The following is a 288,358-nucleotide window of genomic DNA, read 5'->3' on the forward strand; positions in this document are numbered from 1 at the left end:
GAGTAAAGAATAAGATTATGATACCTTACAGTTAAGAGAAAGAAGTTAAAATATAAGAGAAATTTTCAAAATATTCAGTATTTCAGCACTGTGATTACATGAAATGGATATTTGCATTGAGAATTACCCATTTCCTACAAAGATAGGAAGTTATTTTTTCTGTCAACCTTTTGTGTTTGAATTCTGTTTTTGTTTTGATTTTGGAATGTCAAGCTATTCTAACTTTCTGTCTGTCTTAAAAACTTAGTATAACTGAATCTGAAAAAATATTGCAAGTATTTTTTTAACAAGTTTTTGTTCTTCTTGGCTTATGGAAATATAAATCCATTTACCTGTTCTATAGTTGGAACTGGAGAACCAGAAGTGCATCACACTGTTGCCCTCCTTAGCTCTAATGTTACCTTTTTAAAATAAATATTTAAAATTTTCTATATTTGAATTCTTTGGGCACTACAGCGCAAATGATAACTACTGGAAGTAGTATGATGAATTGCGCAGATTTAAGAGACTGGAACTGTTTACATATGCACAACTACATTTGAACCACATAGTGATGGAGTAATTTTAGGAAGCCAGCTTTTCCTTTATTTGTGGATTCATGATCAGTGGTATTTTAAGCACTAAAACTGTATGGATGGAAAATGTCAATGGCAATAATCACTTGTGCCTATAAATCATAAATGTGTGTGGACTTGTATTTTCTTTTAACAGAACTGATATAACCCAATTTTCCTGAGATCCAAAAGAAAATATTTTGGCTTTAAAATTCCTGATTTAAATTATTGATACCCTTGAAAATTCAATAACGTAATAATAATAGTAATTTATACTGAAATCAAAAAAGCTCATCATTGCAATGGAGGAAAAAAATTAGAATTGGTACATCAAGATGTCAGAATTACATCACTACAGCTCATCTTTATCATTCCTATTAGTTGCGGAAACAGAATTAGCTCCTCAGACATAATTAGCACTCATCTGAGGAGCTAGGCACATATTAGTAGTGAAGATCAAGTTAAAATAACCATGGGAGATCAGTAGGTAATTTGAGATTAAATAGCCATTGCAGACAGTTGGAGCATTGAAGCTGCATGCTAAGTAGCAAAGGAAAAAAAAAGTACAAAAGATAATTCAAAATAATAGCATTAATTTATGCATCTGTTTTTTAATAATTTTTATGAACTTTATTGCCTTTTTTTTTTTGTACACAGTGTATAAGTGTATAATGTTCATGTTTGTTTTGTTTTTTCTTCTTTTTCTTTTCCTTTTTCCTTTTCCTTTTCCATTTCCTTTTTCTTTTCTTTTTTTGTTCCCTTTTTTTTTCCCCCTTCTTTCTCTTTCTTAAAGCAGCTGAATTTGATGGAGTTCGAGGCCCAAGGGCTTCTTTGAGCAACCTGAGTGGAGCTAGATATTAATTAGGGTCCTTTCCAACTGTCATGGTTCTATGTTTTTTGTTTTTTTGGGTTTCAGTATTCCACATCAAAACATGTAGTGTACGGGGCATTAAAGTGTTAATGCCCCAATTCCAGGTACCTATCCCTGTACATTACAGAAGTCACGGGATCTGGCCCTTCCGGGTGGGGGGGGCGCTCTTTTGCTGCCTTGCAGTGGGTGCTGGAGGGTGCTTTCCTAGCCCTTCCAAGCTTTTCAGGTTTGACTCAATCCCGGGAACTCTCTCTCTCATTTTGTCTGATTTATTAATCTCAATTTCAATTAAATTGTATTATATTGTGTTATCTTGTATTCCGATATTATAGTAAAATAAGTTTGCCTCCGTACATTGTTGCTGCTGTTCTTTTCCTCCCTTCCTTCCTTCCCATTTTTGTGGGACTGGGGTGGGGAAGGGGAGGGCAGAGGCCTGTTGCCCCTCTGTCACGGACATAGATTGATCTGGTCAACTCCGTGACACCACCTCAAATAATTAAATGATTCCATGAACCTATGAGTCTTCTAATCTAAGGACAAATTACTTATTAATATATTTATTATTACACAAATTAGAAATAAAGTGAAAAAATCTATACAATTCAGAATTCAAACGCTAAGAATAATAATATTAAATATTTTGGGATTTGATATTTTGTCTAAGTAGCCATCCTACAGTGCAAATCTTTTTTGTTCATTTCTATTCTGCTTTATTTTTTCTGTATTGCTCTCGTTGCCAGAGGTACAGGTTAATGTATTTCAGAACTACTGTAGACCTACTGATTATTAGCATGAGAAGTTTTAAGTATTAGACTAAATAGTAACTTCCAATTCACCAGGAAACCTGTACTGTTGTAATTATCTGAAGAATTAAAAGGCATTTTGGAACCGTCTCCCCTGTCAAAAGGCAATAAAATTACATAACAACAACAAAAATCTTAAAGCCGTTATATGCTGATTTAGACAACTTTATTTGTTTATTTATTTATTTTCCTAATTGTGTTTCTTCTGTTCTGGAACCTGAATTATTCAGCATTTGCCTCTTGTTGTGACATCATTGGTATTTATACTAAGCTTTTGAAAAGAATCAATCACAAAACATTCTGGATTAGCAATGAGTTATATAAACATAATCTGTCAAATGCTGTTTTTACCAGTCACCAACTGTACTGTGTGTATAGGGCAAGGCTTTAGCAGCAAGGTGTGGGGCTACAGGGGTGGCCTCTTGGAGCAGCACAGCAACTACCCCATGTTAGATCAGAGCCAGTACCAGCTACTCCGAAAGGGACCTGTCGTTGGCCAGAGCTGGAAGAGCAGATTAAAGAAAGGGAATAATCTGCTGCACAACAACTGCTGGGAAAGAGAAGTTGGGAAGTGTGAAAGAAACAGCCCTGCAAATAATAAGATCAATGCAGAATGAGAGCAGTAATTTAGTAATTGCTGATAAATTATATCAGTCTCCCTATGTTGGCAGAAAGGGCCACAAAAAAATGTGTTCGTACATGAGAGAAATGCACACAAGTCAATATGTTCATTTGTGTCTTTTCTTCCTTCCAAAAGATGGGGGAGGACAACAAAGCGAAAACAAATTTATTTTTCCGATGTTTGAAATAGATCTTTCTCCTTGAAGAATGGAGATGACATGAGCAGATAGGACATTAAACGTGTAAGAGGACAAATTACATCACCCAAATAGCAATCAAGTTTCCTCAGATGCATTCTGCCACCTTGAATATATATATTTTTCCTTGTCTAATAATACAATGCTGAAATGATTTGTTTAGTTTCTCTAAATGACTGTAAATATCCTGTGATATCCGAAAATGGCAGCATGTACAAATCACTTAACATTGGCATGAGATCAACTTAGAAGACACTAAGTGTGTGAGAGCTCTTCATGCAGCACCTGTCATCTCTTTGGAGATGTATTGCCTAAGTGTTGACCAGACCCAAACTTGGTTTCCTAATGAAGTTTGACAAGACCATAGAAATAAGTACTGCAGATGTACTTGTGTATCTCTTCATACAGCAAAAATTTAATTGATGTAAAACTGTGCAAGGTTGAAAGGAAAACTGAATAGGTTTTTATGGTTTCTATTTTGTTTGTTTGTTTGTTTCCTAATGAGTTTCTGATATTGTCTATATATTTGCAAGAGAAAAGTATAAAGAAGTAGATATGACATGTTATAAAAGGTACTTTGAGTTGTTTCAAAGGCAAAGTTTTTATGGACCTTATTTTAATTATATGATTGCAATTTAATTATATTATAATTATAGCTGCAATTACTGTTTTGTATGTTTCATTAAAGCTGCATACATTAATTGCACCAAACTTCTGTTGATGAGCTTAACTAATATAAGCAGATGTTTACAGCAGAGGAGCCTGGTTAGCCTTCTATTGTAACATTCCTCTTGCAAGGTGACTATCTCCAGAAAGCAGGTAGCAACTGGCTTTAATAGCAGTAATTTTCACTTCGTCATTAATTCCGTTTGTAATTTTACACCATGTACATGTATATTCATGCACATACACACACAAAGATATATATAATTCGTGTACTTTAAACTTAATTCCCAATCTGTGTAATTGCCAGAGGAATGAAATTAGGTCAATAGTTTATATCTATATTTTCAAATGGGAACTATAATTGCAACTTTAACTTGAATTAGGAACGGTAAACAAAAGTCTTTTTAGTACAAAGTAATCCAATGAGTAAAATTTCAGTGAGGCCTAACTTTGCTTCAGTGTTTATACTTGCAATAAAGTAAATTAATAGAAACTCTATTTCCTAAGTTGTGCCTATAATTCAGTGCAGTATTTTGCTAATCATTTCTGTACCATTTAAATTCATCTATAAAAAGAAAATTAGATATAATTTTAATTAAAATTACATATAATTTTCACAAGGCTAGACTGCTCTAAAGCTCCTGCTAGAGGATAGGTACATCTTAACATATCAGTGTTATCAGCAGCAAAAATGTCACTGCTGCGCATTGACAGTCACACTCTCATATCCATGGAAGAGCTGTTATAAAATAATTGAATTTTGACTGTTTTTTAACAAAAACTGAAAAAAAAAGAACAGCTAAAACTGTTAACTCTTATAATTTTCTTCCCTGTCTCTGTTCCTGTGCTAGTTTCTCGATACTGCACATTTTTCACAAACGTTTTGTTTAGACTTCAGAAACTGCTCTTGATCTAATCTCTGCCATCCCTACGCACTATGATACACATTTACTTATCATACAGATTCTGACTAGGATAATTTAAATAAGAAAAGACGAACATGTTTTTTTGTGTTGTTTTTTTTTTTTTTTTCTTTTTGTAATTGCTGTTTGTTGTTGTTTGTTTTGGGTGGTTTTTTTTGTTTGTTTGTTTCCATTACAGGATTTTAGAGTGTCTGTCATGATTTTTTTTCTGTATTTATGTAAAAGCTAATGGAGGATGTCTGACAGTACTTTTTGGTTTCTCACTCACAAATTGTCTTTCAGGGTGTTCAGGTATCCCTGATTGTAGTGTTCATGCATTTCAGAATCATAACATACAGTGAGGGGAGAAGCATCTTAATATTACTCTGTAATCATGTACTCAGTTGCTCCCAAGAAAACCTCACTGCCGATGTCCACAGACATTTCTCTTGTTCCTCTGAGATAGATCGCACTCAATTTCTCCCTCTTCTCAGAGGTCTCTCTGGCTACCCACTACTCCTTTCCTAGAACCATCTCTGACCCTCTTTGCAGATGAAAATTAGATTGAGATATTACTGGTTTAAACACCCCCAGAAATGGTGCAGACATACAAAGATTTCTGTGACAGAAGACTTCTGAAGAATCATAGAAAACTGAAAAATTTCACATGTAGCAGTTGGTTGTGTGAGGGGAGACAAGGCACAGAAAAGAGACTGTCTACATTTGCGCAGAGGGAGAAGTCATAAAAATTCTAAAAAGAAATTAAAATAGAGATTTTAAATTTAAGTAATACAGGCTGAAGCTGGTGCAATGTAATGTACTGCACAATGATATAAGCCCAGTATACTGAACAGCCTGAATGTAGGTGGAGAAGTGACAAATACTCTAATGTGAATGCATCATACTGAAAACTCCCATATGTTTGTTTGAATGTGTTTGTACATACATACATACATATATATATATATATATTAAACAAGAGACATCAAATCAACACAAGAGATTTTGTAGCTAGCAAAAATGGTGGAAAAAGATAATGTAAAATGGACAACTAATCTTCAGTAGCAATGTGTGGACTATCTGAGCTAATATGTTCTTTTAAATTTCTCTTTCATTTTGTGATAAATTTTTTGTGTTTTAGATAGGTATCAGACAACCCAGAAGATTTTTCTCAGATTCAGTATGGTGTGTTGTCTAATAAATAAATAAATGGATATTTTTCAGCTTTAGTTAATTTTTTTTTAATCCTAAGGTATGTATAATCTTACAAATACTTACTTTACATTACAAAAATATATTCTGTATATTTCAGTAGACTCTATCAAAAATCTGAAAGATGAATGCATATTTCAGATTTCATTGCATTTAGAGATGTGAAAGACAACAAGAAGGGGTTCTACAGATAGATAGGCAGGAAGAGACAGGCCAAGGAGAGTATTCCACCCATGATGGAAGGTAATGGGGAGCTGGCTTCCTCAGACAATGAAGAAGCTCAGATACTCAGTGATTGCTTTGTCTCAGTCTTCACAGGTTGTTAGGCTTCCCGTGTCTGCCAGGACCATGAGCCTCAAGGTGAGGGTGTGGGGAGTGGGTTCTGTCCTACTGTAATGGTGGAACAAGTCCAAGTCCTCCTCACGAAATTGAATGTGTTTATGTTCATGGGGCCAGATCTGTCCTAGGGTTCTGAAAGAAATGGCTGATGTGGTTGCCGAGCTGCTCTCCATCATATTTGAAAAATTGTGGTTGTCTGGTGACTGGGAAAAGAGAAATGTTACTCCCGTTTTTAAGAAAGGAAGAAAGGAAAACACAGGGAACTACAGGCTGGTGAGCCTCCCCTCTGTGCTTGGGAAGATCATGGAACAGATCCTCCTAGAATTATGTTACGGCACATACAAGATTAAGAGGTGATTTGAGACAGCCGGCATGGCTTCATCAAAGGTTGATCGTGCCTGACCAATCTGGTGGCCTTCTATGATGGAGTGACAGCTTTGGTGGACAGGGGAAGGGCGATGTCATCTACCTGGACTTCTGCAGGGCCTTTGACATGGTCCCTCACCACATGTTCCTCTCTAAATTGGAGAGGTGTGGATTTGAAGGATGGACTGTTTGATGGATTATGAATTGGCTGGCTGGTTGCAGCCAAAGGGTTGTGATCAATGGCTGTGTGTCAGGGTGGAGACCAGTCACAAGTGATGTCCCTCAGGCGTCGGTCTTGGGACCAGTGCTCTTCAACGTCTTCATCAATGATGTAGATTATGGCATTGAGAGCACGCTCAGTAAGTTTGAGGATGACACCAAGCTTAGTGGTGAGGTTGATACACTGTAAGGAAGGGAAGCCATCCAGAGGGACCAGGTGTAAGAGATTATTCTTTTACATCCTTGTCTCAAAGCTTGATGGGGACACAGATGAACAAGTCCAGAAAAGTCCCGAGCAAAGGTTGTGAAATCCTTTCTCTGGAGAACTTTGATGGACAAGTCCTGGGCAAGGGTTATGAAATCCTTTGCCTGGGGGACAAGATGGACAAAGCCAGGGGCAAGGAGAGAGAGAGATGAGCTGCAGCTAAATGGCTGTGAAGTGCTCTTTTGTGTGGACTTATCTCAGGATGATGGCCATCTCAGGGGGTACTCAGTGACTCTTGCTCAAGGCCCATCCTTGTCACATAGACAGGAGAACAAGGAGGATAAAAGAAGAACAGAGGTTTCTGGCAACAGATTCCTCATGAGGAACAGAGGTTTTCTGGCAATAGATTCCTCATGAAGAACAGAAGGATTCCTGACTATCAGATTCCTCACGAAGTGATACCTGCATGCTGACGGACTCTCCTAGGCCTGCTACTTGAGCACTGCTGCTTCCTCAAGGATTGGCTCTGCGACTTCTTCCTGCTACGTGCTTGCTGCCCAAGGTCCAGCCATGCTGCTGCTCCCCCTCCCTGCTGCTTCTGCCTCGGACCTTCAAACTCCGTGCAACAGGAGTGCTGCTGGATCCTGCTGGTGACTATCTCCGCTTTACGCAATTCTTGCTTCTTTCCCATCTTTTCTATCACCTTCCTTCCCTTCGCCGTCTCCCTGATTAGGTTTTGTAATAAATTGGTTGGACCAACATATGAACCGTTGTTTCTTAATCTCATACCGGGTACACAGATATTGAAAGAACCTCATCTCCCTCCTGTAAATTGGCGTGAGACACAGGGAAAGGCTGGAGAAGTGGGCCCATGAAAACGTAATGAGGTTCAATAATGCCAAGTGCAGGGTGCTGCACTTGGGTCGGGGCAATCCCAGGTATTTATGCAAAGAGGGGGCAGATCTCCTTGAGAGCAGCCTAGTGGAGAAAGACTTGGGGGACCTGGTGAATGAGAAGCTGGCCATGAGCCAGCAGTGTGTGCTTGCAGTCCAGAAGGCCAACTGTGTTCTGGACTGCATTAAAAAAGGGATGGCCAGCAGGGAGAGGGAGGTGATTGTCCCCCTCTACTCAGCTCCTGTGAGGCCCCATCTGGAGTACTGCATCCAGGCCTGAGGCCCCCAGTACAGGAAGGACATGGAGCTTTTGGAGCAGGTCCAGAGGAGGGCCAATAAGATGATCAGCGGGTTGGAGCACCTGTCCTATGAGGAAAGGTTGAGGGAATTGGGATTGTTTAGATTGGAGGTCTCCAGGGAGACCTGACTGGCCTTCCAGTAGTTGAAGGGATCATAAAAACAGGAGGGGGAACGGCTGTTTACAAGGGTGGATATGATAGGACTTGGGAGAATGGTTTTAAACTGAGACAGGGGCGGTTTAGATTAGATATTAGGAGGAACTTTTTCACACAGAGGTTGGTGATGCACTGGAACAGGTTGCCCAAGGAGGTTGTGGATGCCTCATCCCTGGTGGCATTCAAGGCCAGGCTGGATGTGGCTCTGGACATCCTGGTCTGGTGGTTGGTGACCCTGCACATAGCAGGGGGGTTGAAACTCGATGATCATCGTGGTCCTTTTCAACCCAGTCCATTCTATCATTCTATGATTCTGTATTCTGTCTTTTAGTTCTTTTTTTTCTGGCCTTAGTGGACTCATAAAAAAGAAGACTCTGTCCTGTATTTTAAGGAGGTGATTATCTTAGAAAAAAAATACAAAATCAAATTTCCCTAGCATAGTGTTGATCTTTTAACATGTGTCAGTGTAACAGTAGGAATTAAAAGCTATGAAAATAATTACTTCAGTTCATGTTAAAAAGATACATTGTCTTCAGGTTGAGGGTGGTGATCCTATCCCTCTGCTCCACAGAATTTCACAGAATCACCGAGGTTGAACAAGACAGGCTGAGAGAAGCCTAGAGAAGGCTCAGGGGAGACCTGGCAGCTGCCTTTCAATATCCTGTTAGAAAGAACAAGGGGAAATAATTTCAAACTAAAATGGGGGAGATTTAGATTTAATATAAAAATTTTATTTTGTTTTATTTTATTTTATTTTATTTTATTTTATTTTATTTTATTTTATTTTATTTTATTTTATTTTATTTTATTTTTATGATATGTGCAGTGAAGCACTGGAACAGGTTGCCCATAGTGACTGTTGATGCCCTGTAGCTGGAGACACTGAAGGTGAGGCTGGATGGGGCTCTGAGCATCCTGATCTAAACTGATTTATCTGTAGACATCCCTGTTCATTGCGGAGGAGTTGGTTTAGATGACCATAAAGGGTTCCTTTATGCTCAAATGATTCTATTTCTTTGATCTGTAATTATCTTGTATTTACAAAGATAGGTAACTGATGTTAATTCTGAATCATCAGTTTGTGATGATTTGTGATGTTCAATCTAAACAGAATATATTTAATTAAAACTTACAAAATGTTGTGGTTTAATTCTTAGCTATCCGGTTCAGGTTCCTTTTAAACTTAATGGAAAAAGAAAAAAACTTTAAGCAATTGAATTATGCTTTTTCAATATACACATTAAAATAGATCAAATTAACCTAACTGAAAGTGTTACCTAAGTTAAAGAGTTTCCGTGCATTGGAAATATTTGTGTTTTTGATAGATGTAGCAAAGTTTTAAAAAGTGTTATTTTCATAATGTTTGAAATTGCAGCCTGACAACAGTAACTGGGATAACAACTGATAAAATACTTTTCACTCCTTTCTGAATGAAACTATGTATGGAGCAGTATATTTTAAGTAAGTTTATGCTGCATTGCCTTCCACGCTACTAACCCTAATCAGGTCAGGACCAAATAACTGCACATATGCACCAATATGATGAACAGCAAAATGGCGTTTATTACATGTGAATCCTAGCTTCTATATCCTATGTGCTTTGTCTATGCCCCTAAAGCATGTGCCATACATCCGTCACAGAGCAGGGAAGGTCTTGCTGTGTCACATCCCGATAGGGTGCCTCAGAGTCGCCTACTACAGTTTATTATCTTAAGTAAATGTATAGCACATATATTTTTGGTTTCCTCTTCTGCCTGCTGTTGCAATGACCATACATGTTTCAGTATTTTACCTTAAATCTGGTTTGAGTGTTTCAGACGTTAAGTGAAAATGTAATTAAATACATCCTTTTGATTCCCTTCCAAATATTTGTAGAATTTACTCAGAAGACAGTGAATATATCTTAACATTAGCTCTCTAATATGTTTTGCATTGAGTGAAAGTCAGAAGAGAAATCTTTATCACGTTGAGGAAGCAGATTTTTTTGTAAAAAAATATATAATTTTTTTTGCTAAAATACCTGTGTTATTATATGTATTTCTCTATTCTCTAGGAAATCACACTAAAAATGTTTCCTCTCTTAACTTAAAGATAACTTCCTTTTTTTTTTTTTTTTTCTTTTTTTCTTTTTTTCTTTTTTTCTATTTTGCACCACAGAATCTTATGAAAGTTCACGAATGCCCTGATGGTTGAAAATCTGGACATGAGCCAGCAGTGTGCACTTGTAGCCTGGATAGGCGGACAGTATCCTGGGCTGCATCAAAAGACGGATGGTCTTCAGGGCAAGGGAGGGTATTGTCCTCCTCTACTTTGCTCTTGTGAGTCCTTGACTGCATCAAGGTCTTAGGCCCCCAGCTATCAGATTAGTTGGAACACTGGGCACCCTGCTCTAGTGTCTGACCTACTGGATGGCAACCCTGCCCACAGTAGTAGGGTTGGAATTAGATGATTTTTAAAGTCTCTTTCTACCTAAGCTATTCTGTGATTCTACAATAATACAACAAAGCTTTACAGTGCTGTTGATTGCAGAATGACAATTCCCTAATGCTTTTAAGAATGAGAAATAATACAAAAATAATTTTTCTTGCCTTTATTATATACATTGACTGTAATATGGATAGACTTACTCTGCAGTATCTTTAATCAAGATACTTGTAAATATAGCTGTGAAAACTCTGACGTGTGAATTCAGTAAGTTAGAAGCCAGAGTAAGTTAGAGATTCCTCTAGCTGCTGATCCGTATTTAAATGGAGGCTGTTCCTCAGAAATACTGTTTCCATGCTTACCTTTCTCATTCACTTAAAGATGTCTCCATGAGTGTTTCCTTATACTGCAATGATGTCTTCATATGTCTGAGGGAAGATCAATTTGAAAATATAAGTAAATCACTTAAGTAGAAATCGTGAATCTGAGAGCACAATTATCTGCAAGATTTTATGCCTTTGTTATATTGCCAAAAATAGAAGAGGAAGCCAATTACAAGGACAGTCCACTTTTCCTGTATTCTGCCTATACTGACAAAAGGATATACTTTCTATTTTTTTTTTTTTAACTTTGTTTCAAATGGAGTTGGTGAAATCACACTTTTCTGTCTTTTTTCATCTGATCATCTCTATTCAACAGAAAAGGTTGATTATTTTAGCTATATGTAGCAAAATTTTAGCATAGAGTGGGAAAGCACAGGGAACAAGTTTATTGAAAACATACAGAATGATGACATATTGATATCCTCATTGAAATAAAAAAAATGCAGTCTGAGTTAAACAACATTGTTAAATGCTCGATAATCTTACAGGGGAGTGACTTAGGAAATTAAAATTAAAATATTTATATAGCATCAAAAAAGTATACATATATATGTTGTTTTTCTTCCCTGCTGGCTTCCCATATGGAAAATGTTTGTCCTTGGCTTTGGAGAGACAATTTATATTTGCATACAGTCATCCTGAATGAATACTTTACTGTAGCTCACTGTCCAGTGTAAAGTCCCTCTCTTTTGAGGCTAACAGATATGCTATCATCTGTGCTGCTTATTTCGAGTTCCATTTCACTGCTCTCTCCACAGTAGCTATTTCAAATTGTTATTGTGATTCATATTACATTATGAGCATCATATCCGATTAAATCTCTGTGGCAAAATTCCTTCTTTACAAATAGATTTGAATTAGGCCATATGGTTATCTGACAATGAACACATTCTCTAGGTCAAGTATATGTTGCATTCAGGGGTGGATATTTCTAAACTGGATAAGGAGACCTTCAAATATTATTTCATTTTAAATGAAGTCACTGTAAATGTGATGTGGTTTTTGTTGTTATTGGTTTTGTTTGTTTTTGTGGTTTTATTTTATGTTTTGTTGTTGTTGTTGTTGTTTTTTCTCTTTCTTTGTCCATGTTCCAACCAAGAAAGACATGGCATAAATTGAACTGGAGCAAAAATCCAGGTATGAACTCCATATACTATTTAGTTTTTATCCACCACTAAATGTCAATGGTTTACAGCCTGGTTTGGCCCGGTTCCATGAGTTGCTGGGTGGGGGGATCCATGGACACACACACCAGGAATGGGGAAAAGGGATAAAGGGGAAAAGGAAAAAGAGATGGGCCTAAAAACAAAACAGTGGCAATGATCTGAGGAGAAACAAACTAATTTACTAAACAGGATATCAGAATGCAAGATAACACACTATAATGCAATATAATACAGTATAGTTGGAATTGAAGATAATAAATCAAATAAAATGAGAGAGAGTGTCCAAAAACCAAAGGCCTTACTCTAATGCTGGTGTTAAATACCTAGTCAGGCTGAGCAGAAGAGAAAAGAAAAAAGATCAAGTGATCTGAACAGTTTTTAACTTTCCCTCTGAGCAGAAAACAGTAATACAAATGAATTTCTGTTGTATGTAGTATGTAGTTCTTCTTATCTTCTGAGAACCAGGTACCTGGAACTATCCATGACCCATGGAACTGGAACATTAACTCTTTAACTCCCAGTGCACTACATGACGTTATGATGTGGAATACTGATAACAAAAAATCATAAAACCATGACAGCAAAAAATTAAAGAAATCGTTTATTTTTCTGAGTCTCTATTTTCTAGCTATCTTTGGAGACAGAGGGTAAAAGTTACTTTAAAAAGGAGCAAATTAATGTTCTCTTCAGAAGAAATAATTAGATAACAAATGGATATAGAACTCATTAGGTGTTAGACCTTTACTTACGAAGCAATACTGCGTTAAAAAATTAAATGCTAATTTATATGCAAAAATATTTAACAAATGTTCTTGCTATTTTTGGAAGGAACATAGACTACTGTAGAACTGCTGGATCTTAAGTCAGTTTCTCAGTATAATCAAGACTAAGTGCAAAATAGGCAGGCTGTTCTAAATATTTTCTTCACATATTTTTGCTTATCTGCTTATCCCCAGGTTATCCTTGGTTCCTCATAAAAAATTGATACCAACAAAAATGATAAAAGGTTGCAGTGTGTTTTTCTGCATGAGCGTAGAAGAGATACAGCCTTGTCCCTCAATAACAGGGAATTAAAAATCCAGGTTGTAGAAACTTGGTGAAGGCTGACAGAACATTGAAAGTTAAAATGCTTTCTACTGCCTTTCAATTTGCTTTAGGGAAAGCTCCCAACTCTCAGATTGTTAGATTATATAAATGTTGTAGAGAAATAATTAATTTTGATAAGTTTTTATTATGAGAAACAAGTTTAAAGAAGAATAAGTAAAGGAATATTGGCAGTTTAATCAAGAAAATAAATTAATATCATCGACTAGGCAATGCAACTACTAAGAACAGAAAGTGTGGAGAAGAAGAAACTTTGGTAAAATATTGACTTTCCAATTATTTATATTACAGGAAGTAAGTATACAGAATGTAGAAAAAGAGGTCAAATTATTAAGGACAAATGAGTGTGGGGGAAAAAAAAAAAAGTAAGACATAACTGGCAAGAGTTGCAAAGAGAAAATCACATTCAGTAAACATTTTAATATCAAGAGTAAGATATAGGCAAAAGCTGATCTGTTACTCAGGGTGTTGGAAGAGCTGATGATATCAAGAATGCCGAAGTGTTTAATGTTCCTTTTAGCTTGAGATTTTATTAAAAAGCTTGCCTGCGATAAGACAGCTGACATATAATCAACAAGAAAGGGGTAAAGATTCAGTCAGAAGTAACAGACAGTAGAATAAAGAATCATAGAATTATAGAATCACAGAATCATAGAATGGTTTGAGTTGGAAAGGACCTTGAAGATCATCTGGATCCAACCCTCCATGCCATGGGCAGTCTTGCCAGTGACTAAATCAGGTACTAGATCAGGTTGCTCATTCAGCTTGGCCTTAACATCTCCAGTGATGGGGCATTCACAACTCTACTGGGGGACCTATTCCAATACCTTCAGAGTGAAAAATTTCCTGTTAATATCTAAGCAAGTTCTCCCTTAATTATGTTCATGTGGTCTCACTTCTTAAGGTTGTCCAGGACCCTTTGAATGTCACCCTTTCCTTCTGTTTGGTCAACTGCATCATTCAGTTTAAAGTAATCTGCAAACTTGCTTCAGGTTTGTTCCCACTGTCTATATCATTGATGAAAATGTTAAAGAATATTGGTCCCACGACATACCCTTGGGGAACATCACTCATTACAGCCTCCATGGGCATAGAGCCATTGACCGCAACTTGGCTGCAACCATCCAAACAATTGTTTATCCACTGAATAATCCACCCTTCAAAACCATATCTCTCCAGTTTAGGACAAGGAGTTCTAAGTATGGGAAGTATGGGACAAGAATGCCCATAAAACTGGAGAATAGCCAATGTCACTCTGCTCTTCAAAAAGGGCAAGAAGGAAGACCCAAGCAATTATAGGCCAGTCAGCCTCACCTCTGTCCCTGGAAAGGTGATGGAACAGCTGGTGCTGGATGTCATCTCCAGACAACTGGAAGAAAAGGAGGTTATCAAGAGTAGTCAGCATGGGTTCACCAGGGGGAGGTCGTGCTTGACCAACATGGTAGCCTTCTATGATGTTGTCTCTGGCTGGGTGGATGGGGGGAGAGCAGTGGATGTAGTCTACCTTGATTTCAGCAAGGCTTTTGATACTGTCCCCCACTACATCCTTATAACAAAGCTGAGGAAGTGTGGGATAGGTGAGTGGACAGTGAGGTGGGTTGAAAACTGGCTGACTGGCAGAGCGCAGAGGGTCATTGTTGGTGGTGCAGAGTCTGGTTGGAGGCCTGTAACCAGCAGTGTTCCTCAGGGGCCTGTGCTGGGTCCGTTCTTGTTCAACATCTTCATCAATGACCTTGATGAGGGGATAGTGGCCACCCTCAGCAAGTTTGCTGATGATATGAAGTTGGGAGGATTGGCTGACACGCCTGAAGGCCTTGCTGCTATTCAGCGAGACCTGGAGAGGCTGGAGAGCTGGGCAGAAAAAAAAACGGATGAGGTTTAACAAAAGCAAGTGTAGAGTCTTGCATCTGGGGAGGAATAATTCCATGCACTGGTACAGGTTGGGGGATGACCTGCTGGAGAGGAGCTCTGCGGAAAGGGACCTGGGTGTCCTGGTGGATGAGCCAGCAGTGTGCCCTTGTGGCCAAGAGGGCCAATGGCATCCTGGGGTGCATTAAAAAGAGCGTGGCCAGCAGGTCGAGGGAGGTGATCCTCGCCCTCTACTCTGCCCTGGTAAGGCCTCATCTGGAGTATTGCGTCCAGTTCTGGGCTCCCCAGTATAAAAAAGACAGGGATCTCTTGGAAAGAGTCCAGCGGAGGGCCACAAAGATGGTGAAGGGCCTGGAGCATCTCTCCTATGAGGAAAGGCTGAGTGAACTGGGTCTGTTCAGCCTTGAGAAAAGAAGACTGAGAGGGGACCTGATCCAGGTCTATAAATATCTAAGGTGTGGGGGGCAGAATGGCGAGGCCGGACTCTTTTCAGTGGTGAATGGTGACAGGAGAAGGGGAAATGGCCAGAAACTGCAGCATAGGAAGTTCCGCACAAATGTGCGCAAGAACTTCTTTACAGTGAGGTGACGGAGCAGTGGAACAGGCTGCCCAGGGAGGTGGTGGAGTCTCCTTCTCTGGAGCTGTTCAAGACCCACCTGGATGCCTACCTGTGCGACCTGGTGTAGGGAACCTGCTTTGGCAGGGGGGTTGGACTCGATGATCTCTGGAGGTCCCTTCTAACCCCTACAATTCTGTAATTCTGTGATAATGGGATCCATTATGAACTTGATGCTTTACATTGGATGATCCAACTGAATTTTAACTCAGTTACTGAAGACTTACAAAATCTGTGGAAGATGAGCAAATTTTGGAGGGCTGGAAAAAAAAGAAATCACAGTTCTTGTCTTCAAAATGGTGGAAGAGAAGGAATGCAGAATTATAAGCAAGACAGCTTAACTTCAATTATTTTTATAAAAAGTTGAAACAAATAATGTATGTACATATAGGCATCTGAAGATAATGAAAATTAGAATAATTGTCACATATTTATTGGGAACAAAGCTTATCAGAGTAATCTAAATAATCTAAATAATCAAAAATAAGATTATAAACCTTACAGATGAAGGAAAATAAATATATATGCTGTAATTAGCTATTACAAGTTTACAAAATCTATTGAAACCACATTACATGACACATTTGAGTAAAATATAAGATGATTACTAATGAAAAATGACAGTTATTATTGAAAGCTGATCGGAATTGCCCAGAAAGTCTTTAGCAATGATTATCAAATTGGAAAGTAGATTTAGACAGATTCTGCAGAGGTCTTTCCTATGTCTTGTACTATTCAATATTTTCATTAATATTTTATGCGTTGAAATACAGAAAAGACTTATTTTGACAAATGATCAATTGGAAAATTGGTGAGAAAACAGAAAAACTGATAAAAGGCAATAAAGAGTGTTCTGAAGTATTCTACCTCTCTACTCTGTGCTGATGAGACCTCACCTGGAGTACTGTATGCAGATGGGATATCCTTGGTACAGGGGAGAGATGGACATTCTGGAGTGCGTCCAGAGAAGGGCCAGAAAAATGATCCAAAAAACTTCCTGTACAAGGGTAGACTGAGAGAGGTGGGGCTGTTTGCCCTGGCTTCAAGGTGATCTGGTAGCAGCCTTTTAGTATCTAAAGGGGGCTGAAAGAATGAAGGGACAGGCTCTTTATCAAAGTCTGTTGTGACAGGACAAGATTTCAAACTAAAATAGAGGAGATTTAGATTGGATATAACAAAAATGTTTTTTACTGTAAGGATGGTGAAGCACTGGAACAAGTTGCCTAGAGGTGTGGTGGATGCCCCATTCCCGGAGACATTAAGGTCAGGCTGGACAGGGCTCTGAGCAAACTGATCAAACTGCACAATGAACTAGTGCCCTGGTTCATTGGAAGGGATTTGGACTAGCTGACCTTTAAAAGTCCCTTCCAGGTCAAACAATTCTATAATTCTATTGTTTTCTGAAATTCTAGACTTTGGCAAAAATTAGCTTAGAAAAAACAGGCATGAAGATGCTCTAAACAAAAGTATCTGGATGATGTTAGTGGCTCTCAAATTGACCTTGAATGAAATGTATTAATGTTCTTCAAAAGTCTGGGAGTATAAGATCAGAAGCTATGCTTAAGTTATATAAATTAACCTCTCTGTGCTCCCTCCTGGATCTAATAATGCTGCATACAGTGGATTGATTCAGTTTTGTGTGTGGACTTCAGATGAAAATAAATCACATGGAGAGAGAGCCTGAAGTCCATGGTAGCATAGTGATATTGGGCTTTACAAGTAAAAGAGGCCCTTAAGTGTGTTGTTTTGTACTATCACATAGAGAACAATTGCAACCATAATTATGAAACACACTTCATTTGCTTTCATTCCAGAATTACATTTCTCACCACAAAATAAAAGTATTCTTCTAAATCTGCCATTTGTACACAAAATGCTGAATTTTTCATTAAATTAAACAAAACCATGATTACTTCTCAAAAGTTGTGTTCAGAACAAGTAATTACTTTGTGTATGTGTGTGTGAGATTATTTTCTTGGTGGGCTGTTGTCTAGAAGACTGGCATTTGGCTGGAGGCAGTTGTGACCTGCAAATCTTTCATATCAAGCAACAGTGAAAGGATGAACACAACTCATCTAAAGTTTCAAGATCTATATCTATTTGTTCTGCAGACAATCAGTTCGTGTCATATGTTGTCCTTATTTTTCTGTCTTACCTCTAACTTAAACTTCATGTCAAACTTTAGTTTGCCATATCAAAGAAATCTTTCTCTAGACATTAAAAAGATTTTTTTTTCTTATTACTTTGTACCTTCAGATCTAATCTTGACTGTATAACAAAAGCTGATTATTGTTGGCACTCTTATAGCAGTGTCCTTATTATGAGCATGTTCTGTTTGCTCAAGTCTCTCATTTCTTGGAGGCACAGTTGTTCTCCAAGTAATGTTGTAATGGTTTGCTTCATGCTGATTAGCAGCAGGGTTGTTGAAAAGAGATTAGGGAGCTCTATCATTAGGAAAAAAAAGATACTATTACTAGTCTTGAATAAGAATACTTATTCTAAAAAAGTAAGATTATGTTTCATGCATTAATATTCATAGCTGGTGGTATAACTAATTCTATTTGTCCCATACGTTATCGTCTGGCTCTTCATGGGCAGAAAGCTTAAGTTCAAAGAGAGGCCTATCCTTCATCACATACTATAAATAATAGCTGCTTACCTGATAGAACTTATGTATTTTCAGAAGCAAAATAAGACAAATAAAACATAGGTTTTATTCTTGTGGTCATACTCAATAAAAATACATATTCAAAGTCTTTGAACTATTTTATGCTATGGGGAAAAAAAAGAAAAAAATATATTCGGAAATATCAGTAATAAAATATGCTAGGAACTGCACGAATATTAAGCAAAATATGATAAAATTGTTCTGGTACGAGAAACCAGTAGAAGATCCCTTGAGAGCTTGGAGAAGAGAAGGCTGAGGGGGAATCTCATCAATGTCTATAAATATGAAGGAAAGATGCAGAGAGGCTGGGGCCAGACTCTATTTAGTGGTATCCAGCTCTAGGACAGGAGGCACTGGTCACAAACTGGAGGACAGAAAGTTACATCTGAACACCAGCAAGTATTTAAATGCTGTGACAGAGCACTAGCACAGGTTATTCAGAGAGTTCCCTCTTTGGATATCTTCAAAAGCCAACTAGTCATGGTCTTAAGGCAACATGGTCTAGGTGTCCTCGCTTGAGCAGAGGAATTGGGCAGGATGACTTCCAAAGATCCCTTCCTGCTTTAACCATTTCTCTCATTCTCTAATTCTATGATCTGACAAGATTTACTTCTCTTTATAAATAGAAAACTGTAAAGCACCCAGGAAAATGTTTCAAGTCTGTTGACTTTAAAAGATTTGTTTGTTGTTGTGTTTGTTTTTTACAGAATCAACGTATCTTGGAAAAAAAGAAAGAAAAATAAAATAATGACATAAATGTAGAAACCATTTTTTAAGAAGACAAAAATTAAATGATTACATTAAACAGAGAACAGAAAATGGCTGTGCAAAGGAGTCAAACCAGAAGTTATGTAGTCAGATGAGGCTTCGGAAATATTTCTACAACTCTAATTCCTTGTGGAATAACTGAAAAATTTTCTACTGCATCACCATGTCACAAGGTATTGAGGGAGAAGTTCCACTTTTACAAGCTCTGAAAGAATGAGTGTTAGCAGGATTTTAAAGTGAGGTTTATGTGCCTAAGCACACCTAGAACTTCATGATCAGTGATGATAGATAGCCAAATCAGCATTTTTAGCTATTTAGGGAAAATAAAAACAGGAAAAACATAAACTCAAGATGAACAAACTTTCTATGATGTGAGTAGAATGTGTCAAATGGCCACTCACCAATCTCCAGAGATCTGAAGGAACTCAGATCTTAACCACTGTTGGTGTTCTTTCTTTTTTTTCTTGAGCTCATACAAAGTTTTTCTGTTGCCTCAACTGGCCTCCTGGCACACCTTGATTTTATTTCAGATGGGGATGCACTTTCTGCAGTTTTGAGGAGATTTTTCTTGATGAAAATTCCATCCCGTTATTATCTTCGCTATTCAGGTTAATCTTCTGTGGGATTTTGTGTAAGGGTCCCGTGAAAAATTTGAATTTAATTCTTATATTTCTTTCAGAAGTCCAAGTTCACTATTCTGCCACACAGAAACTATATAATTTATAGTTATGAAATTCTAATACAACATAGTGACCTTGAATTGTTTCTTTGGCTATTATATTTATTGACAACTTAAATCTTAGGTGGTAGATGGCACTTCTACTCAGTAATATTCATTTAAATACCAATCATAATTATTCTATAAGAAAAAAAAAAGTACAAGTGTACAAGTGCATCTACATTCATTGGATAGTATTAAATATTGCATTACAACTATAAAATTTTATTAACATATTACATTTTGAAAAATATGTTCACATTTAGATAGCTATGCAATAAAATATCAGAAAGCAGATTAAGAAAGTTAAGAAGGCATCGAGAGGTCATTTAGACCTTTTCCTTGCCCTAAGCAATATCAACTTTCTATGATTTTGCACAGGCATTTTTCCACTTTTCTTAAAGACTTCTGTGACAGATTCCCCCAGCAACCTGTCTGTAATTCACTACCTTAGCTTTGCATGTCTACTCTGAATTTCTGGCATTGCTTTTGAAGCTCATTATTTCTTGTCTGATACACTATGATTATGGAGGACAGTTTATTTCCTCCTCTATGCATACGGATGTCCAATCTATTTTACATTTACTCCAATGTCACCTAAATACACGTCTCCCATTTGCTTAAGAAAATGTCATATGAAAGAGCACGTACAAAAAATTGAACTTTGTGACACACAACTCTTTTTCTATTCATCATTGTGTAGAAAGATTAGATTATCTGGGTTGGTTTGACCCTATACGTTCTTCACAAACTTCATTTAGTGTGCTGTGCATTTTATTCTTGTCTTACTTGCAAATAGGATACTTGATTACTTGTTGCAGAAATTTTTAGAGAATTGATGTTTAAGTGACTTCTGCATAGGTCTCTGCTATAGTGCTATTATCCGTAATTGACCAGAATGATTATTGCAACAAGCTTGGTTATACCGAATTAACAAAAGTTTTAGAGTTAATTTATGATTAACTGTAAAAATAATGTCGACTTGTATATTTATCCTCCGTGAAACTATTTACTGATCATAGATTTGATAATATTACTAAATCATCCATCAGAAGTGAGAAGATATTTTCTGGTGATAATTTTTGGTAAGAAATGAGAAAGTACTACTCTGTTGATAAGTTTACATGAAAAACAAATTCTGATTGTGCTTCTGAGTCAGAGAAAATGAGGTGTGAATAGAAAATATCCTCAGTTATATTAACTAAAATCAAAACTAAAACCAAACTAAACTCCAAAATCCGAATGTATAGAACTTTATAGGAAGTTTTAAATTAAGCCGTGTTAGCAGATTTGGGCATTAATCAAACCTATGGAAAATCAGTGTGGTACATCATAATTTTATTCAGCATTAGTATTTTGTGAACTCAGTTTTATTGTTCTGTGTATGTCACAGTAATTCTGAAAAACTGATTAATCGCTAAAAATTACTCTGAAATGTCTGTGCTCAGATGGAGTGTTCTTTACAATTCTTGGTAGAAAACTGTTGACTTTTCACATGCAATCATCAGTCTCAACTGTTGGATTAGTAACTCGCATTCAGTTTCAGGCGCTTATCTGAGGAGTCATGGTTGGGATTATAGTTTTCTAGCACCTGGTTCAAAAAACTTCATCTCTTCAAGGTAAATGCTATTATCTGATGCAATAAATGGCTATAGATAGAATAGGTTAACCTAGATCTTTAAAATATGCTCACAAGTAGTTTTTAAAGAGAATGGCTAGATTTTATGTGATATTTAATTCAAGTGCAAATGTGGAAAGAAATCTTGAACTATTTGAAAAAAGCAAAGTTAGTACTATCAATTTAGGGATAGCACAGTGGGAAACTAGAGTGGCTGCAACAGGTTTCGATTGTGGACACAAAGTATTAGACAGCTGAAAACAAGGGAAATTTTGGGGAGAAAAGTAGATATAAAAATAATAGCAGAAAATTTGATGGAGGAATAATTTCATTATCTGGTAATTATAAAAAAATTTGTCATGCTATAATGAATATTTGTCTCATTCCAATTTATGGGAGGGAGAGGATGTTCTTTGATATCTGTATACCCAGCGTGAGATTAAGAAACAATGGTTCAAATTTTGGTCTGACCAGTTTATTACAAATCTTAATCAGGGAGATGGGGAAGGGGAGGACGGACGCTATTATGAATTAGGGTGATGGGGAAGGGAAGAAAGGGGTAGAAAAGATAGGAAAGCAGCAAGGAGTCTTTATAGGAAGCAAGAGGGAGATAGTCACCACCATGGATCCAGCATGGTTTGTAGCTCAGTCTTCAATAATGGTGGGTCATCAGGTGTTGTTCCGTTGACAGCAATGGTGACTACAGTGATGATGGCAACTACTTTCCAATGGTAGTACAAACTTATTTGTAAGCCCAAAGTGGTTGAGTCAGCTCTTTTTGGAGTGTCAGCTTCTGGCTTTTGCATCTCAACAAGAACTCCTTTTGTTCCCATCTTCCAGGCCTTGCCAGCATATAAGAGGGTGCAGGGAGGTGACCACTTCTATCTTGCCTTCAGAGGATACAGTGGTATCATCCTCAAATATCTCATAGCAAGCTGGAGTTATTTCGTCACAGACTAGATCTTCCACCAGTAAACAGTCCTGAGCACTCTCTTCCAAAGGCAAACAGCTCCAAAGAAATGCCTTCAGATGTAAAATTGTCCTCACAGTGATGTTGATTGCCACACAGCAACACGCATCACTCATCTCCTAGACGAGTTCAGTCTTATCACAAGAAATACCTCAGGAAGCAAGCTTTGAGCCAGAAAACAAAGAAGGATTCATACAATGTTTCTTCTTTCACTGCAATAGTTCAAAGCCTAATGTGGGATCAATTTTTAGCATCTTCCATAATCTTAAAAAATTGTTGAATTTGAGAAGGTGATCATTATCTCTAAAGAATACATTTGTTTACTTATCCTGGTAGACTAATTTTAGTTCTCCAATGAATATCTTAGTGATAGACTAAGAAAGGTAACATTTTTGGCATATACAAACTCCAGGTTCATTCTGCATGAAAAAAAGGTTTGCATTAGTTTTAAATTATCCAGTTGCTTATTTTATGTCTTCATATTCATCAGATATCTGCTTCTGTGTGTAAAAGAACTCAAACATTTGTGTGCTGTCTCAACTGAAACCAGAACTGGATATGATTCTGTTCAAATTGATTCTGTTCAAATTTTTAAAATAGTTATGATTTATGAACAGAAAAGTAAATAGTAATGGAATGAATGCTACCTTGACTTGCTTGTTCATCTTTTTTGTTTGTTGGTTTGTTTGTTTTGTTTTGTTTTTGTTTTCTTGTTTTTTGTTTTCTTTATTGTCAGCTGGGATATAATTGTTTTCTTCAGAGTGTCTAGTATGATGTTTTTGGTTCTAGGAGAAAAACAATATTGATAACACACCAATGATTATAGTTGCCACTAAGCAGTGTTGTACAGTGCCCAGGACATTCTCAGTGAAGGGCCCAAGGAGCTGGGATGGAACGGAATTAGGGCAGGTGGACAAAGGGATACTCCATAGAAAATGATATCATGCAGAAGGACAGTTTTGAAGTTGGTGGTAGTTCATCTCTCTCTCTCTCTTCTGCTGCTCCAGGTGCCAGCTGGACATCAGTCAGGTGGTGGTGAACAGCTGTATAGTGCTCAGCCACCTGCCGGCTGAAATCACAACAGTCATTTTGATGCCCAACATGGGACCTGTCAGTGAGACTGGAGTGACCACAGGACTGGTTGTGAAGGATGTGAAATCCACAGGGCCCATAAGAAATGTTAGAATAACTGCAGGATCTATAAAAAAAATCAGAGCAACTGCAGGACCTATCACGGGTGTTGGAACAACTGTAGGGTCTCTTGCGGGAGTTGGAACAGCCACAGGGCCAGTCACAGAAGTTGGAGTAACCACGGGGTCTGCCACAGAAGTTGGGTTGACTACACAGCTCATCTCAGTAGATGGAGCAACCACAGGGCCCATTGAAGGAAATGGAGCAAACAGAGGACATATCACAGAATTTCGAGCAACCACAGAGTTCACTACAGGAGCTGGAGCAAGCACAGGGTTTATTGCAGGAGTTGGAGTAATCTCAGGACCAGTCACAGAAGCTGGAGTAGCCACCGGGCTCATTGCATTTTCATCAGATCCAGAAGTATTCTCTTCCTCTTGAGGATGCTGAATAGTGTTGAACAAAGCTCAGTAGGAATAATCCAAGCCCCAGCACGCTGCAGTGATTTGTACCTCTTTAGGACTGCCAGGGAGACAGCAGACCTTTTCCAAATATTCTACTAGTTTTCCAGGATTCTGCAGTTTTTCAGAGGTGATATTCCATATCACTGAGTGTGCCCATTGCTGTAGGCACCTGACCATGCCATCTCACACTTCCTGCCTCTCACAAATATTCTGCATCAGGGCATATCTCTGGGTGATATTCTAAACGATATTTTAGTCATAAACATAACCTGAAACACATTCATGACACATAGAAATTGGAGCATGCTAGTTTGAACATCCCATAGGTATTCAAAATTCTCAAGAGCCACTATAACTATTTCTTGAACTCTATGGAAAGAAAGAAAAATGAAAGGGACAATGAGGAACTGCTGGAAAGTGTCCTCCTTTATTTCCTCCATAGCCAGGCTCCCTGAGGAGATGAAGCAGAGTATAATTAATAATAGTATCAACAATATGGCTTCCAAAACCCAGATATGACTACAATGTTTAATACACCCAAAACAGCAGTATCTCAGCTGTCAGTTTTATCATAATATAAGCCTAAGTCACACAGCACACCAAAATAAAAATCTTTATCCAACCCCCATAGATGACAAATGACGCAGCAGGGAAAATAAGCAGCAAGCAAGATGCTATATATTCCATGAGAAAAATCTCAAAAAAAATAACGCTGTGATCAAACTAGCACAACATCCCGTGTTAATATGGTCTGGTTAGATCTGCTGTTTTCTCAATATGTTAAGCCCCACATTAGGCACCAAAATGGGGAAGAGAATAATAATAATAATTAAAACAAACAAACAAACAAAAACAAAAACAAAAACAAAAACAGAAAAACAGAATTCGTAGGTTGAGATAAAAGTATTAAGATAGAGAAAAGGGAAAGAATAATGGTTGTATCTTGATAGAATACTATGACTCAATGATACTGCTAATTCATTTGGAAATTTCCAGAAGTATGTTCTAAGCTGACTGAAGAAAAAGAAAGGAAAAATAACGCTTTGCCGTATAAGAAGATGAAAAGAAGATGAAAGCTGATCTGTCTTCTCAGTTTTCATCTGGCTTTATTATGCTGATTATTGATATTTCATGTTATCATAGACACAACATATGAAGCAAAGATCAAACCAAAACAAAAGTCAGTGGTAACACTATATAGATGAGGGATGTAGTTCTTACAGAAAATCTTTCTGAGCTTTTATCTACAATGTGAAGTGTCATGCTAAAAGTCTGATTTTCTACTTTTACTGTGGGCTATAATTTTTCTGTGGTTGTACAACAGGAGTATCTACTGACAACAAAAAAAAGTATAGGATGGATACCAAAATAAAATAAAATTTAAAAAAAGCAAAAAAAAAAAAAAAACAAAAAAAAAACCTGCAAAATATTTTTAATATTTTTTTTTGTTCTGATTTTTTAACTTTGTCATTTTTACCTCACTACTTCAGAAAAATGTTTTTAGAATGTTCTAATAAATATTTATAAGTTTGACACTGTATCTTTGAAAAAAAAAAATGATAATCTGAATAAAATTACATTTTGTTTTATAATTCTAAAAAAAGAGAATATGAATCTGTATTTCAAAAAGAAAGGTCTAAACTTTTTAAAATCACATTCATGATACACAAATTTGAAAACATTATTGATTTTGAAATGTTGCTGTAAAGTTTGGTAGAGTTTCCGAATAGTTGGTCTTTGACTCATTGCTATTATTAAACTAATTCACTCAGGAAAAGACCCACAACTGGAATTAGATTTAATTCTTAACAATAAATAGGAAATTAATCTATTCATCATTATATATATATATATATTTAATTGATTCTTTCTTGTCTAACTGGAATTTAAACCACATCTTACTCTAAAATACTCTATTTACTCTGTAAGGACTTGATTGCTACAAGAAACTTAATAAAGTGATAATAAAGGATTTTTTTTTTTAATTAAGTAGTTCTAATTTATAATAAATCAGCTAATAAGATGTACTGGAGTGTAATGGTGAAGAAAAATCTACAGTAAAACTGTCCAAGAGTATGATTATTCTTTATTTACAGACTTAACAAAATATGAATAGACACAATTATTGTAGCACTGATCTTATTTTCTTCTGAGATAACTCTTTACCATACATAGTCTGGTATGATTCTGAGATGTGGCTCTCAGCTATTCTTCTGCTGCAATTTTTTATGTCTAGGTTTTTTGCTTTATTTTTGACAATATTTAAGATATGCTTTATCTATAGGAGGCTTTGCTCTATACATATAGCAGTTAATTTTCTCTCTCTGTAGTAATAGAAAAACAAAAAATAGAACTCTATGTTTTCAGTTCTTTTCTCAAACAAACTCAATAAGAAGTCAATGACTTCTATGTATATTGTTAGAACAAAGACTTCAGGCATTTTTATTTTTTACTAATCATATAAAAATGTATGAATTCTTTTATTTCAATAAAGAGAATAGACAAAATATTCTATTTACATATCAAAGTTGGGTGGTTTTCGAAAGAAGTTATACAGAATATAGCTTATCATACAGATGTAGAAAACAAACAAAAGAAAAACAAACAAACATTAACTCTCAATGCCTGAAAGATCTATTTTTATAGTTGAGGCTTCAGAAAATGCATAACATAAATCACTATGCTAGGCCTTCATGTAAATTCTGGGGCATTTTATATTTTATACTTCTTTACGTATTCCAGTTGAGTCAGAAGAAATTATTGATCATCTTTAACTGATGACATGCCCATAAAGTCATCAACAAATATTGGTGTCTAATTCTTAAGTACATGCAGATGTCTGAGATAATGGATTATGGTGCAGTGGTCTTGATAGATAAGATTTTGAATATATTTATTTAGATGTTAGATGCATTCTGAGAGATTAATAATCTAATTTTTTCCTATCTTTCTTTGGTTCATGCTTAAATGCTTAGACAGCATTAATAAAGTATTGTTTCCAACATACCTGGGGAACTTTGAGATGTAAATGTTACACCAAGCCTGGTAAATGATTTTTCTTGAAGCTGTATATGTTGATACCTTAGAAAATTCATATAGATTGGCTCCTGGAAATCTGATATATATTACCTGCACAGTAATTTTCACTGGAAGCACATAAAGAAATTTTGAAATTTTTATTAATAGTAAGCCAAAACACAAAACAGCATGCAAATATCTTTCTCTAAATAATATTTTTTTATAACATGATTATAAATTTTTCCACCTATAATTCACTCTCAAAATCACCTGGCTTCTAATAAAATTTGAAACTGACTATAACGTTTTTACCCTTGCTAATTACTAGGGTTTGACAGGAAGGTTAAAAAAACTGTCTTTATAGGGGAAATAAATAAATAAATAAATAAATAAATAAATAAATAAATAAATAAATAAATAAATAAATAGAAATCTGTATTTGTTAGTAATGTCCATTAGATACAGCATTGCTATACATAGCCTGACGTGGTTTTAACTAGGTTCAGTGTTTCGGAGCTCTTATTTTCACTCTTGTAAAAATTCTGGATAAATTATCAAAAGTTATTATTGAATCTCCTGACAAGCAGACAATTAGAAAACAAAGCTAATAAAATCAGTATCTTTATCAGTGACTTCCTTTGGTCATGAAAACAATTCAGTCTGTCTGACTTAACAGGGAGTTTGCATTCTTGATAACATCTTCGACAGTCCCTTTAGACTCATGTTCATTCTGCAGAAAGAATATTGAATGTTGCATAGGTTAATCACAGAGCCACTGTGCCTAGTCCATACTGGTGATGATCTGAATGACAGTTGGTGACATATTATGCATCCATGAGGACAGAAGAATGTTCACACAGGGGATGCTGTTAACCTTCCCTATGATTGTCTCCATAAGAAGCAAATACAGTGGGATTACATTGATTAGACTAATGGCAATGTTGATGATGTGTATTAATCTCCTTCAAGAGCTCATTCAGCTTCTTGATTAAAATTATTCAGCTATCTAAAAGAACAGGATTCTTTTTTTTTTCTTTTTTTTTTTTCTTTTTTTTTTCCTTTTCCTTTTTATCTTTCCTTCTCACTTTTCTCCTTTCTTTTTCTTTTCTCCTTTCTCCTTTCTCCTTTCTCCTTTCTCCTTTCTCCTTTCTCCTTTCTCCTATCTCTTTCCCCTTCCCTTTTCCCTTCCCTTCCCTTCCCTTCCCTTCCCTTCCCTTCCCTTCCCTTCCCTTCCCTTCCCTTCCCTTCCCTTCCCTTCCCTTCCCTTCCCTTCCCTTCCCTTCCCTTCCCTTCCCTTCCCTTCCCTTCCCTTCCCTTCCCTTCCCTTCCCTTCCCTTCCCTTCCCTTCCCTTCCCTTCCCTTCCCTTCCCTTCCCTTCCCTTCCCTTCCCTTCCCTTCCCTTCTGTATTTTGCACATTGCTTTATTACCCTACATACCACCACTGATGAGTATAAGAAACTATAGCAAGAGTAATTAGGTTTTCTGTATTACAATGGGATCTACAATATGGTTTTCATAATAGGACAGCATAAAATGAAGCAGTTTAACAGAAAATAAGCAAAAAGTCCCATATTAAATATTTTTTTATTCGTCATGCACAATGGTAAGAATTCTGAATTTTGGATTCTATAGATAAGGAATAAAAATGTAGTTCTTGTCTTTCATAAGCTTGATATTTAAACATAAGAGGCTGGAGAGGTATTGACTTTTAAAGCATCTATCAGATTCAAGAGTCAACTTCAATCAGGACTGAACTCATTGGTCACTTTCACAGAGGTTCTCTGTTTACATATCCAATAGCACGGGACTAGTTTTCTTTTTCAATTATTAACTATACTCAGTAAAAAAATTAAAAGTACAAGAGCAGTCATGTATCACAGCTTAAACTTACTAAGTTGAGTTGTCCTTGAACTGAAGAAGAGCAGAGGAGACACAGGGTCATTCTCTTTTCACAGAGAAAGGGAAATGACTTTTAGGTCATTCCTACTTTCTTGGCCACTGGCTGTTATCCTGGAGGTGTTCTGCTTGAGAGATTTCATCAACAATGCTTTATGATTACTACTGGGCAATTCAGAGAACCACATAACCACATTAACACTGGCCTCAGAGGAATTTTTTTATGCATCCCAGCCAGAGGCTAAAGAACTATAAGAGAAGTTATGGAGGAAAGTTAATTAGAAATGGGAAAGGAGAATGGAACTGAGTGTAAAGATTAAAAAAGTAAATAAAAAATATAATCTATTATTCTCAGAGTTAAAACAGTACATGTCCTTGCGTGTATTTCTAGCTCCTTTCCTCTGATGCCCTGTGACATTCTCACATTCTGAGTTACATTATATATTCAATCAGAAAGTAAGCTTGGAGAAATATTATGCTTTTTTTTTTTTTTTTTTTTTTTTTTTTTTTTAATTCTTTATGAGAAATGAAATTCTATACCAAAAGTTTTTCATGAAGGGCATCACTGTAAGCCAAAAATTGGAGGCATATATAATATGCATTATTTAAAATTGCAACGATGACATAAAACATAGAATTCCAAACATTTGTGACTAAAATCTGTTACATCGAGATACAAGGTGGAAAAAATCAAGGATGTTATCTGAAAGTTTATATCTTCATGGAAGTTTTTTACATATTCTCATGCCATGACTATTAGACTGATAAAAACTGTGGTATATTCTGGTATATTCCTTTATCAAAGCTTTTTCAACATAGCTCGTCTTGATATGGATACATTTGGATACTTTGGATGCAATTATCTTAGACATCTGAAGTTCAGAAACCACAGCTGAAGTAGTCATCCAAGTCATCCTTTATACTCAGAGAGAAAAATAGACATTCTTAGGCCACATTTCATTTGATTTATTCTTAAATTTTATATTAAGATGGGAGCAAGTGATTCTCTCTACTGATTAGTTAATATGGGTCAAACTGCTTACAAGAAGACACAGCACATCAGTGCTGAAGATGTCTATATTTGGTCAAGTGTATCCTCCATGAACACATTTTCCACATTTTCTCTTTATATTTTATTTATTTAAGTATTTCCACTATACACTACTCAAATTGGCAGTAATTTCTAAAACTGTCCACTTCGAAATCTGTCATTTATAAAATGTCACAGGTGTTAAGATATTGTCTTAACTCACTGAACATCTTTGTAGGCTGAAAAAAATAAAAGCTATGTAGATCCTCTCTGCCTTTAAAATTTCAATTTTTAGAAATTCAGTTGATTTTAGGTTAAGATAATTTCATTTTCTTTTTTTATGAATAATGTTTCTTTTTCTTTTTTATGTTGATAGTATGTTCAAATAACTACAAGAATGCTTTCTACTGGGGACTCTAAATGGCATTTCCAGCAGGAATAATGGTCTTATTTATTTTACTTCATGAGAGCGTGGTTTGTACATTTTTTAATTTTTTTAAACCAAGCAGTTTAGCTTCCGTGGAGATCCTGTGGAGTTTTATTCACTATAAAAAAGAATAAAATAATGTTTTCAAAATTCTAAAACTACTTTTATTCATGGGCTGTCTGCTGTGATAAAAAAAAAAAGAAAAACACGGTATATGCTTAATGAAATGACTGACAGGCAATATGATGTATGTTGCTATTAGAAGTGCTGGTTCTATAGCATTCACTTCAGTTCAGTCTGAGCTCCGTATCTGTGAAGAATGATAATTAAAGAAGAATAAATACTGGATATTTCAAATGCCAGTTCACTGAGAACAGGCATGTTGCTGTACATTTTTTTTTAATTTTATTTTTAATTATTCCTTCCCCTCCCTAACAGCATATTTAAAGCTTCTACTGTTTCCCAAAAGCTGGAGTATTCTGTACTTAGACATTCATTGTCTAAAGTTAAAATTTAGTAACACATACTTTTCTTTCTCAGCTCACAGTAGAAGAGCACTTAACTGAGATATTTGTCATTTATATTTTAACATCTGTAGTGACTGAACCTTGACGGACAGCTGAACTACATCACACAGCTCACTCACTCCCCCTCCTCAAAAGAAGAGGGTGAGAAAATGTTATAAAAAAGAGCTCAGCAGTTGAAAAAAGACAGAGATTACTATATTGTAATTAGTGTCATGGGCAAAACAGACTCAATGTGGAGAAACAAATACAATTTATTGACAATTACTATAAGACTAGAGCAATGAGAAACTAAAAGCATTGACACTATTAAGCATCAAATATATGCAATTTAGTTCTGTTTGTTTATTTATTTATTGCTTTGGTATGTTAGTTCTGCAAATGAGTCTCAAATACATAATTTTGATGGGAAAATTAAATCTGAACGAATGGAGCTGATTTCAAAACAGATGAAGACCAGATGGCTCTTGGTTCTCATATGTTAGACAAAGCAGGAGGTTTACAAGGGATCTTCTGTATTTACTGGCATTTCACACTTGGAGAATAAGACTGAGAATTTTATATGTATTTATACAGTGACATTATTTTCCTCTGGTTGGACTTCCTATGAACTAACCTTAGTAAGAAAACCTTAGTGGAATACGAAACCTATATTCTTCTAAACAAAAATGCCAGATTACATAAAGTTGTGAGGATTGATCTGCTTGAGGATAAGAAATTTCTGCAGAGAACTTCATAGGCTATATCGGTTGGCCATAGCCAGTTGTGATATTCAATAAAGCTAAATGCTGAGTGCTGAACTTGGGTCGTGAGAATTGTACACCGTGATATGGGTTTGTGTAAGAGTGGCTGGAAAGTTGCCCAGCAGAGGAGGACCTGAGGGTGCTGGGGGACAGACAACTGGACATGAACCTGCGGTGCGTCCAGGTGGCCAAGAAGGCAAATGGCATCCTGACTTGTATTAGAAATAGTGTAGTCAACAGAACCAGGGAAGTAATTATGTCACTGTACTCAGCTCTAATGAGACCATACCCTGAGTACTGTGTTTAATTTTGAGCCTCCTCCTACCTGGGGATAATGAAGAATATTGAGTTGATTGAGCAGAGAAAATCAAGAAAGCTGATGAAGGAAATAGAAAATAGTACTTGATGAACTTCAAAGTCTTTTCCAACCTATTTTTTTTCTATGATTCTATGGCTGCTTCTCAATAATGTTAAGACAATTTCTTTGAAGTTTATTTTTTCATCCACCAGCATAAAAGTGTAATATCACAGAATCACAGAATGGTCAGGGTTGGAAGGGACCTCAAGGATCATGAATCTCCAACCCTCCTGCCACATGCAGGGCCACCAACTTCCCCATTTAATACTAGACGAGGCTTCCCAGGGCTCCATCCAATCTGGCCTTGAACACCTCCAGGGACGGGGCATCCACAACCTCTCTGGGCAGCCTGTTCCAGCACCTCACCACTCTCTCTGTATAGAACATTGCCCTGACATCCAACCTAAATTCTTCCCTCCCTCAACTTAAAATCATTTCCCCTTGTCCTGCAGTTATCTAACCTTTCAAAGAGTTGATTACCCTCCTCTTTGTAGGCTCCCTTTAGGTATTGAATGATTGCAATGAGATCACTCCGCAGCCTTCTTTTCTCCAGACTGAACAAGCACAGCTCTCTCAACCTGACTTTGTAGGGGGAGGTACTCCAGACCTCTGATCATCTTTGTGGCTCTGTTCTGGACCCTCTCCAACAGCTTTCTGTCTTTCTTGTACTGGGGGCTCCAAACCTGGATGCAGTACTCCACATGGGGCCTCACAAGAGCAGAGTAGAGAGGGACAATCACCTCCCTGACCCTGCTGGCCACCCCTCTTCTGATGGAACCCAGGATACCATTTGCTTTCTGAGATGCAAGGGCACACTGCTGGCTCACGTTAAGCTTTTCATCCATCAGAACCCCCAGGTCCTTCTCCACAGGGCTGCTCTCAAGGGCCCCTCCTTTCAGTTTGTATGGATGCCTGGGATTCCTCCGGCCCAAGTGCAAAACCTTGCACTTTGCTGTGTTGAACCTCATCGGGTTCACCCAGCCCCACCTTTCAAGACTCTTGAGGTCCCTCAGAATGGCATCCCTTCCTTCCACTATGTCAACCGCACCACTCAGCTTGGTGTCATCAGCAAACTTGCTGAGGGTGCACTCGATTCCATCATCAATGTCATTGATAAAGATGTTAAAGAGCACCAGTCCCAGGGCAGACCCCTGGGGGATTCCGTTCATCACCAGCTTCCACCTGGACATAGAACCATTGATGACTACTCTCTGTCTGCAGCCTTTTAACCAATTATCCATCAAGCGGTCTACCCATCAAATCCACATCCCTCCAATTTGGAGATAAGGATGTGGTGGGGGACCATGTCAGGGGCCTTGCTCAAGTCCAGGTAAATGACATCGGTCGCCTTTCCCTTGTCTACCAATGCCGTCACTCCATCACAGAAGGCCACCAGATTGGTTAAGCATGACCTTCCCCTGGTGAAGCCGTACTGGCTGTCTTGGATCACACGCTCATTCCTCATGCGATCAAGCATGTTGTCCAGGAGGATCTCTTCCATGATCTTCCCAGACACAGAGGTGAGACTCACTGGCCTGTAGTTCCCTGGGTCTTCCTTGCTCTCTTTCTTGTAAATGGAAGTGACATGATCCTTCATCCAGTCATCCAGGACCTCACCTGACAGCCACAGCTTTTTAAATATGATGGAATGTACAGTAAATCTCGTCTATGTAGACTCCTAAAAAGTACGCTGAGATTAAGTAGGTAGAATTTTGAAACTACACTGTAACCCTTTTGTGATGGTCTTGCACCTGAGCCATGGCAACCCCCACTATCAATACAAGTTAGGGGCCAAAAGAACAGAGCATAGCCCCACTGAAAAGGACTTTGGCGTACTGGTGGATAGTAAGCTGGACATGAGTTAGAAGTGTACTCTCCCAGCTCAGAAAGACAATCCTGGGCTGCATCAACAAACAAACAAACAAACAAAAAACAACATGGCCAGCAGGTGTAGGGAAATAATCCTGCCCCTCTGCTCCGCACTGGAGTATTTTAACCAGATGTGGACTCCTGTGTACAAGAGTGCATCCAAAGGAGGGCTACAAAAATGATCCAAGGAATGGAACAACTCTCTGATAAGGACAAGCTGAGAGAGCTGGGGCCATTAACCCTGGAGAAGAGAAGGCTCTGGGAAGCTCTGAGGGCAGCCTTTCTGTATCTAAAGGGGGGCTAGAGGAAGGAAGGGGACAGACTCTTAAGCAGAATCTGCTGTGATAGGACAAGGGAAAATGTTTTCAAGTAAAAGAGGGGAGATTTATACTGAATTTAAGATAAAAGTTCTTTTACATTAAGGGTGGTGAAGCACTGGAGTAGGATGCCCAGCGGGGTGGTGGAATTTTCTAGTGATTCAATTTTGAAATCTATTTCAGTAGTCACTTTGATCAAACAGCTACTCCATTTGTTGTCCATAGCCTTTTTCAGAATATATATGATGCATCTCCAACAGCATGGTAAACACTCAGGTGCGTTTGTAAAGCACAGAGTAAATTATGTCACCACTTAGCTCATACTAATCAAATATTATTTAAAGGATAATAAATTAGAACAAAATTACATGTCAAGTATTCAGAGGTTATGAACAACAGAATTGCAGTACAAAGTCATTGGCTGAAGGAGAAAATCACTATTGCAATCAAGTTGCAATTATTGAGTTCTAGACTTCTTTATATGAAAAGTGGATTTGTAACAGTTTAATGAAACACTGATAATAATTGCAAGCTAGTATTTTTGTCTTCGTCAGATTTGACTCTGTTAGGATGTTGTTGAGAGGGCAAAGGAACAAAATTAATAAGTGACTAAAAGCCACCTTGTGTAACTGTATCAGAAAACATCTGTCATGATGTCTAAGTCCGTATCATTTAGTCAGAGTAAAATCATGTGCAAAGTATAGTAAAAGCAGCTTCATTATTTTCTTTATCTGTTGTATTTTAAGAATTATTAATATTACTTAAACATAGGCAACAGACATGAAAATTTACAGTCAGAATCACAATATATCAATAACACTTTTGCTCTGAATCCTCCTTTGGTAGAATTTCTTTCTCATTTTCTCCATATCTCTCTCTCTCTGTTTCCACTTGTATTTCTTTCTTTTTCTTTATTTCTTTTCCTTCTTTTCTTTCCTCTCTGAATAATATAGGGCACCAAGGAGACTTTCGAGGACCTTGTAAATATTCTCTTTTTATGCAGATGTACAAAGTATGTTTGCATTAATAGCATTAACTAAAGTAGATTGAGGTACTGCACAAGGCACGTATGTAGCCTTCATGCAAAAAGAGCTTAGTACCTCTGATCACCATGACATTATCAGGGAAACATTGGCTGTCTCTCTAAGTAGAAAGTAACTTCTTGATGAATTATGAGTCTATTTAGTTATGTGGCAAGTTGGATCAAAACAACAACAAAAAAATACTGATGGTTACTTTTTATCCTCAGTCCCTGAAGCTGAAGGTAGGGAAAAAATCATTACTCCAAGATATTCTAATTTGTAACTTTCTCTCAAGTGTGAACTAATATCCATGAAGAAAAATCTGTAAATGAGTTCATGAGAAGTCAAGAGACCTATTATGTGAGAAACCACAAAATGATTTTGAAGTCATAAAAGCCCTTAAATGTACTGCAAAATTATTATAAATACTGTCTGGTTGATCTTGCTATCTTTTGGCAGGCAAGATTCTCCTTGATGCCAAAGGGAGTTTTGCCGCTATCAGAATTTCAAAGATGAGATCATTTATAAAAACCCTAGTAGTCTAAAACATTACATTTTATTACCTCCATGAGTAATACATTCCTATTAGAGTTAATAATTGTGAATAAATTTGTTCCTGACTCATGGCTCTGAGAAAACTAATACAGATATAAGATCTTATCTAAACCTTACTTAAGTTTATAAATAAGCAACTGGGTGCAGTCTTTGTGCCTTGCTGATTCACTGTCTGCCACATGCCCTTCTAACTGTCTGTAAGTATGAGGGGATGTTTGATTCTGCAGTAACTACAACTGTATATTTATATGAGTTAGGAATGTGTAAATTATTAATGAACCTTAGATAATTTGTTTTGTTAATACACGATTTTTTATTAACACGTTCTAGGATAAATCAGCTTCAATGTGGTTTCTAGCTATTCCTATGTAAGGAAAAGAAGATTTTCACAAGGATTTTTGCTTCTTGTTAAAACTTGCCATGTTCCTAGCAATGTCTTAAAACCCATGAGGCACAGGAAAATAACCATGCTTGCAAATGTATCTTAATATGTCATTCTCTGTCCCCCGCTGCTAAGTGAAAATGATTTATTTCCATGCTTACTGTGAATTTCTGTGCATAAAATGACTGTATCTCTTTTATTTAGTTTCTAACTGCAACTATATTTATTGAGTTAAAAAAGAAAAGATACAGTAGAAACTAAACATTAAGGACTAAACCCGAAGCAGGACTTTAATTGCACAAGAGCTCATAGACTACATGATTCTGGTTGTTATTTAGTCAGCTTATATGTATTAAAAATGATTGTATTCTGCAGTGCTAGGACTGATAATGTTTGTTAAGCATGATGAATTAGCAGACATCAGACTGGGTAAATAGCTTGTCAATGTACTGTATAGTGGCAAACATTGGAAGTAGTTACAGTAATCAATCCCAGTGCACAGCAATCTCCCCTTGCCTCATTTCCTAGTCACTTCAAATACTGTCACACAGAATACTTCTCTACAACAACCTGATTTCCTAGTTCAGTGTAGCTATTGTGAAATGAGACACTTACCCTAAAAATAATCACCGAAGGTTGTCAGAAGGCAGTTTAAACAGCCACCAATTCTCTATATGCTGCAATAAATTGGCAATACTGTCATTCCTACACACCCTTTACAAAATGCAGAAATGCCTGTTTTCAGAGTATGCTCAGGTCAGTCATATAGCTCACTGTAGTTGACTGTACAAGTCAATTCTTGTAAATTCCAAAGACAATCAAACACACAGGAAGCTGTTCTGGTGTTTCTAAAGGTCTTTCCAGCTGGCCAGCTCAAAACAAATGTTCTACTGTGTTTCTGAGAGATTCCTGATGTAGCACTTTTTTCCCTTTGATTTATATGTGGGGAGGAAAAATACAAAACAAAACAAACAAACAAAAAAAACCCTCACAAATCTACTAAAGCCATATCTCCTTGTTGTGGAATGTCAAGACTATCTATCACAACAAGTCTGAATGTTTTAGCACCAAGGTGAAATGCTACTTTTTGATGCTTACATATTATTGGTAATAGTATAATTATACTAAGTGAAATCACTTTCTACTTTTGTTTTCAAATTGAAAACGTGTGCTATTTTTCCCCATTCAGTCCTTGGACTAACATCCACATGATCTGTAATGTATTACATTTTATCATTTCTATGTTGCAGATGAAAGTGCGAAATTACACAAATTACTTTACATTTGTGAATGCATAAGCACATACACAAGATATTCCTATGCTGTCTGTGGAAAACTTGCATTGTTCTTGTCTGTGACTTTGTATGTATGCTTAAAGTCAATTAGTAATGAAAGGAATCTCAAAGAGTCCTTCTCATTGGTTGCTTCTTCTCTCTCACATCCTTAATTCTTCAACACAGGAGATACTGAAAAGAAAGCATTGCCCAAAACCTTTTCACATAAATCTCACAGTGGAAATGAAAATGATGATGTTGGTTTATTGGAAGTAAGAATTTTTCAAAGAGAACTGTTCGCTATAAATTAGAAGGCATCAGCCATAGTGCAGTCCAACAAAGTTGTTCTTCTTGAAAAGCGAATGGTGTTGTGAGGAAGGAGCCATTCAGAACCACCAGAGGGCTATTCTGATGCCTGCATTCTTTGTAATTTTCCATTAAGATGCCATAACAGTAAGTCATTCTAGTATAATCAAAACAAAGCATGCAGTATTTTTCAGAAATTGTAGCTTATTTGTAAAGTCCAGAATAAAGAGTTTTCTCAGCTCTATTAGGGCAAACACCAAAATATTTTCCACTGTTGCGTTAGATTTTTTTTTTAATTTTAGATCTGTTGTAGTTCTGTTTACATCTTTTCTGAAAAAAGATCTCTCACATGGATATTAAATTGTGAAATCTAAACATTCTCCGACTTAGAGCCGCGCTGTTGGAACTGTTTCATCTACAGTCCTGAGCTCTGAGTCCATAACTCTGCAATGAATTCTGTTATCAATATGCTATTTTTATGTATTTAACTTTATTCTAGCAAACAATATTTGCTGCAGCATTTGTAAATATTTCTGAAGTTCTGGAAGTAATCATTTCATTGTATTTTACTTTCTTGTAGTGATTACTCAAAATAACGATAAGGCTGAAACACAAAGCTAAAATAGCATACTGTCTCGCTCCAATTTATAGGAGGGTGATGAGGTTCTTTTAGTATCTGTATACCCGGTGTGAGATTAAGAAACTACAGTTCATATGTTAGTCCAACCAGTTTATTATAAACCCTAATCAGGGTGACGGGGAAAGGAAGCAGGGCAATAGAAAAGATAGGAAAGAAGCAAGAACTGTGTAAAGAGGAGATAGTCACCACCAGGATCTAGCAGCGGTCCCATTGTACAACCTTTCAAAGGTCTGAGGCAGAAGTAACGGGGGGGAGAGCAGCAGTGTGGCCAGCCTTGGGCAGCAAGCAGGTAGCAGGAGGCAGTCGCAGAGCCAATCTGGGAGGAAGCAATAGGACTCAGGTAGCAGGCCCAGGAGAGTCTGTCAGCATGCAGGAATTCCGTAGTGAGGAATCTGATGGCAGACGCCTATCCTTATGGTTTTTGATTCCTCTTTTATCCTACTTTTTCTCCTGCCTATGTGACATCCCTGGGCACTTGAGCAAGAGTCATGTAAGTACCCCCTGAGGTGGCCATCATCCTGAGATAAGTCTACACGAAAGACCGCTCAGAGCTATTAAGCTGCAGCTTATCTCTCTCTCATTGTCCCTGGCCTTGTCCATCTGTGCCCTTCAGACAAAGGATCTCACAACCCTTGCCCAGAACTTGTCCACCAAAGTTCTCCAGAGAAAGGGCTTCTCAACCCCTGCCCAGGACTTGACTGTACTTGTTCATCTGTGCCCCCAACAAGCTTTGACATAATGATGTAAAATAACAATCTCTTACACATACTGAGATGGTGAGCTGTAGAATACAATATATAAGGGGTCCATAACATCTCTTAGTTTTGTTAACTCAAAGGGAATTCACAAATAGCATCACTTAGAGGGATTTATAGCTTAGAGGAATTTATAGCCTGGAGGAATTTATTGCTTAGAGGCATTTGTTTAGTTTAACCTCTTGCTACCTCAAGACCAATTTATTGCTTAGTTTAACCTTTTACTTTTCCCAAGCATGTTCCCAAAAGGGAGCCTTCTCAAGTCAGTAGAAAGGGGCCCCTAAGAAAGCAATGGATGGGGAAGATAAGCAGGATGGGAAACTGCTGAGGCATGCAAGGAGGGAAAGGAGCTCAGAACTGGAACAAAGGTTGAAAGGACATGGCGAGGAGGAAGACGTCTGACTTCATCCCAAAACCACCACCGAATGAGGAGGAAAACATCAAGCCTTCATCCAATGGAAACTAATACGCATGTCCTGGGGAGGAGGACAGTATGTAAATGAATTCCCGGAAAAGCAATTAATATGCCAATGGGTCCTCCTAACACTGTTGAATATGTATGGCTTGGCTTATAAATGTAATGGGATCCCACTCTTTGGTGTGCAAGCTAGGAGGAGCAATCACCCTTGCACCCAGCGTGTGGCGTAGAGCTGAAATAAAGACTTATCTGCTTTTTTAACCTTACATGGGTTTACATGAGTTTGATTCCACAAATCAATACTTCAGCAAAAATTAAGTTTCTACCAAGAGTGAAGAGGATTTTAGTCATATAAAACACACAAGACAGTTCTGAAGTTAAAAGTAATTTTACTTTGTTATTTGAATTCAAATTCAATTTTCCTAAATTACATGTAGATAAGCATATCTATAAATTCCATCTTTGAATGTATATCTGAACGTATGCAATGAGTTCTGCATGTATTTGTATAGGGTTATGCATATTACTACATTTATTCATTCATTTGTATGTCTGTTTTTGTACACCCATACATAAAAAATGCATTAAAAAAAAAAAGGCCATCAATTGTGTGCTTTAAAAAGCACACAATTTTATCAAAAGATATTTTCTGTCACCTGATGTATAACTTGAGGTAGCTTTGCAGTGCGCTCCCCCTGTGTCCTGATTTCAGCCCAGACAGTGCCAATTGCACATTGATATTTGGTTGTTCCCAGTTGCTCACAGTTCTGTGTCATCTACAGATTTCTTTAGAGTACCATCTATTCCATCACCCAAATCATCAATGCAGATGCTGAACAGGATTGTTTCTATATTGTTGCCTAGAAAACATAGCTAGTTACTAGACCCCAACTAAATTTTGCACCATGGCTCATCACACTTTGGTCCTGGAAATTCAGCCTGGTTTTAATCCACCTCACTGTGAGCTTGTATCCAGACTGCAATTTATCAGCTTGCTTATAAGGATCTTGTAGGAGTGCTAAGAGTCTTACTGGAATGTAGATAATGAAGTGTGTTTGTGATAAATACATATTTCTGTACATAAGTATAATGTGGATCCATCCAGCAGCTGGTCTCACATATCCAGTGGATAAAACAGTCTGCCCTATAGCTTACCCTGACCTCAGTCTTTCTATTTTCAAGCACGTGAATATGTGAGCCCCTGAGGCCACAGTCACTGTTCAGTTGCTACAGATTCAGTTGTTACAGATTGCCACCCATGAATACATGCACACATGCTAGTGTTCAGGAAGGTTGTTCAGCGCTCTTTCTTTGATGTTCTCAGGATTTGAGTGAACAAAGCCTTGAGCAACCAGATTTGTTTTCATAACTGACCCTTGGCTAGAGCAGGAGGTTGGACTTGAGAACGCCTGAGGTCCTGCCTAAACTCAGTTATCCTCTGATAACTGAGCATTTCATGAATTGCAGAAACTGACTTTAAACACTCTGCTCTCTGATAGGATCCTCAGTCTTTAATTTATCACTTAGTTTCCATAGAAGTACTGTGGAAGATTTGAGCACCTGGAATGAGAGTTACAAAGTTCAGCAAAGAGGGAGAAGTGGGTAATAGGAAAAGCCACTGAAAAACATTCTAGTACATCTTTCTACCTTCAATTTAGACTACTAATTGAAAGACATGCAAAACTGTCATTTGAGAATCATCTTCTGCAGCCAGTTTTTATCTCATGCCAGCAAAATAGCATCTATTTTGTTGTTATTCTTGTTGTTGATTGGATTTTTTTGTTTGTTTGTTTGCTTGTTTTGGTATATCTAGAGTCATAGAATCATAGAATAATATAATCATAGAATAGCTCAGGTTGGAAAAGACCTTAAAGATCATCAAGTCCAACCACAACCTAAACATACTACCCTAACTCTAACAACCCTCCACTAAATAATATCCCTGAGCACCACATCCAAACAGTTTTTAAACACATCCATGACTCAAACATCTCACTGGGAACATATCCCAGTGCTTAATGACCCTTTATGTAAAAAAGTGTTTCCTGATATCCAAACTAAACTTACTGTGGAGAAACTTGAGGCCATTTCACCTGTTACCACTGAGAAGAGACCAACCCTACACTTGCTGTAAGCACCTTTCAGATATTGGAAGAGAGCAATAAGGTCTCCCCTCAACCTCTTTTTCCCCATACTGAACAGCCCCACTTCCTTTAGACTCTTCTCATAGGACATATTCTCCAAGCCCTTCACAAGCCTTGTTTCCCTTCTTTGGACCTGCTCCAGCACCTCAGTGTCCTTTCTGTACTGAGGTGGCCCAAAATGAACATAGTACTCGAGGTGAGGCTCCACCAGTGCCAAGTACAGGGCACTGTATGTATCACCTCAGTACATACAGTTTATAGATGCTTTGAAATTGTTGTGCTTGTTAATGAATAGACATGGACTTTGTAAATCTAGTTGTTAACCCTCAAAGTTCATTGTAGCATGTACATACTAAATTACAGCAAACCACTTACAACAGTTTAGAAGCAATCATGACTAACCAGAGAGGACTCAGTTGACTAGAGTTTAAGTGAATGTGACTCCAGTCTACAAGACAGAAGGATCCAGGAAGTGACAGGCCTATCAGTCTGTCCTTGGTTCCAGGGAAAGTTATGGATCATATTGTATGACATCTTATGACACAGATGAGATAATCAAATGATCAGATGCAGCCAGCATGGTTTCATAAAAGACAGGTCTTGCCTAACTAACGTAATCTCTCTTCTTCTCCTTACTTACTAGATGAGAGAAAGTCTATCGAAGTTATCTACCTGGGTTTAAGTAAAATGTTTGGCACTTTTCCTTACAGTATTCTCCTAGAGAAACTGGCAGTTCATGACTTGGACAGTTGTGTAGTTTGCCAAGTGAAAAACTAGCTGGATGGCTGAACTCAAAGATTCAAACTGAATGATGCTCAATTCAGTAGGTAGCTGGCATGCAGTGGTGCCCCTGAGGGCTCAGTCTTGGGACCAGTATTGCATAACATTTTTATTGGTGCTCTGGATGAGACGATCAGGTGCACCCTCATAAGTGTGCAGATTATGCCAAGATAGGTGAGACTCTTGATCTGCTTGAAGGTAGGAAGTCTGCACAATGGTTTGGACAGGCTAGATTTATGGGCTGAGTCTGACTGCATGGCATTCAGCAAGGGTAGGTGAAGCTGCATGTGGGTCATAACAGGTCCATGGAGTGCTGTAGCAATGGGTATACTGGCTAGAAAATGACCAGTTTATAGATAGCTAAACATGAATTAGCAGTGTGTCCAGATAGCCAAAGTCAGTGGCCTGAAATAATGTTGCCCACTGGTTTAAGTGATTGTACCTTTGAATGTTGTACTGGTGAGACCACATTTTGAGTTCTGTGCTCAGTTTTGGATCCTACAAAGAGAATATAATGCTGTTTGAGTGAAGGAGCTGGAACACAAGATACAAGGAGCAGCTGAAGGAGCTGACATTGTTTAGTCTGGAGCAGATGAGGCTCAGGGGAAAATTCATCACTTTCTACAACTACCTGATAGCAGTGAGGAAGGTATTCATCTCTTTTCTCAGGTGACAAGTGATAGGATGTGATGAAATGGTCACAAGTTGTATTGGGAGAAATTTAGATTGGATATTGGGAAGAATTTCTGCAAGGTGATGGTGGTCTAGCACGGTTTAGTAATGCCATATTGTTTAGTGATGGGACTTGGTAAATAAGGTTGATGGTTGGACTTCATGATCTTGAAGGTCTTTTCCAACCTAAATGATTCTACAGTGCTACAATTTTTAATGTCATTAGGAAGCACATGTTTTAGGAATGGATAAGAATCAATCAAGAGATTTTTCAGCACAAAAATCTGTACACTCTGGAATTTTTACTTGATTATATGTAAAGATAAAAATGGAAAAAAAAAACAAAACAAAACATTGAGTTTTAATTTAAAATTAGTTCTTTTCAAAATTCAGTGGATAAACCTACATCTCTTATACTTTCCTGATCATGATTACACATGTATAGAGAAACAGTGTCGATGGAAATCTCTCCCTTTCCCTTGTCCTCTATCTGGCCTGTATCTTGTTTCTCTTGATTGTGTGTGTGTAGGGTTTTTGTTGTTGTTTGTTTTATTTGTTTGTTTTGTTTTGTTTTTCCTTGAGTAGATGAAGGAGACTGGAGGTTACTTCCTTTATTTATTTATTTATTTATTTATTTATTTATTTATTTATTTATTTATTTATTCTGTGTCTAATTTATGTACATTGGAGGAACTACTGAAAGGAAAACTAAAGGGAAGCAATAATTCTTGCATTACTTGTGTAAGCTATATGTATGCACAACAGTAATTCTTCACTGTTAGGTGTCCAGATACTGTCAGATATTTCACATGATCTTTATGCCACTGGTCAGGAGTTCCAGAACTTCACTTGAGTGTAATGTCTTGGAAGGTCAGAATCATGCTGTGAAATACATTTATTTCAGCCAGTTAGTGCCAATCCTGTAGAGAGTCATAATGCTAGAGAGGAATTCTTGATTTGGTCTCTGAATTTCATGAGGAGATAATGGACCACTAGGATAATGTGCTCATCATGACCTATGATGCTAAGCAGCTGAGCTAACACAGCCTGTAATACCCGGAAGTTTTTCAGGTTGTGCTATTCCTGATTCAGGGCAGCAACTTGAAGCTGTATCTGGGTGTGTCAGTGTAAGTGTCCTCCTGCAATCACTTCACTATTTTATTTTCTTTAGAGAACTTTTCCAGCTTGCGTTGATAACAGAGTATTCAAAGGTTTGTTTTATGCCAAATACAAAGGGAAATATAAAGTTCCTGATTTAGATTAGTAAGAAAATCAATTTAAAAAAAATGTCAATATGTGCTAAATGTGTATCCTGGTCTTCAAGATAAATTGCCAGTCATTGACAGGATCCAACAAGGATATAAGGATCACATAACCTGTCTTTTTGTCATCTGTACAAAGAGAACAATTTAAACCACTCTTCGTAAAGTGAATTAAAACTGAATTAAAAGTCAGATGTGTCAAAGGCAAGCAATCCAAGTAACCTATGCCCAGAAATCAACAAAAGCGAACACCAAGCAGAAAGGCTTTCATGGGTATTTCTCTGTGCTTAGTTGTCCAACACAGGTTTTGCAGCATTCTGGAAGGCTGGCAAAAATCTACTAGCAGTAAGTTAGTATTTGCCTGACCAATCATAATTTAGTCTATTAGAAACCCCTTACAGTTACTGAAGAAAAAAAAAAGTATTTTAATGTGTAGTTAAAAGATTTTTAAAACATGAAAAATGAAGCTTGTTATTCTGCATTGTTGGTACACATAACTGGACAAAAATATTCATATTGAAAACATGTACATTTGGGTTGCTTACAAGAATGACATAGGGGAAGGTGTATTAAACAGATATGTGTGCATTGGGCTTCAGTAAGTCTTTACATCTTTCTGCTAATCAAAAAGCTAATGCAAATTTTGTCTTTTCTCTCTTGCTTATAAAGCAAATGAGATAAATTTAAGACTAGTACTGATTGGGGTAGTCTGAGATATGAATTTGAACATCCTGACTGTCATAGGAAAAAAAAAAATACTACTCAGTTTGAATAGGTTATAAAATAGTTTATAAAAAATCAGGAGAAAAGCAGTTTATAATTTTACTGATGTCACATAATTAACCAGCCATCAGTGATATATACATTTGAGATCGATATTAGTAATTGCAGCAGACAAACCACAATGATAGATGCTTTCAAATTTTATTTCTTTCCCCATACATACATATATAGAGCTTCCTTGCAGCTGTGTGTGTGGCATCTTTTCCTTGCAATAGTCTTGATCACTACTGTAAGAGATTGAGCTCTTCAGTTCTGTGTGATCTCCACTGTGTCCCCTATATCTAGCAGTGGGGCTCCCTGGGTGATACTTCACTGCTAGGTTCAGGCTGCTCCTGGTTGAGCCATTGGAACAGCTGTGCTGCCTGGTCTGGACTGGGTGGACACAAAAGCACCGTGACAAGTACAAGCCCAGTGTGATTGCTGCTGCTTCCTCTCTGAGGTCATTTTTTTTCCTCTTTGCAATAAATTTGCATTGTGTTTTTGTTTGTTATTTTCAGTGCTTCTTTTCAAATTACTTCAGTGTTTGCCTTTAAAAGTCTGAAAATCCCCGAGTAGTTTTTAATCCAGCTGATCATTTCCTCACTACTTAACTCTGACAGCTGAGGGTCATTTCAGAACAAAGTAGTGCTTGAGCTTAGAGACAAATTAGCAAGTGCATCTATGCTAAACAAAAGAGCAGGTGTCTTAGACTATTCAGGAACCCTGGACATTTGATCCTCTAAAGTCAATAATTCACATAAGTACATTGAATGTTTTTCACCACTGAGAAATATGTCAGAAAATGGAAATCTGCTGTAACCTCACTTTAAAATAGAGCCATAGCATGGATGGGACAGTTGCCTAGATTGGAGGATCTAGAATTGCTGTAAAAAGCATTGGTTTAGAAGAGAATTTCAGAATGAATTATGCAGGTAAATAACAACAAACATTTTTTTTTTCTGGAGGATGATGTAAAGATTTAGATTTGCAGTACACAAAATGTCTGAACAAGAATAGCAGATGTGACCTAGGATGTGTGCAGGACTTGTATGTGTCTGGAGAAGGAGCTGAAGGGCATGTAGGATACATAAGGCACCTTACCATAGGTGTCTAAACCAAGGCATTCTTTGAAGAAAGGTTGCTGCAGTTCCTCAATAATTATTACAAAATAGTATATGTAGAAAATCCTTTAAGTAAAATATAGTTGAATTCCAGTAACTTAAAAATGAACAGTTTTACTATGATATTTTTCACGTGCTTTTTGTAATTTTTGCTATTCTGTTTCTTCAGGAAATTATGAAAATAGCTTAGAAATAGTATTTAGAAGTATCTAAACTTCAGGCAGGTACTAGCAATTACACAGAGAACTCATGGGGTTCTTCTAGCATTCCTAATTATTGTCATTAGAGCTCTTTTAGCTTGATTTCATATCCCACTAGTGACCTTTACAGGTTCTAAAAATCCTATTTAAGAATTTCATTTTGGTCATGCTCATTATGCTTTTTGTTCAGCATATCAACTATAGCATCTTAACCTCTGCCTACCCAAAACTTACATTGCCACTGAAAATTTGAATAGACATAAAAAGAAAGTCCTGTAACTACAAATCACATTACATTTAAAAAGAAGGTTTTTGGGTTTTTTTTTTTTTCTTCTCTACTTTTTGTAATCTGAAGTGTAAAGCTATTTCTATTTCTAAACATAAAGCCTTTATATATATATATATATACACACCTATATATATTTATATATACATATACTGTATATATATACACCTTCTACTTTGTACTGTTAAATATTTAACAGCTATACCTCAGTGGAACTGCTGGGAGTAAACTTTGAATAATCTGTCATACTTGCTGGTTACCAGTAATGTCTTCTCTGTGACTAAAGACTGAGCAAACCATTCTTACACTTTCAAAGACTTATATCCTTCAAAACTGAGTTACTGTTCTCTGTACATGGTCTCTGCTTCAAGCTAATTTATGAATTAATGTTGCAAGAGGGCCTCAAGCTCCCTTGTGGGTGCGATGAAAGAGGTGCGGACTCCTTTGCTGGTGCAGAACAAAGAACTTTTATTGTAGGTGCTCAGAGCGTTTTATACCTGCGCAACACAACAGGTCTAGTTGCATGTAAGGGCTACGTGCCTTATGGGTGTTTACATCCAGATCAAGTTATTGTTGAGCTTTACCACTCATTAGCAATACAACAACCTTCTTTATTCCACATCTCCCCCTTTTCTATTAATAGAAAAAGAAACGTGATTCAGAAACAATTCTAAAAGAAGCTAAACTAAAATTAACACATGGGATCTTTAGAATACAAACAACAGTCCATGTTAACCAATTCCCAATGATTCCAGTTCTTATGATTTCTTGGTGAGGCAGCTTGACAAACAAAGCATGACTCGAAGGCGAATGTCCAAACTTCTGCTGGAAGTGCAGTGATCACATTACAGCTGGTGCTGAGACAGCTGATTACACCCATTGTGCTGGTACCCATCTTGGACCTGTTCCTGTTAAGATACAAGCATAGTCTTGGCCCCACGTTATCAATGAACAGAGCCCTTCACATTGATTAGAATTCAGATTTTTTACCATAACCTGTGCTCTTTCCTTGACAGGAGTTAAAGCATTTTGACCAAAGTGCCTGTAAATTTGGGGGCTCTCTGTTGTCCACTGATTTAGAAAATTAAGAACATAACATGCTTTATTCATTCTTTCCTGAGGGGTCATACCCACACTCCCCCTTGTTTGTTTTTGAAGCATGATCTTTAAAGTGCTCATTCAGTAATAGCTTGGCCTGTGGGAGAGTGGGGTATACCTGCCACATACCCTGGCCCATTATCAGTTTTTATCATTTTATGGACCCCAAGGGCTGCAAAGGCCAATAAAAAGTGTTTACAGACATCTTTTGCTTTTTCTCCTGTATGTACTGATGCGAAAATGCAAGTTGAGAAAGTATCAATAGAAACATGAAAATAACATAGCTTCCCAAATTATGGTATATGTGTAGCATCTGTTTTTCCAAATTTCTCAGGAATTTAATCCTCAGGAATCAATACTTATGGAAGGGGTTGGTGCAATAATTTGACAATTTCGGCAAGATTGTATAATCTGTCGGGCTTGGTCTGAGGTTAACTGTAATGCTTTTGCATTCTGATGGTAAAAATCATGAGATAAGTGTACTTGACCAAACTGATCAGGGACAATAACTGCTCCTGCCAGTTTGTCTGCCTGTGCATTACCCTCAGAAATAGGGCCTGGCAAGGGGGAGTGAGAGTGTACATGCTGAATAAAATAAAGTTCTGAGCTATGGTCCAAGAATAACTTTAAACATACAAGGAGTCCAAACAATTGTGCATTAGTTGTTTCTTCTAGATAAGAATGTTCGAGTTGTATCACAATGCCTGCAACATAAGCAGAGTCTGTTATTATGTTGGTGAGTTCAGCCCATCATTCAAACACACAAACCACTACTGTTATTTAAACAACTTCTGGAAAGCCTGTGGTGATATGGACATCACTGTCCCATGTTCCAGCACTGTTCCTCCATACCATAACTGCATGGCCAGGCCTTCCAGATCCATCTGTAAAAACAGTGAGAGCACCTGAAAGAGGGGTTAATAACAGTTTAGAAACTGGCAACAAATAGAGGGAGTTAAGGGACTGTGGGAGCCAATGGGCAGGCAGGTGAATACTAATTGCCAATTGGGAAGACGGTAAGGGCACACTGTAATGGCAGCGATCATCGGAGCAGGAAATCCAACTGCTTGAGATCTATAGGCAAGTAGATGGTACTGGGCTCGCTGCTGTCTAAGGCCATCAACCATTCCCGTCCTTTCTATACCACCATTGCCATCATATCTTCAATGTCATGGATATCTTGGATGTCAGGGGGAAATTCTTTACAGAGAGAGTGGTGAGGTACTGGAACAGGCTGCACAGAGAGGTTGTGTATGTCCCATCCCTGGAGGTGTTCAAGGCCAGATTGGATGAGGCCCTGTGCAGCCTGGTCTAGTATTAAATGGGGAGGTTGGTGGCTCTGCATGCCGCAGGGGGGCTGGAGATTCATGATCCTTGAGGTCCCTTCCAACCCTGGCCATTCTGTGATTCTGTGATCTATTACTATGGTTACTGTTTTTGCAAACTTATGGGGCAGAAATATCCATTCCAATATGATTAGGGGTCGGGATCCTCTGCGACCCATTGTGCCAGCAACCGATACGGCTGGAAAGGAGAACTAATAACAAAAAGGTTAATAGGCTGATTTAGCTTTCTGCAATGTACTGCTTGTCGAGTCATCTTTGTAACAGCTATATTCAGAACTGTTATAGCTTCAGCAGTCAATTGCCGTGGTGATAACAACTCCGGGTCCTCTTCCAATAATTTAAAGAGGGGATGAAGGTCTAACCTAAGCCTTGCCTGTCTCAGTTTAAAACCATTCCCCCTTGTCCTATCACTGTTCCCCCTCCTGTTTATATGCTCCCTTCAAGTACTGGAAGGCTGGAATGAGGTGTCCCTGGAGCCTTCTCTTCTCCAAGTGAACTCTCTAATGTTCTCGGTTATAAGAAAACGGATATAAAATAAACAGCTCCTGGAATGTGAAGAAAATCTTATCTGTTGGTTGAGGAAGATTGGAAGTAAATAAAAAGATCTGAAACTAAACCTACATCTGGACTATTTTTTCTCTACAGGAGAAGTTCTGTTCTCTAATCTTATTTTCAGTTCAACTTAAATGACTTCCTGCCCTGTCATTGTCTCTACATAGTTCCCATGTTCCATAGGGATATTCTGTGATTCTTCACTGCATGTCTCCTTGCTTTTCTTGTGGGATTTCTGGTATATTATTAATCGTGCATACCTTTCCATGTCCATATAGCAGATGTCTAAGCTGAGCTATTCATTTTTGTCTTCTATTATGGACGATGATGAAAAATAGTTATTCTCAGACATTATTCCCCTGGCCTATTTCAGATGTCTACTGTACGATTAAATGAATCATGTTCAGAAAACATTTAATTCTCTCCACAAACTGCAGAAAGTTCAGGCTAGATAGCTTGGAAGTAGGCAGCTGAGTTTCAGTCCACATACCCTCAAATAGCTGCAGAGTCTCACCTGGAATGTCCTAGTAAAACTCTCTCCTCCAACTACCCTTCCAGAGGAGTTTAGTCCTGTGCTGATTCTGTGTCATGATCGCCAGTTTGATGTGGGCATTTTACATAACCAGATGAATCTCTAATGTAATTAGATGATTTCATTAACGTAGCATATTACTTCCTTAGATATCTATCTGTTAGGCTCATGAACTCCTGTTATAGTAAGTAGGAAAATGAAATTTGATTTTCCTAAACATTTGGATAGAGTTTTTTGGCATATAAGACATCCTTGTAATATTGGGATTTATGACATAAGGACTAAAAGTAATCCACTGTCTCCTGGGTAGAAAGTTTGAAGGCAGCTGGGATATTTTTAGTTTAGAGAATTTTCACATTGCATGGGGAATCTTTTTCCATTCTTTAGTGCCATTAGCATTTTATTTCAACCTTCTTCAGATTTCTTTTTATTTCCCATTATGTGAGTAAATATAGTCAACAAATAGATAACCAAAACTTCAGAGAAACCAAGTATTGTAACTAAACAAAAATCCAGGCAATAACTGTACCAGAAGTAAAGGAATCAGAAAGTGAAGTGGAATTAAGAATGTGTAGGCTAAAAGATGGATTAAAGTCATGCAAATGCAGGTAAACTGACTGAGAACCAAAACAGGGGAAAGGAAACACTTCTCTGGAAAGAATAAAGCATACAATATTTTGAAACAAGTAGAAGAATTAAATTTAAAAAAAAAATAGGTAAAGCACTTGTTTTGATTATAATGGTTTTTTATGTTTCCTCTTGACTCTTATTGATGCGGTTATTACATATTTATTCATTCACTAATTAGTCTTGAAGAAGTTGACGAAATAACACTGAAAAGAGATGGTATTTCAAAGTCATACAAACTAACTGTCATTCATTCTCTTACAAATTTTCAGTCCTTTCAGGACTTTATGAAAAAGTCTTACAGAATATGTAGCATCACAAAGCTTATAGTTCATCAAGTTAGTCATGATTTGTATTGTTAGATTGATGCCACACAGGGCAATGTTCAGGACGAAGACGAAATCAAGCTTCAGATTGTGACTGGGCTTAACGCTTTTGCAATGGGGGCAGAATTGCTTTTCTTACACTATGTCTTCCTTCACTACAATCTCCGAATACCAAGAGAAAAAAGCTCATCTAGTCTTGCTAACTAATTAGATTCTATCAGTGCAATTGGTCTCTGCTCTCCATAAATAGTATCTCAGACAACATTCTTTCAATATGCAGTGCTATTTTGGTGATTTGCTATGTATGGTCCCATGTTATACTAGTCTTGAGAGTACTGAGATCAGATCAGTTTACGTGTTTTGTAATTTTCTAAAGTGAAAGGTCAATGTCTTGCCACAACAGAATCATTAAATATAAGTTTGAATAGAAAATAATACCTACTCCTGGGATAATAACATTTATTTCCTTTTCGGCTTCTGGGACGTGAACTTTTTTTCTTTTTTTTTTTTTTTTTTTTTGTGTGTGTGGAATTTATATGGTTATAACTGAGTTCATGCCAAGCTGCATATAACCCCAAAATAGAATTTGCAACCAAGCTATGATTAATACATCTGCAAATTACACAAGAGACTGTAAACCTGAAGGGGAAAGACACTTCTCAAGAAAAACAACTTAATTACATATCAAAATTAATTAAGACACACCTGTCAACATTTTGCCTTTTTTTTTTTTTCTTTTTTTTTTCTTTTTTTAGTAAGAATTTGGTGCAATGAGCTTATTCTACCGTGGCAGCTGTCTATAATGTCTGTAATGGTGTTGTGCTTCACAAATGAAAACCATGGAAAAGGTAGCTCAGGGACTGATAAAATCATCTTACACATAAGGTTTAGTTATAGCTGATCATCCGATGGGTCTATTCACTTATACTCTGGAAATAAACCCTTGCTATTTTAGTAGTTGCAATTTGTTTGTTTGGTTGGTTTTGTCTGCTTGTTTTTGGAAATTTGCCAGTGCGAAAAGATTCCATTTTTTTTGAGAAAGTTCTACTTGACCCATTCCTTTTGCAATTGTTGATGAATAGAAATTGTCCTTTATTGTTGCTTCTTTTAAGCAATTTCCTCTCAATCAAAAAAAAAAAAAACAAAACAACAACACTGTACAGAGACTTGGCATAAATAAGTCTGAGTGGAAGCCTTTCCAAAGAACAATTAGGTGTTCAGCTAAGAGATGATGTTGCCATGCCTCTGTGTAGAGGAAACATACCTGAAGGTATTGGTTGATGCTTGGCTGAAAGTGAGAAAGCAGGTGGGCTCAGGTGGCCAAGAAGATCAACGGTATCCTGGCTTGTATTAGAAATAGCATTGCCAGCAGGCGCAGGGAAGTGATCATCCTTCTGTACTCAGCCCTGTTGAGGCTGCACCTCAGTACTATGTTCAGTTTTGGTCCCCTCACTACAAGAAAGACATTGAGGCCCTGGAGCATTTTCAGAGAAGGGCTACAAAACTGGTGAGGGGTCTGGAGAACAAGCCTTATGAGAAGAGATTGAGGGAGCTGGGATTGTTCAGTCTGGGAAAGATAAGGCTCAGGGCTTATGGCTCTCTACAACTACATGAAGGCAGGTTGTGGTGAGGTGGGAGTTGGTCTTTTCTCCCATGTAACTAGTTATAGGACTAGCGGGAATGGCCTCAAGTTGTGACAGGGAAGATTCAGGTTGGATGTTAGGAAAACTTCTCTGGGAGAGTGATCAAGTGCTGGAACAGGCTGTCCAAGGAAGTGGTGGAGTCACTGTCCCTGAAGGTGTTTGAGAAACATTTAGATGCTGTACTGAGGGACATGGTTTAGTGGGAAATATTGGTGACAGGTCGATGGTTGGACTGGATGATTTTAGAGGTCTTTTCCAACGTTGGTAATTCAATGATTCAATGATTCTATGCCACAACATATATCCTTACTGCATACAAGCAAATGGGAAAAGTCACTCTTCACATTTTGAAGACAGTGATTTCAAACTCCCTTGTTTATTCCATTCAGAGAAGAGTCAAGGAGAGTTACTGGCTGGTGGAGACACACATGATGAATTCAGTGCTCCTTGATCCAGCTTCTTGACATTCTGCTGCTCTTGATTGAGGTCCCTGAAAGAACAATCAAGTATTTCCACTAAGCAACAGAAACACTATGGTGTACTCGTATGTTCCTTCAAAGATACTGAGTCTGCAGTGTGATTGCAACTGAAATGCTAAAGCTCAGTTAAATTCTATAAAGAAAAAGAAAGTGCAATACCCTAAGAAAATCTTCCCCAGCCTTCAGAATAAGCCCCATTGGATTCTACTGCCATATCTGCTAGTCCATACATATTATTTTCATTTTACAAGCAATGACAATAGACAAGCTATTCATTTCACCCACTAGTCAGATTATTGACAGAATTTTGGAGGTCTAAGTAAACACATTCAGTTTACTGATCTAAGGAATAAGTTTTCGGTTATGCAACTCCTTTCAAAACTGTACTGAGCAACAAATGAAGGTAAGATTATATAGATGACAAATGAATAAAGTAAACTAAAAATATTTTTTTTCTCATTTTCATCATTGTATAATTTTTCGTATCAGTGTAAACAGATACTATCAGTTCTTTTCTATATAGGAATGTTGCTTCTAATGCAAATGCCTCCCATGTATTTACGTGATAACTACAACTGATACAAAGAGCACAATAACACTGTTTGATAGGACAAATTCTCTGCTACAAAACACTGTTCTTCAGTATAGTCACCACCATTAGTCATCCATTTTTGTCAGCTATGAGCAAGAGCCTGCATGCTATGCTTGTAAAAATCTGTGTGACCATCAAGAACACCTTGATGAAAGATGTTTATCTTTCACATCACTGTTGGCATTGCTGAAATGCAACACCCACTGTCTCACTGTACTCACATTCAGCAACTGTCAATGAATATAAATGGGTGTTTTTTTTTCCATGTGGGGGAACTCAATGACACACCTTTGCTTCATATGCACTTCCATGCCAGAAATCATTTTGTCAGGCTGCCTCTCTGCTGCCATCTATCACATGGCAACAAAATGTAATGAAATATTTGTTGGAAGGTTCACCCCCACCTGCCATACCATCAACATCCTCCTCTGACATAGTGGATCAACACGGTAAAATAGGAGGTATTACTTTCAGATCAGCCCTATATATGAAATAGAAAAAAGCTAATTGTAATCCTAAAACCATCTCTGACACCACTACTTACCCTTGTGCATTATAATGTACGGACCCAAATTTGTGGTTCTTAATTGAACAGAAATGCCATTGAAAACAGTAGGATTTAATTTGATTAAAGATTGCAAAATACATCCCCATGTGTGCACTTCTTTGTTCATGGTTTGTCAGAGAGTAAGTCATGCAAAAGCTCTTTTTAATTACATTTTCAGATGGTGACATAACTGGTTGGAACAATCAATATCTTTCTTGATTCCTGAAGGTTAGACTTTCCAAATGAGACCACCATCATTCTGAATTCTAAAATTCTAAGAATACTTATCACTTGCTTTCAAATCAATAGAAAATAAGACACAAAATTTCTATTTTATGGCTATTTCAAGTTGTCAGAATAATCCAAATATTTGAAATACATCATAACTGCTACCTCATTTTAGCATCATTTTAACAAACAGTATGCTCCTTATGAAAATTACATAATGCCAGTACAGAAAATCTCATCTAGTATCATAAGAACTATGCATACATGATAAAGAAGCATTCTTAGAATTTTCATGAATTGATGTTTTGTAGTGCTTCTGTTCACTAGGGAAAGAGAATCTGAAAAAAGTGGCTAAAAAGAAACATACTTAGAAAACCAGTAAAAATATATTAATAAACAATTTCTCCTCCTAAGAAAAACAATCTCAATACTCTGTATTTTGCTTTTTTTTGCTTTTTTTTTTTTTTTTTGTGGTCAGCAGGACTAATAATATACATTAATGGTTCTGACTGACAGGAATCTAAGAACGAAAAAGCAAAAGACATCAATGCTATTTGTTCTTCTGTCCCCAAGCCATTATGCAAATTGAAAATGATCCACTAAAGCAATCCTGTCCAGGCCAGTGCATAAGATCTTTTCTTGTAACCAATTTAGTACACACAGCCTGAAGTATAGCTTATTGTAAGCTAATTGTTTGAAAACACTGTGATTTTTAAAATAGAAGAGCAAATTGGAGTCACAGGGTGGGGGAATCTATATTCATTCTCTCATACCTCTTAGAAGACTAAATCCTACTGAGATGAAAATGAGAATGGCTACCTCAAATCCCTGAAGAGGCTGTGTTTTTGCCTTTAGTCTGTGTAGCTTATAGATTTAATTCAGCATACAGAGATTGATGTTAAAGCTTTCATATATTTTTTAGATAATTTTTTGGATAAATTTAAAGCTTTTCAAAGTTTAACCAGGGGAAATTGTTTAAAAACCTAATAAACAGTAGTTGCAATTATTTTTGAGTAGCAATCAGTTATCTGCTGTGTAAACTATTTACTGTACTTTATGACTTGCGGGTTGTGTTAATGATAACACGGTCCAGAAGAATGTCCTTTGCAATGCACATTTGTAGACACAGCGTAATAAAATATGTTTCCAAAACTGAATTTTAGTTCCTCTCTCATGTGACTACTTAAGGGAAACCTCACATGAGTATGGTAATACAGAAAATTGTGCTTCTGAAATGCTATATTCATTGTCAATGCCACTTATTTCTCAACATACAGCAAGATTTATGAAGGGTAGTAGTTTGAAAGAATAAATATACAATTGAAGAATAAATATCCCCTACCTCCTACACTCCTGTATCCATAATGACTATTTCTAAGTCATAGGAAAGATTATGCAAGTTGAAATCTAGGGCTTGCTGTGTAACAAGTAACTGACCTCGTAAGACAACAACTTTCCCCTTAAAATGGAAAGGCCATTACTGTTTTTCTAGAACTGTTGCTGCAAGGCAAATGTCTCAACAAAGATTTTTTTCTCATAATAAGGTTGTAAATATTGTCTACAAATTGTTAAATATAATTAATAGATGCAGAATCAGACATACATTGCACTTTTTGTTGGTTATAATGATAAACTGATCTTCTACATACTGTCACATAAAACTGTATGCTACATTTTAATTAACATTTGGAAGGATGAGGTCTAAAAGTGCTGCCTTTGAGTTACTCTAACTTATTTGATACCACAGCCAAAATTTTGGGCTTGTATGGGAAAATGAATATCAGGTGCATAAATTAAACTAAGTCCTATCTAGAATGCAACTGGAATCAACTTCAGTTACAGCAATGAGTAGGCTTAAAGAAGCAGCACAGATATAGTATGTATAGTTATGCAATGGATACCTATGACCTACCATAATGTTTGCAGGAAACTTGCATATCAAAGACGTGATCAGAAAATGTTTGTACTGTATTGTGTCATGGTGAATGAACAGTTAATTTGTAGTAAATATACAATGAAGATATAAAGATGCTCAAATATGATTACATAGGACACAAATGAGTGCCATTTTCAAAAAGAAAGTTTATTCTAACAGAAAAAAAAAAAAAAAAAAAAAAAAAAAAGAGAAGCAGATATAGAACATACAGAACAGACAAGGTCTGACCAGTAAATTGAGTGCTCTGCAATTGCTCGGGCAAAGAACAGAACTTAAAAACTAGCAGATAAGAACTTATAATAACACTGGGTTAATTTAGGGCATATTAGCTAGGGATCAGTATGAAAGTTTTTGAAATTTCAAGGGGAGTTCCCATGGAATGCTGGCAATAATGTATTGCCAATAGCCCACTCTCCAGTACTACCACATAATAAAGAATCACCTGCAAGAAGTGCAGACTGGATCTGCAGGCTTCTCTGAATTGCCCCGAGCCAATGATAAACTTATATACAGTTTCTGGCACATTTTCCTTGTTTTACAGAAACAGCGGGTACTCTACATAATCAAGATGAAAAGAAGGTTTCCTGGCTAAGAGAAGGTATACTGATCTAAAGCAGCATTAAACAGTCATTAAAGGCCACATTCACTTCACTTAAATTTAAACTCCTAAAAGTTAGGACATAACCTAAAGTATAAATACCTGCTGTGGCTGGCAGAGAGGAGCAACCTGTACAAAGTAACTCACTCCAGGTACCTTAACATATCTTACAGTGAATTGCTGGAATAAGGGTGAATTGCTGGGGTAAGCTCTCTGTATCACTCTGATTATAGATTTAATACACATGAATGCCACCCCTCTGGATCAACTTAGCACAGGTTTGAATCACAAGATCTAGACTGAGGAAGAGGTTCAACTTTCAGCTGTCCTCAGGAACAAGTAAAAGTGGCACCACACTTGTCATCTTTCTATACAGATACTCATCTGCTCATCTGAAGATTATGCCCTGGGTGTTTAAATTCAGTATGTTGTTCTTTGCACATTATGAAACCTGTCCAACTGTCACATTAGGACTTGTCAGATCAACATTTGAGCAAGGTTCTTTGTTTTGTACTTTCTATTAACTTCTTAATTCTGAAAGAGAAGAAGTGGTTGATTTCACTATGAGAAAATATTTATTTTCTGGACTTTCTTTTAAAAATTTACTTATTGTGGGAAATTACAGTGAGGAATTGACTTTCATATTTTATGAAACATCAGACAGACATACATTCCCCAACAAGACAGAAAAATAGAGGTGAAATATGTAACCATGTTACCTAATGAATTTGTTACTGTCATTCCCAAAATGTAGTGCAAGACTATTTGAATTTATTCTTACATATATAAGATGTATATGCCAGAGTTCAATGAAATTATTGGGATACTATTAGCGATATAATATATGTACATATGTATATCTATACATATATATGATATAATAAAAGACAATAAAACCAGAGTTTATGTACCTCAACTGTAAATTATTCTGCAATGTGTAAGTAAACTTGTGTTTCATAGAATCATAGAATCATGGAATATCTCAGAGTACAAAGGATCCATAACAATCATCAAATCTAACACACAGCCCAACACACAGCACCACACAGGACCACCCAAAATTCAGATTGTGTGACTGAGAGCACTGTTGTCACGGGTTTATGAATTTTGTTATCGGTATTCCACAGTGGAATTGTTTACATTTGTTCAGATGCTTCTTGAACTCCTCAAGCTTGGTGCCATGACCATTTATTTGGGGAGTCTGTTCTAGTGTTCAACCATCCTCTTGTTGAAGAACCTTTTCCTGACATCCTAAACCTCCCCTCTTGCAACTTCTTGCCATTTTCTTGGGTCCTATTGCTGGTCACCAGAAAAAAGCTCTGGTATAGTGCTGTAGGCTGATGTAAAGTCTCTCTTCAGCTGACCCTTCTCCAGGCTGAATAAACCAAGGGACATATATATCTTGCTCTCCAGACCCTTCACCATCTTTGTGACTCTCCTTTGGATACTCTCTAATAATTTTATGTCCTTTTTGTACTGTGGCATCCAAAACTGCACAGAGCTCAAGGTGAGGCAACATCAGTGCAGTGTAGAGCAGGACAATTAGTTCTTTTGCCTGTCTAGCAATGCAGTGCTTGATGCATGCCAGGGTGTGGCTGGCCCTTTGGTCTAACAAGATACACTGTCGACTCATTCAACTTACTGTCAACCAAGACACCCAGATCCCTTTAACTGGGGCTGCTCTCCAGCATCTCATCCCTCAGTCTGTATGCATAATCAGGATTCTTAAGTGCAGAATCTGGCATTTGTTCTTAAACTTTGTATGACTGATGATTGCTCAGTTCTCTAATTTGTCCAGATTTCTCTGCAAGGCCTCTTCATCCTCAATGGAGGCAATAGCAATATCTCCTCCCAATTTAATACCATCAGCAAACTTGCTCAAAGCATCTTCTGATCCTTTATTTGAATCATTTATGAAAACATTAAAGAGAACTGGCCCTAAAATCAAGCAATAGGGAACTCCACTACTGACTGCAAGCCTGTTGTCACCCCACTTACCAGAACTGATGATCCCTGCTACTTTCCAACACACTATCCTGGGGGACCTTAATAACTAGTTCCTTGAGTAGCTTGAAGTTTACTCTCCCCATATCCAAGGTTGAAGTTCTGGTGGCAGTTTTACTCCTATAACCAATGATTTTAAATTTGACTGGCCAAGGTGGTATCACTTCACCCACAAGACTTTTTCTCTATTCACAAGTAACAGATTTAGGAAGGCACCAGTCCTTGTAAGTTTTTTAATATCAGTACTGGGAAATACAAACGATGAAGGTGTTTTAGGTGTCTTCTGGACCAGTTTGTATCAGCTGTATGATGTTCCCAGATAGCATCTCTCAAACTGAAGTCAGTAACTGACAAGGTTGTATAGTCCAGCCCCTCCATTTTATAGAGACCTCTCCATTACACTCACTGCCTCTCCAGTCCTGCTTGTCTCTTCTGAAGACTCTGTAAACATTCATCACAGCATGTTGGCCACAGGATTCATTCATGTATGCTGATGATGTAATAATTCTGGAAATGAGCCAAGGTTTCCAGCTTTCTTGTTCCTCATGCTGTGTGCACTGATGTAGAAGCATTTCATATGGTTTTCATGCCATCTCATAGCTTTTTCACTGGCAGATCTGTTTTTCTTCCTTTCTCCCTTCAGGACTAGTTCAAAGCCCTATCCATCTGCCCTGATAACTCCTGTACAAAAGTCCTTTTCTCCCTCTGAGAAAAGCACACCCCATCAGGTGCTAGCAGACCTGGACAATCACTTTGATTACCTTACTTTGTTTCCCTGTCCTATATTCCACTAACTGGTGTCACACAAAGTTTTTAGATATGTGGAAACAGCGTGAAGCAGTTGTTACAAAACAGTTATTTCATGCAAGCTACAATACTTGATGATTTTATTTTATTTTAAAGGCTTACCTACATGACAAAGATACTGAGAAACTAATATTATGACTACAGATAGTTGATAACAAGAAATAACTGCTACATTTCTGCTATGCATCCTATCTCCAAAGAAGCATTTCTGCATCTCTAACATTTTCACTTAATGTAAAATTCTAAAATACTTCTACTAATAAAGTAGAACAGAAAATTCCCCAAACTCTCTTAGCTCTGTAACTGCTGAGCATCTGAGAATCTTCCAGTGGATTTGGTAGCTATTGGACTGCATGCATGTTTGGAAAATGTTTTCCAACAGTTATTAAATTAAACCAGTCAGTTAAAGTCAGTTGAACTGACACTGTTTCACTGACCAACATATCTCACTGAGCAAAACTAAGAATTGAGACAGCTTCTCAGAATATTTGCTTTTAGTATGACCTACAGAGAAAAATTTAACAGACCTGTGAAACATTATAAAGAACTGAGACATGAGTTACTCTTTAGTAAAATGATCATTCTGAATAATGTTCTTCTCTCAGACATTCACAAAAATGAAGCTGATGATGACTCTACTTAAAGATTTTAACTTCTTCAGTAGCCCATATATCCTGCTGACCAGGATATACAGATGTAGGCACACCAGCAGAGAATTTGACATTGCTTCTCTTTCATCTGCTTTCCTCCATACTGTTCGGTAATAACTGCTTCAGTAGAATGCTGTTTTGAGGCATTTTTCCATGAGGCATTAAATTTTTCAAGGGAAAGACTCAAGAGACATTTTATTCCTTTTTTTTTTTTTTTTTTTTTTTTAATGCCTTATGACTCATGAGTAATAATTTCACTGAAATAAATAGGAAAGCTGTAGCCCATATGCAGCATGTTTTCTTCCATGTTTTCTTCTTTTCTTCTTTTTTTTAACATAATAAAATAAGAAAAAAGACGGGAAAAAAAAAAAAAAAAAAGAAAAAAGAAAGAATGCAAAACCCCCAAAAAATTAAGGATGAAAGATCATAGCAACTTGAATTTATTTAGCTTTCCAAACAGAGTGTATTCTTACTTTTAAGATTTACTTAATGCTGATATTAATCACGCTGGTGTTACATACATTGACCAGTATTCTGTCATCTCTGGAGCTCAGCCCTCTCATGAATCAAAGTGGACAAAAACAGTGGAACTGTTCTAAGTTCTTTAAAAGTGTGTAATTGCACCATTCAAATAAAGAAATCCCCCAAGTTTGTGATTTCCACCTCTGTTTAAGTTCAGACAGCATACGCCATTCATGCCAAATAGATGAAGTGAGCCTTTCAAGTCTGGTTTTCTTCCAGGTGTTTCTTGACAGTTCACATTGAGAAAAAAATGTAAACAGCTATTTCATATTCATGAAATAGAACCGGAGCACAAAATGGCAGAGGAATGTTAGGGCATGCAGTCCGATCTCCTAGCAGGTGACCTGTTAGTATAAGTATTAATAAGCCGTAGAAGACTTGTCAGGATACTTCCTTCTCACTTCTCTTGTTAGAAGGAGACTCCACTACCTTACTCCACTGTACAAACCTACATATTGTACCAGTGTCTTTCCAGATTTAATTTTTTCAAACCTATTTTATACTCGTTTGGTTTTGTGGCTGTAGTATCTTTATGGTAGCTGTTTGCTGTAGCTGCCTGATATGATACTTGCATTTTTGCAGGCTATTATGTCACCACTCAGCTTTCATACTGCTGGACACATTCTCTTGTGTATGATGGAGTACCTGTTCTGCTATATTTTAATATTTATTCTCCTTTTAGTTTGGGCTTCTTGAATATGGATGAACGGGACAGCGTCCAGAATTTCCAATAAGGTTTGGCTCTTAACAACAGTGTTCACGTTTCTTATTCTTTCCTGAAAGTACCTTGTGTTATTCTAGTTATTTTTCACAGTGGCATTGCATTGGAGAACATCATCATCTTGCAGCTAACTAATACACACCGTGTCCCCATGGTTCCAAGTAACAGAGGTTTCTGTTTTTATAGTAATGCCTATTAGTTGTCATTACCTGATCTTACATGTTATCTCATTTTGTCTTAATATATACTTCTCTTACAACTTTAAGATCAGGCTAAAGAGAAATCTTACAGTATCACTGATGAATTTCTTTGTTCTTTTCCAAATTTGTATTTCATGGCTAGCGACCTTTTAACTTTATTCATTTATTTATTTATTTATTTTCAAAATACAACTTTGTGAGTTGACTGTAACTGAAAAGTCTATCTGCAATCTAAAATGTACTGTAATGTCTGGATAAACAAGTAGTTTTGATGGCATGACAGAAACCATTTTTATAAGTGCCTGAATGTATTTGGATTTGTATTATTAAGGTGAATGTTGTCCAGGAGTAAGTTTGGCTGAGAAGGCATGAATATTAAATATCATTAAATATCATTAAACAAACAAAGGAACCCACATAGTTTAATAAAGAAAACATTGCAAAATTATTTACATAGAGATATCAATGTGTTCATCTGAATATCATCTGAATATCCTGAATATCAGGCTATTTAAAAAGGTAATGTTAGTTCTTCCTAGCATGTGGGCCACACTGAAGTCTGAAAAGAATACTGAGATGTCAAAGATGTAAAGCTCCTATGTAGCCCTCTATTATATACTGTATAGGATACAAGCAGGATTTGAAATCTTTTGCATTGCCAGTCGAAACAGGAGGGTTTTGCTTTTTTTGTTAGCATTTTTTTTGTTAGCATGGGGGTTGGGCTCGATGATCTCTGGAGGTCCCTTCCAACCCCTACAATTCTGTGATTCTGTGATTCCAGTAAGCAGAATACAGAGGCTCATTTACATTATTTATTCAATACAACTGTAATTTAGAACTACCCACAAAATTTGATGCCTGCTGAAAAATTGAATAAGTTAATAAATAAATAAATCCATGAGCTGAAGGAAAGAGAGGGGATCTGGAAGGAATTTCTTTCGTTGTGCAGTAAATGTGAAACACAAGCATGGGAAATTGTCTTCCATGTTTCTGATTTTTTTTGTAACTAGTTTGCTTTTTCAAAACCGATTAAGTTTGAAATGAGACAATAATTTGACTTTACATTAGAAGGGTATGCATGTTTCAGCCTATTTAGCTTGAAACATATTTGAGTTGAAATAGAGGAGGAAGGATGAAGTACTGTAGCAAGTATGATGTCTACAGCTTCTAATGTCTTATATTAGTGTGCACATAATATATAGAACTGATAATAAGGGAGATATCTTCTTGGTAGCAGAATATATTTAGAAGACTGTTACATCGTTTGGAATTTCAGACACATACTGGTAGAGGAGAAAATGACCAATGTTTTTGAATATTACATTTATATTTAATGTATAAAGAAAATGAAATACAGCAAAATCTACTGGTGAATAAGGTCACATAAAAGACATGCTACATTTAGCATTTCTATTCCTTTGTATAGTGAAAAAGAACTATCCGAATATATAACTAGAAATAAGATAATCTCTGTGACATACTGATTGTAAAAATGTAGGAGCTCATTGAAAAGTGTAATATGCAGGGATACTCAGAAGGTATAGTACTTAACATTTATTCTAAAAAATGTAATTAACTGTTGCAGTCAGAAAGCTTATCAAACAATAAATTGAAAATCAAAGATAAACAAAAAGGCGTTGACAAAGATGAAACCATTCAATAATCCAAGGAAATTAATGTGTCTTTTTGTTCATGAGTTTATACAGGCATACCTGCTTATGCTCACATATACATTTATATAACCCATTTAACATTAGCAAATATTTGTTTATTCTCAGCTTTGATTTTCCTCATGGAAGCTGTGTGAGTTGCCCTGCTATTAAGTTTCTTGACTTTTAAGGCTAGTAGGGCCTATTAAAATCTTTGACTGTGGGTAAGAAAACATGGAATCACACATAATTAATCATTTTTTTCTACACAACAAGGACTCAATTAAGAAAGCATTAAAATAGGTGAGAATGCAGCCCTAGAACACCTAATGTGCGTTCATGCACAGTTACTGTGTGGCTGTCTCTTAAGTGCCCGCACTTGACTATTTTTGCAGCCATTCATTGTTAAATATCAATGACATGAAGCATTCAGAGCCAAGGAGCCAATATATATGGGAAAATGAACCAAAAAAATGCTCCAGTTACTGCATCCATCCTCAAAGCTGTTCTTTGTATCCACAATAATCTTAAATTGCTCTGTTAAGAGAGAAAGGCAAATGACTGTAACAAGTGTAAAAATAAGAATAGCTGGAGAAAAGAGCTCTTTGGCAACTTGCTTATGAGTCCAATTAATAATACTAATAATCAGGAATAAGGTATTTCAGATTTTTGTATTAGAAATAATGTTGCCAGCAGGAGCGGGGAGGTGATAATTACCCTGTATTCAGCTCTGGTGAAGCAATACCTGGAAAACCGTGTTAAGTTTTTCACCCCTCACTACAAGAAAGACATTGAAGCTCTGGAGCCTGTCCAGAGAAAGGCAACAAAGGTGATGAGGGAACTGGAACACAGGTCTTATCGGGGGAGGCTGAGGGAACTGGGATTGTTTAGTCTGGAGAAGAGGAGGCTCTGAGGAAACCTTACTGCTCTCTACAATTACCCGAAGGGAGGTTGTGATGAAGGTGGATATGGGCCTCTTCTCCCGGGTAACGGAGATAGGATCAGAGAAAACAGCCTCTGATTGTGCCAGGGGTAGTTCAGGTTGGGTATTAGGAAAAACATGTCCTCAAAAAGACTGGCCAGGCTCTGGAATGAGGGGTACTAAAGAACATGGATCAGTGGGCAATATTGCTGGTAGGTGGACAGTTGAACTAGAAGATCTTAGAGGTCTTTTTCAGCCTTAATGATTCTATAATTCTATAATTCTATAAATCTAAGCTATTGTCAACTGACCAAATATTTGTACTGTAAGTACAGAAAATCAGCAAAACAAACATGCTACAGGAGAAAGACAAATGTTATTCACAGTAATACTGAGAGAGAAATTCACTCCCGGATAGTGGATCCTTTTATGAGAATGTATTTCTCCGTAGGTTGTAGAGTGAATGATACAGTAGCATTTAGGACAAAACAAGTTTCAGAAACAAATGATGAACTGAATAGCTTGTGTGGAGGAAGGAAAAGATTTTGAAGGTTTCACAGACTTAGAGCTTGTTTTGCTTACTTTTTCAGACAGATATATAGCTCTCTGCTAATGCTTTTCTCTCTTGAGTGAATATACAAGTAGTACAAGGAGCTATACTACTGGTTTAGATTGCATACTTTTTATTTTATTTGGGCAAATTAATCATTCTATTAGTTTTCTGTAAGTTTTCTTCCATACAGAGAATAATTCTTACACATATTTTATGGAATAAACTCCAGCATAAATGCAAAGAACTAGCCTAAGCACTAAGAAATATTAAAAATTCTATTCTGAATATCTATAATGATAGCACACAAATTTTCAAATACTTTAAAGTCAGAGAAATCCTACTGCATGCCTGAAGAAACTGAGTAATTTGTGAAGACTTAAGTTTGTCTTTTTATATTTATGAGATGTTTCTAATTTCTCACATGTACCTGGGAAAACAAAAAGTCTTAAGCGCAGCACTAGAATCAGAAGTTTCTGGTCTATTGTTCTACCATCTCTACAATTATGCCCATGCTTCTGTGATTTGTGAGCACCCAGAGAAAGGAAGAGGGGGAGTCACATACCTGCAAGTGACTTTTGAGATTGCAAGGAAAATAAACAAAGATTCAGGCACATCCTTCATCATTATCATCAAGCACATCAATATTATTGGCTCATAACATGCCAGAACTTGTTGCAGTTGACACGCTCAAGGGAGGGGATGACATTCAGAGAGACCTACAGGCTCAAGCAGTGTGCCAAGGAGAAATTCACGAGGTTCAACAAAGCGAAGTGCAAAGTCTTGCACCTGGATCATGCAGTGCAAACTGGGGGATGAAAGGATACAGCACAGCTCTGCTGAAAAAGACTTAAGGAACTGGTGGATAGTAAGCTGAAAATGAGCCAGCAGTGTGCCCTCCTAGGCCAGAAAGCCAACCGTAACCTGGTCTGCATCAAAAGAAACTTGGCCAGCTGGTCAAAGGAGGTGCCTGGAGAGGAATAACTGCATGCATCAGTATAGGTTAGAGGATAATCTGCTGGAGTGGAGAAGTACCTAGGGATCCTGGTGGACAACAAGCTAGCCAGGGTGCTTTAAAAAGAATGTGACCAGCAGGTCAAGGGAGGTGAACTTCTCCCTCTGCTCTGCACTGATAAGGCCACATTTGGAATACTGTGTCCAGTTCTGAGCTCTCCAGTTCAAAAAAGACAGGAACTTCCTTGAAGGCATACAGGGGAGGGCTGCAGAGGTGATAAAGGGCCTGAAACATCTCTCTTATGAGGAAAGACTGAATAATCTGGGTCTGTTCAGCCTGGGGAAAAGAACGCTGAGAGTGGATCTGATAAATGTTTATGAATATCTAAAGGGAGAAGGGAGATGAAAGAGGCCAGGCTCTTCTCGTTAGCATGTAACAACAGAACAAGGAACAATGGCCTAAAACTTGAACATAGGAAGTTCAATACAAACATGTAGAATAACTTATTTATGATAAGGGTGATGGAGCACTGAAACAGGTTGCCCAGAGAGATTGTGGAGTCTCCTTCTATGGAGATATTCAAGACCTGTCTGGATGCCTACCTGTGTGACCTGTTGCAGATTACGTATTTCAGCAGAAGAGTTGGACTTAATGATCTCTTGAGGTCTCTTCCAACCCCTGCAATTCTGTGATTCTGTGTTTTTGCCCCTCTGTTCTGCGCTGGTGAGACGTCACTTGGAGCACTGTGTCTAGATGTGGAATCCTTGGGACAAGAGAGACATGGACATGTTGAAGAATGTCTAGAGGAGGAACACAAAAATGATCGAAGGGTTGAAACACCTATCCTATGAGGACAGGCTGAGAGAGCTTGGGCAGTTTGGCTTAGGGAAGAGAAGGCTTCTGGAAGACCTCATAGCAGCTTTTCAGTATCTAAAGGGGTGTACTAAAAGTGAAGGGAACAGACTCTTTAGCAAGGTCTGTTGTGAAAAGACAAGAGAAAATAGTTTTGAGCTAAAAGAGAGGAGATTTAGGCTGGGTATAAGGAAAAAGTTATTTTAAAGTAAGGGTGTGAGGCACTGGAACGGGTTGCCCAGAGAAATGGCGGATGCCCCATCCTTGGAGACATTCTAGATCAGATAGGATGAGGCTCTGAGCAAACTGATCTATCTGTACATGTCCCTGTTCATTGCAGAGGAGTTGGACTAGGTGACCTTTAAGTTTCCCTTTGAACTCAAACAATTCCGTGATTCAATAATTCTATGCCATTTAACAGCATGAGGATGAATCAGAACCATGCAATTCACTGCAGTGTTGAGGGTCAGCAGCAGAGAAAATGAAATGGACACGTATAATACACTATCACCATGAAGCAAGGGTCCCAGGCTTGAAACTTTCATTTGAAAGTGGTCCTTAAGGTCATTAATCAGAAAAGTAATTTCCAGGCCTTCACTGCAGTCCATATATTCTCATGTTATCATATTTTATACCATGTTATACAGGAGCTGGTTGAAAAATAATGCCTTCTATTTTATTATGTTGTCCCACAAAATTAGAGAAGAATGTTGGTGGTATGGCAGTAGAAGTGGAGCTTTTTCAATAATATTTAATTAAATTTAGTTTCCATACAACAGAAGGCAGCAGATGGGCAATCTGACAAAATGGCATCTGACATGGAACTGTGTGTGAAACAAAAGTGTGTAATTGCATTTGTCCATGTGAAAAAGGTCACACCAGTGACATTCACTGATACTTACTGAACATTTATGGAGGAGGCCAGTGGATGTAAGCCCACATGAAACAGTGGGTGGTGTGCTTCAGCAATAGCAACATTGACATGAAAGACAAGCCACGTTCCAGATCACCATGCACAGCTGTCATACTACAAAATGAAGAACATACCAAACAGATCATCGATGCAAAGTGACAGATTATGAGCAATGAAGCAACAATTGAATATTGCAGTGTTTGCACCAGGTGACTCCTGCAAATGCTCTTGTAAGAACAGAAAGAATATGGTATTTGAAGCCAGTTGAACTAATACTGGGCTAAGGGTGACAGTTTCCTGGATTGCATCACTACAAGTGATGAGAGGTGTTGTCACCTTTATAAACTGGAGTAAAAATGGCAGTCTGACTGGTGACTTGTGAATTCCCCATCAAAGAAAAAGTTCAATACACAAGCCCTCAGTGAGTAAGGTGATGTACAATGTCTTTCGGAATAGTAAAGGGGCAGATTTTCTGGATTTCCTGGAACCTAGACAAACCTTCAACTCACAGCATCACAATGCTGACCAAGATGAAGGCTCAAATTTCCAGAGCGAAGCCAGAAAAGAAGACAACTTTTCTCTTGCAACATGATAAAATTAGGCCTCATACCAGTTTGAAGATTGTAGAATATATTGCCAATCTTGTCTGGACTGTCCTACCACCCACCTTGTAGTTCAGATTTAGCACCTTCAAACTTCCATCTGTTACGGTTGTGAAACATGGACTGTGTGGGCAACATTTTAGGGTGACAGATAATGGCCTTAAGTTGCACCAGGGAAAGTTGAAATTGGATATTAGGAAAAATTTCTGTTCAGAAAGAGTGGTAATGACTTGGAACAGAAAGCTGGTGGAGTCACTGTCCCTGGAAGTGTTCAAGAAATGTGCAGATGTAGCAGTGAGGGATGTGGTGCAGCGTGCATGATGGCAATTGACTCAGGTGGGACTAGGTTATCTCAGTGGTCTTTTTCAACCTTAGTGAATCTATGATTTTCCTAGCAGTAATCCCATTACAGCAGCTGTAAAACTATAAGTCATCTCCACTGGTGCACATTTTTGTAAGTTCAGCATTCAGGCTCTTGTTCGTGGATAGTAAAAAAAAACATAGCTAGTGGTGGTGACTGTGCTGAAAAATTGTGTTTTGTATCTGACAATTTGCTCAATCAAATAGTGCTAGTGTGTTTTTGGTAAATGTTGTAGCTTCCATGGAAATAGACAGGAGATACTAATTTTGGAGCCACCTACATAGATATTCTTGTCTTCTTCCTAAAGCTGTCAAAGTGACTGCCACTGGTGGAGGACCATACTGCACATACTTGGTTTCTGTGGCCATAATTGGAAAGTTAACATTCCAAACAGTCAAGTCCTACAAAATCCTTCACATAATAAACATAGATACCTAGTTACTATTTTAATCTCCTCTTTAATGTCAGCTTGAGAAGAAAAGCTCAACTTGCCACCCTACTTAGCATTATCTGCTTATGTAGTATTTCTTGAACCTTCTCATCCCGCTGATGTAGCGGTGAGGAGTGGAGACATGGGAAGACAATGAATTCACTCGGCCTTACTTTCTGTCTGGAAGAAATCTACTTCTTGAAAAGCAGTTATTAAAATTTACAGCTGCTATGCTTGTCTCGCTTTTTTTTTTTTTTTTTTTTTTTTTCCTTTTCATTTCTTTTCTCACTTTTTTTTTTCTTTTTTTTTTCTTTTTTTTTTTTCCTGTCAACAAAGTCTGTTTTCTGCTGTGTTTTCTTATCTATTTAATCAGTGCAGAGCAATAGTCTCAGGCTAAATTTCACCTTGTTTAATATTTGAGAGAATTATTTCCTCTTGCATTTGCTATGGATGTTAACCCCATTTCTCTTTACAGCCCTTCTGGGGAGCATAGCAGTTTTGTTTTGCTCTTACCCAGCAGATGTTTTATACTCTCTTCTGCCTTTCAGTAATGTCACCATTGCCATCAACTTCTAAATGTGTAAGTCCACCAGGGACACAGTTCAGCCTGTCAGCAGCTCATATTAGTCCTGGGTCAAATCCTGCTGTTTTTATTCCTTTAAATCCTGATTTCACAAGCAGGACTGCCAGGATTTCCTGAAGTACTCGGTGGATGAGTCTGCTTATCTGATAGCATCTGATGCTTTCCCAAATAGGAGAAGGAAATGAGACAGCATTCTGAAAGCAGAGCAGTTACATACTTTGGATATACGTTTTCATTTCTTTGCTTACTTGTTTGTTGCAGTTTTGATGTAGCTTTTTTACTCATTTTACCCTTGTGTGCAGACTGCCACAATAACATTGCTTTTTGATGACTGATCTAGATGAGCTAGAGATTTTCTGTGATTAAAGTGTTGTTTCTTGAGCACTTTTTTATGTTTAAGATGTAAAGCGGAGATACAGATTTGTGATCAAATTTAAATTAAAGTGTTTCTAATAGGGATTAAATTTAGATTTCATTAGGCAATTTTTGTATACGTCCTAAACATCAAATAGTTGCTACAAACATATTAATTGAGTTTTAATTGTAAGATAGATGTTTATATGATATGACTGCTAAGCTTTCTGGAAACAGTTTCTGGTAATGACCTAACATCCCGAAACATATCTATGAATGTTTTAACTGAATACCCAAGTTATAAGATGAGGTAAAATATAATAATAAAAACAACCAGCAGTCAGATACAAATTAAGCAGTCAGGCATTTCATGTAACTTTTAAAGTTATAATTAATTTTTCACTTGAGACCATCTTCTGATATATAATTAAATCAGCATATATTAACCACAGCAGCAATAGTACATGCATCATTCAGACCTCAGTAATTATTAGTATCAGACAGTTAAATGATATGCACTTATAAGATTTTTGGATTAAAAGACTATACAGTTAAATACAGATAGTCTTATGATAAGCTATTGTTTTGTCATTAGCACTCACTAAATCATAGAATCATAGAATCACAGAATTATAGAATAGTTTGGGCTGGAAAGTACCTTTAAGATCATCTAGTTTCAGCCCCCTGCTATAGGCAGGGACACCTCCCTCTATACCAGGTTGTTCATAGCCCCATCCAGCCTGGCCTTAACCGCCTCCACAGAGGGGGCATCCACAGCCTCTCTGGGCAACCTGGTCCAGCATCTCATCACTCTCACAGTAAAGAATTTCTTCCCAATATCCAGTCTAAATCTACCCTCTTCTGGTTTAAAGCCATTTCCCCTCATCCTGTGACTACCTGGCCTTACAAAAAGTCCCTCTCCAACTTTCCTGTAACCCCCCTTCATGTACTGGAGGGTCACTAGAAGGTTCTCTTGTGGCCTTCTTCTCTTCAGGCTGAAGAACACCAGCTGTCTAAGCCCATCCTTGTAGAGGAGGTGCTCCAGCCCTCTGATGATCTCTGTGGCCCTTCTCTGAACCCATTCCAACAGCTCAATGTCCTTCTTGTGTTGGAGGCCCTTGAAGTGGACGCAGTACTCCAGGTGGGGTCTCAGGAGAGCAGAGTAGAGGGGCAGAATCACCTCTCTCTTGGACATGCCTTCCTTCAATGGCTGCCTAGTGTCATATATTGTATACTTGTTTCATGAAATTTTCATAACCCAGTCAATCTCTTTTTTTTTTCATGATCGGCATGCATAACTGTTGCCAACTTTTTTCACCTGGATCTCTGTTTCAGTTCATGACTGTGGAAGTTGAAGCAAACATTTTTAAAGACTTTGTTGACCACAGGTGTGCTGTTCTCTAATTTTCAGGTGGAGGCTGCAATGTAAGGTAGTGGGATCCATAGCCTTGGATAACTCACAAATAGCATAAGAAAATATGTGACATCCCAATGAAGTGTACAATGTGTATGAGGTAGCATCAGTTCATAGTGTAAGTGTCTTAATCTCCTCACTGTTCACTAGAGTATAGGGAAATTTGCTGCTAAAATGGCAAGTGTCAAGTGAGACTATTTAATTGGATTACATTCAAATGCACTTTCAACCTGAACTTGCTTTTGTTTTTAAAGGTCCTTTTGTTGTTAGTGAATAATAATGGATCACTATCTCACAGAACTCATGATACTTGATTAATGTTTGTGAAGTACTTTTTGACTCTTATTTGAAAGACACCAAAAGTAGAAAGTTTTGCTATTATCCTTTCTCTGAATTTTCCCAAGTTCCAGGTGGCTCATAATGTTTTAGAAAAATGCTGTCACAGTAACACCACTGATTCTTTTAAAGTAATGCATTTCATGTTTCTTCCAGTAATTATCAATTTATGTTTTCAGATTTGCCTTGGTTCTGGTCTCTTTCCTTCAGCTGAATATTGCAGGGGACAGAATGATACACCTGATACGATGATTTTTTTTTTCTTCTTTTTTTCTGAAGATTGCGGATTTTAATCTTAGTAGCCTGTTGATTAACTGTTTTTACAGTACAGTCCCTACATCAAAGAAGAACAAGTAACAAAACTAAATGTAAGGCAAAAGTATGAACCTTGTCAACTGTCTCTCAGGGTTTTAGTATGTGCCAAATTATTTTATTGAGAAATTCCCATAGATACATGTACATCTTAGTTTTTTCAAGTCTTTGTGCAACACCTTTTCTGTAGCACGTGGGCAGCTGAGTTGTTTTGTATTTCTGATGTAAAATGCTTTAGATATGTAGAAGTCAGTGCAAGGACATATGAACTGAGGAGAGAAGTTGCATAAAATGTTTCTCTGCATGCATGTACACCTGAATACGCCAGAGTTCTGCACACAATATTTAATACAATCTGAATGTTATCTTTCTCTACATTTATTTCTTAGTGGCTGCTAGCATTACTTACGGCTGCTAGCATTTATTCTTCAAATAGCACAAAAACCTTGTTTTAGGAAAGGTTTCTTATATAATTTGTATTGGAATTATATAATGCTAGCTGCTCAGTGTTTCAGGATGAAAATAGAACAGGACACTGGAAGATATATTTAAATAAAAATACAATCCAAGTCTTGATGTTCTTGTCACAGGACTGGGTAGGGTACAGCAGAAGGAGAGAAACACTCAGAAGTAGTCATTCCACTGTCTACTAACATGAATACAAAACAAATCAGAAACCACACTAATCTTTGTATTTCTGCCAGCTCCATCTCTCCTCACCTTTCAGGAAAATAAAATCAAATAATAATAAATAAAAAAACCAAACCAAACTGTTGTACAATTACGTATTCTCTCCTCTTGTGTTATGTTTCTTTGAGCTTTAGAGTAGCAGACAGCAGTACAACAGCAGAGTTTCAAAAAACAAAATGTCTTTATCAGTTTAAGCAAACTTTACAATAAGAACAGCATGCTATGCCACAAATCCTTAAATTCAAACAGCAAAAGAATATACACAGAGGGAAAATAATAGGAGCTAGGAATAGCAGAAGCTTCATTGTGTTGCTTAAATTATCAAAATATGTAATGTGTATGCATGTGGAAGGGAAGGGGTGATGGGGGAGGCACACAGGGAAAAAATATCGCACCTCAAATTATTCCAGAAATGAGGTGTTTTGTTTTGTTTTGTTTCTCCAACTCTTTCTTTTAACTCTATTGCCTTCCATTTAAGTAATGAACATATCAGCAGACATGCATTCCTTTTTAGCTTAACTGTTGCCCTTTTAAAATATATTTTGCAGTTTGCACTGCAGAATCTAAGCTTTCATTTAAAACCACTTTTTTTGTTTGGTTGGTTGGCTATTTTTTTTGCACAGATGATATTGAAGATAACCATGAAAAACATCAACCAAGTATAAAACAGGACACCAGACAGTGATGATTTTCATATATTGATATATTGCTTACAGTATGAAATAATAGTTCAAACAAACAAATAAATAAAATTACTCTGGTGGGTAATCTGGACCATTTTTCTCAGTGCCTAGTTAACTTCTACTGTACCTTAACTGAGGGGTCTAACAGTCTCTCCAAGCTTCTAAGTCCAAATGGACATGCAAATTACATTTTAAACCCACTGTAAAGTATCCCTAAGTCTCTTCACCTTTCCCTTTCCTATGCTCCGTTCTCTACAAGCAACAACCCAGGTGTATAAGTCAGATGATATGAGCTGTGTGCTCCAAGGTCTGCGATCTTGATGATCCCATGATAAGACTGCAAGCAGTGAAAATGCAGGACTCTTGATCTCTACTCTGATGCCCCTTATTGTCCACAGCAAGGAAGTATTAACTTTGAATTTTAATTTGAACAGTTTTCTGTGTTAATAACAACTTTGTCCTACAAAGAGCAATATCTTCACATGGTTTTAAATGGACACATCTTCCTACATGTTTTTACATTTGATATACACTAACACAGACACAATGTAAAACACAATTATACTGAAATCCTCTCTTTATTTACTTTGTTGTTGTTGTTTGGTTTGTGTACAGTATTTTCTAGCTAGAGAAATTCCAGAAACAATAATACTCTCTGGGGGAATCCCTCTCACATGGACCTGTTCTGCTTAAACCTTATAATGCCCAAGAAATGAATTACAAGAATAAGCCAGGCAAAACAAAACAAAACAAAATAAAATAAAACAAAAAAAAAACCTGTTGCAGGAAAAATTTAAGGAGAAAAGAACAGTGCTGATCTCTCTACATATTTTGGAGAGTTTGTTTCAGCTCTATTTTTTTCCTGAAGATTATACGGAGAATATTTTGTCCCTGAAGTAACTTGCTGTGTGGCTCATTCCCTGCAACCCAGAGTATTTGGATCTGACCCCAAATCTCTAAGTTCTCTATCCTTTATTATTTTCATCCCATTATCTGTCCCCTAACATGATCCCCATTGAAAAATCTGAAATAAATCAGAAAATAAATAAATAAATAAAACAAATGAAACAAAACAAAGCCCCCAAACCTAAAAATACTGTGGAGTGGATCTTTCTTCTTCTATGCTTTCTTCTTTCTCTTAATTTTGACTGCATTGTCTGGATTGCAAATTCAACAGAGCTTTTATTCTGCTTGCACGAGCCTAAAGCAATAGGTTTTATTTGACTCCTACAAACTTTGCTTCTTAGCATGATAAAATAGAAACAGCTAAAACTCCTTTACTGATTATGTCTGCCAAAAGAATATTCATGTGATTTCATAATTCCAACAGATGAACATTTTGCCCAGTCATTTTTATTAGTAGTAATTAAAAAAAAACAAAAAACAAAAAACAAAAAACAAAAAAAAACAAAAAAAAAAAACAAAAAAAAAACCTGAAGTATTAGCTCCACACTTACAGAAACATAGGAGAATGCTTAAACGGTGAGGCTTCATTCCTCCCACTAAAATGTGGATATAACCCAGAAGCCAAAAGTTCCATTTTCTGAACAGGTTTACAATACACTAGTAACGTACTGTCACTGGAAAAATCTAATATCAGATACCAGACACCCTAATGCTATAAAATAAATTTATTTTTACATCAGTATGATAGCACATCAAGGACAGCATTTATTTTCTTGCTAATGTATTAATTCCCATGTATATATGTATTTATAAAAATACATGAAAAACAAACAAACATATATGGGAGAAGTGTTGAACTTAAAACATACAGACCTGCATTTATATAAACATATCTGTATATGCAGCATGTATACAGTGCATTGTTCTATATCCGTCTTTATAGACATACTGCTAAAATCTGCAATAAAATTGAATTTCAGTTGTTGAGGAAAAAAACTTTTCTTTAAAAAGGTACTAAGCTTTTGAGGCTCTCATATCAGATGGAAGCTGTTGTGCTCACGTTGCAAAAACGTTGGTGAAACGTCAGTTAGCTAAGAAAAATAATAGCAACACAACATGCTGTCACAAAAATGGGAAGAACAGTAGAGGGCCTGATGGCGGCTGCAACTCCTCACAAGGAGTGGAGGGGCAGCACTGAGCTCTGCTCTCTGTGACAGCAACAGTGCCGAGGGAACATCATGGAGCTACGTCAGGGGAGGGGCAGCTGGGGGTTAGAGAAAGGATCTGCACCAGAGAGCAATGGGCGTGGAACAGCCTGCCTAGGGCAGTGGGCACGGCACTAAATTACCGGAGTTCAAGAAGCATTTGGACAGTGCTCTCAGACATAGGGCTTGAGTTTTGAGTGTTCCTCTGGGGAGGGAAGAGTTGGACTTGATCCTTGTGGGTTCCTTCCAGTTTGGGACATTTGACAATTCTATGATTATTTTGACTACCAGCTTCTTAGGAATGAGTTGTGGCAAACTCCTCATCTTCTTAATATTAGAATAAATAAATAAATAAATAAATCTGATAATGATTCCTAAAACAAGCTAAACGTTAAAGAATATTGGTATTTGTGTCCACCTTTTATTATTTTCCTATGTCAGTTTTATTCCCACAAGCAGCAATGACCAGATTGGTGTAGCTGTTTGGTGTAACTTTCTCTAAAACAAATGCTTGCTCTGAAAAAAAAAAAAAAAAGAAAAAAAAATCCTGCAGAAGCAGTGCTTTTTTTTTTTTTTTAACACTGTAAGCCAAATCTGACCTGACAATGCCCTTGTAAAGCTTCTTTGAACTACAGATTATAGCTAGAGTCTGCAGATTTGTTATTTTTGTTGGGTTGCTGTGCATTTTTTTTTTTCTGTCTGTATGTTGGTTTTTACGAAGAAGGTATTATGATTTTCACTTTTCATCTTTGTTTTAGAAGTGCTTTGATGACAAAGTCTGTATGAACTCTCTTCAGATGCTTCTGCATGTTTGTCAGACCACCGCATTGCAAAGATCGCACAGCAATGCAAAGCATATCCATTTTTGGCACAAATGTTTTTTTTTTTTTTTTTTTTTTTTTTTTTTTTTTTTTTTCCCAAGGAACATCAGGACACCTTCTGTCCTGTAATTAGACTGAACCTGGTTTTGGATCAGTTTACCCAAGCTGGTGCCATCTCCTGACTGACAATCCTGCAATGATGTATAGTTGCAGTGCATCAGCAAAGTGAGATGCTGTGATGATGCATTACCAGAAAGACAGGGGAACAGATTCAGTTTAATCCTGACACCAAAGACAGAGTACTAGGCTTGTTCAGGCATCATGACATCCAATGGAAATTTTAGCACTGCTGTCAGCAGGGTGCAGGGCAGGGTGAAGAAGTCTATGGTATAATCACACAGAATGCGAAGGCATTCACATTTTTTAATTTTTTTTTTCTCCTCCTTTTCTTCATGAGCCATACAAACAGGCTGGGCAGTTTAAATTTCTCTAGAAGACCCTTATTATCATGAGATTAGGAACAGAAATCACAAACCTTTGTTAAGGATGAATCACTTAAGGAAAATATAATTTCCATTCTCTCCAAACAAGTTATAATATTTGCAAATAAAAAGATCACAAATCTTATTCTAGTTCTTATATTTTTTCCTCAGAAAAGAGTCTCTGGATTTCAGAAACACGGTGTATTTCATTTTTCCTTTCTATGATTTGTAATACAATTGCATGTATATAATATTAATTGTCAGTGACCAAATCAACACAGTATCTCCTAGAATTAAATTCAGCATTCAGCAAAACAAATCTATTTCAGGAGCAGCTTTTAAACATATGACTGCCTTTAAGCACGCACTTAAGTCAATAAACTTTAATGAGGCAGTGTTTAATGGTTTTCTTTAATCAGGGCAAAGGTAATCTGTGTTGACAGCTTACAGCTTTAAGCTCGACATTATTTTAAGATTTAAATATCCATTTTAAATACACCAGTATTTATATATGCTTTCAGAGCCAAGATATCACATAATACATTAATTTAAATTTTTAAATTATGCAACCCAAAAAATCAAATGCTTAAAAATAATTTTTGCATTAATAAACTTTGTGTCTATGCTGCAGGTTGACATAAAATCATACTTTTGAGGGGATAAAATCTAGGTTCACAGATTTTCAACCCATTCAGTTACATATTTTGCTACTTTTCCCTCCTCATGCACTGACTACATTTTTACTTGTTTATTTATTTTGAAAGAGTTAAGATTGCTCAGGTCCAAGATGACATTTCAGTTTTTTTCTTTAAGTTGGCTCATGATGAAATCAGGATTTATATTTATGCAGAATGGGGAGAAAAAAAAAAAAAAAAAAAAAAAAAAGTTATGCTCTCATTGTATATTCAAATGAGCTGTTCGCAATCTTTTGGGTTTTTTTCTTTTTTTCTTTTATTTTTTTCAGTGTAAATAAGTAAGAACAATGAGTGCATTATAAAGATCATGCAAGAGTAATGAACGGTCTGATACTAGACCCTAGAATTTTAAGGATTGATTCTTGAATCATTTTATCTGCATTTTTAAATTCATTATTAAAACTACTCTTTCCCATAAATGAAATGAAATACAGTTAATTTTTGTGAGATCTCTCTAAGCTACAAGGGGATATAAAACATTTTCTGCAAAAACATTAATCTTTGACATGGCTTTGTGAAAAGTGTATTAATTATAAAATTCAATCTATTGTTTGTCTGTTTTTAACATTGAGCAGCTGACATCATCTACCTGGACTTGTACAGTATTTGACACTGTCCCACACAACATCCTGCTTGCCACATTGAAGAAAAATGGATTTGATGGATAAGGAGTTGGCTAGATGGTAGCATCCAGAGAGTTGAAATCAATAGTTCAATATACACATGGAGACTGGTGGCAAGTGGTATTCCTCAGGGATTGGTGCTGGGACCAGGGCTATTTAACATGGGCAGTGGGATCAAGAGCACTCCCAGCAAGTTTGCAGATGACACCAAGCTGAGTGGTGCAGCTGACAGGCTAGTAGGAAAAGATGCAGAGGGATGTGGACAGGCTTGAAAATGGGCCTGTGCCAACCTCATGAAGTTCAACAAGGTCAAGTGTAAGGTCCTGCACCTGGATTGAGGCACAAAGGCTGGGAGGAGAAGGATTTGAAAGTTCTGGTTGATGAAAGATTCAACAAGAGCTAGCAGTGTACACTTGCAGCCCAGAAGGCCAACTGTATCCTGGCTTGGATCCAGAGAAGCGTTGCCAGCAGGGAGGTGACTCTTTGTACTCTGCTCTCACGAGACCCACCTGGAGTACTGTGTCCAGTTCTAGTGCCCACAATACAAGAAGGGATCAAACTGCTGGAATGGGTCCAGAGGAGAGCCACAAAGATATTCAGAGGTCTGGAGTACCTCCCCTATGAGAGCAGGCTGAGAGGGGCTCTTCAGCCTTAAGAGAAGGCTAGAAGAGGACCTTACAACAACCCTCCAGTACATGAACGGGGCTTACAGGAAAGTTGGGGAGGGATTTTTTTTATAAGGACTCCTAGTGAGAGGATGTGGGAAAATGGCTTCACACTGGAAGAGGGTAGATTTAGACTGGATATTGGGAAGAAATTCTTTACTGTGAGAGTTGTGAGACGCTAAACCAGGTTGCCCAGAGAGACTGTAGATGCCCCCTCTGTGGAGGTGGTCAAGACCAGGCTGGATGAGGGCTTTGAGCAACCTGATCAAGAGGGAGGTGTCCCTGCCTATAGCGGGGGGTTGGAACTAGATGATCTTAAAGGTACTTTCCAACCCAAACTATTCTATGATTCTATGTTTTCCTTTTACTCCATTCTAGCTCTCTCAGATTCCCACTATTTAAACACTCCTTCTCCAAATGCACTTTCTCAAACAGATCTAGCGTAACACTGAGTCTTTGAACTTTATTCCCATCATCTTCCTGACAAACATTGCCTAAATATTTCAGTGAGGCTTGGGGCTCCCAGAAGGGGCTGCCCTGGGCATCATGTTCAGATGCAGTGGTCTACAACCACAGTAACTTCCCTTTCCATTTCTTCTTTTAATGTCTACTGCAGTGTTGTAGGATTGTACACAAAACCTATGTTCCTGATACCCCAGACATCTACCTTCCCTCATTTCATACACTTTATTTGGGGTATTTTATATGGGGCATGATATCCAAGGAGGTGCAGCGTTTTGCTGTCTTCTTTATTCTATAACTACAGATTTCTTAAAAGCAGTGGTGTTCTTTATTCAAACTTGCAAAGAAGTCAAAATAAAATCTAAAATGAAATCAAATATCTGACTTGCAATTTTAGTAAGCTGTCTGGCCCACTCCTTATACACAGCTAAGTTTAAGCATCTTAACAAACTTCAAAAGTAATCTTTTGTGCTTAAAGAAAACATCGCAGAGGAAAAAAAAAAACAAAAAACAAAACCATTCATAATGGAGCACATTTATTTTGCTTTTTCCTGCAAGAGCTACCTGTGTGGTTTACAGGCAAATTACAGGTATATGTAGGCTACAAGCCAACAAGGCCTTTCAACACACTGTATGTCTTTAAAAGCTACTGCTCACCTAGGGAAAACTCATTACTGGTAAACAATCCCATTTTAAAATCTCTAAGGAGCTAAACTATCCAGAAACAACATTGAAGTAATAGCTACCTATTTATCTGCTATTCTGGAAACATGCTTTCTTTTTTTTTCCTATTTCACTTTCTAGCTGAGCTTCATAGTTAGGTTAATTGGGAGTTGGATGTTCTGCAAATTAAAATCTGACATCTGAAGTTGTTTTGAACTCTGAGATTCCCATGGACCAGGCAAGTTTGTTTACACAGGCTCTCACTTTTTATTCCTCAAACGTCCTTTAGAAAAGGTTAACAGTTACCAGTACAAATTAAAGCACATTTATTACTTTCATTTTTCTTTGTTCTAGAGAAGAATATTTTGTATATGAGGGTCCTGATAATTTTCACTCTTGAAATTCTGATGACTTGAATTCTCAGTTTACTGAAATTAGATCTTTTTATCAGTAACTTTTTCTTTTTCCCCTGATGTTATGGTGTAAAGAATTGATAGATAAGCATTTTTTCCCCCTCACTCTCTTCTTTTCATAACAACATCCATGATAAAGCTGATTTAGAAGGCAAATGGAACATTATTTCTCTTTTAATGATCATATACTTTAATAATTTAGTCAGTAATGATGCAATGAAGTATATTTATTCCTTTGTGAATTCTTTGGAAAGTTTAGTAGGGCTAGGAACTAACGCTAAATAAAATTAGAGCTTAACACATGCAAAAATAATAATAAATGGAAGAAAAAGAAAGAATGAAGAGAAGGAAAGAAAGAAAATGGAAAAGGGGAGGGAGAAGAAAAGGGAGAGTGAGAAGGAAAAGTAAAGGGAAAAGAAAGGAAAAAGGAAAAGGAATGTAAGCATACGCAAAGTGTATTAAAAAAAATGAACAACAACAACAAAATCAAGTTCCCTTGCAAGGCAAGAAATCTCCAAACAAGCCACGGAGAAGAGAAATTGCAGGCTATACACATAGCTTCCTTTGTTGACATGTTAAATTTGAAAACAGTATAAGAGGTTATTTCTCACTGTATAATATAAGATCATTTATTACCGTCATGTTCATGCTATATGAATACTATGCATGAAAAGTGTAAAATCCTTGCGCGTGGTACCTGTTCTCTGCTACCTGAGAAGAAAAATATAAAAATGAGTACTCATAATAAACCTTTTTTTATTTTGTTTTGAACAATAAAGCGTGTTACATTCATGTTTTTTGTTACCAAGTCAATTGCTTTGTAAAAGGCTAGTGATCACTAGTTTTCTTTATATGAGCACACAATATAACTGTATTATGAAACTAGCCTTTTTCTTGAAAGTGCTTGTGTGCTTTGAAAAAGTGTTGATCCACATGCTGCAGACAACCATGACATAATTGTAAATTGCAGCACAACTGATACCTAGCCCCAACAAAGTGTATTGATCCAGTTCAGTCTAAATACTATTTATAAAATAAGGCTTATAAAAAATATAAATGTACGTTTACCTTCAGTATTCCTTCTCCTTCGTAGGGACATCACTATCCCCTTGCATCTCTAAGTACCTGTAGAAGAAACATGAACTTATTATATTTTTGATAGTCTGATAAATAAACTAAAATAAATAAGCAGATGTATGTGCTGGCATTTACATTCAAATAACACACAGAGAAGCCTAAAAGTACTAGGAGAAGGGATTAATTTTATTTAATAAAGTTAAAGGATTAAAGAAAGATACTGGAAATTATCAAAGAATCATAGAATTCTTAGAGTTGAAAGGGACCTCTCGGGGCCATTTAATCCAGCTCCCCTGCAATGAACAGGGACATCCACAGCTAGATCAGGTTGCCCAGAGTCTGATCCAGCTTCACCTGGAAAGTTTCCTGGAACAGGGAAACAACCATGTCACTGGGCAACTTGTTCCAGTGCCTCACTACCCTCACTGTATAAGATTACTTCCTTGTATCTTACTTAAATCCACCCTCTTTGATCTTGAAACCATTTCCCCTTTATCAATGGTTTATGGGCTGGTTTGGCCTGGTTCCGTGACTAGCGGGGCAGAGGGATTTCACTAAATCCACACCTCAGGAAAAGGGAAGCAGGGGACCCCAAAATAATTGAAACCAGCAGCAATGACCTGAGGAGAAAAACTAATTTACTAAATATGGTATTGAAATGCAAGATAACGCACTATAATACAATTAGAATTGAAGCAAATAAATCAAATATAATGAGAGAGATAGTATCCGAAAGGTGGATAGGCCTCACCATAATGCTGAGGTGAGATGCGCAGTCTGGTTGAGCAGGAGAGAGACAAAAAAAACCCTATGAAGAAGAGCGCATCGGGCGACCTTGCCAGGAGTTATATCTCCTCTCTGACCTCAAAGCCCCCTGTGTAGTTGTTCTCTTCCAAACAGGTACCTGGAACTGGAACATTAACAATTAAACTCCCAGTGCACTACATGATGTTATGATGTGGAATACCAATAACCAATAATCACAAAACCATGACACCCCTTGTTCTATCACCACAAACCCTGCTAAAGAGTCTGTTCCCTTCTTTTCTGTAGCTTTCCTTTAGATACTGAAAGGCTGCTATCAGGTCACCTCATAGCCTTCTGTTCTCATCTTGAAGAGCCCTGGCCTTGTAGGAGAGGTGTTCCATCCTGTGGATCATTTTTGTGGCCCTCCTCTGGATGTGCTCCAACAGGTCCATATCACTCCTGTACTGAGGACTCGCATTTAAATGCAGTACTCCAGATGAGACCTCACCAGCACAGAGTAGACGGGCAGGATCCTATCCCTCATCTTGCTGGCCACACTTCTTTTGAAGCAGCCCAGGATATGGTTGGCTTTCTGGGCTGCAAGGGCACATTCCTGGCTCATGTCCAACTTCGCATTCACCGTTACCCCCAGGTCTATTTTGATGGGGCTGCACTCAATCCTTTCATCCCCCAGCTTGTTTTGGTAGTGAGGGTTGCCTTAACTCAGGTGCAAGATCTTGCATCTGGATTTGTTGAACCTCATGAAGTTCACCTGGGTGCACTGCTGAAGCCTGGCCAGGTCCCTGTCGATAGCATCTGTCATGGTTTTATGATTTTTGGTTATCAGTATTCCACACCATAACATCATGTAATGCACTGGGGGTTTGACAGCTGATGCTCAAGTTCCGAGTGCTTGTCCAAAGGAGAACAACAACATTTTCCCAGGAGGCTTTGCGGTCAGCAAGGAGATACAACTCCTGACAAGGTCACCTGATGTTCTCTTCTTCGCCTGCTCTGCTCCGTCTGTTTTTCTTCATCTGCTCAACTGGACTGCGCTTCTAACCTCAGCTTTGCAGTGAGGTCTACCCACCTTTCAGACACTCTCTCTCTCTCATTATATTTTGCCGATATTATATTTAGTAAATTAGTTTGTTCCACCTCAGATTGTTGCTGCTGTTTTCAATTATTTTGGGGTCCCGTTTCCCTTTTCCAGAGGCGTGGATCCGCAGATCCCTCCACCCCACTGGTCATGGAACTGGGCCGAACCAGCCCGTAAACCATTGACAGGCATCCCATCTCTCTGGTGTGTCAACTGCACCCCACATCTTGGTGTCATCAGCAAACTCGCTGAGGGTACACTAAATCCCACTGTCAATGTTACTGATGAAGATATTAAAGAGGATCGGCCCCAGCACTGAACTCTGGGAGACATGTAGGGTTTCATATAGTTCAAGTTGTTTTGCTCTGGTATTTAAGATAGGCTAGATGGTAATCAAGGATTAGACCTTGTTTGAATTTCAAAATATATTTCCCAGGTAGCTGAGTGATGATGGAACAAGCTTCCTTCAGAACTGAGAGACAACAGGAAAGCTTATCATTCAGTCTTATATGTGGAGTTCCTCTTGCAAGTAAGTTAAAGCTAATCAAGCCTCAAGCATTTGTGGCAGGAAGGAGTGAATTAAGCACACAGAAACAGTAAGATTGTCTTGTCTTTGGAAACAGGAATGATTTGATATGTGCTTTATATTTTAACTGAAATAAAATTCATGGGTTCTGCATGCAACAAAGAAAGTTCACTCTAATGAATAAAGAGAATCTATATGTCTATCATTGTTAAGTATTGCATAAAGGATTTTTAACTATTGTTTATTTCTGTTCTTTCTACTTAAAATGAAATTATTTCAGTAACAAAAACTAAGTTTATTTGCCAAGGCATAAGCAATTTTCATTCACCACCACTGTACTGTCTGCTTTCACAGTGGATTGGATGACCACACAATTCTGATAAAATATGAGTTTCTAGAAGTGATATTGAGCTGCTCTGACTTGTCATAGCAATTTCATTTCTAAAATAGATAAGTACATTTTAGACTCCTAATAGTGCTGCATTGGGAACATTTTAGAAACTATAATAGAGTAATAAGGCTCGGTATTCAGAGTTGTTGTATTAGAATGATCACATCATTTATGAAAACACATACCTACATGTCCTTGACCATTTATGACAACAGTAATGAGAGCAAAGGCAGCCAACTTCAATTCAAACATGAATAAATATGAACATTTATGACATCAATTGTCTTTCCTTGGACATTTTCACTATATACTAAAGAAAACATACTACTATTTCAGACCAGATTCAGCATAAAATACAATCTGACTCTTTACTGTCATCTCAGAAGAGCTAAAGATGCCATAAAATAATAAAATACCTTTATTTTTTTCCTGCTTTTCAGCAATTGAAAGCACAGTGTTGAAGCTGGCTGGTGTGACAGTATTTCTGACTACACAATTGATGAATATTATATATATATATATATATATATATATATATATATATGAGACAAATATTACATATCTGCCTACCGTTACAACTTTTTTTTCCCCTTAAACACAGACTGGGTTGTTGACAAGTAGTAAGTCGGAATTACTTACGCATAATCACCTGAAGTCATATTTTATATCTAGATGATAGAGAGGGAGAAGAACCAGTAGGGCCCCGTTAAGCACACCTATAGTCTGTTTCATTCTCTAGAAGCATCTGTCTTTCTCCATTAACTCTACAAGACCAGTCAGGCAAATAGCGTATTTACATAGGAACCTATAGCTAGATGACCGGAATTGGTGTCCAAAGATGTGGTGGAGGCCCTGTCCCTGGAGACATTCAAGGTCAGGTTGAACAGGGCTCTGATCTGTGTTTAAGTATCTGTACAATCAGTAAATATACAAATGGTATAGTACAGCAAAGAGCTTGACTACACAGTTGTTACACCAAAGCAGAAAACATAGGGGCACTTACCCATATCCTGGGCTCACTTAGGAAACTCCAGTGGAGTGGACCTCCAGAAAAGATCCTCTCCTTCTGGTAGTGAACTCTTAAATGGGTCTAAGAGACGTGGAGCCAGGCTCCACTCCTTCTGGAAGCACAGGTAAATTGCCTTCACCTGTGCTCCCACGGCTGACTCATTGCTAGCCTCAAGTGATCAATCAGAGGTTCTGGCTATGATTCAGTTCCTATACAGTATCCCTGTTCGTGGCAGGAGAGTTGGACTAGGTGACGTTTAATGGTCTCTTCTAACACAAATGATTTTATGATTCTATGAATTGTCCTTCTACTTACTACAAACCAACAGTTAAGGAATTGTTTGTATACTTATTTGATCTGTTTGTGTTTTTGTTTTTTTTTTTTTTCCTCTGGGTCATATAAAGAGCTTGCCTAATTTCACATGGCATATTGCATTGATCCGTGTTAATTAGAGGTCAGCCCTCAGGCCTGTTTAAATATTCATTGAAAAGAATATTTAGGGAGAAAAATGTCTGATAAAGTAACCTTCTAATCCTTCTCAAGTTCTCTGTTGCAGCAATGTCTTTGACATTATGTGAACAATGTGATGTCTATGACAGCATTAAATACTAAATCTGTTGATGATGAAATTTCTTGCTGTAGACCAACTTCCCCCACATTGTCATTGCATACAAAATTCACAGCATGTGTATTCAGGGACATCACATCTTTAGAGTGTTCCGAAGTTATGCTCTTATTTGGAGGTATGGCCCCTTGGAAATCAACTTCTCAGCCCCATATTAGAGGCACTTGCTTTCCTCTTTGCTGACATATGTGGCATCCTATTGGCACATTTCTTCATGAGATTCAACTCTAAGTGAGGGTGTGTTACAGCCTTAGCTCTGTTTTTCATCCAATTGCATATGTATGTCCTCCTGAAACAGTAGCCTCAAGAGACTATTTCCAGTTGTCTTACCTAAAACCATGTTCATTGGTATTTTCCTGCCTTCGCATGAGAAGCAGTCTTTATAATCTCAGTTTCTTCAAAACATAATTTTCCAGTGGAGAAGTTAGACTGAGTATGAAAAGTTAGCCTTAGATATGAAAAAGAGATAGTAAATTTCTATCTCAGCACTCCCCTACGTCATTTTTATCCACTCCCATACTCAGCTATCTGCCACTCTTCCCTACTATGTACATAAATCCAAGCAATTCTTAATTATACAAGAGTTGCTCCAAAAGTGGTCTCTTGTTTTATCATGTTTACCCATGACATTAGAGGCTGTGTGACAGACAGCATCAAAAGGATAGTCTGACAAAACAGCGTCTGACATGAAAGTTTATGTGAAACAAAGGAGTGGAATTGAATTCCTTCCATGGGGAAAAGTCACTCCCATTGACATTCATCAACATTTCTGAATGTTTTTGTTGGAGACCAAACAGTGGATGTGGGTGCAGGGAGGCAGTGGGTACTGCATTTCAGCTGTGGTGACAAAAGTTGTTCAACTCCACTGGTGCAGATTTTTACAGGTGTTGCATGCAGGCTCTTGTTCATTGTTGGCAGAAATGCATAGCTAGTGATGGTTGAAATACAGTATTTTTAGGTGAGAAACTGCCTATCAAATGATGTTACTGTGCTCTCCGTAGCTCCACAGAAAGAAATAAGAGGCACTGCTTTCAGAGCAATCTACTTAGTTTTGACAGTGGAAATACAAATAGGTGTGTGTTACAATCTCTTAGTTATATTAAGTCCTGTTACATGGTTTGCACTAGTAGATGTGCAGTAGAGACTGTGTATATAACACACTCTCATCCCTCTTTATTCTTCAGCATTGGAAGTTAAGATTTTTGGATTCTCAAGATAGTTTATGCCTTTTTCCCAAGATGAAACTGAACTAATTTCCATAATTTTGAATGAATATTTTCCCTTGTAGGCTCTTGATAAATTTTTTGAAGTGTCACCCAACTTTGAAACTTATTTTTTTTCAGTCTTCTGGCAAGAAGTACTTTGCAATCAGCTTAGCATATAATATGTTTGCTGGTAAAGTAATTGATGTATATCAACTTTATGCATAAAACATGACAAAAGCCCATCAGCTATACTTTGCAGACAGGAAATTATTGTTAAAAGCTGATTGGCAAAAATGTCCTAGTTATTCAACTTATTTGCATTACTGTCTTTTTAATGACAAATAAGCTCTTAAAAAAAAAAAAAAAATCACATTTTGTTTGACAATAAAATCTCTCCAGAGAAGATCTGGATGCTACATCTTCAGACTCTGTTTTTTCATAGACTTAAAACTTTTACTCACTTTAAACATTTCATGTAATTCATTAAAACATATAACCTAAACTTTGTAAAACCCTACCTGCACAACAGTGAATCAAAATATCAGTTCAACAGACCTGATTTTAAAAGTTTATTTTCATCTATTAATCTCAAAAAATTAAGCATGTTGAGTGTAGATGATTACATGCATGTGCATGTGAGTGTATTTAATCCCACTGAGACTTACAATTGTTGAATAGTACCATACAGTTTATCCTATTGGAATTAGTGAGCAGACACATGAAGTGTCATCATAATCAATATGAATCAGGGTAGTATAATCAAAGTCTTAAAGAATTAAAATCAGTATGGCAACATCTATAACAACTAAAAACACTGCATCACAGAGCTGTGCTTACTTATCTAGCTGTAAACTGCATCACTTTGTACGTGCTTGAACTAATAGCACAAGGAATAATGGACATGTTTCAGGAACGTATCACATTTAAGGTAGGCAAGTAACACTTTAAATGTCTTTTACTTAGGATTCTGAGGAGCTCATTGTTCTTATGTCCATCCAGAAGGATTTTTAGAAATGCACACACATTCTCCAAGTGATATACTGGAGGTGAAGTAGGTAAGAAAGGGGTAGAACTGGTTGAAATGTGTTTCAAATCATGCTTCCTTTGAGAAATGATCTGCAGACAGAATAATTTCTCCCTGGGGAGCCAAAATGATGTTTGACAAATTTATGAAGAAAATAGAACAATAGCAAATCAATACAAATTGTGTTTATCAAACACAAATTTAAATTTAGATTCATCAATATTCAAAATAATAGGATCAAAATGCAATGACAAATTTGAAATGATTGCCTCTACATAACATGAATAAGTCTAAGTATGTGGTAGATTTATATTGATCATTACCTGATGCAAAACATTACAAGAAGTAGGAAAGAAATCTCAGAAAAAAAAACTTTTCCAGTGCTGTAATGAGTAACATAGCAACATTATAAATTCAATAGATTGAAAAAATTAATCATATACACTAGTGATAGAATTAGTTTGTTGATCTATGGTATTCTGATTATGTGTATCCCAAAATCCTGAGAGAACTGGCTCAGTTACTAAGCCACTCTATATAATATTTGAAAAGTCTTGGCAGTCAGGAAAATCCCCAGTGACAAGGGACTTAAGGAGAGTAGAAAGGAACATTCAAGGAAACACAGATCAGTGAGCCTCACACTCGCTGTGAGTCATGGAAATGTCATGGAATGCATCCTTCTGGAAGCCATGTTAAGGTATGTGCAAGACAAGGAGTTGATCCAAGACAGACAGAATGTATTAACTAGAAGCAAGTCATGCCTGACAAATCTGATGGGTTTCTACAACAGAATGCATCAGTCCACAAAAGAGGACAGAGTTATGTCATCTACCAGGACTTCTGTAAGGTCTTTGATATGGTCCCACATGACATCCCATTCTGCAAATCAGAGATGGATCTGAAGGGCAGACTATGTGGTAGATAAGGAATTAGTTGAATGGTCACAGCCAGAGGGTTGTGGTCAACAGCTCTGTGTCCACACGAAAGCCGGTCATAAGCAGTGTCCCCAAGAGGCCATGCTGGTGCTCTTCATATCAGAGAAAGATCAAGTGCATTCTCAGCAGTCTTTACAGATGACAGTAAGCTGAATAGTGCAGTTGATATAACAGATAGAAGGGATACCATCCAAAAGGACATGGACAAGCCGGAGAATTAGGTGCATGAGAGCCTAATGAGGTTCAGCAAGGCCTCACCAGGATATGTATACAGACAGGCAGAGGAACTAATTGAGAATAGCCCTGCAGAGAACACGTTGGGAGTCTTGGTGGACAAAAAGCTGTACAATGTGCTCCTGCAGCCCAGAAGGCCAACTGTATCCTGGTCTGCATCAAAAAAGGGGCAGGTGACTGGGAGTGGTAGGGGTTTGTCCCTCTCTAGTCTGCCCCTGTGAGGGTGTACTGCATCCAGATTTGCAGCCTCCAGCACAAGAAAGATGCAGAACTTTTGGAGAGGGTCCAAAGGACGGCCATGGGGATCACTAGAGGGCTGGGGTATCTCTTCAGAGAAGACAGGCTGAGTAAGCTGGGCCTGTGTTCAGCCTGGAGAAGTCTCTGGGTGGTCTCATTATGGCCTTCCAGTTCTTAAAGGGAGCTTATAAACAGAAAATAAATCATAATGTTACAAGGGTAGATAGAAATAGGACAAGGGGAAATTGTTTTAAACTAAAAAATAGGAGATATGCATTAGACAATTGAAGGAATTTTTTACTCAGAGTGGTGATGTTCTGGAACAAGGTGCTGAAAGAAGTTGTAGATGCCCCATCCCTGGAGGCCTGGTGTGGCCCTGGGCAGCCTGATCTAGTAGTTGGCAACCCTGCCCATGGCTGAGGGATTGGAACTACGTTATCTTTAGGGTCCCTTCCAACCTAAGCCATTCCATGATTTTATGATTTTATTATTTGCCATTCCTTAAACTTTGTTCTACTCTTCATTACAGTGATCAGAAAACAAGGGAAAATGCCATAATTGTAAGATCTTTGAAATATCCTGTAGATTTTCAGACAGAGAAGTTTGTTTTTTGTCTTCTGTATTAATTGATATTAACCCCTAGGGAGGAGGGTGTTAAGATCTGTCAATCCAACATGCTGCTAGATAACTAATTAATACTAATGGTGGAGCTGTGAACTCATCAGAATTAGTTATTAAAATTAAAACATCACAAGCCATGATCACCCTGAAAAGAAGAATAAAGCATGTCTATAACCAATAGGAAAGCCAGTGCTGATCCTTCCTTTCTAATTCCTGAGAAAGAAGGCAGTGTTGGATTTCATATACAAACAAGAAAGGACTAGCTCATCTGTACTGTAATCTTTAGCAGAATCTCCTCTTTCAGCAGCCTGGGGTCCAATGAATGTTGTCAAATAATATATTTAATTATATTGCAGTTATTATCAGATCACTTATAGCTCTGAGAAATCAGAAAATAGGTTTCTGCTCTCTAGAGATGCATCAACAAAAGGAGCAATTGATGCTCTAGTCAGAACAGACAAAGAGAGTCCTTTTTTTGGTGTTGCTTTTAAAGAAAGGATTTGGATTTTGTCGTATCACAACAAAAGCAACACATAAGGGAGGAGCTGTTACTAAAAGCAATTGTTTAACTGCAGTTCTCCATAAGAGAAAATCAAAATAACTAGTTGGACATCTTAGCAAGTCCAATCTATAGAGCCTGACAGGCATAGTGTGTGTGACATAATTCTTTTCAAGACTTATTATTTTGTCTAATGATCTTGAACTCAAAATTAAAATCCCGCTTACATTAATGGAAGTCTTCTTATTTTATTCTTCACTAATACTGGTCTATTACTACCAATATATATGGTGGAAACCCTAGAACTTTCACAAAAGCAAATAGACAGCTTGGAAGAGGGATTTGTCTGAGGGGAAGACCCAGGAGCCAGAACATGTTTATTACAGAAAACTTCTGCCCTATGAATATTTTCAGGTAATTAATTCAGGTCATGGAGCATGGTGTCACCTGAAAGCTCAGTATATACACACTGCTATACTCTGAGAATTGCCATTTATTTGATAAATGTCTATAAGACCCACGGAAATCAAATGACATTCATAAATCTAAACAGGAGGTGATAAAAACACAAAGCTCAGCTTTTAATAAGCAGGGATTTCCATCTGGTCATACTTCTGGTGACACTACAGATATGTGCAGCAAAGACATTTATGGATGAGCATTGTTACTCTTCCTCAATTTTCTTCCTAACATATAAATCTATTGATTCAGAATGAAGAAAACTATCACAAACTTGCACCAAATAATTTATCGAAAAGGAAAGACTTTGACAGCACTTAAAATGCACAAGCAAATTTATTAGGAATAAAAATGCACAAATAGACCCAGACATTATATTCTGCAAGAATTGTGGCTTTGCTTAGGCTGCTGCAGATAGTTTCTTCCATGGATCTGTTTCACTGAAATGTAAAACACATGTTCAAAGTACATGGCCACAGGGGCATGTAGAGTGCTCAGGTGCTGATTTGTAGAACTTTCAGTTGCAAGTTAAGACAGTAGTCAGATTGTGATGTGGCAGCAAGTATGTTAAAACTGATGACAGGAAAGAGCTTGTCAGGAAAAGATACTTGAGGGCAAGATTTCCTCTTCATTGTGTCTTCCTCAAAACACAAGATGGCACAAATTTCTAAAGCTTAAATATGGAAAATATAAAACATGTAAAATACTATTTTAAAAAAGTATTTTTTAAAAACAGAGTGTAAACAAACAAGCAAACAAGAACATAAAAAATACCTTTTCACTCTATTTTTATACTTTGTTTAATATTTATCTTTGTGACTTTCCTTAGATATGCAGATTGTATAAAAGTCGTAAAGTCGAATGTCAGAAAACATGATGACTGCCATAATAGAAATAAAAACCTTTTTCTAATTAGTCATTCTAATTCTTTTCCTAAAAAAAACACATTCTTTTAAATAATAATTTTAAAAGTCATATTTATAATACCAAAACTATTCAGAGAAATGAAAATAAAAACGGGAAACTTGAATATTAATATTTTCTAAACTTCTGTAAACTCTTTCAAATGACACAACTGGTATGTTAGATTACTTTTACTTATAGACATCAAAGAACATAGAATCTCAAAAAATCTATGAAAAATGACATTACATGCATTAGCTATTCTGTATAGTAACAGTAGAGGATCCAGATACAAAATGGTATCATTGCCCTGTGAAAGATCTAAGCAATTACAAAATAGGTTCAAAGCATAGTTGCTGAAGTTCTCCATCAGAAGTACTTAATTAATTGTCTCAATCAGCCCCTGATAAGAGCCTTTTTCCTTTAGCACAGACTAACCCTGACTTTGAGAATAGAGACAGGCTTACTTACAGTTTTCACTAGACCATCTCAAAGCTGTGACCAGAACTAAACTTTCTAGACATAAGTATTTCAGTATTTAAATTTGACTGACAGTCCCCTGAAGTTAGTTAGCAAGTAACCATGCTCCCTAGTGCTGGCCAAATATAGGTCATAGCCGTGCTCAGAAAAAGAATAGCTGTATAAAAAGATTTTTATTTTCCTTATATGTTCTATAAAACATTATTTAGAAAACACTATGATTAAAATGATACAATTGTGATGAAATTTTATAGCTATAATTCATTATTCCAAATAATATAACACCCAAATCAGCTTTGTATAGCTACAGTGATGCACATCCAAACTCAACAGTTGCATATAATGCCATATGTGTTTCAATAACACTGTGCCCTTCAAATGACCAAGTAAAATATTTATGCAATCTCTATGCTACATCTTTTTTTTTTTTTTTTTTTAATCATTTAGATTTGTATCATAAGTGGAGGATAAAACAACAGGAACAATGTCTGTTAATTAACAATATAATCATATTCATATTTTGCATTCTTGGACAAAGTACGTAGTTCACACAGCAGTGAGTTTTATTCAGGACTCTTGGGAGATTTCCATCCTATTCTTTTAGTTCTGGTTTTTGGCCTTGATTCATGCAAGTTCTATTCAAAGCATACTGAACTCAAGGGAACTATGTCCACTGAGTTTGGACAAGTATCTAAATATAGCTGATACATGTACCGTTTATATGGATCACAGTGGAAGGACAGGAGAAAGTTACGAGGTATAATTTCAAGTATTAGTACAAGTACTGTAAATGTTTACTGGCTGTTTGGACAAAACGTGTAAATCTCACATTATTTAAATAAATCTATGAAACAAATCTTTCTTATTTCAGATCAATTTGGGAAGGACACAACCTGAAGCAATTTTTGAAGGGCTACATCATACTTGGAACTCAGAACTGGACCAGGGGAATAGTGTTAAGGAGACATAGAGATACAAAATGACTGTGACCTTTATTCCCCATCCTCCTGCATCTTTCAAGATGGAGAAGAAGGTAGATGATATGAGAATGAAGGAAAGAAGTTGAGCCTGGTAAGAAGGAAGATGGGGGAAAGGTGTTTTTAGTTTTGTTTTTATTTATAACCATCCTACAATGTTGTTAATAGAAATGAATTAAATTTATCTTTCCCATGATGATTCTTTTTTTACCCATGAGGATAATCGGTGAGTGAAAGCCCACGTTCTTATCCTGTGATTTCATGAGCTTTTTCATGAGCTGTTCGTACTTTCTTTCCTTGTTCTGTTAAGATGGGTAAAGGATGCTTAGTGGACACTTGAGAAACAGTCACAGTTAACCCAGTACTTCCACTGAGAGATGTAAGTAGTAAATTACTTGGTATTTATAGTTGAGAAACCTATCCTGGTGTCCCTATGATACACTAAATTTATTTTTCCTCTTCCCGTTTTCTAAACAGTCCATCTCTAAGAGATTTTATTCAACAATTCAGTTACCTAGGGCATTTGTTTATTTCCCAGAAAGATTTTTGCCTTATTTGATCCCAAGATGATTGGAGAAAACTAGTAAATGAAAATATTCCTCTTATTCTTAAGTGATTATGATGATAATACACAGCAGTGTGTCTACCATTACTACAAGACTATTCTAGAGTATATAAAAGCCCTTCATAAAGTCTAACAGTAAATATGTCTGCTATATATATAAGTTATAATATTTTTATATAATGACAAGTACAGGTAGATTGTTGGGAGACTGTCCTTTTTTAACATAATTCAGATATCCCTGAGTTTACCTAGGTACAGACATTCAGAATGCATGTATGAAATACCTAGTTAATTTCTAAGGATCTTTAAGTGAACTTTAAGCCTCTGAATGTTTTATGGAACAAACAAAGAATGTTTATCAGTGAAACATGTCTGTACTTAAGTCCTACTACAGAGAACAGTGATGACTGATATCCAGCCTGGTGTTCAGACACTTAAGATCTCCTGTTGAAGATGTGTCTTGCTTATATAAAAAGCATGGAAGACGTTTCCTGATGAGAATTCCTATAAGATATATGTAAAGTTATTAAAAGTACTGGGAAAGCAGTTCAGAATTTCTGCCTCTATATGAGAGATTGATCTGTCTGGAATTTCCCAACAGTTCTGTAACATCTAAGTTTGTCAACCAGGTTTCCTCTTTATCCAGTGAGAAGACAACTTTCAGTCACTTCACGCAAGAAGGTAGTTAAGAGTCCCTCTCTACTTCATAGGAAAAAAAAATGTATTCTTAGAACAAAATATGTGTCTGAAATAAGTCGGGTGACTCCAGGAATTCTGATCACTTTTTTTTTGTTGTTTTTTTTCTGGCAATGGAGGCATTTCATAATACTGAGATGGAATATCAAACTCTCCTGTGCTAAGCTAGAGGAAATGAATCCCTTTCTTTTACAAAGTTTGCCCAGAATCATAATCCTCATTGGTATCTCTGAGATTGAAGCTTCCATTTTCTTAAAAAGTTTTGTATATACAATGCATATTCAGATAGAACAATACATGGTAAACAAACTCAGAATCAAATATCTACATTATGAGAAGGGATACAGCTTTATTAAAGCACTACTTCACTGAAGCTAATTGCTTATTTTGGGATTATTAGTCTGTGGAGTGTCATGGAGCATCATTTGTGGTTTAAGCCAAATGTGAGAAAACAATAAGCGATCTTAACTGCCCTAGGTCCAATGATCAGCTTTTTTCCCTTGTACTCTACTCATCCATATCTCATCTAAGCACTCAAAATTGTGAGTTAGAACCCTCAAAAACAGGACATAAGCTAAATAGAAGTGAGAATCAGTACATACGCAAAGATCCAAGGCCTTTTACTACTTTGGGGGGGATTAGTTGGTTGAGATTATTTTTAGACCTTTGAGGTGTTAGGATAATACTTTGTAACACTGAAGACTGAGTCTTCCTTAAGCAAAGTAATATTTGTTTCTAAAAGGTAATGTGTTAAAAAAAAGAAAATATATCTATACGTATAAATGTTTGTCATACTTATTTGCCCACGGCAGTTACCCGGGTGTTCAAAGAAAGATTGGATGTTGTGTTGAAGGACATGGTTTAGTGGGAGCTATTGGTAATAGGTGAATGGTTGGACTGGATGATCTTTTAGGTCTTTTCCAACCTTGGTGATTCTGTGATTCTGTGATTCTAAATCTGCAGTTCCCTTTTGGGAATAGATCAACAAACAGAAAACCATCATTTGATGGGAGATTTTTTTCCATTTCTTGATAGGAGATTGAATAATGTAGTTACTCCAGTTTTTCACATTTCTGTCATTTTTAATAATTCCATAGAACTGCTTCTAGAACCATTAGAAAATGACCCACCCTGTTCATATTTAATCTGATTTTTCACTTATCCCTCCTTTACTCTAGGAAACCAAATTTCACTATCATTTCAGTTGACTCACTGAAGGGCTAAGATAAACCTGCATTTTCCTCACCTGTGGTTACTATGCACACACAAAAAAAGTGTTTTCATTTGCAATTATCAGAGTGACATATCTCACTCATCTAGTCAGATTAGACAGGTGAGAAGAACACTTAACATTTTCTTCTCAACAAGAAAATTCTGGGAGGATTTTCTGTCAAAGCTTTGTCACTTCTTTTAGAATATTGATTTATTTGTGTGTGTTGTAGCCTCATACTAAAATGAAAAATAATACTGTATATATAAACGAATTATATTTGTGTTTAGATTTTATATTTTTATTAAAATACAGTGAAACATGGCAAGTGTGAATGCACATCATAGCTGTAAAACTTTCTATCTCAATCTCTGAGCTAGCTCCAATGGAGCTGTCACAGTCTATTATGCTTCAAAGCAGCCGTTAGGGTCTATTATGTCAATTATCATGCACATTCATGACAGGTTGTTCTTTTCTGGCTTTTTTTTTTTTTATATTAACATTAAAAATAAAAACATGAAGGGGCTAGATTGCTCAGGGTATTGAAATGAAGCAGAGAGCTTTCACTTGGAGGTTGCCCACTGAAATCTAACTCGGGTCAGTGGTAACTGAAAATTGCTGTTCAGTGATGTGAATAAAAAGGGCTTAATGTCTAAAACATGAAAAACAAACAAACAAACAAAACAAAACAAAACAAAGCTAAAGAATTGAAGTTAATGGAAGTACTGAAAATCACTTCGTTGCTTACAGAATTAAGTCCTTATTTCAGGTTCCAAAAGTACATATTACAGCTGGAAGTACACTGGTAATGCTGATACTAAAGTGCTGTCTTTCCCGGACAAATAAAAACATAGTCACAGGTTGTCTTTTCAGAAATCCTTGTGAAGTTTCACAAAGACTCTACTGTTTTAGTTGCAACACAGATTCACATCATGGTTTTCTTAAGTATAGACAAAATGAGAGAAAATACAAAGCTCTGAAAGTAAAGCTTCCAAATTCATTATGTTGGCCCATCAGAGACAGATATTTGTAGTATGGCAGTGGAGGTTGAATTTCAGTGATAGTATTCTGTTAAATTTTATTGCTGTGCCATAGATGGCATTGGAGGGTGTCTGGCTCCAATTATTAGGAGGGAGAGGATGTTCTTTTAATATATGTATACCCGATGACAACATTAAGACACAGTAGGTCAAATGTTGGTCCAACCAGTTCATTACAAATTCAACTCAATCAGGGAGGTGGAGAAGGGAAGGCTGGCAATTATTACAAATTAGGGTGATGGGAAAGGGAAAGTGGGCAATAGGAAAGATAGGAAAGGAGCAAGAATTACATATACCAGGGATACTCAACACCAAACGTCCAGCAGCGACCTTAGGCAGCAAGCAGGTACAGCAAGAAACAGGCAGGTCTCAGGTAGCAGCCCTAGGAGAGTCCATCAGCAGGCAGGTATCACATCATGAGGCAAATGATGTCAGACACACATCACTTGGTAGTAGGTCAATTTTTTATCCTCTTCTTCAGCCAAGGTGGCCTTCCTGGGCACTGAGGTAACAGTCATTTGCAGCATCCCTGAGCATGCAGGTATGGTTATTTCCCTTGAGATGCGCTCACACAAGAGACTGCTTATTGGCCGCTAGTTGTCCCTGGCCTGCAAATCTCCAGACAAAGGATTTCTCCAACGTTGACCAGGTCTTGCCTGGACTTATCCATCTGTGTTCAATAGTAAGCTTTGAGACAAAGGTGCAAAAAAAGAATAATCTTTTACAGAGGTGCAGTTTGAGAAAATGATGGCAGATACAGAATGGTCCATGAAGCAAAGATGTGTTGTTGAATTCCTTGAAAACTTTATGTGGAAAAAATTGCAATTGTTTGTTTCCATTGACTCTTTCAGAATGTTTCTGAAATCTAAACAGTAGATGTTAGCACAGTAAAACAGTGGGTGATGCATTTCTTCAGTGGTGACAGGTAGGCCAACTTCGCTGGTGCAGATTTTTATAAATGAGGAGTGCAGGATCTTGTTCACCATAAGTGAAAATGCTCTGGTAATGTTGATGGATTTCATAGCTAAGAATTTGTTCTATCAAAAACAATTTGTAATTGTTGTAGTTTTCATAAAATAAATAGAAGGCATTACTTTCAGAGCAACATAAGTAATTTTGTTCAAGCTCATAGGAAAGCTGTAGCCCATATACAGCATGTTTTCTTCCATGTTTTCTTCTCTTTTTTTTTGAACATAATAAAATAAGAAAAAAGACGGGAAAAAAAAAAAAAAAAAAAAAGAAAAGAAAAAAAAAGAAAAGAAAAAAGAAAGAAAGAACGCAAAACCCCCCAAAAATAAGGAAGAAAGATCATAGCAACTTGAATTTATTTAGCTTTCCAAACAGAGTGTAATTCTCACTTCTAAGATTTACTTAATGCTGATATTAATCACGCTGGTGTTACATACATTGACCAGTATTCTGTCATCTCTGGAGCTCAGCCCTCTCATGAATCAAAATGGACAAAAACAGTGGAACTGTTCTGAGTTCTTTAAAAGTGTATAATTGCACCACTCAAATAAAGAAATCCCCCAAGTTTGTGATTTCCACCTCGTGTTTAAGCTCAGACAGCGTACGCCATTCATGCCAAATAGATGAAGTGAGCCTTTCAAGTCTGGTTTTCTTCCAGGTGTTTCTTGACAGTTCACATTGAGAAAAAAATGTAAACAGCTATTTCATATTCATGAAATAGAACCGGAGCACAAAATGGCAGAGGAATGTTAGGGCATGCAGTCCGATCTCCTAGCAGGTGACCTGTTAGTATAAGTATTAATAAGCCGTAGAAGACTTGTCAGGATACTTCCTTCTCACTTCTCTTGTTAGAAGGAGACTCCACTACCTTACTCCACTGTACAAACCTACATATTGTACCAGTGTCTTTCCAGATTTAATTTTTTCAAACCTATTTTATACTCGTTTGGTTTTGTGGCTGTAGTATCTTTATGGTAGCTGTTTGCTGTAGCTGCCTGATATGATACTTGCATTTTTGCAGGCTATTATGTCACCACTCAGCTTTCATACTGCTGGACACATTCTCTTGTGTATGATGGAGTACCTGTTCTGCTATATTTTAATATTTATTCTCCTTTTAGTTTGGGCTTCTTGAATATGGATGAACGGGACAGCGTCCAGAATTTCCAATAAGGTTTGGCTCTTAACAACAGTGTTCACGTTTCTTATTCTTTCCTGAAAGTACCTTGTGTTATTCTAGTTATTTTTCACAGTGGCATTGCATTGGAGAACATCATCATCTTGCAGCTAACTAATACACACCGTGTCCCCATGGTTCCAAGTAACAGAGGTTTCTGTTTTTGTAGTAATGCCTATTAGTTGTCATTACCTGATCTTACATGTTATCTCATTTTGTCTTAATATATACTTCTCTTACAACTTTAAGATCAGGCTAAAGAGAAATCTTACAGTATCACTGATGAATTTCTTTGTTCTTTTCCAAATTTGTATTTCATGGCTAGCGACCTTTTAACTTTATTCATTTATTTATTTATTTATTTTCAAAATACAACTTTGTGAGTTGACTGTAACTGAAAAGTCTATCTACAATCTAAAATGTACTGTAATGTCTGGATGAACAAGTAGTTTTGATGACTTAACATGAGCCAGCAGTGTGCTCTGGCAGCTCGAAAGGCTCGAAAGGCAAATGGGATCCTGGGCTCCATCAGGAGAGGGGTGGTCAGCAGGGACAGGGAGGTGATTGTCCCTCTCTACTCGGCTCTTGTGAGGCCCCATCTGGAGTACTGTGTCCAGGTGTGGAGCCCTCAGTACAAGAAAGACATGGAGATTTTGGAAAGGGTCCAGAGGAAGGTGACTAAGATGATCAGGGGGCTGGAGCACCTCCCCTATGAGGACAGGCTGAGGGAGTTGGGCTTGTTCAGCCTGGAGAAGAGAAGGCTGCGGGGCGACCTCATTGCAGCCTATCAATACCTGAAGGGAACAGCCTGAAGGCTGTGTTGCCATTCAGCAAGACCTGGATAGGCTGGAGAGCTGGGCAGAAAAAAACCGGATGAGGTTTAACAAAAGCAAGTGTAGAGTCTTGCATCTGGGGAAGAATAATTGCATGCACCGGTACAGGTTGGGGGATGACCTGCTGGAGGGGAGCTCTGCGGAAAGGGACCTGGGTGTCCTGGTGGACGACAGGTTGGCCATGAGCCAGCAGTGTGCCCTTGTAGCCAAAAAGGCCAATGGCTTACTGGGGTGCCTTAAAAAGAGCGTGTCCAGCAGGTCGAGGGAGGTGATCCTCCCCCTCTACTCTGCCCTGGTGAGGCCTCATCTGGAGTACTGCGTCCAGTTCTGGGCTCCCCAGTACAAAAAATACAAGGATCTCTTGGAAAGAGTCCAGCAGAGGGCCGCGAAGATGGTGAAGGGCCTGGAGCATCTCTCCTATGAGGAAAGGCTGAGTGAACTGAGTCTGTTCAGCCTTGGGAAGAGAAGACTGAGAGGGGACCTGATCCAGGTCTATAAATATCTAAAGTGTGGGGGGCAGAATGGCGAGGCCAGACTGTTTTCAGTGGTGAGTGGAGACAGGACAAGGGGAAATGGCTGGAAACTGCAGCATAGGAAGTTCCGCACAAACATGCGCAAGAACTTCTTTACAGTGAGGGTGACGGAGCACTGGCACAGGCTGCCCAGGGAGGTGGTTGAGTCTCCTTCTCTGGAGATGTTCAAGACCTGCCTGGATGCCTACCTGTGCGACCTGCTGTAGGGAACCTGCTTTGGCAGGGGGGTTGGACTCAATGATCTCTGGAGGTCCCTTCCAACCCCTACAATTCTGTGATTCTGTGATTCTGTGATTCTGTGAACCTACACCCAGGAGGGGAGTAAACTCTTCAAAAGGGCTGACAATAGCAAGACTAGGGGAAATGGATCCAAGTTGAAGGAGGGAAGATTTAGGTTGGATGTTAGGGGGAAGTTCTTTACAAGGAAAGTGGTTAGGCCCTGGAACGGGCTGCCCAGGGAGGTTGTGGATGCCCCGTCCTTGGACGTGTTCAAGGCCAGGTTGGACGGGGTCCTGGGCAACCTGATCTAAATGTGTATGTTTGGTGGCCCTGCTAGGCAGGGGGGTTGGAACTACATGATCCTTGAGGTCCCTTCCAACCCGGGTGATTCTGTGATTCTGTGATCTGTGATGGCAAGATTGGAATCTCAGAAACCATTCCGTTAAGGGCCTGAAAATAGATTGCATTTAAGTGCGTATTATTAAGGCACATTTTATACTTGTATGACTGGGAAGGTTTGAATGTGTGGAATGTGCTCAAGTACTGGAAGGCTACTTATGAGTTGTCAAAGCCTTCTGTTTAGAATCTGAACAACCCTACTCTCTCAGCTTTTCTTTGTAGCAGAGGTGTTTCAGTACTCTGGTCATCATGGCATTTCTCCTCTCAACTCACTCTAACAGGCATCCATCTTAGGCTGGGAAGAAAAGACCAGTACACTGTTACCAGACTTTCATTAGATGTGATAAAAAACGATTCAAACAAGTGTCAGCAAAAGCTTATATTTTACATGGTTGGAATAAAAAATAATGCCTCCTATTAATTTCCATGGAAACTACAACAGATTCATAGAGTAAAATAAAATTATTAAATTCTCTTCTACAAGCTGTTTTTCAACATAATCACTGCCATTAGCCATGCATTTTCACCAAAGATAAACAAGTGCTTGCATGCCACACTTCTCCTTTTAAATTAACTTTGAAGTCCCTTCCAAACCAAGTCATTTTGTTTTTTATGATTCTATGGGTATATATATATTCTATGGGAAAAACCTAAGTGGCCTGTACTAGGTGGCATTATCATCCCAGAAAACCTCACTGACACTACACTACTATGTCAGGGCAGCTGAATCCTGCCCCAAATGTCAACATCTGTATTGGGAATGTCTACAGTTAAATTAAGTGAATACAAGCACTAATGATTAAGGACAGGTAAAATAACCCCATGTTTTGAGTCACTGATCATGCATCTCCTATGTCAGTCTCCAAGATCTTAGAAGGGCAATGAGTATAACACTGCTATCTAGCAGGGAAAAATACTTTGGATGAAATCTTATCTTATTAACATCAATAAAACTTCCTTATATTTCAGTTGGTTGCTCTTTTTCTAGCTGTCAGACCAGGTACGAGACAAGAAACAAAACACTTTCATACATAGCTCTTCCTCTGTATTAAGTTTGGAGAAATCAACTTCATAATTTTCAGTAACGTAAGACCAACAATGCAGTTCAATTGTTGCTTGTACAGCATTTCATTAGGATGAGAAATATTACAAAAAACAATTGTGAGAAGTTGATGAGATGAACGCTCCAGGAATGCTCTCAATTTAGTCATGTAATAGGAACATGGAAATTTAAATACCTTGTGAGAGGAAGCATTTGTCCACCTCATTGTTTTTGAGATAATCAGGCTTGCAAAAGTAGGGTGGATGATGAAATTATTACTCAGGGTTTTTTTTGTTTTTTTTTGTTTTTTGTTTTTTTTTTTTTAAATGCAGGTTATCACAAAGATAGCAGCTATATCCATTTCTCATCTTAAGAGAAAATGGTTCTTGTCATTCTCCCACACATTATAGAAAACAAAGAATAGCATTGCTCTTTGTTTTCCTTTTAATGTTGAAAATTTGCTTTCTTGTGCTTGCACATAGTGTAATGCAACAATTATGTGACAGATTTAAAAAAAAAAAAAAAGACAATGCTTGCAGTGTATCCAAATGTGAAGAGATCTGCAGTCATTTCAAATGGGAAACCTGCTATTAGCACACACAATGGATTCCCTAGCTGAAAAGAAGACATAAATTGGAGTGAATCAAGCATTCACTGCCAGCAGATCTGCTGCTTGTGTTCACTGATGAGATGTAAATGTGCTTAGCAAGAGTACAGCATCAGAAAGAGGACCATGAAATTATAATATAGTGACTGTAATGAGAATGGGTTAATTTGTAGCATTTCTTATTCTAATTACTGTATTTGACACATGGGAACAAAACCATTTTCAGCCATTTTATTTTCTTGTTATTCTCTCTTATTGCAAGAGCAAGAAACCAGAGCAATTGGAATGCTTTTCTATTCTGTGAACTACAGTAGAATGCTGCACTATTTTGACCCTTTCAATATTCTGCATAGGTAATTTGAGACAAGACAGTTCAGTTACTGTTTCAGCAAAGAGCATTTAATGAATCCAGAGAAAGTATAATTTGCATGGAAATAGCCTGAATCAATATATATATATATATATATATATATATATATATATATATATATATATATATTTAGTTGGTGCACAAGATTTTACTCAGAGAGAAGAAAAATAAAAAAAACAAAAACAAAAACAAGAAGCAAAAGAATGCCAGAAAATAGAAACTTCACAACATTTCTCTACCTCTAGCAGAATCATCTTTTAAGTGAAATTCAATTTGTACAAATTTAACCTATTCTCAGAATGATGGGTTTCTACTTTCATCTTGCAGCATGTAAATTATCAATGCAGAACTATTTTGTTTGTAAGAGAGATGTCCAGCTGGTGAAAAATATCCTCTTCCATGCAATTCAGAAATTAATCCATTATTTTGACAGAAAATAAGTATTCAGAGGTTAAGATACTTGCCACTCAAACTAAATGGATATATTTTGAGGCCTACAGTTTCTACATTTTCTAACAATCGCTACACAATTGTATCTCTAAAGAACATAGAAACATGAAAATTTATGTTTGTGGTAAACACACAAAATTTCTGATACTGTGCATAAGGTCAAATTATTTTTTTGAATGAAATATTCTGATAATGTTCATAGGAGTACTGGCAATTTTGCTAAAAAAAATCCTTCTGCATCTTACCTCTATGGACTTGGTATCTGTTATTTGAGTGTTACTGCATTTATGTGGAGACACGCACTTTTCAGACAAGTGTAATTTAGCTCTGGTTTTGTGAATTGCTCCTGGTACTCTGTATCCTCTCTCTCCTTTAGAAAACATAAATGTATTTCAGATTACAGTCCTTAAAATTCACAAACCTGAAAGGATCAGATGAGGGACGATAACTTAGAAAAGGAAACAATAAAATACAAAGGAATGGGATTTTCCTACAAAATATTTTTCAAAAAAGGTAAGGTAGCTACACCCATTTATATTAATATGAGACAGAAAATCAGAATAGATTTTTAAAGGAGATTGATATATGAACTTTGTGTTCCAGAATGGCAGTATAAATACATTTTAGGCTTCTCCAGCCAGAATCCAGAGCCCAGGGGGCAGACATCTGTATCTTTTTGCAAGAGAAGGATTCCAAAATACCATAAGCCTGAACTTGGAATTTAAAGGTTCTGGATCTCATTTACAAATGTTTATCTCCCATTAGTTTTACTCAAGTAATAACAAAATGCTCATTTTCTTGAATTAAAATACTAACGTAATTTGGAAATTAAATCCATAATTAAAGGTAGAAGAAGAGAGGGAAAACAACATTGAAATTATGTTATAAACTTTCCAAGAAAAGGACTCTCAGGTAGCCTAACTTGAGGACATCACAGAAAAATGCATTTGTGTTGACAGAACAGTTATGCCCACACTAGTAACGAAGCAACTCTTTTCCTTTTCAGTTCTCATGAAATGAAATAAAAAAGCTATGAATTAAGGCTGCAGAAAAAGGATTACATGCTGAGAAAAATCATTATGTAACAAATTCTACATTATATGCACATATGCGTATGTATATACACACAACTTTAAATCAGTTAAATTGATTTACTACTGGTATTTCTTACACATCACAGTAAAAGAATAAGATATTTGAGCCTTACTATGTTTCTCTTAATGTATGCATCTCTTTGAGATGATTGCTTGCTTCTACCTGTCACTTGCTAAGCGAATAGGGCTCCTGTAGATCCTGTGTCATGGGTGTTAACCTAGATGTCTTTAATATGTCAGAGTACCTCAAATCACAATAGACACCTGTTTTTGGCAACTAACTTGCATGACAGCTTCTGGGGTCAGGATTTGCTGAATATCTCTGCAGCTGTAACAACACAGTCAGTATGGCAGGCTTCAGGCATTGAACTATAGGACAGATGAGGCATCATACCCAGACTATAGCTGCTGATCTCCAGAATGCTGCAGATCTTCTATGTGTTTTGACTTAAACCTGCCAGTTCCATTTAGGTGTATAGGCATCTAAGATGGCACTATATACTTATGTTTATGTATCTGAATCCTGCCCTGAGTCTCTATTAATTGTAATAGGAGCATAGACATCTAGTTCAAATGTAGATAATGAGCAGGAAACTTCACTCATTGCCCTTGCTACTGCTTTATTAATAGTAAAAATTTGAAGGCAGTAAGGTGATGAGGCCAAGATTATTATTATTTTTTTTTCACATTTACTTATTTAGTCTTTCTTTTAACCCATTTTCATTTAGTTGTATTTAAATTAATGTTGAAGTGAACTTAATGCTATTTCTGGTGGGAGTAATTCAAATCAGGATCTATTTTCATTTATTCTTTCCTGTTCCATTCCACCATTTCTGTTTCTTAACACAATTTATTCACAAACCAGAATGAAATATGTGAGAAATACAGTGAAAAAAAATATTATTTTTAATTTATTTTTAAACTTTCTGTTTAATTGAATTATATGTTTTAGCAATAAATTAATATTTCACAATCCACATAAAATAACATACGTTTATCAAAACATCTTTCAAGTCAGAAGGAATTGTGGCTTTAATGCAGTACGTGAAGATGAAAGTAAAAAATAAAGCTACTTATATATTAATAATTGTAACAGTTTCTAATAAAAGTGAACATTCAAAAATAAAGATCAGGTTTTGAGAATTTTGTTTTGTCAGATTCATTTTAAAATAAAACAAAACAAAAACAAAAACAAAAAACAAAAAAATTTTAGTGGAGGTTGTTACAGTTACCAATTCCTTGTAACTGTACCCAAGGCCTTCTTTGCTTCCATGAATCACAATGATCAATGCAAAACGATAAAGATTATATACAATCTTCAAACCATCTGGTCAGTTCAGCTTTACGTTGTGTCTTCTTTATCTCTGATATTTTATAGTGGCTTACTGTCTAATTCATGATCCTTTCTTCTGAAGCCTTGATATATCTTCTTTCTCTTTAGCAGTCACATGTTGTTGCCACTTGTACATCCTCCCTTTGGTCCCAGGCAAAGAATTCAGCCTTCTATGTAACTGTCTTTGAAACAAATCAAGAAAACACACACACACACAAAGAAACAAAACAAAACAAAACAAAACAAAACAAAATCCAAAAAACAGAAAAGAAAGAAATCTGGACTGGTTAGCAGAGAGACTAGAAGGTCTGCAAAATGGCAACTGGACATTCCAGAGGAGCCCAAGACAGCTACTGGGGAGACCTGTTTACATATGTATGTATGCATAAGTTTTTTAACACTGACAGACCCTCATACGGAAAATGTTAGAGAAGAGGACAAGATTAGGCTGAGTTTACATATGTATTCTATATGTATTGATCTGTGTGGCTTGCTGTTTATGTACATATGTGGGTTCAGTGTCTGCCTTTGGGGAATACAGGCTTGCTCTCACTATTAACCAGTCCTGGGAGCAGGGAAGTGTAGTAGTCATAATTTGTGCCATACAATTAGGCAAAATGTCACCAGCACTTGCTACCTTTGAAAGTCTGACTTCACAGATTTCCATTTTTATTTTAATATATATCATTTGAATGGGTATTTTATATCAATCCATTAATAAAGCATTTCTGACTTTTCTTTTGTATGATTTCTTGGTCCTTACATGTTGGTAGTAAAAAATACCCACAATTTGAATAGAGGAATGGAGAGCCACAAAGCAGGAATCAGTTGGTCAATAAGAGAAAATTAAAGGTTTGGTACTTGGTTCACTGGCATTCTTGGTTTTGCAGAAAGTTTCTATATCTTAGTTTAAATGTACATATATATATATATATATACATATTGTGACAGTCGTACCTGATGTAAAGCAAACTTAGTGTTTATCATCCAATGGAAGATTTTTGTCTCTGTGTGTCTAAAAGACTCATACAAATGTTTGTTACCAAAATGTACTCCTGGAGCATTATTCTTCAAGAAGTTATTTTTATACGTTCAATACATAAAATCTGCAAACCTTAGATAAAATTGTCAGAATAATGTGCTTTTTTTGGATTTTTTGTTTTGTTTTTTATCTCATTAGTAAATGAACTGTAGTGATATGAAAGTAATATTTCTCAAGAAGACACCAAAAGAGCTGAGGATGATTCATTGTACCTAATACATGGACCACACACTCCACCCAAGCAAGGAAAATATAATAATAAAAACAACTTTACTGAATCATTTCTTTAGTGCTTTAGTATGCAGTTTCCTTGAGCTGAATACTAGAAAAAGATAGATGTTTTTGACTTGAGAAAGAATTTAATTCATGTTCTTGGTTGGGCTGTAATGTCTCTGATTAGCAGGCAAAAAAAGAGAAGATTTAGATGTGATAGACACAATTTATAGCATTCATCTGCTGCTGCTACTTTCCCAAATCTTATTTACAAACTGCTTCAGCTGTAAGAGTTCTTAAGAGTATTAGCTATTCAGGGAATAATTGTAAAAAGAGCCATGGGACTTAACAGCAGTACTTTCATGTCTTTCTATCAACAAGGGAAAAGAGAGAGACTCATCAAACTGACAAATATGCATCTGATATAAATCAAATGTTGGAAAAAAGAATAAATGTATGTTGTCTGTTTGTAAGAGAGATAAAAAATAGAATACAGCAAATTTAATCTGTACATATGGTCAATATGGGTAGAAATGTTTCTTTATGTAGACTTCTCTACATGTAAGTGGTGACTTACATGCAGTAATTACAATGTCAGGTAGTAATAGCATCCTTCCTTTAACAGAAGCAGTATGGTCAGAATTAATTCAGCTCAATTGCTACAATTATGTATGAAAAATGCATGTTCTTTCACTCAAGTGTAGCATTGGTGGAGTCTTATACATTCATTGAAAAAGCTTTTCAAGGATAAAACTCACTGTTAATGTTCAATTCAGTTGTATAAGCAGAGTGTAGTTAGCTCCTTTGAACTTCAGGCTCAAATCAGGCAGTTAAAAAAAAGAAATAATCAAAGCTAATTTTGAAAGGTAAAGCTGTAGCATCATGTGGAGGTGAATGGATACCACTTTAGCAGCACTTGGGTTTAGAAATAGAAGTTCCTTTCACATGACATCCCCATGTTCACAACAGCAGTATATCTGGCAAGTTTTGTTGTACTGTGTTCTGGCTCTGTGTATCTACATGACCTTTTCATTGGTAGGTAGACCTGCTGTGCAGTCAGAAAATGAAGCCCTCTGCCTGTCCCAGGCTGGCAACACTTAGTGGATCACATTAAGCTCTGATCAGTGTCCTAAGCAACTAGAACAGCTTTGGTTGGAAAAATTCCATTTTCATTTCATTAGAAAACTGAGGAAGCTAGGAGCAGAAAATATGAAATAAAAATAAAAATAATAAGCATAAGGGGAATTTTAGATTCTGTTCACTTTACTGAAAACCTGAAGAAAGCCAAATGCTTCACTCAGCTTTAATAATGAGGCTTAGACTGGATCCGCTAGCAGTCTTTGTGCCACCTATTGCAAATGCTCTATTTATGTTCTATGTAAAAAGTTCAATGAAGCATAGAAACATATAATTTGTGTAGAGAATGGAAGTTATGTAATTTTTGCTGGCATAAACAATGCAATAACTGCTCAGAAATAGCCTTTTGCATTCATGAATGGGGTCCATTATCTGCACTGTCTCTCTACTCATTCTGAGTTGGGACATGATAATAAAAGAAAGACATCTTCGTTGCTTCAGAGCTTTAGTTTTCAAATAGCAAGCGGATAATAACATAAGACAGCTCATTCTTGTCTTCTGATTAAGGAGCAACCACGTTTACAGACACTTACTAAGTTGCCAGCCAATTAAAAATTTGAATATGTTTATGTGTATTTGATTGGACTAGCTTTGCAAAAAGGACTTTTTTTTTTTTTTTTTATTTATCAAGCAGATTAGACTCTGTAAGTCAGTAGATAAGCAGTACTGAATTTTTATTTTATTTTTATTATACCTGTTATTACTATTGTTGCCATCATTGTTGGTAGTGGGAATATTTAGGATAAATGTAGAGTGGTGTGTTTGCAATGTAGCTTTCAGGCATAATGTGTTAGCTGTCTGTAAATAAGAACTATTAGTTATGCCTTTAATCATTTTCTTTTTTTTTTTTTTTTCTTTTTTCCCTTTTAATGCATTTTCTGGGGAGGATTTGTTCAGAGGGGTACTGACAAGGTTGCTAAGGGCATAGCATATAACATGATACATTTGGATTTTCAGAAAGCCTTTTGTAACATTCCACATGACAAGTTCCTGCTTAAACTCCAAGATGAAGCAAGGATTCAGGGCAGGACATGGGCAGAGATACAGAACAGGTTGAAAAATAGCAAAACAGTGGCTATAGATAGTTCCTGTAAAAGAAGCTATGTCAAACCAGAGGAAGTGTTATTTAAGGTCTACAAGAGCTAGTGTTTAAAAGTCTACTGTGCATTTATGTGCTTTAACTTATAAACATGATCTACACAAACCTTAAACAATTGGAATCTAGCTGCATTTTCTGAGGGCAAAAAAGAGAAAGGGTGAATGAAGGCCATACAGACAACTGAACTTAAAAGGGGTTTAGATTAGATTTTTAAATAGGCTATCACAGAGGGAATTAAATGTAATGTTGTAAAGTAACATACACAGTTCTCCAAGGTATTGACCATTACAGACATTACAAGCAACTTACTCCTTATTCCCTGAAAGAAAGAAGTAAAATAGTAGGGGCTGATATGGGCAACAGTTTTTTTGTTGTTGATGATGGCTGATAGGAGGTCATCATTTTAACAATGCATGACTAAGTTCATAACACTGATGTAACTGTCCTTCTTCCATTTCTGTTTGGCCATGGCAGCTTGGGTAAAATCAGCTATCTTACTGATTACTAACAGGATTACTAACAGGATCACTAGTAAATAGTTCTTTCTTCCCTTCCCTTCCCTTCCCTTCCCTTCCCTTCCCTTCCCTTCCCTTCCCTTCCCTTCCCTTCCCTTCCCTTCCCTTCCCTTCCCTTCCCTTCCCTTCCCTTCCCTTCCCTTCCCTTCCCTTCCCTTCCCTTCCCTTCCCTTCCCTTCCCTTCCCTTCTTTTCACTGCAAAAGAGCATGCATCCTTTGATTTAGGGATCTGCAATAGATGTTTCAAGTTAAATACTACAGACACACAGCACAAATGTCTGTCAGAAGAAGTTTCAATATTTTGACATGATCTATATTTTCTGCAGGACTTCTAATGATTGCCAATGATTTGGTATTCTTTTTCATGCTTTACTTCCTGAAGGGAATATCGTTGCTGGCTTAGAAAGCCTGACATAAACTGTGTCAGAAAAAGGAGTATTCTCCTAATCTGGATCAGGGTCACACATGCATTTTGAGATTCTGATGGACTTTATGAATAGATAGGAATTAGCTGGCAGTTGAGCGTTTGCGTTGTTTTTTTAAAAAAATAAATATATATATATATGTTTTCTTTTGTCATAGTTACATTTTAAATAAAGTTACCTGTGCTTTGCAACAGTTGTTTGCTCCCTGGGAAATGGTTGTCTTCTGAACCACAGACACCAAACTGAACTTAGAGTTGCAAAGCGTAAGGACTGCAATCCTACAGGACTACAGACTAAAAGCCTAATTTGGAGCAAAAGTAGTAATATGCCTCAGTCTTCTCCAGAAAGGTAACAGAGGTGGTGTGGCATCTAAACAGGGTAACACTGATGAAGAAAAAAAACTGTCAGCATGCTATTAGCCCAATATGACAATGTAATTCTCATTTACGTCTCATTCCCAGAGAAGAGAAGTGGCCCACAGATCGGGCTGATGGTAAGCCTGACCCTAGGCCTTTTAACCTCTGTAGACCTCAACTGTCTCTGTTCCTCCTATTCATTATCACAGAGAAACATCAATAGCTCTGAAGCTAAAGGATTGGAAGGATTTTATGAATGATATGGATTTAGGCATTGTTTTTGTTTGTTTGTTTTCTTGTTTGTTTGTTTAGTATTTCCTTTTTTTTTTTTTTGTGGGGGTGGGTGGGGCTTGTTTATTTTCTTTACCCATAATAAAGAAAATGCTCAAGGAATAGAAACGAGTGACAATTTTAAAGTTTGAGGTCATCTTTTCATAATTACCTTATTAATTTACTGCTGATTCAACCCAAAGAGGAATTAACTAAATAACAAGAAATGGCACATCTTGAAACAGAAGAAATTATTTCATGATACCTGTGGTGCATATAAATAAAATAAAGTGATAATAAAGTAATTATTTTGTCTCAGTTATAGAAATCTGTATGGTGAAAATATTTGGTGTTAAGCTTCCAGCTTCCATACTGTATGCATTTCATGCAATTTTCTTCAGACTGACTCTACTTTGATTCCATGAACTGAAGACTGCATATATTTTGTTTAATTTTATCATTCATATTTTATGAGATTTCTCAAATATATGAAACAAACTTCATTCTCCGAACAACATCAAAGTATTGCTTCAGAAATTTGGAGCAATAAAAAATGGTATGTGTCTTTAAGTTCAAAATTGGTCCATCTCATTATGACCCTTAAAGTGATTTTATTTTTCTAATTCTTTCTTTTTTAGATAAAAGATTTTAAAAAAATAAAGTTAAACCTGTCAAAATCAGTATATTTCAAGATCCAGATTTTTATTTGTAGTTGGTATTTGTACTTAGTTGTGGCAACAAAGCACAGACTCATATGTTAACGATCCAAATCATTTATAACAAGTTCTCGCTTACATACATTCACTAGTTTCCCTTTTTAGCTTTCCCATCCACCCTTGCAACTTTCCCATCTATATTTACATGTCAACAAGGCATTCCTCAAACACTCCTTAACCATGCATACAGGTGGTTATCCAATCAGAGTCATGAGCCATTTCTTTTGCTTTTCTCTTCTAGAGATGTCCTTGGTTCTCAGCCTTGCTTTCTCATGCTGTTTATCTTGCTTCACAGCTGCTGCTCTGAATAATCTTTCTTGTATTCCCACACTTAGTATTACAGCATGGTGCTGGTTTAGCTCCTTTCCCCAGTCTACTATATAATTTACATATAGAGGAGGCATCAGGCTAAGATGCAGTTGATTGAACATACCATCTACAAAAGTGTTTCAGCTGCCTGGGTACCAACTGTTGCTTCTGTATGTTGCTGGTCTCCAATATTTGGTGGGTACTTTATCATTTTTGGCCATACTGATATGTTGCATACTCTAGGGCTCCCATATTGGCACTGGACTGCAAACATAACCTTTCATTTAGGCAGCTAAAGACTATCTCAAAATTCAAAAGATATGTTGTCTAAATGGCAGACTTTAAAATGTATGCACAAAACATTCAACTTTACACAAACTTCTTGTCAGAATGATATTGGCTGAGAAACTGAACAGCATAATTCAGAAACACAGGTGGGGTAGTTAGAGAGAAAATCTGAGATAAACTTCTTGTCATGTACTAAATGCTGACACACAGTTATCTTTCCTTGCAGGAAATTAGCCAGACAAATTTCATTGTTATCTTTTACTGAGATCCATTTGAACAAACAAATAACTAAATACATTTATTAGTATTCTCTACATGCAAAGCTTTTTCATGTAGCTACAGGTTTAATTGTGGATTTCTCAAAAGGCAGTCAAGGTACAGAATGGAGGAAATGGAATTAGAATTGATTCCTCATACTTAACTTTAATATACTTTCAGGTTTCAAAAGGCATCAAAGTTAGAGAGAGTGGGTCGACTCTTGACATTTTTAGAAAGTAAGTTTTATAGCTTCAAGTGCAGCAATTAAATTCATTTCCCCCCCACCCCCCTGAGAACTTTGAAACATATCCTTATTTTCTTCACTATGGAAGAAAAACGCAGAACAAGCAAAACGTCAGCACAGGGAATATCCATTAAGATCAGTAATCTTAGAGACCTTTCTTCCCAGCACAGGAAGATTTATACAACTTATCCACAATTGGTAATAGACTACAGCAATGATAATGAAGAGCAAACTAAAAACGTATAATCACCATCATCCAATCTCTTCTACCTCCATCCCTTGAATGAATTATAGAAAGGCACAATGGAGGCTGTGGTCAGTCCATAATGCTTCATGACTGCCACTCTTTTAAGGTCACTCTCTCCCCCTGTCATGGAGTTAACAAGATCAATCTATGCCCATGACAGGAGGGCAGTAGGCCCCTGGCCCCTCTTCCAGCCCCAGAATATGGGAAGGGAAAGGGAAAAGGGATAGGGAGATGGGAGCTGGGCTCAAGGAAGGAAAATAAACAGTGGCAACAATCTAAGGAGGAAAACTTTCTTTACTAACTATAATATCGGAATGCAAGATAACGCAATATAATACAATCTAATTGAAATTGAGACTAATAAATCAAATAAAATAGGAGAGAGAGAGAGTTCCTGGGACCGAGTCAAATCTGAAAAGCTTGGAACGGCTAGGAAAGCACCCACCAGCACCTACTGCAAGGCAGTAAGAGACTGCCCAACCCAGAAGGGCCAGATCTCATGACTTCTGTAATGTATAGGAATAGGTACCTGGAATTTGAGTATTAACACTTTAACTCCCAGTGCACTACATGATGTTGTGATGTGGAATACTGAAAACCAAAATAACCCACAAAACCATGACACCCCTGCTCCAGCATGTGGTCCTTCCCAGGGGATGTCATCCCTCCAGAACTGAACTTGTGTGGGCTTCCCACAGGCTGCAGATCTCCAAGCACTGCTCAATACCACAGAGCCCATCCTTCAAGAGCTGTTCCACACAGGCCCTCCTGAGTGACAACTCCCTCAGCCCTCCTGCCCCACCATGAGATCCTCTCCAAGGGCTACAGCTACAGCGTGGGGCTGCTCCTGCACGGTTATCTGTGGGCTGTGCCTCCTTCAGCCCTCATCCACTGCTGCTCTGTGAGCTTCTACATGACTGCATATGGAGATCTCCTCTGCGCAGTGCCCATGTGCTGCAGGGGAACAAGCCTGTCCTCCATGGGCTCTCCCCAGGCTTCAAGGAGGTTCTGTTCCATGCCTGGAACATCTCCTGCATTCCTTCTGCACTGACTTTAGGGAAGCAGGGCTGTTTCTCTCACATTTACTCACTCCTCTCACAACTGCTGTTGCACAGCAGTTCTGTTTTGTTTGGTTTTCTTAATACTTTTATTCTTAAATCTGCTCTCCCAGAGGCACACTCAGTGTTTCTCATGGCTCAGGCAGCAGCAACTGGAGCAACTGGGGCTGGCTGTGATCTGACATGGAGCAGTGCCGGGATTTGCTAACAGAGACCACCTTAGTGTCTCCCCTGTTACCAAAACATTGCTACACTGGCGCAATACAAACATTTTCATCTTTTACAAATGTATTAACAGCTGACTCTTAATCTTCGTGCAGTTAGTCTTCAGAAATACCCATGTATTGCAGTAAGGATCAAAAGAAGCATAAAGAATTCTATAAAGAATTGTAGTTCATAGGCAAATGTCATACATTTCTGTAACATTAAAACCAGGAGATATGCCCAAGATAAAAACATGAAAAAACTGTGGATTTGGGTGTCTATCATATAAAGATTTATATCTATAGTTACGTTGAAGCACTTTAATAACCTTGAAATTTATGGCATGTCTCTAATTTAGGTAATGTTGGCTAGTTTATTAACAGCAATACATTAGCAATATATTATGAAAATTGACTTAGTAGGCACAATAATTGGTAAAACTGTAAAAATGGAGAATAAAAAAGCCCCAGAGGCATAACTGAGACTTGAGAAATAATAGTTTAATTTTAGTGGGATACAGCCCAGAACTTTTAACACAATAAACAAATCACATATAAAGGATAAAAATATACATATTTATTCATATTAGATATAACATACTTTTAAAATCTTTTACATTTCTTCAGCTGGAATGAAGTAGACTGGATACAAGGTAGCTATCAGCTTAAATATATGCACACATACTTTTTTTTTTCTTTTGCAAATATATTTCTTTTAGTGACACATTTATTGTCAACTTTATACTGCCAGCATTTTTTACTGTCATTTTTGGATGCTTTCATTATTCATTGGGTGTCTTACAAATATTGATTAGCCATTATCAAGACATAATGCAAGCCTACATCTCTGTTTTTATAATGCTGTGGCTACAATAGTCTTGCAAGTGTAACTTTCATATATATCTGAAATATTTCAATAGCTTTTTCTAGTCAAATATTTATATGATGATTTATAACAAATAGTCATCTAAAATCTTGTGATATTAACTGATGGTAAAAAAAAAATGTTATTTTTAACTATATATAAATTCTAAGCACTTTTTTATGTTATCAAACATGCACATGTATTTTTATTTTTATTTTATTTTCTGAGTTTATCTACACTTTAACAAAATGTGAGTTCAAGCTTAGCTAAGATTTATATACTTTTAAAGCTAGAAAAAAAAAAAAATAAATTCAATAGCCTTCTGATATGGCTTAGGAAAGAAACTTTTGAGGAAAAAAAAGAAAACATAATTTTTTTAATCGTTATTCTGGTTTCACCTGGTATAGAGTTGATTGTTTTCATAATCTCTGATATGATGTGTTTTGGCTTTAAGACAAAAAATTGTGTGATAACTCACCAGTGTTTTAGTTGTTGCTGTGCAACACTGTAAAAAAAAACAAGGACACTTCAGTTTTTTAATTTCTTTTACTGTCCTGCCAGCGAGGGGATTGGGGGGCACAAGGAATGGACAGAACCAGGACAGCTGACTTGAATTGGCCAAAGGGATATTCCATGCCATGTGACATTATGCAAAAAAAGACCACAAAACTGGGGGCAGAAGCTGCAGCTTGGGGTCTGGCTGGGCATCAGTCAGAGGGTAGTGAGCAATTGCATTGTGCATCACTTGTTTTGTAAAATAAATATATATTATTATCTTTACTGTTATTTCTTACTTCCTTTTCTGTCTTAGTAAATAGCTTTCTATCTTAGCCTACGAGTTCAACTTCTTTATTCTTTTCCCAATTCTCTCCCCCATCCCAATCAGAAGTGCACAAAAAGTCTGTACAGTGTTTTGTTGCCTGCCAGGTTAAACCACAACATGCACATAGTTGACTTTAAGAACTTCGGAAAGCTGCATTATAAATATCCATGTACCTTGGTGAACTATATTTATAGCTTCCTCTAGATCTTTTAGCCCATCTCTAAGTTCTTTTCATAAAGCTCTGGGTTTTTTTTGTTTTTCTTTTTCCTTTTTATATTATTAAAAATATTTATGTTAGAATTTAACTTACAATTTATTTGTATTCCTATTCCTCTTTAAAGAAGCCAGGAAAAACAAGCAGAACACACTATGTACGTACTATTTGCTGTCCTCTATATATTGGCTTGTGTTTTCAAATAAAAAGCATATTAAAAGATGCACAGAGAAGCAAAGGTTGTAATGAAATGTAAAAGAGACAGATCTCAAAACTACATAACAGGGCAGTAGGGGGCCACCCTGAGTGTATGCACATAGACAAGGAAGTACCTTATGGATACTTATAGGAAGTGGATTTTCTTGAGGATTCCTTTAAGGATTCCCTTAAGAGACAGCATTAATTATAGCTTCTAAACCACTGACTTGCTTTCAAGTATATGCATGTTTTTTGTTTTTCAGGGATCTGGAGGAAGAGTATGTCTTAAATACTCTTTCAGCAGTTAACAGAATTTCTTATTTTGACCTATTTTTTTCTTGCTTAGAAAATTAAGTGGTTTCCAGCAAGAAGAAATGGTATTTTGCTTAACACTTTTCTGACACTTAATTTTATGTACTCTATTGGAAGGAAAGTGTTTGAAAGGCATCTTTACAAATAGTTCCAAGTTCAGCTTCAGGACAATTTTCTTAATTTGAGTAACGATCATTTTATCTAACTGCATATCTATAGATTGTTTAAAAACTGAGCACCGCAAGTTCTGTACATAATTCACAAGAAATCTCCCTGGAAATGACAGAGAAACATACAATATATTTAAAAATGATCAGATTAGATAAACCAAACCAACCAAGTTGTCCAGATTTCTGTACTTCATCTGGAAAACAACTATGTTCCGGATACAATGTAGAAGGCCTTAAAACTGAGATGAACATGCATGTGAAATTAACAGCATGCTTGCATAAAAAAGGTTGATGTGAATATAAAGATGGAAAGTTATATGTTAGTTGAGAAGTATATTAATTGCACGGTCCTATTATAATGGTAGTTCATATGCTTTTCTTCATTACCTTCAGTAAGACCAAGCCAGTGCCCCAAGGATGGCTGAGATTGGATTATAAATGTATTAGACATTGAAAGAATACATATATACCTTTCTAACTGAAGAGAAACACCAAGACAGGCTGTGTGTGTTCAGGAGAAAAAAAATATTTTTTTTTCAAAAGTTGGTCTAAACTCTTGGCAGCTTTGGAACAGCAGTAGCTCATGAACTTGTGACCAGAAGGGTTAACCTATATTGTTGATCTGCCTGTGTGACAGCCTGTTCACAGTCTTATGACTATTTCAAGTGGCATTACTGTTCTTTAAAAGCTTTGGTAATATTATTCTTAACTTTGTATTTCATATCTCCTTTCTTGTTCCTATGCTGGTGGTTATCTTTATTTAATGCATCCTTGTTTAAGGTTGGTTTCATTCTACATTAATTTGTTAGCTTATTTCATCAGTATTTCAGATCTTAGAAAGAACAGCTTGCTAATGAAATATTTTCTGTTAGGAGATAAGAGGTACTCTCAAGAGCTAGTATAAGCTTCTGATACCCTGACCCATATAAGGTATGAACAGCTGGGATTGGTAGCAGGCGCAGGGGCTGTAGGATGGTCTCCTGTGAGAAGAGGCTGTCCTGTGCTGGACAGACAGTTCCAGTAACCTCCACAAGGAATAAACTACAGAACATAGCTGAGACCATTAGTGACTCTTGTGGAACTTGGGGAAAGCATAGTGAAGGAATGGAAAAATGCTGAGAAAAAAGAAGGAACAAAAAGGATAGAGGAGTGGGAAGTGCTCTGTGGGAGAGTCAGTAATACCCCTCAAAGCCTTAGAGCTCATGGAAAGCCTGCACCAGAGCAGATGAGACAAATAAGAAGGAAAAAGTAGAAGAAGCAAAGTGAAAAGAATGAGGACAAGCAGCAGCACAGAGAAAGTGCCTACATCCTGATCGTTGCCTGCTGCACTGTCTGTCACCTCACCGTAAGTCATACCCTGTTAGATAACAACAGGAGAGGAGAAAAAGAAGGGGAATGATGAGGTGCTAGGAGTTGAGCCTGGGAAAGGGGAAGAACTGTTTTTTCCCATGTCTGTTTAACCATTTATTTTTGTTCAGCATTCACCAAGTCAAGTATGTTTTACACATTACATTTCCAAATCATAATCCACATGCCAAGTGATACTTATTCATGTTTTTATTTCAAGCATAAAAAGTAAATAAAGAGATACAAATATATATGAGAGGACCCACACATTGGACTACCAGGAAAAAAGATGAAACCAATAAACAGGGGCTGAGAATGACCATGAAGGAACAGCAGATACAAAGCATCATGGGCTGACTACAGCCTCCATTCCCTATTCCCCTGCACGGCTCAGAGGGTGGAGATAGAAGAAGGTGGTTGTTGTGAAGATGGTTTTAATTAGCGTTTAATTTTCACTGCTCAGTTTTTTTAGTAATAGGCAATAAATTACATTAATCTCTGTTTTTCTGACTCTGTTTTGCCTGTGATGGTAATTGGTGAGTGATCTCCATATTCTGATAACATTCATGAGGTTTTTTTTGTCATATTTTCTCCTGCTCTCTTAAGGAGAGAGAGTGAAAGAGAGGCATAATGGTAGTTAGCTGCACATTTGTGTAAGAGTGAGCAAAGATCTGAAACCAGATATTCAGGAATTGTTGCTAAGAAGAAAATAGTACTTAAAGCTTTGATCATTAGTTAAATTCATTATTTGGAAAAATGTGCAAGATACACATGAATATCATATAAGCATTTAATGTAACAGTGCTGAAGTTGGATAACAATAATGACTGCTGGGAATTAACAGAACATTGTGATAATATATTTCAGAACTAACAAAACAAAGCATGACTCCCCTGTTCTTTTGAAAGTTCTGGTAGTGCTTACCTGCCCATCAATTGTCTAACCACCCCAATAATAGGGGAAAACTTACAGGGCTATTTAAAGGCACACTGTAAAAGATAGCTTACATTTCTAAAAATTTCCACAAAAAAGGAAGAGAACAAAATTTCACTTATAAAATAAGAATAAAAATAAATGCTTGACAGGAAGCAAGGAAAATTTTGTACAAAATCTGAGTAAAACAAGATCTCAGCTATAATTTGGAAAAATAGATGTGCATTGTTTTTACCTCAAGTGTTTCCATAGTTTCTACCAAAAAAAAAAGTTGTTTTTATATTTGAAAACTTGCCAATTCATATCAAGGAACAAAGGCAAAAAATGCTGCCTTGCTGTGAAATAGGAAAGTTTTACAGTAAATCAAATTCACATGTATCTGTTAAGCAAAACTGGTAGATTTCCATAGCTAAGTGAAAAAAAAAAAAAAGCTCCATTGATTTTGTGGTATGAAAATAAGCTATCTGTTTTTCCACACTTCAGCAAAGAAACAAACTAAAATTACATTTCAACCGTTACAACACTATAGTTTACATTTTTCATACATGTTACCTGGGTGAAACTGTAAGAAGTTAGTTGTTGAAAGAAGACTTGTATATATGAAAAGCTCTCACAGAAGCTGGAATGACAAGTAAATAATTTACTCTTTGTATATTTACTTGTAGGGGTTCTATTTTTACAATACTTTCAGCTTTATTTAGTTTATCAACCAAAATTGACTTTAAAACAATCTCTATAATTAATGTAACCACAGATTTTACTAATATTAGTACTTCTCCAATGAATAACCTTCACACCAGCAATCTCATCATGCACCACTGAAGTCAGTAGGAAATCTGCTGTTGACTTTTGTAGAAACAAAATGTAAAATGTCACCAAAGCTGCCTTCCTGTTGCTGAAGCATTTTTTTTTCCCCAAGTCTCTTTGATCTAAATGTAAATAAAAATTTAAGCAACAAAACATAGTAGCAAGAACTGTAGTGTTTCAGAAAAAAAAAAACCCACCTTTATATTAACCTTAAAGAGTGCCATACTGCACATCAGTAGCACATATGGCAAACTGCTGGGCTGCATGTAGGTGTTATGAGAAATCATCCACTCTACCTACCAAAAACTTTCTAAGAACTCTCATCCTATTGAATAATCATACTTTGTTTTATTATCTGTTCTGTTAATTCTCAGGCGACTGTGGTTACTTCCTTCTAATATTTCCTCTCCTATGAGGAAAGGTTGAGTGAGCTGGGGCTGTTCAGCCTGAAGAAGAAAAGGCTTAGGGTGAATTTCATCAGTGTTTATAAATACCTGAAGGGAGGGTGCAAAGAAGATGGTGCCATGCTATTTTCAGTGGTGCCCAGTGTCAGGACAAGAGGCGATGCGCACAAACTGGAACACAAGTGGTGTTCAGGAATAACTCTTACTGTGTGGGTGATGGAGTACTGGCACAGGTTATGCAGAGGTATTGTGAAGTCTCCTTCTTGGTGATCTTCAAAAGACACCTGGACAAGGCCCTGGCACCCTGAGCAGGAGAGATAGAACAGATGACCTTCAGCGGTCCCTTCCAGCCTCAAAAACTCTTGGAATTCTGCAAATACTAAAATATCAATTAGAATCTCAAAGTTTCTCCTAAGTTATCTATCCTTGCAGTCACATAAAGCTCCTTCCTGTGCGCAGTTGTACAGTATCATTCCAGAAGGATTTTACAGTCAGATTCTTCTCTGAATTTGAATTGGCTGGAGTCTATAGAAATTAAATCGCTTATATGATAATTCAGTGGTTGTACCATTCAAAAGCAGCACTACTTTAATATGTACTTTTTTTCTTGTGGTGTTTGTCACATCTTAAGACACAAGCAATCCTGAAATGATACTTGAAAGTGCCCTCCACGTGTAGCAGTCCACTGGCAAAAAAAAAAGAAAAAAAGAAAAAAAAGAAAAAAAAAAGCCCTGATGTTTAGTACTCTTAGTGGATTTAGCTCAAGAAATTTGTGGTTTTGCTGTTGAAGTTGTGATGTCACCACCAATACCTGAAACATGACACTGTCATTATGTACATTTATCCATTACTTCTTCAATCCTCTGAATAATATTATTTGATTTACAGAAAAAGAATGACAACTATGAAGTCATTCACACACACACCAAAAAAAAAAAAAAAAAAAAAAAAGCTTCTCATCTTTTTCTTCACAGCTCTTCAACTAGATCCTTCCTTTAACATTGCAGTTGATGTCCATGAAACAAACTAACTGACACAGCAAAATTAAGGGCAAGATTAAGCACCTAGTTTCAAATAATAAGCATAGTTATTACACAAATAGTTTTTTTTTTGTTTGTTTGTTTTGTTTTGTTTTTTTTTTTTCCAGTTCTTTTAGGTCTGCAGAGAGGTTGGGTAGTTCAGTATCAATCTAACTAATAATAATAATATTCCCTATCATATGCTTGGATAATATTAAAGGCCCAGCACAAACTGACAAAAGCAAAGAAATTCGAAGTCATGATGGATGCTGCCTTTCACTAACCCTATTGTGCACAGTTACAGGTATTGCAGAACAAATCATTCTGTGACCTAAAAGCTTCCCTGCTATGGCAAAGTATAATGGAACAAGTCAAGCCTGGACTATTATTCTTCACACTGATTTTTCCCTTGCTTTTGTCAGTTTCTGTCATAATTTGGCTTTTAGCCTGTTAATTTCTTCAATTTATGAAATGCTCCCCATGGCAGTAGCTGTCTGCTAAAAGGGGATACGCAGTTTGATACTTCTTAAAATATACATTGTGTAATTACATATTGAAGTACCACTAGAGTAGCATTTTTAAAAAAATATTTCAATGACTACTGTACGCACACCATTCCTTACTACTGCTTACTTGAATAGATAATCACTTTCTGTAGAAATCAGAAATGAGATTTTCCGTATGTTTGAAGTTACCCAGTTAGTAATCGTATGGTATTGCTTGTCATAATCAATAATGTTTACCAGAATATAAATTAATCCTCTGAAATATCTTCTGAAATGTCAAGTTACATTGAAGCGATTGCCTGTTGACACTGATTGGCAGACAGAAGTGAGCCTTTCTGGCAGACTTGAAATGTAATAGTTACTGAAGAATGAGAGCAGTGAAAAGCTGCAGTTCTTTAAAATGTAATAAATAGAAAAAAAATATGTCTAAAACTGCTATCTTGTTTAGCTAGCAACAGGCTCTGGATGGAAACAAAATGGAAAAAGTATATGCCTTATTTAGAAGCACCAAAAAAAAAAAAAAAAGACAAAACACAAACAATTTCTTTTTTCTTGTAATCTATATACTTTTTGTTTTATCCGTCTGCTATATCAACAGTTGAACTTGGTGCAGACTACATTTGCGGTATATATGAATATTAAGAAGGCAAGGTAAGAAAATGTATTAGACATTGTCAGTTAGTAATGGTGGGAGACAATCAGCTAACAGATTTGCAGAGACAGGAGGATCCTCACAGGAGGATCAGGGAGTGTAAGTAGAGCTCGGATGACACATGGTTGCTGTTAGCCTCAGCAGGAGTGACAGCAGAGAGGGAGGAGGACTGACTGTTTGCACAGCAGGTAGAGCTTGGGGCAACATGGCCGTTGTTTTTCTACATGAGATGTTGATAGCCAGACTAAAAGCGAAAAAAAGAGCGCTGCACAGAAGAATTTTGTAGTGTAATTTAATCCAAGTAGTCCATGTATCACCACAAAAATGTAAAATAAATATCATATGGAGAACAATAAAAGCCATTTATTTGTGATGATTTAAAAGGAAAGATCTTTTGCCAGCTCTCAGAATTAACAACCTTTTTTTCTCTGTGAAGGGCCCTCGCACAACACCTTTTTTATCCATGGCTAAGTGGCTTAAAACTGTTACCAGAGCCACATAATTTGTATGAGGTAGTTGAAATTATTTGTTTATTGGGCCTCTTGATAGTCTGCCCCAGATAATTCTTCGTTTTCTTTTCTTGCTCTGAGTAAAACAAAAGTACTCTCAGCCCAGGGTAATAGCTTTGCTATTATAATGTTTTGTTGATGTCCTTCCTTTGCAACAAAAAGGCCATCAGTTAACCTAACTCCTTCATTATTGTGCAGCTCTTTCACATTTGTTAAAAAAAAAAAAAGTAAAAATAAAATAGTAAAATAAAATAAAGTAAAATAATAAAGTCAAATAAAACTAAACAACATTGTCGGAATGTTCGAACATTTTGTTTGATCATAGCTTAGCTCCAATAACACTTGACAGCTTTTAGCAACCATTTTTTACTGTCAGGGGACAGTACAACCCTTCAGAGCAAGACTTTAAACACACAGCTTCTCTCATTTAGATGTTCCCGTTTAAGGGATTGCCATTCCCATTGTTATAATTTCTTTCCTACGTGAATGAGGACATGCAAATTAATTCTCTGAAAGACTGGTATAAATTTCAGCCAACCGCCTAGTGCTCAAATCTTGTTTTTAAGACTCTTAAGTTAGAACATTCAAACTCTATAGCTGATGGAAAGGAATAGCAGCCTCTGAAAATAATTCAAGATTAGGGAAAAACTGCTCCACTTAAATAGTTTAAAGTAAATTAGGATCAAAGCAGTTTAATGATTTATTAATGACATGTAATTAACCAGCAATCAGTGAGCTATACATTCTGGATCAATATCAGTAATACAACAGTTAAACCATAATGCTAGAGATGCTTACCAAATGTTAATAAGCACCTACAAATTTCTAAACATACGTTAATAATTGATCCTGAGAAAATTTTAATTTCCCTGATACAGCTCCCATTACTCTATCTATGGGTCGTCACCAGCACCACTCCCTGGGAATGCAGACTCCCCATTTGATCATCCAGTATGAGAGAGGTGAGCTCTCTGGCTCTGTATGAGGAAGCCCCCACAACATATCTTGTACCCAGCAAAGGGGGGCCATGGGTGCTACCCCATGTTGTCACACTAATTTAAATTGCAGGCTGTTCCATGCATACCACAGTGAGGCTGTATTGCTCGGCATGAGATGGGGTCAAATTCTTAACATGATCATTTTCAGAGCAAACACCCTTCAGATAGTTGTGGGGTTTTTTAATCTTTATATGGACTGTGTGGACTCATATTCTTATACGTTATTTAGTCTATCTGCAAAGAAAAGTGTGCATGCACTCTCACAAAATGTCTGTTGACGGTTCCCATCTCTCTTGCCTCTAGCTTTTGAGGAAGTGCACAGCAACTGGACTTCTGTTTTAGGCATCTCAGTTAAATCTGCTACTATGAATGTTGACCAGTGTGCCTAATCATAGCCTGGGGCTGTCATACTCAGTAAGTTCAGCTGGAAAGGTGCCTACCTATTTCAGGACCACAACTGATTCATGAAGAGTAAGCTGACATCTTGATTCTAGGCAGCCTGATTTACACAGCTGATGGTCTTCTCTAAGGTTATCATTATGTGGTATTTTTCTTGTAGCTAAAGAAAAATAAATTTTATCCTGGCTGTGTCCCTTATTTAAAGATTTCAATTCTTGACTTGATTGGCAAAATCTGGTGACAATTTGGAGTCTTGTCTACAAGAAAACACAATATGGCTGAACTGATTTCACTGTCTGTCTAAACATTGCAAAGACAGCGAGAGTCATGAAGTCATGAGCAACTTTTTTTTCTTATAATCATTCATATGAATATTATGCAGGAACTTGTTTTTCAGGAATATTTCAGAAAGTTTACTCTGTAACTGCAGCACTCTATAAAAACTTTCTTATATAAGCAGTAACTGTAGTGCTGAATAACATATCCCTTGGAGATAGTTTCACAGTTTTCCATTCCATTCTCTATTTTTCAACTTCTTTTTTTTTTTAACTTGGCAAGTGAACATCGTATCAATATGCAGGACATATCTAAATGTTCCTTTACTGAGAACATTAGAGGTCATTAATAAATTTTAGAGCAGGCTTAAGCCCACTGTATGCAAACACTTGATTCAGCATCTACATTCTCTACTCTCAAAAAAGGGAAAAAAATAGCAAATACCTTAAGATTTTGGTTTTAACTTATTTCTTCCTTGCATGCAGATTGAAGTCTGTGACTTTACAGCATCTTGATTAATATGAAGGGTAAAAAATACTAGTTTTGAATGTTGTTAAGAAACATTCCTGTGTATTCACTAGTACAGAATTCCTTTTTCTTTTGTTTCCAAGAGGCTATTATTTTTAGAGCTGATATTCAGCAGAATGCTTGTTTTTAACTATATTTTTAGTTGAAATTTAGCCAATCTTGTAATGTAAAGTCTTTCTTTTATATATGAAAGTAAAAGTAGGTTTTGACATCACAGAATCAAACACAATCACAGAATGGCCAGGGTTGGAAGGGACCTCAAGGATCATGAATCTCCAATCCCCCTGACGCATGCAGGGCCACCAACCTCCCCATTTAATACTAGACCAGGCTGCCCAGGGCCCCATCCAACCTGGCCTTGAACACCTCCAGGGACAGGGCATCCACAACCTCTCTGGGCAGCCTGGTCCAGTACCTCACCACTCTCTGGGTAAAGAACTTCCCCCTGATGTCCGACCTAAATCTCCCCTCCCTCAACTTAAAACCATTTCCCTTCGTCCTACACGTATCAACCCTTTCAAAGAGTTGATTCCCCTCCCCTCTGTAGGCTCCCTTTAGGTATTGAAAGGCTGTAATGAGGTCACCCCACAGCCTTCTTTTGTCCAGGCTGAACAAGCCTAGCTCCCTCAGCCTGTCCTCATAGGGGAGGTGCTCCAGTCCCCTGATCATCCTAGTGGCCCTCCTCTGGACCCTCTCCAACAGCTCCGTGACTTTTTTGTACTGCAGGCTCCACACTTGGACGCAGTATTCCAGATAGGGCCTCACAAGAGCAGAGTAGAGGGGGACAATCACCTCCCTGTCCCTGCCGGTCACCCCTCTTTTGATGGACCCTAGGATACCATTTGCCCTCCGAGCCGCAAGAGCACACTGTTGGCTCATATTAAGTTTTTCATCTATCAGGACCCCCGGTCCTTCTCCGCAGGGCTGCTTTCAAGGACCATTCCATCCAACCTGTACGGATGCCTGGGATTCCTCCCGCCCAAGTGCAAAACTTTTCACTTTGCCGTGTTGAACCTCATCAGGTTCACCCAGGCCCACCTTCCTAGCCTCTCGAGATCCCTCTGAATGGCATCCCTTCCTTCAACCATGTCGACCGTACCGCTCAGCTTGGTGTCATCAGTGAACTTGCTGAGGGTGCACTCAATTCCTACATCGATGTCATTGATAAAGATGTTGAAGAGCACCGGTCCCAAGACAGACCCCAGGGGGACACCGCTCGCTACCGGCCTCCATCTGGACATAGATCCATTGATGACTACCCTCTGTCTGCAGTCTTTCAACCAGTTTCTTATCCATCGAGTAGTCCACCCATCAAATCCACATCCCTCCAATTTGGAGATGAGGATGTGGTGAGGCTGCCCAGGGAGGTCGTGGAGTCTCCTTCTCTGGAGATATTCAAGACCTGCCTGGATGCCTACCTGTGCTACCTGGTGTAGGGAACCTGCTTTGGCAGGGGGGTTGGACTCGATGATCTCTGGAGGTCCTTTCCAAGCCCTACAATTCTGTGATTCTGTGATTCTGTGACCATGCCAAAGGCCTTGCTCAAGTCCAGGTAAATGACATCGGTCACCTTTCCCTTATCCACCGATGCCGTCACTCCATCATAGAAGGTTACCAGCTTGGTCAAGCATGACCTTCCTCTGATGAAGCCGTGCTGACTGTCACGGATAACACACCTATCCCTCATGTGGTCAAGCATGTCATCCAGGATGATCTGTTCAATGATCTTCCCAGGCAGAGATGAGACTCACCAGCCTGTAGTTCCCGGGGTCCTCCTTGCTCCCTTTCTTGTAAATGGGAGTGACGTGACCCTTCCTCCAGTCATCTGGGACCTCACCTGACAGCCACGACTTTTCAAAAATGATGGAGAGTGGCTCGGCAACCACCTCAGCCAGCTCCTTCAGAATCCTGGGATGCATGCCATCCGGCCCCATAGACTTATGCACATTCAGTCTCATGAGGCAGTCTTGGACCTGCTCTGTCCTCACAGCGGGGGGGGATTTGTCGCCCCGGTCCCCACCTAGAGGTTTAGGGATGCAGGGCTCGGGAACGTGAGAAGTTCTGGAATCTTGTCCACCAGTGAAGACTGAGGCAAAAAACTCATTCAGTACCTCAGCCTTCTCTTTGTTTGTTGAAGCGAGTTCTCCTTATGCGTATTTGTTAAACCAGAATCACAAAGACAAACTTTTAAAATATATTCTGTTAAACTGTTTTTATGATTAGGTTGGTTGAATATAATGAGTACTTAGGAGTTGTTGTCATTGTCATTGCTGGAAACGACTGGTCTTCAAAATTTTGAAAAAACAATTTTGAACTTATTGTTATGCAAAATACACAATTTGTAGCTTAAAATCAAGATGTAGAGAAGTAGTAGTACATTACCATTAAATCTGTTTATAGTACTTCTGAGACAATATTGGTTTGTTTTGAATTCAGATGTCTCTCCAGAAAGAATAAATAAATAAATAAATAAATATTTTTAAAAAAATCAAACTACATTAAATATTAAAAAATTCACTTCCACAAATTTTTATTTTCTTGACATGAGTTGTTTCAGTAACAGTAGTCAATGTCCTTCTATCTATACCAAGTCTTTAATAATCCTCCTTTGTTTTTTTGCTCATGCAATTTGTAATGCGAACGGATTTCTCTATAAAATCAGTCTCTGTAAATGCACTGCTACTTCAAGTTCTCAAAGACATTTTGTCCTTTCTCATATTGTCATTTACAGACAAGTTCAGCCATGTGAATATATCCTTTTTTATTGCCAGTGATTCTTAAAGAAAAACAAGCATGATGTTACCCACTGTAAAAAAGTATCTTCTGTTGTAGCTTATTGTCTAATTCTCACTAAGCAATTTTTTTTTTAACATTGTTAGAGGAAATAAAGAGAAAAGAAGGGCCACAATCTAAAGACAGTCAAATAAAAATTTCTATATTTGAAATAATGAGCTGGTAATATTTCCCAAATAACATAAAAAAACATTTTTATTTCAGAAGAATAAAACTGGGGAAATAAAAGAGTGAGATAACATCTGATAAAACAAAAATAAAAATATATTTTTAAAAATCATTGGTGTTATATATAGTATTTTTGTCATAACTGCTTCAGAATATCTCATTTGTGAGCAGGCAGAAAAGACCCTATTGATCAATGATTTCATTACTAATTAAGTGGATTAGGACAGAGCATAGAAGTCACAAACAAAACTTCCAAGAGTAAGGTCTACTCATTCTTCGTCATGGTACAATATTATTTCAGAATATTTTGTTCAGTCTTGTCCTCTTGTATATTTGACACAACTTTAAAACTAAGCAATTACTTCAAAGTTCTCAGAAAATGTACACATTTTTATTATTTCCTATTGTTCTTTGTGGAACGTTCATGGTGACAGCAGATGTAAATGCAGTGAGGTGGTGGATGGTACATTTCAGCATTTCAGTTAAAGAATCAAACTTGTCTTATTCTGACTTCTTCTGAGATGAAATACTGCATTACTGATCAATACCATATCAAACAATTACCCAACATGATGTGATCCAGAGCCAGGAAAGCTCATATTCTGAAATCAACATGAGTAATTAAGTATTCTGGAGTGTCTAACTGGCTAGATTTACTATGGATGTTAGAGCTATGGCACATACATAGCAAATATTTGCCCCCCAAAAGCTGATTTGTGTACATCCTGTCCTTACATAGGATGTAAGTACATAAACATTAAGCTCAGCTAAGGCAAGGATACTACGTTAGAATTAGGAAAGCTTCTTCTCCTTGAACAGCAATATATTTCCAGATAATGACTTCAGCTAAATTTCAAAATCTCATATAGAATGCCTTATGGGTGCTCAATGTTCTTAAGCATTAGCTAAAAAGTGCCAAGCATACTAAAGAGAACAATCTTGTAGAGAATATCTAAGATTTTTAACATGAACACTGTAGAAATTAATTAATCTGATTTCTGTCATATAATACAGACCAAACATTTTCAGTGCCCGAGTTACTAACTTCTCTTTGAGCTTTTTTACATTTAATTTTGAAACTAAAAGAAATAGAAAAGTCAATGCTTGCTTAGGGAAGTTATTCTCTGATGTATGACATTTATAACTAGTTTAATGTACCTAACTTTGTCTTTAAGCCACCACATCACATTATGTCTAATGCCACAAAGTTTCTAATTTAGGCATTTGTAGTTTTGACGCAGTTATGTCCTTGAAGAAATTGAATTCATGGGATATTGCAGCTTCTCCTCATAAAGTTTTTTCCTCAGCCTTCCTAATTCCCATATTTTCAAACCCTTCAAAAACTGTCAATCTGTTATTAGAGTCAAGGTATCCAACCAGTCATAATAATCAATGAATAGTTTTATTAATACTGCATAGAAACTCAGAAATAGTCCTTTTCTTCTTACATGGTCAGTGATGATGTTTGAGTTCTGAACTACATCTGAGCAATCAAATTCAGTTGGGTATCTATGGGAGTAGTATCAACTCAGGGTCTCTCACCTGTGTAGTCAAAATGGTGGTTTCAACACCCATCAGGATGTTTCTTCTAAAAGAGTGGAAAGTAAAAAGGGAGAGATCAAAGTGGAAATAAGTAGAAGACATATCTTAAGAGGATCAGATTAGTGTAACCATGGAGAAAAAGGTTATAAGGGTCAGATGCTGCTGTGGTATAAAGCTCAGCTCTTAAACTTGACAATAGTGCCCTTTTTTACATAGGTTACTCCAAAATTAATGCCTCCTATTTATTTCCATGGAAACTACAATAGATACAGGGAGCTCAATAACACTAATTGATATAGCAAAATTCTCAGCTATAAAACACTGTTTTTCAACTGTCACCACCATCAGCTCTTCAATTTTGCCAGCAATGAACAAGAGTCTGCATGCCACACACATAAAAGTATGTACCAGCAGAAATGTTCCACTGTTGCTATTGCCACTGCTGAAACACATCACCCCCCACTTCACTGTGCTCACATTCACTATTTGGTCCCTATAACAAGCATTGATGAATGTCAATGGGTGCAATTTTTTTTTCCACATGGATAAATTCAGTGACACGCCTTTGCTTCATGCACACTTCCATGTCAGATGACATTCCATTGAACTGCCCCCTCTGCTGCCATCTGTCACATGTAAGAGAATACTGACAAAAAGTTATTACCATATTACTATAATCTATTTCTGGTGTTTTTGGCCAAAATGATAAAATAGGAGTCATTACATTCAGAGCAGGTCTCATGTGAATTTTTCCAACAGTCTTTTTCTCGAAAGCATCAGGGGAAGGAAACATTTAGACTGCACAGGTAAAGAAAAAAACAGATCAATACTGTTTTGTGAAGTCTGAAATCAATGCAACCTAGGTAAGCATCTAATTGTTCTATAACTCCAGATCCTGTTGTGTGATCTTCTGGTTTCATTTTAACAGTCTTTCTCTCCTTCAAGTTGAAAATTGAGTTGTTAAAATATACTTATTTCTACTAAGGAGTATATCTTACCTTAATGTTTTTACTTGAATTACCTCTTTCTGTATATATTTACTGCCATTTTGTCAGTTCCAGAATTTTCAGTAGTTTTATTCACTCTTTTATATTTTCTTGTTAATTACCAGTATAAACAGTGAATAATATTCAGATGAGAAAATTCTTGCATGAAATCTTCATTCACACAAGAACATTGCACGAACATTCATTCATGGTGACTAGTAATTCTATCTGCAGTTACTTATTGCAGCATAGTACTACAACCAATTATACATATATTAAATATGGATACCTTCTGTTCCTATGAATCTATTTTTAAAACCAGAAAATTGTGTAACATAAAGCCAATTGCCCTACAGAAGTTTAAATATTTTACTCAGCAAACTGACCTTTATAAACCAAGCTTGTAATCTTATAAAGACACTAAAAGGTTTGTATAACAAGGCTTATTTTCCATAAAATCTCATTAGCTACCATTAATTGTTAATGTTATTGACTCTTACTGATTGGAGCCAAGTCAGACTTTTGATAACTGGCTCTGACTGGTCTCAGCATAGATGTCCCTTAATTTTCTCCTTTAATAACCTTTCAATACACTAGTATAGTATCTTGGCTATTTCAAATTCTCTGTGACTTTTTCACTGTTGCATTTTGGAAAAAAAAAAAAAAAAAAAAGGTTTCTTTTCATAGCTTACAGACATTCGTGGATTTTTCTTTTGGGTTTTCTGTTTTTGAATCTTAACAAATGTTTAGTTTCATTATATTTTTAATCATCTGTAAGATAAAACTATCAGTATGAAATAACGATACTTATTCCATTATTATTACTATTATTATTATTATTATTATTAATTAGTCTCCACTGAATCAGAAAACAAATAGTTATTAAATACTTTTTTGGGCATCATGATAAATAAATATGGCACATCTGTTGGTAGTATCAATGACAACGCTACCGGTAAAAGTCACTAGATATGATTCTTATATATGTACATCAGAACAGATGCATGTATATTTCTATTTACCTGCATATTTTAGACTATTTCTTCATTTATATTTATTTAGCTACTCTTAATAACTGTCTGCGTACTAATTTGCACATTGCTTCTTTTTAAAATTATTTTATACATCACATTTCTTTATAAATATAGCCATACAAGGATGCAATAAACACTCTTTTTAACTCAAATATTTTTAGTAAAACAAATCTTTTCTAAAGAACAAATATCTGTCTGAGACATGTGATAAAGCATGTTAAACATTTTTCAATCATACATACATATGTGTGGACATATACAGTATAACTGTGCATATATGATGTAAAGTTGTTTTCTCTAATTTTACTTAATCCATTATTTCTTTTCCACTTTTTGGAAACTGTGTAAAAAATGCATAATTGATCAACAGTGCATCTTAATGTATATTCTTTTTGTCTATGTACATGAATAAGATATTCATTTAACCAGTCTTTCTGAAAGTTCAAATCTGAAAAAAAAAATAATCTGTTTCAGTAACTTAAAAGAAATGAATGACACAAAAATAAATTAATGTGTGTATATATATATATATATATATACACAACAGTTGGAGACTGCTCATGTAAAGAAAAACATGCACAAATATTGAAGAGGAGAGAGATGTACAACAAAGCTGATGAATTGCATTTGAGACAGGCTAGGGATTGTCTTACCAATTTTTTTGCTGTTCCAGCATATGTTGCTTTTTGTGTGTATTAGCAATCTCACTAAATAGAGAAGATAGAAGGAAGTAAAAGAAGCATCAGTGTCATAATAATTTTGTGTTCCTCGGTTCAATCTGATTTGCAGGTGAATTCTTTCAGTCTACCTGAATTGCCTAAATCACTGGACATAGTCTTAGAAATAAAATGAGAGGTATGATTTTGCTGAGTTGAAAATGAAGCAGATGTGCAAATGTGCACTCTGGTTCCTTGTCTTATTCTTTGCTAGTTTTTCCTGACTCGGTGCAACAGGGTCTTTCCTATGGGTGAGAGGGAAGATGGGAAGAGTGAAATAAGTTATCTAGTTTTGCATTGTACGTACTGTTCCTTGTTCAAAGGCTACATTCACAGAAAGCAAAACTTTATCACATATTGTAACATGGCACACATGTGGCGGCTTTACATTAAAAATTCTTACTGAGTTTTCCTTTAATTTGTCATTAAGATTTAAATTTGTAATTCCATGATTAGTATCTACTGGCCCTGTAATAGCTACAGTTCATGCACACTCCTTAGAATAGTAAAGCAAAACTGAGGTGATTCAGTACACTTAAAATATATACGTTTAATTTTGAAAAGAACTCTAGAATACTAAAAAGAGTAAATAAGTGTGTTTCCACAACCATTCAATTATCTTGATTTAGGCAAAACTGAGGCCTGTTTGTAGTATAGAAATAGCCTTTTACAACAGTGCATCAGCAACAGTTCACTCCAAATATCGTAGATAATTAATCTAATTTTACCCCTGCTTCATTTTGTGTTCTATTACTTTTCTTATTCAAACTTTCAAGTCACAAATCTAATTTAAAGCCTCTTAACTGGTCTAATGTGTTAATGTGTTCCATCTGTGTGCAGTGTCTAGCAGTGAGTGATAGGGACAGAATGCTAATTTGCCTCCTAGTGTGCACAATGCTCAATAAATAAATAATATATTACCTGTGCTCACTACTTATTTGACTACAGGAAGTGTCAAAAGCAACAAAAATGATGAATGCAAGTTTGGAGGCTTGTAACTGAGACTGAACTGAGTAGAGGTGAGTAGGGAGGAAAGAGGAAGGCAGAGAGCAAGATTAACAGCACGGTATAACAAAATGGCAATTATTCTGTTAACGTGGCTAACTATTTATAGCTGCACACATGTAACACTTACTGCTGATCAATGTTTAAATATTAAATACTCCCATGTAACAGTTTTGCTACCTGTGTGTTCTTTTATTTCTCTACAAAGGAATGTAGGGTTTTTTACATTGTTTTAGTTTCTCTTTAATTATTCACTTTCAGATTTATCCTTATCTTCTTTTTTTTTTTCTTTTTCTTTTTTTTTTTTTCCCAAAGTACTGATTTTCTTCTGTTATTTGGCTTTGCTTCCTTAGTGTGTGATGGAAATAAGGAGAGGGCTTCTTTATTTTAGAAGCTTTAGCTTTCGTACAAAAGAAAACCCTAGTTAAATAATGATAATTATTTAATTATAAAAAATGGGTTCCACTCTGATCTTCCACACAGTTATCTAAGTCTGAGGAAGCTCCACTGTGGTCAGCGAAGCCACACTGGTGCAAAACTGGCATTGAGGAGATTAAATTCAGAGTGCTGGTATTAAAGAGAAGTGAACAGGTAAGTGTGTATGAATAACAGAAAAAAGGGTATGCTGGCTATGTACAGTAAAAGTCTTAGAAGTAAAATAAAAGCCTAAGAAGTTAAGGATGTGAAAACAAAGGATGTGAAAAGCAAAACAGAACAAACAAACAAAACCTGGCAGTGTCGAGGATTATTAAAATATTATTTTATAGAAAACGTCATTACAATTTTGTTTATATTTAACACAATTTACCAGACCATAAAGAACTCCTTAGAATAAATGGCTGGTTTCCAGGCACAGCTACTGTGCTGCTGATTACAATACATTCTGACATTTATGACAGTTTTATAATTCTTGTATGCTGTACCTAGCTGTGCTCTGAAGTGTCTCTACTTTGCTGAAGGCTTTCTCCTGGGAAATGGCACTAAAGTTTTGTGGACTGAAAGGATAATAAAACAGTTTGACAGAAAAACACTATTACTATACAATGCAAGCCTGTTGCTATTTTAAAACAAACAAACAAAAAAAAAAAAAACCCCAAAAAACAACAGAAACAACAAAAACAACAAAAAACAACAAAAAAAGGATTAATTCTATAGATACAAATACGTATTATTGTCACAAAAAAAATGGCATTGATTTCAGTTGATATTCTCATGAGTAAGTTTTCTTAATGCTCATGCCTAGAACCTTGAGTACTATTGCAACAACTCTACTGACTGTTTACAAAGGACAAAATATTGAAAGAAGCATAGAAAAAATGTCAGACCATGTTATAAACAAAAGTACCAGTAAGAACACACAAGAAGGTTTGAAAGAAATGTTAGTAGACAGACTTTGACCTTCTTTATGTAGCTCAGTGCTCAAAAGAGCATTTAATCATATCTTCAAATGTTTCACTAATTTTTTGTAATAAAAACATAATTGGCACAATTCAGAGGATGGTTACATTTTTCCCTTTAGAGAAAGACCAAGTTGAAGCATTTCTGTAATAACATGAATATGTTTCAATAAAGACATTAGAAACAAATTCAATTAAAAATGTTAAGAATGTGTCCATAGTAATAATTTAAAGGTTTGTTGTTGTCATCACTTTACTTTTTCTTTAAAAGGAATTCCTTTTGAAATAATATTTGAACTGACAGTTTTAGAACAGCTCTAGGAAAAAATATTTTGTGTATGTGGGGGTTGATTTTTTTTGGCATACATGCATTTAGGGAGTGAGAACTGCAAGCAAACAGCTAAAGTCCTGGCTTAACTGTAAATGAGATAGTGGGATAGTAGGAAGGGTAGGGGTAAATTGAGAACAATTTGAATGGGCTTAAATGTGGTTCAGAATATGCAGTATTGAAGGCAGAATGTGTATGCTTGCCAGTATTTAGGGTATAGACCCAAATCTTCATTCATTACCTGTAACATAACAGCATCATCTTCCTCACCTTTCAGCATGAGAGAGGAAATCCTGAACACCAATGATAAATCTACTCCCTCTTCTGTTCTCCTATCTGTTTTTACTGCAGAGGTTATTAAAGAGGTACTCTTGGCAACCCTTTGCCCTTGCATTACCACGCTAATCAAACTACAGATTGTACTGAGAAGGGTTTATTTCTAAGAGTGCTGCTCCATTTCAGATTGCTAGCTGAGAGAGATAATGCAATCATCTGTAGTGCTGCAGAAAAACAGGTTTAAATTGTAATCACATGAGCACACCTAAATTAAATAAGGTCAGTTTTGTCTGCACACAGTTGGAAGAAAGACCTCTGTCGACTTATAAAGTATTTAAAGAGATATTAGTAGTGAGTAATACAGTAGGCAATATTTTTTCCATGTATTAGTTCTGCCTAGATAACATGCCAAAGAGAATCCTAATTCTAGAGATGCCATCTTTCAGATGAAACACAAAAACAAGATCCTGAACATAACTAGTGATTAAAACTTGTATGGCATTTCTCATATTGTTCTGTTAGCTAAATTTAAAGTAGATAATTGCATTCTGCTTGCCTTAATTAACCCTGAAGAAATGCATGTTCTTCCTTCTCATCTTAACAGCTCTCTAATGCAGCTTTTCTCCATACTCAGTATTCATGCACTGCTGTTTAAACAAAAAGAAATAGCTTCTATATTCAGTTAAAAAGGACATATATAATCAATAAGGAATTATGATAACTAGACAGATATTTTAACCTTCATCAAGGACTGTCACATACTTCAAAATATTTGATTAAACTCTTACATGAAATATTGTAGTGATTAATTTTAAAAGATAAATCAAGAATTCTTTAACATTTGCAAACCTTACTGTGGAATCTGGAAAAAGCTCCAAATGGTCAATTATTTGCTAGGAATCACATTTTAAGCTGCTAATAAGTAAATGGTATCAGCTCTATATTACAGAGGAAAATAATTGTAAATATCAGTAAAGATTTCTGATTAAGTATGTTTACTAGTATTCAAAACAAGATACTATTTGCAAATGCAGTAGGAAATAAATATCAGAGAAACCAAGCTGATCTAAAGGGAGGTGGGAAGCAAATGGATGAGGCCAGGCTCTTCTCACTGGTGTGTAGCAATAGGACAAGGAGTAATGGTCTAAAAATTGAACCTAGATAGTTCAGTGCAAATATGTGGAATAACTTCTTTATGGTAAGGATGATGGAGCACTGTAACAGGTTGCCCAGAGTGGTTGTGGAGTCTCCTTCTTTGGAGATATTAAAGACCTGTCTGCACACCTACCTGTGTGAACTACCGTAATGCATCTGTTTTGGCAGGGCAGCTGGGTTCAATTATCTCTTGAGGTCCCTTCCAATCCCTTCAATTCAGTAATTCCAAATAGGTAATTTGTTGTTTCCAAAGAGCCACAATGAGACTTCTTATGCCTCCTCTAAACCCTATTCTGTTAGTTGTTGATCTGGTGAAGATCACAACATTTACACTGAAATATTTAGCATAAAAAAAATTCTTGATTGATTCATAGCGTAAAACAATAAATCAACAAAAGAAAGAAGTAGGAAATTATGTCACACTTTTATCTTACAAGGACTTTTGTTCATTTTTCAATAAACATATAAATTCTTTTACACGCAATAGGAATTCTATGTGTTTACCTAGGAAGTATCTAGAAGTGTCATACTCATTTGTATCTGCTACCCACAGAGCTGAGAAAGAAAAACATATTTTTATTCTAGTACACACAGACTATATCCATATTTGAAACTACTAACAAAAAATTGAAGAAGCTAATTATAGAAATTAGACACATTTAGGAACTTATAGGAAGTTACGGACTTAGAACTAGACATTATCATCACAGTGTTGGGCATTCAATCAGTTTTCTTCTCCTTTATGGTTCTACAAACACATAAGGAAGTCTCAACTAAAATGCAAGCAGAACAGGCCCAAATCACCTCTTTGGATCTGAAATGAAAACAGCGGCTATGAATGTGAGCAATTCTTCGCATTTCTGTTTGGACTATTGCGAGAGAGATCATCCACTTTAGGAAGAAAGAGGAGAAAATCAAAAATAAATGAACAAAGAAGTAGAAAACATGAATTGAAATAAAGGTGCCAAAGAATCTGTGAGATACTGAGTTCTGAGCAACGGAAAATACATCAGTTAATTCTCAGATGCACTTTGTGAAGAAATTCCATGTGAATATATGTGCTTGTCTGGCTTCTTTTTGAAGTGCTACCTAGAGTTTCTGTTTTACTAGCTGATAAAGCACCTGTAAAATTTAATGGTTGAATTGAATCTTTTTTTTTTTTTTTTTTTTTTTTGTCTCCATTGCAGAATTTACCTCTCTCAGCAGAGAGCTTAAACTCCCACGTAGCATAATGGATATGAGTGAGCACCTTGCTTCAGTCAGTTTTACAGTGAAATGTCATCTGCTGTATTTGATGTTCAACTCTGCACCCATTCTGCCACATTAACAATGTATAATCATCAGACTCTATTAATGAAAACACTCTCAGAGTTCACCCTAACATTTTGCATTTCATTAAATTCATGGAATTCTTGTCACACTCATTTCTATTTCCTGCTAGTGATACAGCACTTCCATCATATTTAGAATTTTTTGAGAAAATGAATATATAAGAGGTTCCAGTTAAGGAGTTTCAAAAATTCTGTATGCTTGGATATGTATTTTACTTCTGTAGGAAATCCTTGTGGGCACAGAGCTCCCAGGGGCTTGAAGACAGAAGTAGGTGGAAATTTTGTTGAAGCCTTTTCAAGAAAATATTGTTATTCTAGGAAGAAGGAGAAGCATTTACATTAAAGATTAGGTGGGTTGAACCACTTGGAGACTGAATTACATACATGTTGAATGTGAAAAACACTTAGATAAAACACTAAATAGCCACAAACGCACATCAGTGGAGCATTAGTAACACTATCACAAAATGTTACTTACGATATAAGTCCAAAATTGATGTAGATTTAATCTCAGCAGTGCATGTAGGAGCAGAAATAACCTTCAACAAATCCAGGAGAGAAACTGCCACTTCTTCATCCCAGGTCTCTGAAAATTAAAGTTGAATATGTTTCTAAATAAATATTCACTTTTAAGATCTTTATTATGCAAAGCTAACAAGGCCAGACTGTTTGTTTTCAGAGACACATAAAAGCCAGTTTGTGACAACTTTTTATTGTTAAAAGCCCCATGGTGCTTGAGTAACAGACAGTGTAAATCGTCAAATGATCTGCCCAAATCTAGTGTGGGTACTTGGATTCCCTCTGTTTTAAAAACCACAATTGTCCTTCTGAGAACAGTATAATTTTCTTCTTCCCCTAAATATCAAACTGGTGTATGTTGTTCAGCAGGTACCAAGTTCTTAAGCTTTTTACTATGTTTAGCTTGCAGTCACTTCAAATTTTAAGCTAAATAATCCCATAACCTAAGGTTTAGGATGCAAACTTCAGTACTTATACATGAAGATAGGTTATCTACTCCATACGTTTCCTAGGATAAGATCCAAATAAAACATTAAAAGGCATTTAGAAAACAGTATTGAGCTTTGTGATCCAAATGATGCCAATGGGAATCTTTACATTGATTTCTGCTGACTTTGGAACACTTACATAAAAATAGAATGACAGGAAACAAATATAAAATTCTGAGTCCAATGAAATTAGCAACAGTTTTATGAGTAATTTAAACATGATCTACTGTTTATCCAAAGAAAGTTTCTGTTTAACTTCATTTTATTCCAGAGGAGAAGAAGAGGTGGTGAATGAGAAGAAAGGATAGTTTCTGGCATTAAGAAGTGCTTGCAATTTAGTTCCTTTGGGCACTGGCAGAGTATATGAATCTAAGGGAGTTACTATGTAAATATATGTATTAAACCATTAAACAGTAAATGAATATAGATCATATATTTTCTGGGCAACAGGAAAGGAAAATGAATTTTAAAATCAAGATCTCAGAATATTAACATTTAAATAAAAGAACAAGTTAAAGGGTACATTTAAAATACCTAAAATTCACATCCACTAGAAAGATCAAAACTCTCTGAAAAGTTTATTTGTGGCATAAAATTTAGTTTAAAATAAAACAGCAACAACATTTAATAAACAGACAATGTATAGATAAGAAAACAGCAATAATAATAAGAAAATGTTAATATATAAAATTCCCCACAAGAACTCTATGAGTCCTAACAATAGAAGTATTCAAAAAAACAAAAACCTTTCCGACAATTTCATTTGACAACTGAACCTAGCAGAAAGAATGGTAAAAATGTAGGAAGAACTGGAAGCATTCAGTCATAGTTCACACAGTGTATGTCACACACACACGCACACAAAACAAAGATCCTACAGTTAAAAAGTAAGGATATTTATGTCTTCAAAGTTGTAGTTGATTGCAGTCAGGATGAATCTGAGATGGGCTGCAAATATTGTACCATCTGACTATTGGATAATGTGAATTTAAAACTGTTATTTAAAAAAAAAAAAGAAAAGAAATTGATAGCAATTACTTATAAATTATTATGCTAGTAAGTAATTACTTCAATGAATGATCAACTCTGATCTAACTCTGATGTTTGGATTTTATGAAGACAGAATTTTTTTATTTTTTTATTTTTCCCAGCAATTGAAGGCATGTGGCAAATGTTGATTACAGGCTTACAATTAAGTTATTTTGTTTAAAAGTGTGTTCTAAGCTAAGTATATTACTATTACCACCTTTTGTAGAATATATGGTTAAAATTATTTTAAGAAATCCATGGTATCTGTGAGCCTTGAAAATATTTGGTGAAGTCATATACTTTGCTTCAATCTTTGACGTACAGATAGTAGCAATTTAATTACAACTTGCATAATAGTTGTGAGAAAGTTGTGAGAAATTAAAAATTAGGATCTTTATCATGTCAGTCATAATAGGATTAGTATACGGAAAAAATATATATATATTAGGATCACTGACTATTACAGGTTTTTTTTTGCAAAGTGCCACTAAATGCCTCTACTTTTTCTAATATAATTGATGTAAAATTAAGGGCCAGATTCATCAGTTAAGTTTACATCACATAACTAGATTAGAGATACAGCAAGCCTTCTGTAAGCCTTATTTGCTCCAGGCATTCTGAACATTGCCTAGTCATGAAATACTTTCTGTAGAAGATAACAGCATTCAGTGTCTAGTCCAGGTCAATTTGTGCAAGAGTGGCAACAGTGTCATGCTTAAAGAGAATAGAGTTAGGTCAGATATAAGAGAAAAGTCTTTCACAGTGAGGATGGTGAGGCACTGGAATAGATTACTCAGAGATGTGGTTGATACCCAGTCCCTGGAAACTCTCAAGGTGAGACTGGATCAGGCCCTGGGCAACCTGATCTAGCTGTGGTGTCTCTGTTCACTGCAGGGGAGTTGGACTAGATGACAGAATCACAGAATCACAGAATTGTAGGGGTTGGAAAGGACCTCCAGAGATCATCGAGTCCAATTGCCAAAGCAGGTTTCCTACACCAGGTCACACAAGTAGGTGTCCAGGAAGGTCTTGAATATCTCCAGAGAAGGAGACTCCACCACCTCCCTGGGCAGCCTGTTCCAGTGCTCCGTCACCCTCACCATAAAGAAGTTCTTGCGCACATTTGTGCGGAACTTCCTATGCTGCAGTTTCTGGCCATTTCCCCTTGTCCTGTCTCCACTCACCACTGAAAAGAGTCCGGCCTCACCATTCTGCCCCCCACACCTTAGATATTTATAGACCTGGATCAGGTCCCCTCTCAGTCTTCTTTTCTCAAGGCTGAACAGACCCAGTTCACTCAGCCTTTCTTCATAGGAGAGATGCTCCAGGCCCTTCACCATCTTTGTGGCCCTCCGCTGGACTCTTTCCAAGAGATCCCTGTCTTTTTTGTACTAGAGAGCCCAGAACTGGACACAGATGAGGCCCTACCAGGGCAGAGTAGAGGAGGAGATTTAACCTTATAGATTCCTTCCAACTCTAAGGATTCTATGATTCTATGATTCTTTGTAAAATGGGGAATTAATGGTGGATACTGAACATGATCCTATGATCAGAACTCCTTTGGACAAAAAGAAACAGTACCTTTTTTTCTCTGTATAGCATTTGGTGTTACGTGTATTCTGTTGGACATTGTCATGCTTTTTTGCTTTTTTTTCTTTCAATTTTTAGTATTTCACATACATAGCAGTAATTAAAATTTGTCTTTCTTTGTTAGTGTTTAAATTGAATTTGTTGTTGTTACTGTTGTTATATATAATGGAGCAGTTTCTCTTTAAAGTTTTTCAGTCTTTTATTTTATCTTTTTCAGTCTCCCCTCTTAAGTAGCCCTGAAGCTCAATTTTAAGCATATGCTTTGATTCCTTTGATTTCAATGAACTCTGCATTATTCTAAATACACTTTTTGCAGCAAAAACGAACTTTTCTCTGCTGATGGCATGAATCTAGCACTTTCTGTATTGTTCATAATCTATTTTGTTTTTTTTAAAATGTCTTTATTCATTTCTTTTATGTTCTTATTAACGTTCTTAGTAGTGAATTTATTAATGTAGTTCTGTTAATTTTGCATGATCAATATAACTTACCTTTACAGTTTTACAGGAGATTAGGAACACAATTCTGTTAAATTCTGAAAACCTTGAAGAGATAAAGCTTAAAAGAGAAGGTAAATGGTGTATTTTAACAAATATTTCATAATCTAGCATGTACTAAAAACAGAATAACCATAATCTCTCTCTCACAGCTAGAAATCTGATTCATTTTCACAAATTTCATTAAAAAAGATTATCAGAAGTTCTCCTGCAATTTATTTTCCTTTAAGACAATTGGATTTGTTCTCTGGTTTTAGTAAATGAACCATGAAGCCTCTACACTGCCTGAAACAGTTTCGTAAAAGACTACTTCCTAATTGCTCTAGAGAAGCATCTTATGTAAATACATACATATATTTAGGAGGAGATAAAAGAATAATTACTATTTTATTAGTTTATATTATTTGGAAGCTGATTTAAATATATTACATCCCTTTTTGGGAAAAAAAAAAAGTTATGCCTATGCTGTAGTTAAATAAGAATATTCATTTCTAAAAAGAAAAAAAGAATCACATCTTCCTTTTCTTAAAAACATATTATTTTATGTACAGAAGGAAGTTCATTTTCTTCATTCAATTCATGAGGTCCTGTGCAATAGTTATGAGGTTTCAATGGCTGTACAGTGGGATAACCTCTCAATCTTTTTCCATTATGATTGGATACAGCCTGAGAATCGATCGTATTGTAGACTATGAAAGTTCTCATGTCTGAGAAGATAAAAAGCATGTCCAAAGAAATAAAACTTCATATAAAACACACTGGTGTTGAACAAAAACATAACTGAACCAAACCATCTCAAACTGCACTTCAGACTCATGTCTGTAGCAGTACCTCAAAATTTTATTTTTTTGTCTATAAGGACAACTAGTTTATCCACTAAGCTACTACCATGAGACAGAAATAGACTTAGGAATATCCAAGATGTCCTACCTGGTAACTGTATAATTTATTCTTCTTTATACAGTTCTCAGACATGCCTTATCACCAACAGTTAGCAAAAGTGGATGGGGTTCTCACTTTAGGCACTGTCATTTGAGGGAGCAATCTTATTTACTCTTACAGAGAATAATAGGTTCTTCAAGGACTGAATTCACTTCTTAAAACAGAGATCTAAAGTAGGTCAGATGAATAGTATTTGCTATGCATCTGTTTCCTTTACCTGTCCATAAACCGTCAGATTACCATAGTTAAAATATCCCATTCAGTGTATACAAATTTTTTGCATAGGTCATTGCCAAGGTCCTAAACCAAGACAGCAGGGACTGTCTCAGAAAGGGAAATAACCCGGACTGATTTGGATTCAACACGTTTAAACCAGCAATTAGTGACACCCAACACTTTTACAGAGGGCATGCAGAGGCCAATAATGTGAGTCACATTGTGATCCAACTGTATAATACAACTTCTATATTGTGCTTGCATAGAGATTTCAGCAGATTACTATACCATGTTACTGAATCAAATTCTCATATAATATCAATTATCTCAAAATAAGTAAATTTGGTATTAAAACATTAAATCCTTCTGATGTGGAATATCTAAAAGAGCACGATCCAAATATAAGACTCAGATATAATGACTGCAGAATTGTAAGAAATTTATTATTGTCATATTACTAACTATTTTTTAATTGTTTACAATGGACAAGATTTACAGATGATTCTATTTCACATCAAATGTCTCTAAATACATATCAGTCATTTCGCACTGTTAGCCATTGAGGGGACTTAAGAATTAGTTTTGAGTTATTCTCTTCTAAATTTCTCTTTTTCTAATTGTCAGATTACAATAGCAAACAAGTTTGAAGTTATCTGTGAGGGAGGTTTCTGAGTTTATATTGGGGATGACATACGTATGCAGAAAAAATGACATCCCTGTGAGTCAGAAGATGCCAGACACAGTTTATTGGAAATAAGAGCCCTGGATTAGATCACATAAGCAAATGGGAAATGAGATTTGCATCAGAAAAAGGGAGGATAAGGGTTGTGAGAATTAACACATACTTGATAATACACTGTGTGCTACAAGATTTGCAAAAAGAGTTCTGCTTACATCAGAATCATTTGCCAACTTTTTGCAAGAGACAGCTTGGCTGTCAAATAACAAGTAAATGTGATGAGGAAAAGGATAAAATCGCAAAGGGAGTAACTGCAGATAAGTGAGTGCTAACTGAAAATATTAAAGAACTTGCTGAGAAAATAAAAGAGAACACAAAAGACTGACAATGAGTAAATTCAGTGGGAGAACAGAAGAAATGGACAGGAAAAGAAAATGAAAAAGTAGTTTTGAAAAAAGTAAATTGAAAAAATAATAGGAGATAAAATATAATTAACAGATTCAAACACCTGGCAGAGGGAGGAAGGAGAAAGGAAAAACAAACAAACAAAAAACATGCTGAAATAAGCAACAAGAGAAAGCAAACACTAAAAGCAACTGTGAATTGAAAAAGCAACAAGATATTAGTGCTGAGCAAATAAGAGACAGAGATCTCGAGAAATACACATATTTTATGATGAAATTGACTGAAAATAAATGTAAGTGAAAATAAATGTTATCCAAAGTACTATTTCATTTTATCATGTTATTTGTAGTATTTCTTCCAAGCTAATGAGGAATGTGCAGTGCATTCTAGCATAGGAGCTCATGTGTTGAATCAAAGAACCCTTTCCTATTTAACTCAGAAAATATAAAAATGAAAATATGGCATATTATTACTCTTGTAAATCCAGAATGCTGTTGGTGGAGGGAAAGCAATGAAGCCAAAAAAAAGCCTTGGTAAGTTTTTCTATCAGTAATGCAGCTTCCCTTCTCTTAAACCACAGACCTAATACAATGGTTAAAATATAAAGAAATGAGTTCCTTTTCTTTAAAAATGTAAACATAAATACTTGTTATTCCATGTTCTTCCTGCAACTGCTGAAGATTTGTGAAAACATTCTAAATTCTGAAAGTTTCACAGATAGTAGCACAAATGAATATTTGTTTTAAAAATCTTACCAAAATGCATACATTATTTACTATTCATTATTCAGTGTTCAATGTTTGTTATTCATTATTCATTCATACACTACAGCAATGAACTACTCCATTATAAGAATATAAATAGACAGATGCTATAGCTTAAATAGTTTCAGTCCTTCAATTAGGTAGAAGTAATATCATGATGATGTAGATGACTAATCACACATCATGAATATTGAACAGTGAATAGCCTAAATTATCATTTTGGAAACAGCCTGTAGAGCAGGCATTGTTTGTCCAAACTATTTGTCCCATACTTACAAATAACTAGACATCAGGACTGGCTTCTGAATGATTCATGAACAGAAAATAAGGCTAAAGGCCTATTTCCAAGCCCTTTAAAATCAATGGAAAGATCCCTATTGGCTTCAAATAACTTTTAGATAAGTTCTTCAAATGCGCAGTTGATAGCATTTGCAGTAAGTATTCCAGACACATAGTGCTTCAGCATACATGGTTAATGTGAATTTTGCACTTTAGGGGAAGATGTAAAAGATGCAGTCATATTTCCTTCCAGAGATATCATTTAGAAAAATTCTGGCACAGCAAAGTTTCATTATACCTTTCCTGTCTGTTTTTATTTAAAAAATTAAAATTAAAATAATGATGTGTGGCCATGAATACAAATTTATACACCCCGCTTTTTAAAAATCAAAGTAAAGACAAAATATTTTTACATATGAAACACTGACAATAAAAATGTGACATGTTTAAAAGAGCATCCAACATCTGTGCATTCATCTTGATATACTAGAGAGACTGTGGCTAGTTTAGTCTGGATGCAATTTACATAGTCAAGCAGTAAAAATAGTTCTGTTTTTGATCTTTCTATGCACTGAGACAAACATGTCAATTACAGTTTGTTTTCTTGAAGCTAAAACTGTGGTGCTTTGCATTGTTTAGTGCAGTAAACACTGAAAGAATTTGATATGTGTTCTGAAGAGCTTATGATCTAATCAAACTTCACATGAGGAAAATGAAAAGGTCTTGCACTAAAGCTTAAGAAACTCCTACACTGATTAAAGTCCAATACAAGATCCACGATGAAAGCTTTCCTTTTGATCTATACACCAAAAAGATTATTCAGAAGCAGAGTGAAATCTAAGAGACTAAGTGTTTTTGCTAAACAGTGTCAACAACTTTTCTTTAAGGAAACAGTGGATAAGATTCATTCTCTAGCACCAGTTACATCTTTGGATGCTTTGCATATTGTCTATTTAAAGCACAAAAAAGACATCAACAGCAACTACCAAAAGATTTGAAACAAAACTGGAGAACTCAGATTTCTATCAGTCTTTTGATGATCAGTTTTCAAATAGATAATAACATATCACCATGTACAGTTAACATAAATTTTAGGATTACCAAGACATATTTTTTTTCCTCTCTTACTTCCACCTTTTCAAAATTTGATGATTCATAGAGCAATTCTTGAATTCTATTAAAATTATGTATTTTTTAGGAGATGTTCTCATTAAATAAAAATGGCCTGTTTTCATAGAAATAACTTTGTTAAGCTCATGATTATATTCCATAATAAAAAGAAGTTATTACTGGAAAACAAACTTCTGCAGTGAATTTCAAAACTTTTCTTCAAATTTCCTTTTAAAGCTGATCATTCAATGAGTGATCATTAGAAATGGTATCCTTACTTTTTATGTTCAGTTTTCCATCAGATGGGAATCAGGAGGAAACATCAATGGAAATGCAATGCGAAATGATAATTATTTTCTAATACTTACTATAACTTCAGAGCTTTGCAAAAATACTGTATCATCCTGAAACTAATACACCAGTCAGACACATTCAAACAAAAGACAGATAGGTAGCAGGTCAGGGGAAGCAAAATACTCTTTCAATGTTAACAAGACACTTTTGCTACTATCTCAAATGTCTGCTAAGTTTTACATGGCAGTTTGCTGAGAAAGCAACATAATGGTTTGAAATAAAATTAGAATATGGACAGTTTCCTTCATTAGTATGTTTTTTTTTTAGATTGACATTCAATTTGTAAAGCTAGAGCAGACTAATTGTATTCTAATACAAAACTTTTCATTAGGGAAAATAGATGTTTGCCTTAGAGTGAATAGGTGAAAGGATGTATTAGTAATCACAGTGGGAGTCAGACTACAGGCTGCAGTGTTCTAGAGAAAGTGGTTCTATTAACAGGCTTGAACATGGCAGACTTCTATTCCAGTATGTGTAAAACTTCAAAGAAAGACAAAGCTGCTTGAGTGGGAATAGAAAAGGAATGTATTTCATTTCAAGACAAGCCTTCACAAAAGTATAAAATAACTCACTTGTCCACTTTCAATCGTTAAGGAAAAAAAAAATTGAAGTTATGCATAAAACTAGTGATTCTGGAATATTTAAGTAAATTCACCTCTGCCTTTTTTTACATAAATAGCACAAAATTATCCCTCAAGAATGACAAAATGTAGTGAAAAACATATTTTATCAGACTGCGAAAAAATAGTCTTCATTTGGAAAATGGAAACGCTGTTCTTCTGGAAATTGCAAACTAATTTGAAATATTTTTCATGTGTAACTGATATGTAAAACCATAGAATCACAGTTACTGTTGTTTAATTATAATTATTATTAACTTAATATTAGTTTAGTTTATGACCTTCCTACAGGGAGGACAGGAACTCAGCAAGTGAGAGAAACCTTATGAAACAGCAAGATACCTGGAATTCATCCTGAAATATTAATTATACATCTGGCAGTACAAAAAGCCTGATTCATACTCCATTGAAATAAATTAATTATGTATCTGGCAGACTGCAAAACCCAATGAAGCCAAAGTAAGTCTTAGGAGTCTTTGACTCCACTGGGCTCTGGATCAAACTACAGGAAGATGAGCAGATTCAGGCAGAGGAGCAGATCACCAGCCCTGCAGGAAGCAGAGCAAACTGAGATCAAGGACCAAAATGCAGCAAGTGGCAGTGTATAAACCTGAAATTTGTCCTCAGAAATGTGTAACTGACACAGGATGGAAAGGAAGGGGTCTGCCTCCCACAGAATTTGTAAGTGACATGTACTTTCATTCTCTGTAAATGTCAGTGAGAGGTGGCAAAAAATTTTGAAACAAATAGCTTCCTGGTGAAAGAATAAAGTATGAAACCTCACCTTGTTTGCTGGAGTATGGAGACTCCTGGGTTTCAGCAGTAGTTTCCTCAGCCAGCCAAGTACGCTTGTAAGCTGTCACCAGGTCTTTCCCTAGGGATACTGTGCAACAAATAGGAAGTCAGAAATCCAACCTAATTTGACTGCTAACGGCTAAAAGCTGTGTATTTTTTCTGTCAGAGGAAGGCATGTACCAACTATTAATATAGAAGTCCATCTTTCATAGCCTGATTGGTGTCTTTGAGCCATCTTTGCTTAATCTGTTTTGCTATTGTTAAAACATAAGTTTTGGAGACTAAGAGATAAATCAGCTGACCACTTCTGGGGAGAAGAAAGAGAGGTTAGATTTAGAAGTATCTTGAGACAGAAGAAAACAATGAGACAATTAAGATGAGTACAAAACCAACCAAACTTTGTTTTGAGCTTTCCATCTTGTGCAATGCTTGTGCATAGCTCTCTTTCTTTACTGAATAATGTGCAAAGAAGTTTCTTTGCCCTGTGCCTCCAGAGGGCAAACGCAGATTTTCCCTTTTTTCTTTTTTTTTTTTTCCCCAATATATTTGCAGAATAGGGAAAGCACTGAAACCTTTGAGTAGAGTTTCATTCAGTGGCTCTGAATGAAATAAGACTGTTTCCTGTTGGTTTGTGGTTTTTGTTTTTTTTTTTGTTTTCCTAAGTTTTCAAATATATATTTTTAGACCAAAGACAAACAGACATATCTGTATATTGTGACAAGCATTCATTCACTCTGTGAAGGGAGAGACATAAACCCCTAAAATACATGTTTTAAAAAACATAAAACCATAAAAACATAAATTAAGGAGCAAAAAACAAACAAACAACAACAAAAAAAAAAACACCACAACCAAACAACTAAACAAAACAAACAAACAAAAAAAAAAAAAAAAAAAAAAAAACAGACCACCAGATCTAACAGTTAGTCCAGAAAAGAAAACTGGATTAAATTGATATAGTATATTACACATCCCTGTTCCTGTCATATCCATAAAAGAAGAGTGAGACACTCCTTAACAAGTGTTTCTCGTTCAACAGTTTTTCTGTTTCTCAGTTTTCTACAAAACAACAGCAGGATAAATGAAGGAAAAACAATACTTCTTATAAACGGTAGAGATGGAACCTGGATTGCTCAGTATCCACTTCAGCAGCTAACAAGACATCCTTTTAATTTCATAGTGAGGAACAGATATTTCTTATAATGTTACAGACACAGAACTGCAAACTTATAAAGGAAATATAAAAGAGAACAAAAACAAATAAACAAACAAACAAGAACAACAACAACAAAAAAAACACCACAGAAAAAATCATTGTATGGTTTGTCCTAAACTTCTGGAGGGACTGGTACCAGTGAAATACAATAAGCAAACCTGATGATCAACCACAACCCTAACAAAACTGTAGGATTACATACTCAAAAAGCATATACAAACTAATATTTAGAGTATTTGTTCTATGTTTGTAAGTCTGAATAATTTCTGTTTCATCCTAAGATAAATTTAAAAAACTAAAACTGCTGTATTAATCGCTATTTTACTGATAATGTTGCGTATTATTGATTGATTTTTTGGGATACAAATTAATAATTCTGTATGACTGCAAACTTAATCTCATTACTATAAATATTTCAAATGTGCAAATTAAATATTTGTTAAGTAAAGATTTGTTAGAATCTTTTAGCAACATGAAAAAAAAATAATATTGGGGCAAGTTTATTTCTTCAAAGTAAATCCTTAGTCTTTTGAATTTATTTTTACCAGAATGTATGGAGATGGTATGCACACATCAATTGTGATGACTATTTCAGCTTTATACTACTCCTTATTTAAAAATAAATACATATGTGTTGTCATACTTCTTAACGACTTGGTTCAAATATTATGAAAATTATTTTAGAAATTGTTAAAAATATGTTTTGAGCAGTATTATCTACTTTCTATGCAACAGAAGACTGTGATAGACCTGTATCTACATTAATATTATTTAGAAGTGACGTAACGTTATGCAAATAAATTATACTAAATTGCTTCAGAATTTAACTAATGCAACACTCATGCTATTTACTTGTATCTAAAGACTTTGACAGTTCAATTTCCCTGAGGCTAAACTCAAACATAAATTGAGGATAGATTTCCGAAGACACTTAGCTGGCACATTAAGGTGTTCAAGTTGTATTTTATTCCTCCCACTAAAAGGCATTATTTACATTTTCCATTTGAGGATAATATGCAAGGTACACATCAAGGACAATGGTCAGTGCAACTATGAAATGGCTTTTCTTTATAGATCTCTCTATTTTTTTTCACCTTTTCTGAAACAGATTGTGATTTTGCTGAGCTCAGTACTGCTTATCCTGTTATTGGATGTTTTTTATGCTTTTTATACTCAGCTATATTTTAAAAATTCGAAATACAAACTTCTTACCTTAGGAACATAGAGGAGTTTAAAATCCAAGGACTTTATGCTGAACTGCTGTGTTTTAATTATCCATGAATTACTTCATCTCGATATTCACTGTGTATTCTAATGATTATTTCTTTTTTCATACGAATTAACACAGAAAAGTAGAAATAGATGAATGCCAAAAGAAATATGAAGTTTATTAAAGAGCTAACTTAGAAATATGAATCTGTTGAACATTGAGAAAGAAAGAGATACAATTTAGCACAGACCAAAACCAGTATTACAATAATATTAGTTTTCATCACTTCCATATATCGGTTCACTGTGAGGAATGTAAATATAAATGTAAATTGTGTGCTAATGATTTTAAATAAAACTAAAATTAAAGAAGAAATCATAGGAATAAGTTACACTAATCAAGCAAGAAATTATAACAAATAACACTGTGTCAGTGCTCCAGTGCTGTAATGATTTTAAATTAGAAAAGGAATGTTTAAAGAACAGGTTGCTCATTTAACATTTTTAGTATCTGTCAATAAGATCACTTTTGGCTTAAGACAACCTATTTATTTTGATTAAAGGAAAATCTCTCAATGAAAATTGCTTGTAAGCAAGTACCAGGAGAAATGCTTGACTTGTTCAGTGCCCAGAGCATTCCTGCATAGCCAAATAGTTTAGGGACGAAGCAAACAGTGCTCGAAGATCTGAAAATGTCAATGTGATGTGTGGAGGTTACTAAAGAATATTGTTCCAAAAAAGGGTAGTCTGCACTGTTGGCAGTGACTTACAGTGTACCATGTAATGAATGGTAAGAGTGCTCTGTGTTACTGAAATGAATTTTCTGAGTCATTCATGCTCAGTAGATATCTGATAATATTTAACAAAGGTTAGCTTGTTGCCAGATTCATTTTCATTTGTGTGAAAAATAGTTACATCTATTAAGAACTCTGTTAACAAGCCAGTTTCTTTTGCTCTGATATGTACATAGTGTCTTTGGAGATACTTGCAGGTAAGAGAAATCCAGTTCATAATGGGAATATAATGACTACAGCAATACAGTCTGACAAGGACTAGTTTGCTAAATATAAAGATGCTGTACGTGCCATTCTATTTTACTTTTTCTGCTCCAAAGTCTCTAAGCTGACTTTGTAAGGAAACAAGGTGTCATCTGCATGAGGGAAAATGAGGACATGAAGTACTCTCTTCAGTACTTTTATTCTAAAAGTTAAAAAATCTTACATTAAAAAATAAATGACATTGAGGCAAATACAAAGAACCACAGCATCACGGTACTTAGTGTCATATTAAAAGCGGAATCAGATCATACGCTTTTTGAAGAAAATCATGAATATATCAAGGTTTTCTTTTTGAATAAAATGGTTTTACTTTGCTTGCAATATATTTTGTTTTTAAGAGTTTGAAAGGCAAACACTTCCATTTAGAAATGTTAAAATATTGCTATATTATTTAATTCTAACATTTTAACTCTCCTGAATCATCATACCCTTTTTATCAGTTTTGAGATTTCTCTCCTTCTCCACCCTAGTCAGAGTAATATCTGAGATAAATCCAGTATTACATAAGCCCAGAGTAAAGTAGGAAGTCCACATCATGATGCAAGCATATAGTCTACAATTTCTTGTATTTTTACGACATCTGAAAATGTTGAGTTAAAAGGAACTATTTCTATTCACAATGTTTGATATCTAAGTTGATTTAAAAATCCAAAAAATATTGTAATTGCTTCTTTAAAAAATTTGATTTTTTATTTGTTTCAGCTGTATTCAATTGATGTTTGCACAGTGACTACTCAGTCAAAGGAATAAGTGGGTCTGCTTATCAAGCTGAATGTTATTATTTTGCGGAGGTCCTTATAACTCGTTCTTTAAATTGCAAGCACACAAGTTTCCAGTAAAAGTTCTTTTGCCGTTATAAAAACAAAACAAAACAAAACAAACAGACCAAAAAAACAGCTATCATCGTTGGTTACATGGAATTTGTTAAGGTAAGGAAGACCGCAAGACCATTCAACAATTTGCAATAAAAAAAGTTCTGAAAATAAATAATCTTGCAAGAGTGAGGAAAATTTGATGTGCATACTGGAACGTTACATCAGTATTATTTTCCGAAGGTTAGAAATAAACAACAAACCATATAATAGTAATGAGATCATACCCACAATAAACTAGATTTTCAAGGATAGATCAACACATAAGTATTCTCCATTACAATGTAAATCAATAGAAGGGTTTGAGAGCTGATGACAACTGGTACTGGATTTGGTAGCTGAGATTTATTTTCCTGTCACATCAATGTACTTATGGATGAAAATGTTACTACAATGTATCTCCTATAGGTGACTATATTTCACTAGCACATATTTTTGCACAACATTTATGTTTGTACTTATGAACAAATCTGTTCCGAATTTACTTGATTACCAAGTTCTGCAAATAAAAGCGTCTAATTTATCTGACAGGTAACATATAAAACAATTTAAATTGCAAGGACTGCTAATAAAGGAAACTATAAACAACATCAATATCAACCACATTTAGTAAATCAGAGGAAAATGTAAAGCATATGCAAGTATAATGACAGCATACAATTTCAGTACTGTAACCAATGTACATAATGTGAATGCTGAAAACATATAGTTATGAATATTACTTCCATTATAAATATATTATAAGAAAAAATATTTAAATATTAATTTTCTGTGCATGGATAACTTATATATAAGCAATATTACATAATAGGAGTGCTGCCTCTAAGGTAATGCCTTCTATTTTATTATACTGGCCTAAAACATAGTAAAAAGCAGATGTTGGTGGTATGGAAGTGGAGCGTGAACCTTCCTGCCAATATTCCATTATATGTTGTTGCCATGCAACGGATGGCAGCATACAGCCAGTATGACAAAATGGCATCTGATATGAAAGTGCATATGAAGCAAAGGTGTGTCACTGAATTCCTCCATGTGGAAAAAAATTACACCGTCTGGCATTCACTGACACTTGCTGAACATTTATGGAGACCAAACAGTGGATGTAAGCACAGTGAAGTGTTGGGTGCTGCATTTCAGCTGTGGCAACAGGGACGTGAAAGACAAACCATGCTCTGGACAGTCATGCACAGCTGTCATACCATGAAATGATGAGGATCTTGATCAGTTCATCCACACAAATCAGCAGATCATGACTGCTCTATACACCATGACTGGTGTATAGACTGAATATCGATTTCAATGTACTGGAAATAATGGTGTCAACAATGAAATATCTCATGGGTCCCATGAACTCTCACACGGAAATGGAAAGCGAACTGTATGTAAGTTTGTCAGGACCTGCTGAACCAATATGAAGCTGAAGGAGACTGTTATCTGGATTATATCATTATTAAAGACAAGAGCTGGTGTCACCATGACAAGCCAGAGTCAAAACAGCAGTCCATGGAGTAGCAACATGTCAATTCTTCCCCATCAAACAAAAAAGTGCAAGACATAGACCTATGTGGGTAAAGTGATATACATTGTCTCTTGGGATAAGAAGGAGGTAATCCTTCAGGATTTCCTGGAAACCATCAGCTCTGACCACTGCTTTGCACTACTGACTAAGCTGAAGTCTTGAACTTCCAGAATGAGGCCAGAGAAGATAACTTTTCTCTTGCAACATCATAATATCACGTCCCACATCAGTTTGAAGACCATGGAGTAAGTTGCCAATCTGGTCCAGACTGTCTTACTATGCCCATAGTATAGTTCTAATTTGTCCCCTTCTGATTTCCATCTGCTTGGTCCGATGAAAGATGGACTGGGTTGGCAACATTTTTCTAGCAATGATGCTGTCATAGCAGCTGTGAAACCATGAGTGCAGATTTTTAGATGCGTGGCATGCAGACTCTTGTTTCTTGCTGGTGAAAATGCATAGCTAATGTGGTGACTATGTTGAAAAGAAGTTTTTTGTAGCTGACGATTTGCTCTATCAGTGTTATACTTTTTATGTCTGTTGTAGTTTACATGGAAATAAATGTCAATTAATCCCAGGCATCTATACAGACTGAAAGGAACAGTTCTAGGGAGTAGCCTTGCAGAGAAGGACCTGGGGATCCTGATGGATAAAAAACTGAACATGAGCCAGCAGTGTGCTCTTGCAGCTCGAAAAGCAAATGATGTCCTGGGCTCCATCAGAAGAGAGGACAGGGAGGTGACTGTCCTCTTTACTCTGCTCTTCTGAGGCCCCATCTGCAGTATTGTGTCCAGGTCTGCAGCCCCCAGTACAAGAAAGACAGAGAGATGTTGGAGAGGATTCAGAAGAGGGCCACAAAGATGATCAGGGGACTGGAGCACCTCCCCTACGAAGACAGGCTGAGGAAGCTGGGCTTGTTCAGCCTGGAGAAAAGAAGGCTTCAGGGGGATCTCATTGCAGCCTTTCAGTACCTAAAGGGAGCCTACAAACAGGAGGGGAATCAGCTCTTTGAAAGTGTAGATAACAGCAGGACAAGGGAAATGGTTTCAAGTTGAAGGGGGGAAGATTCAGGTTGGATGTCAGAGGGAAATTCTATGTTGCAGATACATAGGAGTACATTCTCTAGCATTCTTGTGTTCAGAAATACCTACTGCAGTAGGAACACCCCTTTTCAGAAGTACATTTATGCATAATATTCTTTTTCACTAGTTAAACAGATATCTTACTTCTCTAACGCATCTTGTCTTTCCCATTTCTGCATGAAAGTTTGTCTTAACTATTCCCACCTGATCTTCTCATCTTTCAGCTCACAATTTTTGTCTTATTGTAGTTCCATCAATTATTTTCAAAGAGATTATGCAAATGCATCTTTGGACCTATATGAAATATCCCTTTCTTCAAAGCAGTGTGCAAGATGTGATAATGGCTGGATTCCATACCCTTAAGCCAAAGTAGTGATAGTTCCTGCCTGTACTGATTGGCCTTTTACCCGTATTGTGTTTTCACAATTTTTCAGAAATGAGATGGAAACAGACCTTAAGCAAGAGGGCAAATAAACATCATCAGCAGATAAAGATCAACATCATTTATGAATATAGAATCATAGAATCATAGAATCACTAAGGTTGGAAAAGACCTAAAAGATCACCCAGTCCAACCGTTCACCTGTTCCCAATAGCTCCTACTAAACCATGTCCCTCAACGCAACATCCAGTCTTTCCTTGAACACCCCCAGGGTCGGTGATTCCACCACCTCCCTGGGCAGTCCATTCCAGTGCCTGACCACCCTTTCTGAAAAGTAATACTTCCTCATGTCCAGCCTGAATCTCCCCTGCCGTAGCTTGAAACCATTCCCCCTGGTCCTATCACTAATGACACGAGAGAAGAGGCCGACCCCCAGCTCACTACAACCTCCCTTCAGGAAGTTATAGAGAGCAATAAGGTCTCCCCTGAGCCTCCTCTTCTCCAGGCTGAACATTCCCAGCTCCTTCAGCCTCTCCTCATATGGCCTGTGTTCCAGACCCCTCACCAGCTTCGTTGCCCTTCTTTGAACACGTTCCAGGGCCTCAATATCTTTCTTGCAGCGAGGGGCCCAAAACTGGACACAGTACTCGAGGTGCGGCCTGACGAGTGCTGTTTTTTCAGAGTTTTTGTTTTTTTTGAGTGCTTCATTTGTAAGATGGCAAGAACAGCAACCAGGAAACAGGTAGCCGCAGAAGATGATGATAAAGAAATACAGTAGAGGAAAAATATGTTAATTTACTGTAAGTTAAAAATAAATTAATTTTTACTTCTTGAGCTGTGTTATTTTTTTATCTCCAGATATTGTAATTTAACTTGACAGGTGGATAAACACTACACAACCATTTGCTCACTCACCCATGAAGTGCGGAAGAAGATCAGATCACCCTGGAAATTGAGGTAGATGGAAGAGAGTGAGGTGATGAAAGACAAACAGCATGGCTCCACTGACAGCAAGTCCTGTTTGACCAACCTAGCATCATTCTATGATGGCACAACTGCATTAGTAAAGAATAGAAAAGCCACTGATGTCAACTATCTGGACTTCAGTAAAGCACACAGTCCCCAAATTGGAACGATAAGGATTTAATAAGTGGGTTGTTCAATGGACACAGAACTTGTTGCAATGTTGCACCCAGAGAACAGTAATAGTAGTAGCTCAATGCCTGCATCAGTGATAAGTGTTGGCTCTCAGCAGTCTGTACTGGGATGGATGCTCTTTAATATACTTATCAATTATATCAACAGTGGGATTGAGCACACGCTCATCAAGTGTGCAGATGACACTAAACTGTGTGATGTAGTCAACATGCCTGAGGGACAGGATATCATCCAAGACCTTGACAAGCTCAAGCAATGGTCCTGGAAGAACCTGTGCTGTGCTTCCATCATTCATCAACAGTGAAAATACTGGTGCACTATTAATGCTGTTGCAGCTGAATCCAGGGCACTAGATTATGATTCTAGATTGTCATATGCTTGTAGCTATATATTGTTTTATGCATATAAATGCTCAAGTGCAAATATTAGATCCCTTTAGGAAATGACATTTAGCAATACATCAATTTTACTAATCACATAAAAAATTATCTTCAATTTATTATCTTCAATTTGAGCTAATTTGGTGTTCGTCTAGATATCTTTTATTTTTTAAAAAGGCTCAGTAACTCATCTACCACTCTTGTTTCTGTGTGTTAATGTGCCATGCACCACTGCTAATTTAAGACCCTTTCTGCTTAGAAATTACTACCAAGTTCATAACAGTTTTATTTCTGACATGATTATACCTTGCATATGTGACATGCCTAACTAAAATGCATCTATCTGGTTTGCTCTAGTTTACTGTCTAACTTAGTCAAGAATAAGTCTTCATCCTTTTTATTAGTACATATTATCTTTTGTGTAGCTTGTCTAGCTTTCATAGCAGGTAGTACTGTATATCCACTGTAAGTGTGCTCTAAAAATGTTGTGTGAAAGGTCTCACAGTGGGTAAATCTCATGATTTCTTATTTAACTGCAGGTTTTAGTTTTAATGTTTGTGTAACTTAAGCAGAAAGAAATTTTGCTTAAATAACCATGGCAACTCAGTTTGGTTTTCAAATAAGCTTATCTGCTATTTTTTTTCTGCCTACCTCAAAATAAAAAATACATCAAAACCCATAATCTGAGTGTGTCACGACTATACTTTTTTATTATTATTTCAGTAGAGCAGATAAATCTTAAGTAGATTTATTCATGGGGACTACAGAATATTAATCTCTTGCACTAGTTCCATACATATTGTACCCCAAACAGGGCAAGACTCATGCTCTGCAGGAAGATAGGAAAGAATATTCACTACGTTAAAACACAGTGTCAAGGGACAATGCTTTTTAAATAGACAATGAAGAGAAAGAGAAAGGAGCTGTTATTTTTATAACCAACAGAAATGGAACTGAGATCTTCACTAGGACTCAAATATTTCTGAACATTTTAACCTAAATTACTCGCCCTAGATCACATATTTTATTTCAGATAAGCCCAGATTTCTTGATATCCCACACTATGAGAATTTCTCTAACTTAAAAATATCCTGATTCATCTTCCTTAAGTATAACTATTGGAAAAAAACACTTCTTAACAGCCTTCTGAAAAACTATCTTACAATTTTACTTTCTCTGTTTAGCATCCAAATATTTCACTGACGAGTGCAAAATCCTTTTTCTTTGTCTAATATACTGAAGTTCTTTTTAGACAGTAGGCTCTGCCAGTGAGTATCATCAGTCGTGAGTTCATTATTACATTTCACTACTGTACACTGAAATTTGTCAACCACTTTTGAGCTCATAAGCTCTTTCCCTCCTAATCCTTTGCAATATTTTAGCTCTGTTATTCTGCCGTTGATACTACCGCAGCAATTCTAAGGCAGCTTTCATCGTGGACATGTTTAAAATTTTATCCTATTAAAGACCATCTGTAAAGTAGGTAAATAAAAGTGATATTAACATGGAAAAAGGGAAACACTTACTACCTGACATCAGATCTATTATATCCCCATTTTGCTTCTTTAATGAAAGAGTAAGATATGATTGATTTCTACATAATGTCTGTTAATAGCAGAAATTTAATTTGTTTATACATTAAACAAAGACATGAAGTAAACTCTCCTTTGCCTCTTTATTGTTGATGAGGAAATAAGGATTCAGATATAAGGGATTTGGTTTTTAAACTGCAACTGAAAGGATGTATTTTTTAAAAAACGAAATAGTGAGTTGTTGCAGATAGAAACAATTACACCATACGCTTCGCTCCTAAGAGAGAAGTGTAGGTACATTTATTGATATAATATAGATATAATTAGTGATTTAATAGAGACTTGGGACTGTACTGGAGAGCTTGAGGGGTTCTTGAGCTGACTGCTGTTTATGAGGTAAGATGATTGATTCATAGCCATAGACTGCTTTTTAGGTGCATGCTCAATTGACTCTCAGTTGTTGAACAATGCCTTTGCTATCAATTACATAAGAAGCCCTAGTTTGAGACAAAGTTGAGGTCATGATCAGTACTGCTGCTCACTGTCTTCCTGTGCAAAGCCTTGTATGCAAGATCAGGCCAAAGGAGAAAGCTGAGGGAAGAAGGGGTAGGGGGAAGTTCACCATCACATGAGGAAGGTACAAGTTAAAGCACTACCTGACACCTTTTCTTATCGTTTAGGAGTGGTTCTTAATGTTACTCAGGTAAATATTCTCATCTACTTGTCCATACTTCATCTCTAGTAACTAAAAAGTAACTCAGGAGGATATTTTTTTCCTAAAAAAATTGCCCTGAGATTTTCATATTAGCAGAAGCTGCTAACAACCTAGAATTCCACAGAAAGTTTTGGTCCTGCCCTTCTTATACTCCACCTGTTTGTCTCCTGGGTCTTGCATGTAACACTCACTGAATTGTGGAATGAATTGAACAATTTGGTGATCTGACCACATACACATATTTCTCTAGGCCCACATTCCCTTTTGCACAATAACACTGACAACATTAAGGAAGAAGAAGCAATGACAGAGTCCAGAAGGTGAATTGGAAAAAAAATCAGAGACAGCATCATCTTAAATAAACTAAGTTAACAAAATCATAGAATTATAGAATTATTTAGATTGGAAGGGACATTAAATATTATTTAGTTCCAGCTTCCAGACCATGGGCTAGGACACCTTTTACAAGGTCATGTTGGAGAAAGCCCCATCTAATCCAACTTTCAATACTTAACAGTGATGAGGAATCTGCAGTTCTCTGTTCCAGTGCCTCCCTACCTTGATAGTAGGAACGCCTTCCTAACATCTGATCTAAACCTACCCTCTTATTGCTTAAAAGATGTTACCTCTTCAGTTACCTCTCCACTTTAGAAGAAATCTTCATCAGCGAATGTAGTGATAGGTCCATTGTAGGAACTGGAAGGCTACTATAAGACTTCTCTGAAGCCTTCTCTTCAGGTTGAACAATCCCCACTCTCAACCCGTTTTCATAGTAGGGATACTCCAGCCCTCTGATCATCCTCATGGCCTTCCTCTAGATTCATGCCAACAGGTCCATATTCTTTTTATACTGGAGATTCAAATGCTGAATTCAGTATTCCATGTAAGGTCTTATGAGAGAGGAGTAGAGGGGTAAAATAATTATTTACCTCCACCTGCTGGCCACATTTCTTTTGATATGCCCCAGGAGAGAGTTGGCTTTCTGGGCTGCAAGCTCACATTGCCAGCTCATGTTAAGTTTTCCATCAACCAATATCCCCCCAAATCCTTTTCCTAATGGCTGCTCTCAATCCATTCTCTGTTCTGGCCTTGTTTGTGCTTGAGACTGCCTCAACCTATGTGCAGGAACTTGTGCTTAGTATTGTTGAACATTTCTCCATTCATTAAAGAGCTATGCCATCAAGTTCAACTCAGTTTGACAGTTTCCTTCTGCAAAAAATATGGGCAGTCTTACACTTACCTCTAACTACAGAATCATTTCTCAGTGCTCTAGGGAAGAGACTTACCTAAAAGCTAATCCAGCTGAATGGTAATCAGTTTTCAAGCTGTTCAGTCTAATTGGCTACCTGAATCCTTTTGCTGGCACAAGAATGAAGAACACAAACAGAAGATCGGAAGAAATGACAGAATACCTTTCCAAAGCAGTTTGTTCTTATGTTTTACCTCATTATGACAAAAGTTTGCTTGAAAATCTCTGCAGCAGTGACATTAATTATGCTTTAAAAAGGATTCTCCATTAACTCTTTCCAGAAGTAAGAAATTATTCAACTGATTTAAATTAGATGCATACCTGTTAAATGTTTAAAGTGTGGTGAGGATTTCAGTTTTTAGCCATTAACATTCTCTGACTCAAGTTCTAATATCTCAGATTGTAGATATTAATCTAGTTTTTAGGATTAGTAATTTGAGATCCAAATAGGATTTTTCACATTCTTAAGATATGGGAAGAACTTCTGACAGTACTGCATCTTCTGAGATGGATTTGCTGTTCTTTTTCTTAAGCGGAGTGGGAGAATTGCATTTTTATTTTTTCATGTGTGTGTGCATTTTTGGAGTTGTTGTTTTGTTTCTTTTTGTTTTGCTGTTTGAAAATAGTTTATAATCTCTGACCTTCTTTGAGGAAATAATATTGATGTTGTAACATTCCCAGCAGAATTCACCAGTTCCTCTGTGTAAAGAAAGTGACGCAACTGCAATGAGCAGCTTGAAACATGAGGGATTAATCAATTACCTGAATACATTCAGATTACCTTGTACTTTCTTTGTCTTTTGGGAATGTATGGAATCTGCAATCTGATATGAATCAGAATCTTTTCCTTTTTTTCATCACTTTATACTGTGGTATATCTTGCTTATTTTACAACAGAATATTCCACATGTAAAGTTTTCCTAAACAAAAATATAAATATTTATTTATGATGTGAATTCATTGATATCAGAAAATGATTCAGATTTTATAGTATGAAAACCATAATATTATGGTGTAGTATATCATACATATTTTTCAGAAGAAATCAATATGAAGAGAAAACTATTCTTCATTTAAAAGAGCTAAATGTCATTCAGACTGGAATTTAAAGAGTCACAGAATTGTAGAATCATAGAATATCCCAAGTTGGAAGAGACCCGCAAGGACTATTGAGTGCAACTTATGGCTCCTCTCAGAATCAACCCAAAAATCAGACCATAAGATTGTTGTCCAAATGAACTCCAGCAGCTAGATGCCATGACTTGGGGGTCCTGTTCAAAGCCCACCACCCACTGCTGAAGAACCTTTTCCTAAGCCCAGCCTGACTCTCTCTGTATGCAGCTCCAGCTTCCCTCTGGTCCTGTCACTGCCACCAGAGAGAAGAGTTCAGTGCCTGTCTCTCCATTCCCCTCATGGAGAAGCTGCAGGCCCTAATGAGGCCTTTCCTCAGTCTCCTCCTCTCCATAATAAACAGAGACAGCCTTTGTCCAGCCCTCTAATTTGTTATGATCTTTCTGCAAGGCCCCTCTACCCTTGAGGGAGTCAACAGCTCCTCCTAATTTAGTATCACTTGCAAACTTACTGTGTACTTGAGTAATGCACCCAAATCATTTGTATACACATTAAAGAGAACTGGTCCTAAAGTTGAGCACTTAGACTTGAAAGCTGCATATTTTATTTGAAAGTGTTCTTGACTTACATGCAAGACAGCTGAGCATTCACTCATTTCTCACAGGAGAGAATCAAAAGGGAAAAAGTGAAAAAAATGTGGGTCAAGATAAAGATAATTTAACTGAAAAAGAAAAATAAACAAGTGATGTTTAAGCAAATACCCACCACCACCAGACTGATTCCCTGTAGCTCACTGAGCAATGGCTATTTCAGAAGCAGCTCTTCCCCAGTTTTACTGTTGAGTATATGGTATGGAGAACAACTTCGGTCAGATGGAGTCAGCTGTCCTGGCTGTGTCCACTCCCACATTTTTGCCCAGTCCACTGATCCTGCGGAGTGAGATACAGAGAAGCCGTTCACCTTTTGCAACAACTGTTCAGGCATAGCTAAAACACTGGTGTGCTATCAACGTTGCTTTGGCTATTAGTCTAAAACTTGGTGCCGTACAGGCTGCTATGAAGAAAATGAATCTCTCTGTTGTCTGTGTGCTTTAGCATAGTTTCCAGGAGGATACGCTCCATAATGTTACCAGGCACAGAACTGAGACTGACTGGCCTGTATTTTCCAGGTCTTGCTTTCTTACCTTTTTAAAAATGAAGGAAATGGTTCCTCTTTTCCAGTCAATGGGAGCTTCACTGGACTGCTAATGCTTCTCAAATATAATGGATAGTAGCCTAGCAATTTAGTGGCTTATCACGTTCTGTCAGGAACTTCCTATGTGCGTTACCAAATCCATGGACTTTCAGGTTCTTTGGATAGTATCTGACCTGATCTTCTCCTACTGTGGGCAGTTTTGTATTCTCCTATTCCTTGCCTTTGCCTTCTTCAGCTTGCCTAGAGTGCTTGTCATTGAAGACTGAGATAAAAGAAGTCGTTGATTATCTCAGTCTTCTCTGAGGTAACCAGAGCTCCTTCTGTAGAGGGCCCTCACTTTCCCTAGTCTTTTTGTCACTGACATTACTTGTAGAAGACTTTCTTGTCATCCTTGATGTCCCTGGACAGATGTAATTCTTTCAGGGCTTTACCTTTAAACTTAACAGAATCTCTGACTTTTCAATTTCTGTATTCTTCACAGGTTACCTGTTCCAGCCACTGTAGCATTCTTTTTTGTATCTAGTTAGGCCAAGAGCTCCTTATCCATGCATTGATAATTCTGTCTGAATTTTCTGCAGAGAAGAGGAGCTTGGAGGAAGTGATTTTTATCTATTAGCCTGCTTTCTTAGGCCCATCTTTCCTCCAGGCCATTATCCTACAATATTCTATCGAGTAAATCCCTGAAGAGACAGAATCACAGAATCACAGAATGGCCCGGGTTGGAAGGGACCTCAAGGATCATGAAGCTCCAATCCCTTTGCCACATGCAGGGCCACCAACCTCCCCATCAATACTAGACAGGCTGCCCAGGGCCCCATCCAATCTGGCCTTGAATACCGCCAGGGACAGGGCATCCACAACCTCTCTGGGCAGCCTGGTCCAGCACCTCACCACTCTCTCTGTAAAGAATTTCCCCCTGACATCCAACCTAAATCTTCCCTCCCTCAACTTAAAACCATTTCCCCTTGTCCTGCTGTTATCTACACTTTCAAAGAGTTGACCCCCTCCTGTTTGTAGGCTCCCTTTAGGTACTGAAAGGCTGCAATGAGGTCCCCCTGAAGCCTTCTTTTGTCCAGGCTGAACAAGCCTAGCTTCCTCTGCCTGTCTTTGTAGGGGAGGTGCTCCAGTCCCCTGATCATCTTTGTGGCCCTCCTCTGGACCCTCTCCAACTTCTCTCTGTCTTTCTTGTACTGGGGACTGCAGACCTGGACACAGTACTCCATCACCTCCCTGTCTCTGCTGGCCACCCCTCTTCTGATGGAGCCAAGGATACCATTTGTTTTCTGAGCTGCAAGGCTACATTGCTGGCTCATGTTCAGTCTTTCATCTACCAAGACCCCCAGGTCCTTTTCTTCAGGGCTGCTCTCAAGGACCTGTCCTTCCAGTCTGTATGGATGCCTGGGATTCCTCTGGCCCAAGTGCAAAATTTTACACTGTGCAGTGTTGAAAATCATCAGGTTCACCCAGCCCCACCTTTCAAGACTCTTGAGGTCCCTCAGAATGGCATCCCTTCCTTCCACTATGTCAACTGCACCACTCAGCTTGGTATTGTCAGCAAACTTGCTGAGGGTGCACTTGATTCCATCATCAGTGTCACTGACAAAGATGTTAAAGAGCACCAGTCAAGACAGACCCCTGGGGGACGCTGCTCATGACTGGCCTCCACCTGTACATAGAGTCACTGATGTCCCTGTCACTCTCTGTCTCTGGCCACCCTCTGTCTGTGGCCTTTCAACCAATTCCTTATCCATTGAGTGGTTCACCCATCAAATCCACATCTCTCCAATTTGGAGATAAGGATGTGGTGAGGGACCATGTCAGGGGCCTTGCTCAAGTCCAGGTAAATGACATCGGTCGCCTTCCCCTCGTCCACAAATGCTGACACACCATCATAGAAGGCCACCAGATTGGTCAAGCATGACCTTCCCCTGGTGAAGCTGTGCTGGCTGTCTTGGATCACACACTCATTCCTCATGTGATCAATCATGTCATCCAGGAGGATCGGTTCCATGATCTTCCCAGGCACAGAATTGAGACTCACCAACCTGTAGTTCCCTGCATCCACCTTGCTCCCTTTCTTGTAAATGGGAGTGATGTGACCCTTCCTCCAGTCATCTGGGACCTCACCTGACAGCCACAACTTTTCAAATATGATGGAGAGTGGCTCAGCAACCACTTCAGCCAGCTCCTTCAGAACTCTGGGATGTAACGCCATACGACCCCATAGTCTTGTATGCATTCAGTCTCATGAGGCGGTCTCGGATTTGCTCTGCCCTCATAATGGGCGGCGATTAACCACCTCGGTCTCCATGAGAAGTATGGAATCCTGGCCTCCAGTGAAGACCGAAGCAAAGAACTCATTCAGTGCCTCACCCTTGTCTTCATCCACTGAAGCCAGTTCTCCTTTTACAATTACCAAAGGAGGTACACTCACTTTGACCTGTCTTTTCTGGCCAATGTACTTGTAGAATATCTTCCTACTGTTTTTATTTTGATTGTTTCTGATTGTTTTCCTACATCCCTCACCAAGTTCAGTTCTGCCTGCACCTTGGCTTTCCAGACTGTCTGCAAGTCTGGAAGCATCCCTGTATTCTTCCCAGGTGACATGCCCTTGTTTCCAGAGCTTGTACGTACCTTTCTTCACCCTCAGTGTGCCAGCAGGTCCTTGCTGAGCCATACTGGCTTCCTACCTCCTCTGCCCGCTTTTTTATTTAGTTCAGTTCATACCAAGTTCTGCTCTCCTAAAGTCCAGTGTATTGAGCTTACTGCACATCCTCCTGGCTGCCAAAGGATCTTGAATTCCACCCTTTCATGATCACTGCAGCTAAGGCTGCGCTTGAGCTTCACATTCATCACTAGTTCCTTCTTGCCAGTGAGAATGAGGCCCAGCATAGCATATGTCCTCTCTTACTTCTCTACCATTTGGAGAAAGTAAATATAATCAGTTCAGAATTACTTACATTCTGCTCTGTTGTACTTCCAATAAACATTGAGGTATTTGAAGTCCCCCATGAGGACTAGGAACTGTAAACATGAGGTTGCTCCCATCTGCCTTTAGAGGCCTTTATCTGCTTGATATTCCTGGTTAGTTGGCCTGTAGCAGACTTCCCATCATATCACCCCTTGTTCCTGCCTTCTCTTTAATAATAAGCCACAAACTGTCATTTGTTTCCCTGTCCGATCCCAGGCAGAACCCTCCATCTGACATAGAGGGTGACACTCTCCCCCCATCTCCCCTGCCTCTCTTTCCTGAAGAGCCTCATATTTCCATTTCAACATTCCAGCCATAGGAGCCATCTCGTGTCTCTGTGATGCCAGTAAGATCACAGTTCTGCAGGAGTGCACATCTGTGGCTTCCCCCATTTTTTAATTTTTTTGAAACTCATGCTGTGTGTGTTTGCATAGAGGTATTTAAATTGAAATAATTATGTCCTCACAGAATGGATCTATGGCTAGCATCTGCAAAAAGTTTTATTCAGCAAATCTTAGATCTCTGGTATCAGTCTTAGGGAATACCTTACTTTTATAAGTTCCTATTTCTACCTAATGTGTGTATAGAAAGCCGGTGGTGAGAAAAGATATCTATAAATTATTTCTTTATGTTAGCTGAATTCCATTTTAGATATGTTCAAGGCTTCAATAGCAACAAAAGGGCAAGTCAGAAAGGAGAAAAGTTTACTGTTGCCTGCAGATGCAGTTTAGACTGAAAAAGCTTCTTCTCATGCGTTTCAGCCCCTGGCTCAGCCACCAGCATTCCAGCCAGTCACTCAGAAGATGATCATTTAGTGTTGTCAGCATAAATAACTTCAGTTTCACAGGAATGGGGGACGATCTCTCCTAAGCACTCGCTGTTTTGACATGCTTTCAATAGCCCTGGTTACCAGTGAAATGATTAAAAGAAAGAAAAATAAATCCACTTCTGGAAGCACAGGTTTTGAAACTATGGCCATGACATTTAGATATATTATTGTAATGATATGACCATTGCTTCTCATTCCTGCAGTCAGCTTGTTGTGCTAATCTCAGAAAACACATACATTGTTTGTTTTTATAACTGAAGTAATTTATTCATCACGTTTGGTCTTTAATGACCAAATCTTTCTTCAGCAGAAAAACAAACGGTAGTACTTATTAACAATAATGATTTATTCCTTTTAGTACAGTTGTATGTACAAAGGTAAATCCTGAAACTGGATAGGAAGTGTCAAGATGACCTGCGCTGGCAAAATAAAAAGATTACACAGGTGAGGTCAAGTGAGTGCTGGTAACTACCCTGTGTCATCATTGATGTATAAGATTCAGAAAAGTAGACTAAAAGAAATAAATTAGCCTTATTACATTTTAGATATCATACAAAGCACACTGGCCCTTCTTATAAACAGATGAGTCTGTATTTGCAATTCTAGTATATGAAGTTTATCAGGTTGATTTCTTGAGGACAGCGTTGTGTCATAACAATGAAAAGTCATAACAGTTTCTGAATCAGATGTGAGATTCAGAACAGGGAGAGACTAAGCCATCTTTCTGTCTGGTCTTTTGTTTTGGACTTACTCTGTACCAAACATAAGCCTGATCAGAAGACATCTGCTTAGAATCGGATTAAAGATTTATTTCTTTACAACTTTTTTTTCTTTTTTCTTTTTTCTTTTTTTTCCCCTGAAAAGAAGAGTTCAGTATCAGGCAGGGATTAAAGAAGAAAAGAGTAAGGAGAAAAAAACAGGCAGTGATAGAAGAGGAGAGAAAGAGATGAAAAGATAATTTTGACAAACATTTCCAATTCATTTTTAAGGAGTGAGAAATATATTGTTCTTTGTGCACAGGTAATTTCACCTGCACAACATATTTCAATAGTGGATGTTACAGTTACAGTTACAATAGTTACATGTACATATGTACACTTTTATTTTTGTAGAAGTTTAGACTGCTTTCACATAGAAGTGATAAGATTCCCTTTGTTTTTATTTTAGCGAAGTATGAGACTGGATTAAACTATTGTCATGGTTTTATGATTTTTGGTCATCAGTATTCCACACCATAACATCATGTAATGCACTGGGGGTGGGGTTTGATATCTGCCGAATGTTCGTCTGACGGAGAAGAACTACATTTCCCCAGGAGGCTTTGCGGTCAGCAAGGGGATATAACTCCATGCAAGGTCACCTGATCCTTCTTCTTCGCCTGCTCTTCGCTGTCTGCGCTTCGCTATCTGCGCTTCACTGCCTGCGCTTTGCCGCCTGCGCTTCGCCATCTGAACTTTGCCGTCTGTACTTCAGTCACTCAACTGGACTGCACTTCTCACCCCAGCATTGTGGTGAGGTCTATACAATTCAAACAGACTCTCTCTCTCTCTCTCATTGTATTTTACTAATACTATATTTAGTAAAATCATTTGTTCCACCTCAGATTAGTGCTGTTGTTTTCAAGTATTTTGGGGTCCCCTGCTTCCCCTTTCCCAGAGGCGTGGATCCGCAGATCCCTCCGCCCTGCTGGTCACGGAACTGGGCCGGACCAGCCCATAAACCGTTGACAACTATTTAGTTCCTATTAGATTTTCTGAAATGTTGATTTGTAATTTTGGCTTCAAATAATGTTTATTTCACAAAATGATTTAGTTTAATTTGGATTTTCTTTATTTGTATTTATTCTAAAGTTACTGGAGATTTGAATCAGTTAAAAATACGTACTTCCATCATGCAACCGGAATAATTTCAGAAACATATTTCTGAAAAGCCGATAGCTCAAGTAGGAATAGATTTTGATACATTCACTCATTTTACACTCCACTTTATTTTACAAGGAGTCCAGTAAAAGTGAATGGACATGATTTCTCTATACTTTTCCTTTGGTGCTGAATAATAAATTACTCTGTCAGTTTTATACGCCTGGCTCACAGAATTAGATAATTCACTGTTTCATGGAAACCTGCTTGAGTGAAAATTAAATATGTCATTTTTTCTGTCCTGCTTTTCATTGATCTGGAAAACAAGTAGCTGCCGCCTCTCAGTATCTATCCTTTACGTATTTGGAAATTGATATTATGGTCTAAACAAGCCTTCACTTTTATAGATGAAAACAATTCCAGTTTTCTTTAGTCTTTCCTCATAGATGTAATTATATAAGCAGATGAGATTTCACCATCTAAGTATTCTAGAACTCTAAGTTTGCTCAACCTCTCTAACCACTTCATGTTTTTCTTAAAAGAATTATAAACAAAGACAAAATTAGACTATTAATAGGTTTACATTCTTCATACCCTTCCAATGCAATTCAGAGCACCTATGTTTTCTTTTCTTTATCGTAGTATAAGGAAAAATAGTTTCCGATGGCAATGACTTCTTCAAAATAAAGGCTTTGTGGAGATTTTAAATAATTCCCTGGTTTCAATTTAAGAATTTGTTATTGCAAAGGAAAGAGGAAATATTTGATTGCTTTATTTACAGTCATTTTCTTAACATACTTCAAAATGAGATTTGCTTTTTTGAACAACCTCATGTTTTTATTCAAGCTCGGATTAATTCAGCTTTATCTCTGCTGTAGGTTCCTACATTTGATTTCTCCTTAAATACAGCATTTTTCTTACCTTTGTATTTCCACTAATCACTTTCAGCCCATTTCTCCGATTGATCACGGTCATTCTAAATTCTAATTCTATTCTGCATATATTTTATAATCCCATCAAGGTTGATTACGGCCACATACTTAAGCGTTTGTTTTGTTTTGTTTTGTTTATTTATTTTTATCATTCAAGACATTAAATAATAAATAATATTTCTTTTTCCATGCAGGTTCATTGGATATGCAGTGTAATGCAGTGCTAGATACACTAGATATCCCTACCAGCTTCAAATAAAGGATGTTCAGAATTACAGCGCTATATATGGAAAGCAAATAATCAGCACTGGAGAGACTGAAAGTACCTGTAAATAGTACTGCATTAGTTTAGCTATCTTTGACTAAGACAGCATTGCATTCTGGAGTCGTGAAATAGTGAAATATTGTATTTTTTTCTTTTCTTTTTTTTCCAGTTTGAAGGGAGGATTTTTGTGAGGGCATGGAGGAGAATGTCTGTTCCTTTCAGGGAGCTTTTCTCCAATGCATCATGGTACAAAGAGGAAGAGAGGCATTGATGGGAAGCCTGGTCAGTCATCCTAATTTATAAGAATGTGGAAATGTTTATTTTAGCAAGACTGTGTGATTGAGGACATCTATGATTATAGACATGAAATAAACCTCCCAGTCACACTAACTGATATCATAACATGGGCTCCACTTCCAGAAAATATGAATCTTGCATACAGTATGAACTAAGGAGCCACAGATTGGGAGGGCGCCGGAAAACTCAGACTGGTAGGGTTGTGCAGGGAGAAGTAGGAGCAGGATGGAGCTAAGAAAGTAGGTAGATTGAAAAGGGTATAAAAGGATCAATTGTATATAATATCATAGAGTTATGGAATGACTGATGTTGGAATAACCCTTTGCCATGGTCAAAGTTTCTAATCACAAGATCAGGTTGCCCAGGGCCCTAACCTAGATGAACACCTCCAGAGCGGGGGCATCCACAGCTTCTCTGGGCAGCTTGTTTCAGTACTTCACAACCCTCTGCGTAAAAATTTTCTCAGTAACATTTAACATAAATTTTCCCTCTTTCAGTTTAAATTCATTTCCCCTTTTCCTATTACTATTAGATCTTGTAAAAAGTCAGTCTTCTCCCGCTTATAAACCCTTTTCAAGTACAGGAAGGCAAAATTTGGTCTCTCTAGAGCCCAGGCCAACTTCCCCAACCTTTCTTTATAAGAGAGGTATCCCAGCCCTTTAATCATCTTTGGGGCCCTTCTCTGGACCTGCTCCAACACCTTCACATCCTTTTAGTGCTGGAGGTCCCAGGCCTAGATGCAATACTCCAGAGAGGGCTTCACAGGAGCAGAGTAAAGAGAGACAATCCCCTCGCTCTCCCTATTGGCACCCCTCTTCTGATGCAGCCTAGAATACTGTTGGCCTTCCAGCCTGCAAGTGCAGACTGCTGTCTCATGGAAAGCTTTTTGTTTATCAAGACCAACAAATCCTTCTAGGCAGGGCTGCTCTCAATGAGTTCCTCTCAGTCTATATACGTATCTGAGTTTGCCATGATCCATGTACAACATCTTGCATTTGGATTTGTTGAACTTCATTGAACCTAGTTTCATATAGGCCCACTTCTCAGGCATGTCTATGTTGCTCTGGATGGCATTTTTTCCTTCTATTGTTTCAACTATACCATTCAGCTTAGTGTCATCAGCAAACCTCCTGAGAGTATACTCAATCCCACACTCTTGATCACTGATAAAGACATTGACAACCACCACTCCTAAAACAGACCCCAGGGAGACACCATTTGTGACCAGCCTTCACCTGGGCATAGAGTCCTTGAGCACAAACCTCTGGTTTTGACCACCCAACCAATTATTTATCCACCAAATAGCCTTCAAATCCATATTTCTCTATCTTTAAATAAATTTGTAGTTCAGAACCATGTCAAAGATCTTATAGAAGTGCAGGTAGATTACATCACTTGCCCTTCCATTGTCCACCAATGCCATCACTCCATCATAGAAAGTTACCAGATTGGTTGGGCATGATCTGCCTTTGGTGAGGCCATGCTGGCTGTCTTGGATCACTTGTTAATCCCTCATGTGTCTTAACATAGCTTCCAGGAGAATGTGTTCCATGATCTCCCCAGGCACAGATGTGCAGCTCACTCATCTGTTCCCCAGATCTTCCTTTCTCCCTCCTTGAAAATGAGTTATTTGAAAATGAGATATTTCCTTTTTTTTCCAGTCATGAAAGCTTCTCCTGGGTAGGAGACGTGTTAGGTCACAACTTGAACTGTCAATTGAGCACCTGGTGAAAGGGTGTAGCTGGCCAAGGGAGCACAGGCAAATTGCTTGCACCTTTCATTCCCACGTGGCCAGAAGGGGTGGAGTCAGTGTGGATCATGGGCTCATATAAGTGCTAGCTAATGAAGTGAGGTTATCTCCTAAGTTACTTACTTACTTATTACTGAGTATCTAAGTTACTTCTTGGGAGAGAGTGCTGCATAGTTGGAGAGCCCCTTCAGCTGTTGAGTGAGTGCAGTTCTTCTTTGTGAACATGAAAGTTGGATCACCTCCAAGTTCTTTATCTGGTATTGCTTGGAACCTGTCAGAAGCAATTTTATTTCTTTGTAAGCAGAACACCTTCATAACTACAACTTCTAAATATGATCCCTGGATGTGTTTAAAAACTGTTTAGATGTGGTGCTCAGGGATGTGATTTAGTGGAGGATTGTTAGTTAGGATAGTATTGTTAAGTCATGGTTGGACTAGATGATCTTTAAGGTCTCTTCCAACCTGAGTGATTCTATGACTTACAGCCTGTTCCTTCAGGACCATGTGATTTATATAGTAAGGCCCCATAGACTTAAATGCTTTCAGTCCCATGAGGGATTGACTTGGTCTGTTCTTGCAGTGGATGAGATTTTGATCCTTACTAGCTTGTTTGTCTGAATGTACCCTGTATTTGATCACTACAGTTTGCCCTATCTTCTAAAACTTTATCTCTTTTTGTTCTTATATATCTCTTTGTATTTACACACTTACATATATGCCCTGAAAGAAGTATGTTTCAGTCACTAGTGAGACCTGTGTGTGTGAATGGAATTGGTTCTAGCTACTGGAGACATGCCATGGGTGTAGTCCTTGAGGACTATAGTGCCAGCTACTCAAGCAAGTGGTGCTCTTAGCATCAGTAGCTGTGGGGCAAAACTCTGAATTTAAAAGGCTTTTTTCCAGAGTAGCTACTGGAAGAGCTTGCTTGAATTTACCTTGTCCAGCTACTGGGGTCAGCACAGGGATGTAGATTCCCCCAACTTGTGACGTTACGTACTGGACCCAGTGGAGTCCTAGTATAAGATACTGGAGTGAGTTGGAGTCTTCTACTCCTGATCACTGGGGCGGGAATAGTGTGTATTCCCAAATCAGCTACTGATGAGTGAGGCAAGTGTGAGGCTTCACACAGGTAGCTGGAGTATAGTTTTGGGTCACAGTAGATGCCCATTGCTGGGGGAGGCAAGTGGTTATATTTTCCTCAAGCATGGCAAGGAGAATGAAGCAGCCAAGTTTCCTAGCCTGGTCAGAGATCACATGTGCCCTGCACTAGGCTGTACCTCAGCAGCCAGGCAGGAGGTTGGGAAGTTGGAGGAGAAAGCTGTTCTCTTCACTCTTCACTTCCCCACAGTTTTAACAACTCTTAAAAAATATTTTATGATCTTATTTTTTCAAATGGCAGTATCCACTTCACAATCACTTCATTTATAACACTCTTCTCTAGTGTGCTTATAAGTTTGTCAACAGCTTTTACTAAATAAAGAGTCCTGTGGTGTTTTATCAGCTCTACCCCATATTTTTCACCTCTTACAATTCTACGTCTTATTGTTGATCAGTCTGTACTTGCTGATTCTTATTTCACACAGTTTTCTACATACTTAGACTTTGTTTAATAAGTAGCTAGCAGTATTCTTCTGTGTGCTGATATTATGTTCATTAGCATAGATTTCTGCAGGCTCTTTTTTTCTCCCATCTGCTAGAAGCAGGTTTAGCTGAGGAGTGTCTTTCACTAGTTCTCTAATACATAAACCAAATCTCCTTGGTTCTCAAAGCCTATAAGTAGCAGTTCAGAGCTAACTATGAGAAGTTCTGTAATTGCTCTAGTATAAATTTTGTCAGGCCCTGAAGTATTAAATATCACTAGCTTTAGCTAAATGCTCTGTAAACTGTTCTCTCTCCCATGCTGCCTGCGTTTCCAAATACATCTTATTAATTTTAGTTGTTGAGCTTCTGGCCACAATTAACTTTTTTTTTTTTTTTTTTTTTTTTTTAAGGGAGCAAGTCAGCCTCAAGTTTTACTTTTATAACATCTATAATTCAATCACTATTAGTTTTAGGACAGAAGAAAGATGCATTATGCTCACAAGTACATCTTGTGAGATACTAGTTCTGTGCTAATCCAGTAAGAGAAGGACAGGACTATTTTTAAATTTGGGTATAAAAATTGTTTGAATTCAATGGGAATATTTACAGTGACTTCAGCAGAGTTTATATAGAGTTTATATATAGCATTTAGGATGAGATATGAGACTCATTCTTGAAGCATAAACTGTTTGTCAAAAATTGCAATTTCCAACCTACTTCCTATTTTCCATCAATTACACCTGCTTCCATCAATTACTTGTACCCAGTTTACTCCTGGCTAAGTTTCCTATTACCTTTCTGTAATACACATATCCTTTCCCAACATGGTGCAGAAAGCCACAGGTAACAACAGAAATAGAAACCAAACTCAAGCCTGTTCCAGAGCGTTGGGCTGCTACTGAATGAAGAACACATAGCTAAGACAGTTGCTGCAATATAGGTGTTCTAGGCAGCTGCTGCTTCAGTTTCTGCAGTATCACTTCCACATCCCACCAGCAGCAGTCTCATAAAAAGCAGCAGCAGCAACGTGACTTGGCGTTGGGTCATGGGGGGCTTGATGAGTGGGTAGGTACAGATAAAAATAATGGTCTGACCATTTGTGCCCCTTATTCTTGATAGTCTGTTGAGTAGACGGAAGCATCCTGAGAGCAAGGGCAATACCAGGTAAGCTATCAGTTAGTCCACACTGATCTAGTTATTATAGCTTTCTGACAGCTGATAAGGTGTTAGAATTGTTTGGTGAAAGAGAAATACTGAGCTTAGACAATACAGATAGTACTTCTTCATATATTCTTTTGCTCTATTTTCAGCCTTAATAGAAAGATTCCACATTCTCTTAATTTTGAGAGAAATCAGAAGCAGAATTCCAGGCATGTGGGCTTCATGTGTAGTAGGTCATGTGTACAGTGAAGTACTGAAGTTTGGGATTTAAGACCTTTGCACATGCAGCCTGAATGATTGGCTAGTCCAATTGGAACTCTGTCCATCAACTGCAGCAATACCTTCTGCCTTATATATGAAGATTTTTAGGCATGTGAATCATATCACGTAATGTTAGCCATTTAGCAGGCATTTTGTCCAAGGTACTCTCTAAGGAAGCATAAGTATTAGTAAACCACATTTCTATGGAGTGTTTGCATACACTGCATTTTATTTGTGCTGTTAATTGAAGAATGATCTGATAAACTTTTCAAGTAATTCAGTGATTGCACTACAAAGTAATTCCTGTACACATTTTAGTAAAAAAGATAATTTCTAACAGATATGTTAGATGTGACCACAATATTATGGAGGGTCAGGAAATCCAATAACAAAGATACTGATTATTCTGAGCTGGTTAGCATTAGTATCAGGAATGTTTATGAACACTGTTTCTTCCACCACTGTATTAAGGGCCCTACAACTCCCATAATGGAGAGGCAGAGCTTCCCCAAACATTGCATGTCCAAATTGAGTTCAACGTACTGCACTTATTTTAGTTTTCTCTAACTTTTTTTTTGTGTTTTATAGAAATATATGCATTTTTGTTCTTCAGTAAACTCAGTAGTCAAGCTGTCTTGTTAAAACTGACCTAATTTCGATCTGGAACAAAAAGAACGTCCAACAAGTTTGCCTTTGCAATGCAAATGATTGATAGCAACCCTCTCATTCTTATTATCTGAATGCCTTTTTCACCATTGTTATATAATAATTAAACAAAGAATCCTGCTCTTCCACGATAATTAGATGGCTGTTATGTAGAATTCTCTTCTAATAAGATAATAGGGACGGGTATGTATAGGTGTATATGAAACGTAGCGTAAACGTTAGTACCAGGATTTTGGAACAACATTGGTGGAAACACAACACAAAAAAATGGAACGTAAAAATTAAGAATTTTAAAAATCCAAAGATTAGGTTGGAGTGGGAGATAAACAAGAAAAAAAAACCTCTCAGCAAGTCTAAGAACAAATTTTTCCCAGACTCTTACCAAGTTTTGTATTTCTTTTCCTTCAAGTTAGAGATAATTTTGATCTTAACTCTTTGGCTGCTATTTTTTCTGTTGCTTTACATTTGAGCAATTTTGTTTTTATTTGCTTTAATGCATACTGTTTAACAAGCAGCTAGTAAGCCAAGTACATGACACAGAAGTATAAATCTTTGGTTGTTGTGGTTCTCAAACTGGTTACTTTGGAAACTACTGAAGCAAAGGAGACAATCTATATATAAAGTGAGTAATTGCTGTTCCATGTAATTGCAATCTTTCTTTTTTGTGTAGTAATAGACTAGTTAAAAAAAACGGAATAAAAGAACTATCTTTATATCATGGTTAAAAAAACTAAGCTTGAGATACCATTTACTAACAGCATTGCTTACACAGAGTGAGAGACCATTTTTGGTGATTTTATTTTTGCATAGCTTTACAAGCTGCAATGTAGGCATAGAAACCAATGGAAGAGAGACAGTAGCATTGGAAATGTATTATATATGAAGATAAAATGAGTCTTTATATAAAAATCAACGTCATTTCTCATGCCTGAGAGGAAATGCAGTAGAAGAAATCCAAACTCTCATTTGGGACTGATTTATATGATTGCAGCTATCCATGCAAGGGAGAACACATATGTATTTCTTTAGCTTTTGATAGTGTGGTACGTAATCTAAGGAGCTGGAGTTTATTTTCTGACCATGCAGCAGAATGATGAATAAGAAAATAACAGAATGTGCTGCAGTACACTTCAAGTCTTCCAGGAAAATGGGCAGTTGGGAGGTAAGTACTGATTGAGATCAGCTTCCAAAGTGTTCAGTTTTGCTAGGTCTGTGAGGTAAGGGGGTATTGTTTGCCCTAGGAAGTGCTGATAGAATTCCTGAAAGGTGGGCATCATGTGGAGTAGTAAACTGAGCTGAAACTGCATCTGTACCTCAATGTAACAAGAGAACTGAGGGAATAAGGAAAGCAAAGGTAAAGAATCCTGAAGTAGCAAATCAATAAGTTAACACAAAATCATCCAATAAATGTCAGACTGTGTCAACCAGATATCAGATAAAAAAATAGAGAAATATTTGCGTTATGTGTTTTAGCAGAAATGGCTGCATGCTGCAAGAATCAAGGGTTTTGGTTTAGGTCGTTATCAGGGTGATCTTCAGAGAAGATGGCTTTCCTTTGATGCTGATTTTAGATATGCAATCTAAAGTTGAAGAGCAACTCCACTGAAAATAGCTAATTTATGTCAGTGTGCCTATCAGTGAAAATAAAAACCCTACACTGGGTTTTGGTTTCTGAGTCACAAATAGCAGTGGAGTGCAAGGGATTAATGCCAGTTTTTCACTGAAGTTTATGTGCACTTGGTAGCTTATTTAATATAGTTTCACTGAGTTACATACAGAAAAAAGAAGTTGTTTTGAAAATTGAAATTGCATTTAAAATCCTCATCCTTCAATAAAATATCTGCAGATATATTCGTGTACACATATCCCTAATGACTACTGGATGATTCTGATTTGTTTTTTAAATTTGTATGTGGGTCTCATTTCATAATATGGGTGATTGTATGCTAATTAACACAGTATTTTGAAATCATTTCTCCTTTCTATCCTTAGGGTGGTGAAAGGCACCGACAATAAGAAAGTGGTTGATGCCACTGACATGGAAAAAAGTAAAAGACTGTATGGTAAAAGAAGTAAAAGCTATCTGCATGTATTCCCAGCAGGATGCTGGCTGAATATGGAGGCTCAACTTTCCTCTTAGATTCTCGGTTGGGAATGTGATACATTGATAACACAAGGAAGACAGCAGTTCCTGTGTTTCCATTCAATAGTTAAAAAGGGATCTTTTTCCACTACTTCATATCAAGAACTGTACATACTCCCTAAATTAATAATAAATAAAGAATTCAAGCAACATACTGGCATGGAATTTACATAGATTACTCCAAAACTAATGTCTGCTATTTATTTCCACGGAACCGGCAGCAAATACAAAGAGCACAATAACACTATTTGATAGAGCAAGTTCTCAGCTGCGAAATGCTAATTTTTGATGTAGTCACAACCACTAGCATGCATTTTGGCAAGCAACAAATGAGAGCCTATATGCTAAAAATCTTTATGACTTCCAGAATATGGCTTTCCTTTCACATTGCTGTCTGAACTGGTGAAACACACTACCCAGTGCCCTGCTGTGCTTACATCCACTGTTTGATCCCCATAAATGTTCAGAAAATGTTGATAAGTGTAACACACCTTTGCTTTGTATGCACTTCACAGAATCGTAGGGGTTGGAAGGGACCTCCAGAGATCATTGAGGCCAACCCCCCTGCCAAAGCAGGTTCCCTACACCAGGTCGCACAGGTAGGCATCGAGGTGAGTCTTGAATATCTCCAGAGAAGGAGACTCCACCACCTCCCTGGGCAGCCTGTTCCAGTGCTCCGTCACACTCACTGTAAAGAAGTTCTTGTGCACATTCGTGTGAAACTTCCTATGCTGCAGCTTATGTCCATTTCCCCTTGTTCTGTCTCCATGTACCACTGAAAAGAGACTGGCCTCACCACTATGGCCCCCACACCTCAGGTATTTATAAACCTGGATTAGATCCCCTCTCAATTGTGTTTTCTCAAGGCTGAACAGACCCAGTTCACTCAGCCTTTCTTCATAGGAGAGACGCTCCAGGCCCTTCAGCATCTTTGTGGCCCTCCGCTGGACTCTTTCCAAGAGATCCTTGTATTTTGTACTGGGGAGCCCAGAACTGGACACAGTACTCCAGATGAGGCCTTACCAGGGCAGAGTAGAGGGCGAGGATCACCTCACTTGACCTGCTGGACACTCTCTTTTTAATGCACCTCAGAATGCCATTGGCCTTTTTAGCCATGAGGGCACACTGCTGGCTCATGGCCAACCTGTCGTCCACCAGGATGCCCAGGTCCCTCTCTGCAGAGCTCCTCTCCAGCAGCTCATCCCCTCAACCTGTATTGGTGCATGCAATTATTCCTCTCTAAGTGTGAGACTACACTTGTTTTTGTTGAACCTCATCTGGTTTCTTACTGCCCATCTCTCCAGCCTGTCCAGGTCTCTCTGAATGGCAGCACAGCCTTCAGGCATGTCAGCCAATCCTTCCAACTTCATATCATCAGCAAACTTGCTGAGGGTGGCCACTATCCCCTCATCAAGGTCACTGATGAAGATGTTGAACAAGACCGGACCCAGCACCGACCCCTGAGGAACACCGCTGGTTACAGGTCTCCAGCCGGACTCTGCACCGCTAACGATGACCCTCTGTGCTCTGCCAGTCAGCCAGTTCTCAACCCACCACACTGTCCACTCATCTATCCCACACTTCCTTAGCTTTGTTATAAGGATGTAGTGGGAGACAGTATCAAATGCCTTTCTAAATCTACCGCTCTTCCCCCATCCACCCAGCATGTGACAACATCATAGAAGGCTACCAGGTTGGTGAAAAAAAAAAGAAGAAGAAGAAAAAAGAGAAAAGGAAATGAAAGAAAAGAAAAAGTCGCAGAGTGATGCAATACCTTTATACTGTGAACATAACTTAGATTTTGACAGGTACAAGAATCTGTCACTATAACCAAAGAAAATAAGCTCAAAATTCCAGAAACTCAATGTGATATCCCTTCAGGATGGTATTCAATCCAGGAAACTAGACAAGAGCTAATTTGAATAAAGCTTCTGAGCTGTATGTACTATAGCACTGTTCCTATTATGCTTCTTTATCATTAAAAGAATATTTTGATTTCCTATTCCTTTAACAGTTCAATCCAAATAGAGGCATAAATTCTTTGTTCTGAAGATGTAGCATCAATATTTTTTTAAAAAATGGGTGCTAAATAAAATAAATGTTTAACATTGGGATCAAAATTACATCCTCAGAACTGAAACTTAATAAGTTGCTGGCTGCTGCTCTCCCACTTATGTCTGATTGTTATATAGCCTCCACATTGTTGACTTAAAAAACACATCTATACCTATATTTCTAGGAAGGAATAGTACGTTTATTAAAATGCTGATATTTTGTTTTATTTTGTTTTGCTTTATTGGGAAATATCTTCTGCTAGGCTGCTTGGAATTGATCCTCCATAAAGATGGCCATATGTGTTGTCATAGTCTAGGAATTTCAATATCTAAAACTAGTATACGTGATATGTCGGCTGCATGAAAATCAGGGATCACTAAAACTAATAGCCTGCCAATACAATGAAAGATTTATTAATGTATTCAACAAAGACTCACTGAAGTTTCAGATACTGGGATCATTTTGTTCCTGTCCATCAGTTTCCAATCAATCTTTGGGCCAAAATTCCCAAATGTCTGAGGTATATGAATTGCCTGGTTATGGTCTACTTGTGCGCTTTTCCAATTCTGAATGATTATTAAGTACTGATTAATAGTTGCTGATTCTTGTTGATGTGTCCTGTGATCCCTCTTTCCATTATTACTCATAGTATATCCTCTTCTGTTATGCCTATGAAGAAAACAGATCACATACTAGGCTACAGAATTTCCAATAACATACATATTAAGAAAGCTTAATATGCACAATTTTACTTTAGTAAATATGTTCTGCCATATTGCCATACTTATTTTATTTACTATGTATATGTATATGTGTATATGTATGTAAGTATATATTTTATTTAACTATATGTTAGAGGTACTTCTAGTCATTGTAGTATCCGTTATATTGTTGCTCAAATTTCACTTCAGCTTTCTCATGTATCACATATATTGACTAATAAATCCGTGAATTTCTGCTTACCAAAAGAGATGAGGGAAAAACAAACAAACAAACAAAAACAAACAACAACAACAACAAACTCCTATGGCAGTTATAGTTCTGAGGAGGTAACAGTGCTTCTATTTTATTCTGATCAGGATTTCTGAGAGTCAGTAAGGGTTGAAAGGGCTGCCCCAGGGGTAGGATATGTCATTGTTTTTCTTTTGGCCTGTGTAATATTCTCACATAGGGGAATATTAACATGATAGATCCTTTGTACAGCATTTCTCTTTGTCAGCATCTTGCTTTGAGACTTCTGTCATGCTCAAAAAATGACACCTGGCGTATGACTACTGTGGCTTGGGGATTGGATGGATTCATCTTCTGTTTGTCATTCAGTAAGAGCATCACACTGAGTCCTCCACATGCCTACAGATAACACTGAAATGTAAAATTTCTTTTTTGACACTGTAAGTCCATTGTTTGTAAAATTTGACACCTAATGTCAGTAGTCCATGTTTTCCTACTTTAATTTCTAGAATTTAACAATTATTTTAATTCCATATGTCCACTGTACCAAAATATGGGGTTTTCTTGAACAGATACTACTTTCATTTCCTTACAGATTTGTATAATCCAAAGAGTATAATCCAAAGGAAGACTCATGTTAGCTTAATTCCTGTAATTATGTCACAGAATCACAGAATTGTAGGGGTTGGAAGGGACCTACAGAGATCCTCGAGTCCAACCCCCTGCAAAGCAGGCTGCCTACAGCAGGCTGCACAGGTAGACATCCAGGTGGGACTTGAATATCTTCAGAGAAGGAGAATCCATAACCTCCCTGAGCAGCCTGTTCCAGTGCTCCATCACCTTTACTGTGAAGAATTTTCTTTGCATATTGGTGTGGAACTTCCTATGCCCAATTTTATGTCAGTTTCCTCTTGTCTTGTCCCCACAGACTGCTGAAAAGAAGTTGGCCATGTCCCTTTACTTCCCACACTTAAGATATTTATAAACATCAATCAGATCACCTCTGAGTCCTCTTTTCTCAAGGCTGAACAGACCTAGTTCACTCAGCCTTTCCTCATAGGGAAGATGTTCCAGGCCCTTCACCATCTTTTTTTGCACCAGAGGACCCAGAACTGGATACAATCCTACAGATGAGGCCTGACCAGTGCAGAGTAGAGGGAGACAATCTCCTCTCTTGGCCTGCTGACCACGCTCTTTTTAATGCACCCTAAGATCCCATTGGCTTTCTTGGCCACCAGGGCACACTGCTGGTTCATCGCCAACCTGTTAATGACAAATAATTAGAGAAATATTAATAATAATACATATTATTTACAAATTGCCATTTAATAAACTGTTTCTGTACTGTATGTCATGTGTGATTATAATTTGTTGAGATTGTCTGGAATGCACATGCGAGAAAACATCACTGCAGACCATCTGTTTAAAAACGTTCAATATACCACCAGTGTACCAGACCACTGGCAAAGAATACAAATACAAGCAAAAGACTGAACTAGGGGCATAAATAACCTCCTTTTGGTGAGTTTGAATAAACCTGGAGCAGAAACCAGTATCAGAACATAGAAAGAATAGGAAGAAACGAGAAGGATGAAGATGAAGAATGAAGATGATGAAGTAGAAGCAGAAGCAGAGGAAGGAGAAGGACAAGGAAATGGAGAAGGAGAAAGAAGCTGCATTTGTAAATTAAAAATAATTTTAAAAATGCAGTTACACTGATTGCATACTTCAGAATGAGGTATGGAATACGATATTTGGTCTCTGCTACTGCTCAGCATGTAAGTCTTATTATCAGTAGTTCTCAGTTCTATGAAATAATGTAATAAACAACAAAATATCTCCTGATCTTAAATCTTATTCTATTCCACAGTCTCAAATATTGGTGCAGAACCCAAAGAATACAACATCTGCAGTGAGAGACAGGACTTCACAAAAACCGTACAAGGATTAGCAAAATGGCTTGTGTTTAGAAGATAGCCTTTGTTATGTGTCATACGTGGTTTGAAAAAAACAGTAGAAAACTTCCTTAGAAACATAGACTCACAGAATGTCATTGGTTGGAAGGGACCTCAACGATCATCAAGTTCCAACACCCCTGACCCAGGTACAGGAAGGACGTGGAGCTCTTAGAGTGGCTCCAGAGGAGGACCACTAAGATGATCAGGGGGCCGGAGCACCTCTCCTATGAGGAAAGGTTGAGGGAACTGGGATTGTTTAGCTTGGAGAAGAGAAGGCTCTGAGGAGATCTCAATGCAGCCTTGCAGTGCTTGAGGGGAGCATATAAGCGGAAAGGGGAACAGCTGTTTATGAAGGTGGATAGTGATAGGACAAGGGGGAATGGTTTTAAACTGAGACAGTCTGGTTAAGGTTAGATATTAGGAAAAAGTTTTTCACACAGAAGATGGTGGAGCACTGAACGGGTTGCCCAAGGAAGTTGTGGATGCCTCATCCCTGCAGGCATTCAAGCTCAGGCTGGATGTGGCTCTGGGCAGCCTGGTCTGGTGGTTGGTCACCCTGCACATAGCAGGGGGGTTGAAACTAGATGATCATTGTGGTCCTTTTCAATCCAGGCCATTCTAAGAGACTATGCCACAGGCAGCTCTGTCAGCCACTAGATCTAGTACTAGGTTCTTTCTCCAGACACTCTTCAGTTCATGTGCACCATTAGGCATAATTATTGCTCTACAGTTTTGTTTTTTTTTTTTTAAATCCCACTGTGTAAAAAGATGATGATTTGAGGAGATTTATTGCTTAGCAATTAACTAGTGTGTTATACATGAACATTCATCTCCAGTGGAAATTAAAACTACAAAACCTGACCTATTTTTTTTTTTTCTTTCTAGTTATGGTCCTAGTATAACCCTTAGGCAATTGTTAATGTACATCAAATTTTGGAAATTCATCTTGCTCCAATTTTTCAGTCTCATTTTAGGTCATAACTTGATTGCATGGAGACCTAATGATGCATTATAGTTGTTATCAAATAACAACCCCTTTCTACTGTACTAGCCAGAGTTTTTGATCTGTTGTATATAACCATCTGAAGATTTCCAAATCTTCCTTATCTATTTCAAGAACAATCATTAAGAACTCATCAGATGTCTGAATCACCACATTAAAACTACAATACATTCCACTAAATTTTAGAATTCTTTTATTTAGTGGACTATCTCCCATGAACATCACTGGAAAAGACATAATATCATTGATTTATCATTTTTTAATGATAAATTGGATGGAGTGAAAAGTGATAAGATTTTAAAAAATTTAAAAAAAGAACACACAACTATCTTTTTAATTGTTAGAAGTTAAAAATTCCCCCAACTTACATACATCTGAACTCTCCTTAATAATAAAATAAATACATTCACAAGAGACATTTTTTGGAGTTACCATGTCTGTAATATGTCTGTGTAACTAAAACTCAAATCTAAGAACAGAGCTTGTCAATCAAAGGACACTACACATACTTCTCGATAGGAATCATAATTATTAAACATTTCTAATGCTGATATTTTCATGGTTTTATGATTTTCAGTTATTGGTATTCCACATCATAACATCATGTAGTGCACTGGGACTTAAAGTGTTAATGCTCCAGTTCCAGGCACCTGTCTGGAAGAGAAGAACAACTACTTTCCTTAGGGGGCTTTGCGATCAGACTGGAGATATAACCCCTGGCAAGGTCACCTGATGTGCTCTTCTTCATCAGGCTCTCCTCCTTGCTGCTCAACTGGACTGCACATGTCACCTCAGTGTTATGGTGAAGCCTATCCACCTTTCGGACATTCTCTTTCTCTCTCATTACATTTGATTTATTAGCTTCAATTCTAATTATATTTTATTATAGTTTGTTATCTTACACACTGATACTATATTTAGTAAATCAGTTTGTTTCTCCTCAGATCATTGCCGCTGTTTTTAATTATTTTGGGGTCCCCTGTTTTCCTTTTCTGGAGGCACAGATTTTGCAAAATCTTTACGCCCCGCTAGATATGGAACTGGGCCTAACCAGACCATAAACTGTTGACAGATATACTGCATGGAATTAGATTTGGCTTTGTGATCTGTATGTCTGATGAAAATTTAAACTATGAATTACCCATGGGACACTTGATATTTGAAAGAAAACACAATTTGATCTCAGGCCCACCTTTCAAGCCTGTTGAGGTCCCTCTGAATGGCATCCCTTCCTTCCACTGTGTCAACCACACCACTCAGCTTGGTGTCATCAGCAAACTTGCTGAGGGTACACTCGATTCTGTCATCAATGTCATTGATAAGGATGTTAAAGAACACCGGTCCCAGGACAGACCCTTGGGGGATACTGCTCGTTATCAGTCTCCATCTGGACATAGAACCATTAATTACCACCCTGGATATGTTGGGGGCCCATATCAAGGGCCTTGCTCAAGTCCAGGTAAATGACATCAGTCACCTTTCCCTTGTCCACAAATGCCGTCACTCTATCATAGAAGGCCATCAGATTGGTCAAGCTTGTCCTTCCTCTGGTGAAGCTGTGCTGGCTGTCTTGGATCACACACTCATTCTTCATGTGATCAAGCATGTTGTCCAGGAGGATCTGTTCCACGATCTTCCCAGGCACAGAATTGAGACTCACCAGCCTATAGTTCCCTGTGTCCTCCTTGCTCCCTTTCTTGTAAATGGGAGTGACGTGACCCTTCCTCCAGTCATCTGGGACCTCACCTGACAGCCACGATTTTTCAAATATGATGGAGAGCAGCTTGGCAACCACTTCAGCCAGCAACTTCAGAATCCTGGAATGTATGCCATCTGGCCCCATAGTCTTGTATGCATTCAGTCTCATGAGGCGGTCTCGGACTTGCTCTGCCCTTACATTGCAGGGGGGGGGGGGGAAGGGGGGGGGGGGGAAAGGGGGGGGGGAAGGGGTTACTGCTGTGGTCCTCACCTACAGGTTTAGAAATACAGGGCTCAGGGACATGATAAATACTGGAATCCTGGCCTCCAGTGAAGACCAAAGCAAAGAACTCATTCAGTACCTCAGCCTTCTCTTCGTCCGTTAAAGCCAGTTCTCCTTTTACATTTACCAAAGGAGGTACACTCGCTTTGACCTGTCTCTTCTGGCCAATGTACCTGTACAATGTCTTCCTATTGTTTTTCACATCCCTTGCCAAGTTCAGTTCTGCCAGCGCCTTACTTTCCTGATCCCACGTCTGAAAGTCTGGAGAGCATCCCTGTATTCTTCCCAGGTGACATGCCCTTGTTTCCAGAGCTTGTACACACCTTTCTTTACTCTCAGCATGCGCAGCAGGTCCTTAACGAGCCATGTTGGTTTCCTACCTTCTCTACCTGATTTCTTATTCAGGAAGATGGAAAGCTCTTGTGCTCTCAGAAGGACATCCTTGAAGAGTACCCAGCTCTCCTCAACATCTTTGTTTTTAAGGACAGCGTCCCAAGGGAACTTGGCCAACAATTCCTTGAACAGCTTAAAGATTGCTCTTCCAAAGCTCAGGGTCCTGATGCCACCCTGCCAGGCCCACATCCCTTGAGATCATGAACTTGACCATGGCGTGATCACTGCAGCCCAGGCTGCCTCAAACTTTTATGCCTTTAAAGATCTGCTCTGCACTGGTGAGCAGCAGATCCAGCGACGCTTAACCTCTGATCAATCTGTCCAATATGTGGACCAGAAAGTTATCATCAATGCATTCCAGGAGCCTCCTGGACCTCTTGCAGCTTGTCCTGTGATCTTACCAACAGATATCCGGATGGTTGAAGTCCCCCATCAGGATGAGAGCCCATAAGAACAATGCTTCCCAGATCTGATGCAAGAAAGCCTCATTAACAGTCTTCCCTTGATCACGTGGCCTGTAATATATGCCTATCAGCAGCTGGCCTTTGTTAGTCCCATCCCTAATTATAACCCACGGGCTCTCAACCTGTTCCTGACTGTTTCTCAGAGGGAGCTCCCCACAGTCTATCCACTCTTTGACATAGGGGGTAACTCCCCCACACTTTCTACCTCACCTATCCCTTCTAAAGAGCCTATATCCCTCAATGGTGGTATTCCAGTTATGGGAGTCATCCCATCATGTTTCCGTGATAGCATCAAAGTCATAACTTTCCAAGTGCATTACGGTTTCCAACTCGTCCTGCTTATTTCCCAGGCTGTACGCATTGGTATAAAGGCACTTCAGATGGGCTTTCCATCTCACCATCTTTATAGAGGAAGTAGGATCCCCTAGAACAGCAGCATCCCCAGCATTCCCATGCCCTAGTCCATCCCTTTATACTCCACCGTCTTTGCCCATCAAGTTTGGTACGAGTCCTCAAACGATCCGCTTAACCCCAGCAGCCCTCATTTTGTTCCATTCCCCCTTCATAGCTAGTTTAAAGACCTTTCAATGAGTCCCACCAGTTTCTTGGCTAAGGTCCTCTTACCCCTCAGAGTCAGGCTACTTCCATTTGCAGCCATCATGCCAGATGCCGAGTAAATTGCCCCATGGTCAAAAAAAAAAAGAAAAAAAAACCCACAAAATTCCTGTGTTTGCACCAACTTCTAAGCCATTGTATGAATTCTTTGCTTTCTGGCTGAAAGCTTGCTTTCCGAGGTATTTCTTGTGATAAGACTCTAGGAGATGAGAGATTGGTGTTGCTATGTGGTAATCAACATCACTGTGTGGACAAATTTACATTTGAAAGCATTTCTTTGGAGCTGTTTGGCTTCAGAAGAGATTGTTCAGGATTGTTTATTGGTGGAATATCTAGCCTGTGACCAAATAACTCCTGTTTGCTATGGGAGACTGCGGGATTATACCACTGTATCCTGTGAAGGCAAGATACAGGTTGGCTCCTCTCTACTCTCTCTTATCTGCTGGCAAGGCCAGGAAGATGGGAACAAAGGAGTTTCCGCTGAGATCTGAGCGCCAGAGTCTGCCACTCTGGTGGTTTTTTTGGATCCTCTCAGTATCCTGCCCTGCCACTGAAGGTATAGAAGAAAACACCACCTGCACACCCACTCCATCAACTATCTGCCCCAGTCCCCTGAAATCTTTCTTGATAGTCTGAGGCTTTTCTCAGCAACTTCATCATTGCCAGCCTGAACTATCAATAAGGGGTAATAATCAGAAGGGCAAATCAGTCCAGGAAGTTTCCTAGAAATGTCCCTGACCCATGCCCCAGGAATGTAGCACACCTCCCTACAGAGAGGGTCAGGCCAACATATAGGGCCTTCCATCCCTCTCAGAAGGGAGTTGCCTATGACAACTCCCTGGGTGGAGGTGGAGGCAGTCTTGAGGCATGGGGTCTACCGCTTCACCCAAGGCAACCTCATGGGTGGACCTCCCTCCACACCCTCACTCACCTCTCTCTCAAGTTCCAGGGCCTCAAACCTATTGCGCAGAGGCACCTGGAGAGCTGAGAATGGTAAGGATGGGGGATGCCTACTTTGCTGAGCTGGTATCCGTTTCTACTTCTCCTCCTTTCTCAAACTGTTGCTAGGGGGAGGAGAGGACAGAGGGCTCACTGCAGCACCATCAGCCTGTCGGTTCCCCTCTCCCACCTGTTTGCAAGGCAGCAGGAGGTGACGTGCTCCATGTGGAGCCTCAGCTTTATGCCAAGATCTTGGGTCCAATAGGGACTGGCACTCTCACACTTTTTTATGGTCCTCAGCCTCTCTACATCTTTCTTCAAGTTGACCACAAGGCCGAGTAAGTCATTTAGCTGCACTGCAAAGGCCATGCTCTGGCACTCATGACAGCCAGTGACCTGCATACTGGCATCTTGTGTTGGGGCCTCAGTCTGAGTCTCCACACTTTTCTTAGCATCAGCTATCCTTTCAAGCATGCACGGATCTCAGTCTGGGTCTCCACACTCTTTTTGGCTGCAGTCTTCCTTTTGAGTAAGCATGGGACTTCTGTCTGGGTCTCCACAATTTTTATGTCAGTAGCCTTCTGCTGGGGTGCAGCAATTGCAAACCTGCGGGTACACTAACACTACTAAGTAGCCTTAATGGGCTGTGACTGATCAGCCCCATCCTGGTGCCGGTAGTGCTGCTCTGCCTTGCCCTGTTGCCAGGTTGTTAACAGAAGCCCCTGCACTTATCACTCGACAGTGATAACAACTATCCTTGCTGTGTAGTCCTGTGTATGGGTGGCTTATTGTTTCTCCTCGTTAAAACTGCCAATGTAATTCTCACACCCCAACTCCTTTCTGTCTCACTACCCTCCCGGAGGCTTTTTCTAGGTGAGAGTGTGGATGCAGAGCTGTTGCCCTGGCAATGCCCCCACCGTGTCAGCCACTCTCCTGAGAACTGCCCAGCCAAGAGCTGCCCAGCCTCTCTGTTATCTCACTGATCACTAAATGATGGAATGGACAGAAACCCTCCTGTACCTCATGGTCAGTCACTGTTGTTCTGGCTGGAACAGCTCCAAAGCAGTGAACCTTGGCGACCAAGGACACTATTCACACTATGACATCTCCTTCATTCTTCCTAGTGGAAGATCTCTGTTTTGTTGTTACTGTTGTGGGTGGTACTTGGTGTGGGCGATACTCGGGCTACAACGGATGGGAGATACAGGGGGTGGTTTTGGGTGGTGCTTAATGAGTCACAGGTACCCGGGACAGTTGCGTGTCATGGTATATAAGCAACTGTTATGCAGCAATAAATTGTCACTTGAGCTACACCCTATGTGTGTGTCTCTTGTGTCCCTGCGCTAGGTGGGGTGCAGACCGTGGAGCACTGGTGTGGTGTTGCTGACCGGGCAGGATTGCATGGAGATTGGCGACAATTGTGACTCCAGTTTCCTAGGAAAACAAACAAACAAACAAAACGAAACAAGGATATATATGATGAAGATATGTGTAAAAAAGTATTATTTACCTCCAGTACACGTTTCATAGCATTCCCATAGAAAAAGTGAAGACATATTGACAGTGTAGTAGAAAGTGAGGATTACTGAAATCTGATTTACCATTTGAGCCTTAGAGGTTGTAAATGGTGACATGAAGTCCAGATGGCCATCCACTAATGGAATAGCCCAAGCATCAGTACTGAGTTCAACACTGTGTACTTAACTTCCTTAATTAACTGAATGATGGGACAGAGTGTATGTTTATAAGGTTTTCAGATAATATATAACTCAGAGGTGTCTCTAATATGGATATGCTTCCTTTCAGAGGAACCATGGAAGGCTGGAGAAATGAACTAAGAGAAACCTCATATAGTTCAAAAAAGAGAAACGTCAAGTCCTACACCCATGGAGGAATAACTGTGCAATAGTGCAGGTTTGTGTCTCTCCACCTGGAAAGCAGTTTTGCAGAAAAAGTTCTGGGGAAAGAATACAAACACCCAGAATCAAAGAAGGCCAATAACCTAGGCTGTTAGGAAGATTGTTGCCAACAGGTCAGGTGAAGCAATCACTCCTTTATCCTCAGCACTTTTAACATCTGGAGTGCTTGGACTCAGTGCCACCATCTATACTACAGTTCTCCAGTACATACTAGAACAAGTTTGGCAAAGACACACAGAGATAATTAAGGATTTTGTCATATAAAAAGAGACTGAGAGAGCTGCAACTCCAGCATGGAGAGGAGAAGGCCCAGAGTGGCTGTGGAATCCTGATCTCTGGAAATAATCAAAATCCCACTGGACATGGTCTTGAACAACCTGCACTGACATCCTACTTTGAAGATACAGGACAGTACCTTTGGATATTCAAAATCAAGATTCCAAAGATCAAGGTTCCAGGGATCAAGGTACCCGCCAACTTCATCTATCCTGATTACCATTTCTGTCCAATATTCCTAACCCCAGTCTGAATTTCATACATATTATGTTGAAAAAAACCTGTTTTCTATTCTTAACTACAGCAATATAAAATAAAATAAAATAAAATAAAATAAAATAAAATAAAATAAAATAAAATAAAATAAAATAAAATTAAATTAAATTAAATCGGGTGTTTATGTCTGTTTTGTTCCTGCTGAAAGATGTTTCAAGGTTACAAGGAGTAACCAAACTATAGGATGTTCACAGTGTAAATAACAGAAACTACATACTTATCTACTTTTAAGGAAGTGGGTAGAAGAAGAAAATAAATTATTATTCTCCTCTCCATGGTACTATTGAGAACATTTTAGACTGCTGTACAAGTTTAGGTTAGGCCAGTTGAGGATGGATGTGGAGAGGATCAAAGGACTGCTATCAAAATGGTGAAGGCATGCTAAATTCCCCGTGAAGAGCGATTTGACAAGGCAGTGAGTGATGAGAAAAGTAAGGAGCAATTTGTATGTTTCTATTAACAATTTTATGGCAGCTTACAAAGTTAATAGAGTCAATTTTAATCAACAGTAACAGATGATGCAAAAAGAAGCAATGGAGACAAATTTGCGAGTGGCTTTACAGGACTTGTCACCATGGTTGAAACAATAATAAAATAAATTAGGTAAGGAAAATTAAATATAAGTGTTGAAGTCATGTAGTCATGCAAGTAACAATGAACTTCCTCATCTTAGGCTAGAAAATGCATTTAAAGAGAGCACATTTAGGATTATAGTAATTCATAAAATTTAGTTGAAAGGAATGGAGGGTTTATATCTTAATTGTTTCATGAGAACAAGGGCATCAAATTATTGCATGTTTCTAACAGAAGAGTCAATAGATAAATATTTGTGGCTGAATATTTTAAATATTCGGGCAAGCACTTTCAGTTAGCATCTTCAGATTTGCTCTTTAGAGGACTAACAGTAAATTTCTTAAAGTTTTAGGGAATTATGAACATATTCACTTTGCATTTATGAACTGGAAGAACTGTAAAGACTCAGAACCTGCACACTTCACGGAGAATAAATACATAGAATGGTATAGAATTCAGATTTTAAAAACTGCTGGGATACACAATGTCATTACTGAACAGAAGTTTTAAGTGGGAGTTGGTCTCTTCTCCCTTGTAATTAGCAATAGTACTAGAGAGCATGGCCTCAAGTTGTGCCAGGGGAGATTTCGGTTGGATGTTAGGAAAATATTCTTCTTCAAAAGAGTGGTTATGTGCTGGAACAGGCTGCACAGGAATGTAGTGAAGTTACCATCCCTGAAAATGTTCAAGAAATATTTAGATGTTGTACTAAGGGACATGGTTTAGTGGGGATTTATTATTGATAGGTGAACGGTAGGACTGGGTGATGTTGCAAGTCTTCTCCAACCTTGATGATTCCTTAATTTTATGATTCGATGTATCTACAATTTATAATATGATAAATATATAAGATACATATGTGTGAAAATGCTGTCAGTTTTAAGTCTCACGGAGGTATGTTCTCTCACTAAAGAATGCAGCAGAGTGATCCCAATTTAAGCAAAATAAAAATGCTGTTTCTTCTTTTTTCACTATTGCTATAACAGATTATATGATATATGGCAATAGATCACTAGTAAAAGTTTATTTTACTGCAGGCAATAAAGATAATATCTAATATCACTGTCCAGGTTTCACAGAGCTTGCTATGCAGTATGTACATATTTGAAGTGAAAGGGGTACTTCTGATTAATGATCTTATGAAAACAGAGATCTTTAGTGCTTCAGTTGTCTTACAGTGAGATAATCCACACACAAAAAAAAGTATGAAGGGTAGAAGTTATTCCTGAGCTATGAGTGAACACCAAATCCAAACACCAATATTATCTAATATGTCTGAATGGAATTTTGGCACAAGATAACAATCTCCCATTCTAATTCTGAATCACCAGATTCTGAATAGCCTTCAAACAGTTCTACCAGTTCATACAGATTTGAACAAGATCATAATGAACAGTTGTTACAAGACCAGTACTTTGGTTGCAACATTATTACTTTTCTAAATAACACCACATGGTCTTTTCATAGTGACTAAGAGAGACAGATGACTTTTTGAAAATATGTCTTTGCCAGAAGTTTCCCTATAAATTCAGAACTTTGTCCCAGAAAATCTATTATGTGAAACTAATCTTGACTTTGCATTGCGAGATGCAAAACTGAACTTACTTTTCCATTAGACTAAAAAAGTATTTTGGTTGTGAGTCACTTTTTTACTCTCTTAAGCAAAATATTTTGCTTAAAATATTTTGCTTAAGAGAGTAAAAAAGGTAGGTGAAAGTTTTCACACCTTTGTACATGACGCGAAGAAATCTCTGCTTCTTTCAAAAATGGTTTCATGACCTCCAATAATGAATACATTGCTATCTGTTCCAAAAAGAAAAGGAAGTTTTCTGCTACATCTCTTTGCAAATACAGTGCAGTACTAAAGCTGTGGCTGGGGATGAGTAATTTTGTAGTGATACTAATGCTCAAAGACACCCCAGACAAAGACTTGAAGATACTTAGAAATGTGACATATCTCATCCAAGCCTGACTGATCTCTTCACATAGAGACCTAGAGAGATGTGTTTGAACTACTCCTGGTATTCACCTTCTATGAGCAGTAGGGAAAGAAAGACATTTGCAGCCCTTCTCCTTCAGTATTCATGTGATTTATTAACATGCTATCATAGAATGTAAATTACATCCTAAAGTGCTTTTCACTTCCTTTCATTTCACAGGGACCCTATGTGATTAAATCAAATACAAATGTCAACATTTTATGATACGAGTTTTATTTTCAGGGCTCAAGACTCAGAGACATAGACCTCACATGGGGTTCAAGCACTGTTTTATTACAAGAGTTGCCTAAAAATTACTGTGTCCATTTTGAAGTGCTCTTTAGGCTTCAAAGGTGACATTCTGACTCAAGTTTATAAAACATAGATGGGAGCTATGAAATGACTATCTAGTATAGTTCATAGATTAGTAGAGGAGAACTGATCTTTGCTTAATCACACAAATTTGTTGTGCTTTAACCAACCTCAGGGCTAGCACAATGCAAGTTAATTTGAACCTTTAATCTCCGGCTTGATAAAGCTAAAAAAAAAAAAAAAAAAAAAATGCTGTTCTTTCCTATATCTGAATTCCACAAACTGAAGCAATACAAATATTATAGGGCTACAGATCAAACAAGTACAAAGAAATGTGACGTGTTGTAAGAGTAGTCATCAAAAGGTTTCTAATTCTGATTCATTGGATACAAAACAAGACAAGATTGCATGTCCATGTCCAAGTTTCTCATATTATTTTAAGAAATGTGATGCCCTGAGAGCAAAAGTAGGGAGAGTCCACTGGGATTCAGTCCTAAAGAATAAAGGGGCCCAAGATGGCTGGTTGCTCTTGAAGAAGGAAGTCTTAAAGGCACTGTCACCCCGAGCCACAAAATGAGCCAGCGGGCAAGAAGATTGGAGTGCATGAATAGGGAGCTATTCTTAAGGCTCTGAGAGAAAAAGAGAATCTACCTCTTGTGGAAGAGGGGATGGGCAACTCAGAAAGAGTATAGAGAAGTTGTTAAGATGTGTAGAGAGAAAATCAGAGAGGCAAAAGCCCAGCTTGAACTCAACCTGGTTGCTGGGGTAAAAAAGAACAAGAAACTCTTTTACAAATACATCAAAAGTAAGAGGAGGACTAAGGAGAATCTCCATTACTGGATGAGGCTGGAAATGTGACCACTGAGAATAAGGAAAAGGCAGAGGTTCTGAATGCCTTTTTTACGTCTGTCTTTGAAGCTCAGACCGGTTATCCTCAGGATACTCCACTCTCTGACCTGGTAGCCTGCTGGGGAGCAGACTAAAGCCCCACGATTCAGGAGGACACAGTCAGAGACCTACTACTCCAACTGGACTGTCATCAGTCCATGGGGCTGGATGAGATTCACCCGAGTGAGCAGAGGGAACTGGCTGAAGTGATAGCTGAACAACTTTCCATTATCTGTCAGTGCTCCTTGATGACTGGTGAGGTCCCAGAAGATTGGAGGCTTGCCAACGTGACTCCCATCCACAAAAAGTGTTATAAGGAAGACCCAGGGAAGTACAGGCCTGTTAGCCTGACCTCAGTGCCAGGGAAGGTTATAGAGTGGATTGTCTTGAGGGAGATCTTGCAGCATGTGTGGGACAACAGGGGGATCAGGCCTAGCCAGCTTGGGTTCACAAAGGTCCTGCTTGACCAACCTGATCTCCTTCTATGATTTATTGACCCATCTGGTAGACAAGGGAAAGGCTGTTGTAGTCTACCTAGACTTCAGCAAAGCCTTTGACACTGTCTCCCACAATATTCTCCTGCAGAAACTGGCAGCTCATGTCTTGGACAGGTACGCTCTTAGCTGGATAAGGAACTGGTTGGAAGGCTAGGCGCAGAGAGTGGAAGTGAATGGAGCTAAATCCAGCTGGTGACCTGTCACAAGTGGTGTTTCCCAGGGGTCGGTGCTGGGGCCTGTCCTCTTCAATATCTTTATTGATGACCTGGATGAGGACATTGAGTGCACCCACAGTAAGTTTGCAGATGACACCAAGTTGGCTGGAAGTGTCAATCTGCCTGGGGGTAGCAAGGCCCTACAGAGGGATCTGGACAGTCTGGATAGCTGGGCTGAAGGCAAAGGGATGAGGTTCAACAAGACCAAATGCCGAGTCCTCCACTTTGACCACAACAACCTCAGGCAGCGCTCCAGGCTTGGGACGGAGTGGCTGGAAGCCTGTATAGAGGAATTGGATCTGGGGGTATTGATTGATACTCAGCTGAATATGAGCCAGCAGTGTTCCCAGGTGGCCAAGAATACCAATGGCATCCTGGCTTGCATCAGAAATAGTGTTGCAAGCAAGAACAGGGTAGTGATTGTCTCCCTGTACTCTGCTCTGGTGAGGCCGCATCTCAAGCACGGTGTCCAGCTTTGGGCCCCTCACTGCAAGAAAGACACTGAGGACCTGGAGCAGGTTCAAAGAAGGGCAACAAAGCTGGTGAGGGGTCTGGAACACAGGCCTTACGAGGAGCAGCTGAAGGAGCTGGGATTGTTCAGTCTGGAGAAGAGGAAGCTCAGAGACCTTATTGCTCTCCATAACTACCTGAAGGGAGGTTGTAGTAACCTGGGGGTTGGCCTCTTCTCTCATGTAACTAGTGATAGAACTATAGGGAATGGCTTCAAGCTGCACCAGGGGAGACCCAGGGTGGACATTAGGAAAAACTATTTTTTTGAAAGAATTTTCAGCCACTGGAATGGGCTGCCCAGGGAGGTGGTGGAGTCACCAAGCCTGGAAATGTTCAAGAACAATTGGACATTGTGTTGAGGGATACGGTGTAGTGAGAACTATTGGTGATAGTGGATGGTTGGTCTGGATGATCTTGTAGATCTTTTCCAACCTTGATGTTTCTGTGATACTGTAATCAACTGATAAATTAATCTCTGTGGCTCTATCTGGACTGATATTCAATTACATCTAAACATAGGCAAACACTTAGGTACATATGTATCAGTTTTCCAACTTTAGTTTCATACGTTTGCAGAGCTCATAGACATTTCCAGATTTTGGAAGATATGTATTGGGATTTGGATGGATGCTAGCTTTGTGCTGTTTGCTATTAAGGTAGTTAACATTTAAACATTCACAATAAATAAATAAATAGATATACAAAGGAATAAATGAATGTACTGTAAAAGATTTTGTGCTATGAAACACTATTTACTATGCTTTGTAAACAATTCATAAGACAAAAATGCCATGTAAAACAGGGACTAGTACAGTTCCAACTCAGTATCAGTGAATGAAAGCCTGAAGAAATAAAGTAGTGATCAAAATACATTTTGATGCTTACTAGCAAATGTTTCTGTGCTGTGGTATTTTTAGTTAAATGCAAGAGAATATAATTCTTCGCAATAGTTTACAAAGATTAATTTGGGAATTTAATGCAAATCTCTAAAACAGGGCAGAAGCCTGTAAAATATTTTTTTCTCTGGAAAATAATATCCAAATAACAGAGTGTGCTGGTTTCACAAGAGTGTTTCTCTGAACTGCTTTCATTTTGACTAATTGCTATATTTTAGGAAAAGGATTCTGTAGTTGGCTGCCTCACATAGGAAGTGAATGGCCATTTACAAAGGTGAATTAAAGTTAACCTTGTCTTGAAGGTGACTGGTGATAGGAAATCATTTGCTCTGGAGTTTAGGCTGGGTACTAGTCTAAACTAATAAAAATACAGGTTATTGTCCTAAGGAAAGTGGTGTTAAATGGAAATGATTCTTAAAGAATCTGTATAGATTTAAACAGAAACCCACAAAATATTTTAGGCTTATTTACTTGATCAGATCTTTTAAAATTTTATTAATTAGCCTTTATATATATATATATATATATATATAAATATATATAATTATAATTATAATTAATATATATTAATATATATTAATAATATATAATATAATATATATAATATATATATTAATATAGTTTGACATGGTAAAAGATACAATTCAAGCATTTAAAAAACAATTTATCTTAAATAGAAAGATAAAAATATGCAAGTATCCTACAAGGAGAAGAAAGAAACCATTGAGATGAAACCTATTGTCAAGCCAACTCTTCAGTACCCCCTTTCTATTCATTAGGTTCAAAGTTGTACATTCAGTGAGAGATATTTTCTGTGAGCACATTTTCAATGACAGATCCTATAATACTGCACTATGCTTGTTCAGTCATAACACCATTCCACTATTTAATATTATTAAATACCCAGTGCTATGAATACCATGTGAAATTATGGGTCATATATTGTTACATCGTAAGGATAACTCCTAATCCCACTTCATTTTTAAATGAATTTTAAAATGGACTTTTCAAAAATACGTAGTTAAAGCGTGTTAGGAATTCCTCATGCTTATTGCCCTTAAAAAGCTAGGCTGATCAGAATTCAAAGAATGCACTTAGTCCTTATTTAAGAGAGCTGTTTCTGAGTTTTATGTTGTATTAAATTAGCATGTAATCACATCCATTTTGCTGAATTAAGTTCTTCAGGGATACATATTTTCTGCAGTGAAAAAAAAAAGGAACAGTTTCATTAACATATACAGTTGGAATTACTGTCAATATTAGAATAATAGAATCACCGTAGTTGGAAAACCTCTAAGCTCATCCAGTCCAAATGTAACAACAGTATTGCCTCACTAAACCATGTCCCTTAGTACAACATCTAAATGCTTCTTGAACACCTTCACGGATGGTGACTTACACACACACCTGGGCAGTCAGTTTCATTCCCTGACCACTCTTTTTGAAAAGAAATTTTCCCTAATATCCAACCTCCCCTGGCACAACTTGAGGCCATTTCCTCTAGTCCTGTCACTAGTTATACAGGAAAAGAGGCCAAAGAGGCTGACCCAGACCTTGCCACAACCTCAGTTGTAGAGTGTGATTAGGTCTCCCCTGAGCCTCCTCTTCTACACATTGAACAATTCCAATTGCCTTAGCTGCTCCTGATAAGACTTGCGCTCCAGACCCTTCACCAGCCTTGTTGCCTTTCTCTGGAAACACTCCAGAGCCTCTATGTCTGTCCTGTAGTGAGGAGCCCAAAACTGAGCAGAGTATGTGAGATACAGCTGCACCAGTGCTGAGCGCACAGGTACAAACCCCTCACTGCTCCTGCTGGCAACACAGAAATCAAGGATACGGTCGACCTTTTGGACTGCAAGTGCACACTGCAGGCTCATGTTGAGTCTTTCATCCACTGACATCCCTAAATCCTCTCCTCAGGTCTGCGTTATCTGCCCAACCCTCAGTTGTCCTTGGGATTGCAGGACCTTGCATTTGGCCTTGTGTTGCAGTTTAGTGGATTCTATCATCCAGTATGGCTTAGAAAAGACCTTAGCAAGTGCTTATGGGGTTATTCAGCATGGCTTAGCAAGTTGGGCATGCTGAGGGCAAAGAAAGGTGCTTACAAGCTCTGGAAACAAAGGCGTTTCACCTGGGAAGAACACAGGGATGCTGTCCGGACTTGCAGACATGGTATTAGGAAAGTCAAGGCACAGGCAGAACTGAACTTGGCAAGGGATGTGAAAAACAATAGGAAAACATTGTACAGGTTGGTTGGTTGGTTGGTTGGTGGGGGAGGCAGGAAGTACTAAGGACACGACCAAGATAAGGAGGTATAACTAATTCACTGCAAACAAGAAAATAATGTAAGACAACACAATACAAAAAGGAGTTACAAGGAGTAATACAGTATGCTGCTTGTTGTACTACTAGAAACCAAAGAGGAGCCAGCTCCTCACTATAACCTGGAAGCAGGGATCACATAGGAGTGCTGGAGACTTCCACAAACTGTAGTAGTCTGTCCTTTCTCAGTATACCTTCCTCTTGGATAACTGGAAGTCACATGGGAATACCTGAGAGTGCTAGAACCACAGGACCTAGGAAGTACAGCTTCGCAGTGCACTGTTCTCCAGCACCCAACAGCCTACCGCACGATGGAATGCTTATGTATTCCTTATCAACGAAGGCATCGTGTTGAACTTTACGAGGCTAACATGAGCCTACTTCTCAAGCCCATCAAGGTCCTTCTGGATGACATCTCTTCCCTCTAGAGAAACAACTGCACCAGTCAGTAGAGCTCTTCTCCTCTTCTCTTTTAACAAATCTAATTTGGTGAAAATAGAATCATTCTTTCAAATTTATTCATTATATTAGCTTACATTACTAAACATTACTCTGAAGCTTAAAGTTATATGAACTTAGATATTCTTCATACGCTTCACAGAGCGAAGCTCTGTTAATGAAGCTTCCATGCAGTTACTAAGACAATTAGTGACTGATTTGCATGTACTGGAATCTTTCCCCCTATCACACAACTCTTCTTGATCTGTAATATAGGAATACAAGACTAACCAAAAACATGTGGAAACTTGCACCACATCACTTTTGCAGCATGTGGTATCAGGTGTGATGCTGCTGCTCCCAAGGATGACCATCAATAGATAGCGTTGTTACAATTGGTGTTACAGCTGGAAATATTATTATGGTGAAAATGGGAAAAGAAACAAGCAGGGAAAGAATGCTCACCTGTATCCAAAGATCTAGGTTTGTAGGAAAGATTCTACATAGAAGAGACTTCCAGAAAGAGATCCTTCCCCAGAGGCAGTCAGCCCTTAAATGGTGTCTAGGAGGGGAGCAGCCAGACTCCACTCCTTCCAGTTACACAGCTGAATTGCCTTCACCTGAGCTCCCATGACTCAGTCCTTGCCTCAGGTGATCAATCAGTGCGTCAGGCCATGACTCAACAGTTCCCATAAAAGAGTAATAATCTTTCACATTTTCTCAGGTATAGAAAAATATGAACCCTATTTTCCTTCAGCAGATTTGTTTTTTTTCTAACTTATTTTACATACTATCTTATGTTAACACATGTCATTTCCAGTCAGGAAGCCATGATAAAATTTCTAATTAGGAAAGTATAACATAATTCTATCTTAGCATATACTGTTACCATATCATATGTTAACATATTTTACAGTATGTTGTATCATATAGGTAAGCTGTACTATTTAGTAAAACTAATTTGAACTGAATAGGATCACAAAGAAAAAATAAACAGACTTAATTATACTGAGCTGTAGTGAAACATTCTCAGAAATCTTCATATAAGCCTACAAACCATTAAATAATTGAGGTTTTACATTGGGTCAGACTCATCTGGGCTAGGATTTCTTTTATTCACCACATTGCCTCATCCACAAACAATCAAATTTCTAATCAACTCCCTATATGCAAAGTGCTTATTTATTCTATTCCTATTTGTTAACATGAAATGAAAAAACATTTTGAGCTGTTGAATGCAGGAGATTCTCTAACAGCATGGCTCTTTGCTATAATTATGTTGCACCAAATTACTGCTTCAGCAGGTGAGTCAAATAGATGTCAATCTGTAAAAGATCCGGATCAACGTCCTGTGCTGTTATTTTACCACATGTCTACATCATTCCTATGCTTGCATTGGTAGCATTACTAGCACAAGGAGCAAAGTTTGTGTTTGCAGAAGACTAGGAAAAGAAAGGGCTAATGATATTAAATGTAAGGTCTTGCAGCGCTATGAAAATTCAGTCCAACTAACTTGAGGCTTCTGCTTGGTTATATTTAAGACAAGCATCTAAGTTAAAATCACAGTTAGAGAAGAGATGTATGACTGAGTAATGGTCAAACTCATGCTTGCCTTGTAACGCGGGCATGTAAAATTATTTAGGTTATTGAAATCCTAATGGCACTTATGCCAATTTCAATAAAATTATAAGAAACTTTACCTTTGCTGTGCAGGAGCACAAGCCAGCATTTTCAAGAAGTAGGCTTTGCTGAAATTAGTGGCAAATCTTATGATCTGTTTTCAAACTGAAAAAGCTTAAGTACTTTCAAATTTCATCTGTCTTCTTAAGAAAATAAATTCCATCAATTTTACAATACCTTCTCCAGAAATTGATACTACCAAGCAAATCTACTCCTTGCTTAGCATGGAACTTTCTTTATGGCATTTTGCTGATTTTTCCTTATACAATTTCTACTTTAAAGGATTCATCTGCTTTCATTTGGTGCAAACAATTTAATTTCCATATGTATGATTATATACTTAGTGATGCTTGAGATTTCTTTGGGATGACTGCTTTCTGCATAATCCAAACGAACAGAAATGTGGGAGAGAAGGAATAAGGCATATCTTGGATTCTTTTCTTTTAATCTTGCCAGGATAAGAATACTGGCCATAACATTAATCATAATTTTAAAAATATTAACAATGATCATAAAGTTGAGAAATAGATCAAAATTAATGTAATAAAAGAATGAATGGAACTCAAGGAAATAAGAGAGTTTTGGCTTGCCAGTTTAGTTATTCACGTTCAGCAAACAGGGAAAATGGCTAAACTGGGGGAGCAAAGGTTATTTTAGTTAATTAAATGTACTCTTGTTATTTTGTTCATTAGAACAAGAAGTGTATTATTTGGCTAACCATTACACTATTTTTAAATCTGTACAGTGCAAACATTTGTGAAAATCAATGGTATAAGATATTGAGAGGAGAGTATACTTAGTGTTTAGCACTATAGAGAGAACATGAGATTCTCTGTCATACTGAATGTTATTTATCACTAACTTTTCCTTGTTAAACAGGAAGAGATTATAGAGCAAATATAGAAACTGTCAGGGATATAGTTCCCCATTACTCTCTGCTCCCCAAAAATATGAAATATATGTTTGCAAAAGTTGCTGTATGCATATTATGGTTTATTGATATAGTCTAGGCAAATAGCCAAGATGTATGATATTTGGCCTACAGGGGAAAACAAAAGAAACAGCAACAACAGGAAACAGAAGAACAGAAGTCTAATATATCTTTTCCTCTTTCAATGTGACCTTACAAGATTCCTCAGGAATTAGTGCCAAGATCTCCAAGCAGAGATCTCAATTATGACTCCTTACTATATTGTCTTTCTCATTCCACTACACTTCACAGTGCCTAATTGTAAAATTTCAGGCTAACTTAGAGAAAATAAGAAGGACTTCCATTTACTTTCTAATATCGATGGACAATTCCTTTTGTTGCTGAGATAATTCCCAGATATTTCCTTCTTTTTTTTTCAGCAATGACTCCTAGAGAATAAGCCAGATGTGTTCTTGAAGTTGGTACTTTTTTCTGACTCACAGCAAGGAATAAGACCTAATGAGGACCACTCAGAGGATGTTTTTTTTTGTTGCTGCGGTAGTTTTTTGGGTGCTTTTTTTTTTTTTTTTTTTTTTTTTTTTTTTTTTTTTGGTCTAAGAAGACTATAAGATACATGTCTAATCTCATAAAGCCTTGAACAGATGTCTGAATTGTATATAACCTGATTCATTCAATAATCTGCTTGTATGTGTAAGAACTATTAAATATAATTTTACAAAATCAAACAACGACATGCTTGGAACATCCAAATATTTTATGTTTATGTGTGAAAATCTAAGGTATATGCATTGTAAAATTTCTGCAAATGTGCAAAGCTTGCAATAGTTTTACTCAAAAATCTGTGACAGAAGCATCTCTAATTACTCCTATACTACTATTTGAATTGCAGCAGGAAATTGTGAAAGAGGTTCCAAAACTGTTTAATTGTAATTGTATGTATTTGAATTTTAAATATGCTTATTGGTCTGAATCATGAGTTTTATAGGGGCAGACTGGAACATTTAATTGCAGTAAATGGAGTCTGTCCCTATCATGTTTGCAGAAAAGTCCCTTAACCCAAGCAAGTAGCAGCTGCTTCTACTGCTGCTGGATACAACCTGTTCTGCTCCATCAGTTCTTATGCCTGTAGGAGTCAATCACTGGTTGATCGTGCCCTCCTTTTTCATCCCTTCCCCCCAGAGAACTACTGAAGCAAAGTACTCACTGAAATTGTGAACACTAGTAACAGCTTCAGTTTAGAAAACAATTTGAACCAGGAAGAATCTATCTTCCTGTAGAATGAAAATTCAAACCGTGCACACAAAATTTATGGTTTAAAGAAACAAATACCAAAAAGCATTATATATTATCATTAGTAGTAAAGAGTTTCCTTTTTCTTTCCTGAAGCATATATTTCATTAATAAAAAAGTAGGATTCATGTGATAGTGCAGTACATAGAAGTGTGAATCTCATTTGAACACTGATATTTAAGGGTTTTTTTATAGATACATTTTCTGTATAACAAATGGGCTCTTTGACTGAGGTAATGGCTTGCTGTACAAGAACTTATCAAATGCAAAGAGATTCAAAGAAAGAAAAACAAAGAAAATAATAGGAAACAGAGATAATAAAAAGAAATATTAGCTATGGATTGTGCTTTCCGCTAGTCTACTAATCTAAAAAAGTAGCCTTTTCTTTTTCTCTACAAATCTAGATTGCTTTCCTACACTGCCCTAACACATACACAGACACACAAAAGGCTGAAGTTCAGTAGAGCTGTGTAGCTGTCTGTAGTACTGCATTGTCTTATTACCTGAGTAAAAGGAAATCCTCATTATGACAGTGCCAGTACTAGCAGACACTATATGGATGGACACAAAGACACATGTAAAATTAAGCTTTAGATGCCATAATATAAATCTGCCTAAAATGCTAACCAGTGTATCCATATCACACCCATTATTATATTTTTTAAAAAGTTTGAGATCAGAAAATGGTCAGCAGTGTTAATGTGAAAAGTTGATGTTTATAACAAGAACTTGATTAAATTCAAGACTAGGAGCTGATCAGTGATCAGTGATCAGATGTAGTCAAGGTAGTCCAAACTCATGCAACTTTATTTTGAGCTCTTTAATGAACTAAGAATTTAGGCCACATCATTTAGCTTCCCCTAGGACAGAAAAATATCTCCTCATCCTCAGATATTACCTAACTCACTAAGAGTACACTCCTGTATATGTCTCTCATTTCTGACTGTAAAGCAAAATAAGAATATCTAGATTTCCAGGTTAAAATGTGCTGTGAAGCAGGCTTTGCCTTGTGATCAAAGGGTACAAGATGTCTCGTGCCATGCTGATGACAATCAAAAGCTTTAATTCTTGTAAGAAAATAATTGGAGACATCCACAATAGAGACAGAAAGTCAAATAAAATGTTTAACTTAGCAGTTTTATCTACAGCTTTCAGTCATTGAATAATACTGTGAAATACTATTCTACATTCAAGTTACACTCTGAGAGACTACAATTCTGATTAAGATAATTTGCAATTGTAGAATAAGTTTGGCAATACTCATAGGGGTTAAAAAAAAAGTAGGAAGAGCATACACCTGGCAGGAAATAAACTTTAGTGAGAAGCAAAGAGAACTACCTATCTAAACTAGACTTTTGAAAGAAGTGTACAGAAAGATGCAGTATGTGGTGCATGGAGTAATAAAATTCTCATAAATCTTTCTTCAATGCCACTTACCCTTATTTCCATTTTTAATTTAAATTTCTTTGAGTATAGACAAAACACTTTTCACTGCTTTGTTTTTCTCACTATTGCCTTTAATTGAGGTTGCTTTTGGGGCGGGTTCTTCAGCTTGACAAATTTAAACTGGTGAACTTCGCTCATAGCATAGCTGGCTTTTCTCTTACTACATATTTCAAATGATGGGCAACAATATTAAGAAGTATATATTAGAAATATGCTTGAATACAAGTAAATTCAGAAAAAAAAAAAAAAAGAGAATGTGTAGAAAATATCTGAGAAAAAATGAAAACAAAAGATGTTATTGGAATCTGGATACTGATTATGATCAGTAATCTCTAAATTGGCTCTGAAAATAACTGTGGGCACATATTACTTTTGACTTTTGAATTTGGCTAATTCAAAAAGAATTAGACTTATAAAAGATTTTTGATAAGACAGAACTAGCAAAGTTATGAGAAATAAACTACACTGTCAATGATGTGGAATGTTGGTGCTACAGTTTATAAGTTTTCCTAATCAAACACATCACAGTGATATTAGGCACCTCCTATCACAACATTCAAAATGGCAGTTAGCTAGAAACACAAGGCAATTTTACCTATCATATAACATTTCTTGTTATCTTAAGAGCCTTAATATATTTTGACAATCTGTCATCAAGCAATCTAGTTTTCAATATAGCTTTTCTGGCTTAAGCCTTCACAACAGCTGCAGTCCCATATAAGGAACATCCACTGTCCTGAAATCACTGTTCTTCCTTTTAATGTACTCCACAGGTTATCAGCATAAAAAGCAGTTACACTTTTTCAGTTTGAGAAAGAGACTGATTAAACTATCACATACCTTTGGTACAATGAAAAACCTGCTTAAAAAGGACGTACTACATCACTACTTAATTTTCACTGTGTTCACATTATGGAAATCAGTATCAGACAATAAAAAATTGCTTTTACATATTTTTTACTATGCTTAAAATTAATCTAATTAAGAGTTAACTGAATGAAATTTCTCACTTAGGAGCATACATATATTTGTTTATTTGTTTCTCATTGTACAGTTCAATATCTTTGGGTTTCTTCCTTCTGCGTGGCTTTTGAACAATACTTAAACAGTCTGTTGAATTTAACTCCAAATTGAGAGACCTAAATTTTACTTTCCACATATGAACTAGGAATCAAAATTGTCAGGACAGTTAATTACAGTGTCAAGGCAGTAAAGGAAATGTGTTAACGTATTCAGTTCATTATAAAGTATATAAATATATGTGGAGTCAGCTGACTGTTTCTGTGTTCCAGTTTTTGTCCTCTGCCTGTTGTTCTATTATTGCTCACCTTTGAAAAGAGTCTTGTAGTGGAATTCTAAGGTCACAGCCTGAATCAATGGGTGAGCTATGTGAGTGCCTGGAGTGGGGTGGGGGTTGGAGGTCTAGAGCCACCCCTTCTGTCTCCACAATACTTCCCATGCAATCTGAGTCTGCGTGGGTCCCCCTTCAGCTTCAGCTTGTCCCTTTCTCCAAACTGTTACTGGGAGAGGTGAATTAATTCCTCTTTGATATCTTTTCCTATAGCGCCTATTTCTCAAATAAAGGCTCTATCATTGCCTTCATTTGCTCTACAAGTCTGCACCATGGATTTGACTCTCTTCCACCTCCCTCAACATTCGTGAGTGTATCCTGCTGGGCTCCATGAATCTGTGTGTCAAGTTTGCCTAGATGGTCTCTGACCATATCCTCCTCTACCAAAGGAAAGTCTTTCCTTCCCCAGACTCTTTCTTTTACCTCCAGGGTTTGAGATTCCCAAGGGTCAGTCTTCGCACTAATGACTGATGCATCATTTCAGGTATCTTATGATGTCTGAGTCATCTTCAAGGGCTTGTAGGTATGGTAGAGGACCTGCAGAACAGCTACATTTATGTGGCAAATGGAGACCAGATAGAAATCCCTAGATCATGTGCAATAACAAACATCTCCAATGTGCACCAGTAAAGTGTCGTATGTGGCACACTTACTACACAGAATCATAGAATCACAGAATTGTAGGGGCTGGAAGGGACCTCTAGAGATTATCAAGTCCAATTTTCCTGCCAAACCAAGCTCCTTGGAGCAGGTTGCACAGGTAGGTGTCCAGGTGGGTGGCCAGCTTGTTGCAGTCCTCTCTCACATTTATTGTGAAGAGGTTCTTACACACATTTGTGTGGAACTTCCTATGCTCCAGTTTGTGGATGTTTCCCTTTGTCCTATGGCCATTGTAGGACACGAGTGAGGAGTCTGGTCTCATACCTTTTGGATTCCACACCTTAGATATAAAGACAATAGAAATTTAGACAAGTCAACATGTAGATACCTGCATTTGTACTCCTAAACTGAGGTGCCTTCAAATTGAAGTTGCACTCATTACTTGCATTATTCAAATAATGTTTAAAAGTAATAGTATTTTTCATAGTCTATAACTAATTCAATTACACTATATGTGCCACGTTTTTCCTCATTTTAATTCTGAAAGTCTCACCTTTTCTGCCCTAGCACCACCTATATTTCTCAATATTTTTTTCTAATTTTTAATTTCTCTCTCTCTGTATATATATAATTATTATTTTAATTCTAGAAACATGTGTTTTGAAAAAACAGTTCTACACAGGTTACCACTGATTTTCTCCATAGTTATTTTCTAAATGTATTCTAATTTGTATCTAAATATTCCTGTATATTCTAGGAACTGTGTACATGGTTCAGTACCTGTACTGAAAAACATGCATTAGCTGAGTACGATGCACAAAAAAATAACTTTCATCCTTAAAATAACTACTTAAAGGCTATTTATGATAAAACAAGAAATCATGGAATCATTTAGGTTGGGAAAAATATCTCAAGGTAATTTAGCCCAAATCTGTGCTCAAAGAAAGGCCAGCTTCAGCACTGGAACACTGTATAGCAAGATACTGGTGTGGATTTTGTACTAAGAGTCTATATGAATTTTATAAAAGCTACTACAAATTTTGTAATTTCAAATAAATATACTGAATTTAATTCAAATTCCTAACTGCAATGAAAGCAATAAGCACTTAAAAATGTTGAATTATTATACTAATTAGCATCAAATTAGTTTAATTTTGTTATGTTTGACAGCAGGAATTTTAAAGGTGTTCTTGTGGTTCAATCCAGCAAACAGCTAAGTTCCTTGCAGCTGTTCCCATTCTACCTCCACAGCACAACTGAGAAGAGAGTTGGAAAGAAGGAAAATTTTGTGAACTGACATACGGATGGTTTAATAGGACAGAAATAGTAGGCAAAAATAATACTACTAATAATGAGAAAATAATATACAAACCAATTGATGTGCAGAGCAATTGCTCACCACCCACTTACTGATGCTCAATCAGTTCTTGAGCAGGGGTCACCTTCTCAGCCAGCTCCCTCCAGATTTATTGCTGAGAATGATGTTTTATCAATTACTTTTAATACAGCTAGAAGATTTGTAGGGGTCTAAGTGACCAGGTCAACCTGAACTTTAGAGTTACTTGTAAATACCTCCTAGAACACATGGGATTTTTCACACAGATGATTATTTATCAATGAATTCTTCTACGTCTTCTCAATTATCTTTCTCTCTCTTTCTCTCTCTCTCTTTTTTTTTTTTTTTTTTTTTCCCCTGTGAGATATTTCTCTACAAGTTAAAATTCTCCTTATCATTTTGCAAGTAGAGCAATTCTTAATCAGTTAGTACACATCTATTGAGCCATATGGGTTTCCATATGGCATTTCTTTTGATGACTGTGCCATATTCAGTATCTTACCACGTGCATGTCTGTGTAATCAAGTGTTTTATCTTTAATTTTGTGCACTGATGTGTAGAAGATACCTCTGAGTGCATTAGCACATTTCCCTTTTGTCTATCATTAGCTTGGAGAATAGCATATTCGCACATTCTCTAATTGAGTAGTTAATTGGTCTAAGAGAAGGTGTGGTAATATACTTGTTCTGTCACAAATAGTAGGAAAATCTTGTCTTTGGTACTGTATATTTTATTGCCATAAAAAAGCAAAGTGAAATACATCTGGAGGAATTCAAAGAGAGAAATTGGAGAATAAGAAAGGAAAAGAAAAGAAAAAAAAAACAAACTTAAAGACCATCCTGAGGGAAAAACAAAACAAAACAAAACAAAGCAAAACAAAACACCAAAACAATAAAAACACAAAAATATAAGGGACGTTTTTGAATTCTATCGTTGTTCATCCGATTGAAGAATATCATAAAATAAGAAAAATAAGAAAGCTACTTGTCTAGAGTGCTGTAAGCAGATGGGATTTTATTGATTTATTTATTTTTACTTCAAAGGATCATTCCAACTTCTAACAAAGCTTTAATAGATAAATATGTCTGAAGATGCAAACCTCAATATCAAATACTTAAGATTAACCGAGACTCATTACTCACTTGATATAAGTAGATACAGTTATGATTCTGTACCATAGCATTTTTCTGTCTGTAGGAATATAGGGAATTTGCCATTTTATATAAGGCTAAATGCAATTATGGAATATAGGCTGAATAAGCATATGTAAATATGAACTGAACCTTTGGCTTATATTTTGTATCACTTAAGTGTTAGCTATGTATTACATCTATTCATTTGGCATAGTTGACTCACTTTTATAAGGTCTTTGTGTTTATAAAGTGCACTTTTATTTCTGTTACAGATAAGTGATTATTTCTTTGCTTTCACCTGTATTTATTTTCAAGGAATAATAGCTGTCCGTGTTCTAAAGAAAAACGAAGCTTATTGGCAATGTAAAATTTTTCAGTTTCCCAATATTGGATGAAATTATAATTAAAAATATCTTACTACCACCTTTTCCTAAGAGTGCAGAACATTGATTTTGAGGGAAATTTGCATCACAGTTTGTTTTTGAGGATAGAAAATGTGTTCTTCGTCTAAGCTTATTTTCAAGGTTTGAACAGAAAAAAAGAACATTCAGTTCTAGAAACACATCAGTATTTCGAAAATAGATTTTAAAGAATTGATTAAAAATTAACTTACTAGGATCTACCATGAAACAAGGAAGTTAGTATTTTGCAAAAGGGGTAAAAACAAAAACCATACAAAATTATAAAATACATTTATAAAGACTTCATTTGGAAATATTTGGAAAACCTCCCGCACCTGAACAATTTGTGTAAAAAAGGTGACTTTTTTATCCATGAAAATTTTTTACTGTGCATGTGCATACTGAGTAAAGTCTTACTGTATCAACTTCAATTTTGTATGCACTACATCATTTTACTGCCCCATACTGCACTGATCCACACAGCATTAACCTGAGAACAGGTTAATGGTCTTCCAAACCTCCCATTTCATTTAATCTTTAATTAATTAAATAGGAGAGATAATATACAAATACTCTTCGTTTTCTTGTTTGTTTGTTTGATTTCTGTGTTTACAGCAACACACAAAAATAAAATCTCAACAATATGTTTTCTCAGTTGTGTAAATAATAGTCTGTTAATATATACACTTTCATGGATTCCTATCATACTCAATGGCTCTCCTGGTCAGAATTTAACAGATACATTGAAGTTCTGTTTCACTGAAAGACATTAATGGTAACAATACTTTTTAGACCTGCTATTGTAAGATTTTTCTACTAACTAAAAGGAAAAATAAATGACTAAATCCATATACAAAAATATAGAAAATAGAGCTTGAAAGTTTTGTTTATTTTATAGTGTTTTGCATTTATCTGATTATAATCTCTATATAATTTACAAAAACAGATTTGAAAAAGAGCGAGCACAAGTAAACACCTAACAATGTATATGAAAGTTCATATATAGTCAAAATATTGTATGTCCAGTAATAGTGGTAGAAGAAGCATCATTTTATTATGACAAATATCATTCAGCCCTTGCTGTGCCTTACTAAAATGTGCAACAGATAATGCCTATCAGTTTTATCTACAGTATTGTTATATGATCAGCAAGTAAAAGGAAAATTATAATCTGTTAAAATTTACACAAATGTGTGTGTGGGGGAGGATGAGGAGGGAGGGAGAAAGAACTTCTGATATTACTTTTTGTGAAAGAAAAAGAAGCTAAAATAAATAAATAAATAAATATTAACTGCATTGCTTAAACTATTCTATTTAGTAGGCTCTGCATCTCATGTTATCTTTTATTAGAAAAATAACAGGTTGCAAGAAAATTTCAAAATATTGCAAATACAGTTTACTTCAAAAAAAGCAAAACCATATTCATAATAATACACATATATAGGCTAGAGAGTTTGGTGGAGAGGGTTTATGATATTCAACAAGAGTAAATGTCGAGTTCTACACTTGGGAGGAGTTACCTCATGTATCAGTGAAGGTTAAGGGTTAAAAAGGAGCTCAAGAGAAGGACCTGAATGTACTGGCAGACAACAGGTTGTCTGTTAGCCAGCAGAGTGCCCTTGTGGCCAAGAATGCCAATGTTGTCCTTTGGTGCATTAAAAAGAGCATGGTCAGCAGGTCAAGTGAGGTATCCTCCCCTCTGCCCTGCCCTGGTGAGGACACATCTGGAGTACTGTTTCTAGTACTGGGCTCCTAAGTTCAAGACAGAAAACTTCTAGAGAACATCAGATGGAAGATTCCAAGGTGTTACCACAAAGATTATGAGGGACCTAGAGCATCTCCCTTATGAGTAAAGATTGAGATATCTGGGACTGTTGAACCTGATGAAGACTGAGGGAGCATCTTATCAATGCATCAAGTATCTATTGGGCAGAAACCAAGTGAATGGAGTCAGGCTCTTTTCAGCAGGGCCCAGTGACGTGACATAACATACACAATGTGAAATATAAAAAGTTCCACACAGACATGAGAAAAAACTTATTTGCTTCAAAAATGAGAGAGCAGTGGATCAGGCTGCCCAGAGAAGTTGTGAAGTCTCCTTCTCTGGTGATATACAAAACACACCTGAATGCTTTCCTATGCAACTTACTGTAGGGAACCTGCTTCAAAAGGAACATTGGATTAGATGTTCTCCAGCAGTCCCTTCCAACACTTACAATTTGGCTATTCTGTGATTCTCTGATAATGTACAGAATTGGAATTTGTGTGCATTGACTTGGGCAATAATTGCCCTGTTTTCCTTTCATAGAGAATTATTATTTATGGAAACAGAAAGACAAGTTCATTGTTCATGAAATTGTTTAAGGGACAAGAAAACATACTGGAGCCCTTTTGCATTCTTTTTATACTGCCTCTAATTCTTCATATAATTGCTTAACCAAATAAGGTGCTTAGTTATCCAAAATCTGAACTGTTTTGTTAAAAATAAAATTAAACCTGTGGGGTATATAAGCAAGATAAGGTGCAAATACTAAAGATTTCATCTGACTACACAATTTTTTGTTTGCTTGTTTTTTTTAGTGATTTCATTTGCTTGTTTGTTTCCAGACAGTCGTTGGTTGGACAGTTTTTTTTGTTTGTTTGTTCTGGTTTTGAGTTGGTTGGGTTTTTTTGTTTGTTTGTTTGTTGATTTTTTAATTTATTTTTATTTATTTATTTGCTATTCAAAACTAAACCTACATCTATTTTTGCTAGGGGGAAGAAATGAAAATGGAGACAGGGAAGCAAATTAGAATAAGGCAGAATGAGGAAGAAAGGGAGCAGGTGGCACTGTAAATTTACAACCTTTTATTAAGTTTTTATCTAAAAAAGAACTGTCCTTACTGCGGAACTTGCAGCCAGAAATGCACTCCATCATTCTACTCTGAAACTCTAATAAGCCCAGATGTGTGATGGTCTTCAGCACTAAATCAGACTGTACTTCTAACATGACCTTCCCCTAGGCATCTCAATAATATCTCTAGCTCTGACTTCCTATGCACAAATTAAATCAAGGTACTTTAGACGTATCTAAATTTTACATATTGTCTAGAATAATTGACATCAAAATTTTTCAGTTTCTGACTTACCCTTTTCCCAACTTGGATTGTTATGGTAATTATGTGTTTATTCTTTAGATCTGAAAAGAGAAAGGAATACAATACAAGAGAAAAAAAAAAGAAAAAAAAGAAAAAAAAGTCCTGTGCATTCTAGGCATGTCAACTGAATAAATAGCACATAAATGTCCAAAAAAAAAAAAATTTGGTTGCATTGATAATCTCATTTAAGATGAGAAAAAAAAAAAAAAAAGGTGTGATAAAATAGTAATAGCATGCTATTCTTTTCACAAGCTCCTTGATTTGTTATATGTATGTATATGTATATAGTTGGTGTTTACAATAAATGAATTAAAACTAAGCTCCAAGAGACAATGCATAGAGTTTTTGGTCAGTGCTTCCCTCAACAGGAAAAAAATTTGGCCTACTCACTAAGCATTTCCCAAAACTTCCAAAATGAATATATGGACAGAACAGAAAGCTTCTAATCTCTGACTAGGTTATTGTTTCTATTTCCACCAGAGACAGCAGGAAACATTCTTATCACTTCAATTTAAAGCAACTTTCCATGTCTCAATTTGGTGCTTCAATTAATTTTAGAATTTTATTCAGTAAATGGTGAAAGGAGGGCTTGCTTTCAGGAGCATAGAAATTTCAGTAAAATTTCAATGGCTTTTGTTGTTTTAGTATAAGGATAGAATTAGTGACTAGAGCAAAAACTCCTCCAAAAAATTTTGCTTCAAAAACAAGTCATTGGAGAGACCACTTCTGAATTCAAAGTTCTTCACAGAAGTCTAAATTAAAGACGGATTTTTCATGTCCTAACATGTTCTAACTATTTCGTGTTCTAGATTATAACCTTTACACCCTGGAGGCTGGAGTCTCACTCTCAGTTGAAGACAAACATATGACAGTAAATTTACTCCGTGTTACTACAGCATGGGAATACCTTCTGAAGAACAAACCTAAGCCCTTTCTTCCTTTCCCCCTACCCTTCACAGAACAAATGCTATCAGAAGGCTTGATCTTTCATTGCTTGATCTTTCTCTTTTTGTCAAAAAATAGCAAAGTTAGTGCTAGAATTTGGGACAAAAAGCTCAGAAAAAGTTTCTTGCTGCACTATTAATTGCTGCATAAGACTCTGTAGCCAGTCAATACAATAACAGTTCCTAGTGCCTCTGAGTACTTCCAGTCTTGTTTTTTTCCTTTGGGGAGGTTTGGTTGATTGGATTTGAATTACTATGGTTTTTTGTTGTTGCTGTTTTTTTAAATTTAGTTTCTCCAGGTCCCACATCAAAAAGGCTCATAACTGTTACCCTAATTTCAAATTATGATGGCAAATTACTTCTCAGATGTTACCTTTCCAGCCACTTGAATTATGTTCTGTAAACACCAATCATGAATTTACAGAATATTCACCACTTCAAAAGCATATGGCTTTACCTAGTCACACATGCAAGTGTAATATAATGTGTGGTAAAGATACAGTATTTTTCACATTTTCATTCAAAGCAAATGCTGTCACCAAATACTGAAATATTATTTTAGATATGTTTTATGTACATCACAATATTAAACAAACAAACAAAAAAAATTAGCTTGATTTTCCCTGGACTCTTAAATTATTTCTGAAAATAATGTATTATAACAAACGTGAGAGATTTATTAAATACAGATGATGTATTAAAACACACAAAAATATTTTTTAACTTAAAAGTAAATTAAAAAAATTCATTTAATGTGTGCACAGGTTAGCCCAGTCTTAGCAAACAATAATCAACAGCTGTTTAATTTTTCTAGTCCAAACTGTTTTGAATCTTAACCTGCTGAGCCATTTCAGTTACTTACCCAACCCCTAAATGCTTGACATTTTCTTCATTAGGATTAGCTTTTCTGATTGCCACAGTACAAGATAAACTGTTTTATTAAGAGAAAATGATAGTGCTGCCTCTCCATAATTGAATGTAGAAGATGCATTTGCTTTCTTTAGAATGACATATTCAGGAAGCCAAATATTCAACCTCAAGGGAACAGTTTTCTGTGCCTGAGAGATTCAGGTTGCAGAAGTATTCATTTTGCAGAAAATGTGAAGCTTTAGTCAAAACAAGCCTACTCACCTGATAAATAATCATGTCATACAGAAATAAATGTTTTTGCTAAAAATGCTTTAAAAATATGGTTTAGAGTACTAATTCAGAGAGAATGGGATAGTGAATGGTCCATTCATCACTCTCTGTTGTCTTATAAAGGTTACATTCCAAGACTATACTTCATGTGTTCTGTTGTTTGGCTTTGTTTTGTCTTCTAAGAGATAAAGACTATTAAAAAAAATAAATAAATACTTTAAACAAGTGTTTAGAAAAAAAAAAATCCTTATCTTAAAATGCAATTGGATATATTTTTTCCTTAAGTATAGCTAGAACAAACACTGTAGCATGCATTTTTTTCTGTAGGGAAGAATCGAGGACATCTAGATATTATTATCTATCTACTTCTACAGTCTCCACTCTTGAAAAAGTATGATGACACTGTCAATGACAGTAGATAGTAAGAAACATGCAACAGAATCTTCATAAAATGAGAGAACAAATTTTCTCTGATTTACATGTGAATACATCTACATGCAACAAATCTAGTTGATTTATTTTCCACATTCTGTTGAGGAAAACATAAACAATTTTGCTATTCTGTTCAAGATTTCTTTATACTTTGCAGGAAGTTTAAAACTTCATAAGTCTTAACAATATTCTATTTTGCATGTTTTCCAGAATGTTTTGTCTTAGAGAATTTTACAAGGAATTTTATGCAAGAATTTTCAAAAGTAATGTCTCCTATTTTATTATGCTTATTATGACTCACAGTGTCACAGGTGGATATTGGTGATATGGTAGTAGAAGGTGAACCTTCCTGCCAATATTCCATTATATTTTTTTTGTGTCTGACAGACGGCAGCAGAGGTGCTGTATGACAAAATGATATCTAACATGGAAGGAAGCAAAGGTGTGTCATAAAATTCTTCCATGCAGAAAAGAATTGTTAGTTCTTTCTTAAACATCTTGTGATTTCAGGTTGGATATCAGGAAAAGGCTCTTCACCAGAAGGTTATCAGGCATTGGAACAGCCTCTGCAGGAAAGTGGTCATGGCACTGAGCTTGAGCTTGCAGAGTTCAAGTGTCTGGACATATGATCTGTTTTTTGTGTGATCTTGTGTACAGTCACAAGTCTGATTCAACTATCCTTGTGAGTTGCTTCCAAGTTGGGATATTGTGTGGTTATATGATTCTATGATTCTTTATAAGAAGACAATTTTGAAGGAGAAGACAATGTTGCTGTTTCACAACAAGACAGCCTCTGGTTCCTCTCAGAGAGGCACCCCCAGTTCAGGACCTCTTATGCCAGCACCTTGACATGGACACCCAATATACTTGCAAAATGTATAACTCAATAAAGGCTTAATGGAAGTTAATTGTGTTGCTATTTTAGTAACTTTTATTGTAGTCATATCTTTATTTTTTCTAAAACTTTGTTTCTTTATTTATTCACATATACTTCACATGTACTTTCTTTAGAGAAAATCTGTTTTAAAAGGGAAACCTTTTCCCCACAAGAAATTATAATATTTTTCATTTTGATACTTAAAAATAAAAATAATAATAAAAATGAATGCAGTAAGATATTACAAAAACATATAAATTAAACTTCAGAATGCAGTAATAAATTTCTATTTTATAAAAAGTATTCAAATAGTAGTGGCAAACCATTAGAAGATGAAGTTTAAATATTGCACATTGCATGTCAAACATACATTTCAATCAGAATAATGTCTAAAAGTAGCTGGAATATAAAGCCTCTTGAAAAATGAGATGGTATGTATCTAAGGGTGATATAAAGAGAAGGAGCATAAGCCTATGTTGACTCCTTTCTGATTACATGTATTTTATCATATAATTCTTCATAACAATCACTTTGAAAGGTACAAATCATAAAACAAGTATATACCACCTTTCCAAAGTAAAAACTAAAACTCAGTAACCAAATATTTGAAATGCCAGCAGTAGCATAAATTCTTCAGTTTTATATAGCTCATAGAAGGGTTTATTAGGACAAATTAAAAGTATCTATGTAGAATTAATATATATATATATATGTTTCTTGTTTGTTTGTTTTTAAAGTGGTTTCAACATGAAATAATGAGCAGTCCTATTTGTGTTTAGGCATACTGCCTAATACATTTAAGCTTCTTAGTCCATCCCTCCTTTCCCAACTTCATGTCATATTAGCACATTTTATGACTGTGTTTCATGCATGAATGTTCTTACTTGGTATGCAGAATATTAACGTTTCCTTATGACTGTTCAGACTTTTGTCAGTTTGGGGGATCATGCACTCCTGATAGCTTCTACTTAGTTAACTTAATTTCCAGACCAGTATTTCATGCTTAGTGCTTTTACTGTCTTTGTGTGATGTCCTTCTGAGTCAAAACAATCCATTTCCAAATTCTCATTCTATGAAAATATATCTTGATATTTTATCAGAGAAACATAAGCAATATCAGTGTTTTTATTTTTCCATAATTTGGATATAACTTTGATGAAACTGGTACTATCAGCACATTTATGACCTCAGAAGAGAGGAGGTAGTGATTCATGTGAATTTTCATTATTTCTTTCTCTTATTTTTTTCTTTTCTTTGGGGTTTGGATACTTTGTTCGTTAACATATATTTTTTTCTCTTTCTAGCTGAGAAGAGTGAAAGCATTATATCCACTGAGCCACTGGAATTTACTCTGTCCACTAATGCTGTTTTTACAGAAATAGATTCATACCAGAACAAGACAACCAGTTTTTATGTAGTATTATTACAGTGCAGGTGGAGGTGTCTTTAATCTCTTCCAGGGGAAAATGCAATGTAATTCTTGATTTAGATTCACTTGGCTGGAAGATGGGATACTCTTGAGGTATGAGAGGTACCCAAATGGAGTCAGATATTCCTAATCTGAAGCTGATTTCAAATTGGTCTAAAATTTCAACTGCATAATGTCTTTGTATTACCAGCATCTTAATTTTTTCTGAAGCTCAGTAACAAGTTATTATACTTTTTTTAGTAAAGGAGGACTTGTTCCTTGCCTCATCTTTTTCCTAACTGCCTATGTGAGAGAGGACACTACTAAGGACAAACTCCAGCTCTTAACAACCCAGGTTTATGGTAAATCCCAAGGAACAGCAGTAAAAAGGGAATGTAGAATCTTTTTTTCACCCACTTAATCATGCTTGGGGTCTACATTCACACAGTAAATATTTTGAGAATAAAATGACTTGGTAGGTTACTTCGGATGTAATAATCTCTCAAAATCTTTTAATTTAGCTGCATCCCTAGCTTTGATGTTCATGAAATAATGATTTTCACTTCAATTTTCTGTTTTCATTTAAACATTTTTGTAGTGTATAGATGATTATAGCTTATTAAAAGTTCATTTGTGTTTTAGTAATCTGTGTGAGTTCTTGGCATCTATGTAGAAGGATCATGTTGTGAAATCTTAATTCTTATGCAATTATGAAAAACTGGCTTAGTTCACTTAAAAAATCTCATTATGTTTCTTTATAAATGCTTTTTTGTCTTAATCATTGTAAGATTTCCAGGCAGATTAAGTCAAATTGCCATACTTTTCCCACTAATACAAGTAAGAAATAACTAAATTGACATTGTATTTATTTATGTTATTTCATATTCAAAATATTCAGCACTTTCAGAACAATTAGAGAAAAAGATCAATGGATTGAATCGTGTTGGGAACACACAAATTAAATCTGCATTGTGTGAAGTTTGATAATATGTTTGTCATTGGATGCATTTTTAAACCAAAGCTTCCAATTGAATGAACTTTATTTGATTTGCGTACTGTTCAATGCATCAGATAATAAATTTAGTTCATACCACACTAAGCAATAGAAAAGTAAAATAAGTGTTCAGCACTCAAAAAAATATTGTATCATCAACTTTCAACATAGGTTGCTCAAAATGTAATGCCTCCTATTTATTTCCATGGAAATACAACAGATAGAAAAAGCACAATAACATTTTTGATAGAGTAAATTCTCAGCTACAAAGTACTTTTTAATAGTATAGTCACTACCATTAGCTATGAATTTTTACTATCAGTGGACAAGAGCCTGCATGCTACTTTTGTAAAAAATCTGCACTAACAGATGCGATGCACTGTCATTGCCACCACTTCTGAAATGCACTACTGCCTCACTGTGCTCACATCCATTGTCTAGTCTCCATAAATATTCAGCAAGTCAATGAATGTCAATGGGTACCATTTTTTCTTTGTTGAGGGCTTCAGTAACACGTCTTCATATACACTTCTATGTCAGACACCATTTTGTCAGACTGCCCCTTTGCTGCCATCTGTCTCATGACAAAGAAATTTAATGGAATATTGGTGGGAAGGTTTGACTTCTACTGCCATGCCAACATCCACCTTTAAAACTTTGGCCAAAATAGTAAAATAGAATAAAACAGAGCAGAAAAGAATAGGGCTAACCAAAAGTTAAAACATACTGTTGAGAACATTATTCCAGTCAATCTGTTGAATGCTGACAGGCCTAAAGCATCAACCACCTCTTTAGGAAGCCTATTACAGTGTTTGACCCACCCTCATGGTAAATAATTTTTTCCTTTCATCTAATCTGAATCTCCCCTGATGCAGCTTTGTGTTGTTCATGTGTATTCTATCACTGATGACAAGGGAGAAGTGATTGTCACCTCCTTCACTTCTACTCAGGAAGTTGTAGAGAGCAATGAGGTCACATCTTAGTCTCCTTGTCGCTTGAGCCTGCTTCTCTCCAGTGTGAACTGTCACAGCCATCTCAGTCTTTCCTCCAGAGAGTGACGATCATGACTGTGGACCTTTAATAGACTTTCTCTATTATGTCCATATCCTCCACCGACAGCTCTGAACTGGGCATAACACACCAGTGCTCAGTTGAAGGGAAGGATCAGATCTCTTGGCTCACTGACAGTACTTTGTGTAACACAGCCCAAGACATAGCCTTTTTTTTTTTTTTTTTTTTTTTTTTTTTTTCCAGCAAGGGCACATTGCTGACTCATGTTCTCCTTGGTGTCCACACAAAACCCTAAGATTCTTTTCTGAAAAGCTGCTTTCAAGCTAGGTGGCTCCAGCATGTACTGGTGTCTGAGGTTATTCCTCCCCAGGATCAAGGCTTGCCATTTCTATCTGTTGAATTTAAGGAGGTTCCTGTCATCCCATTTCTCCACCCTCTTGAATTGCCTTTGGACGGTGACACAGCCCTCTGGCATATCAGCTACTCCTCCCAGTTTTGTGTTATCTGCAAACTTGCTGAGGGTACGCTCCATCCTGTCATCCAGATAATTAATGAAGATGTCGAATATCATTAGAGTCAGTATTCATTCCTGAGGTGCACTGCTAATTTCCAGACTCCAATTAGGCTTTATGCCACTGATCACCACCCGCTGGTTCTGGCTATTCAGTTAGAGTTCAATTCATCTCACTGTTTGCTCATCCTGCTTATATTTTACCAGCTTCTTTATGAAGACATTGTAGGACAAAGTGCTGAAGGCCTTACAGGCCATGTAGACTCCCTTCCCCTCATCTACCAAGCCAGTCATTTCATTGGTTTGGTTAAGTATGATTTTTTTTGTATGTGTTTATCTATGCTGTTTATAGACTAGTGGTGCCAGAAACATGTGATAGACATAGGAAATAATAGAAAAATTAATTTTGGGAGACATCCCTTGAGGTCATCTGGTCTGATGTCTAGTTCAAAGCCAGATCAGCTTCAATGATGTATCAAGAGTTGTTGCTTGCTGTGTCCTTGCTAATCTGTGGCTATAAAACATCCAAGGATGGAGTTATTACAACCCTTCATAAAAAGTATTCTGGCCTATAGCACTCTCATTGTGAAGTATTGAAATTTCCTTTGTTGAGGATATTCTTGTACTCTCATCTGTGTCCCTCTATGATAAATCTTGCCCATACTGAATATGGCTGGAATGGAGTTAACTTTCTTCAAAGCATATTATAGTGTCGTACTTTGCATTCATGGTTATAACAGTGTCAATTACATATTAGTGTTTTGGCTGTTTCTGAGAGGTCTTTCCCCAGAATCAAAGGTTTATCCCTTAATAGCACCAAAGTCAAGGAGACTGGGTGTGGTCAACAGGTGAGGAAGTGATCAGGACAGCTGATCCAAACTGAGGGATTGCATGCAGATTGGAAACTAGGTGATCTTTAAGGTCCCTTCCAACCTACACAGTTCTATGATTCTGTGATTCTGTGGTAGACCAGACTGTATGATAATTAGAAATTAATGTTAAGATAAAGGAAGGAGTGGGTGGGTATTTGCAGTTAATGTATTTGTTTTCTAAAGCAACTCCAATGCATATTGAGTTGCTGGAATTTTCCTGCTGATAGGAAGTAATGTAATAAGTCTCTTAGTTTTCTTCCACATATGCCCTTTACTTCTATTTTTAAACTACCTTGATGTTAACCCATAATGTTGTCCGTTTTTTCTTTCTCGGAACAGACTGGATGAGAGTCTTGCAGGCAGGCAAGTTCCACCTGCCACAAGGAGTGTCTGCACTTTAGTTTTCAAGGTGGTGGAAGGCTATGACTAGGTCTCTCTTTAACATTTTTAAATTTAATTAGGATAGGATAGGATAGGATAGGATAGGATAGGATAGGATAGGATAGGATAGGATAGGATAGGATAGGATAGGATAGCTTTGGTGACAGAGAGAGGAAATTAGAACTTCCCTCTCCACTCACTCTCTTTAGGAAGCTGTAGAGAGCTCTGAGGTCACGTTTTATTCTCCTTTTCCTCAGACTAGATAGCCCAAGTGTCCTCACTCTCTCCTCCTATGACACACTTTCCAATCCTTTTCTTGGCACCCCCAGATCCCTTTCTGCTGAGCTGCTTGCTAGTCACTCATCTGCCAGTCTGTATGCATGTGTACCATTATTACATCTCAGTTGTAGAACCTGGCATTTTCTTCTGTTTAACTTCATATCACTGGTGAGTGCACAATGCTTCAGTCTATCTAGATCCCTCAGCAAGGTTCTCTTGTCCCTCCAGAAAGTCAGCAGAACCTCCCAGTTTAGTACCATCAGCAAACATGCTGAGGATGCATTCAACTCCATCATCTAGATCACTGATAAAAATGTATTGCCTTGAGAACTGAGCTCAGGGCAATGTGACTATTGACAGGCTGTCATCTAGATGAACTCCATTCATTTCAACCCTTTGAGCTCTACCACTAAGCATAGCATGAACCTGTTTATCTCACAGTTGGACAATTTGTCCAGAAGGATGCTGCAAGGAACAGTAATTGAAGCCTGTTATCTCAGCTTCTCTTTATATTATGTGTTCGAGCTCTCTAATCATCTTATGTATTGGGATGTCCACAGAGACAGTGTTCCAAGTAACACATCACATTCTGTTTGTACCAAACAAACAGAAATAAATCCCTTTCCTTTGTCTGTAACCTATGCTTTTAGTAATAAATACAAGTGGTGAGCTTTCATCACCACAAGGATATGCTGCTGACTCATGTCTGACTAATAACCCAGTCTTTATTTGTAGAGAATGATCATTAAGTCAGCCTTCAGTCTGCATCATTGCATGAAGTTACTCTATCCAACCCGTAGGATTTTGTATTTTCATTAACTCACAGGAGAATGAGAGGAGAGGAGAGGAGAGGAGAGGAGAGGAGAGGAGAGGAGAGGAGAGGAGAGGAGAGGAGAGGAGAGGAGAGGAGAGGAGAGGAGAGGAGAGGAGAGGAGAGGAGAGGAGAGGAGAGGAGAGGAGAGGAGAGGAGAGGAGAGGAGAGGAGAGGAGAGGAGAGGAGAGGAGAGGAGAGGAGAGGAGAGGAGAGGAGAGGAGAGGAGAGGGGAAGAAAATCTGAAACAAATGATTAAATTTAAAAAAAAGTTCAAAATAGGTGAAGGAAAGAGGAGAGCATAGGAAGAACATAGGAAGAGATTATCTAGTGAACATGAACCAGTAAATATAAAAATAAATAAATAAATAAATAAATAAATAAATAAAAATATAAAAATAAATAAATACAAATTATAGCACCAAGGATAATTTCAAGAAAGGAAAAGAGATACTACATTGCGCTGTTGAGGAATGGAAAAAGGAACAGGAAAAAATGAGAGGATGTACTGTGCTCAAAATGAGAGGTCATATTTTTCTTCCATTTGAAAGGAATTGGAAGATGACTGGAGATGTAACAACACTGAGCAAAGGCAGAAACATCAGACACGTAAGAACCTGCAAATATAGTTAGGAAGAAAAAAAGGCTTCAGAAAAGGTGGATTTGACCTTCAGATTACTGAGTTAAGATGGATCTGAACTTTAAATTAATGAATTTACATTATCCTTATCTCTGCACTGTTGTACTTAACACTAAGGAAACTTTACCCTTTAAAACTCTTTGATCAATCCATCAGTTTGAACTATATATGAATCCAAAGAAAGAAAACTAATCCTGTTAAAAATGTATTTTTTCTGAATTCTTACTCCCTAAATACTGGCAGAGAGCTAACAGGATGCTGGAGTTAGTCACAAATGTTGTTAAGGAAGTACTTTTGAGAGTTCTCAGAACAGCTATTTAGATTTTCAGTCATTATGGTTCTTTGCTTATAATACTGTACACATTCTGAATCTTTGTATTAAATTTAATTCTCATGATATTAACAGTAAGAAGTCAGATTATATTTAGAATTTATGTGCACTGATGATATATGAGGGTTGCTCTGAAAGTAATGCCTCCTATTTTATTATGTTGGCCCACAATGTTGGAGGCAGATGTTAGTGGTATGGCAGTAGAGGTTGAATTTCCTTTTGCGTTTTGTTGCCATGTGCCAGGATGGCAGCAGAGAACCAGTATGACAGAATGGCATGTCATATCAGTGGTATGATGTGGAAGGAAGGATGAAGAAAAGGTGTGCCATTTAATTCCTCCATGCAGAAAAATTGGGCTGACTGGCATTCACTGATGCTTGCTGAATGTTTATGGAGACCAAATATGAGCACAGAGAGCAGGTGGGTGGTGCTTTTCTGCAGTGGCAACATTGACAGTGGCCACTCGGTGTAGATTTTTATGAATGTGGTATGCAGGCTCTTGTTCATCACTGGCAACAACACAAATCTAATGGTGACATTACTTTAGAAGTGATCTATGTATATAGCCTTTCTGTTTGTTTTTGTAAATATGGTCAGGAAAATTTGTTTATGCTTCTTCTTCTCTTAATTCTTCAAATTAACATAGCTGAAAAAAAGAAAAAAATGAAAATCCAGGAGATTCTAGAGGAAAATAATTATGTAAGAGTGTATTAAACATTTGCAGCAAGTAAGCTTATGAATCTGTCATCCTTTACAGCCCAGATTGAATTTAGATTACCTTGAAACATTTCCCATGCAATATCATAGTAGGACTATACTTTTTTTTTGTTTGTTTGTTTGAATTTTGGGAGACAGTAGAAGTGGCTACAATAAAGAATGTATCTGTGTAACGTTATGCAAAATTGATTTTCATTATGTCTGGTACAATCTATAAAAGTTATTTATTTAAAAGAACATTCCAATCATATTTAAGCAATAGCAAAGTTTCAAAGACTGAACAGTTCTGAAAACTTGCTGGAAAACTAAACCCTTTCCAGCAAACCAAGGTTACAACTAAATTAGTTTAGACTCAGTGCCCAAAACAGAAGCTCTGTAAGTTCACACTGCATATGCATCACCAGGTAATTTCTCTTTTACTGTTACATAAGTTAGTAATCAATCTAATATAAGAATTATGCATTTTAATTTGCTGATCTTGTTTTCTTTAATTTAGATCTCAAGTCTTTCATTTGGCAAAAAAGAAAAAGAGAAGTGGCGAAGTAAAAAAACGTGCTGAGAAGACATCCACAATTATTGTGATTAGACTGATAAGCAGTTCAGCAATGTAAAGCTGCTCACTAACTCTCCCCTAAGTGGGTAGGGGAAAGAATCAGAAAGGTAAAACTATGAGAACCCGTGGGCTTAGATAAAAACAGTTTACTAGGGAAAGCAAAAGTTGCATATGCAAGCAATGCAAAATATGAAATTCATTCACTACTTCCCATCAGCAGGCATACATTCAGCCATTTCCAGGGAAAATAAGTCCATCATACATAGTGTTTTATTTGGAAGACAAACACCATCAGTCTGAAATACTCAACTTTTATTGCGTTTATTGCTGAATGTGATGTTATATGGGATGGAGTATTCATTTGGCCAGTTTGGGTCAGCTGTTCTGGCTGTGTCCGTCTCAGCTCCTCCCACTGTGGTAGGTCGATCTTGACTAGTTGTCAAATGCCCACACAGCTGTTCTCTCACGCTTCTTCTTCAACAGAACGTAGAGCAACTGACATCATCTATCTGGACTTGTGCAAAGTATTTGACTCTGAGTGCTGAGTGGTGCAGTTGACGTGCTAGAGGGAAGGGATACCATCCAGAGGGATCTGGACAAGCTTCAGTGCTGGGCCCATGTCAACTTCATGAAGTTCAACAAGGCCAAGGTGCAAGGTCCTGAATCTGGGTCGAGACAATCTCAAGCACAGATAAAAGTTGGGCAGAGAATGGCTTGAAGGCATCCCTGAGGAGAAGGATTTTGGGGTGTTTGTCGATGTTTGGTGTTGATATTTGCTGATGAAAGATTCAACATGAGCCAGCAATGTGTGCATACACCTCAGAAGACCAACCATATCCTGGGTTGCATCAAGAGAACTGTGACCAGCAGGCCGAGGGAGATGATTCTGACCGTGTGCTCTGCTCTCATGAGATCCCACCTGGAGTACTGTGTCCAGTTCTGGAGCCCCCAACACAAAAAGGACATTGAGCTGTTGGAGCAGATCCAGAGGAGGGCCACGAAGATGATCAGAGAGCTGGAGCACCTCCCGTATGAGGACAGGCTGAGAGAGCTCAGCTCTTCTCTAGGCTGAGAGAGTCTTAGCTCTCTCAGCCTAGAGAAGAGAAAGCTCCAAGGAAATGTTATAAAGACCTTCTAGTACTTGAAGGGAGCCTACAGGAAAGCTGGAAAGGGGCTTTTTATAAGGGCAGGTAGCAATAGGATGAGGGGAAATTATTTTAAACTGGAAGAAAGTAGATTTAGACTATTCAAAGAAAACAGATATTCAAACAATTTGTACAAAGATTAGATATTCAAAGGAAATTCTTTACTGTGAAGGTGGTGAGACACTGGAACAGGTTGCCCAGTGAGGTCATGGATGATCCTTTTCTGGAGGTGTTCAAGGCCAGGCTGGATGGGGCTTTGAGCAACCTGGTCTAGAGGGAGGTGTCCCTGCCTATATCAAGGGGTAGGAACTAGATGATTTTAAATTAGATGATTTCCAATCCAAACCATTTTATGATTCATGTATGCTGGCTGATCAGAGAGAAAAAAAAAATAAACAAACAAAAAACAAAAACTCTAGGCATAAAATAAATATTACACTTTTCTCAAAGCATGAATGTACATACTGAACTCAGACAGAAATCAGATAATACTAATGCTGCCCTTTGAACTTGACACAACTTTTAAATGAGTTAGCAATCACAGAGAATGTCAAATGCTTCTGAAAGATCCAGTCAGAAAAATGGATGACTGCCCTCTACGTACTGACAGCAAGAACCATCTATCAATGCTATTTGCATTTTATCTGAATTTAGATTATAATGAGTCCCAATAATTACTTACAGTTGTATAAATATGAGGTTATAAGCTTAGATTTTCAACTAAGTGATGCTTAGCTTCTCAAGGTTTTTCATTGATGTCTGAATTAAAATAATCTTCAAAATAGGAAAAGAATTAGACTTCTATTATTTCAAAACAGTGGCACAATTTATATACATGTATACATTTACATATATGTATAGCCTCAGTGAAAATAATATTTATTGGTTTTAAAAAAATCTTTTCATTTTTAAATTATTACAACATTCTTTTTTAAAAAGAAATGCAGTTTGTTCTTATGATTCTGATGCTATAATCTCTGTCTTTATCATGGTGCTGATATCGCACTTCTGTAAAAATGGTCAGATTCCAATGCTTATTTAGAAACACAATTTAACTCTGTGCCCTCTCTTTAAAATGGAGTATCACTGTTGAACTATGAAGCCAAGCAACTGCATTCCGATTCTATCAATGCGGTTTCTGTAAGCTCTCTTCCATTCTTTCTATAATCTTGGAAAGGATGAGAATGATGGATAAAGGGGGTTGAGATAAACAGTTAAAAAAACTTCACTAACAGCAGTGGAAGTTTTTGTCCTCTGAATCAAAAGGAGAAAAAAAAGGTAAGTGATAACATTCATCATCCTTCCATTCAGTATGATCTTATGCAGGAATCTCTTTAAACTGGTTAAAAAGAAGTGTGAGGCCTTGTGAAGCCTTTTTCCTCTTCTTTTTCATCTTCTTCCTCTTCTTTTTCATCTTCTTCCTCTTCTTCCTCTTCTTCCTTTTCTTCTTTCTTCTTCTTCTTCTTCTTTTCTCAAATTTGTTTTAATTGGCCAGAGCCCCATCATCCTTAAAATTGCCCTTGACTACCATTATTTTCTTGGCACGACAGGTGTTCTTGCACAGTGTGCAGTGGAGCAAGAGATGTAATTCCATTGAGGATTTCAAAAGACTAATTCCAAGAGCAAAAGGCAAAGTGGGGATTGCATCAAATGAAGTGGTGACAAAATTAAAATTTTATTTGCAAGTTAGAATGGAAATAGAATGCAGAGCAGGCAGAAGTTTATAGCCCAAATACAAATAAATATATTATGTTATAAGCAAATTATTTTTATTTTTATTCTCAGGAAGAAGGAATATTAATTGATAAGAATTAACAGGAAATTAAAGTAGGTGAAATGGAAATTGTTTTAATTTCACATCTTTTCTCTGTGTGCCATGTATTCTCTAAACTGCAAAGGTTTCTTTTCATGTAACAGTTTAGACTGTAACAAATGTTCAGTATTGTGCTTTGCAAGTGGTTCTCTCGTGTCTGTCAAAACATTGCTGGATTGTGCTTTCCAGAATTAGGTGGCATACAAAGAACTAAGAAAAACAAAGAACAAAGAACAAAGAATCCTTGTTCTACACGTTTATACATATTTTAAAGTAAGCTTTTTTTTTTTTTTTTTTTACTGACTATTTAAGCTTGAAACATTTGGACCATTATCTACTTTGTGTTAATTGAACTCCTAAAACTCAGAAGCAGCATTTTCTTATGATGGAATTCCTCATTCCTTTCTATCAGTATCACACATGCCTCTTCTTAGTTGCTCATTGTTAGTTGCAAATTGCCCACTCTTTTACCCCTCTTTTTGCTGTCATTGCATGGTAAACTAGGTCAGAGAAAGGACCTGGATTAAACAAAATTTTGTAGAGAGGGAGAATAACATATTATGACAGGAGGACACATTTCAAGCTAGCATGAAAAGTTATGCAAGAAGCATATCTGGGACCATACCTGCTGAAGCACTGAGTTCTGATATCATGTCTGCTTCCATCAAATTCCTGTGTTCTTTACTGATTTAAAATAGAATAATATAACTGTGAAACGCTATAGAAAATGAGAAATAATACTTTCAAAAGTATTTTCTTAGAGGAAAATAGGTGTTCAAAAGCAAAATACAAAAGCTCAAGGTCATCTATAGAAATTTCATCTCCTCACATGTCATTTTGAAGCCTAGTTTCTGGGAAAAGTTTTGCAATCCATATTGACAAAAACGTGTTTCTGAGTATCCTGGCCAGGGGCTGTTGTCATAAGCATTTCCAAACTACTGTATCTACAAAGCACTGAATTAATTAGGCATGATATATTTTTGGCATGTGACTGCAGAGAATATAGCATAATGTCATGAAATCTACCAGCCTGAACTGCACTGTTTGCAGAGGTAACAGTCTCATGGGAATCTTTTCAGCTCTGAATGAATGCAATTTACCTTGAAAGTAAACTACTAGCTGACTAATGCAACCTCTCTTTTCTCTCCCTCTTTTTCAAGAGCAAGGCGTAATAGGCTGTTGTTGGTTGTTGTTGCTGTTTTTCTTTCTGATCACACTTTACTGCACAACTTAATAAGAAAAAATCAAATAGCATTCCAACTAAACTTCCAGCACCTTAAAAAAGATAGAAAAGAATCAGAATAATAATCAATATAATAACCAAAACTGGCTGGGATATTTCATCAATCAAATCATAGAATCATATCTATATGTACTGGCATAAGTATATGTATGTGTATGTTCATGCTTAGGCAAATGTGTTTGTTTTTTTTTCGTTTTTTTTTTTTTTTTTGATGAAAACAAGCATATAAAAGAATGAATCTACTTTGCTCCAGAGGATAGTTCCATTATATTAACAGCCATTGTTTTAAGATGGTGATCTCAATAATATCAACCCACTAATTTGAAATACAATTTTGCAACTGATGTGTCAGACAGTGACTCCACAGCTATTATAAAGAATTAATGAGTATAATGAAGTACAAAATTTCACACTGACTGTCCTATAAAATCTTACCTGAAATACATAAGTTCTGAAGCACGTATGAATACATATATACTCAGCTCAAGAAAATAATTTTTTTTCTCAACATTTACTGATTTATAGAATGATAGAATCATTTGAGTTGGAAGGGATCATTATAGGTCATGTGGTCCAACTCCCCTGCAATTAAAAGGGATATCTATCTAGTTTGATGTTAAATTTTATTAAATGGTATTTTGTATTTTCTCTCTCTCTTTTTTTGTTTTCCCCTCTCTCTCTCTTTTTTTTTTTTTTTAATCTAAGAAGGTATACGATAGTCCTCATTTCTAAAGAAAGATTTTTCTGAGAAAATGTATTCCACAGAAACATGCTCATTTTGAATACACTTTGAAAAAAATATATATATTTAAAAGAAAATATGTTCTCCCCTCATTTTGAAATGGTAAATGTTTCATTTTAAAGAGATAAAAATGTATCAATTAACGGTGTCATTCTATATTACTACATACAGTGAGAAACATCCAATATTCTAGATATCGTATTTATTAATATAAGATTTTAACATAGAATATGAATCATCCATACTTCAAGATGAAGTAAATGTGCAAGTACCAATATTTTCTTAAAGAAAATATACTTTGCTTTCTTAGAAACTAAACTGCCTAAGCTCCTTCTTCGGAACTACTGCAGTAGCAGCACTTGATAGATAGCAAGGTGAATCACATCTTCTTCATACTTTGAATCACATGAAAAAAAAAGTTCCTAAATTCACTGTAGGCTTTTACTATTGCTATTGTACTTATTATTAAGGTCAGGAAAGGGGAGCAGCAATAACATAAATATATATTTTTCTTCTAAAATACATGGTGGCAGTTGAAAACAATATGATGGCAGTTACAAGAGAAGAAAATGAGAGGTAAATAGATGCAGCAGACCAAAATTGTTTCCACGAGTAACCAATTTGAAAGCACTAGGAATAGTCTTATTAGGCTAACTTCTTAGCTTTCACATCTCTTTTTTTTTTTTTTTACTAGAGATTATAACAAATTATCTCAGCAGATATTTACAGGCATTTCTTGGACAACAATGAAAAGATGAAAGTAAAATGATCTTTGAAAACCTAGTGAAGAAAGGCTGGATTCATTGACACAGCAAAGGTAAGCATTTCACATCTTGACCCAAGATGTTAATCAGAAATGCATGGTCTGCTTCCAGTATATTAGAGAATAGGAAGTCAGAAAAGGATCTAGGAAGAGTTATATTATCTAAGTAGTGCTGTGAAACGTAAAACAAACAGTGAAATATATACGTAGTGCAAGAGTATCAGGACCAGGAAATGTCTCAAGGACATGAAGTATTTGATGATTTCAACTATATGAAAACAGAAAAAAATTATGCTACTTTAGTAACTAATGTAGAATGTATAAACAGAGATTGAAGGACGAGTTCCATATTTTTCAGTGTCCCAGGCTTCTGTGACATAAGATGAGGTAGTACTTCTCAGAGTTGTTAAAAACGCAGTGGTAATTATTCTCAGTTTCAGTACATACAGCTTAATATATGTATATATATATTAAACCCCTCTGCAGCTCTGGTGTAGATGGACTTGAAATATTGCAGTATCATATAATTGCTTGAGTTGGAAGGAACCTTTAGACATCACCTAGTCCAAATTCCTTGCAATAAACAGGGACTTCAAGAGCTAGATCATGTTGCTCAGAGCCTAGTCCAGACTGAACCTGAATGTCTTCAGGGATGAGGCATCCACTACCACTATGGGCAACCTGTTCCTGTGCCAAAAAACCGCTATCATAAAAAATATGTTTTCCTATATCCAAATAAATCTCTCTTTCAGTCTGAAGCCATTTCCTCTTGCCTTATCACAACAGAGCCTGCGGAAGAGCCTGTCCCCTTCTTTCTTAAGGCCTTCCTTTATGTACTGAAAGGCCACTATCAGATGCCCCCAGAGCCTTCTCAAGGCTGAACAGCCCCATCTCTCTCAGCCAGTTCTTATAAGTGTCTTGCCAACAGCTCCAAAGAAATGCTTTCAAATGTAAAATTGTCCACACAGTGATGTTGACTGCCATACCACAACACCTATTACTCGTCTCCTAGATAAGTCAAAGTCTTATCACAAGAACTACCTCAAGAAGCAAGCTTTGAGCCAGAAAACAAAGAAGGGTTCTCATAATAGGGAGGTGTTTCATCCCTTGGATCATTTTTGTGGTCTTCATCTGAATGCAGTCCAACAGATCCATGTCTCTTCTGTACTGAGGGCTCTATTTCTGGCCACAACACTCCAGGTAAGGTCTCACCAATGCAGAGTAGAAGGGCAGGATCACTTCCCTCGACCTGCTGACCCTGCCTCTGTTGCCACAGCCCAGAATACAGCTGGTGTTCTATGTTGCAAGGGCACACAGATGGCTCATATCCAGTCTGCCATCCACCAGTACCCCCAAGTCATTTTCAACAGGACTGTGTACAGTTCTTTTGCCCCCAGCTCCTATTGACTGTGGGATTTGCCAAAACCCAGGTACAAGACCTTGCACTTAGATTTATTGAATTTCATGAGGTTGTACTGACCCATTGCTTGAGTCTGTCTAGGTCCCTCTGGATGGTGACCCATCCTTAAGGCAGGTCAACCACACTACACAGCATGGTGTCATCTGCAAACTTTCTGAGCGTGCATTTGATCCCCTGTCAATGTCATTGATAAAGATATTAATGAGCATCGGTCCCAGTTCTTACCCTTGAGGGACACTACTCATCAGTAATCTGCATCCAGACATTGAGCTGATGACCACTTCTCTCTGGGTACAATCTTGCAACCATCTCCTCATCCACTGAACAGTTCACTCATCAAATCCATACATTTCCAATTTGGAGAGTAGGATGTTATGGGGACTGTGTCAAAAGCCTTACTGAAGTCCACAAAGATGTCATCAGTGGTTTTGCCTTTTTTCCACTGATGCAGTTGTGACATCATAGAATGCTACTATATTGGCCAGGAAGGACTTGGTCTTGGTGAAGGCATGCTGGTTGTCTGGTATTACCTCCCACTCTCCCCTTTACCTAAGCATACCTTCCAAGAGAATCTGTTCAACTTGTGGTTGACAGGTCAGTACTTTCCTGGATTGCCCAGTCTAGCCTTAAAAATGGGTGTGACATTGCCTTTTATCCAGTTACCAGTGACTTTACTTGACTACCATGACTTTTCAAATATAATCAAGAGTGGCTTGGTGATTACATTAGTCAGATCTTCTATGACTCTGGGATTTACCTCCTCAGAATGCATAGACTTATGAATGTGCTTTATTTTTGTTGTTGTTGTTGTTGTTGTTGTTTTGTTTGTTTTGCTTTTCTTTTTATTTGTTTGTTTTGTTTTGTTTTGTTTTCCCCCTCAGGTGGTCATGAATTTGCAGCAGGAGGGACTTTGCTCGCCAACATTCTGACTCATGCACTTGAGATGTGCACGAAGAGCAGTTGGCAGTTGCAGTGAAGACTGAAGAAGTAATGTTTGTGAGTACCTATGCCTTGTAATTACCTGTTGTTATCAGCCTGCTTTTATTGTTCACTATGAGACATATGTCATTTTGGACTTTCCTTTCCTAGTTGATGTACGAGCGCCTTCTAAACCCTGGCAGTTTTTCTGGACAAATATATAGAAAATTTAGGCTTTTAATAGCTGAAGGAAGTCTATTTATCTTGGTGCCGGAGAGAAAAAAACTGATATAGAAAGTAGTAATGAATCTTCAAAAGCACCAATACTCCTAAAAAATAAAATAAAATAAAATAAAATAAAATATAAAATATATATTTTTTTTAATTCAAGGAAATATGTATTAGTTGATTATTTGCTTGGAGAGATCTCCTGCTGTGGAGCTGTTTATTCTTGGTTAATTACACCTATGTTATGAAAATTCATACTGCAAATTCATTGTAAATAAATAAAATTGCTTTTTCATTTAAAAAACACATCTTAATATTTCTTCATTTCTCCTCATTAAGAAAATACTCATTGGTGCCAACATTTTGACAAAGCAAACTGAAAAGAGATTATGTAGAATAGCAAAAAGAAAGAGAAAAAATCATGATTTCTTTCCCATTCGCCTAGATAATAAATATTAGCATAAGAGTAGTCATATAGTCAGAAAGATATATGACTTAATTTAAAGAATACCACAGTCTTAAGAAATTGAGAATGCATAGATAATACAAGAATATATGCCACTTGGAAACATGTCTGTCCCTCCTCTTATAGTCCCAAAAAGAGCTGACAGATCTAATTAATCTTATTTCAAAATTCACAATGAGTTGTTCATGTAATGTTGATCAGAATACAATAAGAATATGCAGTATCAAGATTATGAAAGACAAATCAGAAAAAAAAAAAAAATGTAGCCAAGTGCTGGAGCTTGGTAAACTATCAATCAATATCCTATGCCTTTATTCTTCCTTTGTTTTCAATTTACGTATTGATTCTTATGCAGGTAAACAATGAGTAGGTGAATACTAAACCAGAGGAAGCAAACAAATAAACTACATTGTCATAAAATTCTCAAGATCATGTAAGTATATAAGGATTTGTTTCACTGGAAGAAAATCTACTGTTTTCTCAGTTTTGCAGGACAACTTAGTTCTTACTACAATGGAGGTGAAACTGAAACAGGGTGAAAAGTGCTTGCATTATTTAGGATATTATTATTATTATTCCTAATTATTTTATTTCAAAAATTAGAGTTAAACAGAAATATCCTATAGAATTTGTATGTTAGACAAAAACAGCTTGAACGCTAACTATTTACAACAACTGACCATAAAGTAGCTACAGAGAAAGAATTATTTACCAGAATTATTCACTGAATGATTGTGAATAATGAACAAATTTAGGAAAATCACAATCTGTTCACGGACAATTTGTGAGCTGAAGAGAGTTAAAATTCATCAGCCATATTATTTGTTATAAATTATTTGCCAAGCTCTAATGAGCACCCAAAAATATGGCTGTTTATTTAAAACTAGTTATCCAAAGTGCTTCTGTCTGTATAAGTCCAGAAATACTCTTTTGTACTCTTCAATATGTCTTGATATTGTTTTCATTTTACATATGTGAAAAATATGAAGTGCAGAGCTATGTAAAACTAAAAGGTAATAAAAAGTAGGGAAAAATCAGTATTATTCTTACATCTAAAAAGTGTTTTCACTGACTGAAAATGCTTGTGGTGAAAGAATATTACTCTGTAGCTCATTCTTTTAATTTGATACAACCAATCAAATCAATACCGCTTTTGTCATCATAGGAAATTATGGGTCTTCTGCAGTAGTTTACATTCATGTAATTCAGCTTATTTTATTTTATTTTATTTTATTTTATTTTATTTTATTTTATTTTATTTTATTTTATTTTATTTTATTTTATTATTTATTTATTTATTTATTTAATTCAGCTTTCCAGGAAAAAATATGGTTCTTTGTCTTTAGTAAATTGGCTATTATTATAACTTTTCAATCACTCACAACCTAAATAGTAAATATATCACTCATTCCTTATATCTAGCAATGATGGTAATATATATTTCAGTAATTTGTGACTTTTATTTATATCTGGTTTACAATGTGTATCAAAAATAATGACAAATATCACATTACAAATAGTAATGTTCCTGTTATATGAATCATACTAAGTGCTTTAAGTGTGTTAGCTGTCAGATTAAGCACAAGCACTCTGTGCTCTTCATATACAGGCATGATCGTACCTGTACTCAGCAGTGAACGTGCACTGAAATAAATAACATTCTAAATTCTTTGAATCTGGTCTTGAAAATTATCGAAGACTGCAGAGAGATTTTAATTGATTTTAAAGAGAACTGGAAAAAAATAGAAAAAATAGATGACAATTTATTTTACACAGTTTTAGCAAAAGAAGGAGAATTCATTTTATGCAATTTTCTGTGCAGAATTTCAACTTTGGGCAAGTCACTCTCTTTGTATTCAGTGACAAGAAACAGGCATGTTCAGGAATTTGATTTGTCAGACCAACTTTAGATACACTTTTTAGTATAAAACTACCTTAAAAAAGTTCACACTGTTCTGCAGTAGTTATACAATGAATCTGGATTTATTATTTCAGACCTAAACATCTAACTTCTAGACATATCTGACAAAGGAGATGTCTTTCACTATAAGCTGAGTCTGCAGTTTCTTTAAGTCATCTAGATTCATCTAGGAAATAACTTATGAATTTGGACCATCTGAGTAAAAACGGAGGTGTTTTTTTTCTTTTTTTTTTTTTTTCTGTGGATCTTATGGTGACATGACTGGTAAATAAGAAGCTACAGTGTTGTAGAGAAAGTTATGAGAAAAATGGAACATGAACATCAAGCTTCTAGGAATCTCATTTAAGATTTAGAAGTTTGTTAAATTAATTTTGGCCTCAGTTACTGAACTTTGACTGCATTGGTGGATTTTTTTATGTGTGACACTGTACGTAACATTTTTCACTCATTCCTCAGTGCAAATTATTTCAGACTTCTGGAGCTTTAGGGCTCCCTTCCAGTCTTGCACTGAGAATGCAAGAGGTTCGTTGCAACAGTTGCTAATAAACACAAATTTGCTCTTCCTAGGATCCTAACGTTTTTTTCAAAGTGAGCTTCAGTTTTAGAATGGCATTAATCTGTCTACCTTAGTTGCTTAAATGTAAAACTCTGAATACTGAGTTAGTTGACCAAAACTTTTCTGTTACTCCCAGAGTACAACTTGTGTCATGGTGAAATCCAAAGCAGGTAGATAAAAGTCCTCTTGATATGCTTAATTTTGACTTGTCTACACTGATACAGTAAATCTAGAAAAATAATTCAAATTTAGATACTTAAACTTCAAATGCCCCTCACCCCCTAAATAATCCTATCTTCACTTTTATTCCATATTTGTGTAAGATGAATAATAGAGTTTATTTGCCTCAGCAGAATTCTGTGAGGAAAGAGTGAGTAAACAAGCTTAGAAAAACATAGTTGTTACAGATCTCCCGCCGTCATACTGATTTCTAGCTGTTCTGATAAACTACCAGTAAAATCAGCTATGTATTCTGAAGCATGTATGCTTCTCCTAGAATGTCCCAGTGTCATTGTGATAAATAATTCTGTGAATCTATTTTTTACTATGACATTTAAAAAATTCTGCTGAGAGAACTAAAATTGTCAAACAAAAATGAACATTACTAATTAATTAATTGATATTAAGACTGGAACTTTTGTCAGTTTTAACTTGGTAGACCTTTTTGAATTCCCAGTTTTTTTGGAAACTCAACAATTTTAAAGTTGAAACTATTTTTATTTTTTTTTAGTATAAAACTAATACAAGGTTTTTTATCTATTATTACTGAAATGCAGAGAAAATAGATGAAAAATGGCAAGACAGTAGGAAACAGAAGGAAATATGAAAGAGTGAGGGAAAAAAAATATCAGAGTAAGAAAGAACTTTCAAAATTACAGAGAAGAAAAATGAAATCAAACTTTTTCCAAGCTCTAACTTTTCTGATTCGGTCATGATTTTTATTTCTAGTTGAGACAATGAGAAATAAAGTAAGATAGTTTAATGAACCCACCTCAGTAAAACTGAGAGACACTTTTCTCAGATCTGTAGTAGATCCATATTTGTAGCTACTGAGCCTAGTGAAAAAATGCTTCATTCAAACAGAAACCAACCAATACTTTCAGTTATCTCATTTATTTTTGAAATATATTTAATTATAAATAACTATAAAAATAAGAATTAATTACTGATTAAGTAACAAACTGAAGTCTTGGGGGAGTAACTTCATCTAACTGCTATATTTTAACTAACCAATCAATGGGGAAAAAACAGAAAAAAAAAGAAAAAAAATTTCTATCTCCTACTTGCCTTCTTCAAAATGAGGATATTTGCACTTCACAAGAACACTGAGTATTCAATTGAGTATTCTGCAGCATTCAGATATTATTTTGATGGGGTATATAAAGATTGATAGATAAGGATTGCATTATAAAATATTTCTACGTTATTTACTCAGTATCACTGTTTCCATCTAGCTTATCCAAAATGCATCACTGTCTACATAGTCTTGTGCTCATGTATGCCAAAGATGAATAAATAAGATGAAGTACCGTTCACTGAGTAAATCTGTATTTTGTATACCTTAGAGCCTCCTCAATATAACACTTTTCTACTAAAGTGATAATTGTGTTCCACAGTTTGGATTTTGTGTCTCAGTCAGAACTATCTGGTTAGCATGACTGTCATTTCTTCTTTAATTGGGTAAGGATAAAATACTTCTCTATTTTTAGAGAATTTTATATTTTAGAGAATTTTAGAGAAATTATGTCAAATATATTTCATTCATATTTATTTTTCAATTATCAACAGTATAACTACAGAAAACCTCAAGTCTTAGTGTATTTTGCAAAGATGCACACAGGTATGTGTGCTATAATAAAATTCATTTTGTATGTTCACCTACTTGACTCTCCTAGACAATGTCTACTGAAAAATCAACATTTTAGCAACTGCAAATTGTTTTGTAACTTAACTATTGAGTATCTCTCTATACAAATAATTCTGAACTGTTTTTTTTTTTTTTCCATTTGAATCTATTTAATCAATTTTATTATACCAATTTTATCTCAGTAATATTGACAATGGATAAGCTACTGTGATTATGAAGCTGTAATGGTGACAATTTTTTCTTCTGTTTGCTTTAGAATAGTGTCTAAGTAAATGGAGTAAAGTAAGGTAAACTTTAATTGGAAAAGTTATTTTTTTAATGAAGCATTAGATGAGTTTGTTCATTTTGAGCTCAATCAACACTGTACTTGCTGCAAAATTAAAATTAAAATTATTCATTTATTTATTTTTAAACACTGCAAATGATGCAATAGCTATTAGTGCACTCAGGTTCTCAATTGCAAAGGTCCAACAGATGTAGAGACTATGCAGCCATATAGGTACATATGAGAACTTAGAAAAATCACCAACTAATATGAAAATATGGGCTTCTTGAACACATAGGTTAATGTTTACAAGCTATTACAATATAGAGTTTGAAATGGCCACAGTTCTCTAGCAGATTGCACTGATTTCATCATCTCTGCTGAATTTACAGGAAAGACACAGGTGCACCACATGTCTGTAGCTTCAGATTATGATTTCCTACAAAGTTCTATACTGGTTATGTTTGCAAGAATATATATGCCCTGATTTATCTTGCATGTAGTTAGAAATCTCAAATATTCATAAGTTGGGTGGGATTTTTCCCTTCCTGAAAAACACAATAGATATATTCTGTCAGTTCTTCAACTGTGTTGTTAGCCATTAGACAATTGATTCTTCACATGAATTATCAACTGGATTTTCAGCTGGATTGCAGATATTTACAATTGGTCATCAGTAAGTCATTGACAAGTTAATGGCTGCTTTCATCTTACAGTACTTCACTTTTCTTACATGACAAAGCAAGAGGCTACTTTGATTCCAACCTGTTTTAGAAAAATGACTGTCGTCTGTAAGGACTTCACAAATACTAGTTTTAACTACACAGCTTCAAAAAACATAACTTCTATGAGTTCCAGATCCTCTATCGTCTGTGGAAGCATGAGTAGCAGGACAAGGGGAAATGGCTTTAAGTTGAGGGAGGGAAGATTTAGGTTGGATATCAGGGAGAAATTCTTTACAGAGAGAATGGTGAGGTGCTGAACAGGCTGCCCAGAGAGGCTGTGGATTCCCCATCCCTGGAGGTGTTCAAGGCCAGATTGGATGGGGCCCTGGGCAGCCTGGTCTAGTATTAAATGGGGAGGTTGGTGGCCCTGCATGTGGAAGGGGGTTGGAGATTCATGATCCTTGAGGTCCCTTCCAACACTGGCCATTCTGTGATTCTGTGATTCTGTGAGCCTGAGATAAAGTTTGAATGATATGCTGCCTCTTTCAATAGAAGTATGCAGATTAGGGAGAAAATATCAAAACAGAATCAGCAGAGTTTGTAGGAGATCCTTCTCACCCTGCACATTGCTTAATATGATGAGTAGATGGTTTGGTAAGGGCAAAATAAAGTAACCTGTTAAGTACTAATAAGCCACCATATTTCCACAGATAAACACAGGAATAGACTGTGGCATACATCACCTTACTGAATTTGTCCAAAGAGAACAATGACAAAAGGAGGGAAGAAATGTAGCCACCCATCAGGACAAGTGAATCCCCTATCTCTAGTAGTTGTTATTCGGTAGGGCTTTTTGACTTACTGCTCAACACAATCTTTACAAGCCTTCTCAGCGGTAATTCTTAGAAGTTTTTGTTTTGTTTTGTTTTGGTTCTTTTTTAATCCATCATCACTAACTTTTCATGCTGATTTGTTTAGAAATATAATTAAGCAATAAATAAACCTCACTTAACAAACAATTACAAAACAAAATAGCAAAAACAAAACAAAATAAAGAAATAAAGAAAAAAAGTTTGTGCCAAGGAAGGCACAAACGGAGCTCCTATTGACCACCTCTAACAACAATATATATTTTGACTGCAAATAATAAAGAGATACATGCAAAAACGTCCTTATCTTTCTTTAAATTTTCCTTTCAAATCTAAACTGAATTTTTTGAAAGCAAAAAATTTCTAAAAAGCCAGACTATTCTGGTCCAGTTATAGTCTACTTAATATAAGAATCTAAGTGGGGAATGATGTTTTTTGCCCAAAATTCTTCATGGCTGATGAAAATAAATAACCATAGAAGGATGATTTTTAGTAGAAATTTAAAGACTCAGTAGATATTTTTGTTAGAAATTATGCAAGTTGAAAGTTTAAAAATGGCATACTTTTATACTCTGATGTGACTATTTTTCACTTTATCAATGGTTATTTCTAAGTAAATTAGCAATGAGATGCTTCAGGCTCAGTTTTTTGGCATCTCCTCACAACCAAGATGTAAATCTGAATGAATTCTCTGGGGATTCTGCAGTTACTGATGAGTTTTATTGGCCTTTGGGAGGATTGATCCCACTCATATGAGAAGCCAAAGTGATCTTTGTCAACAACTGAACCTTCTCTTTCATAGATTTTCCAGATCTTGTTTAATGTTTTCTTGTTTTGTCCTATTTTATTTACAGCCTGGTGAACATCAAAATGTTGTCCACAGGAAATAACTACAAAACCAGAAAACAGATGACTGTGATGAGTCTCTGATATTTAAAGTATATGTGGTCCTTCTCTGTGTGAAAACTCAGGACTTGGACTGCCTATTTTTTTCCTTGCTCTCTGCAGCTCTGACAGCATATGAAGATACTTGCTCCTCTAACTTCTGTCAGATTTGTAATATTTTTAATATTGTAATAGCATCACATCTCCCAAGGCAAGTTGAAAGATTTTATTTTGCTTTTCTTCTTAAATATCATTCTGGGCAATGATATCTCTTATGGAAATTTATTTTTTAAGTGGAGTAGTTAAAGAAAAAAAAAAAAAAGCTGAAAAGAAGTAAGATATGAAGTCAAATGACCAGTCATAAAAAAACAAAGCCATGGTCTTAGCAGAAATGAAGCCGACGAGAGGCTTATGTCTGACCCAGTTCCAGCACAATGGTTGTGATGTGAATTTAATCCATTGTGTACCAGGACTTCTGTACCCAGCTCCTTGAGACTGAGATGGATGAAGGAATTCACCTGCACATCAAATGTCTGAAAATAATGTGTCCTATTTTGTTATGTAGGCTTGTGATATCAGAGGAGGATGTTGGTGGTATGGAAGTAGATGTTGAACCTTCCCACCAGTATTCTGTTAAATGTTTTTGCCATGCAATGGATATCAGTTGACGAGCAACCTGAAAAATGACATCTGACTGGGAAGAGCATATGAAACAAAGGTGTGTAATTCAGTTCCTTCACATGGAAAAAATTGCACCCATTGACATTCATTGACACTGCCTGAATGTTAATGAAGACAAAACAGCTGAGGTAAGCAGACTGAGGTGATGACTGCTATGCTCCAGCAGTGGTGATAATGATGTGAAAGAGAAGCCACATTTCAGACAGCCATGCAGATGAGTGCAGCATGCACTCATTCTTGTACACTGCTGCTAAAAATGCATAGCTAGAGGTGGTTATTATGCTGAAAACTAGGGTTTTGTAGCTGAGAACTTACTCTATCAAATTGTTATTTTCTTCTTTGTATCTGTTGAATTTTCCATGGAAATAAATAGAAAGCATTACTTTCGGAGCAGCCTACTTACCCGTAGCTGCAAATGCTTTGTTGTCTGTGTCTAGTTGGGCTTCTCAAGTTATAAAGTAGCATATCTGCTACAGCGCACTGGTAAAGTATGAGCAGAGAGCATATACCAGCAAAGAGGAAAAATATCAGTGAACATATAGATGTGTATCTCAAAAAAAAAAACCAAAACAAAAACAAAAACCAAAAAACAATAAAAAGAATAAAAATTCTCAAAGAAACAGAATTCTAAAAGACCTCCTACCATTAAGCAGAAATACCAGCCACTACTGGCTTCAGCTTTCCCTGACAATAGTTTTTCTTGTCCAGATTTATGTCAATATTTATGCTCATTAATTTGATAAACCTGTGATTTCCAGGCTGTTGAAGCCAGATTGCACTGAATTGGTAAATACCAGCCAAAAAACGAGTGTTAGCAAAGCAATCATTAATTGGCTTGTTACCACATACTTTTGCGGATTCCTCCTTCTTTTCCCTCCCCCTCAGCCAGCTTCTCTTTCAAAATATCTTTTAATTGTTATTTTCCATTTTGCTTTTTTTTTTTCTTCTTTTAATTCTCTTTGCTTTATCACTATCTCAAGCTTTTACTGGCTTCTATTGTGATGATGGCTCAAGAATCCATTTTCTCAGCCTTGATTTTATTTTCAGCCATTGCTTCCTTACACATTATCCAAATCATCAATTTAATCATCAAAATTCATCATTTAAAAATTGAGGTTTTTATTATTATTTTTTTTTTTTCCAACCATGTTGCATTTTCTTCTTCCCTGGTCTACTCATGCCAAAAGACAGTCATTTGGTCTATCACTCAGGATCATAACAGCAAACTGCTGCTAAGACACTCATCCTTCCTCCTCTTTAGTTTCCTTGGGGCTCAACTGATTCTTTTTACATCATGTATCACAATGATTCTCTTTGCATCAGTATCACAGAAATTGCTCTTATTCCAGCAGATAAAAATGAAAATGTCTTGAAATTCACTGTCTTCTCAGTCAAAATGTCAATCTGCTTAAAGGTACTACCTGAAAAAAAAAAAAAAGACATTTTTCAAGTTCATTAAAATTATGTACAACATATTTTTTTCCCATGGTTTTTATTTAAAATAAATAAACAATGAGTAGCATGTTTATTCAATCAGTTTAATTTGTAGAGCATAGTTTGCATAGTGTCTTGGTGGTTCATCATGACTCAGAAGTGTCTTAGCAAAGATGCCATTTGCTTTCATCTTCCTTTTCCCCCAAACTGGGGAAAGATACCATCATGTCCTGTGAAAAATCAGGATGCAGGTAGACATCCCTGCTCCCTCTTATCTTCTGGCAAAGCTCAGAAGATGGGAACAAAGGAGTTTCTGCTGAGATCCCAGAGCCGGAAGCTACTACAAAAATGAACCAAGGGATGGAATACCTCCCCTATGAGGTCAAGCTGAGAGTGCTGGGATTGATATTGCATTACAGGAGAAAGCATCACAAATAAAATGTCCTTAAAGAAAAATAAGTTGTAAGGAAATGACATATACAGATTCCACAACAGGCTTCAGATTTTTCCAAGGCTGACTGTGGAAATTAACAGAACTCTGATTTGCAAATTCAAATCTTCTCAGCGATATTTGTGTACTTTACTAGTATGCTTTACTTTCATTGCTGTATTTAATCAGAAATATGCTTCACAATCACAAAAAAAATAGGTAAATTTTGAATTGAAAAAAAAAAATAGTTTTCATATTCTAAAAGTCCATTTTTTGCATTAGCTTATTCTCAGTAATTGTTAAGTGAGGTGAGGAGCACAGTCACTTCCTTCAGCTGTTCCAACCCAGAACCTCTCCTGCCCAGCTTGGGGATCCAGAGCCTCTGCCAGTCTGGGGTTTTAACTGCTGCCTTACCTTTGCAAGTTCATCTGGTAGAAAAGCTTTGAACACATGCCAGAAATACATACACACACAGAGAAAATATTGTCACGGTCAGTCATGCGGGCTGCTCAATCCAAAGGCTGTCTTTAACAGCACTTACACACAGGACTCATGTAAACAATCAGCTGAGTACTCTTACTCCTCTTCAGCTGGTAGTGACAGAAGTTCACTAGTGCAGGCACACTCACAGCACTGACCCACTTAATCAACCATCTACTCAATGGCTGGCCCAGCTTGAATTTCACTGCACACAAGCTATGCTTGTACACCCATTCCTCATGCACATCACTTTTGCAAGTACCCCTGAGAGTACCAGCATGGAACCACCTTCTGCCTGGTAAGCTGGCCTGGATATCAGGCATCACTGACACACTGTAAATTTCAAGCTTATCTGCTACTCAACAGCTAGCCCAACTTAAAGTTTGCTAGCACACTCCATGCATACTACGCTTGGGGAAAATATACTCATCTCCTCCCAGCAGCTGGCACGAGGGATACAGGGTGTGACCCACAGCCCCACTCCAGCTGCTGGTGTGGAGGCCCACAATTGCCTCACTCACCAGTCAATCCCTAGCAGCTGATTTGTGGAGAAAAAGCACTCCTGCCCCAGTGGTGTGGTGTAGAAGACCCCCACTTGCTCAGACAGCTGATGCTAGCACCCCATGTCAGCTCCAATAGCTTGCACCACAAACTGGGGGCATCTGCACTCCTGGTCTGACTCCAGTATCTGGCAGTTCACTCACAATGGTCAGCCAGTAGCTGGCATTCCTGTCACAGAGTCTGTAAGACCCTTTCAGATCCAGAGAGGTATAGCCCAACAACTATTGACTCTAACAGCCCCCAAACGCTCTAGTAACCAGAACCATAGTCCTCAGGTCTGCATCCATAGTCAAAATTATCCATTAGCTGGCCCTGGTTCCACTCACATGCACACAGGTCCCACCAGTGACTGGCATGGAGATCTTCATACTTGCTGTGGTGCCTGACACCACTGCCCATAGTAGTCACAGTAGTCTCTTCATCAGCCCAAACGCAGAAGCTGGCATCCACACTCACACCGGCCTCACCAAGAGCTGGCATATAGTCCTTGCAGCACACACACAGGGGAGAGAATGTGAACATGAAGAGAGATTTAAGAAAAGGTTACACGAGGAATTATAAGAAGATAAGACTGACTGTGATGGTCAGGCACAAGATTCAGACAGACAAGCACATAATACACTGACTAGAGCCTTATTAAACATGTCTGTCCTTTTTTATTCTCTTCTCCCTTCCTCTCTGTTTCTTTTGCTTCAACTGCGTGTCAACATGGGTTTGCAGAGCTCTGCAGTTTCTTCACTCTCTGAGTGTCTCCACATTCACATCTTCTACAAAGTTCTGGTCATTGTTCCTGAAAGCGGCACTTGTAGCTTGTTAGCAAACCAATTAGTGAGACTGGGAGATTTGTGTCTTGATACTGTCTTCCAACTTACAAGTTCTCAATCAGGTGACCCTGCTCCATATTCTCACATGTTCTCATAAATTAGTGTGACTGTCCAGACTTGGTTCCCAACACTACTTTCTTTTCTTACTCCTTTTTGCCTTGGAAAAGGTGAAAGAAATTTCTACATACCTCTACATACCTTCTACATACCCTTATATTACCAGCTACAGAAAAAACAGAGACTGTTGTGTCATTCATTGTCACTTATTGCCTTCCAACAGTTACTTGCTTTTTGTGTAGAACCTCTGCTCCACAGCTATTCAATTATCGATGCCTTAAACATCTGGGAATGGGACAAGCCAATACGGACTGGTGACAGCAAAACATATATATTCATTCTGACATATGAACCTATGAAGTTTGCTTACTTTAAAGAACTATTTGCTCACCCTGAGTAAACACATATATATTTAAAACACACACTGAAGGAATGACAGAAAGGCAATGCATTTTTAAATATTTTACTTAAATAAGAATCTACACTCCCTGAAGTCAACAAATATTTCAAACAATGAAGGAGTGCATATTCTACTCTTGTCTCATTGCAAATGTTGGAAAAGGAACCAAATAAGAATACACAGAAAAATTAGTTTTCAGTTTAGTTCTCGGGGTGTGGAAATCAATTATTTGTTTTGTGCTATTGCCTTGAATCTTTTAGCAGAACCACTGGATTTCTCCCCATGAATAGAAGTTAGCGGATATTATTGACATATCCACAGAAAGTCTGTAATATAAAAAAATGTAATACTTTGCAATGAGTTTATTTAGGGAACTTTTTGATTGTCAAGGACATTTAACGCAGTTCCACATTTCAGACTTTAGATTTTTGAGAAAATAAAAGCTGTGAATAGATATACATATTTTCCAACTAACACAATGCACAATATACCTGTTCTAAATCCTTCTTAAATTTCAGTGTCTCATAATGCTCAGCATACGTGTCCTCAGACAGTCCCATATAGAAGTAGTACAGCCAGTTGTAGCTACTGAATTTCGAAATTCCGAGTCTTTAGCCAGATTAATCATTACAGGTGGTAATTTACTGCAAATAACATACAGAATGCTATTCTTGATTATGTATTGAGGATATGTCAATATAAAGGCAAAGTTGTCAGTGACTGGAAAAAGGGAAACATCACTCCCAGTTTTAAAAAAGGGAAAAGTAAAGACATTGAAAACCACAGACCGGTGAGAATCACCTCTGTGCCAGGAAATATCATGAAGCAGCTATGTTAAGGCACATACAAGATGAGGACTTGTTCTGACACATCCAGCGTGACTTCATTCCTGACCAATCTGGTAACCTTCTATGATGGAGTAATAGCATTGGTGGACAAAGGAAGGGCAGCAAATGTTATCTAGCTGGACTTCTGCAAGGCCATTGATGTAGACACCACATCCTTCTCTCTACATTGGAGAGGTATAGATGAGAAGGGTGGACTATTCAATGGATAATGAATTAATTGGATGGTCATAGTCAGAAAGCTATGGTCAATGTCTCTATATGCAGTCACAAGTGGTGTCCCCCAAGATTCTGCCTTGGGAGCAGTCCTGTTCAAAATCTTTATCAGTGACATAGACAATGGGACCAAGTGCACACTCAGCAACTTTGCTGATGACACTAAACAGTGTGGTGCAATTGATACAAAATATATCCCCCTCAGAGTGACCCAAACAAGTTGAAAAGGGGGACCCATGTGGACACAATGAGTTTCAACACGGCCAAGTACAAAGTGTTGCATTTGGGTTGTGGCAATCTCAGATATGTGTACTAACTGTGTGAAGATCTTCTTGTGATAAATCCCGTGGAGAAAGATTTGGGAATTCTGCTACAAGGAAACTTAACATGAACCAGCAGTGTGCACTTGCAGCCTGAAAGGCTGTATGAGTCCTTCTTTGTTTTTGGCTCAAAGCTTGCTATCTGAGGAATTTCTTGCAATAAGACTCTGACTTATCTAGGAGATGAGAGGTGGGTGTAGCCATGTGGCAATCAACATCAATCATCATCACTGTGTGGACAATTTTCCATTTGAAAACATTTCTTTGGAGCTCTTCCCCTCCGGAAGAGAGTGCTCAGGAGTGTTTACTGGTGGCAGATCTGGCCTGTGACCAAATAACTTCAGCTTGATATGGGAAAAGTGGGAAAAGATACCATCATGTTCTGCGAAAAAACAGAATGCAGGTGGGCATCTCTGCTCCTTCTTATTTGCTGGCAAAGCCCAGAAGATAGGAACAAAGGAGTTTCCGCTGAGATCCCAGATCCGGAAGCTGCCACTCCAGGGAGAGTTGACTCAACCACTTTGGATTTGAGCTGTCACTCCAGAGAGAGTTGACTCAACCACTTCGGACTTATAAATAAGTTTGTACTACAATTAAAAAGTCATCATCGTCAGTGGAGCAACAACACCCAATGACCCACCTCTACTGAAGAGCAATGACTGAACTACAAACCACGCTGGACTCATGGTAGTAACTATCTCCCTCTTGCTTCCTACAAAGACTCCTTGCTTTTATTTCCTATCTTTTCTATTGTCCATCTCCCCTTCCCCATCTCCCTGATTAAGATTTGTAATAAACTGGTTGGACCAACATTTGAACCGATGTTTCTTAATCTCACATCAGGTATACATATATCAAAGAACCTCCTCTCCCTTCTATAAGTTGGAGCAAGACAAAGAAGTACTGATTCCAGGCCTGGGATCATCAAAGCAAGAATGGTGCAGAGCTTTTGGAGAAAGTCAAGAGGACAGCCATGGGGATGACCAGAGGTGTGTAGCACCTTTTCTGTGAAGAAAGGCTGATGGAGCTGGGCCTGAGTTCAGCCTGGACAAGAGAAGGTTCCAAGAAGACTTCATTGTGCCCTTCCCTTATGTGAATGGAGCTTATGAACAGAAGGTAAATCAAATTTTTACATGGGTAGATAGCAATAAGACAAGGGGGAATTTTTAAACTAAAACTATGCCAACAGTTTTAGGAGCTGTTTCAGCCTGGTTCCGTGACTAGTGGGGCGGAGGGATCTGCAGATCCGTGCCTGCAGAAAAGGGAAACAGGGGAACCCAAAATAAAAACAGTGGCAAGGATCTAAGGAGAAACAAACTAATTTACTACATATGGTATCAGAATGCAAAATAACACACTATAATACAATATAATTAGAATTGAAGCTAATAAATCAAATATGAGAGGAAGTATCTGAAAGCTGTAGGCCTTATGCTACTGCTGAGGCAATGCATGCGGTTGGGACGAGCAGTAGTGATGAGAGGCAATCGAAAAGAGGGGTGTCAGATGACCTACCAAGGCCTTATATCTGTTCCCCCTGAGCAGAAATGATAACAGCACAGTGAACATCTTCTGGGATAGGTACCCAGAACTGGAGCATTAACACTTTAATTCCCAGTGCACTACATGATGTTATGATATACTGATAACAAAAATCACAAAATCATGATAAACTGGATTGATTTAAACTAAATGTTAGAGCGAAATCTTTTACTGAGAAGTGAACTGCTGGAATGGGCCACCTAGGGAAGTTGTGGGTGCTCCATCCCTGGAAATATTTGAGACCAGGTTGGCTCAGGCCCTGTGAAACCTGATTTAGTGCTTGATTTAGTGGTTGACAGCCCTACTTATGACAAGAGCGTTGGAACTAGATGGTCTTTGATGTCTGTCATGATTCTATGATTATCTGGAGTACTGTGTCCAGGTCTGGAGCCCCGAGTACAAGAAAGACAGAGAGCTGTAGGAGAGGGTCCAGAGGAGAGCCACAAAGATGATCAGGGGACTGGAACACCTCCCTTGTGAAGACAGGCTGAGGCAGCTGGGCTTGTTCAGCCTGGAGAAAAGAAGGCTGCGGAGTGACCTCATTGCAGCCTTTCAGTACCTAAAGGGAGCCTACAAACAGGAGGGGAATCAACTCTTTGAAAGGGTAGAAAACAGCAGGACAAGGGGAAATGGTTTTAAGTTGGGGGAGGGAAGATTTAGGTTGGATGTCAGGGGGAAATTCTTTACAGAGAGAGTGGTGAGGTGCTGGACCAGGTTGCCCAGAGAGGTTGTGGATGCCCCGTCCCTGGAAGTATTCAAAGCCAGATGGGATGGGGCCCTGGGCAGCCTGATCCAGTGTTAAATGGGGAGGTTTGTGGCCCTGCATGTGGCAAGGGGTTGGAGATTCATGAAAACCAAAGCAAGAAGTGGATGTATTTGTTAAGAATTCTTTCAATTCTTAATATTCTTAATATTCTTCTCATTTACTGTAACTAGTGCTTGTTATTCTGCATAGAAAATGCAGATAACTGAGAAAGTAGGTAGTTTGTAGATCCAAGATCTACAGTTTTCAGAAAGTAAATAAATGAAATTGGAATGACTTTGAGTATCTTTTATTTGTTGTACTGACAGAACTATTGATTTTTTTGAAGAGCTGAATTTGACCACAGGTTTGAACATTTACCAGGAATGAACAAGATGTAATGAAAATATTATCTTTAATTTCCTTCTCTTTTCTCTAAGTAGTTACAATTATCATAGTCATTCTGTTTATTTTTTGCACAACCAAATTTTGGGCATGAATACTACAACTACAAATGCAGTAAAGAACAATTCACTGCTGAGATTTTAAAATATGGCTTATTTTTATTGAGAATAATTTTTGGAAAAACAGTACAACTGTGAAAAATGAAAAAGAGTAAATTACTCTCACCTTTTCTATACAGGCTAATGATATTTATCAGTATGTGCAAGGATGCAAGTTACTTCTGTGACCCATCCCATGTATATACAGTCTAGTAAGCATAGCTAGCAGCGAAATAGACACAACACCTATACAATTATAAGAGAAAAAATATATCAATATACAAGTAAGATAGTTTACTTTCTCCTCTTTGTTTTACACCATCTTAGACCCTGCTAGAAAATTTAGTCTTTGGTTAACTTTTTTTAATGGTTCTAAAGAAGTTCATAAGTAAATGCTCATAGGTATGCAAGGGAGGAACTGAAGCATAAAAATAAATAATAAAAAGCTAATTTCAGATAGCAGAATTCATCCTGTGATTTACTAAGCATACATAACCATATGAATCTTCATAAGAAATGCCCATTGAGGTCACTTTGTTTGTCTTCATAGAAATTTCTGCCCTTATGTCCTTTTTTTATTCAGTAAAACAACTTTCCCCTGAATAAAGAAACAACTGCTTTTGACAAAGCACTCCATAGAGAAGGATGGAAATAGGGAATACCTCTGAAATACTGAAATATTTAATCTTATTATATTTATATTTTTCAATGTTTGAAGTGCGACACCATTTTCCCTTCTTGTGATTCTTTTTTCTTTCCCAAAAGAATCAATAGCTCTTTGATTTATATGCATTGTTTCTTTTGCTTTTCCTCCTTCTTACCACAGAATAAATGATAATAAATGATACAAAGAATTCTTTCTTCACTTATCAGTAGACAGAAGTACTATACTTAGTATACTTAACATTCCTATAGTGTTGGAAAAACATCAAGTTACAAACATAATTAAAAAAAAAAAAAAACGAAAAAGAAAAAACAAATCGTCTTTGCAAATAACTGCATCTCTTTCAGTAAGTCAAAAAAATATGGGAAAAAGAAGAGAATAAGAGGAAGATTTGGTGATTTTTTTTTTCTCCATTACTTATCAAATATACCAGATTTACAATTAGCTTTAACTGTTCAAAATGAAGTTAAACTTGAATTCTGTTTTACTGAATTAATTATTGCATAGGTTTAGAAACAATAGGACGTTTTCTTATTATTTTGGAGTATGGTGCTAAAATTAATTAAACGAAACTTTCAGACTGTATTGTTTCTAACAAAATAAAATAAATAAATAAGAAATAAATAATAAAAGTAGAACTCTTTCTGTAATTTGTTTTGCAAACAAGAGAGGACACAAGAAAAGACAACTATTTGCATATGAATAAAATGTTTCAGGATAAAAAGCTTTGGTAATATCTACATTAATACTTCCAATGTTTATTAATTTATAGACCACATGTAATACCTTCTCTTTCTATTATAACAAAACCTGCTTTTCTATAACCTCCTTTTCTACCATACTTCTATCCCTCAGTCCTTCTTCTCCACTGAGTAGTAACTTTTTCTAATGACCATCAGTTTCAGAGTAAGAACATCATTCATTCTGCATAGTGCACTAAAGAACTATCAAAACTGTAATAATTTGAAATCATTACAGGCTTGGGCCAGATTCTCAACTAGTACCTTAGTGGTAAAAGCTCCTGAATACTATTACCTATTCCCTGAACTGTCCCCATTAAATAAATGTACAATGTATTCGTCATTAGGACTCTTATCTTCTCACTCTAATTGTCCATGTTAGAAGCTACTGGCCTAAAAATGAAAATGTTTTTGCATCTATAAGGTAATTTTTCCTCTAGCTGCAATATTACATTAATATATTCAAAGTTATAGCCAGTTAACTTTTCTGCTACAAATGAGTGTTTAGAGGATTCTTATCTCCATTATTTTGTTGCAAATTCTAAGCAATTTCTGATTTTCTAGGCAGGTTTGATATTCATTTTACAAGAAATTATATTACAGAAATCAAAGAAAAAGTTAAAAAATCCCAGTATTCTTGCAGGGTCTAACGAGAATACTTAGCAATAGTGACCCAAACTAATAACTGTTTAAGGTCTTCTAACATTTATTTTGTAAGCATCCTAATTCAGAAACATACCTTATCTCTTTTTATTAACATAAGCATAGATGTTGCTTTTGTTAGCCACAAGCATTGTTTTGGAAAAAAGTAAAAAAAATAAAAAAGTTTTTTTTAAAAAAAGTTAAATTATTGAAGCTATTGTTCAATGACCAGATAGCCACAAAAATAATTATCAAGTTATTTTTCCATCTTAACCAAAAAACTTATTACATAATCTGAAAGGGAGTTACAAGGTAATTGGTTTTGAACTACTTGGTAAATTCAACTATACTTGCTAAGTAATTTGCAAAATATGTAATTACAGTGGACCATATGTTCTTATGGCTTGTGTGCTGCACAACGTGGAATTATGTCACAAAGTTACTCAGCATTCCTAAAATAGGATATAGGTATCTGAGTGGTATCAATGTTAATGTCCCTTGAGAAATCTGAGCGTAATCTACTGAAGTTGTTGCTATTGGAAAGGTGGGAGGAGCCAGTTAGGAAATATTTTGTACCATATGTCTGCTTCACAACCCACTGAAGAAATGTCAGAAGAACACTGCAAGTTAATATTGCTTGAGACAGTGATAACTTACAATGCGCTGACAACACAGATTGCAGATGGCCAAATTACCACTACAAACACCTTCTGGCACCTGACAGCTCACCAGATGCTGGTGGGTGTCATTTGCTACTTAATCATGTACCCAAGGAGAGATTATGGAGTTCCTATCCAGGAATCTATGGGATCCGTGTTAGTAAACAATTGCTGTATCTTATGGAGGAATTCAGCGCAGTCAGGATAAATGGTGTTGTGGATGTATGTAGATACTCTGATCAAGTACCTCTACTACCTCACGAAACAAACAAGACTGACCTGACTGCACTGTGTTGCTAGCTTTATTACTCCAAGTACATAGAACACATTTATGAAGCTGCAGAGCAGCAATCAAAAGCTTCTCCCACATCAGTTTCTGGAAATATCCTTATAATTTGGAGGCTTTTGTTCCTTCCATTCAGAAATGGCCATAGGGTATTTGCATATGGCTATTTAATTGGAGTTGTAGATTCTAAATGTAAGTTAATTCTGATTAGTGAATAAATATCCTTCTAGGTATCTGTGAGTCAAAAAATTCCAAAGCGTCTTGGGAATTATACACACATTTGCTTTTCTATTTTAATATTTTATCCAACCTTTTAAAATGATTTTAATCCTATCTCCCAGTTGTAAGGTTATTCAAGATTTTGCCTGCCTTTAGTTATGAAATGATGAAAAAAAAAAAAAAAAAAAAAAAAAAGCTCAGCAGAATTAGAAACCACATAGCAATACACCACCAAGGTCTTCACAAGCATTAGTGCTACTAGTAGTACTTTCTACTGACTTTATTTTACATATTTACATATTTAGGTATTTTAATACATGGTGCAAAGGCTTCAGAAATATTATCCATCTTCCTGTGTAAAACTAATACATAATGAACTCTGAAAATTTAGTAATAAACATTTTTTGGTTCACAAATTTTCCTTTCCAACTCAAAGTTCCTAAGTGACTTCTGTACTCTTTTCATTCATACTGACTAAAAAAAAAAAAAAGAGAGAGAGAAAGAAGACAAAGCTGGTATCTAATGCTTAGCTGCTTTTCAGATTATAAATTAGAAACAAAAGTTATTTCCGTAATAAAGAATAAGTGATTTGTATTTAGATACATCATTAGTATAGACCAAAATAAAAGTGTCCAAAAATCTTCTATCAGCATAAATCATTACGGGGAAGTAGATTTTCTTTAGTCATAGGAAGGCCACACAATACAAATGCATTTTAAAATCACACATAAAATTAAATGAAAAGAATTTGAAGTAGTGAATTATAAAGAAAATAAAGAGGAAATGAAAATTGGTCATGGGGCTAATTCAGGGTGTGTCCTCATCTCAGTACAGTTCCATTTAGTCTGTCTTTAGTCCATACAGATTTAAAAATGGTAGAAAAGACAATAAGACTTTTTTAGTATACAGGGTAAATTATTTTTGAAGAAACAAATGATACTAGAATTGCTCTGCTTGCAAGACAGCTAATGGAAAAATGCAGAGCTGGTCTAGTTAAGAACGCCTCTGAGAAGATGAGTTGGAAATGTGTTTACATTAACCACAAGAGCAAGAGATACCATGTAAAAACCTAATCAGATTCATCAAGACTAAGTGTAAATTGTTGTGCTTGTGTTGAGGCAATTCCCAATGTGCGAACAGCCTGGGAGAAGAACTGCTTTTGGGCAATCCTGTGGAGATGGAACTGGGAGTCCTGATACATTGAAAACTTAACATAAGCCAGCAGTGTGCACTTGCAGCCTGGAAAGCCAACAGTGTCCTGGGCTGAATCAAAAGAGGGGTGGCAGGAAGGGCGAGGGAAGTGATTGTGCCTCTCTGCTTTGCTCTTGTGAGGCCCCATATGGAGTACTGATTCCAGGCCTGGGACCGACAAAGCAAGAATGGTGCAGAGCTTTTGGAGAAGGTGAAGAGGACGGCCATGGGGATGACCAGAGGTGTGTAGCACCTTTTCTGTGAAGAAAGGCTGATGGAGCTGGGCCTGAGTTCAGCCTGGACAAGAGAAGGTTCCAGGAAGATTTCATTGTGCCCTTCCCTTATGTGAATGGAGCTTATGAAGAGGAAGTAAATCAAATTTTTACATGGGTAGATAGCAGTAGGACAAGGGGGAATTTTTAAACTAAAAATGTGTAGATTTAAATTAGATGTCCAGGAGAATTTATTTTATTTTATTTTTCTGAGAGGTAAGGTGTTGGAACAGGCTGTCCACAGAAGTTGTGGGTGCCTTATCCCTGGAAATGTTCAAGGTCAGGTTGGTTGTGGCTCTGGGAAATGTGGTCTATTATCTGATGTAGTGTCTGGAAACTCTGCCAGGTGCAAGAGGGTGATTGGAAATAGATGATCTTTGAAGTCTCTTCCAACTCTAGTCATTCTATGATTCCATAAACATTCAATTAAATTATAATGTATTTTCCTAAGAAGTAAAAAACATCCCTCAGTTTGATAGGAAGTTGGACAAACTGTCAAATATATGTCTACGCATATCTGTTGCTCATCATGCAGAGAAAACTTTGGGTTTACAAAGTTCGGTGATCACAGAAAGAAGGGCAAAACAACTGATTAGTACTTGCCCTACTCTTTTTACCCTTTCCCTAACCATCTGTTCCAAACTGCTGCCAGAGATGGTATACTTGGCTAGATGAGCCTTCAGCCTCATCCAGTACAGCTGTTCTTACATTCTTTTACTTTTTTTCTACATGGTTACTGTTTAATAATGAGCAACAAGAGGAAAAATATATGGCAGAGCTGAGCAGATGTCCAGATGTAAACTGAGTGTTCATGAACTGTTACAAGAGTCATAGTTTTTAAAGCCTGAAAGACTATTGGAGACATCTAAGGAACTGAGACCAATTTTACACCGAAATTTATAACTGATGTTATAAATCTGTAAATAATGATGTGTAAAGATGTCTTCCCTCAGCCTGACAGATGTTTGAGTTCTTTTAGTCATTCATACTGGATATTTGTTTATGAATAGTTGCCTATATACGAGTTTATCAAATAAAATTTCCGTTGTTTCTAAATATTCTGTTTTCATTTTATTATTAGAATTATTATTATTCAGTTCTGATACCTAACAAATTATTTTTAATATGATTTTCTTGGCCAATATTTACTATATCTTTTTTCTATTGGTAACACATTGAAAGAATAGATGAGAAAACCTCACATACTAGCAGTATTGTTGATTCCCTTTATATACTCATTTTTTATTAATCTTTACATCTAAGATAATGCATATATATGGGTTGCACTTTTTTTTTTTTTTTTTTTTTTTTTTTTTTTTTTTTTTTTTTTTTGCTGCAGTATGCTGGGCTATTGCAGAACACTTGTCTAGACATGAGGCAGAACACACTGTTTGCAGTAGCTTTCTACCTTGGACCTGAATATTCCAGCCTTCCACTTTCAGTGCTAAAGGACAACTGTCTGAAATGAGCCAGTTGTAATTGTATTGGAAAGAGAGATGACTCTTACCTCAGATTTCTTTCTTTTGCGTCTTTCTTAAAATCTTTAAGCAGTTAATGTTTAGGTCTTATGGACTCTTCATTTTACCAGATTATATAGGTTTAGAAGGATGGAGTTTAGAAGCTTTAGTGAATCTCAAGGACAAAACTCACAAGTTTCACAACTCTTGTCATGTCTTTGTGATTTTTGGTTTTTGGTACTCCACATAATAATATCATGAAGTGCACTGGGAGTTAAAGTGCTAATGCTCCAATTCCAGGTACCTATCCCTATACGTCATGAAAGTCATGGGATCTGGCCCTTCTAGGTTGGGCAGTCTCTTACTACCTTGCAGTAGGAGACCTTGCTGAAGGGTGCTTTCCTAGATGTACCAAGCTTTTCAGGTTAGACTTGGTCTCAGGAACTCTCTCTCTCCTATTTTATTTGATGTCTTACTCTCAGTTTCAATTAGATTTTATTATATTGTGTTATCCTGCATTCTGATATCATAGTTAGTAAAATAAATTTTCCTCCATAGATTGTTGCCACTGTTTTTTTGTTTGTTTGTTTGTTTGTTTGTTTATTTTCCTTCCTTGAGCCCAGCTCCTTTCTCCTACCCCTTTTCCCTTGTCCTTCCCATTTTGTGGGGCTGGGGGGGCTCAGGGGCCTACTGCCCCCCTGTCACAGGCATAGATTGATCTAGTTAACTCAGTGACAACTCTGCAGAGAACCCTCAAAGATTTTGGCTGCCCTGTTCAGCTGACACCATACGTTGCATTCCTTCACAGCAGCAGAGCTCTGAGTACTACTATATTCTGTAGAATTCCTTTGTCAAAATGCAATAACATGAGTTAAAATTAAAAATATCTATTTCTATTCATCTTTTCTTTGTTACTTCTGCTATTTTCATTCTTTTTGCCTTTTTTTTTTTTGCCCTTTTGATTGCATTTCATTCTTCTGTCATCCTCTTTATATCTTCAAATATATTTTGACCATTCTACTTTTTATTTTTTACATATTACAAAATTAATTAAGTGTATAAATTAAAATATATTCTTACATTTATACTAGAGATATAGAATCACAGAATCTCCAGATTGGTTAGATTGGACAGACATAGCGCGAGAATCCTTCTTTGTTTTTTGGCTCAAAGCTTGCTTCCTGAGGTATTTCTTGTGATAAGACTGATTGATTTACTGAGGAGGCAAGTGATGGGTGCTACCGTGTGACAATCAACATTGCTTTGTGGACATTTCAAAGCACCTTCCTCCGAAGCTGCTTGAAACTAGGTAGTCACTGTGATCCTTTTCAACCCAGGCCATTCTATGATTCTATGATAAAACCTTAACAGCTTCTGCATCACACTGAGTGTACATAATCAAGTCACAGATTATGTTGATGATAGAAACATGATTATATCTGCACTTTAGCTTTTAAAAGCAAATGATTTATACTTTATAATCTCAAATTTTCAATAATATTTACTCTGTACAGTTTGTTTATTTTTTATGGTCTGGGAAAGGGAAAGGGTAGGGAAAGTGTAGGAAGGAAAGGGTTGAATAGGGTAGGAAAGGGAAGGGAAATGTTTTGAAGAAACATTGAATCATTGGGCTGCCTGGTCTAGTGGTTGACAACACTGCACATAGCAGAGTGATTGAAACTAGATGATCATTGTGGTCCTTTTCAACCCAGGCCATTCTATGGTTCTATGATTCTATGACTACTCAGTGTCTTGTAGCCAAACTTCTCCTGCCTTTGGAATCAGATTGAGCAGGTTCTCTTTCCAATGTCTTCAAGCATGAAGACTATTCAATCTCCCTTAGGCATTCTTTTCCAGTGTTTGAACACCCTTAAAACAAAACAAAACAAAACAAAACGAACAAAAAAAAAAGTTCTTATGTTATGAAGGTTTTGACCACTATTGGATCCAATATCAGTCCCTGTGGTATGCCGCTAGCGACTGGCTTACAGCTGGACATCCAGTCCTATAGGCCAAGTCTTTCAGCTGGTTAACCCCCCTCACTGCTCAATTATTTAAACCATAGTTTGTCAGCTTGACTATGATATTATGGAAGACATTGCATAGGCTTTTCTGGCTTTTCAAAAATTGAAGTAAGCAACAGAATCACAGAATAACAGTATTGTATAAACATAGAATGATTTAGGTTGAAAGGGACCAAAAAAGATCATCTAGTTTAATCTCCCTATCATAGGCTTTCACTAAAGTTGCACTCAACTTTAAATACTTCCAGTGATGGAAGATCCACAGCTTCACTAATCAACCTACTCCCATGGCAACCTGTTGCTGTGTCTCACCAGTCAGTAGTTCCTGAAGTCTTCTTCCTGTTCTTGTTGAGCAGGACTCCTCTTGCTGAGAAGTCACCATGATCAAAGATAAGCAAGCAGATCCTTGTACTGACATCATCCAGCTTGTATCAGGTCCCACTGACAGACGTATTCAGTTTATTTAAGTGCTCTTTGACCTGCTTTTTCTCTGCTGAGGATAAATCTTCATAATAGATATATTATAAATAAATCTGTACAGCAGTGTAACATGTTCAAAGCTTCTTTCTCTTAACCAATGCATTTTTATTTTTATTTTTATTTTTATTTTTATTTTTATTTTTATTATTTTATTTTATTTCTCTGTGTGTGTGTGTATGTAATAATGTAGGGAAACTTTAAGTCTCCTGTCAGCTATCTCAAGGTGATGAATATAGTTCTTCTCCTAATTTCTTCTCCTTTCTTATGTCCAAGAATTTCCCTGGCTAAATTGGCACCTTTGGAAATGTGAAAGGCCTTTAGATCTCATGAAAATATAATGTAAAGAAGCGGAAGAAAAAAATATTTTTGATATGATATAGTGTCAAAAAATATCTATGTTCAGAATCAGCCTGGAAATAAACAGGGTATTAAAGAAGAATGAGAAGGCTCTGAAACAGCACTGCATTCAAAATCAAAATCTAACATAAATATTTACACCGAACAACCAAGAACCTTTGAATACATCTGGTACTCAAAGTCTGACCTTCTAATACTGACCAAGTGGCTACCACAAATCAATCTTTATTATGAGAAGTGTGGCAGGTGTTTAATGTACCACACTTCAGGAATATGTTTATATATATTTCATAATTGGATAATGGTATTTCCAGTCATTGTTAAAGCCCCTGTATTTGAATTTCTTGCCGATTATATGTCTGTATGTCTGCTCAGAAGAGAGGGGAAAACAAACAAACAAACAAACAAACAAACATGAAAATGTTCCTGATTATGCCTTTGTGAGTTTGTTTGTTTGTTTGTTTCTGGCTATGTTATCTATTTAAAATGTTTTTTTCTTTTTGTAATATGAATCACCTCATACTCACTGAGTTCTGGATTTCTTTGACAGAATAAATGGTTTTTGTACAGAAGAAATTTGAAACTTAAGAAATTTAGGGACTCGATAGCAAGAAAAAGAAGTAATATTTCTTTGTCAGGCATAAAAATACTATCATGCTATGGTACAGATAACTTGTAGAAAAACATCTTCCTAGTAAGATTGTCATTGCCTCACACCTAACTAACTAACATTTATAGTCTTCTTTGGAAAATGAAATTATAAATCACTTTCAAACTTCATGTTTTGAGTTACAACTGCATACTGAATGCCTTATTGAAACTACACAGTTCAGATACTTGTGCATTGCCAAAAAATCAAAAGTCATGAGCTATCTTTATTCTTTTAAATCATATATCTTGGAAAAAGCTACATTACTCTTGAAACATACAGTCTTTGTTTCTTCTCTACAGGGACAAGGTAAAAAGGAATATTTCTTGTTTTTTGTATTACACGTTACATTTACTGAGAAATAGCATCTTTCTAAACAGTCTCTGTTAAGACAAGAAATGGTATCAAATATTAAAATCTAATGGTGATATCTTCATCATTTAAATAAAGTATTCATCGGTGTTTAATGAAACTATTGTATACAGTTGGGACTGGTACCTTCCAGAAATTTGTCTCTGAATCATAGCTTCTCATTTTTTCCAGGAAAAATCCCTTTTAGGAGGGATTCATTTTGACTTGATTTATAAGGTCATGTGATGACAAAAGCTTGACAGAAAAATGAGTTGACAAGTTAAGCCATTAGTCTCAAATTTCATCCTTGTCACTCCCCGCTCTAAAAAGAAGCTTTCACTTTCCAAAGCATAATTATTTTTACTTTTTTCAGAATAATTCCATTTAGCTTTTCTTTAGTTGTCATTTCAAACACAAGACATTAAAATATTAACCTCTGAACAGGATATTTCTCCACTCTGAACTGTATTCTCTGTCTCTTTGTCTCACTCTCTCTATTATATCTATCTATTCCTCTATCTCATCCTTATACAGTTTATGATAAACCTTATAATTAGAGTGCTAACAGAAGAAGTGAAAGATAATTTCTATGATAAAGCCTCCCTCATTTGAAAAAATTCTGCAAGCTTCAACATAAGGGAAGTAAATCTGTGAGCATTTGGAATCCATTCTTAACACATATTAACAACTAATCCTCAATGGATGTTTACAGATCCCTTAATCTCTATAGAGGGATTTCCCTTTCCTACTTTCTCACAACATGATAAGTTTAGAGAGTTAAATACTAGATTACACTGTTAATTGTTTGACCTTACTTTCCCTTCAGGAATTACATGCTCTTTTCTTTACCTTTTAAATGTCACATATGAGCTGAGTAAATTTAGTATTTTTAAGAAATCAATTATAGCCAAAAAATGTTATGGCTTTTGAGTTTAAAGGTAGCTGTATCTGTATTTAGAGGGTCATGTAAAAACACCTAGATTTTTCAGAGATCTCCGTAATGAGCATGCTATTATTAACTCAGTTTTATATCTTCTCAGCATGCTTAGGAACAGGTATATACAAACAATTTTTAAAATTCAGATATATTAGAGAAGAGACAAGGTTACCAAATATAAAGCCACAAACATAAATCGATAACAGTTAAAACGATAAAACAGAATTCAAAATCTTTAAGTAGAAATCTTGTTCATAACAATGTTCCTAATTTTACAGTATATTTGAAATCTTTTTAAAAGTCCATGTAAACAGTAAAGAAAAAGGTGAAGTATTATTTAGGTCGGGTATTTTCTCGTTCTATTTCGGATACATCAGTTACAAAAAACTAAAGGAAGTATAGTCAAGAGTAAGATACTTCTCAAGCATTTCCAAGCATGGTTCTTTCTGGAATGAGAAAGATGCTATTATGTCACACTACATCCTCTTCTCCCAAAACTTCTGCTAACTTCCCTCCTTGCTCATCTTTCTTTGACTCCTTGAATGCGTGATTTCTCCTTTATCTGTTTCCTTTGTCTCTGCAGAGGCATAGAGGATCTCAGTGTTCACCTGCTGAACATGAAGTTCTTTACTTTCCTACAGACTCCTGCATTTTCATATTTCATAATATATTTTGAAATGTAGTATTTAGCTTCTATGTGTTAATTCTTCCTATGCAAAACTGTAATGAAGATAATTTGTTAACTCTCAGAGGTATTGCAGGAATAAATACTATAAAAATTCAGATGTGTTATGATATTATGGCAACAGAGTTTTTCACAGTTTTGTTGTCAACTGTTATTTTTGACCTTGTAGAAGAGGTGGCAGTGTCCCACTGGTTTGGAGGTACAGAACAGTATATTAATAATAGATTTTGTTTCACTTTCTCATTCTGCTAAAAGGAATTCACTTATAAAATCTAAACAATTACTTTGTGTTTCTAGCTTTCTTCTTAATATATTTACAAGATCAGAGCTTTGAGAATACTAACAAAATATTCATAGATCTTCATTTGAATTTTTAAATGAATTCACTTTGACTGATTTTGAATCCCCATGGTGTGTACATTCCATATGTATTTTAGCAAACAAGATAATAGGAAGACATATCCAGAAAAATAGTTGATTTCCTGGAATTCTTCTGGAATATATACAGGAAGTGAATTGGCAATTGTTTACAAGGAAACAATTGCACGTTGTCTATAAATGTTATCCTAATCCACTAACAAATTACAGAATATATATGATATTAAATAATGAGATGATCTGTTATATCCACAGCAGTTCACAAAAGATACAGTTGTCTACTTCCCATAGATCTCAGTATTTCACAAGATTTTGAGAAGCTAATATAAGATTATTCAAAATATCATTTTATCACTTCTGGATTTTCTTAACTGCAAAACCATGACTATCACGGTGTGAATGATTCTCACATCTATTTTAAGGCCCCTTTGCAATTGAGAACCACAAAAAACAACACAGTATAAATGAAATTTGGCTGACTGCATACAAAGCTTTGGTGAATTCTTGAATCTTGGAAAGTGATCAGGTGTGTAAAGAATACATTTACAACCCTATGAAACCTGCATTAAAATTATTTCTAGTTTATTCAAAATGTATGCTATTCTGTTTTTGCTCATTCCAAATGTGTTTACTAAACAAGAGTCACTTGTGAATAATATGTTCTAAAATCAAATTTAAGGGTAAACTTAATTATGTCCACAGATGGTAAAGCATAATTGATGACAGTATGTCAGTGTAAACTGGAACTAGTATCTAAAAACATATCATCTCTATCAACAACATAAAAACATTGTGAATATTTCAAATGACTACTTTATGAAAAGGATGTGCTGATTAATTCTGGTTACTTCCATACATGGACTCACATAAGTTAAACTCACATAAGTTAAAATAGTCGACAAATCTTTTTTATCCAATGTAATCAATTTCCTGCTTTTATTACTGCTGCAAAGAATTAACAGCAAAAATATTTCAGTAGAAGTAAAATAATATACTGCACTTTTTATGAAATAATACTGGGGAATTATCACCTGAATTTAATGGGAATTAAACAAGAAAAGTAAAGAGCATAACCTTCTTTCTGCTTGACTCACCATCACCAATAATGAATTTCTGCATTGTTGTTATTATTGCTTTTGATAGCAACCACTTCCCATTTACATATGACAAAGCAAAAAAGCTCAGACAACTAAAAAAGGATGAAGAAATATTTGGCCCTTGCATTGCCACAGTTCTTACAAATTAAATTATATTTCAGTGCCCTAAACATAATGTAGATTTAACTGTTTCTAAAGATTCTCCTCCTGCATTGTTATAATTGTTGCATTATTATGAAGTTGCGAAACTTGGGAAATCATATTAAGATTTGCTGGGATTTTTAATAGGGATTAAAAAAAAAATCTTATGATAATTGTTTTTTAGCATTTGAGCAAAGTCTAATAGAAGATAACAACATTGATTCTCATTAAGCCGTCTGTAGTACTTATTCAGAGTGTGGGCATGCCCTAGTGTGCATCAGAAACTTTTAATTTCACTCTACTTCAGCCTTCAAGAAAAAAAAGTTAGGGCGATAAGTATTCTTTACTTTCAGATTATGTATGTCTGCTCTGGAGATGCTTACAAAAACAAGTAGTTATTTACTGTATGTGTATGAACTCTCACCTAAATCAGAGAAATCAGAGGGATAAAGGTATCTTCTCCCATAAAGGATTACAAGCCAATGTCCATTGTTTAAATTCTCTCATGTGAATAAATAAACAAAATAGTTAATTGCTTAGTAAGTTGCCTTACTTACTTACAAAAAGGAAGTCTAAGCAACTGTCATAAACCAGAAAATATGAAGTAGAAAGAAAGATACAGTCTAACGTTTGAACACCTGTCTATATGCATCACTTTTCCCATGGCCAGCTTCTGATTGGACCTGTTGTCAATACAAAAGACTTTTCCTTTGATGGGATTAATGCCTCAGTGCTTTGGTACAGTGGGGACAGTGAAGTATGTGTTAAGGAAAACATTACTGTAGAAATGTTGTTTGTTAGCTGCTATTGTCCTTACAAGTTATAAGCAGCTGATTACCAGTATCTCTCCAGCCCCACATTTCCATTTTTTTGACTGTTCTTGAGAATGAAATAGTAAGATAGTAAGATCTTTATAGATTCTCAGGCACATAGTGAGGTGTTCATAATGGCTTTCTCAAAATGCAGAGAATTCACTGGAATTAGTTTGTAGTGGTAATGCATAAGCACACTTAAGGAAATCATGCTTTAATTTGAATAGACTATTAATTAATTTATTTAATTAATAGTACAGTTTTATTTATGTTATACTTATTTCCTAACAGAGAAAAATTTAGATTTCATGAAGCAATTACAAAAAACACTCAGGCAGAAATAGGCTAGCAATGAAGTGGAACAAGATTGCAACTCTGAAAACTCTGAAAACTGAATAATTAAAAAATAGTATATAAAATAAAATAAAATAAAATAAAATAAAATAAAATAAAATAAAATACCGAAAAGAATAATGCATATGCCATGAAAATATGAGAACTCTTGAAAACAGTTGAAGAAAGGATTCTTCTGAAAGAAGAAATTGAATAAGCTAGGGCAGTTTCCTCTGAAAACACAACGCTCAATTGATGATGTAGCCATTCAAAAGTATCCCTGAAACTCCTGTATGTCTATGTATCCTTGTTTTCCAAAGCTGTAAAATATCAGCAGACCAAAGCAGTTGCCTCTGTACAAAATGTGTTTCATACTAAATAAATAAAAAAATAAATTGTAATTTCATATTCATTTTGAAATCTCTTAAAGAATTACATAACAACATATTTAAGTTCACTTCTATTGAACTGTATTTCTCATTTAAGGATGATTTCATGCCCACTTGTGTCATAAGTAAAGCCATGAAAGTTCGAAGTTCAGTTGAAAGCAAAATTTTAAAGGCTGATGGCTGTATCAGGTTTATTTACCTAGGATTTGGTTTCAGGCAAGGTGGATGCATTACAGGTTTGAGGAGTGATCTTTATGAAAAGACCAGGAATTGCCTCCATGTCAGACACAGCCAGTTCTAGCTGACTCCAAAACAGACCCTCTGAAGACATGGACATAGCAATGTTGGTGGCTCCTCTGTGATAACATACTTAAAAAAGGATTTTAAAAGGCAGTAAATGTGTGAGAGGAGTGAGAAAATTTTGGGAAAATCAACAAGGCAGATGCCAAGATCAGGTAAGTAGGAGGAGAGAAGGTGCTTCATGTGCCAGAGCACAGATTCCCTAGCAGCCCACAGAGAGGACTGTCTGTCCCCCAGTAGCCTGTGGAGGAACACGATGGATTAAATATCCATGCTAGGCCTCATGGAGAACCCAGCACCACACCAGATAGATTAACCCTGAAGGAAGCTGCTGGCCACAGAGAGCCAATGCTGGAGTGGACAACTGGCAGAAACCATTGTTCTTGGGGAAGAACCTGTGCAGGAGCAGGATTTCCAGCAGAAATTGTGACCTGTGGCAAACCCACACTGAAAGTTCCTAAAATCCTGTGAAAATCATGCTGGAGGAGTTTGTGAAAGCTGGTATTCCATTGGAACGACTGCGCTACAGCAAGGAAAAAGCGTGAGGAAGAAACAGCAGAGAAGAACTGTTATAAATTGATCTCAACCACTTCCCCATTCCTCTCTGCTGCTGCTCAGGGTAGAGAGGTAGTAGAAGCTTTGGATACAGAAGAATGAAATTGAGCCTGGGAAAAAGGAATAAGGGAGATGTTTTTCTTTTTGTCTTTGTTTTCCCACTGCTGGCAATAAATTAATCTTCCCCAAGTTGAATCTTTTTTTAAAAACAAAACAAAGGAAAGGAAAGGAAAAAAAAAAACAAAAAAACACATAAACAGTAAGCAATCTTCCTGTCCTTATCTTGAACCATGAGCTGTTACTTCTTATTCTTTCCCCCTATCCTGTTCAGGAGGGGGAGCAAGAAGGGTTAATTACCACCTAGTAGCTGTCCAAAGTTAACCTACCATAATACATCATCTTCTGAAAGCAGCACTTCTAATGTGAAATATACGATCAAAAGTCTGTTTGCTGCAATTTTACTGCTCTGTTTCATTGAAAATTAGTGTCATAAGTGTTGGTATTGTTTGAATTATCTACCGGAGCTGCTTATAACCCTTTACTGACTTTGCAGGGCACCTATGTGAGGAGCTGATGAGCTTAGACTACGACCAATTTTCAAGTGATTAAAGTTGCAAAGAAAATTTGCTGGATCTTATATATTCCTTGTAGAAGTGAATAAGGTTGGTTTTAAATGACCTCTAAATATCAGGAGACTCTTGGACATTTTTTCTGAAAGCTTGGCTTTTGTAGGGTGCAATAGCATTTTATTCTGTCAGATCTCTTTATTTTTCCTGCTGGCCACAGGAGCATGGATGATCAGAAAGTCCAAGAGTGGAATTCAGCAAGGAGCAGCTTAGGAGGATCAAGTCAGGCAGAAGTTTAGGAAAGTGAACTTCATCCCTATGTATGAGACACAACATCCAACATTCATAATATGGATTTGCAATAAGAACAACTTATTCTGTCTATCCTGTCTACTCCTGAACATTCAGTCAGCAGCATGAGATCACCTGGGAAAGGGAGCATTATCTGTACTGCTGACATCCAATAAGTTAAGCACTCTGTACTTTATGTGCTTTAGGCAAGTCATGAGGGACAACGTGGCCCAGTAGAGTTGTTATAGGGTTAGTCATTTCTGACTTCGAATTCCAGCCCTCTTAAAGTCTTTATTCATGTCATGAAGCAACATGCTTAACACTGAGTTTCTGAATAAGAAACTTCTCCAAAAAGGTTGTAACACTTTTTTATTCAGCCCTTTCCTCCCTAAGAGAGGAGAGATGATATATTACTTGCAATTTTCAAAGTATTTGAAATTAAAATCTGTAGTGTTAGAGTACTTAATTCATCTACTATGAATTTACTAATGCAGATATAGATTTTGCTATACAATTTCTAAGAAAATAAAAGATCTTGATTACTTCTACTCTAAGAATACTGGGAGAAATTTTCATTATGAGATTCTCATACTAGATAAATTTATGTCGTTTTAAACACACATGCAAATATATATATATATATATATGTATATGTATTTGATAAATGTAGAGTAACACCCTAATTTCAGCCAAAGTGTAAGTTGCTGAGTGATGGGAATACACCAGTGCTTGGCCACTTTGTCATATAGAGCACTGCCTTTATGGCACAGCAGCAGGGGATGGGTAGAGCCAGGACAGGTGAATTAGGCAAGAAGTTACTTCATACCAGGTGATACCAAGGGGAAGGTCATCAAGCTGTGGGAGATGGCCAGAGGGGGACTGCTGTTCTGAAGTTGCTGGGCATTGATCAGTGGGGGCGTTGCATTGCTGGTGGCTCACTGGTCAGCAAGCAGTTTTTTATTTCTGTGCTTTGGTCATTTGGGTGGCAAGCGTTTGCGTTGTAGCATTGTAGCTATATGGATATTGTTATCATTGCATATTTGTTTCTATTTTCCTCTTCTGTTTCAGTAAATAGCTTTTTATATCAATCCACAAGTGTTTTAAATTCTCTCCTTCACCCCAACATTGAGAGGAAGATTTAGTGGATGGTTATGTAGGGTATAGCTGCCAGTAGGGTTAAATGATAATAACTAAATTTAAACAAGTTGAATCTTGAAAGAGTATGTCTACCAAAAGGGTTTTGATTGATGAATGATTTATTTCATGATTTTCAAAAATTACAGATTGTGAAGTGCACATTTTATCTTTGGGTTTGAAAATATCCAAATTTCATTTTTAATCATCAATGACTTTAGAAGGACCTGTTTAATTTGCAAGCCATAATGTAATACCTAGCTTTTGATAAAATCTCATTTCATGTTTTCGGTTATTACTGAAAGAAAAAGAAGAAGGCTTTCACACAATGTTGTGTGTGATGAGTATGTTAAGATTCTCAAGTAAGAGAAAATAACTACTACAACAGCAAAGGTAAAAGGTTTATTTTCCACTTCCAGTAATTTAAAGACGAAAATGCATTGGAATATTGTAAATGAAGCTTATCACTGAAATACTGAATTGTTCACAAAATGTTGTAAAGCAAAAGAACACACACCTGTTTTTTCCTGTTCTACAGACAGTAAGCCTATAGTCACGGAAACTGTAACTTGCTGGGACAGCTTTGTTAGAACACTATGTTTATACTATTAATTTATAGTGTAGATAAATTCCTCTGAAATTTAATGAGAAAACAACTAAGAATGCCTGTTGATTGTTTTATAGAGATTATTTAAAAGAAATTTCCTAAATCCCTTAAAAACATAACAGAATTTGCAGTTTATTTTCTGTGATCTCAAGCCAATTTACTTGCCTGCATCTGGAAGAAAATGGTCAAAATTTTAACCAATTGTTCTGTCTCATCTTTTTGGCAGATTCATTTTGTTTTTCTGGTTCATCTATTACTGTTCTATTCTGAGTTCATGTTTGCCCTTAATGTTCAATACAAAAGCTAATTATTCTGCTAAGCAGCTTTTCTAAAGGCTTTGCTTTTGCATCTTTGATGGTTCATGAACAAAATAGCAACTTAAAACATAGATAACTGATACAATATTGTAAACGTTTTTTTCTCCTTATCATTTAATGATAAACACAAGTCTATTCCTTTTAATTTTAATTTTTTTTAGGAGAACATATAAATGTAAAGACATTTACAAGTCTGTTATTCTAGTTATGCATCGCATCCACACAGAATTTTTGCAGTAATAGCATAATTAATCTGTTTAAGATGCATCTTACTAAAAGGTTCTGATCTGAGTAAGTTCTTATACTGCACTCATCACCATACTATCTGTGTGCCTTCCAGTAGTACATTAAGCAGTGTGATTAACATCTGTGAAATATTTTGTTCTCTCATTATTTTCCCAGTGGGAAAACTATGTGCAGTGAAGTGTCTTGGATTTATTTAATTTTTTGCAGTCCATGGCCTGGGGGATTTTTAGCCCTTGGAGGGTCATCCAGCCAAACTACAGAATGGTAAAATACCAGTGAAAACAAGTATAAAACACTTACCTTGAACCGAGGTGTGGAAATCCAACTTTCAAGCATCCAGATAGGTCTGTTGAGACTTTTTTCACTCGCAGATTCCCTTTCTCCAATGTAATAACCTCAGGAAATTATACTTTACTCCTATCACTTGGGTGAAACCTGATCTTTTAGATCAACTAATAGAAACACAGACTTTTTTTCTATTTTACATCTGAATGCTAATCTAGACAGTTTACACATTTAATGTATAACATTACCATGAAATAACTTAAGCAGCTACTTTGAGTTATACTGCAAAAATAGGAATTTACATCACAGCAGCATTGACAGAGTGTTTTACCTTTCTTTCCATTCAGGACCATGTATATACTTAATTACTTGCTTTCTCATTTGAAAGTAATAAACCTAAAGCAGATGCCAGTAAATGAGCATGTGTTGAAGTACTCTTGTTTCCATGAGTTAGGGCATTAAGGCAGTAAAAGACTCATTTACAACTTTTATCCCTTATCTAAGACCATGTGCACTTACATATGTTTCCTTCATGGCAGAATTGATAGGATGTTTTTTCTTCTTTTCCAGCTCTTTGAAGTGGCTCAGAATAAGGTTGTTACTTCTTGACAGAGCTTCTTGTTTAGCATAACACAGCTGATTTCACTGGCTGGCTGTTCATTCTTAATCTTTGTGTCTTCTTAGTTTAATTTTCTTTGTTTACACCAATGTTAAAGCAATAGATTCTTAAAAAAATAAATGTGTTTTCCATCTCTGGAGAATAAATAAATAAATATACATATATATACATAAAGGAGGAGACCCTTGGATGCATAATTTAGGAAGCTTAGCTCTTGGCAGTCTAAGTATCACCAAAGAGAGAAGGCAGTTTGCCTTCAGTGCTGTGCGTTTCCAAGGTATAATCAAGAGCATCAAAGAAAGTGAATGCATAAAAATTTCTCAAATCTGTTGTAAAGCCCACTAGTTAGCCTCTTTACCTCTTTGTTCCAAATGTTACAAGCATTCTTTGCCTTCTCTATTTCATTTATTTCTGAAAAAAAAAAAAAAAAAAGTTTATTCCCTGTCTCCCTTAGCTCATCTGAGATCTCATTTGCAGATAGCTTTCTCACTGCCTTGTTCCTTGAGTGTTCTGGAATCAAATCTTTGACTCTTTTCTATGTGCTAAAGTGACTATGTGTTTTCTATACCATAAATGGGCAGAAAAGAAAAAGGGGTAGAGAAGTCCTTCCAGTGTAATACATATGAAAAACAAACAAACAAACAAACAAAAAAAAACCCTGACAAATTTCTGGACATGGAGTAAATTTGAAGAGAACATGGAGTTTTCTCAATCTAATTAGTTAGATTAGTTAGGATGTGCACCATTGTACATATTAACAAAGCACTGTTGTTTATATTAATTTAAGTAAAATTTATGGCATTGGTAAATGCTATTTATCAGCATGATGCTGGTACAGAAATTTAGCTAATAAAAAAAATAATGAACCCCTGTGCAGTTTCAAATTGTGTAGTAGAAAGAATTTAATGTAAAATTTTGGATTTGTTTTCGAGCAAGACAAAGTGTGAAAAACTTCTAATAGCAATTCACATTTGTACACTTTAGCTACCTGTGTTGGAAAGTTCTGAATCAGAATTTTAAATAGGTAAGAAAGGACATGCAATAATTAATTTAAATGTCATTGGTAAAAATATTGCAAAATTACAGATAGAAAAGTAATCAGGCACTGAGTTTAGGATACCTAAGAAACACAATAGCTTATGTTAAAGGGAGATAGTTACTTCACAGTTACTTTGCTAGTCCAAAGCCACAGATCGGCCATTATTTTCTAGTGCAGTTGTTTTTAAACAAATCCAGATTAATCAAAGCTACCCAGAAATGCACTGTGATACAATGAAAAGTACTTTAAAAAGATGTCTTGGGATATTTCATAAGCATAAAAAAAATCAGGCAGCTTGCAAATATTAAGGGCTATAAAGGAGAAAGCCTATAAAGTGAGACAATTCTGCTAAATGCCACCAAATGTATTTTGTATACATAGGAAGGAAGTAGGCAGGAGCAGAAAAGAGAACAAATAAGCAGATATTCTTTATACATTAAATAGCTTGATTTGTTTTTTTTGTTGTTGTTGTTGTTGTGGTTTTTTTTGTTTTTTTTTTTTTTTTTCCATATAAATTTGGCCAATACCTTGTTTGTGTCTATGTGCATCTGTGTATGCACTCTCTTTGAAATTTGTGTTTTGTCCATGGTCTTGAGCATCTCAATTTATCAGCCATCATTTAACTTAGATGTTTCTATTTTACTAAAAGTACTGGTTTTGAGAAGACTAATAGCTACTGTTGGTGAAAAAAATAGTAAAATTTCTGTAGCTCCTTGGTTGTGTTTAATCAAGCTTTAAGCTCAGTGGTGATCTTTCTCTCTGAGACTCACTGAGAGTTTGAATATCATGAAAGTCCTCTGGATGATATGCTGTCACAATAACGATCACTGTTACTAGAACAGGGAAAAATTTTGAGATTTCTGTCAGAAACATAAATTCAAAGAATCAAAAGTTTCACACTTATACAGTGTATTCAAAACATGTAATTCAAAATTATTTGGAAGTTTTTGTTTCAGTATGTGTATGCTGTGGTAGTTTCAATATAACACACGCACAAACAACAGCACAATATTATCATGTGAACAGAGTCGAAGTTGAAACCAACTCAAGATTTTCATCCAATTCCATTCAAATATAACAAATTAATACTATTAAGTATTATAATTGTAATTATTTCATACACTTCCACAAATTATTGCATTTTGGTCTTATCAAAGCAGTTCTCTAATATTCTGATATATTCTTTTTGTTTGTTTGTTTGTTTGTTTGTTTGTTTGTTTGTTTTTGGCTCAATTGGGGAAGAAAAAAAAAGCTTACAATGTTCATCGTCAAATGGGGTCTCAAGGGAGTGGAGTAGAGTGGGAGAATCATCTCTCACAAAATGTTGGTCACACATGATGCAACCTAGGATGTAGTTGGCTTTCTGGACTGCAAGAGCCCAATTCCAGCTCATATTCAGTCTCATCAACCAGCAGACTCAATATCTTCTACGTAGGCTGCTTTTAATTCATTCTCCTGCCAGCCTATATTTGTTCTGACAATTTTCCTGACCCACATGCAGGACCTTGCATTTGAACTTCATGAATTTTGCACAGGCCCACTTTTCAAGGCTTTGAAGATCCCTCTGGATGGCGTCTATTCCCTTCAGCATACTGGTTGCAGCACTCAGCTTGGTGTCATCCACAGTGTTGCTGAGGTTTGCACTTAATCCATGTTTGTGTTGCCAATAAAATTGTTTAACAGCACTGGTCCCAGTGTTGACCCCTGAGGAATGCCAGTTATATATTTGCTGCGTGGTCCATCCAACAAACCCAGGTATCTCCAGTTTAGAGACAAAGATGTCATTCAGGACACTGTTAGATGTTTTGCACAGGTCCAGGTAGATGACATCAGTCATTTTCTCTTGCCTTCTCTACTAATGCTTATTCACATTCCCAAAGAGAGCAAGAAAAAAACATTTTTCCTCCTGCATGCTTGGAAATTGACCTCTGTTTTGGCTTATGTCAATGCTATTTTGCTGCTTGAGGACCTTGTAATATAATATATACATGCAGCTTTCCTCATAAATCTCTTCCAAATAAAGAGAAGCATTCCGTAATGTGCATTCACAGTTTTAGTAGTAGTCTGAATTCCTTGTCATTCCTTTTAGATATTGATTCCTGAACTTCAATATTAGTTGCTTCTATATTTGATGGCCCTGCCGGTGGCAGGGGGGTTGGAGATTCGTGATCCTTGAGGTCTCTTCCAACCTGGGCTATTCTGTGATTCTGTGATGTAATGCAAGTATTTATCTGTATACTGTACTGAAGATTAATTAAAAGATTATTTGCTCTGTGTAAACATATGTGTTCCTATGTTTTCCTTCCTTTACTCTTTTCCCATTTTTTTTCTTCCCAAGCACATCAAAATATTTGGAAAATACACTGATAAAATTGTTGCATGTTTATGAGCCATACAAATTTCATTACCAAGGATCACATCTTGTACTGAGATCTAAATGTGTTACTTTTTCACACACACACACACACACACACACACACACACACACACAAAATTTGTTTACTAGAAAGGTAAAGTTTGGCTAATGAAGTTTAGATTTAGAGATCTAAAGTAATATTTTAATCAAAATAAAAGCAATTCTTATGGTAATAATTTTATATTATTTTGAAGTGGCTTTAGAATGATTCAAGCTTCATAAAAAAAAAAGTTTATTTTCTGGATATACATCGGTTAAGCATTTTTGAGACTTCACTATCATTACTTGACTTTAGAAAACTGAGAAATTTTTTCTTATGAAGCTCAATATGTTAAGATAGCAACTCAACATCACAGTATATACCTGGACAGCAAGAGTTTTCTGCTATTCAATATGTTCTCAGTTTGCAGCTTGATCTTATTAGCATATACAAAGATGTCCTTCTTATCTCAAATAATGTTCATCACTCCACTTTAAAGAGGACTCTGATGTCTTTCTATTTATACATTTCTCCTTCTGTCTTGCACCTCAACAGGTGAAGTTGACAAGAAATTCTGAGTGTGATTAGGTAATTTTATTCAACTACTGACTTGTGACACATTCTCTGTGTAGAAAAGCCAAATAAAAGAATAATAAAAATAGGCAAACTGAGCACCCTTGCCCCAGAAAGCAGGTATGTCTCATATATATTGCACAGAACAGTTTCTTACCAGACTGCTGGATGTATAACTGCATCTGAAGCAGAGAATGTAAGTATATTTTCTCAGAATATAAAGGGCTAGTGGAACTGTCTTATGACTGCTCTGAACATTTAACTTACAGTTCCCAGAATATGAGGAAAGGACTGTATTTGTGTTTTCATTCTAGTTTTCTCTTGCTTCACAATCAAACTGGCAATCTCAAAATAATTTAAATAATAATTTACAACAAAAGCAAGTGAACAAAAAAACATACACCTCAACCCTATTAAAAAAAAAAAAAAAAAGGTAAGAAATTAATTCTCCCTGCTCTTGAGATTAAGGTGAGATTCACTTTCTGTGAGACAGATGGTCTTGCTATGTACTCACAGTATTATCAGGGATATGATTTAGGTAAGTTACTGGTGGTATTTCATGGAAGATTTCTGTTTTGTAATTTTTGTACTCTGTAGTCTTCTTATGCTCATTTGACTTTCCCTTTGTAACTATTTCCTGTCTTTCTCTTAATTCATTAACCCAATTTACTGCAAAATTTCCTGAAATTATATTATCTTCAATCTGCTTAATACATTTTGGGTGGTCCAAGCAAAAACTATTTTGTTAAAAGATAGTTTATATGTATGTATATAAATTGAGCCTTTATTTTATTGAGTCTTTATTAAGCACTAATCAAATTGACTCTGCAACTAGATCATAAAGAATGTACTAACTCAAATTAGTACAGTACCCAAACTGAATAGGCTTGTGACAAGCAAAATTTACAAGCATGAGTCCAAGCTATGATGATCATATTGATTTTCTGAAGCTAAAATGGTCTGTAAAATTCCTTTACAGATACCAAATCATAGTTTTACGCTCCATTTCAGTAGCTAGTATTCTATGGTATTCATCAGTCTGCCTCTTTGTAGAGTATTGGTTTTTACTGTTGTTTGATTGTGAGAATTTTTCCTGGACAGAGGAGCTTCTTTTTACTGTGTCCCAGGTTTCTGCATATGATTTGGGTAGTTACTAGGACACTGAACAGAAGTGTGAGGATTAGATTAAATATAGATCTTGGGAGATAGATATTGGGGTTTTTTTGAAGTCTTCAGCCACTTCTGAAAGTGATATTGTTTTTTATTCAGGAATTCACATAAAGAGGTTTAAGTATATAATCTTGTATTTCTTCCCAAATACAAAGATACAAAATACAAAATTGTTTCCTGAATGTCCATGTGCATGGCTTTTTTTTTTTTTTTTTTTTTTTTGACTCCCCTTATATATCAGGAGGTCTAAGTAGTCCTGCTGAATTATGGCAGGAATCCAGTAGAGATGCTGAATTTTACAAGACCCAGGTGGCGTGATGACAGATGAATTGCAACAGCAGCTTGAGGGTATATTAAACATGATGAGAGGGTGGGTGAGGGATGAGAGTCTCTGTGGATTTGTACATCCTTCATCTGTTTCCTTAAGCTTTCCAAGAGTAAAATTCATTAGGGAGATTAAATGCAAGACCAAATGTCTGATGTGACAAGAGAGTGCAGCTGGATTTTTTCCCATTTGCCCTGCTTTGATACCTCAGTATTAAATTGATTAGGTCATAGGACTTGTTTAAAACTCCAGCTTGGGTACAGGACAAATTGACAAATCAAGACAGCCTTCAGATAGAATTCAAACAGAAGATCAGTGTGAACCTGCTGAAGTACCATTTACAAAGCTGTACCAAAACTTTTAAGAGTATTATTTTAAATAATCTAAGTAGCACGTGATAGAACATTTTGTTTTTAACCTGCTTGAAACAAAATTGTGGTATCTGATTCTGCGTAGGACCTTTGAAAATGATTTCACACTTAATTCTAATTAGTGGATTGCAAGTAAACAAATAGGTAAACTCTGTTAGGCATTCTTCTCTTATATTTCATTCCACATGCACCCCAACCTAAATATAATCTGTAAGGTTACTAAATTTTAGGGAAATACTTTGATTAAGAGATAGATGCAATATCTATCTTGAAAATCTTAGGGTGAGATCAATCTCTTAATTTCTACAAAGTATTTTATAAGACCATATTCTGTTTATGCAAAAGTAAACAAACAAACAAACAAAAACCCACCTTATTCCAGTTTTGTCCATCTGATGTTTTCAAAGGATTGATAATGGAATGCTCTGAGCTTAACTGAGAGCATAAGATCTTTCTCTTAATTGTACTTTACATGGATCTTTAACAATTTGCTGTATCTTTGAAGCAGGATGGTTTTCTGGAGATAAAATTGCTTTCCATGTCTGTTCAGCGTGAAGAAATTAAATATATACACTTTATTGTATGAGAAGAACTATTATGTGTGCATAGATACTCATGGCTTTTAGGCAAGAATAATTGTAGATAAAATTCATGGAAGGTCACTGACCACTTCAGGTGTAAAACATTGAAACTGAATTGTTTCTTAGATTATTGGTTCTTTCTCATTTTCATATATTAGTGGTGAAGATTAATTTGACTCAGTCTTAATATATTTCCAGCCACAGGAGAACTGAATAAACCACCTTCTGAGATCATCAGTGGGACCATTGAAGAGGATGTCTTAAATTGTAAGTTCTACCTGCAGAACTAAAATCAAAAGCTTGTAATGATGTGAGATTCTGAGGTCTTATTAAAGCAAAGTAAACTGGAAAGAGGAGACTGAAGACATTAACCTGTGTGCCAGGGGAACCACGACCACTGTGAACTTAAAAAGACACTATTTTCGTTCATGTATTACTGGCACGTACTTAATAAGTTATAGTGTCAGGTGAGAAAAGCAGCTCAGCTTTGCAGACTTTGTAGCTCCACTGTTACAGAGACATAGACTATTTATCATTTTTTTGAAGTTACATTGAGGGAGGAAGATGTGTCAGAAGACAGCCTCAGCCTTATTTTATTCAATTTTTTTTTCACAATTAACATGCTGTCTGGAGCAGCTAGCAGGGTGAACTGATTAGATACTTGCTATTTCAGAACTAGGATGTGGCAGTGTTTTATGTGATCTGCTCTTGGCTAGGGATGGTTAAAGGTCCCCTGTAACAGAGCACTTCCAAGTTCTAATTTAGTTTTTAGCTATTTCTTTTAGTCAGGAGCCATCATTTGAAATACGGAGTATTCAAAGAAGGAATGGAAAACTGACATAGATAAACTTTCTGAATTCTGAAAGAAGGATTTCTAGATGTGTGTGGAGAACATGGAGTAAGAAGATTGACTTCTGATGAACTAATTAGTGGTTTGCATCATGAAAATATGAGAGCTGCTCTAAAAGTAATGCCTCCTATTTTATTATGTTAGCCTACAGTGTCAGAGCATGATGTTGGTGGTATAGCAGTAGAGGTTAAACCTTCTCACTGATATTCCATTAAATTTTATTTCTGTATGACAGATGGCAGCTGAGCAGCAGTCTGACAAAATGGCATCTGACATGAAAGGAAGGATGAAGCAAAGGTGTGTCATTAAATATCTACATGTGGAAAAAATTGCACTCATTGACATACATCAAAGCTTGCTCAGTATTTATGGAGACCTGACTGTGGATGCAAGCCTAGTGAGATGCTGGTCGTGTGTTTCAGCAGTAGCAAGAGTGACAGTGGGTCACCTTGCTGGTGAAGATTTTTACATGTGGCATGCAGGACCTTGTTCACTGCTGGCAAAAAAACATAGCTAAGGTTGATGACGATGTTGAAAAATAGTGTTTTGTAGTTGTAGTTGAAAACTTGCTCAATAAAATAGTATTATTGTGCTCTTTGTATCTGTTGTAATTTCCCTGGAAGTAAATACGCAGCATTACTTTTGGAGCAAGCTACATATATACCAATTAGCTTCAAGTTGGATTAGCATGCTCTCCTAATGATACCAGTAAATGTAAATCTTCTCTTGTTTCACATGATACTTTAAATTCAGACAGCAGATGCATCTGCACCTGTACAGTTATGCATCTCGTGAATTGAACGTTATTTTGGGTGATGTCTATTTGGTATTTCTAAAAGTGTCCGTAGCACTGTTAACACTAACTATGCTAGTTATAGAATCACAGGATAGTTGCTACACTTGATCTTAGCCAAAAGGCTGAGAAGTGAAGTCAGTTAGCTCAGTACACAGAATTCATATATTCAAAGGAATTTTCTCTGAGATATTTTGAAATTATGATTTGTGAATAGAATAGCAGTTTTTCTGTGTCTTGTTCAGTTGGCAAGCCTAAAGGAAGCCACCTTACCTCCAGTATAGAAACCTCACCATCTCTGGAAAAGAGCGTACCATTTGTGCAGAGACAACGAACTTATTTGAATATGAGTATTTTGTCATAATGAAGTCCCTTCCTTTTCATGTCTGAGAACTTTTTTCTTTTTTCTTTTTTTTTCAGATTGCTGGCAGCTGTAAACCTATTCTTGTTATCTTACTTGGGACAGATAGATACAGCCCAGAGTGACAGTAAGATTTTATTCAATTGTTGAAGAATTTGAATGTTTTTTTTCAGTCAAATTTGTATTTTCAGTCAAAATTGTATTGTAATTAGGTAATTAAATTAGTTTCTTTGCTAGGTCTCCATAACTTCTGAAAGAGGTTGTTAAGCTTAAACTTATAAACTGCTTCTGTGATAATTTAAAGCAAAATGATGTTTCACATAATTTCTGGTTCTAGAAAAGTCTTCAAAGGAGCTGTAAGCAAGGAATGTTTTGCTTTCCAGTTACCTGCATTCTACATGACTGCATCTAGTGTCACATTAATCTACTAGATACATATAAAGCACATCCTATGCAAGTATGCAAGTATCGTATGCATCCTATGCCAGCAGAGTTTAAACACCCTCGGACTACACAACCTATTCTCATGGTTTTATGGTGTTTTTTTTTTTTTTTTTTTTTTTTTTGTTTTTGTTTTTGTTTTTGTTTTTGTTTTTTTTTTTGTTTTTTTTGGTTTTCAGTATTCTGCATCAAAACATCGTGTAATGTACTGGGAGTTAAAGTGTTAATGCTCCGATTCCAGGTACCTATTCCTATACATTACAGAAGGCATGAGATCTGGTCCTTTCAGGTTGGGCGGTCTCTTACTGCCTGGCAGTGGGTGATGGAGGGTGCTTTCCTAGCCATTCCAAGCTTTTCAGGTTTGACTCGGTCTCAGGAACTCTCTCTCTCCTATCTTATTTGATTTATTAGTCTCAATTTCAATTAGGTTGTATTATATTGTGTCATCATGCATTCCGATATCATAGGTAGTAAAATAAGTTTTCCTCCATAGATTTTTGCCGCTATTTTCTTTCTCCCTTCCTTCCTTCCCATTTTGTGGGGCTGGGGTGGGGGGGGAGGGCAGGGGCCTACTGCCCCCCCATCACGAGCATAGGTTGAACTAGTCAACTCCATGACACTTGTATATGTAGAATTCAGAATACGACAGTGCTGCCTTTGGACTGAATAACTTAAATGAAATTAAAGTCTTTTTCTTGAGACAGTATTCGTATTTTATTTTGGTCTTTTAATGATCAATTTAATTTTAATTAAAATAAACAGGAGACCTCACAGCAAAAAAAAAAAAAAAAAAAAAAAAAAAAAGATAATTGAATCAGAGATTCAAGAGCTTTAAATTTCATCTGACAAATCGTGAAGATAAACTATGTCCAACATTCTACTGCCCAAGACTTAATAATGAGCTGTTCTATGGTTTCCTTTGCATCAGAAGTCAGATTTGTTTTGCTCTGTAGCTGACACCTGTTGGTAGTTATCACCAGTGTTTTATTCCAGTATCTGCAAGTGCTATATCTCCTGCCACGCAAGGAATGCAGCTTATCGAACTAACAATAAAAAATAACTTTGTATGACATATATTTTCCATTTGAATTTCCACAGCTAAAGGACTTGTATGATTAAACTACAAATCTGAGCAGCATTCCCTTTTTACTGTGTATTTTTGTTGATTAAAAGTGTCTTATTTTATGTTTTGAATAAACATGTTTTTGTAAACATAGATTTTGCTCTAAAGTGACACTGATATGTTTCTAGTTAATCTGGGGGAAAATGCTACTTGTTCCATAAGAAAAAGTGGAAAAAATGTGGATATATTTTTTTCAGAAATATTAATCACTGTTGCACAATAAAACAAGTAATTGCATTTCCAAATGATAACTTATTCACATAGATCTGTTCATTATTATGCAATGATACAGTATTTTCTATTAAAAAACTATTCAACTGAATTTAGGTTTTGACTAAGAAGTTCTTCCTGTTAAATTTTAATTTCTGGAAACAAGGACAAAATTTCCAGTGGTCATAGAGGAAGTTCAGGAGACTATCTGTCTCACATGTAAATGAATTTCAGTGTCTTGCACTAAATCTCATTGAATAAAAATTAAATTATATAATCTCCAGCTACTTCTCAATTCTAAATAGTTTCAAGAAAAGCAAAACAAATAAGAAACTAAGAAGAAAAACACTTGTTAAAATCAGTTAGACTATAGAATATTGTGAAGCAGTTAATTTTTCTTTAGGAACATAATCCATTAATATTTGCTTACCTTTAAAAACATACATATGTTCCATGTAGGCAGCATGTGTTATTAACAAATCTGCTTCGTTAGCTAAAGCTTTCACTCAAATACAGCATTCCCATATAAGAAGCAAATTAGAAGCATTTTTCTTAAATCTCACAACCCTTTTTATTTTGTTTGTCTATGCAGAAACTAGAGGTATCTTTCTAAATGCCAACATCACTTTCTGAATATCTATGCCAAAACTAGTTTCCCTGAGCATTCTTAAAATATTCCTTTATGATCCTGTAAAGGGAGAGAACCACTTGTAGGGAACAATTAATCTAATCTTAAAATAGAAAGAAAAATTTGCTTCCTAAAAATGCCTCTTTGTTTCACTTGGAGGAACTATAAAGTGATTTTAGAGAGAGCATCTTAGATGTAAACTCCTATATTACAGACAGCTAAAGTTAGGTGAGATGGTTTTTACTCTAAGTATCAATATAAATAGCTGCATCACCATTTATAGCTATGCATACATAGCCAGTATACTTAAGTTTAGGTATATTAAATACCCACCTCATGAAATTACAGCATTTAGATGAGAAAGTTGTGGTAGTTTTGTAGCAAAACAACTTTCTAAATTACTTTGATATAAAGTTGTAAAAGTGCAGTTTGGGTTCTAAATTTCCTTTTTTTTTTTTTTTTTTTTTTCTTTTTCATCCTGCTTCCTTAATCCATAATGTTACAAATCTCGTTAAAAAAAAAAAATACAAAAAAAAAAAAAAACAAAAAAAAACCCACAACAAAGCAAACCAACGAACAAACAAAACACTTGAAATATCAGTGCAGTGAAAGAATTTAGTCACTAGATCATAAGCGGTAGATAAATGCATACATAAAATACATGCAACATACAGTACACACAACCCATATATAATCCTCACATACACATGCATGTAAAAAAGATGTAGTATATGCATTCCACATGAAATCATATTGCCGTGCTGGAGCCTGATCTATATACATCCTTAATTGCTTGAATTGAAGACTTTGAAAGCATTAGAGGATAATCAAAGACAGAATTGAAACTAATGATGTTGAAAGGCAAAATTACAGTTGTTTGACAACATTAAGCAGTTGTAATGATCTGAGTCATTTCAAATGTTTACTGAATTTCTGAACATCCTGTGTCTGAAACTCTGTCCTTTCCTTCTTCTGACCTTCTCTCCTTTTATTTTTCCAGCAAATTCTATAGAATTCCCTGAGAACTTTAAAATCTTTTCATCATTTTAAACCTGACTTTCACATTCCTTAAATATAATCAGATCTTGAGCTTTTAGAAATTTCTAAGTGGGCCTACATCTCTCAAGGTGCCAGCTATTCTAACTTCATCTACTCATTATAGTACAACATTAATTTATTACCAGATCTCCCAGTGAGCTCGTTGTAACCATTCTACCATTATCTCCCTAGGATTCCTTGCATGACCATTGTTCCCTCTTGCCCTAAAAGAAAACAGGTCAGAAGCAGTATCTGATCTTGTTCCTTAATACTTTCCTTACCTTTTGCTTTGTCCAAATTCTGCCTTTTTTTTTTTTTCTCTTTTTTTTTCTTTCACTTCCTTTTTTTTTTTTTTTTTTTTCTTTTTTTTTTCCTTCTCTATTAATGCTAATTACGTAGTATTCAGTTGTGGTTTCCTTCCTGTGATTTTCACATGCAAGTCTTGAAAATTGGGCTATTTTTAATATATAAATAGGAACTGCATTATTTCTGACAGAAGTGAAAGTCAATTCTCCACCAAAGTAAGACTACACAGATTATGTTATTGGATATTAAAGTCTTAAATGATATTTTGTGAATGATTACTTTATTACATAATATATTTTGATCTGGAATTCCCTGTACATGAATAGACAACTTTCTATATGCCTATGAACTAATTAGTTTTGTATTTCAAAAGATTGTCCTTTCACTTAATTTCTTGATGCTGTTCAGACTATGAGAAGGCTTACTGTAAATATAGATGTGCACAAAGCTTTGAAAGTGGATCAGTTTTCAAAGATTGTCACATATCAGAATCTATGTATAGAGACATTGTACAGAATTTTACACTTCAGATGCACCTACCAAATCTACATCTTTTATTTTAGATGCTAATTTTTTTTTTTTCCCATAATACAGTCCTCTGCTTCACTGACTATTGTGTTGCTTCTTGAATGCCTAGAATCCTGTAAAATGGCGAATGATATACTGACCAGATCTTCATTCAACTGCAGACTGGTTTGGGTTTTTTTTGTCCTAGAAGCAACAGTCTCACAACAGTACATGTGGTGTAGAACCATATTGCACAGACACAGTATATGTCATAACTATATTATCTTCATAAGTTATCTCTTCACAGTAAGTTTGTGACAGCATATATCTAATTAACTACTTGTAGGCTTGCAGTTGTTCTTGGCAGTTCTGGAATGTTTAGAGGATGTGTGTTTTTTTTCTACTATTGCTATTAAAATTGTAGTGATTTGAAGCAAAATCCATCTAAAATCTAGATGATAGGTTAACATAAAACACAATTTCTAATGGAGTAGTTTTAGATTTAATTGTGATATTATGGTTTTAGCCCTATTGCCCTATTGCAAGGATGCCTAGGTTTGGAGACCTAATGGTTCATAATAAAAAATGCAAGGGATTCATTTTGATAGTGAAGTTCACCACACTGAGCTAAGTACATTGATTTTCACTTAAAGATACTCAATATCAAAGAGATGGAATGCAAACTTAGAATAATAACCAAAATAGAGTGATTAGGCAAAAAATCATGTAGTTTTTGAATGGAATTCCTGGTGTCTTCCACTGCCAGAAAGGTGTGGAGACAGAAAATTCAGCTCTGAATTGTCACAATCACAGAATCATAAGGGTTGGAAGGGTCATCTAGGGATGAGTCCTTAGTCCAATAGCTGTGCTAAAGCAGGTTCCCTACAGAAGGTTGCATAGGAAAGCGTCCAGGTGGACTTTGAATATCTCCTGAGTAGACTCCATGGTTTCTCTGGGCAGCCTGTTTGAGTGCTTTGTCACCCTTGCAGTAAAGTTTCTACTCAAGTTCATATGGAACTTCCCGTGTTTGTACTAGTCAGCGTCCTGCTGATATATCTTTTTCCCTGACCTGTGATTTTTTCTTCTTTCTTTTAGAAGGTTTTTTTTTTTTTTTTTTTTCCAAATTTGATGATCTTATCTTACATGCTAGTCACCAGCCAATTAAAACAGAATACATTTTTTTAAAAAACATTTCCTCTTGAACATGCTCTACTTTTCATGGAATAATTAAAAATTCACTATCTGATCAAGAGAAAAAATAAATGTCAGTCTATAATCCCATGGCAAATGGGTTGAATCTAGCTTCTGAACTCATTTTCTGTTCTGATTGGTTTGAGTGGCTGTGGGCTTTTGAAAATACTATTCAGTCATCCCAAATGTTTTAGGCAGCTCACTAAACATTAAATTCTGACCTAAGATCTCAGTTTTTTCAAAACAAGAGCCATGATTCTAACAGAAAAAAACAACAAAACAAACAAAAACAACATATGAATTCATAAATAGGTGAATTAACTATCAAATAAGTTTAGAATAAATTCTAACAACTGTGTGATTTTTTTAATTTGTATTTTAAGAAATAGTTTGTTTTCTAGAGATACAAAATTTTTTATATTCTACCAAAACAAGATACATAAGGAACCAGTATATATATGTTTATGTGTGCATGTTTGCTTTTTTGTTTTGTTTTGTTTTTTTTCAATCTTGCTTCTACCAGTACTTTTGGCTCAAGTCAGATTTCTTACAGAATCACAGAATCACAGAATTGTAGGGGTTGGAAGGGACCTCCAGAGATCATCGAGTCCAACCCCCCTGCCAAAGCAGGTTCCCTACACCAGGTAGCACAGGTAGGCATCCAGGCAGGTCTTGAACATCTCCAGAGAAGGAGACTCCACCACTTCCCTGGGCAGCCTGTTCCAGTGCTCCGTCACCCTCACTGTAAAGAAGTTCTTGCGCATGTTTGTGCGGAACTTCCTATGCTGCAGTTTCCAGCCGTTTCCCCTTGTCCTGTCTCCACTCACCACTGAAAACAGTCTGGCCTCGCCATTCTGCCCCCCACACCTTAGATATTTATAGACCTGGATCAGGTCCCCTCTCAGTCTTCTCTTCTCAAGGCTGAACAGACCCAGTTCACTCAGCCTTTCCTCATAGGAGAGATGCTCCAGACCCTTCACCATCTTCGTGGCCCTCCGCTGGACTCTTTCCAAGAGATCCTTGTCTTTTTTGTACTGGGGAGCCCAGAACTGGACGCAGTACTCCAGATGAGGCCTCACCAGGGCAGAGTAGAGGGGGAGGATCACCTCCCTCGACCTGCTGGCCACGCTCTTTTTAATGCACCCCAGGATGCCATTGGCCTTTTTGGCCACAAGGGCACACTGCTGGCTCATGGCCAATCTGTCATCCACCAGGACACCCAGGTCCCTTTCCGCAGAGCTCCCCTCCAGCAGGTCATCCCCCAACCTGTACTGGTGCATGGAATTATTCCTCCCCAGATGCAAGACTCTACACTTGCTTTTGTTAAACCTCATCCGGTTTTTTTCTGCCCAGCTCTCCAGCCTATCCAGGTCTTGCTGAATGGCAACACAGCCTTCAGGCGTGTCAGCCAATCCTCCCAACTTCGTATCATCAGCAAACTTGCTGAGGGTGGCCATTATCCCCTCATCAAGGTCATTGATGAAGATGTTGAACAAGACCGGACCCAGCACCGACCCCTGAGGAATACCGCTAGTTACAGGCCTCCAACCAGACTCTGCACCACCAACAACGACCCTCTGTGCTCTGCCAGTCAGCCAGTTCTCAACCCACCTCACTGTCCACTCATCTATCCCACACTTCCTCAGCTTTGTTATAAGGATGTCGTGGGGGACAGTATCAAAAGCCTTGCTGAAATCAAAGTAGACTACATCCACTGCTCTCCCCCTGTCCACCCAGCCAGAGACAACATCATAGAAGGCTACCAGGTTGGTCAAGCATGACCTCCCCCTTGTGAATCCGTGCTGACTATTCCTGATAACCTCCTCTTCTTCCAGTTGTCTGGAGATGACATCCAGTACAAGATGTTCCATCACCTTTCCAGGGACAGAGGTGAGGCTGACTGGCCTATAATTGCCTGGGTCTTCCTTCTTGCCTTTTTTGAAGACCGGGGTGACGTTGGCTATCTTCCAGTCTTCAGGCACCTCCCCCGTCCTCCAAGACTTCTCAAAGATGACAGAAAGCGGTTCAGCAACCACCTCTGCCAGCTCCCTCAGCACCCGTGGATGAATCCCATCGGGTCCCATGGATTTATGAACATTGGTGTTGCCTAGGCGCTCCTGGACCACCTCTTCCCTGACAGAAGGGAGGTCTTCCATTCCCCAGATCCTCTCACTCACCTCCAGGGTCTCAGATTCCCGAGTGGGAGCTTTTTCACTGAAAACAGAAGCAAAGAAGGCATTCAGTATCTCCGCCTTCTCAGCATCCCCCGTTACCAGCACACCCCCGTCACTTAGCAGGGGAGCCACATTCTCCCTAGTCTTCCTTTTACTGTTAATGTACTTGAAAAAACCTTTCTTATTATCCTTTATCCCCTTTGCCAGATTCAATTCCAGGCGGGCTTTAGCCTTCCTTGTCGCATCCCTGCAGACCCTGACAACATTCCTGTATTCTTCCCAAGTAGTCAGACCCTTTTTCCACATTTCATGGGCTTTCTTCTTTCCTTTGAGTTTGTGCACGAGCTCCTTGCTCATCCACACAGGTCTCCTGCCACCCTTTCCCGATTTTTTCCTCACAGGGACACACCAATCCTGAGCTTGGAAGAAGAGCTGCTTAAATGCCCACCAGCTCTCACAGGCCCCCTTGTCTTCCAACACCCTAGCCCATGAGACAGCTCCAAGTAGGTCCCGGAAGAGATCGAAGTCGGCTCTCCTAAAGTCCAGGATAGCAATCCTACTTTTTGCTTTACTTCTTCCACTCAGGATCTTGAACTCCACCATCTCGTGGTCACAGGAATAAGCATGTCAGATTAAGAGAAGAATTTAAAACATTAATTAGATAGCTTAGAGGAAATAAATGATAAAACTATGCATGATCATATTTTTAACTCCTAATTACATGTTAAAATGTTATATCTTAATATCAACCCAATCTGTAATGTAGAGGGAATTTTAATGTAAAACTATACATGATTGTTCATAGCACCAAACATATCTTACAATATAGATTAAAAACACTTGCTAAACAGCAAGGAAAATGTGTCATACTGCATTGGCTGTAGAAAGAAATTTCTACCATGCAAGAGTGGACTGACAAGAATAAAGTGATATGGCAGACAGAAAGTATCACAGCTATCCTGAACTTTCAAATTAACTCCTTTACAGCTGAATGCTTTCCATGACACATAATTGTTACTCTGCATATATTTTTCTTTCTGCTTTTTTCTCTCTTCCTTCTTTTTTTTTTTTTTTTTTAAATGTTTTTTTTCAATTTAATTGTTAAACAAAGCAGGTCTTTGACACTTTATTAACATAAAACCTACCTCTGAAAAGTCCAGAGTAAGCTATGTCTGACAGAAATTAAGAATGTTCAGATCTGTACAGAGAGAGGAAGTGTATTACAGTAGAACTGGGCAAATTCTATTTTCTTGCATTTTCTTCATATTAAAAATATAGTGAAAGATAATTTAAGGAAGACAGTTCAACTTTTACTACTGTGAAAATGCACTACATTTAAATAGAATAGAATAGAATAACATAGAATAACAGAGTGATGAATCAGACCTTACAGTGTTAGAAACAGAAATAGTGCAGGAGGCCAGTGACTCTTAAATCTATAAATGGCTGAATATGCTGAAATTGAGAGATTTATATCAGCTTAAAAACGTAAGAGTACACTTGTGAATTAATGTTGTTTTCTTTTTAAGTTTGTGATAATTTATTTCAGAGTCAATTAGTAATATCTTTATATATATACTTTTTTTTTAGCTGTTAACTTTGTATCCCGCCTCTCACAGGTATATACGACAGTGCTCCAAGTCTTTCATTCCATGCTATTTGCCCTGTTATAGAGTACCTCCTGCCTGCAGACAGAAGGCTGTGCCGAACCTTTCCAGGCAAAAGTGCTGCAGACAAGTTCTTCTTGAATCTCAGAAAACATTATAGGATATATCTATGTATTTTACTACAAGGAGATACAGTATCTCACAGAGCTTTTGCTTAGCTAATGAACTATGCAGTATGTGTTTTAGGGCTCAACCAGCTGATGCCCTTTTCTCTAAAGCAAAACCTAGAGATAAACAAAGAATCAACAGCCTCAAATAAACAAACAAATAACAGTAACACAAAGTTAAAAGCACATTTTTCTCTTCAGGGGACAGATTACTGTAGATATCTCAGACTGACTCTCATTGTTGTGAAGCACCCTGCCAGGCTTTGTCAGGTGAAGTATGCAAGCTGACTGATGGTAAGCAGTGTGATTCTCATGACAACAACAAATGTGGCAGGTAGGAAATTCCACACTGAGTAAATCCTTCATTCAGTCACAAATATTAACTGGAGTTACTAATACTGATGGCACTGGACTCTATCAGTAGACAACCTTGTTTTGTTTAATAAACATTTGCAGTTTGGACCAAAGCCTTCTTCTTAGTGAAATGAATAGTGAAATTCCTCTTGACTTTAGAAAAAATACATTATTCCATCTCCTCTCATAACTTAAAGATATTGTACAAAGTTCAAGAATTTTAAATGCCTACTAGAATTTATTTATAAAAGTGAAAGGTACTAAGATGATGTATAAGTAACTTGTACTTGCCCATGGATTACCATCTTCTTAGGTCTCTGCCATCTTACTTCAACCCAGATAATCTTTTCCTATCCTCTCTAATACACACACTAAATTAGAATATATATTAACCACAAGCAAAAGACTATTTGTAGTTTGTTATTCTATCCCATCTTGTTATCCTTGCTCTTCCTTCAAAAAGACAGAATAATAACAAGATAGTAGAAATACTAGAATTAGGATGTTGTTATTAGAATATTCTTCAACTTAAACTCTTTTACTAACTTATTTATTCCACCTCTTTTTCTCAATTTGGGTGAATGAAAATGCTAAAATTTATTGGAAAAGGAATATACAGTAAACATTTTGTGGTCACTCTTTTCTTCTTTGTTTTAGCTCTGAAGAGGGTGTTAGAGAAGAAGAAAGTTTTTCCACATGCCAACATGCAAAAGTTTGATAAAATCCTCACTTAGCATTTTTTAATAAATCCTGTAACTCTCATAACTGCTTAAAAAGAGAGTGATGTGTTTTCTG

This window comes from Tetrao urogallus (assembly GCF_951394365.1).
Source record: "Tetrao urogallus genome assembly, chromosome: 1".
NCBI lineage: Eukaryota > Metazoa > Chordata > Aves > Galliformes > Phasianidae > Tetrao > Tetrao urogallus.